This window comes from Schistocerca gregaria, chromosome 1 (genome assembly GCF_023897955.1).
Source record: "Schistocerca gregaria isolate iqSchGreg1 chromosome 1, iqSchGreg1.2, whole genome shotgun sequence".
Lineage (NCBI taxonomy): Eukaryota > Metazoa > Arthropoda > Insecta > Orthoptera > Acrididae > Schistocerca > Schistocerca gregaria.
In genome coordinates this window covers 544,424,797-544,713,154 of record NC_064920.1, presented here as the reverse complement: position 1 = coordinate 544,713,154, position 288,358 = coordinate 544,424,797, and the positions used below count along the sequence as shown (strand labels likewise).

The window sequence follows — 288,358 nt, the reverse complement described above, 5'->3', positions numbered from 1 at the left end:
TCACCACGGAGGATGCTAATTGTTCTATATCACAAGTTGACTGTCGATTTTCGATTGTAGGCATAAATCGGGCTGTATTCCTGGACTAGGATGTGTTCCATTCACGAGAGAATTATGATTACGCTGATGACGTCGTTGCCTGTCGCTTTACAGGAGATTCTCACTACTGCTTCTCTCGTTATATTTGTTACGTGTTTCAGGTACAAAGTGTCGTGATAAGTTACGTAGTATGAGTATTCGATAGTTCAGTCCAACATGGGAATTGACTGATGCTGGGAAAAATTAGTTCAGTTCGTCAGATGTGGTCTGAAATACAATTTTTGATATTGTCTTTATAGCTCTATCTAGGCGAGTTTTGTGTCGCTGCACACAAATGAACGAGAGCGCCTGATCTCGCCATTCAGCAAGCATTGTTTCACCGCGTTTCATAGGTCTCTCTCTCTGCATTCTTCGTAGCGTTTTGGTATCGGATTTGTCATGAAATGTCTTTAAGCAGGACCCCTACAATGGCTACATCAGCAAAGAAGGAAAGTAAGAAATAACGTACTGTATAATTTCTAGCGGGTATGTCTTAACAAAAATAGTGAGGGAAGATTCGCCTAAGACCCACTAAGCTGGGAGTACCATTCAGACAGCTGCACATGTAGATTAGCCTTCTTGCATTGTTTGTCCTCCGCATGCCTACACCAAGTGAACAAAAGTATCCGGACACCACCAAAACATACGTTTTTCATATTACGCGCATTGTGCTGCCACCTACTGCCAGGAAGTCCAAATCAGCGACGTCAGTAGTCATTAGACATCGTGAGATAGCAAAATGGGGAGCTCCGCGGAACTCACGACCTTCAAACGTGGTCAGGTGATTGGGTGTCACTTGTCATATGTCTCTATGCGAGATTTCCATACTCCTAAACATCCTTAGGTCCACTGCTTCCTATGTTATAGTGAATTAGAAACGTGAAGACACACGTACAGCACAAAAGCGTACATGCCGACCTCGTCTCTTGACTGATACAGACCGCCGACAGTTGAAGAGGGTCATAATGTGTAACAGGCAGACGTTTATCCAGTCCATCACACAGGAATTCCAGACTGTATCAGAATCCACTACAAGTACTAGGACATTTAGGTGGGAGGCGAGAAAACATGGATTTCATGACCGAGCGGCTGCTCATAAGCCACACATCACGCCGATAAATGCCAAACGACGCCTCGCTTGGTGTAGGGAGCGTAAACATTGGAAGATTGAACAGTGTAAAAACGTTGTGTGGAATGTCGAATCACGGTACACAATGTGGCGATCTGATGGCAGGGTCTGGATATGGCGAATGCCCGGTGAACGTCATCTGCCAGCGTGTGTAGTGCCAACAGTAAAACTCGGAGGCGGTGGTGGTATGGTGTGGTCGTGTTTTTCACGGAGGGGGCTTGCATCCATTGTTGTTTTGCATGGCACTGTCACAAGACAGGCCTAAATTGACGTTTTAAGCACCTCCTTGCTTCCCACTGTTGAAGAGCAATTCGGGAATGGTGATTGCATTTTTCAACATGATCGAGCACCTGTTCATAACGCACGGCGTGTGGCGCAGTGGTTACACGACAGTAACACCCCTGAATGAACTGGCGTGCATAGAGTCCTGACCTGAATCCTATAGAATACCTTTTGGATCTTTTGAACGCCGACTTCGTGCCAGGCCTGACCGACCGATATCGATACCTCTCCTCAGTGGAGCACTCCGTGAGTAAAGGGCTGCCATTCCCCAAGAAACCTTCCAGCTCTTGATTGAACGCATGCCTGCGACAGTGGAAGTTGTCATCAAGGCTAAGGGTTGGCCAACACCACATTGAATTCCAGCATTACCGATGGTGGACGCCACGAACTTGTAAGTCATTTTCAGCCAGTGTGCCCAGATACTTTTGATCACTTAGTGTATATGTTGTAATCAGTACTTCGACGTAATCGTCGGGATGCGATGAGATGGCAAATACACTCCTGGAAATGGAAAAAAGAACACATTGACACCGGTGTGTCAGACCCACCGTACTTGCTCCGGACACTGCGAGAGGGCTGTACAAGCAATGATATCACGCACGGCACAGCGGACACACCAGGAACCGCGATGTTGGCCGTCGAATGGCGCTAGCTGCGCAGCATTTGTGCACCGCCGCCGTCAGTGTCAGCCAGTTTGCCGTGGCATACGGTGCTCCATCGCAGTCTTTAACACTGGTAGCATGCCGCGACAGCGTGGACGTGAACCGTATGTGCAGTTGACGGACTTTGAGCGAGGGCGTATAGTGGGCATGCGGGAGGCCGGGTGGACGTACCGCCGAATTGCTCAACACGTGGGGCGTGAGGTCTCCACAGTACATCGATGTTGTCGCCAGTGGTCGGCGGAAGGTGCACGTGCCCGTCGACCTGGGACCGGACCGCAGCGACGCACGGATGCACGCCAAGACCGTAGGATCCTACGCAGTGCCGTAGGGGACCGCACCGCCACTTCCCGGCAAATTAGGGACACTGTTGCTCCTGGGGTATCGGCGAGGACCATTCGCAACCGTCTCCATGAAGCTGGGCTTCGGTCCCGCACACCGTTAGGCCGTCTACCGCTCACGCCCCAATATCGTGCAGCCCGCCTCCAGTGGTGTCGCGACAGGCGTGAATGGAGGGACGAATGGAGAAGACACGTCTTCAGCGATGAGAGTCGCTTCTGCCTTGGTGCCAATGATGGTCGTATGCGTGTTTGGCGCCGTGCAGGTGAGCGCCACAATCAGGACTGCATACGACCGAGGCACACAGGGCCAACACCCGGCATCATGGTGTGGGGAGCGATCTCCTACACTGGCCGTACACCTCTGGTGATCGTCGAGGGGACACTGAATATTGCACGGTACATCCAAACCGTCATCGAACCCATCGTTCTACCATTCCTTGACCGGCAAGGGAACTTCCTGTTCCACAGGACAATGCACGTCCAGCACGAACGCTGGTCCAACTGAGGCGCCAGGTGGAAATGGCATGGCAAGCCGTTCCACAGGACTACATCCAGCATCTCTACGATCGTCTCCATGGGAGAATAGCAGCCTGCATTGCTGCGAAAGGTGGATATACACTGTACTAGTGCCGACATTGTGCATGCTCTGTTGCCTGTGTCTATGTGCCTGTGGTTCTGTCAGTGTGATCATGTGATGTATCTGACCCCAGGAATGTGTCAATAAAGTTTCCCCTTCCTGGGACAATGAATTCACGGTGTTCTTATTTCAATTTCTAGGAGTGTAGAAACCTAATTCCGCAATGTTGTCACAATTAAGTTTTTTGTGCTGTAGCCTCTTTCAGAGACAGATATGCTCACAAACAAAAACTGGATTAATATTTTCGTGAAAGTTCTCTCTACTGTTGTCTATATTATATTCGAAACCACCTCCTACATTAGGAAAAGGAAAAAGAAAACTATCACTCGTTTTTCTTAGGTTTTCTTTCATTTCTAGTCACAGGCTCGCAGTGCCATAGGGCCATTTTCTACTGTCACAGTATTAGTGTCTCTCATGGAGAATTTCAGTTCTTCATTGTCTTTCGAAATTAGTCTTCGCTTCAGATTGTCACTAAGGCTCTAATAGAACTGCTTCCTAGTAATTCGTGTAGTCATTCTGCTTGATTCAGTTCTGTGAACCAATGAAAAGTCGTGAAGCGTCATTCGGAAAGAGCTTTCTATGCTTCTTTCGTGCAAGCACTTGGCAGTCACTTCAGTTGTTCAGTGGCTCTTATTTACGTCGTAATTGTCTTATATTATGGGGGAATATTATCACCGTCCTTTCGGACGTACTGTGAGATGATAATGATCGCTTCAATAACATCAGAAAGCAGTGCAGTGTTGCATACGGACTCGGGATGACATGTTTTCTGCAGTATCTTGAACTCTTCCCTTACATTTGGTTTTACTGTCATTCCATTCGAACAGCTATTAAAAAGAACATCAAAAGGCTGATAGGTCTTCTGTACTGCTTGACTGCACTAAAGGTTGATCCTGCACCTAACTCTCTGCAGCAACTTGACAGTTCATGTTGATTGTTTGGAGACTGATGGTAAACCGCAAAGACCTTGTTAAAAAAGATATGATTCACACCAGGAACCTCTTGAATTGCGTCACCAACCCCTAATTCAATTAAGTGGTACAAAAAATACCATATGAAAGGTTTGTTGCACTTGTTATTAAGTCGTTCTAAAACACCTAAATACCTACCTGGTGTTACACTAACACTATCACTGCATGCTCCTATCAAACTTTCATTCAATTAGTTTGAAGAGAATCCATGGTGCGAGAGAGATTTTAGTGATATCCAAGAAGAAGGTATTTTACATTACCATCACTAATGTGTAGCCTTGTATACTTTATTACAATTGATTGTGATGCCATGGATGTAGACGCCTCGATGAATACAAAGATCTTGGAATTCTTCAATATTATGAATGAGCAAAGATTCTTCCTCATAGTGACACAGTCAATGATGTTGGCACGACTTATCTTATTATGCAGTGTGGAGACCATTTTGAAATAGAAAATTTATGGTAAGGGCCTATTGGACCAAACTGCTGAGGTCATCGGCCCCTAAACTTACGCACGACATTTGTTACTGCTATGGACAGTACACACACCCATGCCCGAGGGAGGACTCGAACTTCCGACGGGGGACGCCGCGCGGACTGTGACAAGACGCCTCTGACCGCGCGGCGAGACCATTTTGCATTTGCGAATCCACAAACTTGTGAAAGTTTAAATTAATTTGTTACTCTTGCTACAAAATATACCGTACGAAACACTTTGCTTGTACTTCCAAAAGTATGTGTCTGCTGTTCAGCTACAAGGTTTCTTAGAACATTGTTTTATCTTCGTCGGCATGCATGTATATGGGTCTCGGAATCCTATGTTTATCAACACTTTTTATAAAGATGGCAACTGAGCTTGTTTATTTGTAGAAACTGGACCCACAGAAATACTACTCGGTTTTTTAGAAGCTTACACGTCCTGTGATTTACTCACTCGTATGGTGCTTAGCACATTGGACTCGCATTCGAGAGGATGACGGTTCAATCCCGTCTCCGGCCATCCTGATTTAGGTTTTCGTGATTTCCCTAAATCGCTTCAGGCAAATGCCGGGATGGTTCCTTTGAAAGGGCACGGCCGATTTCCTTCCCAATCCTTCCCTAACCCGAGCTTGCGCTCCGTCTCTAATGACCTCGTCGTCGATGGGACGTTAAACACTAACCACCACCACCACTCGTATGTTCTGCACATCTTTACACGCTCAGTGTTCCATCTTGCCGTCCCTACACTAAAACCACTTGTATTCTGTGTTAAATTCTCTCCATTACTGTCATTCGAACCAACAGGAGAATTGTGACGCCAAATAACAAGGAATTACTTGACATGACTGGCTTTTATCTTCGATACCTGTTCCAGTGCTACTATTCACACACCGATGAGCCAAAACAATAGGACCACCTGTTAAAAAGCATGTTGGTCCACTTTTCGAAACAGTAAAACAGCGATTTTGCTTAGCATAGCTTCTGCAAGTCCTTGATATGTGGCACCAGATGTCTGCTCACAGGCCACTACATTCTCTAAAATTATGGGATGACGGTTTGTGGGCAGCTGGCACCCGATGTGTGTTCCAGTGGGTACAGATCAGGGGCATTTGCTGGCTAAGACATCAATGTGAGTGCACTGTCATCCTCCTAAAATCACTGTAGCACTTTCCTGGTCTTGTGTCTGGGACAGTTATCCTGCTGGAAGATATTATCGTCATCAGAGAAGACCACAACCCTGAAGGGATGCACGTGGTCCGCAATAATGTAGACATAGTGCACAGTTGCCATGGTGTCTTAGAGATACTACCATAGGGCCCATAGAAGCCAAAATCAATGTGTCCCATCGCATAATTCTGCCCACACCAGACTGTAGCTGTGGTGCGGTACACGCTTCGAGCGACCATTCACCTGGATGACGGCGTGTCAGGAACCAACCATCGTCTTGGTGTAACAACAACAGCGATTCATTCGACCAGGCAACATATAGCTATTGATCCGTAGTGAAAGCTCATTGCTGTGCCCACTGCAATCGTAACTCACTACGTCGTTTAGTCAGCACGGGAACACAGACGGGTAGGGGACGTGTGATGTGGAGCTCCATGTTCAACAATGGCCTTTGAACTGTGTGCCTGCACCAGCATTGTACTCTGTTGTCAGATCTGCCTATCCTGGATTACACAGCGGGCGATCGTGCGACCACTGTTTTGTGATAAGACGTGGATGTCCAATACTATACGGACTACTCGTTATTTCGGCATCTTTCAACCACTTTCCATACGTCCTTACGACAGCAGTAGGGGAAAAGCCGACCAACTTCGCCACGTTAGAGATTCTAATTTCCAGTCGCAGCGTCACAACAATGTGTCCTTCATCAAAACCGCTTATGCCAGTCGATTTCCGAATTTGCGGCCCGTATCTTCACTATAATGACTACCCATTCGTCTCTGTTCAGCTTGTATTCTTTTCTTACCGCGTCACGTGCCCGAAGCACCATAAAGGTATTCAACCTCGCGGTGGGCAGGTCATAATGCTTGTTCTCACCAGTGTATATGAGGTCGTTATGTTTCACTTTCTTTCGAACTATGCACAACATCATCTGTAGTCGAAATTCCTCGAAATAGATTTACTGACGTAATCTACTATATTGCGTTACGTACTGGCAAATGACGACTTTCAATGATAAGCACACTTTATACACTTACTACTGCCAGGCTTTAAAATAGCCAAGTAATACCAATACGTAGAATCGCAGAGGTGAACAGATCTGTTCGCTACAACGCCTATAACTTCACTGATGAAATTGAATCGCAATACCCATGCGGGCCGTGTCGTGACTAGTGTTTAAAGTTAACAGTCGGATTGTAAAGGAGCTAACGAAACGCACGACGGTAGTTGAAAATAGTAAATAGGTCTACTGAAATCGCACACTTTTACTTGGCACCTGACCGGAGGATGCCGGGAGAGGAAGCTTGCGATCAACTCGTCGTGCATTGGCTGTGAGGCAAGCCCCACCTCCTCCTCGCAGGGCAACCAGCTTCTAGCTTATAAAAGAAACCAACATGTAACTGAAAAACGCGTCGCAGAAGTGACACAACTTGATGTCCAATCGCCAGAAGGACGAGCTACAGCCTCTTCACTCATTTCTGTAAGTAATATTAACAATCAATACGCGCAGCATCGCAACACGGATCAACACTGCATTCACAACGCTTACTTATTGTTACTTCACACAATGCTGTTACGTGCGTAAGGTTGGCAACGAGCCTGAACATTCCGGCAGGAGGTCACACGACTTAACATCGATCAAAGAGTTGCCCAGCAAAAGTGAGAGACCAGGTACTGGGTCCTGCACAGTAGTATCAGTCAAGAGGTGACATTCGATATTGTTGCATCATTGAAGAATGCAATATCAGCGGGAAATGTTATTATTTTACCAATGTCTTACCTTACAGTTTGTTTCAGATAGGTTTCAAGTAGTGTTGTCAGACATTTTTGTGGGATGTGTTATACGATGCTAGTATCTAAAGTGACGATGTACAATAGCTCGGCGTATGCCCGACCCTACGCGCCTCATGTTCGCTCTTATTTTTATTGCGCTGTTTACCAGTACTCAGTTCAGTTCACAGCTAATACGTTCTTTGAGGTTCAACTCAGCAATGAGAATATTTGAATTAAGAGAGACGATGGAGGTGACTTAATGTAGAAATGAAGAAATAATGTATCCCACAAATTATGTTTCCCGCTTGCGTATGTATGATCCGTCGCTCACCAGCGATGACCACTCTCAAAAGATGGTATAAAAATTCAGTAAATAACTCACTACAATCACGTTAAATGCTCACACTGGCTACGAAATTCACAACACAGCGCTCTAAACGCACATTGGCTGTCGGAGAGTGGGAGATGTAGGTGCGCAGTAAGAGAACTATAAACAGAACGAGCCTAAAGTCGATCGCCATCGTTCGCGATTCCCGATTATCCTAAGGGGACGGTGTACTCTCAGGAGGAAGAGGGTGGGGGGGGGGGGGGGGATACAGCGTCCATCCACATTCTTCTATAATACGGCTCTCGGTATATCTGTTGACAGTGCATAAACATGGTACAAATTTCAGTCGCTATTTTTACGGCCTTGAAATTGGAACTTGTAGACCAAAACTGTGAAATGAATGTCAGTTTTGTCTCTTTGGTGAAAGAGAGAACTATTTTGAGTATGCTGCCTTCTTGCTTTCTGTTCATTTTTTCGTTTTATTTTGTATTCTGATTTTTAACGTTTAGATCTCCCTGCTTTTCGTAATTTTTAGAATTATCCATTAGCATGCAGTGTATGGAGCCTTTTTTGGACCTCAAAATAATTAATATTTAACATCAAAAAAGAGAATCGTAACATGTTTTGCACTCATCACCTATACCTCTGAGCCATACAGCCATGCAGCTGACATGTCATATCCCGAGCAGATATGATAGAGGTAATACACAGATCTGGGAAGACCATCTCCAATTGGTTAAATAATATATTGATCACCGGCAAATAACATTGTATTCAAGTGTGACCTTTAATTTATTCTAATTCCTTATCATGTCTACTAGCTCCACAGACAACAAAAATATTGAAACAATGTATGATGATCTGGAATGTGATAGTAGAAAAACGAAGAAAATAATTTAACATTGACTGGTGGAAAGGAATAAAGGGCAAGCAGTCTGGCAGAGTTTTGGACAGAGCGTAATTTAACTGTTGAGAAAAAGTCGTTTAAGACTTGTGAAAGAAGATAGTATGTTTGGATGAGACCTTGGGGGCACTGTACTGATTATGTAATGCAAAGGAAAGAGGCGACGATACCAGATTTTAAACTGCAAGACATTTCCAACGGCAGATGTGGAGGAACTTCAGATTAAAACTGAAGAAATTCCAGAAAAAGGTAGGAATGTAAGAAAACGGGACCTGGACAAGTTGAAAGAACAAGAGACAGACAGATCCAGATGGAGCATTAGGCAACGTTTGACAGACACAGGGGAACAGAATACAGTATACGGAGAATGGATAACTGTGAAAGCCGGCCGTAGTGACTGAGCGGTTCTAGGCGCTGCAGTCTGGAGCCGCGCGACCGCTACGGTCGCAGGTTCGAATCCTGCCTCAGGCATGGATGTGTGTGATGTCCTTAGGTTAGTTACGTTTAAGTAGTTCTAAGATCTAGGGGACTGATGACCTCAGAAGTTAAGTCCGATAGTGCTCAGAGCCATTTGAACCATTTAATAACTGTGAACAGTGCTCAGAGCCATTTGAACCATTTAATAACTGTGAATAGTGCTCAGAGCCATTTGAACCATTTAATAACTGTGAAAGATGAAATAGTGAAGGCAGCAGAGGATCACATAGGTAAGAAGACAAAATATAGTACAAATCCTGGGATAACACAGGAGATATTGAATTTAATTGACAAAAGGAGAATTAATAATAAAGGAAAAGCACCAGTTTGCTTTTGTTCTACAGTATTAACCGGTTTTCGGCTTACAAGGCCATCTTCAGACATTTACTACGTATTGTCACCAAAGAAGTTACAATGTTAGTAAACATTCTTTGGGTAATTTCGTATTCTTCTTCCATTCTGTGAACATACCTATGTGAGGCATATTGCCATAAAATCATCTGATCCCATGTCGTGTTCTCTAAAACCTACGGGGTCTTTTGTTATTCCCATTTCCCCCAGTTTGTCATTCATTATTATATACTCAGTGATGAAGATAATTTTGATAACCATCTAAATTTGTGAAATTCACTTTTTCTATTATCATTATTATTACTACTACTACTACTACTACTACTACTACTACTTCTTCTACCTGAGCTTCCTATCAATAATCGCCTCATTGGGGGGGGGGGGGGGGGGAGGTAGCAGATACATACATTAATCTAGAGCCTGAAGAAAATATTTACTCCGGAAATACCTGAAGCGTAGAAAATATAAATTTATTATTTGAAGAAAAAAATAGACGTAGTTAACGCAACTAGTGCAGTCGAGTTGGACCAGGATTTGCCATTTCGGTATCTGGAAGAAAATTTTGATAGAAATTTTTTGATTAGTTAGGGAAGGGAACAGTATGGTTGAAAGCTCCTTTGCTCTGGACTGTGCACCAGTGTCCTCCAATACATTACTTTTACGTCTGTGCAGTGGGTCATGGTTGTGAGGACATGTGACACTTAAGGTTTTCCGTATTTAGGATGGGGGCGCTGTCACATTTGGCACTTCCTAAGAGAAGTAGACCATGTTACAGCTACCATGGGTGCTATATTTTACACCCTCCGATATTTTCATTTGCCCAATTATCTACACTATGCCCGGGGAAAATGAAGCACGAAGACCGGAGATGTCATTGCAATGACATTTATTCCACTGATTACGGACATGGCACTCCCAAAATGATGAACGTTACGGACCTGTACATGCGATAACTGTTCAGATTGCCCTTAAAATGTAAGAGATGAGATAGGGTATTGTAGGCAGTTGCATACCAAACCATAACACTTGGCTTTTGTCCGCTATGTTGCTCAACAATTGAGTCTACTCGATTGTGTTCATCACTGCGGCGTCGAACCCGTATGCTGCCTTCACTGCAAGACAAGTTGAAACGGTACTCGCCTGAACACACTACATTTTGCCACGCAGCACGCCAGCGTCAACGCTCACGTGTCCATTGTAGTCTGCAACGTTGGTGCGTTCTGGTCAATGGAAGACGACTCAATGGCATGTGTGCCGTCAGTCCAGCCCGCAGATGATGGCGTCGAACCGTTGACGCAGGGGCGAAGATGTTCAGCTCGTTGCGGACAAAATTGCGGTCACCTTGCGCTGTGATCACATTCACCCCGTTTATATGGGGCTCCCAAAACCGGATCTCGACAACCGATTTCCCACTACCGCTTCTGGGTGCTCATGTGAACACTTCAAAACAGATTCTGGTTATCAGCTTCTAGTCGCCGGTTTTCCAATTCCGCAATAGATTTTCGCTCCCGTGTAAACGTAGCTGGTTTTGAAACGTGCTTGAGCTGTCAGATTTCGTTTTGATTTTTAAAAAAATATTCAGTTAATACGCACGTAGTGGCTATTTGTACAGTGAAGGGTAAGTAGAAATATTAGACTGAAGCAGTTTGCACCCTCGCCTAACTATAGAGAAAGAGCAATTGTTCTGACTAAATCAGAAACTGTAACAAATAAATGTTTTCCAGGCGCCTACTTAACTGGGCTAGCAAATCCGCTTCGAACTTAACATGTAAATACGACAGCGAAAGACGACTTTCGAATAGTGATCGTGTCGTCCAGTACTGTGTACGGCCCTCTTCTCTCCACTGGTTCCACAGGCGCCTCACTGTTGAAGCAGCGTACCATGTATGAGCCGCATGTCACGGAACAACATACGCGCCTCCCGGAGTCCAACCAGGCCCTGTTCATGGGCCAACACACGCGTGCGTGCCCGCGTGTACACACACACACACACACACACACACACACACACACACACACACACACACACACACACACACTCTCCACCCTGTGCTGGCGAGACATAGTGTCACATGGGTACACGTTTTCATTTAGTATGACATCTATGCACCTACTAAGAGTTCCACCTACGAAGTGAAAACATGTACCCCTGTGCCACGATGTCTCGCCATCACAGGTTGGAATATCGGCGCGCGCGCACGAACGGGGCCTGATTGGACACAGGGAGGCGGGTACGTCATTCCGTGACATGCGGCTCGTATATGGTACTGACCAGAGCGTTCACACAAAAGGAACACCGTTTGGCATACGTACACACCACCTGTCAGCCATTTAAATAACTTATTATGGTTCCGCTGTTCCACACGTCCTCTTCTTGTGGCGTGTTCTAGACGATTTGTAGACTTAGAGAAAGCTTCTGACAATGTTGACTGGAATACTCTCTTTCAAATTCTGAAGGTGGCAGGGGTAAAATACAGGGAGCGAAAAACTATTTACAATTTGTATAGAAACCAAATGGCAGTTGTAAAAGTCGAGGGACATGAAAGGGAAGCAGTGGTTGGGAAGGGAGTGAGACAGGATTGTAGCCTCTCCCCCGATGTTATTCAATCTGTATATTGATCAAGCAGTGAAGGAAACAAAAGAAAAATTTGGAGTAGGTATTAAAATTCATGGTGAAGAAATAAAAACTTTGAGGTTCGCCGATGACATTGTAATTCTGTCAGAGACGGCAAAGGACTTGGAAGAGCAGTTGAACGGAATGGATAGTGTCTTGTAAGGAGGATATAAGATGAACATCAACAAAAGCAAAATGAGGATAATGGAATGTAGTCCAATTAATTCGGGTGATGCTGAGGGAATTAGATTAGGAAATGAGACACTTAAAGTAATAAAGGAGTTCTGCTATTTGGGGAGCAAAGTAACTGATGATGGTCGAAGTAGAGAGGATATAAAATGTAGACTGGCAATGGCAAGGAAAGCGTTTCTGAAAAAGAGAAATTTTTTAACATCGAGTATTGAGTTAAGTGTCAGGAAGTCGTTTCTGAAAGTATTTGTATGGAGTGTAGCCATATATGGAAGTGAAACATGGACGATAAATAGTTTAGACAAGAATAGAATAGCTTTCGAAATGTGGTGCTACATAAGAATGCTGAATATTACATGGGTAGATCACATAACTAATGAGGAGGTACTGAATAGAATTGGAGAGAAGTGAAGTTTGTGGCACAACTTGACTAGAAGAAGGGATCTGTTGGTAGGACATGTTCTGAGGCATCAAGGGATCACCAATTTAGTATTGGAGGGCAGCGTGGAGGGTAAAAATCGTAGAGGGAGACCAAGAGATGAATACATCAAGCAGATTCAGAAGGATGTAGGTTGCAGTAAGTACTGGGAGATGAAGAAGCTTGCACAGGATAGAGTAGCATGGAGAGCTGCATCAAACCAGTCTCAGGAATGAAGACAACAACAACAACAACGTAGACGATTGCATCTGATTGTTTCACTTCTTACAAACAGTAGAGTATTATAACACAAATGCAATTCCAGACCGCACAAGTAGTCGTAGATCAACCGCACAACACACATACCCGCTCTCCCTAGCATGACGAGGAAATAATAAGAACCTCATCTCTACACTTAAATTTGTCTCCAGAAAACTGCGTAAAAATGAAGAGTTTTGCAAATAAATGACTGTGCGGGATGACAGAACAAACAGATCTCAGAATTTTAGAAATTTTTCTTTTTGGCGTAACTGCCTTGTCAGTAATAGCGCTGAAGTAAAATGTCCCTTGTCTTTCAGCTGGCATACACGACATAAAGCACACGCACAAAATCTATCGCTCCCACTTCAGTCTACAACAGTCATCTAGGCACCAAATAAATAAATAAATAAAATAAGAAAAATAAAAAAAATAGCGTTATTCTGAATTAGCTTAAGACGACCGATCAAGGGAGTTTCTCGTTTTCTTCAACTCATTATTCTGACGCGGGACATCGCGGCTTACAGAGAGATGACCTATCTTCCCGGGAGTGCACATTTCGGTGTACAGATTTCGGTTATCGCCGTCTCCTAGAGATAAAAAGACTTTGATGTTCCGAGAAGTGTATAGCTTTATATGAGCACGATGATTTCATATTTACTCCGTTAACTTCCTCTTCCGTGTCCGCTTATTATTGCGCAATTAGCGCTTTGCTTGTGTTCTGCACGTATCGCTAACATCTGTTAAAGCTCGATGACGAGTAGTTTCGTGGAACATGTTGGTACTGTACCGTTGTGAGAAATTCTAGTTGGCCAATTAGAGGGATTAAGTTTGCTGGTCCAAATATAGCAAGTGGCAAGATTGCGATGAAATTTTCGATAATCAGCATTCAGAATAAAAGTACTGACCTTACCAAGACGTACAAATTATATGCGAAGTCAACTTCTCCGGCGTAGCACTTACACGGAATAAATACACAAATAAAAGAGAAGGATATGCTGCGAAGCAGAACAATAAACTGATATTTTTCGAACAAAGGTCAAGCGACAGCGTTGACGAGGATATCTTCTTATTCTCAGTGTTATCGTTATCTCAAACGTGCATAATAAGAAATATTGCTGCTTTTTTGAGGAAGTTCCCAATACGGAAAAAATGCGAGCTCAGATATATAAAAAAAACGAGCTTGGAATTGGTATTTGCAAGTGATTAATCCAGTAAAGAAAATTCCTCGTGAATGTGACTCGCCAGTTATTTGATCGTCCCTTTCCATTATTAAAAAAAATGGTGTAGTGAAGTTCCTCATTTGTGTTGCCCTTCATGAACAGTTGCATCGTCCGTGGAATCCGTTTGTCATTAACGTGATGGGCATAAAAGAAAGTGATATATGGAAAAAAAAACTCTCCGGCTGCTATGGAAATAGTTCGTGGAAGTTGTCTTGGCAAGCAGTATTCGTTATTGAATAATAGTTTCGAAAGTTTCTATTTAGTTTTGTTACTCCATTATTTCAATAATTCAGAGTAGTGCAGCTGTCTGAAGACTTTCGGCGATAACTTGATGGACCCCTGATTGGTCACACAGGAATAAAAAACTGAATACGCCTTTCTTCGTGTTTTAAAAGTTCAAGATAACACTGCATTAGATCTTCAGTAGAAAAATACGAAGACTATCCAATAAAGATGGTTGCACTTCAAATGATACAATATGTTTAAAGCTATACTACAAGACTCCGACTAATTCTTCGCCTCTTAAGGATGCATTAAATAAAATAGTAAAAATATTAATTTTGTTAACTCAAACAGAATAGTAGAACAGTGTCTGAGGATTTGTTACAGGTAAAACATATCCCTGACCTAGAAGCTAAAGTCACAGATGGACCATGACAAAATATCTATAGGATATGGCCTAATTCCGTTTATAGAAATGGCCGATCACTGTTCAACGTCGCTAGTTTCTACGTTCTGTCGTGTTGATGGTCATTCGGACTCTCATATAACCAGTTGCCTGCTGTCGTTGTTTACCTGTAGATTTTTTTTCTTTAAAGTAATGTAGTGTCAATGTTTACAATTCTACCTAGTAACAAACGATTATCCAGGCTGGTAGCTAAAAGTTATTCAGATACACCGATAGACAGCTGGAGGAAGGAGACTAATCTTCGCTCGAGTCATAAAACTGACCATAACGAGAATCCAAGTGACCTAGTGAGACAGTGTATTAACTTGACCGCACCATCAAGTGTGTGTGTGTGTGTGTGTGTGTGTGTGTGTGTGTGTGTGTGTGTTTTCTTGTTTCTTGCGAATGATCTCTCGTAATTTACCTGCTTCACTTGGCAGATTACTTCGCATTGCTACAGTTAAAGTTTCGTGAAAACTGTGGGGTACTATACCGCTACTTCCTTAATTTCCAGTATAATGCATCATCACTGTGCAGATGGCATTTATTACCAAACCACAACCTCTGGCGCAGCAGTAAACGCTTCTCGCAACTTTAGTACTTCTCAATTTCTTTCTCACCGGTGCTGTCAAATAGAAGTCTGCTCTTGCATTCTTTCTCCTTTGTGCTGTCTTCTGTCACCAACGTATTAGAAAATGGGATGAAACTTATTTTACTCCTAATTCGTACAAGCTGAGACAATAAATCTTTACTATACCTGTTCAGGGTGCAAAGTATTGCTTAGAGACAGCAGTGATCGAAAACTTGGAAGAATGTGCTGTTCCCCAGCAAACACTACATTCCGTTAACAGATAACTGCTCAGACATCTGATAAGAAATTCGTAGTAGTGGCTCGAAAATAGCTTCACGTACCCACCGTGTCGTTAGATTGCGGCTTGTTGCCTTCATTGTTACCAGGTTGATCGATTTTCCGCAAGGTACATTTAGCAAATTAATGTTCGTTCGGTGGGGAATTACGAACACACTGTTCTATAGGTGTCTGTCTCTCTCTCTCTCTCTCTCTCTCTCTCTCTCTCTCTCCCTCTCTCTCTCTCTCTCTCTCTCTCTCTCTCTCTCTCTCTCTCTCTCTCTCTCTCTCTCTCTCTCTTTCAAGATATCGCCCGTGGCTGAAAAGATAGCGCGCGGTAGGAATGTGACTAATACTCGATTGCCTTGGTCTCGACAGGATAGTGCGCGGTATTTTAAAAAGATTTTCGTGAGTAAAGAACGTGACTATGACTGACTTCAAGAGGTTTGACAGAAGTAAATGTATCAAATCATCTCCCATGTTCTTTGCATTGATATTTTCGATGTAAAGTTGATCAAATCCTCCACTTGCGTACATGGTATCAGTAAGTGCTGTATCAATAATTTGTTAATACTGGTACTGGCATCCAACTGCTGAAATGTATTTTTTCGTTACCATACGTGTTTCGCTTTGTTCTGTTAAAACGTATCCAATGGTTAGATTTCCTCGTCCATTTCTTGCCTTTAGTGTTCATGTGACCTCAGCATTCACCTTTGACTAGAATTTTCCCCTTTGTCATTGGAGCTGTAAATAAAAAAATGAAACAAGTTGTAAAACCATAATCGACGAACAGTGCAAATCAAGGCTGACAAAGCATTCTATTGGTAAAGCATTATTTTTCAGGCTCACTGCCTTGCCTCTCGCAGGCATTCTTCTGAGCTTCCTACCGTTCAACTTCAAATCTTGTGAAATTACTGACACGAAGGAAAATCAGAACTAGCACATTCTTTTCTTATGATCCGTATTAGAGATACACAGCGGAGGGAGCAGAAGTTCGCACGACCTTTCTCTGACTCTAAATTTACCCAACAGGGTTTGCGAGTTGCTTTTTCGACTATAGACCTGATTCTCCGTCCTTGTAGTTTCCCTGCTATTCTCTTTATTTTAGCAGAACTACCGTATAGTGAAAGAACTGGTAGCGAGGTGTAGCAAAGCTAATGTAGTAAGCGCTCAGCTACGATCTACTCTCTTCTGCAAGAAGGAAGTCAGTACCAAGGCTAAGTTATCCGTGCACCGTTCAATCTTTCGACCAACTTTGTTGTATAGGAGCGAAAGCTGGGTGGATTCAGGTTACCTTATCAACAAGGTTGAGGTTACGGATATGAAAGTAGCTAGGATGATTGCAGGTACTAGTAGATGGGAACAATTGCAGGAGGGTGTCCACAATGAGGAAATCAAAGAAAAACTGGGAATGAACTCTATAGATGTAGCAGTCAGGGCGAACAGGCCCAGATGGTGGGGGTCATGTTACACGCATGGGAGAAGCAAGGTTACCCAAGAGTCTCATGGGTTCAGCAGTAGAGGGTAGGAGGAGTCGGGGCAGACTAAGGAGAAGGTACCTGGATTCGGTTAAGAATGATTTTGAAGTAATAGGTTTAACATCAGAAGAGGCGCCAATGTTAGCACTGAATAGGGGATCATGGAGAAATTTTATAAGGGGGGCTAAGCTCCAGACTGAACGCTGAAAGGCATAATCAGTCTATGATGATGATGATGATGATGATGATGATGATACCGTATTGCACCATTTTTTGAACGATCTGCCTTAAGGCGCGCGTAGACGATCAGGCAGTTCGGCAAATTTCACGTGTTAATTAAATTATTCCGGCGTAAGAAGTCACCTTCAGTCTGCCACGAGCGGGCAGAGGTTTAGGGCACTCTTGTCCTAGAGGTGAGGAACTGCCCCTAAAGGCGAACAACAATGATCAACTGCATGAGGATTCCGAAGCCGATGGAAACCACTGCATTAAAGACAGGTAACGTGCATCCACAGGACATGTGGCCTGTGCTTGAAAAAGCGTCATGATTATCTCTCCATTGGCAAAAGATTTCGGAACAGTCACTCATTCGGATCTCCGGGAGGGGTCTGCCAAGGGTGAGGTGACCATGAGAGAGAGATTGGAGAATCAACGAAAGGATAACGTTCTACAATTCGGGGCGTGTAATGACAGAAGCCAGAACGTGTTAGGGGAACTAGGAAATCTGAAAAGGGAAATGCAAACGCTCTGTCTAGATATAGTAGCGGTAAGTGAAGTGAAATGGAAAGAAGTCAAGGATTTCTGATCAGATGAGTATAGGGTAATATCAGCAGCAGCAGAAAATGGTATAACGGAAGTAGGATTCTTTATGAACAGGAAGGTAGGGTAGAGTGTGTGTTACTGGAACAGTTCAGTGATAGTGCTGTTCTTATCAGAATCGACAGAAAACCAGGTATACATGCCGATGTCGCAAGCTGAAGATGAAGAGATACAGAAAGTGTATGAGGAGGATATTGAAAGGGTTGCACAGTACGTAAAGGGAGACCATAATCTAATAGTCACGGGAGACTAGAACGCATTTGTAGGGGAAGGAGTAGAAAAAAAGTTAAAAGAGAATATGGACGTAGGACAAGGAATGAGAGACGAGAAAGAGTAATTGAGTTCCGTAATAAATTTCAGCTAGTAACAGCGAATACTCTGTTCAAGAATCACTAGAGTAGTAGTTATATTTGGAAACGGCCGGGTGGTACGGGAAGATTTCAGTTAGATTACATCATTGTTAGGCAGATTCCGAAATCAGATACTGGATTGTAAAGCGTACCCAGGAGCAGATATAGACTCAGATCACAATATAGTAGTGATGAAGAGTAGGCTGAAGTTTAGGGTATTAGTCAGAAAGAAGCAATACGCAAAGAAGTGGGATACTGAAGTACTAAGGAGTGATTAGATACACTTTAAGTTCTCTAAGGCTATGGATGCAGAAATAAGAAATAGCTCAGTAGGCAGTACAGTTGAAGAGGAATGTACATCTCTGAAAAGGGCTATCACAGAAGTTGGAGAAAGAAAAAACATAGGTACATAGAAAAGTAACTGCGAGGAAACCGTGGATAACAGAAAAAATACTTGAGTTGTTAATGAAAGGAGGAAGTACGAAAATTTTCCGGTGGACTCACGAACACAGAAATACATGTCGCTGAGGAATAAAATAAATAGTAAGTGCAGGGAAGCTAAGACGAAATGGCTGCATGAAAAATGTGAAGAAATCGAAAAAAGAAATGATTGTCGCCGAGTGCAACGCGGAATTCCACTGTTAAATGCAGAGGAGAGAGCGCATAGGTGGAATGAATACGTTGAAAGCGTCTACGAGGAGGAAGATTTGTCAGATGTGGTAGAAGATGTAAACATTCATGGTGGTGTCTGATTGTGCTATATCGTGTCTTCCTACCACTTTCGCGTAACGACGCTCTGAGCGTGTTTTTTAGGGAATTGACTAGTTTGAACCTGGGACCTGTTGCTGGTAAGGAGACGCCAGACCACACATGACATGTAGAATTCAGAAGAGTTCAGTGAGACTAGCGATGATATAACCAAATACTAAATGATCTCAGCGTCAGCTCCACTGCACTCTCTGTAAAAGAATCTTAATGCTAACTAAATATAGTGGAAAGGGTTCAAGGCTTTCCTATTTTTAGTTAGCTGGTAAAATAACGTCGAAAAAGCAGTTAAGTTTACCATTGGTAACTTTACTCTACTCACAAAACATCATTTATAAATTGCACTATTGATAAAAGGAAATGTTTTAATACAGGATGGTAAAAACCAACTGCGTCCAACAAAAATGTGAACGAATATTCCCTGAATGGGTTTCCAAGTTCTACAATCGATCGAAGGATGACCTATGCCATATCACATCTATAATCTAGGTTTAATTTAAGTTTCACAAAAGAGCAAACTATCAAAATGGTCTACAGTGACCCTCAATTATCTTTACTTATCTAACCTGTCGTAAATTACAGTGGCTGATGTGGCTTCTCAATAACTATATAAAAGAAAAATCATCGCGTTTCAGATCTGTTCAAGTGGCAAATGTGAACACCATGAGTTTTAATTAACGATCGACACTAGTATTAAGCAAAAAGGGGGTCTACATCTACATCTACATCTACATGACTACTCTGCAATTCACATTTAAGGGCTTGGCAGAGGGTTCATCGAACCACAATCATACTATCTCTCTACTATTCCATTCCCGAACAGCGAGCGGGAAAAACGAACACCTAAACATTTCTGTTCGAGCTCTGATTTCTCTTATTTTATTTTGATGATCATTCCTACCTATGTAGGTTGGGCTCAACAAAATATTTTCGCATTCGGAAGAGAAAGTTGGTGACTGAAATTTCTTAAAAAGGTCTCGCCGCGACGAAAAACGTCTATGCTGTAATGACTTCCATCCCAACTCGTGTATCATATCTGCCACACTCTCTCCCCTATAACGCGATAATACAAAACGAGCTGCCCTTTTTTTGCACGCTTTCGATGTCCTCCGTCAATCCCACCTGGTAAGGATCCCACACGGCGCAGCAATATTCTAACAGAGGACGAACGAGTGTAGTGTAAGCTGTCTCTTTAGTGGACTTGTTGCATCTTCTAAGTGTCCTTCCAATGAAACGCAACCTTTGGCTCGCCTTACCGACAATATTATCTATGTGGTCCTTCCAACTGAAGTTGTTCGTAATTTTAACACCCAGGTACTTAGTTGAATTGACAGCCTTGAGAATTGTACTATTTATCGAGTAATCGAATTCCAACGGATTTCTTTTGGAACTCATGTGGATCATCTCACACTTTTCGTTATTTAGCGTCAACTGCCACCTGACACACCATACAGCAATCTTTTCTAAATCGCTTTGCAGCTTATACTGGTCTTCGGATGACCTTACTAGACGGTAAATTACAGCATCATCTGCGAACAGTCTAAGAGAACTGCTCAGATTGTCACCCAGGTCATTTATATAGATCAGGAACAGTAGAGGTCCCAGGACGCTTCCCTGGGGAACACCTATTATCACTTCAGTTTTACTCGATGATTTGCCGTCTATTACTAAGAACTGCGACCTTCCTGACAGGAAATCACGAATCCAGTCGCACAACTGAGACGATACCCCATAGCTCCGCAGCTTGATTAGAAGTCGCTTGTGAGGAACGGTGTCAAAAGCTTTCCGGAAATCTAGAAATACGGAATCAACTTGAGATCCCCTGTCGATAGCGGCCATTACTTCGTGCGAATAAAGAGCTAGCTGCGTTGCACAAGAGCGATGTTTTCTGAAACGTGTCAATAGATCGTTCCCTTCGAGGTGATTCATAATGTTTGAATACAGTATATGCTCCAAAACCCTACTGCAAACCGACGTCAATGATATAGGTCTGTAGTTAAATGGATTACTCCTACTACCCTTCTTGAACACTGGTGCGACCTCCGCAATTTTCCAATCTGTAGGTACAGATCTATCGGTGAGCGAGCGGTTGTATATGAGTGCTAAGTAGGGAGCTATAGTATCAGCGTAATCTGAAAGGAACCTAATCGGTATACAATCTGGACCTGAAGACTTGCCCGTATCAAGCGATTTGAGTTGCTTCGCAACCCCTAAGGTATCTACTTCTAAGAAACTCATGCTAGCAGATGTTCGTGTTTCAAATTCTGGACTATTCCATTCGTCTTCCCTGGTGAAGGAATTTCGGAAAACTGCGTTCAATAACTCCGCTTTAGCGGCACAGTCGTCGATAACAGTACCATCGGCACTGCGCAGCGAAGGTATTGACTGCGTCTTGCCGCTTGTGTACTTTACATACGACCAGAATTTCTTCGGATTTTCTACCAAATTTCGAGACAATGTTTCGTTGTGGAACCTATTAAAGGCATCTCGCATCGAAGTACGTGGCAAATTTCGCGCGTCTGTAAATTTTAGCCCATCTTCGGGATTTCGCGTTCTTCTGAACTTCGCATGCTTTTTCCGTTGCCTCTGCAACAGCGTTCGGACCTTTTTTGTGTACCACGGGGGATCCGTTCCATCTCTTACCAATTTATGAGGTATGAATATCTCAATTGCTGTTGCTACTATATCTTTGAATTTGAGCCACATCTCGTCTACATTCGCATAACAGATGAGACTTCTGCAGTTCTGAGTGAAGCCTTATGCGCTCAAAAATGCGGCATCGCGTGGGTTCATTACCTTGTCGGTGTTTAGGCAGCGTCAGGGCGGCAGCGGCCAGCGCACCAGCCATTCAGCTCGCCATCTCGTAACTCACTCTCTTAACTTCTCCTTACTACAATTTACCGAAGTTAGTTTAAAAAAAACTATCTGGCTATGTTTTCATCTGACCAATCAGGGTCTCGTTGTTAACCTTAAGCTCCGCCTACAAAAATTCTGTCTATCCAATGAGAAACGTTATACTTTTCGTGGTGGGGCAATGTTTTTAAAGTTTGCAACGTAACAGAGACGCTAAAAAGTCTCACGCTAAAACCTGCAGCTGGTGTGGTCCTTTTAGCGTTATCGCGAGATCTATACTGTTCTTCTGGAGGGCTCTATCTTTTAACATGGGCTGGAGGATTGTCCTGATGTAACAGACGCGAAAAAGTCTCACGCTAAAACTTGCGGGTGGTAGTGGCCCTTTTTGCGTTATCGTAAGATCTATACTGTTTTTCTGGAGGGCTCTAGCTTTTAACATGGGCTGAGGGGTGGTCCTTTACGTAACAGAGACGCGAAAAAGCCTCACGCTAAAACGTGCGGGTTGTTTAGTCGTACAGGTAGGCTGGCCCGTCCGTCCCTTATCGTAGGGCCTTCTAGCTTAACACGGTTCTGCTCTCGGCTTCTGTCCTCGTTTCTCCCCTTGGAACTGCATCTGCCTCATGGTGGGAAGGTACGACATCCATTTAGCCATTCTTGTGTTAGTCTGTGGTATTCCATTTGCTCACTCGTTACTCGTATTACTTTGGTTAATTTAATGTCACGATTTATTCGAAGCTATGTGACATACTACTGGATTTGCTTATCATGTCAGGGTTTTCATGTAAGGTGTTGGATTTGCCTGACACCTTACAAAGAAGAAGAAGAAACAGTATTTGATTTAGAAGAGATAGGGGATCCAATATTAGAATCAAATTTATAAGATCTTTGGAGGACTTACGATAAAATAAGGCAGAAGGTATGGATAACATTCCATCAGAATTTTTAAAATCATTGGGGGAAGTGGCAGCAAAGCGACTGTTTACGTTGGTGTGTAGAATGTAGGAGTCTGGCGACACACCATCTGACTTCCAGAAAAATATCATCTGCACAATTCCGAAGACTGCAAGAGGTGACAGGTGCGAGAATTATCGCACTATCAGCATCACAGCTCGTGCATCAAAGTTGCTGACAAGAATAATATACAGAAGAATGGTAAAGAAAAATGGATGATGCGCAACATGACAATCAGTTTGGCTTTAGAAAAGATAAAGGCAACAGAGAGGTAATTCTGATGTTGCGGTTGATAATGGAAGCAAGACTAAAGAAAAATCAAGACACGTTCACAAGATCTGTCGACCTGGGAAAAGCGTTCGATAATGTAAAATGGTGCGAGATGTTCGAAATTCTTAGGAAAATACAGGTAAGCTGTAGGACGACCAAGCACTCGGATTAAAAAGGGTGTAAGACAGGGATGGAGACGTTCCCCCATACTGTTTAATCTGTACATCGAAGAAGCAATGATGGAAATAAAAGGAAGGTTTTTTAGTGGAATTAAAATTCAAGGTGACAGAATATCAATGTTACGATTCGCTGATGACTTTGTTATCCTAAGTCAAAGTAAAGAAGAATTACATGATATGCTGAATGCAATGAACAGTGTAATAAGTACAGAATATGAATCGAGAGTAAATCGAAGAAAGACCAAAGTAATGAGATGTAGCAGGAATGAGAACAGCGAGAAACTTACCAGGATTGATGGTCACGAAGTAGATGAAGCTAAGGAATTCTGCTACCTAGGCAGTAAAATAACCAATGGTGGAAGGAGTAAGGAAGACATCAAAAACAGACTAGCAATGGCGAAAAGGACATTCCTGGCCAAGAGAAGTGTACTAGTACCAAACGTAGACCTAAATTTGAGGAAGAAATTTCTGAGAATGTACGTCTGGAGTACAGCATTGGATGGCAGTGAAACATGGACTGTGGTGAACCGGAACAGAAGAGAATCGAAGCATTTGAGATGTGGTGCTGCAGACGAATGTTGAAAATTAGGCGGACTGATAAGCTAAGGAATGAGGAAGTTTTTGCAGAATCGGAGAGGGAAGGAATATGTGAAGAACACTAATAAGGAGAAGAGACAGGTTGAGAGAACATCCGTTAGGACATGAGGGAATGGCTCCCAAGGTACTGGAGGCAGCTGTAGAGGGCAAAAACTTGGCGAACTTGGCTGGGGCGACTGCGCACGTTTGACAGACCTACCGATAGTAAACAACGAACTTCATAGATCATTTACAGGGGCCTGCTCTTGATCTTATAGCCTCCCACGGTGCTACCAACTACAGTATTCAGCAACGCCTTGTTTCTTAATGCGTGCGCAACCGTTATACATGCTTGTGATGTTGAAATCTGCCAAGATATTTTTGCCACTCATCGTTACGGCCACTTGAAATACGCAAGCCCAATTTCGGCTGCCGATTCGCACTTGAAATTACTTAAAAATCGCGTAAACCAGTATTATTTGGATTGCCGATTTCAACTAAGAGATGAATACCCGTGGACGTCACTAGCTGTTATTAATGCGCACGATATTGGGGAACTGCGGCCGTCTTATTTTCGGCGCAATGATCATTGAAGGAGAATGGCGGTTTTTAGACCCTCTCATGCGTCATGTCCTCCAATGAGTACATGTAATTTTACCTCATTCCTCTCATCTTTTAAATCTGATGTGAGCATAAACGTGCAGGTTCCGTAAATGACCACAAATGATAGTTCCAAGAATGTCTGCAAGATGGCAGCTTCATTCTTGGATTAGCACTGAAGCGTTGCTGTGAATGATTTTACATTGATTTGTGGATAAAAGTGGCACTGTCTGCGTTGTAATTGTTTTGTTGATAATTATTATCGATTATTTGACAACTTTTACCTCCACCTGAACTACATGAATATTTATTTTCGGAGTAATGGCATCTATCCTCATCGTTTGTCAAGATGACTTTGCATTACTGTCTTGAGGTCATATGGAATTTTTTCTTTCCCTTTATGCTTTTGCAATGCAGTATTTTATTCTATGCTCCATTCAGTCTTTTCTAAAATTTGCTAAATGTATCGTGTATTTTAAGCACAACCTCAAAATGCTATTTTTGTTTGCGTACATTTAGGAAAAGAATAACAATGTTTACATTAAGTGTCTTCTGTAGCAGCTCCTTGGTATTAAAACTGAAAGAGCTAAACATATATTACGTTGGTATAATTCACAATAAGAATGCACGCAGTAGAAAGAAAACTTAGAAGGGATAGTCATTAATGTGGTAGGGACGCTGCCGTTCTTCAGTAGTAACGTCAACGAAAGATGTTACTGTCTCAAGATGGATTGACAGGTCACTTATTGCTCATTTATCGTCATATACTGAAGTAGAACAGAACAAAATAGTTAAGCAGTTTAGTTGCAAGGACAAAATGTTTACAGAGCTAAAGAGACCCCTGCGTTACTGAATTTCACAAGTCCAAGTAGTACGTGGGAGGGTTTCACCAGATGGATTCTTTGTATTTCCCTCTAGAGAAGTGACACTAGGTATATTACGTGGTACATGAGGATTTTGTACCACATGGTGAATGTAGCTGTGTTAAATGCCTGAATGCTCTGGAAGATGAATGGATAAGAAAATATGGATCTGTTAGACTTCGAAAACAGAGTGGTCTTTGGACTAATAAACTGGGAAAGTAGAGATTACAAGCTCAAGTTGTTATCAGAAGATTAAAAAAAAAAGTGACGTTTCCAATGGGTTGCAGTTCGATGGTGGGTCGGAATGGCCCTCAAAGTCAAGCGGTCCACCTTCTGCAGGTATCACGATTAGGACTGTTGTAATTCACGCTACATCTGTGAGAAGCGTAATGTTCCTGTGTCTCCTGAATGTAAGAAACTATTTCATTCCACAAATTAGAATTCAGGCTGGTGTGTACATACTTTGATGCATTCTTTGATATTACTAATAAGTCATATGTAAGTTAATTTTCGTTCTCAATGCCCTTATATTAGGACGCCTCCCTATTACTAATAAATGTAAGATTTCGGATTGATAACTAGCGGATAAATGGGTTTAAAACTGGATCTAATATAAGATTTTTTCAATAATTTATTTTAATTTTGTGGTATATACACTCTAAGAAAACAGATACACAACAAAGGTGTTACGCAAATTGTTTGCAAATTAATATGCATACAGGTGTCGACGGAAAATAAAAAGAAAATGGTTCAAATGGCTCTAAGCACTATGGGACTAAACATCTGAGGTCATCAGTCCCCGAGACTTAGAACTACGTAAACCTGACTAACCTAATTACATCACACACATCCATGCCTGAGGCAGGATTCGAACCTGCGACCGTAGCAGCAGCGCGGTCCCGGACTGAAGCGCCTAGTACCGCTCGGCCACAACGGCCGGCGGAAAATAAAATATTGTAAACTTTGACGGCCAATGGATGAATGTGTGACGCTGCAGCGCGATTGTGACACGCAGCTAGTTTGAACTGGGGACGTGTCGACACCAGGGCGCGAAGTCGTTGCAAATTGTATTCTACGTACCCAGTTAGATAGTAACTATGCTTAGCAGACGGGCGCGTGAACAACATACGCAGATGACAACATCTGAGAGAGGACTTGTAACTGGACTCAAGAAGCTGGTTGTAGTAATCGGCGAATCGCTCGACGTTTGAATATGAGCGATGCCACTATTGGACAGCCAGCAGGAATGGGTTACCATGGCCGAACACAACGTCAAGAAGAAATTTGTTAGACCTAGAGGGGCGATAGGACTTGAGAACCGAGCAGTCATCACAGAGGCACTCACAACTCCGGATTCATCATCATCGATTCGACGTGCAACTGGTGCTTTATTGACCTCAAGGACCATTAATAGGCGAATTTCAGAAAAGGGGCTGAGCTCACGGCGCCGACTTCCATCGGTCTCCGTACACCAGCAAGCCCGTTTGCAGTACTGCTAGGCGCATTAGGCGTAAAATCTCATTGAAACGAGTTGAACGGCCTTCAGTGACGAGTTCCGCTTCTACTTCAGCCCTGGTGACCAGCGAAGACGTGTCTGGAGACGTCCCAGACAGCGGTGGGATACCAACCTGAATGTCGCCCGCCATCTACATCTACATTTATACTCCGCAAGCCACCCAACGGTGTGTGACGGAGGGCACTTTACGTGCCACTGTCATTACCTCCATTTCCTGTTCCAGTCGCGTATGGTTCGCGGGAAGAACGACTGCCGGAAAACCTCCGCGCGCGCTCGAATCTCTCTAATTTTACGTTCGTGATCTCCTCGGGAGGTATAAGTAGGGGGAAGCAATATATTCGATACCTCATCCAGAAACGCACCATGGTGGCCGAGCTGTTCAATCTCGAACCGCGCGACCGCTACGGTCGCAGGTTCGAATCCTCCCTCGGGTATGGATGTGTGTGATGTCCTTAGGTTTAAGTAGTTCTAAGTCTAGGGGACTGATGATCTCAGAAGTTAAGTCCCATAGTGCTCAGAGCAAGAAACACACCCCTCTCGAAACCTGGACAGCAAGCTACACCGCGATGCAGAGCGCCTCTCTTGCAGTCTGTCACTTGAGTTTGCTAAACATCTCCGTAACGCTATCTCGCTTACCAAATAACCCTGTGAAGAAACGCGCCCCTTTTCTTTGGATCTTCTTTATCTCCTCTATCTCGTCTGTCAACTCGACCTGGTACGAATCCCACACTGATGAGCAACACTAAAGTATAGGTCGAACGAGTGTTTTGTAAGCCACCTCCTTTGTTGATGGACTACATTTTCTAAGGACTCTCCCAATGAATCTCAACCTGATACCCGCCTTACCAACAATTAATTTTATTTGATCATTCCACTTCAAATCGTTCCGTACACATACTCCCAGATATTTTACAGAAGTAACTGCTACCAGTGTTTCTTCCCCTATCATACAATAAAGAATCCTCCTTTCCATGTATTCGCAATAGATTACATTTGATACGTTAAGGGTCAGATACCACTCCCTGCACCAAGTGCCTATCCGCTGCAGATCTTCCTGCATTTCGATGCAATTTTCTAACGCTGCAACTTCCCTGTATACTACAGCATTATCCGCGAAAAGCCGCATGGAACTTCCGACATTTTGTACTAGGTTATTTATATATATTGTGAAAAGCTATGGTCCCATAATACTCCCCTGTGGCACGCCATTGAGAACAATATGCTGTGTTTTGTTTGCTAGAAACTCTTCAATCCAGCCACACATCTGGTCTGATATTCCGTAGGCTCTTACTTTGTTCATGAGGCGACAGTGCGGAACTGTGTCGAACGCCTTCCGGAAGTCGAGGAAAATGACATCTACTTTGGAGTCTGTATCTAATATGTTCTGGGTCTCACCAACAAATAAATCGAGTTGGGTCTCTCACTATCGCTTTTCCCGGTATCTATGTCGATTCCTAGAGAGTAGATTCTGGGTTTCCAGAAATGACATGATAGGCGAGCAGAAAACATGTTCTAAAATTCTACAACAGATAGATGTCAGAGATATAGGCCTATAGTTTTGCGCATCTGCTCGACGACCCTTCTTGAAAACTGGGACTACCTGTGCTCTTTTCCAATCATTTGGAACCTTCTCTACCTCTAGAGACTTGCGGTACTCTGCTGTTAGAAGGGGGGCAAGCTCTTTCGCGCACTCTGTGTAGTACAGCTCGACAGCCTGGAGTGACGGTCTGGGCTGCCATTTCATTTCATAAGAGGACCTCTTTGGTCGTCGTCCGCTTCATCCTTACGGTGCACCGGTAGTTCGCCGATATTGTGCGCCACCTCGGCCTTATATTTCAGCAAGATAATGTCCGTTCACACAGGGCGAGAGTTTCTACTGCTAGGCTTCGTGCTTGCCAAATCCTGCCTTGGCCCGCAAGGTCGCCGGATCTCTCCCTAATTGAGAACTTTTGTAGCATTATGGGCAGGACCTTCAACCTAGCTCCGGATTATGACGATCCAACGCCCCACTTGGATAGAATTTGGGGCGATATCCCCGAGGAGAACAGCAACAACTCCATCAATCAATGCCAAGCCGAATACCTACTTGCATACGGGCCAAAGGTCGACCAACGCATCATTGACTTGTTCAATTTGTAAATCCCTTTCTATCGATCAAATCATCAAATTTCCCCGAAATTGTAATCATTTGTTTAACTGTACATTTACATCACATTTACAGATTTCCGTCCCTCTCGGATAATTCGTTGGTGCTCAGTGGTGGCTTCTTCTTCTTCTTCTTCGTAGTGTATTTGCAATCACGTCCTTCTAACAATATTTTGAGCGCCTGTACAATTAATCTCGCCGCGCAGGTGACGGAAACTCAGTGGATTTTTTGCTGCTTGCTATGTAGTAATAAAACAGACGCCAATTGAAACCATCAATAGAAATTACATGAAGATTAAAATATTCAAAGTAGTTATTACACTTCCAGACGAACCTTTAAAGCCGCGCGAAGTGGCCGCACTGTTAGAGGCGCCATGTTACAAATCGTGCGGCCCCTCCCGCCGGAGGTTCGAGTCCTCCCTCGGGCATGGGTATGAGTGTTGTCCTTAGCGTTAACTTACTTTAAGTAGTGTCCAAGTCTACGGACCGATGACCTCAGAAGTTTGGTCCCTTGGGAATTCGCACACATTTGAACATTTTTGAACCTTTAAATACTGCAGTCATATGGCTAGAAACAACTTGAGCACTGTATGTTACAGACCAAAGCCATCGGCTGCGAAGGGACTAAAGACAGCAATAGGCCTCTTACTGAAGACTCTGTAAATGACAATGGCATACTCGGTTAACAATTATCTCACAAAGACAAGTCTGGAACTAAAATTTATTCGTCAGACAAAGTGGTGGAACGTTGGATAAACTGAGAATACTGTTACAGGAGTAAAGAATAAGACCACTGACACAGTGAATCTTGCTTGTGTATTGCAGACCAGTCTAGTTTTGAAAATGAAGTGCAGGACAAAAGAAAGATTTCGTTTAAAGGTAAAAAAAAAAGCACACACACAGAGGCGACTGTATAGTCCATATATATACCTACACATTCATGAGTAATCATGGATTGTTGACTGTTACCTGTCTCTTACACAATCGACCGGAGACTGCACCGTGTATTAAAATATCACTGTTCCGCACTGTGTCATCTGTTTAACACGTCAGTCGGGAAAAAGTTAAATTTTTCATGAGTAATTATTCTCTTCCGTTTCGCGAAAACAAATCCTTTATTCTAAAATTTCTAAAAATTCTGAGTCATAAGCCACACACACAATCTCCAGCTGCCACGATGAATGAACTTCAAATGTCAAAGAAATTTTTTCCGACGCCACTCTGATAATATTTCTGAGCTTGAAACACTATTCTTCCCCCGGTTTCAAAATACAGGAAGAATCAAAAAGGGCTTTTACAAATTTGGAATGATCTAGAAATTTATTGATATAATCGGTAATTTTGTAGCAAAAGAACCTCAACTCTGATTCGCTACCAGCAAGAAGGTGCACCACCTCATTTACTCACGTAAGTCCGAGGTATCCTCTATCATCGCTTCCCAAATTTTGACACTACTGGTATTTTTTCTCTAGAGTTTCACTGATGATCGTGTGTATGTTTCTCCCGTACCAAACAATGTAGCGGACCTGAAAAATAGAGTCTGCGCCGCCGTTGCACAAGTTACGCCCGATTTGCTGCAATGAGTGTGGGAAGAAATTGATAACCTGTGGGTTGTTTGGCGAATCACAAACGGTCGTAACATCGAACGAAAATTACACTAGATACCTTTACGTGAAACCTGAGGTTGTTTGCTACCAAATGATACATCTACCGATTCTGTAAGTTCTGTCAAAAAATTCCTTTATCACTCCAAGATTGTAAAGTACTTTTTGACTCAATCTGTATGATCAAATATGCAGAAGACTCTTCACAATATACTGATACTTGGTAGAACTCAGTCTTGATTGCGGTCCAGGTTTCTGTGAAATTGTCGGAAGTTTGTCAGCTAATCACAGGTCTGTCAATTATAGTACTTAATTTATGTTCGTGGTGTACAAAAATGTGTGTTGGGAACATAATGTCAATATTTAACATTTTTGCAATAGTTAGGAGAAGTTAAATTCATGTAGACTACTTGTAAATTTTTCATCTGTTGTAATAATGAAACTGTAAAAGCGCCGTGTCTGTTCGATAGAACACGCTAATCTAAAAAAAAAAACTAGACTTATTTTCTTGGGACTTTCACAGGTAATCTGAGCGTAGCGTGGTGCAACATGAAGGCTTTAGTTCATCAAAATCGGATCGCGGAAAAAATGATATCATAGTTTAAAGTTTCTGGAGTTGGCTCAGCTTAGTAGTTAGGATGTTTACGCCAATGAGGCGATCATCACGGCTCAGAACACCAAAGAACCAATAGCTGATGCGTTAATTTTTTAACCTTAGTGACGGAAGCTTATTCGGAAGTTTACGTCAGTAACACAATTAAGCGCCGTAATCTTATCTTTACGAACAAAAACTACCATTGAATTTACTTGGCTAGGATATACGGTTTTACTCATTTCGCTTTGTGTATTAAAAAGTGAACGAAATTGTTGTGCTTCATTTCGATTTTTTATTTATATTTGACTTAAGGGCTGGGAAAAAACGAGTTTATTCACAAAGCGATCCCTTAAGGTACGGACCACTATAAAACAACAGTACTACAATGGCCCATCTGTAACTTACGTCCCGAAGCACGGTTTGTGTGCATATACTTGATATCAATTGCAAACAATGTTACTTTCGTCCCCAGTAGCAATGTTTTCTGCTTTCCTATTTAATTTGTATTTTTGGCATAATCTATACAAGTAATAAAAACATTGGTTATGGTCGCATAAAAATCAGTTTCACGTCGTTAAATCATTATAGCAGACTTACGTTCGCAGCATTTTGGTTATCCTTATCACAAAACTAAGAGTCTTGAGAGAACTTACTCGTGGCATTTGACGAAAGTGTTCCTGTGTCACACTCAACATTTCCTCTCCAACGGGCCCGGTGACAGGGACATGCATTTTTTTTAATCACCTGATTTTTGGAGCTACATGCGAAAATGGTTATAGAGGCTGGATTGGATTGGGGAGGGGGGGAAGCATGTTGCTTCTGTCCCCGTTCTCCCCTATCGACAATACAGTAGTACTCGAAACACCGTTTCTGAAAAAATGGCACGTAGAACATATTTTGACATTTCCACTCTTCAATTGGTTTCCATTCGAAAAAATCGCCTAATAGAGGTAAAAGCCTCTCCACCGTATTACGCAAGCTTTATACACTCAAGTGCCAAAGAAACTGTTACACTTGCCTTCCAGTTTATCATATATACTTCAACTGCTGGTGCTTAGTACATTTAATAATTTTTATAACAGGCGCAGGTATGAAAACTCAGTTCTAAAAGTTGTTTCATTTTACTATTCGTACCAACCATGGAATTTGCAACCTAAATGATAAATTTAAAACCTTTCTACAAATTTCGACTTGGTTATTTTCCTGGGAGCAATGCTTCTGTTCTAAAACACCAGTCAGTCAATGATGGAGTCTCTGAAACAGGTCGTAACTGAAAAATCCAAGTTTTAATAATGGTTACATTGTTCTCTTATTTATAGTTCTCATCTTGCGTTCCTTCACAATTGGTAGGTTTCAATAAAGTACGGAACGAAGGGGATAAATGTCATAAAGCCAGCCACTAAGCCAGCGAAGAGAGACGTAGACCCCAATGTGTAGACTACGTCTAACAGCAACATCCTAACGTCCTACAGCAGAATACGTACGGTCATATCCACTATGTTTGCTGTCTGTTTTTTTTCTGCTGAATACTCGCATTGGAAATAAGCGAAAAACCTTTAACTCGAAGGACAGGGGACTAAAACATTCTTTCGTGTTAATGATGCACTCGAAAAACAGCCATCCAGTCTCATCAGAATTTATTACATTACAGTAATTATGCTAAAATTTTTTCTTATAGGTACGTATTCTAGACTCAGTCTCTACAAGAGATATGTTACTGTTTGGTCTTAGAATAATCTCGAGAATTTGGCGTCGAAAAACATTACCAAAACCAATAACAAGTTATTAGTTATCGTCGGTCGCTTCAGTCATTTGGCCATTCGAATTAGCATCTGAGGAACTGTACATATTTTTCACGATGTTCCTTATTTATGATGCAGTGAGGACAGGAACTAGTGTTTTGGACACGTAAGTTATTTCACAGCAAATCAGTGTTTGTGGTACACAGCTACCGCCAAAGAATAGATCAACTCTTAATTTCATTATGTATCAAAGCAAATAAACGTAGAGTTCCAAAAATTTCCAAAGTTTTCATTGTCTTGGGCATAATCTAAATTTTAGTAAATTGCCGTTTTTGATTTACTTACCGTTGCAGATGTCCCAACTAATCTAGTGTGTTAACATCTAGTTTGCCCGTAAAGAGGAGTATATATTATACACATTTATCGCTAATGAACTCTGTTTTCGAGTTTCCTAATAACTGTAATTATGAAACTTCCTGGCAGATTAAAACTGTGTGCCGGGCTGAGACTCGAACTCGGGACCTTTGCCTTTCGCGGGCAAGTGCTCTACCAGCTTAGCTACACGACTCAAGCCCCGTCCTCGCAGCTTTACTTCTGCCAGTACCTCGTCTCCTACCTTCCAAACTTGCCCGCGAAATGCGAAGGTCCCGAGTTCGAGTCTCGGCCCGGCACACAGTTTTAATCTGCCAGGAAGTTTCATATCAGTGCACACTTCGCTGCAGAGTGAAAATCTCATTCTGGAAACTATAATTATCTTCAAAATGTTTTAAGAAGTTAATACTTCTTACCACAGAGTTTTCTGTTGCCTCAATAGAAATCTCATTTTGTTTATTTGCTTCAGTGCGTATAGGGAATTAGCAACATCGTACATAATGTGACAGCCGCGCGGAGTGGCCCTTGGGTTTGAGGTGCCATGTCACGGACTGCGCAGCCCCTCCCGTCGGAGGCTCGGGTCCTCCCTCGGGCATGGATGTGCATGATGTCCTTAGGTTAGTTAGGTTTAAGTAGTTCTAGGGGACTGATGACATAAGAAGTCCCATAGTGCTCAGAGCCATTTGAACTATATATTTTTTTAATTAGTTTAAGAAGTGTGTAAGTCTAGGGACCAATTGCCGCAGCAGTTTGGTCCCATAGGAATTCACACACATTTGAACATAATGTGATTAAAAGATAATCATCAGGCTTAAAGTTATTTGTTCACTTCCTTTTAATACTATGCACCAGCTAAAATGCAGCCCCACTGTTACTGCTGTTATCGAACATGGGATGGCGTGGTTGATATACATAAGCAGCTGGAAGTCACCCTGAATGTTGTCAAACGACTGGCGGCTGGTGCGAATCGATGTGTTGAAAGAGCTCCCGAGAGTCGTGTACCTGTGGTACCGGTACTAAAGATGCCTAAAGTACAATCCGCTCCTGTGGATTTTGTCTCCAACGCAGAAAGTATGGAATGCGCTATTACTCGCGCACTTGACTGCGAGTGGCATTTCAGTGGCAGAGCTAGGCATCCTAACCAACAAGTGTTGAAGTTCTGTCTTTCACTGAAACTGAAGCTAAGCCAGTGGGACCAATTACACCTGTTTTGCCCATTGTCAAGGGGAGGCAAACGCAAAAAGGTAGGGGTCTATTAATCTTCGGCGGTTCAAACGTATGGCGAATGATGATACCCTTCCGAAATTCGCTGCAAGGGACACGAAAGGACACCAGATGCACATAGTCTGTGTGCCTGGGGGCATCGTTCAGCATACTGAAGAGGCTATTCCGGCAGTCACTGAGGAAGCAGGCTGCAACTAACTGCAGATTGTCGCTCACGTGGGAACATACAATGCCTCTCGTCTGGGCTCTGAGGCCATACTTGGGTCACTTCAGCGACTGCCAGAGAAGAAGGTTCAGAAGAGCAGCCTTTAGCGTGGCGTTTTAGCGAACCCCTCATAATTTGCAGCATTGTCCTCAGAATTGATCGTGGCCCTTTGGTTCTCAGTCGATGGAAGAACTGAACCAGACACACCGAAGGTTCTGTGAGAAGCTAGGCTGTTATTTCCTGGACTTGAGCCATATGGTTGAGAAGTGTAGGGTCCTCCTAAATAGATCAGGTGTGCAATACACATTTGAGGCTGCTACTCAGTTAGCTCATTGTATTTCGGATGCACGCAAGGGCTTTTTAGATTAAGCGATTCTCCATCCAATCCAGATAACTATAGCTGTAGGCAACCAAGAAGTATCAGTCTAACAAAACAATTATCTCTCACTGGTGAGAGTTTTAAAATCCTAATGCTAAACTGCCGAAGCGTTCGCAACGAAGTGGCAGAGTTTGAAGTGCTCCTGAAAAGCTTGGTTCAAATGGCTCTGACCACTATGGGACTACAACTTCTGAGGTCATTAGTCCCCTAGAACTTAGAACTACTTAAACCTAACTAACCTAAGGACATCACACACATCCATGCCCGAGGCAGGATTCGAACCGACCGTAGCGGTCTCGCGGTTCCAGACTGCAGCGCCTAGAAATGCATGGCCACTTCGGCCGGCTCCTGAAAAGCAATGAAGCTCACGTAATACTAGGTACAGAAAGGTGGATGCGGCATGAAATTGATAGCATTGAGATTGTGGGGGAAACTTTAAGTGTAAACTGGAAATGGAGGTGGTTTTGTCGCAGTAGACAAAGTGAAATCCACGGAGATCGAAATTGAAGTATTAGGTATGGGCATAAAATAACTGGCTCTTTCTGTCGCCTACCAGACTCATCTCTTGATGTAACCAAAAACGTGCGAGGAAACCTCAAATCACTTGTACGTAAGATCCCCAACCGTACTGTAGTCATCGGTGGAGACACTAATCATCCAACAGTTAATTGGGAAAATTACAGTTTGGTTGGTGGTGGGCGTGAAAGGGCATCCTGTGAAACATTACTGAATGCTTTATCTGAAAATTACCTAGAACAGATAGTTCGGAACCCCACCCATGATGGAAGTATACTGAGTTCAATGGCAACAAACAGATCTGCCCTCTTTGAGGATGTCCACGTCGTAACTGGTATCAGTGACCATGAAGCTGTTGTGGCAACAGTGATTATCAAAGGACAACTAAAACAAGCAGAAATTATATATATATATATATATATATATATATATATATATATATATATATATATATTGTTACAAAAAGTGAAACGTCCCCTTAGAAAAATTATTACACGACTGTGCTTAAACTGACACACAATAATTTTTGGCGCAACGCAAGCTGACTATCAAAAATCCCTACAAAAGAATGGCCCTGACTAACATTAACCTATACCTTTCAGAAATCACTTACCTCACAAAAATCTTCGTTACTCGAGCTACTGCAATACAGTGAGCACCACTACTGCCAGCTAAATAAAATATTCAAACTACTGAAGGCACTAACTACTGACAGGCATAGTTAGCAAATGAAAGATTTTAATACAGAACAGACAATGTATTTACCTTAATAGTCATAATATATAAATCAGTTCGTGACACCAATTCTTACAAATTTTAAAACTCCGCCATCTCTCTCCCCACGTCCACCACTGCTGGCGGCTCACCTCCAACTGCGCAACGCTATGCGCTGTTAGCATCCAGCTGCCGCTGTCCTACACTACAATGGCAGACAACAATGCAAACTAAACACAGATTGCGCACAGCACAGCCAGTGATTTTTCATACCGAGCGCTAAGCGGCGTTACCAATAAGAAAACCTAAACAGCCTACCTACAAAAGTTACGGCCAAACTTTCAGAAAACATTCCTCACACACAAATCAAGAAAAGATGTTATGTGGACATGTGTCCGGAAACGCTTAATTTCCATGTTAGAGCTCATTTTAGTTTCGTCAGTATGTTCTTCCACCTACGTTCAATGGAGCACATTATCATGATTTCATACGGGATACTCTACCTGTGCTGCTAGAACATGTGCCTTTACAAGTACGACACAACATGTGGCTCATGTGCGATGGAGCTCCTGCACATTTCAGTCGAAGTGTCAGTACGCTTCTCAACAACAGATTCGGTGACCGATGGATTGGTAGAGGCGGACCAATTCCATGGCCTCCACGCTCTTCTGACCTCAACCCTCTTGACTTTCATTTATAGGGGCATTTGAAAGCTCTTGTCTACGCAACCCCGGTACCAAATGTAGAGACTCGTCGTGCTCGTATTGTGGACGGCTATGATACAATACGCCATTCTCCAGGGCTGCATCAGCGCGTCAGGGATTCCATGCGACGGAGGGTGGATGCATGTATCCTCGCTAACGGAGGACATTTTGAACATTTCCTGTAACAAAGTGTTTGAAGCCACGCTGGTACGTTCTGTTGCTGAGTGTTTCCATTCTATGATTATTGTGATTTGAAGAGAAGTAATAAAATGAGCTCTAACATGGAAAGTAAGCGTTTCCGGACACATGTCCACATAACATATTTTCTTTCTTTGTGTGTGAGGAATGTTTCCTAAGTTTGGCCGCACCTTTTTGTAACATCAACCTGAAACTTTCAGCTCAGGGCAGGAACTATGGATAAAGTTCAAAAGAACGGTTGACCATACACTGGATAGGTATGTGCCACGTTCAGATCAGTTCATAATGGGAGGGCCCCTCCAAATGGTATATAGTCACTGTAAAGAAACTTCTAAAGAAATAGAGCTCTTGGGCGCAATGGGAACCACAACAGATTCTACACTGAATTTGCGGCTGAGTTCTTATAACTTCTTGTAACTATAATCTATCGTAAATGCCTCGAACAAAAAACCATGCCCTGTTCTTGGAAAAGAGCACAGGTCACACCCATCCAGAAGAAGGATAGTAGAAGTAACATAAAACTCTCGTCCAATATCCTTAGCATGGATTTGTTGTAGAATCTTAGAACATATTCTGAGCTCCAACATAATGAAGTATCTGGGACAGAATGACCTCCATGCCATTCGGCATGGATTTCGAAAACATCGATCATGTGAAACCCAACTCGCACTTTTCTCACATGACATACCAAAAGCTTTGGATCAAGGCAGTCAGGTAGTTGCAGTATTTCTTGATTTCCGGAAAGAATTTGACTCAGTACCTCACCTACGCTTATTGTCAAAAGTACGACCAGATGGGGTAGCAAGTGAAAAGTGTGACTGGATTGAGGACTTTTTGGTAGGGAGAACACGGCATGTTATCTTGGATGGAGAATCGTCGTCGGATGTAAAAGGAACTTCGGGTCTGCCCCAGGGAAGTGTGTTGGGACCCTTACTATTCATGTTGTATATTAATGAGCTTGCAGATAATATTAATGTAACCTAAGCCTTTTTGCAGATTATGCAGTTATTTGTAATGAAAAACTGTGTGAAAGCGGCCGCATAAATATTGAGTGACTTCTTGAAAAGATTTCAAAGTGCTGCCAAGATTGGAAACTTATTTAAATGTCCAAAAATGTAAAACTGCGCATTTCACAAAACGAAAAAAAATAGTAGCTTATGACATTAATATTAATGAGTCACTGTTGGAATCTGCCGACTAATACAAATACCTAGATGTAACATTTCGAAGGGATATGAACAGGGATGATCACATACGTTCAGTTGTGAGTGAAGCAGGTGGTAGACGTCGGTTTATTGGTAGAATACTGGGGAAGTGCGAGCAGTCTACAAAGGAGATTGCTTGCGAATCACTCGTGCGACCGGTTCTAGAATATTACTGAAGTGTGTGGGACTTGTACAAGACGGGACAAAACGGGATATTGAACTTATATGGAGAAGGGCAGTATGAATCGTCGCAGGTTTGTTTGATCGGGGGAAAAGTGTCACAGAGATACTGAAAAAACTGAACTGGAAGACTATTGAACATTGACGTAAACTATTCCGAGAAAATCTATTAACGAAGTTTCAAGAACGGGTTTTAAATGATGACTCTAGAAATATACTACAAACCCTTACGTATCGCTTAATAGGAATCGTGAGGCTAAGATTAATTACTGCAGGGACAGAGGCATTTAAATAATCATTCTTCGCCCATTTTATGCGTGATTGGAGCGGAAAGACACTCTAGTAACTGGTACAATTGGACTTAGCCTCTGCCATGCACTTCATACAGGTTTGCAGAGTATAAATGCCGCTTGTTTCCTTTATGACTGTGTCCGCCTCCGTAGCGCAGCGGTAGCGGTGATGTCTACCACGCAAGGGGGTCCGGGTTCTATTCCCGGTAGGAGACTGTGAATTGTGTGTCCTCCATCATCAGTGACACGCAAGTCGCCGAAGTGGCGTCATCTAAGAAGACTTGCAATACGGCGGCCGAACCCTGAAGGGGATATTCCGGCCAATAAATGCCACTCGATTATTTAATTTCATTTCCTTTATCACTTGACAAAGACGGAGACTCGTAGCGAATATTTCTCTAATGCAATTCTCCTACAGTCTAACAAAAAAATTAATTAGCTCTTTGTGTGTCACTAAGTCTTAATTACCAAAACGCAAGGTTTTAAATAAAAAATCCTTTAATTTGTTAGTGCTGCTAATAAATTCTGTACGTGTCGTCAGTCATTTAGCTTCTGCAATTTGTTCATATACATTTTACAGAACTGTGTTTTCATTTTGAAAGAGAGCCATTTCTATTCGGCCATAAGTTACAAGTAGCTTAAATTTTTGACTTTATCTTGTAAGGAGTTCTTCTACGTTGTAGGAACATTTTTTTTCTTACTAGTAATTTTTGACTGCAACTTCAGTGTTTCTGCCTTTTACTTGTGTTGTAGGAATAGACACTGCCATTTGTAACAGCAAGCTGTTTCATTTAGGCTTTTCCTGATGAATAATGTGACTTGTAGAATATACATATAACGAAGACAGTGAAAGAATTTGCGGTTTTCTACGTAAAGGTTTGCAAGAGTTTTTAATGTTAGAGATTCTGTGGCTCCTGCAGTCCTTTTTTGTGCTATAAAACAGCTTTTTTTGGGAGCTTAATTCCCCCTCCCGCACACACAGAAAATTACACCATATCACTGCAAAGGCTCTGCTTGGGGAAAGTCAACATTTTTCACCGCCTCCTTTGATGTGCACCTGGAAATAATGTTGGCTCTGTAGCCGATGGGCGTTAATGTTGGTGGAGCAGTCGAGTGCTGAAGCGAGTGCAGCCTTGGAATGCCGCTGCCGCGACGCCGGGCGGGCCTGGGAGCCGCGCCGCTCACCTCCTCGTGTTGTCGGTGCAGGCGATGCGGAGGATCGGGCGCGCGGCGCCGCCCATGAAGACGCACACGGACTGCGTGACTTCGCGGCACATGGTGCGCCTGCCCGGCTTCATCGACGTTCACGTGCACGTGCGCGACCCGGGCGCCACGCACAAGGAGGACTTCGCGTCGGGCACGGCGGCCGCGCTCGCCGGCGGCGTCACCATGATCATGGCCATGCCCAACACCAACCCCGCCATCACTGACCACCACTCGTTCACGCTCGTCAAGGAGGTGAGTCTGCTGCCTGCCTGTGGTCATAACTGAACACTGCATTTTACTAATGTATCCCTCCTTTGTTGCAATTTTCCAATAAAACCCCTTTTTCGTTTTGTTTCCCCTTCTTTTACGAGGGCAACGTGTAAAGTAACCTTTTGCCTAAAAACATCGGTATAGTTAAAGCAATAAAAAATTTTGAAAATATACAATTGTATCACTTCTCCTCCAGCTAGCGCATTGCTGAGCCTACCACTGCTAGTCTCTCCCTTCCCCGTTCTGCTTGAAACTGGAGCAAGGGAAAAATAACGGTTCGTATGCATCTGTACGAGCCCTGATTTCTCTTTTCTTCAGTCATTACGTGTGATGTACGTTGGTGGCAGCAGAATAATCCTGCAGTCTGCCATAAATCCTAGTTACCTAAAGTTTGTTAATTGTGTTCTATGAAAAGCACACGGTATTCATTATATACAACCTATATTTTCCTAGAATTCTTGCTGTAAACTGAAGTCTTCTATTCACCTTTCCTACAACAGACATAATGTCCTCATTCTATTTTCTGTAGGTTTTCAGCACTACACCTCAATATTTAATTGGCGTGGCTGTTCGAGCAGCACACATTGTGTTGTTGTTGTTGTTGTTTTTCCTACCCATCTACATAAACTTCTACACTCCTGGAAATTGAAATAAGAACACCGTGCATTCATTGTCCCAGGAAGGGGAAACCTTATTGACACATTCCTGGGGTCAGATACATCACATGATCACACTGACAGAACCAAAGGCACATAGACACAGGCAACAGAGCATGCACAATGTCGGCACTAGTACAGTGTATATCCACCTTTCACAGCAATGCAGGCTGCTATTCTCCCATGGAGACGATATTAGAGATGCTGGATGTAGTCCTGTGGAACGGCTTGCCATGCCATTTCCACCTGGCGCCTCAGTTGGACCAGCGTTCGTGCTGGACGTGCAGGCCGCATGAGACGACGCTTCATCCAGTCCCAAACATGCTCAATGGGAGACAGATCCGGAGATCTTGCCGGCCAGGGTAGTTGACTTACACCTTCTAGAGCACATTGGGTGGCACGGGATACATGCGGACGTGCATTGTCCTGTTGGAACAGCAAGTTCCCTTGCCGGTCTAGGAATGGTAGAACGATCGGTTCGATGACGGTTTGGATGTACCGTGCACTATTCAGTGTCCCCTCGACGATCACCAGAGGTGTACGGCCAGTGTAGGAGATCGCTCCCCACACAATGATGCCAGGTGTTGGCCCTGTGTGCCACGGTCATATGCAGTCCTGATTGTGGCGCTCACCTGCACGGCGCCAAACATGCATACGACCATCATTGGCACCAAGGCAGAAGCGACTCTCATCGCTGAAGACGACAGGTCTCCATTCGTCCCTCCATTCACACCTGTCGCGACACCACTGGAGGCGGGCTGCACGATGTTGGGGCTTGAGCGGAAGACGGCCTAACGGTGTGCGGGACCGTAGCCCAGCTTCATGGAGACGGTTGCGAATGGTCCTCGCCGATACCCCAGGAGCAACAGTGTCCCTAATTTGCTGGGAAGTGGCGGTGCAGTCCCCTACGGCACTGCGTAGGATCCTACTGTCTTGGCGTGCATCCGTGCGTCACTGCGGTCCGGTCCCAGGTCGACGGGCACGTGCACCTTCCGCCGACCACTGGTGACAACATTGATGTACTGTGGAGACCTCACGCCCCACGTGTTGAGAAATTCGGCGGTACGTCCACCCGGCCTCCCGCATGCCCACTATACGCCCTCTCTCAAAGTCCGTCAACTGCACATACGGTTCACGTCCACGCTGTCGCGGCATGCTACCAGTGTTAAAGACTGCGATGGAGCTCCGTATGCCACGGCAAACTGGCTGACACTGACGGCGGCGGTGCAGAAATGCTGCGCAGCTAGCGCCATTCGACGGCCAACACCGCGGTTCATGGTGTGTCCGCTGTGCCGTGCGTGTGATCATTGCTTGTACAGCCCTGTCGCAGTGTCCGGAGCAAGTATGGTGGGTCTGACACACCGGTGTCAATGTGTTCTTTTTTCCATTTCCAGGAGTGTATATGGAGTGAACAAGAGCAGTCCTGCAACACTTCCCTGAGCACAACTGATGGTAGTCTTGTCTCTGTTAAACACTCACCATCCAGGCCAGTGTGCTGGGCTTCATTACTCAAGGATATTACAGCCACTTGAATCTCTGAGAAACAATTTCATATGCTCAGACCTTTGTTCATGGAATATGTGTGTTGCACTTCATCTGTAGTTCACAGTATCTCCTGCAAGAAGACGGCAAGCCGAGTTTCACACGAGTGATGCTTTCTAAATTTGACTTGATTTGTGAAAATAAACTTTTCTCTCTCAAGGAAACATATTATATTTAAACTTACAATATGCCTAATAATTCTGAAGCAAACCAATGTTAAGGTCCTTAGTCGGTAGTTTTGCTGGTCTGTTCCTTTACCCATGCATATGGGAGTCACCCAAACTTCTTTCCAGTCTCTTGGGACTGCCTGCTGAGTGAGAGTAAGATACCAGTGGTGAAAAGTACTCTGTTGGGGTTCCATATGGCTCTTGCATCTTCATTGTTTTCAAGTTTATCGGCTGCTTTGCAACAATAGGGATGCCTATTTCTGTGTCCTTCATACTAGAGTTTGTGTGGCAATCAAACGATAGTATATCTTTGTATCCTGCATGAATGGTTTTTTTGGAACACACAATTATTGTTTGACATAATCAAAATTCAGTTATTTTAATTATTTATGGCATGTCATAACAGATGTGATCTTAAATGTTGTGGGCGATGGGTGAGGGCAAGGGGGTTTAATGATTATTAAAGCAACCCCTCTCCAGAAAAAAGTTGTATTCTTACATCAATCATTATTCCTTCCAGTTTCCATCCATACGGATGGGGAACATTCCCACCAAGTAAAGGCAATCATTCACAGGCTAACAGTGCGTGCTGCTGCCGACAGCAAACTTGATTCTCTCTGTGAGTTTTGCAAACAATAAGAAGTTACGTAAGGCAAGACAAAGTGAAGCACCGTCCACTTCAACTAAAGTGACAGAGAAATTGATTTTGTGAATGTAGGTGGGTGTCTGCAGTAGAGTGCAGGCCTGTTTTAAGAATTGCACTGGTAAGAGAAATACTGATAATGATCAATGCACACTTCGATTTTATATCATGTAAATTATGATGTCGCCAAAGTTGTCTGTTTTTCCTATTGCTTTTAAGTAAATTGCTTGACAAGTGTCATTCTTGTATTTTCAGATAAATGCTTTTCAGATTATTTTATTGTTGTTGTTACAATTGTAGGCATGTGTTGCTCATTAAAATTGTGGGCAATGACAAGCTAGATTGGGAGTGGGGGTTTTTGCTGTAAGAAAATGTGATCTTTCCCAGAACCAAACCCTGTATCCCTGTCTATTTATTAAAAATCGGAGAAATTCTCCTGCATTAAATTATGTCACCTCAGATTGCAATCAGCTCTTGTCAGTGAATTGGAGTATCTTGCCAGGTTTGAAAGCATTGGGAAGCAAGCCACTTTTTTGTGTGCATGAAGAGGTTGAAATCACATGGAGCAATTTGAAAATTACTAGAGCAATTTGACAAACTCAAGAATTGTTCTCTCAGTCCAAAGGGAGGATCATTCATCCTGGTGTGAGCTACCATTCTCATGTAAAAACAACACACAGGTGGTACAAAAAACTGATACTTGTTTTCAATTATTGTTCTCTGTTTTATTAATGTTTCATACAAGTTTCAAGACATGTTCATAGGATTTCTTGACCTGGAAAAAACTTGAAGGTGTTGTGGTGCAAGATGGTCACAGTTCTGGGAAAAATAGGGTAAGCTTTAAGGAAAGATGGGTAATATATAACATAGACAAGAGTCAAGGGGGAATAATAAAGTGGAAGAACAAGAATGAAGTACTCGGATTAAAAAGCGTGTAACACAGGGATGCAGTCTTTTGCCCCTACTGTTCAATTTACACATCAAAGAAGCAATGATGGAAACAAAAGAAATGTTCAGGAGTGGAATTAAAATTCAAGGTGAAAGGATGTCATTGATACAATTCGCTGATGACATTGCAATCCCCAGTGAAACTGAAGAAGAATTAAATGATCTGCTGAATGGTATGAACAGTCTAATGAGTATAGAATATGGATTGAGAGTAAATTGAAGAAAGACAAAAGTAATTATCAGTAGCAGAAATGAGAACAGTAAGAAACTTAACATCAGAATTGATGGTCACAATGTAGGTGAAGTTAAGCAATTCTACTACCGAGGCAGAAAAATAACCAGTGACAGACAAAACAAGGACGACATCAAAAGCAGATGAGTACTGGCACTCCTGGTCAAAAGAAGTCTACTAGTATCAAACAAAGGCCTTAATTTAAGGAAGAAATTTTTTAGAATGTACGTTTGGAGCACAGCACTGTATGGTAGTGAAACGTGGACAGTGGGAAAATCAGGACAGAAGGGAATTAAAGAATTTGAGATGTGGTGAATGTTGAAAATTAGGATGATGTAGGTTGCAAGTGCTACTCTGAGGTCAAGAGGTTGGCGCAGGAGAGGAATTTGTGTGGTTTTCATCAGAGCTCTCAGATTACTGATGACTCGAAGTAGCTGTCCAAACTGATTATCCTACCATATTCCATAAAATGAATGAAGATGATTCCATTATTTGACCCAGAAACTATAGTCATAATCTTTCTTGCTCACAGTTTAGTGTGATTATTTTGGTTGTTAGTTGAAGCAGTACAATGCCAAACAGTTAGCACTGATTTGTCTCTAAATTAACATAGGAAATGTATGTCTTGTTACCTGTCACAATTTTGTTCAGTAAGCCTTCTCCTATATCTTTGTGACAAAAAGGAAGTGCAGAAGTGCAGTCATTGGCTGAGTTTTGTTTTAATCAGAAACAGATCTTGGAACCCAGCAGGTACACAAATTTTGCTAGCATATCTGTCTAGTCATGATCCCATGCAAATCACTAGAGAAATCTGTGGAAAATTTCCCTGCAGATGGATTGTATAATGCTGTTTTTTGCAGTTTATTTATTTATTAATTTTTAATTTTCTGCAGATACAGCCTGTGCTTCTGTTATAACTACTCATCCTACCACTTTTAAATGACACCGTTCATGCACAGCACCTTCACTAATCATTATTGATCAATGTACAGCACAAATTTTTTGACAAATGTCAAGAGCTTAGAGATTCTTTTACCACTATAAACTCTATTCAATAAAATATTTCACATTTTGCAGGCTTCTCAAGTCCAGAAATGGTTTTAAATGGTGCTTGTAGAAAAACAAAAAGTAATGTGATTTTCTTGCTCTTGTCAATATAAGCATAATGACCTGCTGTGAGAGTGGCCATAGTGACTGTTCAGTTGAGCCATTACTTCCCATGATACATAAAATGGACGTTATTTTCCAGATAAACTTTGCATTCTGATAAGAGTTCTGTTGCTCCATGCAACAGATGCTTTGTGATGGTACAGAATGAATGAAGTCTCTCAGAACAAAATTATAATTATGTGCTCAAAAAGATGTGAAACAGAAATTTATCTAGAGTGTTGTCTATATATATAAAACAACTGCTGTGTTTCTAATATTGTAGGCCAGGGCTTAAGTCATTCAGCTGTTTATGGGAACCTAAGCAAAAATTTGCTGAGCAGTTTGATAGGACATTTCTGGAATGAAATGGAAAATCTACACTTGACATAGAAGTCACAGGAAACAAATTCTTGAGACAACACACATACTGTTTTTATCCTGAGTGTTGGACTACTGTGTTCCACAGAGTTCGATATTTAGTCCAATTCTGGTTGGTTGTGGGTTTTGGGGGAGGGGACCAAATTGCGAGGTCATCAGTCCCTCCAATTTCTTTTTGCTAATAATGAAAGCTTCATAATCAAGTCCAGAAGAGAGGCATTAATTAAAGTAATGCAAATGGAATTCCCACATTGTTGACTAATTATCTGTAAATGATATATAATGTACCTTAGAAAAAAAATTCTGTATAAGGCAAGTTACAACTGAAGGAAAATTGTGATGTAATGACCCACTGGAGACATACTCATTACAGACGAAGCACAAAGGATCAGAGAAAAAATTTGCGATGTCCTTTCTAAAATGTTATTTGCACCCATCCATGTGGAGCAGAGAAAAAAACTGAAGCGTGAATAGAGAGAAAAAGACTTTGGACCCCAATCTTAATGATTATCCATTGCACATTAACAATATGTGCCACATGACCCAGACAACAATAAGAGGGCCTAATGAGAATAATACTAATAAAAAGGCTGAATGTACAAAACTGTTGCATGTGTACACTGATAGGACTTGAATAGGAGGTGGGGGGAGTGTAATTGAGAAACAGTTAATCTGAATATATTTGCTGATGTTAATGATGAAAACATTAGACACACACACACACACACACACACACACACACACACACACACACACACACACACACACACTCACTCTCACTTTAACATTTTCAAGCTTTCAGAGTCAGTGGCTTCTTCTTGTAGTAGAAGAGTTGAAGGGGAAGGAAGAGGGTGAAGGAAAAATACTCCAGAGGTTTAGGGAAAGGGGTACAGTTCATAAAAGTTACCCAGAACCATGGAACAGGGGAGACTTACTATCTGGTAAGCTGTAACTAGTCATTTCAAATGTTAGAAGAAAACAATGACATACCACCCCCAACAGATCCACGCCTGGTAAAGCACTATGATGTTCATACCTATCTTTCAGTTGATAACAGCTTTACATTACCTCCCTTGTGAATTTCCTTTAGTGTCACTATACTGATGTGTTGATAGTGAATGATACGTGATCATTCATTTAAAGGTGTGAAATCATTTGAGAATTTCAACTGAAAACCTCATAAACTGGCTTGTTACAATAAAATAAATTTGGTTTGAGAGAAACGCATACCAGATTAGAAGCATTTGTGACAGTATGTTCACATAAGTCTGTAAAACCAAAGGAAAATTATACATGCTTTTTAGATGGTGGCTACATCAAACCATAGACTTTTTTGTCACCAAAACTTTTTTTGTCTTGTAGTTGGCAAGTGCAGGAGCTCGTTGTGACTATGGATTATTCATCGGTGCTTCATCGGACAACTATAGCCTCATACCAGAGCTCGCACCATCGGCAGCTGGACTGAAGATGTACCTGAATGAGACTTACACAACCTTAACTTTGAAAGACCTCAGTGTTTGGATTAAGGTAAATTTCCTATCTATCAGCAACAGGTAGGGTAAAAGGTTAAAAATTAGATGATAATATCATTTTCTATGCAACAGTAAATCATTTTCATTAAACAGTTTGCACTTGTTGAAACTTGGTAATATAACATTCATTAGTATGTCATATAGTTAAGTTGCATGATGTAAATGTGCACAAGCATTAAGTAGTCACTGAAAAGAATTAGAGGAATGGAGAAGATAGTGTTTAAATATTTCTCACAACACAATAACCTCTACATACTGTAGAACTGGAAATATCTAAATAACATACATACAAGGATTAATTTAAATTTATCCATTTTTCTGGTTGTTCAGCTCTGTGACTGTGGATTGTGCTACTTCATAAATACAGTAACCAACCACTTTTTATGTATGTCTATTTATACCAGTATGCATTTTGAGCTTTCACCCACCTTTCCTTAAATTGGAATAGTACATACTTAAAACTTCAAGCAGTGCATCATTTAATGAATGCTGAAGCTGGTGTTTTATTCTACTTATTGTTGGTCTAATTTTCCACATTTACAAGCAATGTGCTAATTGAAGATGTAAATATGTATTACACTAATTGAAGTCAAGATGGACAAAAGCCTACAATGTGTATTGGTACAAATAAAAATGCACACAAAATTGCTGGTTGCTTTGCTACTTAATTTACTGCAATAGTTTGAATTTGTGGCCCATAAATTGATCTACTTCTATTTATAATCACAAGTGTGGTTGATTTCTGATTATATTTATTGGATCAAGAAGTCTGGCTCGCAAATGGTGGGCTCATATTGAAACAGATTTCACATGGGACATGCAATGCTTATGCACAGAAATTTTAACTTATTGTTTGATCTCATTTACTGTCAGTGGAAATCTCCTTTTTTTGCCAAAGGAGTCTGCAGAGATGTAATCATCCACTTTTGTCAGTATGTTCTCTGTGCAGAGTGAGATAGTGTTTATAGATTGACTTTCCATAACTGACTTTCTTCTCTTCTCAGCAAATCTGTCAAGAGACAGGTATCAACTGGATGACCTCTATATCTTTCTGTCCAGAGCATCCTCCTTCATTTGCTTCTAACTTCTTTCTCTCTTCACATCTGATAGCATTCCAAACCGTCTTCTTCCTCTCCCTCTTCTTCCTTCTACTTTTCACTCCACGATTCTCTGTAGCAGACAATTACTATGTAATACATGTCCCATGCAATATGTTTTCCTCTTCTGTATCATCCTTAGTAAAGTTCCTTTCCTCTGCTTCCCTGCTCAGCAACTCCTCGTTTCTCATTTGCTTGATCCATTTCACTTTCTCCATAAGCAGATTTCAAAACTTTGTAAATATTTTTGTTTTCTTCATCTAGCTGTCCACATTTCAGAACCATAAGTCACCACACTCCACACGAAGTACTTGGCAACTCTCTTTCTAAATGTAATGGGGATGCTTATGACTGCAAGCAAACCTTTCAGCATTGTGAAAGCTCTCTTTCCCTTGCCGATTGTGTGTCTCACTTCTGTTGGATGTTACTGAGCTTCCGAAATAATGGAATGACTGAACCTGTTGTAATACAATTCCATTTAGTGATATATTAATCATGTCATCTTCTTTTCTGATTCTTATCATTTTGGCCTGGCTGGTGTTAAGTTCCATTCCAAACTTTTTACCCACACTTACAATATTCTCCATCATTTCCTATAGCTCTTTCTGTGCCTGAAATACAGTGGTATCATCAGTGTATTTTATGGTTTTTATTCTTTCTCCATTTTGATCTTTCCAAGGCCTTATTGATTAGCTCTGCAGGATATATATTCAGCAGTGCTGGTGATGTGCAGAAACCTTGTCTCGCACCTCTTCAGTCTCATCTTCTTCTATTTGAAAAGTTGCTATATTAACTTTCTACTCTTGCAATCTATACCAGTATCTTTCAGACTCTTCAACAGTGTGCACCAGACAGATCTGTCAAATGCTTTTTCCAGTCAACAAAACATACATACATTTCTCAATTGACTTAACAAAAATGTTTGTCATCATCCTCAGACACCCAACTGCAGCTCTGTCCCTCTTCCTTTCATAAAATTGAACAGATCTTCTTCCATATTCTCCTCTGTTTTCCTTTCCGTTCTCAGCACTGCTCTGGTCACATACATTTTTCTGTTACTGGCACTCAATTATTTTTTTCACATTCTTGTTCATCCTTCATGATCAGCTGTAGGATCATTTAGACCTGTGTAAGCCTTCCATACATCTTCGTTCTCTTCAGTGTCCTTCATCACCTTTTCCTGCATGTTCAGCATTCCTTACTTGCTAATATTTCACAGTCTTTGTGTTATACTGCTTGCAGCTCTGTACATTTCATCTATTTTTCCTTGGTTTTCTAATTGTTCTCTTTCCTCACATTGTCTTTTCATCCAATATTATATGGCTTTTACTGATTTTACCAAATAAACTGGTGTGGTTCAAATATATAATTACAGATTTGATATTATCTTTGCAGCATTTTGACAGTTGGCCAAAAACATCTCCACTGTGTGTTCATGCTGAGAGTCAGACAACTGCTGCAGTACTTCTATTGGCCACACTCCACAGCAGACCTATTCATATCTGCCATGTTGCTCGGAAGGAAGAGATAGAGATTATAAGAGCTGCTAAAGAGAAGGTGAGATGACAGCTGAAAAAAGAAATGTCGCATTAATTTAGAGAGTATTTGGAAGTAGTTGTTTATTAGGAGAGTTAAGTATAAATATAATTTGTCTGTTTGACGCTACATAGCTGTTCAATCAAGTTTTTTGTTGTTGTTGGCATGGTTTGCAGTATGAGACACAGGCTCCCATTGTTCCAAGTGCACAGGTACACACTTACTTACCTCTGTATTTACACATTTTAATAGGGAAGCATGCACATATGCTATAGTCTTCTTTGAAAACATTTTGTCTGGCTGCACATGAGCATTATAGATAAGTGCCGTTAGCACAGCATTCTTCACGATAGAGGATGATTGATAAGTGCGTACATAGAAAGGTCATTCTGAGTTTACATTCTATGTTATGTACGGTAATTACTGCCCAAACACTGAATAAAGTCTCTCTCTCTCTCTCTCTCTCTCTCTCTCTCTCTCTCTCTCTCTCTAATTCGTGCTATGTGCTCATTTTCTTGCCATTGCAGACCATGAAGGGAAAGTTCAGAAAAATAATTTTTACTTTGTCTACTCACACAGGGTCTGCCGGTTACATGTGAAGTCTGCCCACATCACCTGTTCCTGACACAGAAAGATGCTGAACGATTAGGAGCTGGGAAAGGAAGTGTAAGACCAGTTCTTGGTACTGAAGAAGATCAACAGGCACTGTGGGATAACATAGACATTATTGATGTTTTTGCTACAGACCATGGTTAGTGTTCAGTTATTACCCTTACTGATTAATGAGACAGTTTGAAATTCCAGTGACAACATTACACATCAGTTACATTGAGTTGCTTTTGTTTGTCAATATTACAGTTACATAAATGTCTAGTAACTGATGAGTAAATATAATTTCGGAATGAGAGAACTCTTTATTAATACCTTTTATAATTATTAGTTTGCCTTCCTCTGTGGCTGAGGTCACTAATGCATGCTCATGTGGAGACACGCCCGGGGGTTAGCGATTTCAAATCATGGCAATGTAAAAACTTTTTGCAGCCAACGTCTGGCCAGCCAGGGGAGGAGAAGTAGTGTTGCAAAGTTCCTCATCATCAGACTTTGTGCCAATGTCCTAATTTAAATACTACACCCTTCTGCAGTGTCCCATGAAGTGAGGGTATGTGACACTGTTGACGGTGGTCCGTCCATGGAATGGTGACATTAAGCTCGGCAAAAAGTGACAGAGAACCTCATGAATCAGGACTCGGAGTAGCAACTCGGTAGAGCCTGGGTTACTGCATTACAATTGCTGATAATACAATGGAGACAGCAACAGAATACCACAAAAAGAACAATCGAGATATGGATATGAGAAGAGGTGTAGCTGTCAAAATGGCTGCAATAATTGTTACTTCAGGAGCATCTGTGCCCCAATTACTTGTATTACCTATGGCAACTTTAAAGACCGCATACTGAACCAATGCCCCATCTGGCTTTGAGGTTGGAGCCATAATCTTATGTTGGATGAACAGTGAATTATATTTACCAACTCTACAGTAAATCAACAAACAAGGCAGGCCCCCAATATTAACAACCTGTTTTTCATGTCCTAAAAAATGTCATTTTACAGATATTTGACTGGAACACTGAAATTTACATCAACAGTTGAAATAAGTTTTGTACCAGAGACTGATGTTTTATTGTATCTCTTAAGATAACCTTAAGATGAAAATGTTTTCTTTTCATTGTGACCCGAATGAATTCACATTGTATTAGCTATATATTATCCATTTATAGACAGCTGTGATTTTCATTATTTGTTATCTGTATTCAGTATTCCATGGGTAAAATCATTGGTTTTTTATGTGCATTACATTTTTGAATGTAAAACCAGTTAATGGCAGTGGTTCAGTTAGCCTCACAGCATGACTCAGTTAACCTCTTGTAGGTCATAAAGCGGATCACAAGCAACTGTCCTCTTGTAGGGGGTTAATTGGACCACTTGTAAGAATCCAGTGTTATGTTATCAGCTTTTAATAATATTCAAGTGAGGCCTTTAATATTTTTTATACTCTCATTACTCAACACTCAATACAGTGACATCTTCAGTTTTTACTTATGAAAAATACGTCTACTACATGACATCTACATCTACATGACTACTCTGCAATTCACATTTAAGTGCTTGGCAGAGGGTTCATCGAACCACAATCATACTATCTCTCTACTATTCCACTCCCGAACAGCGAGCGGGAAAAACGAAAATAAAATAAAATAAACTGGCTCAGTTGACCTAACATCAGCCTAATTGATATCAAATGTACAGTCACACACATACCATATAGAGAACATTAGGTGTTACCGTCACTAGGCAGTTATCCTCCTCTTCAGCATTTAATAACCATTAAGTTAGTTTGCCAACCTCGTAAGACTCCAGTACCTCAATTCTTAAAGTTTTCTCATCCAGTTACCTCTTACTCCTAGCTGTTGTGACTCTTTCATGACTTCATCTGCCCATCTTCCCTCTTGTATGCTAAGAAGATGTGTTCTGTTGTCTATTCTTACAATCACAGCTTTGACTTGAAGATTTCAGAAATGCGAGTAATATGACTTGTTCATCATTTCCTATAATTCTTTGTTCTTATGGCCTATCCTGTAAGTGCCTCTCACAAGGCTAGTGTTACAAATAAGAGTTTGACAAATGTGAGAAATATGTGGAACTTGGGGAGCTGTACCAAAATAAATTACTGGAGAATTTGAGCATTCTACTTGCAATGCAGAATCTTGTAAACATATTTATCCTCACTGAATACTTGATATACAGGTGCAAAACATTGACTGCTAATGGTGACAAGGTGACAAACAACTTTAACAGACAATTTGACTCAAATGTTGGTGGTGTACAAATTTATGAAATATTTTCAGTGAATTAGAGTGGAAACGGCATTAAGGAAAAATTATATCCTTCTTCAGATTTAAATTTATTTGTGTACCAGAAACAACATAACACTGAAAATAGCATCCAAAAGTTATGATATACCAATGATAGTTGGAATGCCAGTTCCTAACTCATGACTGCTTATATTCTTGTTAATGAAGCTGTGAAATAAGTATAGATTCTGTCTGTTCTAACTGAAGTTCTCAGCCATTGTTTTCCATTCCTCCAGTTTAAAAAAAAAAAAAGTAAAATTTTGTTAAAGTTACTGCTGGCCAGAACAAGTTGGATTTATTCTGTCTCACTATTGGAATCTTTCATGATTCATCTGCTTTTCAGCACCTCATACATTAGAGGAGAAGATGTCGGAAAAGCCACCACCAGGATTTCCTGGGTTGGAGACCATCCTTCCTCTTCTACTGACAGCTGTTCATGAGGAGAAATTAACACTGGAGGTATGTAAATGACATAAAAATATTAGTTAATTATGATTTTACTCTCATTATTTATGTCTATTTATGTAGCAGAAAGGGGGGAAAAATTTGAACATTATTGATCATTGCACTAAATCATGGAAATTCTTATCATAACAATAATCTATTCAGTAGATCATAAAACTTCAAGTTTCAAAGAGTTCATACATATGCACACATTTTGCTCTTAAGAATATGTCTGATGTTTTAGATGTAGTTGTTCTTTTATTGACATTAATGACAACAGTAAACATAAGAAAAAGTCTCATCATGGTGTTTAAATTTCTTACTGCTGATCTTGCTTCCCAAATGGATAGAAGTGGGACATTTATTGGTGTGTAACACATATAGTTTCTAGTAAAATGGCTTTCTGTAGTTGACAAATAGATGTTTAATCTATGCCACTGAGATCCTTTGGGCAGTGCTCAGTGTGCCAAGAACAACTAGAAGACTGACTTAGAGAAGCTGAAATTTTATTTTTTAAAGTTTTATATCGAATAAATTTAACAGTTTTTATTGATTCTACTGTTCCATGTAATTGAACATAAATTTCAATCACACCTACATTTTTCCTTTGTAATACTGATCTGTCATAATATTTTTTTTTTATTTTACAGTTCTGATTATTTAGTATTAGCCACTTTTTCTGGATTATATTCCACAAGTCCCATAGTCCAGAAAAAGTGTTCGAAACTGAAAAAGTCAGACTAATTGTTGTTGTTCATACATTAAACAATACAAAAATCCCTCCGTGTGATAAAATTCGACCAGGTTACGCACCGTATCACTTGTGTGGGGTGGCAGAGGTTTGGAGATGGTAGCAATGACTCACATCTTGTATTGTTTCTCATCCTGTGCAAACACACTATTAGAAAATTTGGCTTAAAACTGTGAATATCTTGCCCGTGTACATGACTAGTAGCCCCTACCAAATTTATCACAATATCTTTGTACAAGAGAAATCTCACAACTAAATTTTGTGCAGCTGTGTGTGGTAATTACTACTCACAACCCCCAGAAAAACTAACCAAATGTAGCCACGCATCCATTCTGCTCCAGCGACAGTGATATCCCACTCTCTTTCCACACCAATACCCAACATAGGGAACACTGGTACATCCATATTAATTACATTTTAAATATAGTAAGGAAAGTTCTGGTTGAATGTGAGTACTTCAGGAATATAGGAGGCCACTCAGCAAATACCAGGAGTCGACAACTATCTGTTTGGAGGGAGAAAGCAGGTCTGCAGGATAGCAATGCAAGAGGGAGGAGCCAACAGGTTATCTGGGCTAAGCATGCAGCATACGGGCACCAAAGCCAGTAATTTCGTGTGGTAAATGACAAAGATCACGTGAAAGGGGGGGGGGGGGGGGGTAGGAAAGAGTAAGGATAAATTGTTTTGGAAGGTTAACTCCCACTATGTAGTTCATGAAAGTTGGTGTGCTGGGGGCAGGATCCAGATGGCATAACTTTTGAAGCAGCCATTCAGCTTGAGCTTGCTGTGTATTATGCCAGTGGGTGGTCACCTCAGTTCTTCAGGTTTGGTTGTGGCCATTCATTCTGGCAGAGAGCTGGTATGACATGACTGCTTTCACAGGTGGCCCTGCCTCTAAAGGGATAGGCTTACCGTACCTTGTTACCAGATTTTTTGGAAGCTAGCAATGTTGTCATTCTTTTTTGTGGGCCTGTCGATGAATCAATGCCTCTGCTATTTGGTGAGTGATCTCCATTACTTGTAAAATATTTAATATGATAAATTACAGAAGAAAATAAGTCAGAATTTTAATTTTCTGAAATATTCTGACTAGTGAATTATATATTACAGTTGTGAACTCCTGGTTGTCTGTAGCTGAAATGAAACAGTTATACTTGGCCATTAGTGGCTGCTGTTATATCAGAATACAAAGATAGGTATTCAAATGGGCTCTTGGATAATTAATGTCACAAATTTATGTTTCACAGTACAGGGAACAGTAAACAGCCACACACTTTAAAACAACTGCTCAGCCAGTTTAACTGTGTTAAAAGTAAGAATTTACCCCAAATAAAGAAAAATGAAACTCAGATGAAACAATTCACTAAATTCACAAATGTGTTAGAAATGGACAGGTAGTAGTGATATGGTAAGTCAAGACTCACTATGACAGTGTTGTGTTGCTAATTTTGCTAAACTAGTTCTGTCTTATTGCATTGTTATCTAACTGCATTTGGCTTACTGAAAATTGTGGTACAGTAGAAGAGCAATATACTATACATTTTGATATAATACAGTATAAAGTATGTCCTCCAAAATAAAATATAATTCATGAATGATTTTTTTACTCTCAGTATATTTTATAAACTTAAAAAAAAATTGTATTATACAGTCAATATGCAGCTGTCCTGCAGCATAATTTACTGCTGCAACCTCAAAGGTCTCTAAATAACAACCAAAATAGATGGATGTAATTAAACTGAACCTTTAGTTTATCATCAGCATACCAGGATTGTTGTTGGAAAGAAACTTTGAATACACATCTCACAGTTAACATTTTGATACAGTCAACAAAGTGATTATGCAGCAATAATTGAAATGAACACAACTGTCATGTGGATCATAAATTATGCATACATTGTCTAGATTCCTGTGTGCTTGCCGTGATGTCACAGAAATAGAAAGGGTATTCTGTGAGTGTGTTGTACCTGAAGGGACAATTGGGGGATCAGTAAAAGAACAGAATAACTTCCGTAAACACAATTGAAAGTGATGGGGGAATGGACAGAAAAAGGAGTAAACTAGGAAAAGGTAGTGAAGTTGATGAATGCCTTTGTAGTGGGTTTTTAATAAAGTGAAGTGTAGGTCTGAGCCAATTATTAAAGTGCAAGCTGAAAAATTTCACTTTGATTTACATGACAACAAATATTTTATATCTTGTAATGTATGGTTTTCAAGATGGAAATGTCACCATGGAATCTACCAGTCAACCATTGAAGTAGAAACAAGATCTTGCGATAGTAAATCTGCTTCAGAGTTTTCTGGAAGTCTACACAAAGTAGTGGCAGATGAAAATTTAAATGATCATAAAATGTATAATTGTTATGAAATGACATTTCAGTATCAATTGCTTCCAACCACAACTCTAGTTTAAAAAATAATAATAATAATAATAATAATCGGGAAATAAGAGGATTTGAGATTGAATAAGACAGAATAACCCTCCTCTTTGGCCCAAATAAATCAGGTAGCCATAAACTGAAACTTTTGTGTATAGATCAGAGCTGGAGGTGTTTAAAGTACATAAACAGGTACCATTACAATTCAGTTACAGGCAGTTAAAGAATGCTTGGATGATATGTGACATTTTCACCAGTTCGTTTCAACAAGTGTTTCTTCCTTCAGCGAGAAAGCACCTGCATCACTTAAGCTGAGAGAAACAGCTGTACTAATCCTTGATCAATGTCCATCTCATCCACATGGTGATGTGTTGCAATCTGAAGATGGAAAAATAAAAGCTTTGTTTTTGCCAAGAAACGTGACAGCATTAATTCAGCTGCTGGATCAAGGCATCATATGAGCATTTAAGGCTCTTTAGCACCATGGACTGCTCAATTAACTAGTAAGTTCAGATGAAGAAATGAAAGTGTTCTTGAAATCTGCAAACCTTAAGAGTATTGCATCTTCAATAGGTCTGACAGGGCAAACCATCTGTCTGACCATTATTAGGAGTTGCTGGAACAAGTGTTCCATTGAAGAAAATGCAACAGATGAATGCTGTAGTGACATAGATTTCAACACCAGTGACGACTGATCTGCATGTGGTGTTCTACAGTGCAACATGGAACTTGAAAAATTGAGTAATCGTTAACAATGAAGAACAGATTTTTAAGATCATAGATGACAAGTGCCTCATGGATATGGTTCAAAATGAGAGTAGTGAAGCATTCAAGGGTCAGGATGATGATCCCTGTACATGCTACATATTAAAATCTAAACTCTGCCCGAACAGGCCTTGGAAGGCCGACTGGCCACCGTGTCATCCTCAGCCCACAGGTGTCACTGGATGTGGATATGGAGGGCCCTGTGATCAGCACACCACTCCTGGCCATATGTCAGTTTAAGAGACCAGAGCCACTACTTCTCAATCAAGTAGCTCCTCAGTTTATCTCACAAGGGCTGAGTGCCCCCTGCTTGCCAGTAGTGCTTGGCAGACCGGATGGTCACGCATCCAAGCGCTAGCCAAGCCCGACAGCACTTAACTTCAGTGATCTGACGAGAACCGTTGTTACCACTGCGGCAAGGCTGTTGGCACATGCTACATATTGGATAATATAAATAAAATGATTGCATGGATGGGGAGAAAAAGTGAACCAAACCAAATTGAGTTGTCGCACCTGATGAACATTAAACAATATCCACTAAAGAAACTGCATGGAATGATGCATAGAAAAAAGCTGACTGGCTTCTTTAAAGCAGTGGAATAGTGACATACTGTTACTTCCTGGCAGTGTTATCAAGTATCGTACTGTACTTGATGGTGTTCTTTATATACTAATTTGAAACTCATATTCTTTGTTTGGTCTGTGTTTGAGTGGAGTTTGTTAAATTGCTGTACCCTTTTTGGCAAGTTTCTGTAATGTTTTCCTTCTAATGTTTATTTGTGGTTGTTGGTCTTTTTTTAAAAAAAAAAAAAAACGGTGTAGTATAGTATGTATAATATTGCACTGTGTGTTCTCCCTGACTTTACATGTGTAGTTTGTCATTACATGGCTCGCTCTCAATATACTGTGGGCACACTATAGCATGAGAGTACAGCATTTTTCCAGACAACTGCATTATCTCGGGCTTCTGCTGTATTTCCCTTGAGTGAAATTCTTTTCAAACTGTCTAAGCCTATAAAATAATGTTCAAGTTTCTGTGAACCTGTCAAATATTGGATGCTCAAATGTTCCTAAGTTGTGGATGCTATTTAAACTGGCTGAATCAGTCTTTCTTTCCCAAACCATCCGATAAGTACCCCTGACCCAGGCTTCTGGGTGACTTTTGTGAACTGTAAGAGCTCTCCAGTCCATTTGCTTCATCCCTCCTCCTTCCCCTTCAAATGTGTCAGAAGAGGGAGCCACTGGTTCTGGAAGCTTGTAAGAGTTAAACCTTTCTGTTTGTGTTCACCTGCCGCCGCATGGTAAGAACATTTTTTATCTATCCATTTCATTTACATTATATTGTCAAACACAAACATACAGAGAAAATTCAAGCTTTTGCAACCAATGGTTGCTTCATCAGGAAAGAGGGAAGGAGAGGGAAAGACGAAAGGATGTAGGTTTTAAGGGAGAGGGTAAGGAGTCATTCCAATCCTGGGAGCGGAAAGATTTACCTTAGGGGGAAAAAAGGACAGGTATACACTCGCACACACATCCATCCGCACATACACCGACACAAGCAGACAAGAAAATGTCTGCTTGTCTCTCTGTCTGTGTATGTGCGGATGGATATTTATGCATGTGCGAGTGTATACCTGTCCTTTTTCCCCCTAAGGTAAGTCTTTCCACTCCCGGGATTGGAATGACTCCTTACCCTCTCCCTTGAAATCCAGATCCTTTAGTCTTTCCCTCTCCTTCCCTCTTTCCTGATGAGGCAACCGTTGGTTACGAAAGCTTGAATTTTGTGTGTATGTTTGTGTGTGTTTGTGTGTCTGTCAACCTGCCAGCACTTTCGTTTGGTAAGTCACATCATCTTTGTTTAGCTGGAGGTTTTTCCTCCAATGCACAGAGAATATTGTAATATAATAAGTTACATTACAGAAGATGTGCCCCGCCTATTGCAGTACTCTTTAAATTCAGTGGTAAGACTTTTAAAGCTGAATGTAGGGATTTAATAAACATGTTTTCGACATATAACCTCTTATTAATATGCATAATTTGGAAACCCATATGGTGAAAAGTGATGGGATGAAGAGAGAATGACCTTAGCCAGTTACCTTTACGACTGAGCTACCTCAACTGTGTTGACTCATTTTGCTGTAATATAGATCAAATTAATGATTTTACATTTAGTCTGTAGCATGAAGAAAATACAGTGTTCTCTTTTTATACACTCATTTCATTCACTAAAAATAAGTATTTACCAGATTAAAGAAAGCCTAGCTACATCCTTCAGATAAGTTTCTTCATGCTAAACCATTAAAATTTTAAGGTTTAATTTGTTGATGTGGCATCGTAAGTGGCCTGCTTGTTATCAATGGAAACATGCAAAAAGAGATGAGAAAACCAAGTAAAGTATTAATTCGAACACCGCCGTATTTCCATTCACACTCTTACTTGCATTTTGCAATTAAGAACTGAACAATTTTATGAGGTAATGTGTGTGATTACAGCTGTGTATTTATGAGATGATGTTTGCTGTAGTTTTAATTACTGAAAAACTACATAACAGGAACTAAAATGTTTCAGGATCTTATCGACAAGTTTCATCGGAACCCACGCCGCATTTTCAATCTTCCTGAACAGCCAAATACTTATGTAGAAGTGGACATGACAGATGAATGGATCGTACCTGAGGCAATGGCATACACAAAGTCTAAATGGACACCATTTGTTGGAATGAAAATGAGAGGCTCTGTGCACAGGGTGGTACTTCGGGGTGAAGTTGCCTATGTGGATGGCCAGGTACTGTGATTTAAACAACAGTGAAGATATATTATTTCAAAACATCAGTTTGTGTTTAATATCTTGTTATTAAAAATTAATGCAAATAATGAGACGAAGTAATGTGCTACAACAGAACAGCAGTATCTCAGGATGGTGTTCCATTGCAGGTACTAGTCCCACCTGGCTATGGGCAGGATGTGAGAGAGTGGCAGACAAAGAAACATCCAGTTCCCACAATCCTTGAGCTTAGCAGGCCTCCATCTAGTCTAGATGACTATATTACCTCAGCTGAAAATTGTGTGCGTTTTGCGCCAGAGACATTCAAACTGGCTGATTTTTCTGATGGTGAGAACAAGCAAGCATTTGGTAAGTATATTGTCAAAAATGCTGTCTTTGCTTTGCATTATTTTAACCCTCTATAGAATTTTGTCTGTAAAACTTAAAATCTGATAGAAATAGCAGTAACTAGTGACCCTCCCCAGGTTTCACATAGGTAGCACTAAATATATATGGCCTCGCGACTTGTCTGGCATAGTGGTAATAAGTTACGAGGGGGCATTCAATAAGTAATGCAAAACATTTTATTTTCTTTCTTTTTTCCTTTTTTTCTGAAAACAGGTTGGTTTTATTCAGGATTCCAGTTCATGTATTACTTCCCACTCTTTTGGCTATGAAACTCTATCTTTCAATATAATATCCATTCTATGCAATGGCCTTATGCCACCTTACTCAGAAGACCCGTATGCCTGTATGGTACCACTCTACTGGTTGACATCTGAGCCAATGTCTTGCTGCATCAATAACCTCCCCACCGTGTGTACTACTTCTGTGGAGCGCGTCCTTCATTGGACAAAACATGTGGAATTTGAAAGTTGCGAGATTCGGGCTGTAGGTGTAGGATGAATTCCAGGGGGCACACACCCAACTGGTGGATGATTGTGTCAGCACTACAAACAGATGTCTAGTTTTGCAGCAAGGTGTTTGATTGGATCCATTGATCAGCTCAGATGAGAGCATCCGCACATTCCAACACTGAAAGAATTACAGCTGCGTGCGGCCAGACAGTGTGCAGGAGACTGACAGGTTTGTGCGACCTTGTTGTGATGATGTCAGGTGCCTCACCTAATGACTCGCCATGTTTTTGTTCACTACAAAGTCTCCGTTAACATTCTATCAGTGAATATCTGCGATGATCTGGTTTTCTGCCAAAGTAAAAGTGCACTGCCACTGACTTCTGCTCACAATTACTCAAAGCTGTGTATTTTGTGACAGTAAAGAATTGTTTGCAGTTAAGTGCAGTTGGTTTTGTACACAGTAGTGGCTATGAGATAGTGGACTAAACACCATCATAGTGAAAACAATGTAACAATTGGAAGGAAAATAAATCACTTAGCAATCCAGCAATTAAATACCCCATACTCATACCCTTTTTGGAGATGCAGCATCTTTTTAATGAAAATGTGCTCCACCTAATTTATCACATTGAAGTATTTTGCTATTATGAAAAGGAAAGTTGCGGCTCACCAAATAGCAGAGATGCTGAGTCACAGGTAGGCACAACAAAAAGACTGTCATAGATAAAGGTTCCAGCCATTAAGGCCTATCTGCGACTCAGCATCTCCGCTATATGGTGAGTAGCAACTTTCCTAGTCATAATACTGTTACGTTCCATCCTGGCTTTTCCATTATTTGAAGTATTTCACTTGCAGTTTCGACCTGATTAGTTGGGTCATGAAACAAATGTGGAAGGGCAGCTGTAAAATTGTTTAGGAAATAAAACAATTTCAATAATGCTACAGGAACAATCATTTTAAACAATGTAAAGCAACTCTAATTTCAGTGTACAAATTGTGTCGAAGTGGGTAGAAAGAGAGATGTGCAGTCTTACGTTGGTACTACTGCATTTGAGGGACACATGCTTATAGGTACAGTAAAGAAGAGAGGGAAAGGAGATGTAGGATTAAGATAAGAATAAAAACTTAGAGAGATTAAAAAAAGTTAACATGGACGAATTAGGAAGGAATAGAAAGGTGATGGGAGAAGTGGGAGGGGAGGGATGGGGGTGGATGTCAAATTGGGGATGGAAACAATGGGAGGAGCAACAAATGAAGGACTAGAGCCAGTTTAAATTGAGTAAGAACAGGGCAGTTTACTTTGCTAGCTACAGTTTGGTGATTGTTGGTGTGTTATCTGTATTAAAAGTGATTACACATCTCCCTTTATAAACTACTAGCTGAAAAATACCCACTTTGCTTGATCTTCATTTTAATTTGTTTCCTGAGAGTATTCCAGGTCACTTGGGAACATTCTAGAACAATTTTCATACATTGATCTTTAAGTTTGGATGTGAAGCGGGATACATCTGATCAGTATATCACAATAAATAGTAATATCATCAGTTGTGTGTCTAAAGATCTTCATTCAAATTCGACCAGTGTCAGTGGTTCACTGCACCAGTATCAGGCCCCTCTAATGGCAAATATTGATTCTGTAACCAAGTTCCCATATTATTCCCTGTCATGGCAATATGGAAAGGTAGTTACAGGACCAATATTTGCCAGAGAGAGGCCTGATGATGGCACAATGGATCACTGAAACCAGTAGCATTTGAATAGAGATTTTTAGACCCACAACTACAGGTGTTCCCATTAATCCTCACATTCCAGAATATTCTTGAAATATATTTCACTTCCATGATCTGCTGTAACACATCTCCAAATATATACTGTCACCTTCATGTCATGGAGACTTCTATATACATTCTTCTGAGCTGGAATGTACCTCCATAACAGTATGACAATGGAACATCAGAGAACACACTAAAATATTTTAGAACATCCTGAAATGTCTTCGAACGTTTTGGAATAGTCTGTATCATTTTGCAGCATTCTAAAATCATTCCTCAACATTACAGCACTTTCAGTAACATTTGAAAAAAATCTGTCTGTAATATTCTGGCCAGTTTCAGCCACTGTGCCACTCAATTCCTGTCTGCCCCAGTGACTTCCCATAAGTCCACTGGGGTGGTGCCCTGTGTTGCCCTGCGACATGCAGTCATCAAGGGTACACGTGTGTGCGTGTGTGCAAGCATGCTCGCGCTCTCACTCTCTCGCTATCTCTGCAAAAAGCAAATTTACATACAATTTTAGCTTCATCATTATTGCATGGAAGCATCAGTTAAACTGTTCACAGTGACAATTTAATATGTAACAGAAATTGCAAATGTTATGCATGCTGATCACAAGATAAAGGAATGTGCACTGTCTGAATAGATGAAAGGGTACCATTGAGGGCCATTGTACATGCACACATCTGAAATGCAAAACATGGCCAAATAAAGTAAGTCACTATTCACAAGGTTTCATTAGGCATGAATTATAACATTCTCATACCTTATTTCCTCATTTTACATTACTAGGATGGGAAAGGTGACTTCTGATAACTGATTCTGATTTGTTTTATGTTCTTTTGTGTGCAGAAGCCATAGTGGTAACAACAGTGAGCTTTTACAGTCAAGCAAACTCGCTGGTTAAGAAAGGGAATCAGCCCCAAAGTTCAAACAAAACATTTAGCTCAGGTTGTCTTTTTGTGTTTTGCAGTTTGCATGCAATCATGTTCTGTAGTAATTGATTATATTTTTGTTACATAAATATACTTCCATAAAAAAGGGTAACAAATCGTTTTTAATTTTAAGGGATGGACTTTGTAGATTTCATCACCTTAACCATTACCATTTCTATAAATGTGAGTGTTAGATAATTTTATGAATCTGTGTAAATAAAAATGTAAATGTTTGTACGTTCAAAATCTTAAGCATCTGAAAGTTCTTCACCTACTACTTTCAAATTTTGACACAACATAGCAGGTAAATGCAAGCATTTTTACATATCTATTTTTATATACACATCACATAAAAAAAAATACGTAATATACACTGAAGTGCCAAAGAAACTCTTACAGGCATGCATATTCAACTGCAGAGACATGTAAATAGGCGGAATACTGCACTGTGGTCAGAACACCTACATAAGACAAAAAGTGTCTGGCGCAGTTGTTAGATCAGTTACTGCTGTTATATTGGCATGTTATAAAAATTTGAGTGAGTCTGAATGTGGTGTTATGGTCAGATCATGAGGGATAGGTAACAGTATCTCTGAGGTTGCGATGAAGTGGGGATTTTCCCATATGACCATTTCTCGAGTGTACCATGAATATTAGAAATCTAGTAAAACATCAGATCTCTGACATCGCTGCTGCCAGAAAAAAGATCTTGTAAGAACAGTACCAATGATGACTGAAGAAAATCATTCAATGCGACAGAAGTGCAACTACTTCGCAAATTGCTGCAGATTTCAACGTTGGGCCACCAACAAGTGTCAGTGTGCAAACCATTCAACGAAACATCATTGATATGGGCTTTCAGAGCCCAAGGCCCAGTAGAGTACCCTTGATGACAGCACGTCAAAAAGCTTTATGCCCCGCCTGGGCCCATCAACACCGACATTGGACTGTTGATGATTGGAAACTTGTTGTCTGCTCGGACGAGTCTCGTTCCAAATTAGATGGATGTGTGGATGTGTACGGGTATGGAGACAATCTTGTGAACCCTAAAAGTCAGCAAGGGGACTGTTCAAGCTGGAGGAGGCTCTGTAATGGTGTGGAGTGTGTGCAGTTGGAGTTACATGGGATCTCTGATACGTCTAGATGTATGACTTCGACAGGTGACACGTACGTAAGCATCCTGTCTGACCATCTGCATGCATTTCATGTCCATTGCGCATTCCCACAGACTTAGTCAATTCCAGCACAACAATGCGACATCTCACACATGAAGAATTGCTGCAGACTGCATCCACGAACACTCTCCTGAGTGTAAAAACTTCCGCTGGCCACCAAACTCCCCAGTCATGAACGTTATTGAGTATATCTGGGATGCTTTGCAACATGCTGTTCAGAAGAGATCACCTCCTTGTACTCTTATAGATAGGACGGCTATGCAGGATTCATGGAATCAGTTCCCTCCATGGGTACTTCAGACATTAGATGTGGCACTTTTCAATGCTTGTGGGAGGGATGTACATGGTAATAGGCAGGTGTACCAGTTTCTTTGGCTCTTCAGTGTATAAATGGGAAACTTCAATAATGAATCATTTTATACATGAAATTTGCCAGTCTTTACAAATCTTGAATCAAATATTCAAATATTAGGGTTCCTGTGGGGGGAAAAAAAACACTTCAACCTTCAAATCACCTAGAAAATAACCTTGAAAGTCATGGCTGCTAGTAGCAATGTGTGACCCTCTTTGCCACTTACAACTTTTATCCCAAACATTTTGCTGTTATCTCATCTCCATCCTTAGTTATTCTCCACCATGGATTAAAATGGTCCACCCTGTGTGTACAGGATGGTCAGAAACAGTCTGAACAGGTTGTACTGGTGTTGCAGGGCAGGTTACACCGAGAAATATAATTGTTAAGAAAAAATAAAGTATGTTGCACTGTTACCAAGTTAATTAGCATTGAAGTTACCTAATCAGGCCATTGTGCATACAAATCAAGTGACCTACTATATACAGTTAGTGTGTCAGTTGTTCTCATAGCGTAGACGACAGTGCATGAGACAGCTCTTCCTTTGGCTCGGGTTTGATATTTACTACTGCCCCACATCTAATTTTTGTATCACTCTCTTGCTTGGTTTGAGAAAACTAAATGAAGCATGTGCTTGGTGACACCATTTTTGGTGGGTCATTTGAATTTGTACTTTCAATGACCTAATTGGCTAACTTGAACATTAATTAATTTGGATCAGCAAAGTGTGTTGAATTTTATTAACAATTATTTCTAAGCACAATCTACCTTCAACAGCCTCGCAAACATTTCAGATTATCTCTGACCACCCTTTGTATAAAATACATAATAGGGAAATGTTGTTGGCAGAAAGCTTTTAACTTATTTATTTAAAATATGCAGCCATCACAAAGCTGTAAAAGGTTAAAGTAAGGCACGGTATCCATTTATGTTGTTGTTACTGTACAGGTGAATCTAATAAAACATGTCCCAGATGTGTATCTGCTTCTTTGGATGTTCTGGAAAACTACTGCAAAGATTTTTATACAAGTAATTTTTTTTACTTTCTATTAAGAATGTAGAAACATTTATGTCATTGTTGGCAACCATTAGTGAGTTGTTTGTCATTTCCTAACCTTGAAGAGAGTTAGTTTTCTGTATTGTTCAGTGAAAGAACATAAAAAAACTGGTATTTAAGTGAAACCACATAGTAATAGTTGGAATAATGTAGAATATTTATGAAATAGGGGTGCCTTTCAAATTTATGACAGAGGAATATGCTGGTATGGTGTTTATTTATGGCAAATGTGACAGTAATGCTATGGCTGCAGTTAACAAATGTTGTGTACATTATCCAACTCAGAGGATTCCGAATGCATGAACCATTAGAGGAGTATTTTGAATGTTAGGGGAGACAGATTCTCTACCTAATGTTTATAATCAGTACGAGCACTTGATACGTGATGATGATGATGATGATGATGATGATGATGATGATGATGATGATGATGATGATATTATGGGTGCTGTTTAACATAGCCTGAGTACCAGTACATGATGTATCTCTCAACAAATAGGCATTTCACAGTCTAAGGTATGGCATACACCGAAGTTCAATAATCTGTCTCCTTACCATAAACAAAAAGTTCATCATTTACCTCCAGGAGACCCTGCCCTTTGCTTGGAGTTGTGCAACTGGTTAAATACTCATTGGCCATTACACAAATACATTTTATTTACTGATGAGGCACAGTTTACTTGATACGGTATAAACAATTTACATAATGAACACGTATGGTCTGAATCAAACCCACTTGCAACAGTGCAATGCAATTTCCAGCAGTGATTTAGCATAAATGTGTGGTGTAGTCTAATCAACACTCATTTTATTGGACCATTTATTTTCCCAGGATGTTTAACTGGTGAGAAATACTTAAAATTTCGAAGAAATTCCCCACTTTTTTGAAGATGTTCCACTTGCTATGTGATTGCAAATGTATTTTCAACATGACGATGCATCTCCACATTTCACCAACACTGTTACTACACATTTAAATGAACATTTTCCCAGAAATGGATTGGTTGTGGTGCTACACGCCTGTGGCCACCCAGATCAGCCAATTTAATGCCAATGGATTTTTGTGTGTGGGGATTAATGAAAGACATAGTTTATGCGGACAAATTCAATACACATGAGGCATTACTTGCTCCCATTGTGAATGCAATAGACAAAATTAAGAACAACCCGGTGAAACTGAAACGAGCAACAAAATCTGTTCATACAGATGCAACTAAATGCACTGAACTTGGTGGAGACATTTTTGGACATTTATTGTAAATGTAATGTATTGTGAAACTGTATGTAAACTGTAAAACTTCCTGAGCTTTGTTTTTTCTGGCTTAACATGATGAATTCATGTGTGCTATGGTATTAATAAAAGCAGATTATCTGACACATTCATACAGTTTCAGTTAACATTATTACAATTATTTTTCCAAAACAAAATTCTCAATAACTTCTGTTGAAAACTTTGTGCAATTGTCTGGAATTTAAAAAACAAATTGGGCTAATTAGTTAATAAATTAAAAATTTTATGAAATTACATCTTTGCTTCTCTGGATGTTCAGGAAAACTACTGCAGATATACATCTGGGACATGTTTTATTAGATTCACCAGATCAATGACAACAAAATAAATGTAAACCTTACTGTACTTTAACTACTTACAGTTTTGCTGTGGCTTCATATTAGCAAAGTTGCTCAATTTCAGGCGAAATCTTTTATTAGCCATAACTCCGTAGATAACATTTGTGGACCTATGTTTATACGAACTTTTTCTGTGCGCACACGTGTGTGTGTGTGTGTGTGTGTGTGTGTGTGTGTGTGTGTGTGTGTGTGTGTGTGTGTGTGTGTGTGACTGCACTTTGGGAAGGAATCAACACATCAGTCTACACAAGTAGAGTGCGTTTGGTTTTTTTGCGGGAAAAGTAATGAGACTGATTCTTTTTGTCTACTAAAATCCCCCCCCCCCCCTCTTCTTTGAACAACAATATTATCCCCTTCAGAGTAGTTTCCTTTAGTACCTACACGCCAGTGGAATCATTGTTCCCAGTCTTGGTAGAAATGCTGAAAGGCTTCACTTGGTAGGGGCTTTAACATGTCAGTCACACTCTTTTTTAATGTTTTCCAGAGTTCCAAAATGACATAATTTTAAGACATTTTTCAATTTTGAAATTGTGACAGAAGTGGTCGTGTGACATGGACCGTTGTCGTGATGCAACATCCACTTGCCTGCAATGTCTGGTGTCACTCAGGTCACCCTGTTCATAAGTCTTTGAAGGGCATCTTTGTAAAACACTCTGTTGAAAGTTTGTCCTGGAGGAACAAATTCACAAAAGTACGTGCACATTTGACACTTTCGTTGGTTTTTGGAGATGGTCTCCCTGAGTGAAGTTAGTCATCAGCTAGTTCTCAGCCTTCCAAAAATTATTTGTACCATTGGATAACTTGTGCTGTTGATAAAGAATGTTCACCATAGGCCTCTTTCAAATTTATAAAGGTCAAAATTATGGGTACCCAAAATTTAACACAAAACTTGAAGTTATAATGTTTTTGTAAATTCTGCTGTTCCATTTTCATAATACACAACAAGAAAACATTCACTGACACTACTGTCAGAAATCACATGATGGCTGTATGATGCTGAAGCTCAGACTGCACTTTGGGATGGAATCAACAAATCAGTCTACACAAGTAGAGCAACACAGCATTGCAAGATCATTCACAGTGTTGTTAGTCTCATTACTTTTCTCACATGCCTCATAATCAAATGCTATACATATTATAAACATCTGTTTCCTTTTTTTTTCATTGAACCAGACAGAGCCACAGCAATGTATGGCTAAGTACAGTTAGTGATGAAATAAATATGCAAATCGGAATTTGCTGTAATTGTATTACATAAATTTCTTTCTTCTATTTTTCAGAAAAATATTCTAAGTTGATATCGGACATGGCTTCATCAAAACAACAAACTGGTTTTCCTGCTACCCATGATGGACTTGCTCCAATTGCAGCACCACAGCGAAGTATTTCTCCATTGCCCTTGTTGCGATACAAGAGTGACAGCATTCCCAATCTCCCCAGTGTGGTTCCTGGACAGCCATCATCATTCAGCCATGGGCTCACTGGTCAACATGTTCTTTCTGTCAGTATGTTCACTAAGGACCAGCTGAATGAAATATTCAATCTTGCACAAACACTAAGAGTATTCGTGCAAAAGGAGAGGCAGTTGGATCACGTATTACGGGTAACTTCCATTTTCGGGAACAAATTGTGTGCATAGTAATGTTAGCTCCACATGTTGAATACTTTTTTTTCCTTTCTTGTCTAAATATTATTAGTACATGATACAGTGTGTCTAAGATTCCTAAATTGTTCACATAAATGTAAGTTGTTTTAATTTGTATATCCATAATAATACACCATTAATAGGATTATTTCGTATTTACCTCAACTTTTAGTCCAAAACGATTGCTTTTTGTAAAATGCTATCAACTAGAACACTTATTAAACCAACTTTGGTAAATGATACTCATTAACTCATTTCACTGCCAAATAACAGGATGTCAAGAAGTTATTAAATTTCTGTAACTGCAGTGGGTTTGTAAGTGTAACTTTAGAACAACAAACAAGTTGTGTAAAAAATGGTGAAAGTTATTAAGTGAAAAATAGCATAAACTTCACTCCACAGTCTGGAACACTTGAATTATTCCAAGTGTATCCAAATGACTTGTTACATGAAATAATCATGCAGAGGCCTCTGGTGGTGGTGTATGCTTAGTGAGCTTACAAATGCCAAAACAATGTGGGCAGGTGGGTTGAAAGATATTTTTATGTATCAGAGAGCAAATGCTGAAGCATTATTACTGCAGATATATTCTTTCTGTGGCTAGTCCAATCTTACTTTTTGAATGTTCTTGACAACCATGTACATTTTTGTTTTTGTTAATTTCAGGGGAAAGTAATGGCTTCCGTTTTCTATGAAGTGAGTACACGAACTAGTTGCAGCTTTTCAGCTGCAATGCAGAGGCTTGGTGGAAGAGTAATCTATATGGACGAGAGTTCATCATCTGTTAAAAAGGGTGAAACACTGGAGGGTAAGCTTTTTATTTGTAATGGCTCTCATTAACTTGCTCAAAAGTTAATTATCTGAATAAACTGAGTAATTTGTTTTATACTCACCAGATTCAGTTCAGGTGATGGCTGGATATGCAGATGTTGTCGTCTTGAGGCATCCAGAACCAGGAGCTGTTTCTGTAAGTTACTAAAAGTACAACAAAAATTATTTCAGAACTAATCCTTACAAAGGCCTCATTGTTGGTGCTGAAGGGAAATATGTTTTTTTCTATATGTTGCTATTGTTTAGTAATCTAAATTTGCAGAATTAGATCATTTTGTTACATATATGTTTATATTGACTGTCTAGAACATTTTGAAGGTGTTGATCCTCGTGTGTGTTAACGATCTTCAGTTCAGTACACATAAAGTAAAATTAGTTCCTTTGCATATGACATGAGTATCATAGTAAATCCCAACAATGATAGATGAGGATTTTTGGTTGGTTTTCTGCAAATGGTTTCTCTTAGTTTTAAAAAACATGTTCAATGAAACACATCAGGGGGTACTACATCAGTAACAAATTTAAAGCATTAGCATTAATTAGGAAGCAAAGCATGAGGATCGAAAATTTCAGGTGACAATTTGAGTTAGAAAAATCACATTTTAGAGCTTCTGGCAACTCCAGGTGGAATAAAAACAGTCTGAATTAGGGTATACTCTCCTCATAGAGGTGGTTTTATGTGGCAGACAGGCACATTTAAAAGTACACTGAGCTATCAAACAAAGTTCTTCAGATTTAGAAAAAAAACACGTGTGCACAATGCACAACTCACACACATGGCCACTGTTGTGGCTGGGTGTTGCTGTCTGACTGCAGTGAGTAGTGGTCTCAGCGGGCAATATAGTGGGGACATGGGAAAGGCATGGGGCAGGGAGAGGTGTGGACAGTAGGGTAGGGATGTGAGAAAATGCTGTAGTGCTCGCCTGTGAGTGTGTGTAGGATGTGGTGGGGACAGGATGATGGGCTGCTAGATGCAGCATCAGCAGGCTGTGCTGCAGGGTGTGATGGCGAGTGGGTTTGGGAGGGGGTGCACTAATGGAGTAAAGTGGGGGGAGGAGGAGAGGAGATAATCTGCCCTGGGCGTCTTTACACTGTTGTGCAGCAAATAAATACTGTAATATTGAAACATGTTGTAAATGATAGAATAATTGTTTGATAAATAAATAATGTTTAATGTAATAGTAAAATAAAAAAAAACGGTTTTATCCACTGGAAGAATTGGCTTTATTGACATCCAAAATGTAAATTTTGTATACAACATTCACCTGAACAGTTGCTGTCTACTCTATTACAAACCTACAGGATACCAAGACCTGTCACTGAAATAATATTGCAATCTTCTTCTTCTTCTTCTTCTTCTTCTTCTTCTTCTTCTTCTTCTTCTCTCCCCCCCCCCCCCCTCCCCCTTTTTTTAAGTGAAAAAAATTCACATATTTATATTGTACATAAAAATTCATCAACACTATAGTAACAGTTCTGTAGCAAGTAGTCACTCACTGCAGTTTTGAATTTATGCATGCCAGTTATTGCCTTAATTTCTTTATGTAGTTTTTTTTCCTGCTTGCAAGGATCCTTTTTGTTTTAATATTGTATGTGAAAACTGCGTATGTAAATTATGATTATTTCTTGTGTTGTATGAATGGATATTTTGGAGCAATCTTGTTATTTTCATCTACGATTTTCCTTACAAACATTGTTGTTTCCAGGATATATAGGCATGGTAATGGAAGAACATGAAGCTTTTTAAATGAGGGTTTGCATGAAGGTTGAGGTGCTAAGCCTTCCATGGCTCTTATAATTCTTTTTTGTGCTATAAAACAGCTTTTGCTGGATGGTGAATTTCCCCAGCAAATTAAACCATATCTTAGTAATGATTCTGCTTGGGCATAGTACACATTTTTTATGGCTTCCATAGATGTGCATCGAGCAAGAATTTTTATACTATAAAAATGGTATTTAATTTACTATATAGGTGTTGTGTGTGTTTCTGCCATCTTAGGTCTTCTTGGATCCAAACTCCCAAAAATTTTGTGCTATTTACAATTTCAAGTATTTTGCCTAACAGTTCTATGGTTGCAGTTAAAGGCTGGTTATTCTGCACTGTGTGTAGATGCATAGTGTTTGTTTTATGTGTGTTTATTATTAAGTTGTTCATTGCGAACCACTTTGACGCATGTGTAGTGCTCTTTTTTATTTTGGAGCTCTTCCTGGATCTTTCCTTTGATAAGTATATTTGTGTCATCGGCATATTTAATGTACTTATAGTTAGGGCTGGATGGTTCCAGGTCATTTACAACCTGCAAGAACAGGATTGGTCCCAGTACGGAACCCTGCGACACACCGTATTTGAAACACTGTTTATCTGATTGATAGGAAGTTAAACTTTCTCCTTCTTTGTACAAGACTTCAACTATTTGGTGTCTTTTTTGTAGATATGACTTTACCCATTCATAGGCTGGGCCTCTGACACCAACATTTTCTAGCTTTCTAAGCAAAAGACCATGGTGTTGACTCTGGCTCTGCCATACTGATAATTATTGATACTGAGAGTACACACACAAGTGAAAAGCCTGCTGCGTGCAATTTTTAAAGGCTTCTCTGTACATGATACTGACTTGATGTACATAATACTGGAAAGAAAAAAGATAAAGATAGAAATGATGAGAAAATTACTCAGCATGAATCATTGCCTGAACATCTACCAATTAGAAAAACAGAAAACACTCTCTTTGGGCTTGAAACTTAATAAAACTGTTGACAAAAATAATCAGAGGATTGTTAATTATGAGGAGACTAAATGGAGAAACATTTTACATCATCTTTTAGATATTACATTATTTTTAGCTGAGAAAAATCTTGCTTTCTGCAGTCACTGTGAAGGTGCTTCATTGGCAAACAGGAAATTTCTGAGAATTGGTGCAGTTGATGGTGAAATATGATGCGATGTTAAAAGAGCTTTGTTTGAAACTTGAATTCATTGGTGGGTCAAAGAGAGCACCATCTTATTTTCCAAAATGGATACAAAATGATTTTCATCCAAAAAAGTTAAGTAAAAGATTATTGCAGATATAAAAAGACTAAATATTATGGAATAATTTGCAACAGTGCTCCTGATGAACCCAGAGCTGTCCCAATATTATCAAATAATTAGATATGTCCATGTGAAAGACAACATTGTGGAAGTTCGAAAATCCATGTCGGCAGGGGGAGGGGGAGGGGGGGGGGGGTCTGTATAAGATACGTCAGAAGATATTCAGTGGCAGCTGAAGAAAGATGGGCTGGATATTGTGTTGCTCGAGGTTATGAAAATGCTGCATCAGTCCCAGTTGTACATGGAGGAGAACAGTGAAAAGTATGAGAATACAGCCCAAAAGGTCTGTTCAGTCCCTGTGTTAATCCTTCCCCAAATCTCTGTGGTGTTCATGCAGTCTCTAGCATCACCTGTTGTGGAACCAAAGATAATTTATATTCTTCTTGTCATCTATGTATGGATGAGAATTACTTGCATGGAGTGTGGAGGGAACAGGAAAAAGTTTGAAATGATTGTCTAATTCACATCAGAGTGCTCATTACAATTAAGTTAGTTATAAAAAGAAGACATGGAAGCAGTTGTCAGCACTCTGAAAGGTATGAAGATCTATTCAAGGCAAACTATAATACTAGATATGCAGAAAGCTTGTTCCTTCTAACTATATGCGATTTTGCCATTGTGACATCGACTCTTGGTACATGATACTACTGGAAGTAAATTTTTGTCTATCAGTATCTGCAGTCTCCAAAACTGACTTTGGGTTAAGAACTGCCAAATTAAAAACTCTTCCAGTTTTTACTGAGGGAACAAACTAGTTATAAATGAGCTGTTAGTTTTGGCACTAAAAATAAGGTTATGTGGACATAAACAGTGTCTGACAAGGTAGGAGGACAAATAAATACTCTGCCAGGTGAAGTAGCTCCTGACACTGGGTTATTGATTCCCAAAATATTTTATCAGTCATTGTTTGAATGGAGAGACTGATACACCTGAGAATTGTCACAATGATGCACAGCCATGAAGGAAATTACCGAAACTTTCCAAATTGTTCAAACAAAATTTCTGCTTTAAGCTTCTGATGACACTCTACCCATAGCACTGGAGAATCTGGTTGAAAATTATGGCAGGCTTGAGAAGGAGCAGGTGCTGTAAGAATTAGTAGTATATTGTAGACAGCTAAGTGCAGCCCACACAAATGTGGATCTTGCTGCTAGATGGACAGCCCAATAAATTTTCCAGTTTATTATTAAATGGGATTTGAGTGAGTGAAGGACGACTAGCCAGTATGTCTATTTTATCAATTGAAAGAAAAACTTCTAATGAAAACTAAAGTGTTATTCAGAATTACAGCAAAATAAAGGCACAAAAACATGTGGTATAACTTCAGTAATAAATAGTAGCTCATACTAAAGACACAAAACTAACTGATATGGTTGTTCAAACTTTGTTTCAAGACATATAAAATAAAAGGTATTTTTTTATTCTATTCTTTATTATTTCTTTGCACCTTGCCTAATGCTTGCTGTGCTAAATGCTGATTTGTATTTCAAGTTTCTCACCTTTATCTTTAAGTATGTACATTACATTTACTACTGTGTAGAGTACACTCATTATAAATACACTCCTGGAAATGGAAAAAAGAACACATTGACACCGGTGTGTCAGACCCACCATACTTGCTCCGGACACTGCGAGAGGGCTGTACAAGTAATGATCACACGCACGGCACAGCGGACACACCAGGAACCGCGGTGTTGGCCGTCGAATGGCGCTAGCTGCGCAGCATTTCTGCACCGCCGCCGTCAGTGTCAGCCAGTTTGCCGTGGCATATGGAGCTCCATCGCAGTCTTTAACACTGGTAGCATGCCGCGACAGCGTCGACGTGAACCGTATGTGCAGTTGACGGACTTTGAGCGAGGGCGTATAGTGCGCATGCGGGAGGCCGGGTGGACGTACCGCCGAATTGCTCAACACGTGGGGCGTGAGGTCTCCACAGTACATCGATGTTGTCGCCAGTGGTCGGCGGAAGGTGCACGTGCCCTTCGACCTGGGACCGGACCGCAGCGACGCACGGATGCACGCCAAGACCGTAGGATCCTACGCAGTGCCGTAGGGGACCGCACCGCCACTTCCCAGCAAATTAGGGACACTGTTGCTCCTGGGGTATCGGCGAGGACCATTCGCAACCGTCTCCATGAAGCTGGGCTACGGTCCCGCACAACGTTAGGCAGTCTTCCGCTCACGCCCCAACATCGTGCAGCCCGCCTCCAGTGGTGTCGCGACAGGCGTGAATGGAGGGACGAATGGAGACGTGTCGTCTTCAGCGATGAGAGTCGCTTCTGCCTTGGTGCCAATGATGGTCGTATGCGTGTTTGGCGCCGTGCAGGTGAGCGCCACAATCAGGACTGCATACGACCGAGGCACACAGGGCCAACACCCGGCATCATGGTGTGGGGAGCGATCTCCTACACTGGCCGTACACCTCTGGTGATCGTCGAGGGGACACTGAATAGTGCACGGTACATCCAAACCGTCATCGAACCCATCGTTCTACCATTCCTAGACCGGCAAGGGAACTTCCTGTTCCAACAGGACAATGCACGTCCGCATGTATCCCGTGCCACCCAACGTGCTCTAGAAGGTGTAAGTCAACTACCCTGGCCAGCAAGATCTCCGGATCTGTCCACCATTGAGCATGTTTGGGACTGGATGAAGCGTCGTCTCACGCGGTCTGCACGTCCATCACGAACGCTGGTCCAACTGAGGCGCCAGGTGGAAATGGCATGGCAAACCATTCCACAGGACTACATCCAGCATCTCTACGATCGTCTCCATGGGAGAATAGCAGCCTGCGTTGCTGCGAAAGGTGGATATACACTGTACTAGTGCCGACATTGTGCATGCTCTGTTGCGTGTGTTATGTGCCTGTGGTTCTGTCAGTGTGATCATGTGATGTATCTGACCCCAGGAATGTGTCAATAAAGTTTCCCTTTCCTGGGCCAATGAATTCACGGTGTTCTTATTTCAATTTCCAGGAGTGTACTTCATTTTTTGTCAGCCATTACAACTATGTTGTTCATTTTTTACAAAAGATGCGCTACAAGTAGGGAAATTTCTAAGAAGACTGGGGGCCTCCTTCCTGGCCTTTGCAGGGCTTAGTCCACCTCTAAGGTGGGGGGGGGGGGGAGGGGAGGGAGAGGAAAGAAGCAGAAGAAAAGAGAGGATTATTTAGATGAGCAGGGAGGGGGAGGCGGCAGTATAAGGCGTATGGTATGTGAGGCGGGAATGGGAGTGGGGAAGAACATAGAGGCAGGTGGAGGACAAGGACTAGCAAAGGCTGAGGCTGGGAGGGGGGGGAGGGGAGGTTTACAGAAATGAAGGATAAGTTTTAGGGAGAGCTTCAACATATACATTTCAGAAAAGCTATTGTTAGTGGGAAGAATTCAGATGGCACAGGCTGTGAAGCATACACTGAAGTAACAATACGAGAGAACGAAAGTTGTTACTCACCATATAGCGGAGATGCTGAGCCATGATAAGCACAATAAAAAGATTCACACAGTCATAGCTTCCAGCCATTAAGGCCTTTGTCAGCAGTACCGTCCCCTCCTCCCTCTTCTCCCCCCCCCCCCCCCCCACACACACACACACACAGTCTCAAAGTGTAGCTTCAGCTCTCTGAGACTCTGTGTGTGTGTGTGTGTGTGTGTGTGTGTGTGTGTGTGTGTGTGTGTGTACTGCTGACAAAGGCCTTAATGGCTGAAAGCTATGATTGTGTGAATCTTTTTATTGTGCCTATCGCAGTTCAGCATCTCTGCTATATGGTGAGAAGCAACTTTCTTCTCTCGTATTGTTATATTCCATCCTGGATTATACATTGAAGTAAAATGCATCTCAGCAACTGGGTGGTCCAGCAGTTGCCTGGCCACAGTTTGATAGGGGCCATCCATGCATATAGACAGCTTGTTAGTGGATGCACAATTATTTACACAGTGAGCTAAGTTGTTAGACCACGTGGCTGCTTTTGCAGGTGGCACTGCTGTTGATGGTATGTTGTGCCAAACAGTACTGGAGTTGGTGATAACAGGATGATGTATGGAACAAGTCTTACACCTAGGTCTTCCAAAGGGATGGGAACCAAGGGGTAAGCAATTTGGAGTAAGGGTGGAATAGGGGCCACCCTGTCAAAAACTGTGCCACAAGTGAAAGAAGCCATGTGATCTACCAGTACTTAGACTGTTTTTCAGCTTAACCCATCTGAATATTCCCACCAACACCAGTTTTCTAAATTGTGCAGGTGGGTCTATCTATGCAAAACACCTTTCATTCCTGTAGGAACTGTGTCCTCATCCATTGCTAGTTCTTGTTCTCAACCTGCCCCAAGGCCCTTTGCTCTCCCTCTACCAGTCTCACAAATACCTTCTATGACCCTCCACCCCCCCCCCCACCTTCCCCTTCTCTGATTCACTCCTCCCCCTCTCCCTCCCCCCTATAGCCTCCTGATGCTGCACTGTAGCAGAGCCCATCATCATGTCCTCCCTATTACATCCCTGCACACCCCCACAGGCAGGACTACAGCATCTTCCTCCACCTGTATCCTGCTATCCCTCAGCCTCCACACTCCACACCTCTTCTGTACCCCCACTGCCCACCCCAGCTGAGATCATTGATCAGCACCCCGAGATCACAATTCCTTCTGGGACACTACTATTTCCCAGAATTATTTTAATTTAGACACGTAAATTATTTTGTGCCAAATTATTACATATATACATAGGTTATTAAACTGAATAGTTATTGGTTGATTGCTATGTCCAGATATTTATAGATGTATTCAATTGTCAAAACTGACACATTTCATATCGTCATGATATAACATGCATTGTGACCCATGGAACTAGTAACCAACTAACATTATGATATTTATTGAATTTAAAAAGTTAATTGCCAGTTATTTTTTGTTAAACATCCTCATTGCACCATTTTTCATTAGTGAGCTCAGTCTCACATTATCCCCTTTACCTCATCTCCTCCTGCAGAGACTTTGTCACAAGCTATGACTGTTACACTTGAGACAGTTACTCCTCATGTTAATTGATTGTATTGTACGAGATTTAATGAGCCTAACACCACTTGCTTGCTACACTTCTTATTACATTGCTGCCTACAATTCTTCTTTTTTAACATACAAAACAAAATGAGGATAATAAAAGAGTGTTCATAGAACTTAAAGACATTTAGTGAAACAAATGAACATAGTGTTTGAAGTGCTTGAAAATAGTTTACTTTTCAGACAATGTCTTGTAATTTGTGTTTTCCCACTCAGTGCAGATGTTGCTTAATTATTTCTGCGAACTGAGTAGAGAATGTCACCACACATTCTGATCTTGCAATTGCATGAGGCACTTGCAAACACTCTTTATCCTGGTTAATAGGCAGCAGGTCCAATGGTTTTGACTCTTCATGTGCACTGTCTTCAGCAGAAAAGATATGCTGGCTTGAGTAAAACATCAGAAATGTTGATTAACTTACTTTTACTCTTGATGGTACACTTCTTCAGTAAACATTGAATCACTTCATAAGGACCTGCATATGGTTGTGAGTCCACTCTTTATCTTATTAAGTCTAGTGAACATATGACTTGTACTTTTAATATCACTGTATTGTGTGAAAGGAGTTTCTTTGGTCCTGTGGGAATTCTCCGCAGGCTTTAGGTGCTTCGTCTTTTCCTTGAAGTCGATGACAGAAGTTAGAGCGACAATGTCTGTTGTGATATGAGTTTCCCAGAAGAATACCCAGTTAGTTAGACAAAATTTCTTCTACTGCATAATTCCTTCCTTTCTGGAAGGAGCAACACAGGCCAAGTAGAATAGTAGATATTAAGTTAATCCATTTAGCTCCAGAATGGACTCATATAGTGCTCTTCAATATATGGTAAATTTTTCCATTAGCCTGAGGTAGTAGAAAGTAACTCTAGTCATTTTATAAATCTTCGCCCAAGCTTTGAACATACTAGCCTGAAACTGTGTGTATGCTGTCTGCTGCAGTGTTCCAGCAACTGAAAATTGCTGTTGCTTCTGTCTCTGCTTCAATGTTTTGATGGGGTGCAACTTTCATCCAGCTAGTGAATCTGTATTTGAAAGATAAATAGTAAATAAATCTGTTGGAAGATGATGCTGGACCCACTCGGTCAGCATGTACCATCTGAAAATGTGTGTCAACAATGAGGAATTCCCCAAAGGTCATTTAGTGTGATGTGTAATTTTCTCTTGGAGAATCTGTACACGCCACAATCAATCATTGCACATCCTGTGCAAAGTTTGGCCTGACAGATTTTAAGAATATTAGCTTTATTGACGACTGTCGTACCCGAATGAGCCATTTTGTAATACTACTTAAAAACTATGATCATAAATTATTTTGATTCATGTGGACTAATGGTTTCAACTGAAATGTCAAACCACATTTTAATTCCTCAGTAGTAGTAAATTGTTTGAATTTCAGTTAAATGCTGCTACTTATTAGTGAAGTTTGGGATAAAATTTACTTGCATTTTGCAACCTGCTCTGTTTCTTCTGTAGTCCAGTTTGTCTTCCTTCCATAATTAGCAGAGCTTAGTTTTATGCAGTATGTTCTAGAAGATGGCAAAAGATGTGGAGCTTACAGAGAAATATTAGAATTTCTTTCTCTATTTCTGGACAAGTTGTCTTTACAGTGATTGTTACCATTCCTGTTATGACCTTAACTGAATAGTGCAAGTAGTAATAATTAAATGCACACATTACATTAACAACTCTTTGTTTATTAACCTTGAATTAAACTTGGTGCAACTTCAGAGCATGAAGACCACACTTGAATAAAACAGGTAAGCCCATCTGATGATGTTTAGTGGACACTCACTGTGACAAAGTCCAAGATCATTGGTAGTCATGGTGAGTCAGCGGGTAGCCGTGGGTGGCAGGCAGTCACAGTCAAGAGCGGAACTCATTGTTGAGAGGCTGAGGGGTGATCTAAGTGCCTGTTAGCAGAGGAATGCAGATGAGTCACGTGGACATGTGACCATGTGGTCACAATTAGGGGCCTGCAACTGCAGCATTGCTTACCATGACCTGCGCACGACCTATAGGTGCACCTCATGCCTGCAGGCATTGTGATTGCTGCAGAAGGCTTGGCGGTAAACAGACAAGTGAATCTTCTGTTGACAAACAACCTGCAAAAGTAAAGTAGGGGCATACCTGGCCCACAAAGCTCATACATTGTGGTGGCTAAATAACCAGGGCCCCTGTCTTGCATAGACTGCACTCCTCCCCTCTTAAGACAGATAGTACAACCATCTCAGAGAAATGCAGCCCTTAAAAGAGGAGGCACTGAGCAGCCACCAGAGCAGACTGGAACAAAACAACAACAACAACAACAACAACAACAACAACAACAACAACAACAAACATGTAATCAATTAATGAACATACAAAATTTCATCTTACTGGGAGAGACAATAGCAACAGTCCCCCCACAGTTAATGATGGGAAGGTGGGGCTAGCAGCAGAGTAGTGCTATATTTTAAAACTATTATCCGTGTTGCCACTGGTACAACCCTTGTCAATGGTATGGCTGGTAGTTATTTAATTCAAAAGTTACAATAATAACTCTTTATTTATTAACCTTGAACTTAATTCAGTGCAGCTCTAAGACATGAAACTCCACATTTGGGTACAACTTAAAAGTCCATCTTGACTATGTGTGGCAGAGGCCCACCATGACAAAGTCTACAAACATCAGTACTGGTGGTGATCCGACAGGTACCATGGGTGATAAACAGCACTATACCGCAGGGTTGTGAGCTTGTGGGCTGCTGACACACATGTCCAGCAGAGAGAGAGACAGAGGGAGAGGGGGGGGGGGGAGGGGGGGGGGGGGGGGAGGGCAGTGCTGGATGGACTTCCAGCAGCTGGCGATCCCAGCAAATGTATGACACAGCACTGTCTGATGGGTAGCAGTGATGACAGGTGTCGTGGTCCAAAGAATAGACTCAAGAGCAGCTGGCAGTTGGTCTGACGCCCCGAAGGGAAGTGGCTGAGCATCAGTTTACATACCCATCAGCAGAGGAATAAATGCATAAATGCATGGTGTCATGTGGACATGTGGCTGTGTGGATGCAATTAGGCGACTGCAGCACTATTTACCATGACCTGCATGCCACGTACCGGCATGGCTTATGTCTACAGATGCTGTGGGTAGCTTCAGGAGACTTGATGGTAAACAGCCCAGTGAATCTTCTGTTGACAAACAACCACCCGAGGTAAAGCTGGGACCATATCTAGGCTACAAAGCACATCAGTGAGTGTGCTGTCTGAACACCCAGGAGACAGCCCTGCATATCGTACAATCTCCAAGCCTGGTTTCTTCCCTTCTGGAGTGGTTACATATCACAGAAAACTTATATTCTGAACAATCTAATTCTTTTATTTGAAAAGTGCTGAATTGTGTCCTTAAATGCAATGGCACAAAGCTAAATTCGTATAGATCGAATGAAGTGATAATTGCTGTTTTCTACACTCCTGGAAATTGAAATAAGAACACCATGAATTCATTGTCCCAGGAAGGGGAAACTTTATTGACACAATCCTGGGGTCAGATACATCACATGATCACACTGACAGAACCACAGGCACATAGACACAGGCAACAGAGCATGCACAATGTCGGCACTAGTACAGTGTATATCCACCTTTCGCAGCAATGCAGGCTGCTATTCTCCCATGGAGACGATCGTAGAGATGCTGGATGTAGTCCTGTGGAACGGCTTGCCATGCCATTTCCACCTGGCGCCTCAGTTGGACCAGCGTTCGTGCTGGACGTGCAGACCGCGTGAGACGACTCTTCATCCAGTCCCAAACATGCTCAATGGGGGACAGATCCGGAGATCTTGCTGGCCAGGGTAGTTGACTTACACCTTCTAGAGCACGTTGGGTGGCACGGGATACATGCGGACGTGCATTGTCCTGTTGGAACAGCAAGTTCCCTTGCCGGTCTAGGAATGGTAGAACGATGGGTTCGATGACGGTTTGGATGTACCGTGCACTATTCAGTGTCCCCTTGACGATCACCAGAGGTGTACAGCCAGTGTAGGAGATCGCCCTGTGTGCCTCGGTCGTATGCAGTCCTGATTGTGGTGCTCACCTGCACGGCGCCAAACACGCATACGACCATCATTGGCACCAAGGCAGAAGCGACTCTCATCGCAGAAGACGACACGTCTCCATTCGTCCCTCCATTCACGCCTGTCGCGACACCACTGGAGGCGGGCTGCACGATGTTGGGGCGTGAGCGGAAGACGGCCTAACGGTGTGCGTGACCGTAGCCCAGCTTCATGGAGACGGTTGCAAATAGTCCTCGCCGATAGCCCAGGAGCAACAGTGTCCCTAATTTGCTGGGAAGTGGCGGTGCGGTCCCCTATGGCACTGCGTAGGATCCTATGGTCTTGGCGTGCATCCGTGCGTCGCTGCGGTCCGGTCCCAGGTCGACGGGCATGTGCACCTTCCGCCGACCACTGGCGACAACATCGATGTACTGTGGAGACCTCACGCCCCACGTGTTGAGCAATTCGGCGGTACGTCCACCCGGCCTCCCGCATGCCCACTATACGCCCTCGCTCAAAGTCCGTCAACTGCACATACGGTTCACATCCATGCTGTCGCAGCTTGCTACCAGTGTTAAAGACTGCGATGGAGCTCCGTATGCCACGGCAAACTGGCTGACACTGACGGCGGCGGTGCAGAAATGCTGCGCAGCTAGCGCCATTCGACGGCCAACACCGCGGTTCCTGGTGTGTCCGCTGTGCCGTGCGTGTCATCATTGCTTGTACAGCCCTCTCGCAGTGTCCGGAGCAAGTATGGTTGGTCTGACACACTGGTGTCAATGTGTTCTTTTTTCCATTTCCAGGAGTGTATTTATTGTCTTCTCACCGTGGGATCTGATAATAAACTTTCCAGAGGTCTACCTTGGAACATGTTTTCTTCCCATGAAGGATTAAGTTGCCATCATCTATTCTTCAAACTGGATAGTGGTTTGGTGATTATTTCCATGAACACAGTGACTATCTGGTTTTGTAACAATATATAGAAACAGTCATATTGTGTTCTTTGCAATATGCAGTTTGTTTAGCTCTAAAGTGAGAGAGTTGCAGCAGATTCAAGGGCCAGTAGATGCTGAAATTTGGTACTTACCATGCTTAAATTGTTTTGCATGACATGTAGTTTTCCCAACTCTAAAAACTTCTTTAAAATTTCAGAAAATTTGCAGTTAATATGAAAGCAATTAACTCTCAGTGGCTTCAATTCATGACACATTCCATTTCATGTTCAACTGAGAGTTATTAGTTAATCTTTTGCTTTTGAAACCAACCATAAGGTAAAACTGATGATAAAAATCAATACCTAATATGCCATTTTAAATGCCTGCGACAATAAATAGGCATCAAAAATATATCTTTTCATCGTAGGTCAACATTCAACAATTTTAAACTGCAGGATGGAATCTGGCCCCATGAACCATGGACCTTGCCATTGGTGGGGAAGCTTGCGTGCCTCAGCAATACAGATAGCTGTACCGTGGGTGCAACCACAATGGAGGGGTATCCGTTGAGAGGCCAGAAAATGTGTGGTACCTGAAGAGGGGCAGCAGACTTTTCAGTAGTTGCAGGGGCAACAGTCTGGATAATTCACTGATCTGGCCTTGTAACATTAACCAAAATGCCTTGCTGTGCTGGTACTGCAAATGGCTGAAAGCAAGGGGAAACTACAGCTGTAATTTTTCCTAATGGCATGCAGCTTTACAATGATTAAATGACAATGACATCCTCTTGGGTAAAATACTCAGGAGGCAAAATAGTCCTCCATTTGGACCTCCAGGTGGGAACTACTCAAGAGGACATCATTATCAGGAGAAAGAAAACTGGTGTTCTACGGATCGGAGCATGGAATGCCAGATCCCTTAATCGGGAAGGCAGGTTAGAAAATTTAAAAAGGGAAATGGATAGGTTAAAGCTAAATATAGTGGGAATTAGTGAAGTTTGGTGGCAGGAGGATCAAGACTTCTGGTCAGGTGAATACAGGGTGATAAATACAAAATCAAATAGGGGTACTGCAGGAGTCGGTTTAATAATGAATAAAAAATAGGAGTGCGGGTAAGCTACTACAAACTGCATAGTGAATGCATTATTGTAGCAAAGATAGACATGAAGCCCACACCTACCATAGTAGTAAAAGTTTATATGCCAACTAGCTCAGCAGATGACGAAGAGATAGAAGAAATGTATGCTGAAATAAAAGAAATTATTCAGATAGTGAAGGGAAATGAAAATGAACATTTAATATTTATGCGTGACTGGAATTTAAGTGTAGGAAAATGAAGAGAAGTAAAAGTAGCAGGTGAATATGGAATGGGGGTAAGGAATGAAAGAGTATGCAGCCTGGTAGAATTTCACACAGAGCATAACTTAACCATAGATAACACTTGGTTCAAAAATCGTGAAAGGAGGTTGTATACAGGGAAGAGACCTAGAGACACTGAAAGGTTTCAGATAGATTATGTATTGGTAAGACAGAGATTTAGAAACCAGGTTTTAAATTGTAAGACATTTCCAGGGCAGGTGTGAACTCTGACCACAATCTATTCATTATGAACTGTAGATTAAAACAGAAGAAACTGCAAAAAGGTGAGAACTTAAGAAGATGGGACCTGAATTAACTGAAAAAAAAACAGAGGTTGTAGAGAGTTTCAGAAAGAGCATTAGGGAATGATTGACAAGAATGGGGGAAAGAAATACAGGAGGAGAAGAATGGGTAGCTTTGACGGATGAAGTAGTGAAGGCAGCAGAGGATCAAGTAGGTAAAAAGACGAGGGCTAGTAGAAATCCTTGGGTAACAGAAGAAATATTGAATTTAATTGATGAAAGGAGAAAATATAAAAATGCTGTAAATGAAGCAGGCAAAAAGGAATACAAACGTCTCAAAAATGAGATCGACAGGAAGTGCAAAATGGCTAAGCAGGGATGGCTAGACGACAAATGTAAGGATGTAAGGGCTTATCTCACTAGGGGTAAGGTAGATACTGCCTCCAGAAAAATTAGAGAGACCTTTGGAGAAAAGAGAACCACTTGTATGAATATCAAGAGCTCAGATGGAAACCCAGTTCTAAGCACAGAAGGGAAAGCAGAAAGGTTTAAGGAGTATATAGAGGGTCTATACAAGGGTGATGTACTTGAGGACAATATGATGGAAATGGAAGAGGATGTAGAGGAAGATGAAATGGGAGATATGATACTGTGTGAAGATTTTGACAGGGCACTGAAAGACCTGAGTCGAAACGAGGCCCCGGGAGTAGACAACATTTCATTAGAACTACTGATAGTCTTGGGAGAGACAGTCATGACTAAACTCTACCATCTGCTGAGCAAGATGTATGAGACAGGCGAAATACCCTCAGACTTCAAGAAGAATATAATAATTCCAATCCCAAAGAAAGCAGGCGTGAAAATTACCGAAATATCAGTTTACTAAGTCACGGCTGCAAATTACTAACATGAATTTTTGTACAGATCAATGGAAAAACTTGTAGAAGCAGACCTCAGGGAAGCCCAGTTTGGATTCTGTAGAAATGTTGGAATATGTGAGGCAATACTGACTCTACGACTTACTTTAGAAGACAGATTAAGGAAAGGCAAACCTACATTTCTAGCTTTTGTTAACTTAGATAAAGCTTTTGGCAGTGTTGACTGGAATACTCTTTCAAATTCTGAAGGTGGCAGTGGTCAAATACAGGGAGCGAAAGGCTATTTACAATTTGTACAGAAACCAGATGGCAGTTGTAAGAATTGAGCTGCATGGAAGGGAAGGAGCAGTTGGGAAGGGGGTAACAAGCAGTAAAGGAAACAATAGAAAAATTTGGAATTGGAACTAAAATCCATGGAGAAGAACTAAAAACTTTGAGGTTGGCCGATGACATTGTAATTTTGCCAGAGACAGCAAAGGACCTGGAAGAGCAATTTAATGGAATGGACAGTGTTTTGAAAGGAGGATATAAGATGTTCATCAAGAAAAGCAAGATGAGAATAATGGAATGTACTCAAATTAAATCCGATGATGCTGAGGGAATTAGATTAGGAAATGAGACACTTAAAGTAGTAAAGGAGTTGTGCTATTTGGGAAGCAAAGTAACTGATGATTGTCAAAGTAGAGAGGATATAAAATGTAGACTAGCATTGGCAAGAAAAGCAGTTTTGAAGAAGAGAAGTTTGCTTTCGAAATGTGGTGCTACAGAAGAATGCTGAAGATTAGATGGGTAGATCACATAACTAATGAGGTGGTACTGAATAGAATTGGGGAGAAGAAAAATTTGTGGCACAACTTGACTAGAAGAAGGGACTGGTTGGTAGGACATGTTCTGAGGCATCAAGGGATCGCCAATTTAGTATTGGAGGGCAGTGTGGAGGGTAAAAATTGTAGAGGGAGACAAAGAGATGAATACACTAAGCAGTTTCAGAAGGATGTATGTTGCAGTAGGTACTGGGAGATGAAGCAGCTTGCAGAGGATAAAGCAGCATGGAGAGCTGCATCAAACCAATCTCTGGACTGAATACAACAACAACAACAACAACAACAAAAGGATGGGCTCTAAGAACAATTTGCTATAAACGGTTTAAATTCAGTCCTTCCTGTTTTGCTGTTTCCTATTGTTAGGACAGGGATGTTTTCCCTATTGTCTACCATAAACAGTTACTCTTTGTTGTAATCTTTGACAAAGATGCAGTAGTGACATGCCAAAGAAATATACTGTATACACTCGAATAATCCGCGCATGTTTTTTCCCGAATTTTAGGACAAAAACCTGGGGTGCGCAGATTATTTGAAACATTGTTGGTACTGCTCCACCTCCAACAATACATCCGATCATACTTTGCATTGTTGCGGCCTCAGTCTGTGATGCATCAGTAGCACATTAGGAGTGAAGTATTAACATCTTCAAACTTGTTCATTATGGCTACAGGTTCTCGTTATCGCTCGTACACTGCTAAAGAAAAAGTAAAAATTATTGAAGAAGCCGAGAATATTGGAAACCGTGCAGCAGGAAGAAAGTATGACGTGAGTGAGAGTTGTATTTGCGAGTGGCGAAAAAATAAAACGCAGCGTTAAGAAACTAATAGTAATCACTGGGCATTTCACGGCCAAACAGGGAAGCATCCAGACCTCGAGAAAAGGCTCTGTGATTATGTAGATGAGAAGCGACAATACGGATGCACAGTGATGAGTGAAATGTGCGAACTTAAAGCATTGTCTTTATCCAAAGAACTAGGCATTACCAGTTTCAAAGCTATCCGGGGCTGGCTGTCAAGATTTTTCAACCAAAATGGTTTAGGATTCCAGAGGAAAACTACTATTGCTCAGCGACTTCCAGGCAATTACGAGGAAAAATAGTGAATTTTCATCGTTATCTGATAAATCTGCGCTGTAAACAGTCCTATATATTATCGCAAATTGGTGATGTTGTGTGTAACTGGTGATGGACGAAAGCTACCACCTTACATGGTATTTAAAGGGAAAACTATTCTGAAAATATCAGTAAAAGGCATACCGGTATTAATGAGAGTGAATCTGAAAGGGTGGATGGACAATGAACTTATTATTGACTGGGTGACACATGTTTTGCAACGTCGTCCTGGTGCATTGCTGAATTTATGCAACATGTTGGTCCTGGACAGCTTTCGCGGACATACAGCTAAGGAAGTGCGAGACAAATTACAAAAAGGGGAAACTGACTTGGTCATTATCCCTGGAGGCCTAACATCCATCCTACAACCAAATGATGTGTGTATAAATCGGCCATTCAAAGCTGCACTTAAACAGCGATGTACACAATGGATGGCTGATGAGAACCATAATTTCACACCTAGTGGAAAAATCAAACGGCCGGATTTGTCCCAGCTTTGTGAATGGGTGAAAAGTGCATGGGACTCCATTTTGCAACCACTGGTGGAAAAATCCTTCCAAAAATGTGGAATCACAAATTCTCTGGACAGAACAGAGGACGATGCTCTATGGGAAGATGGTGAAGATGACAAAGATTCTCCTGCTAGTGAGGACGATGAAAGTGATGAATAGAGTGTTAAGAGAGGAAACGTACCAGTATTGACCAAAATATTTTATTGCACAGACCGTATTAATGAATTCTTAAACAAATCTTTTTTTTCCTCTCCCCTCAAAATTGGGGTGTGCGGATTATTCAAGTATATATGGTATGTGACAGATTATTTGACTGTTATTATGCCCAGAATATTTGACTGGTATTTTGAGTGCCACTTCTAGATCACATGATTTTTTCCATTTACAAGTATGAACACATTTTTTCTGGTTTAAAGTCTAACCAAAACTGGTAGTGGCAGTACTTCCCAATTTTATACTATCTTGATAGGTTTCTGTTCTCGCTGTATCCACATCGCCAGCTCTGATTTCTGTTTTTCCTCACTTGACATTTTATTTTGTTGATTTGTGTATGTAGATGTAATGATAACTTCTGTGTTAGGCTTAGCTGAACGTCATTACCTAACTACATTTCCATCATTTAGTTTGCCATCAGAGCCATTTTATTAACACCTCTTTCAAAAATAGCTAAAATACTTTTTATGCTGCCAGAGCGTTTATCCAACCACGAAGTTTCAAGGATCTTTTTGGCTGTACTTTATTTTACATATTCTTCAATTTTTAATAATAGTTGACTTAATTCTATATCACTAAAGAGCAGTTTACTTACTAATGATTTTTTTTTTCACTTCATGAATATTCATTTGACTCAGAACTGGCAATCAAATCCAAAATGTGTTGAACAAATCATCTATCTTGTTGCACTAATAAATGACTTAATTTCATAGTTTAAGGTGTTGAGGTAGTGATGTGAAATTTTGCTTCAGCTTGACCTAAACAAATATCTGTTGTTTTTTCTGTATCCAAAACGGTGGTTATTTAACATTAGCATTGACCTTGTCCACTTGTATGTCACCTAGAGATTTTGGTTTATGTCTACGGTCTTGTATGTTATTTCTTCTTATCACATTGGAGTTGTCACTTAAGGGGTATCCCTTAGGTTTAGAGATATTTTTGTGAGAAGTTTATTAAGCCAGGCTGCATTTGTCTGCAACACATTTTTTCATTACTGCTTACAGTTTGTTTTGAAAAACAAAATTTTGATGAGGTAACTGGAAGAGCAGAGCTATAGAATTTTTGCAAGGATATGTAGTGAAACAAATGAACATGCTATTAGGAACAGCTTCAAAAATATATATGTTCCCAAATATTATGGTTCTTTTGCACTCTTTTTCTTAAAATTGAGAGTGCTGTAAGAAACTGAGTACTTAGTCATTACTTTACAGAAAGACTTCCTTCATTCTGTTCTCCTAAAAGTGAAAATAAATCATGTGAATTTTGATGTGATGTTTAAAGCTTTCCCGGCGTACTGATTGTTCCATAAAAACACAGGCAAACTGCCGGATATCAGTGGCACTCACCTGAAGATGGTCAGAAGACTCTGCGCCAAAATATTGTGGCAGGAAGTTACTGATATCCGGCAGTTCTCATGTGGTTTTATGGAACATGTGAAACTTTGTTCAAGTTTTTTTTCTTTTTTTTTTTAAGCGTGCAGCTCAGCATTGCCGTAAGCCCCTACTGAATGCCGGTGATGGTACTGGTGAACACCCTACCCAGGCACTGCTGGATGTGTTCACAATTCGAGAAGAGATAGGCACTGTGAATGGCCTGACAATAACAATGGTGGGAGATCTTAGACATGGAAGGACAGTGCATTCTCTTGCCAGGTATTTGTATATTTAGTTTTTGAATGTATAGCTGTATTTTTCATTAAGAATTGTGTGCTGATATACTATCTACACACACTAACATTCATTCTAGAATTATTGTTGTTATGAGCATATGGACCCAACTGGATCACGCATTACATTTATGATTCGCCTTTCTAATAGCCCATATAGCTTCCATTTGTTTGCTATGTGCTTTCTTCCTTTCTTCTGACCATTTGGTCCCTGATCTTTTAGGGATTTCATTCTCTGGCTTTACTACCCATCTATTTATCTTCTGATGGTAAAGTTTCCTGTCTAGTATGTCCGATGTTCCTATCTATGACTTTCCCAAGTCATATTTGACTTCAAGTCCTTCTTCTATCCATGGAATGTTCTTCTGTTTTGCAGTTATGTCAAAATCTTATGAGTAAGCCTTGAAGGTGGGAGTCTATAAATGTGCCCATACAATTTCAGCCTTCATTTCCTGATACCTGCAGCAAGGTTGATTAGTTCTTGTCCCAGCATTTTCCTCATGATCTTTCTTTCCTCCTTCAAGATGTTGGCAAACTGCCTTTTCTATTAAGTACCAAGGTTTCGCTCACATTCAGCACTTAAGGTCTAATCAGTGTATTATAATGTTTGATCTCTGTATGAATGGATGTACATTTCTTGTTGTAGATTTCAAGCGTTCTCTCATATGATCATTTGAGCTTTTGTAACTGAACTTTCTGTGCTTCCTTTTCCAACCCTGTAAGTTCCATGACCTCACAGAGATATTTGAAGTGTGGAACTCATTTGATCTGCCCGTATTTTATGTTCAGTTCCTGAATGTTGAATTTAGTGGAAATGAACTTGGTCTCCTCGAATGAAATTTGTAGTCCAGTTTTCTCAGTGCATTCCTTGAGGACTTCAATCTGTCCAATTGGTCTATTTTCACAGGTCGCTAGTATCGTGAGGTCATCTGCGAAAGCTAAAAAACTGACCTTGATGTCATCATTTTTTCATCAGAGTTGAATGGGTTTCCAGTGGTTCTAGGTTTTCAAATCTTTCTCCCATTCTCGGATGACTTTATCAAGAACAAGGTTGAAGAGCAGTGGTGACAATCCATCACCTTGTCACACACCAGTCTTTATCTCAAAGGGTTCTGACAGTTAGCCCATGAATTTCACTTTTTACTTTGTGCCCACAAGTGTTTCCTCAACGAGTCTTAATGTCTTTTTATTTTATGTTGCTTTCTTTGATCTCCTTGGTGTCAAATTTTTGAAGATGCGTTTTCCTTTTGGATTAAATTTCACTTTGATCCACACTAGATAGTGGTCAGAGTCAATGTTGACTACTCTTCGGACTTGCACGTCATGAATTTTTAGAATTGTTATAGTGTGTCTTCAGAATTTGTGGGAGAATTAAAAATGAAAATCTGTTATTTATCTGTGCTGGAGCAACATTGTGTTTTCTAACTAAAACACAGATGTGAGGCCAGTTTACATCATATTGCAACATAATATTGGATCTGGGGATTAGAAAAGTTGAATACTACCAAAATCTGCAGTGTGCTTTTCATTGTTGTAAAGCAATGGAATTGCACCATATTGGATGAGCATGGGGTCCGTTCAGCCCTAGCAGGCTGTGAGACTTCACAAATCACATGAATGCCTAGTTTTTTGTAAAATTAAACTTGAATGCAATGCTGCAGATCGAGCCAAGGATGTAGGAAGTTTAACATAATAAGTTAACATCACTTGCTGCTTGTTTTGGTTTCATAAAGTAGGTTCCTCATTGAATTAGTGCTGCTGTTCATTCCACTGGCAAACCCAACTACTCATATGCATAATTCCTACATTACTAATAAATAAATAAACAAACACTACCTGGATCACAACTCATATTACCATCTACCAGCTTCAATCTGCACTGCAGATGATATTCAGGTCAGGTAACAGGAAAGGCAATTTGTCAATAGCTGTGTAAAACTGATGTTGACATTGGTATTAGTTCTACACTGTTGTTGATAAACTGCACTGTGTAGTGCCAGACCTGAAGATATGTGACATCAATTGAAACTGGTAATCAGTAAGATAAGTTGTGATCCAGACTTCATTTGTTTGTTTACTATAGCAAAACAGATCATGGTTCCTAGACCCGGCATCAAATATGTTTTGTATGATTGTTTATTTACATTTTCTCTCAATTCAAGTTGCCTCTGAGATAGAAATGAAGGACTGAATCAAGATTTCTGTTTCCTGTAAGAACAGTGAAAATCCTCAGTAGCCTAATTATGTATTTGATAGACAGCATATTCTTCATTTTATGACAAACTGGCAGTTTGTTCAATCATTACCAAAACTAAAGGTAGCTGTTGTTAAAATCGTGTGTGGTTTGGAAGCAGCTATTCAGTACAGCTATACATGACACATTTAGTATCTCTTCCACCTTCTTTTCCTTCTTAGTTTAACTATAAAATGATTCAGTTTCTATACTTTTACACTTGTGTTTGGAAATAATGTTTCTGTATTTTTACAGCACAGTTCCCTTTCCCTTGATTTTTATCATTTTCTTGGGCAGGAATGAAGTCCAGCATAGATGTTTACCTCTAAATTTTGGAGAAAGCACAAAATTTATCGATGGACTTTGAGCTCTCAAACATTTTAAACATTACCAAAAGACAGTAACAAAAGTTTTATGTGTGGAATTATCTTACAAAACTGCCAAAGTCTTCATAGATGCTGTTAAACATGCTAATTTCTTATATTTAACATAGTGAGCCAATTTTCTACCAGCTAATTTTGATCTGCTATGATCATTTAATGGATGATTAGTAAAATGAGTTACAAAAGTTTTTATTATGATAAGTGGTCCTATACTTCAAAACATTTTTATGTACGTGGGTGCAAATTTGAACTTTAGTGCAGAACAAAAAGTGTTGTAGGTAATATCTGCCAAAGTAAAATAATTAAAAAAATGTTTTTCCATAGGTTGCTTACATTATACAATGTGCAGCTGAGGTACGTGAATCCACCAAATCTTGGAATGCCTTTAAATGTTGTTCAGTTTGTTGCATCAAAAGGCATACCACAGGAAGAATTTAGTACGCTGGAGGAAGCTCTTCCAGAAACAGATGTCCTGTACATGACCCGCATTCAGAGAGAGAGATTTCCATCTCAAGAAGCATATGAGAAGGTAAATATTATAAATGCAGTAACGATTCTAAATTTAGTTTATGAGAAAATTAACTCCTCTCTCATCAGAAATCTCAATAATAATAATAGTTATTATTATTATTATTATTATTATTATTATTATTATTATAAATGTGGTTGTATTACATGTGCAAAGCTCCCAAAGATCATTTTTTATGTTTACGGAAGACTAGCATTTCTGATTGGGCAAATAACAGTGATACGAAGTTAAATCAAAATATTAACTGAAAACAATAACAATCTGCAGGAGCAAAATCCCTTGACCTGCTGCATTGAAACCATATTTGATATAATTCATTTGGAAGAGTAAATACTGTTAGCAGACAAAAAGACAGTATCTGGTATCTTTATGAAGGCATTTGGGCAGACAACATTAATTTGTTGGGAACTGCATCCTTATCATTTGTTGAGATACAATGAATGTATTGCACTTTGTAACTGAAAGGAAGCTATGCAGACTTATGTTGGAGAGAGATAGATAGAAGAACTGTGAGTTTCTGTTACTGATTGTGGAAGTATGCAAAATAACCAGTTGGCTGTACGCCACTGGAAACATGAAAATTTTACTCATGATAGATGATTGGCAGCCAACAGTTTGTTAGCAGTCTTTTGTCTGCGCAGAACAAATGGCAACATTCTGTCTGTGCTCCTCTTTACTCTGAAATGGCAATTGATTTCATGAAACAGGCATTTGTTATTCCACAACAGCCCAAAAGGGATACTATAGAGAGAGAAGTACCTCACCTCCTCTAAGGATAAGTCATTCACTTTTGGAAGGATACCATTTGAAATAAAAATTTTTGTTTGTACTCTGATTTTCTTCATGTGATGTGACTTCATGGCAAAGATTATAATAAAATGATCATCAACGTCTTTGCTGTCGAAGTTAAATATCATTAAATTTACTTGAGAGAAAGGAACAATCAGAGTACAAATATTCCTATGAAAGTATACTACAAAGATACGCATCATCTCAAAGCATCATTGAGATACTTACATAGCATACATAACTTCTAATGATTGTGTGGAAACAGTTACAGTCAATAATATACCTCTCTTGGATTTGTTTCACAATGAATTGGTGAAGAGAGAGCAATTTAATTTGATAAAGAACGTAGTTAGGTTTTAGAAGAACAATGTACTTGCTCACTTGTCTGCAACTACCACAGTCAGATTTCATATTAACTGCTATACTAAGTGAGATTTTGCTGTTAATTGAGTGTAAAAAGTGGTGAAATACCTTTCACTGCTTAAATTTCAAATTGACATACAAAACATTTTTATTACTATCATTATTATAATTATCCTTTCTAAAATAAGTGTCTGTTAATTATATGTGTAGGCCCTAAAAATGGAATAAATAGGAATAGAAAAAATGTGGTATTCACATTCAAAACTAAACTTGTAGCAAAGTTTTTACAGCTATTATTTTCTTACTTTTTCCAGAGCATCTGTGTGTACAGTCCCACAGATCTCAAATTTAGTTATAGTAGAAATGTAAAGCCATGGCCATTAAATAATTCTATGGCTTTACATGTTACTGACTAGTAAAGGATTAATATGATGCTGGAAGTGCCAATGTGAGATAGAGGATGGCACAGAAAACTGGGAACATTTCCACAATCCAATAAAACTAGAAGTGATGAAGGAAAAAAATTGCATTCATAATAATTGAAAACTTATTTTTAAAAAAATATGTCCTTTAGATGGTATCCTTCTGTACGAATGCAATCCTGAAATCTGCTGTTGAGATTCCTCATTGACTGGTGCAACAACTGTTAGGGTACTGTGAATTGCATCCCGGATTCTCTGTTTTAACTCATCCAGTGTTCTTGGTTGAGTTGTGCAGACTTTGCTCTTAGGTAGACCTACAAGAAAAAAATCACAAATGCATAAATCTGGTGATCCAGGGGGCGAGGGAGTGTTACCAAATTGTGAGATCTCACAGTTGCCAAACAGTTCTCACACATATGCCATTGATTGCCGTTTTGTGTGTCAGGTCCCTCCATGCTGTTGAAACAAGGCTTCGTGAACGATTGGAAAGTTGTTCAATGCAGGTGTAATGAAAGTCTGTAATATCTCCACATAATGATCAGCATTGACAATTATTGTTTTTCCCTGTTCATTTGTGAAAAAATATGGCCCATGTGATGAAACACCACTACATACTGTCACTTTACTAGCATGTAAAGGGTCCTCATGAATGTCATTAGGAGTTGTGTTTGCCCAGTATGGTAGTTTTGTTCATTCACATACCATGTAAGATAGATATGTGCCTCATCTGACATCCACAGCTTGTTTAGAAATTTATTGTCGTTGTTTATTTTTATCGTCATTTGTTGACAGAATCCTAATCGTAATCAGTAATCGTTGTCCTTCAATTGTTGCACCATCTGTAGTTTGTACAGGTGAAACTTTAAATCAAGATGAAGAATTCTGTGAACACTGTCCTGTCATGGGCTACATAAGACAGACTCGTGTACAGCGTCAATGTTCACTGAAGACCACACACTTTTTGGCTGTCCTGTTGGTTTCTTCTTGATGGCAGATCCAGTCTCTTCAAAGTTATTAATCCAATATTTTATCACATGTTTCGATGGTCCGCAGCTCGTGGTCGTGCGGTAGCGTACTCGCTTCCCAAGCCCGCGTTCGATTCCTGGCGGGGTCAGAGATTATATATGTATAATGGAAGAGATGGCGATAAGGTTGAAAGTGGATGTGCGACAGGGGAGTGAGATATTGTGGGTTGGAAGGGTACATTGGATGAATGAACCCCACCTCTGGTGCTACAAGATGCTTGTACTGTGAGGGGAGTAGTTAGTTGTCCAGGTAGTCAGTCCTTACACTACATGCAATTAGCACATCAGCTGTTACATTCCTGTAAAAGGCTTAAGTGCAAGGCCTGCCATCTGCACCCCACAGCACATCCTGGTCAAGTCACACCACAAGTATCTCCCTCACATCAGACAGGACCAGCTCTGAAAGCAGTCATGATATGTGTCAACTCTGCTGTAATTTCTACACAGCCTTTTATGTGAGTGCCTACAACCAGCTGTCAAGCTGAATAAATGGCCATGTGATCAAGAGAAAATTTGATCACGTAGCATCAGTACATTATGCTAAATGTAACCCTTGCCCCCTTCCCTTCTGAGTGCGAGCTTCTCTTAAGTCTCAGTCCCCTATTTTGTGTGGCTCCAAGTAAGGCCACTGAAAGGGTAATTACAATTTCAGACACGTGCCTTACTGTAAAGTGAGTGGGTACCTTAATTTCTTCCATTGTTTATAAAAAAGGACTAAAGTAGTAGTATAGTAAACTAATGCAGGCAGTTGGTGTCAGATTATGGACAGATGTTTCTAATGACATGTTTAATTTATAACTGAAGATCCTCAAATTATACATATCAGACCAAGTACATTTACCAAGGCAAAAATAATCAAACTTCCCATTATTGAACCTGGTAGCCAACAAAAGACCTGGAATTCTTTCTATGGCTTAATCTACAGTGGTAAGAAGTAGAAAAGTTAATCCACCTGTGAACAGTGGAAAGGCCAAGTGTGTGTGTGTGTGTGTGTGTGTGTGTGTGTGTGTGTGTGTGTGTGTGTGTGTGTGTGTTTCTATTTCAGAAGCTCAGATGTGTAGCTGTCTTTTCTTTCAGCCTGTCTGCAACTTAATATCTCCTTTATTAAGTCAGAACCAATTTATCCTTTTCATAAAATAATCTATCTTTGAAGTAACCAGATGTAAATGATATCTAAAACCAGCACTTCTGGATATTATTGGAGTAACTTGTAACTGAGAGTAATATTCCCCAGTGTTATTTTTCATAGAAAAAATTGTATTTTCTGTTCACAGGCTTGTGGACATTTTGTGGTTACTCCTGAACTGATGACACTGGCCAAACGCAAAATGGTTGTTCTGCATCCTCTTCCACGTGTGTTCGAGATCAGCCCAGAGCTTGACATTGATCCGAGAGCAGCTTATTTCCGTCAAGCAGAATGTGGAATGTATGTTCGTATGGCACTGCTTGCAATGGTTCTTGGGCGATGTTGATAAAAACTTTTCCAGATGCATTGTGAGGAACCTTTCAACCTTTACACTGTGATATGTGCCCATGAGTGATATACATATATTTTTTTTATCACAGTTATTTCTATTTTGTGTCAGTATTGTGATTATGTATTAGAATGCAACATTCCATAGAGAGTATCTAAGAAGAAACTCAAATTATATTCGCTGTAATTTTTTTAATAACAAATCTGAAATCCATATGAAGCCAGTCACAACTATGTAAAAAAAAATCTAGCAATATTCACTTATTAATAAAGAAAGTAATCTCATATTCTGAATATTGCCCATGTAGACTGAAGAACTGTCATTTTCCATCATTGTCACCATCTTTCCCTTTTTTTGCAGTCCATTTACAATTTTGAAATTATTGAACTCTGATGTCAAAGTATCACTTGCTAGTGTATTGTATGTCAAACATTAGCAACTTATCAGTTGCACTGTTAAAAAAAACTTTTGTATATCAATTTTGAATAAAATTATCAGGAGAATTTTGTTTTATTTTTTGTTGTTGTATTGTAAATATTAATAATAGATTTCCAACATCCTATAATGGAGAAAAATTGCAGGATCCAAAATTACACATACAGAAGGTTACAAGGATGTGCACTTAATTTTTACTCTTGTTCTCTTTTCATACATGGTGAAATAGATGCTCTTGTTTAATACTGTAGCAAACTATGTAGAATTTACTGTGCTGAAGAAGAAATTAGGGCATAATGAAACCATATTACGACTGTTGTAATTTTAAAGGCAATACTTTGCTTCTGCATGAACACTACCCTTCAACCCACTGCCGTATAGCAATATGGGCATGAGGACGATGAGAGAATGTCACATTATCAGATTCATTACGTGCCATCTTTTCATTCCTCCTACTAGCAATATTGTAATTTACATACGAGGGCATGCGGGAAAGTAATGACTCCAAATATTTTTTATTCTGTTCTCAGTAATAGGTAAGACACTACTTGTCATGCCTATTACCTGGTTGTCTCTCCTGTATCACTGACGGAAGTTACAATCCTCTACTACTAGAGGGCTCCAAATTGTAGCATGTAATATGGCAGTGTGTAATATGACTATGTTGGCATGTGAGAAAACCCTCAGAACTGAAAGTTCAGAGAATGACTGTGCCATACCACACAAGAGCACTGTGAGATTTGCAACAATCAGCTGCCTTGGGTTCCTTGTCATTGATATTATCAATAAGATTAAGATTTCCTCCCCCCCCCCTCCCAATCTCATTTTTATCTGTTTCCAAAACTTCAAGAATGTCTTTGAGGACTTCACTGTGGTAACAAAGAAGCAGTGCAAGCAGGTGAGGTTTTGGCTCTATCAAATTTAATCATTCTATAGTGGAGATATCAACAAAGAGGTCTCTTGTTGGGAGAAATGCCTTCACTGCCAGACTGACTGTAGTGAGAAATAAATATGTAGACATGAAGAATAAGACTGTAGAATGTTAATTTTTTAAAATAAAATGAACATTAATAGCTTCCACATAAATTTACACATTACTTTGCATCTTTCCCTCATTTATTTTATTTTTTTTTAACAGAAGACAGCTGTAGTCTTGTTTTGGAAAAAAAAATAAATTTTCTTTACTTAAGAAAAGGTTTGTTTTAAAGCCTTATATTTATAGCTTAGGAGACACACTGTTCAGTGGAAATCATGGAGTAAAGTGTTTGTTTATCTTTGGTGTGCTAGTGCAGATTGTCATGACAACTAAATCTGTGATGTTTGCAGTTGGAGGTGGGTGAGTGACTCAATTTATACAATTTCTTTTCACAATGTGACATTTTTAGCCTTCTTATCCACACTCATAACTTTTAATAGTTGTGAGAGTGCTGATAATCTACATCTACATTTATACTCCACAAGCCACCTATCGGTGTGTGGCGGAGGGCACTTTACGTACCACTGTCATTACCTCCCTTTCCTGTTCCAGTCGCATATGATTCATGGGAAGAATGACTGCCGAAAAGCCTCCGTGCAAGATCGAATCTCTTTAATTTTGCATTCGTTATCTCCTCGGGAGGTATAAGTAGGGGGAAGCAATATATTCGATACCTCATCCAGAAATGCACCCTCTCGAAACTTGGACAGCAAGCTACACCGTGATGCAGAGCACCTCTCTTGCAGAGCTTGCCACTTGAGTTTGCTAAACATCTCCGTAACGCTATCATGCTTACCAAATAACCCTCTGACGAAACGCGCCACTCTTCTTTGGATCTTCTCTATCTCCTGTCAACCTGACCTGATATGGATCCCACACTGATGAGCAATACTCAAGTATAGGTCGAACGAGTGTTTTGTAAGCCACCTCCTTTGTTGATGGACTACATTTTCTAAGGACTCTCCCAATGAATCTCAACCTGGTACCTGCCTTACCAACAATTAATTTCATATGATCATTCCACTTCAAATCGTTCCGTACGCATACTACCAGATATTTCACAGAAGTAACTGCTACCAGTGTTTGTTCCGCTATCATACAATAATCTTGCTGTTCAGTGCTCCTACACAGTAAAAACACGTGCACATACATGAGGAGTTGCTAACATCACAGCATGGTATTCCACTACAATGCAGAACATGTGATATTGAGTCTGACATGTCATTTTTTGCTTCAGGGAGTGGGAGGTGGCCAATGAGATGACATTGTTTTTACCTCATAAGCAGAACTGAGGAGCCACCATGTTGTATTGAGTTAAACTGTGTGTTTGGTAGATTTTTCTTTATTATAATGCATGTCATATGAATATAAGCTGTTTCAGAGCATCAGCAAATTTAGGATCTACTGAAAACTCATTTTAGTTGTGATTTGTTATAACAAAAGTGTCATTACATATCTACAGATCTAGCAAAAGCATGTCATTTTGATACAGTTTGCATTTTAAATATCGAATAATGAGTATCTAAAAGTCTTTAGACACTGTACAGAGGCTTGGCTGTCTTGTTAAAGCTACAGACCAGTTGACAACATTGTGAATGGTGAGCAAAAGGTAGCAAGGTTATGTCCAGTTTGTTTTTTTTTTTTGGTTTTTTTTTCCTTCTGTTTTCTCAAAGATTGTGTGTAACCTCCAGTAGTAAATGTGTATTATAGATAATGTATTTTCTGCAATTCTTGCTGCAAAGACAAGACTGTAATATTTCCCCAGTACCCAGAAAAGTTAGGAGCAGCTAAGTAAAAAAAACCTCTTCCATTCAAATGAAATTACAGATGAATCTTGAAATCTGTGTGGATGCAGCATGTTACTTCAGAGTCATGGTAGTCAATGTAGCATAGAGAACATTCAATTTAAAACTGAAAATGGGATGAAGAGTGAAGAGTCTTGTGTACAGCATTTTTCACTTCTCAAGCCATGGATGAGTCCAGAATCTTATCAGTTTCCTTCAACAGTCACTAACAGAGTTAATGCAGCTATTTTAGGTGCATCCATTTTCATAAAAGAATTGATGATGAGAGTCACGCCCCAAGTGATGACTGCTGAAACCAATTTCTTCTGTGTGTTTTAGAGAGCCCATGTGTGTCAGCATCAATATTTTTGAAGCGAATTTATCTAACATTCCAGATATAAACTGAAGATGCTGCTCGTGTCTCCATAATCTTCCACTCAATGTACCTAAACTTGTGCACGAGTCGTGATATACTGTCTATTTTTTGAAGGATGAGTGCAATGAAAAAGATCTTCATTCCATTGTTCCCCTCTACTTTTAGTACTTATTTTTGTCAAAGATATTTTCAAGAATTTACAGACATGGACTGATGCTGACTAAAATTTCGTAGTAACTCAGACTGCGAGCTACAGTTGTACGATCTACAAATTTTAACAGCTTGTGGATCAGATAGTCATTTCCCCATAGTTTCAGTGTGGATACTTACTGCATTACTCATGCTTTTCACTTGATCAGTTCGTAAACATTGTGCTGTGGCTTTGTGTTTTGTTAAATTTCTCAGTATAAATTATCTTCATAGAATTTCAGTATTTTAGAGTTTGTCACAATATATTACTGACCATAAACTGAATCTAAGGAAGATTTCTCAATTTGTTAAGTGTGACTTCAATAGTTTTGAGTCACTATCAGAACTATCAAAGCTTATTTGTTCAGTTACACTGGTAATTATTAAACAGCATTATTCCATTACATTTTAATTATCTAAGGAGTGAAGACAGACAATATACCACCTGTAGATGATTGATAGGTACATTTAAAAGGTGAGTGCACTTTTCTAACTTCTTATAGTATTTATTACTAACAAGTGTGGCACCTGTGGGTGCACACATGCATATGATTTTATAAATAAACCTCACAGTATTTATGCTGTGGTGTGGAATTACTTAAACTCTCATTTTAGTTAGTTCAATTGAAATATAAGACAAATGAGTTTAATTACATAATATAAAGTATATATTTTTAATCAAATGTGCATTTTTACTACATAAGCAATTAGGTTCACAGTATTCATTTTATTTTTCCAATAACATCCTCAGCCTAATCTGAACAACTCTGGCAAGTATTACAAAGATGGAGGAAGCAAATTTTCATGTGTCACCATTGGGAACTTTTGTGGATTCGAAGTATTTAAAGGGAATAATAAATCATACTTTTCTCCAGCAGAGTTTTTGATGAGCTCTGGTGTTAAAATTTTGTGACAGTTTTGGGGCATAAGAGAAAAATTTATTTCAGCTTCTTGGAAACAACTTTCAAAGATTCAATTGGAATAAAACATTTTTCAACATACGTAATAGTACATTGTATTCATGCTGTTAACAAGTGCTGACTGAAAACCAAGAGTTAGTGGGAAAACACTTTTTCCTTTAAGCTAATAACCTCTTAACATACTGCACTGAATACAGCATGATACCTTACTTGTGTTATTAAGCAGGATTCCATGGATGGGCTCATTTACTTTTCAAAATAAATACTTTAATACTGTTTAGCTTTTAATACATTTTCAAAGGTACATTGAAATTGGGGTAAATTATGTATGAATTTTCGTCAATGTGTTTTGTGTGACTATTCTATGATGATACTAGTGTTTCAGATGCAACAGTGAAGATCCCTTGCATATCAATGGTAGAAAATCTTTAATACAAAACATTTGCATGCTTTTTCTAAAGTTAAAAAAATAAAACAGGACTCCGTGTAATGTTCACATATCCTCATGTTAATTTCTTGAACATTGTTTAGACATACCACCGACACACTCGATGTTGAAATGACAGTATGTGAAAACATCCCCTCATACCACTGTGATGTCTTTAGAGGTGTTGCTTTGGCATGCTGAAGAACATCCACTGCTCCCTCTGAGTGAATGTGGAGTGGTTCACTTTTTTAATGGTATTAAAGTCAGAACAGATGTATGCTTAATTGCAGTAGGACAGTGTTTAATTGTCTGTTAACATTTGAGAACTGACATTTACCATTCATTTATTTTTCTTATTATTTAGTTTATTGCCATTGAAAGCAATACACCCTGTGGAATAGGTTGAAAAACATGTATTGGACAGCAGCTAATATTGTCCCCAACTGCAGGCCCAAATCTGCAAATTTCTGGAAGGCAGGCACTGGTTGTTAACCACCATGATTTTCTTCTAAGAAGAATGGACATATATTTACACACTTCAAACATCAATAACCATACTTTTACACCAGGTATTGCAGTTCTGTCGAAAACTTTGTTCTTCTCTGCCACCTACAATTGTGAAACTAGCTGTTTCTGAAAAACTGATTTGTCAGAGGGAAAATTCGAACTGTTAAGACAATCATGTGTTGAGAATAAACCTTCAAATTGATGGTCTCTTACTTAATCACATTCCTTAAAGATGTGGCTTGGACATATTTGAGTGTAATTTATGAAAGTTTCTTCCATACCTGTGGGAGATAAACGAACCACCTGCCAAGAGCTAAGTGACAGTCTTTCATAAGCACAGAAAATTTATGTTTATGAGTTGTACAACAGTGATTCCGTTAAAGGAATGTTAGAATAGCATCCTTATCAGTAGTCTGCTTTGAAATACTAAATTTCATTCATTGGCAACGAATTTTAGAGTTCTCATGAAATATATCAAGCAATGCGCAAAATATTTACAATATAAGAAGTACTCGCAAACTAAGTTGCAATGCTAAATTAAATTAAAAATTTAATCCTGTGGTTAAGGGGAGATAACATTTATGATACTGTTATCCTCTACTCTTGCCAGCAAGATCAATTGGCCCTAGAGGGACAGGGGGAAATGGTTTCCAAAGTCTGACAACTCACATTTGATTGCAGTTTTTGTATGAGGATATGGGCCCCATGTCATTAGTGTTATCTGGGAGAAGGCAGGAAGGAAGATTAAGGTCCAAGTCAAAGATCATTCAATATCAAGTCCCAGTTTGGAAGGGGGAGGTTATCTATCCTATTGTCTTTCAAAGGAACTGTCCTGGCATTTGCCATAACAGATTTAGGAACACCTGAGAAACCTATAGCACAATTGTTACCTGTACAAATATGCTTTCAGTAGTGCTTTGCCTTTGTGTAAACTGGCTGAGAAGCTCGTGATGGGGCAGTAGACTACGAATGTGAGCCACAGTGAATTTGCAGTTCAGATACTTTAATTGCACTTAGATGTCAAATGGACTGCTTTTTACAGCCAGTTTGAGTCTCTTATTTAAATTATATACAGATAAGCAGCTAGCCACATACTACACTTGCTTGATGTCCTATAACATGATTGTTGGACTGTAGTAATCTAACACTGAATTTACACAAAAGGCATGCATTGTTAACAAATATGTAACATTCTCTCAGAATTATACTCTTAACATACTATCTTTCAGATCCAAATCAAATCCTATAGTCTAACAGGTACAAACACAATGTGCACAGTAATTACCATTTGGAAATACCACATTGTTGCAGTTCGCATTATTGTAATGACAGTTCATGAAGTTAATTAAGAGTTCACAGTCAGTCACTAAAACTAGTCACTGCATCATGGATTGAGCTTCAGGAGACAGACTCTAGATAAAATGTGGTACATTTTCAGACTTTTAATTTATTCTACAACATCTGCAGTATATTATCCTATGTTGATGGACATAGATGTTGCACACCAGAGACAGACCGAACATGGCTTCCAGCAGCCTACTTTCACAATTTTAGAATAGTAAAACTGAATTTAGCCACTTTTGTTTACTAGTTTTCACAATTTACAGTTAAAGATTTATATTTGTGAATAACTGAATAGGGAAATGAAAATTCCTATTGAATTATGCTGATAGTTTGCTTAAAAAAGGGTTACTATTTCATCAACAATGTTTTTGCTGTGGAAACTAATTATTTGAACTAGAAGGATGCAGAAGTTGCTAACATATTTTCATCATTAGCTGTGTAAATGCTAGTTGCTTACATGCATTTTTAATCTACTCTGTCAGGAAGTTAGTAATCAATATACGATTACAATGAACAACGAAAATTTCAGGTAAACCAACTATACTGATAGCTTTGGTACCTGTCACCTTCTTTTGGTTATTTAGAATCTAAGTTGGACACGTACTGCATCAATATTCAAAATCTTTAGGTAATTTGCACATTCCTTACAAGTGATAATACTGAAGATATTTCAAAAAAGAACAGTGATTTGTAGGGGAGGGGGGGGGGGGGGGGAGGAGAAATACTTGACAGAGTGAAGAAATCAATCCATTTTGTTACAAATCACAACAACAAAAAACAGTAATAAGGAATTGCATAATTCACTAATTAGTTTAGGGAAGTAACAACAGATACAATTTTTCAGTACTTTGTAGCTCTCCAAAGGATTCTGAGAGACTGTCTACAGACATTTTCTTTTCCAGAAACATTTCAATGAGACATTAAAAACAAATTTAATGTAAAAAGGATTGTTTTCAGTTATAAAGAGACATATTTGCAATTGTCAAATGCTTGTAATGTACTGGTAATATGCGAGAAATATGGTGTAAGTGAATGGTATTTCTATTACTTTTCATTTATTCAGACTGCAGTCTATTTCCTTTTAAAATTTCAATTACAGATTTAATGATAAATTTATGGAGTTGGTTGCTACCATGGTAGATGGAAACAACAATTTCATTGCACTTAATATGTGGCCAATTAAGACTTTTCAGACAGCTTCTTAGCTTGGCATCTTGTTTTCAAGGTAGTTAAATTAAAACATCCTTCTCTAGACTAGTTGACTTGATTAAGCCGTATACTGTAGCAGTGCTTATGTATACATGGTAATTCTGGCCCCTCAGTGTATAATGCAGGAGATGCAAAACATTCCAAAAAGACTGGAAACATAATCTACAGACTGCAGCCCTTCCCACTAAAAAACAGCAGCTGAAAATTTTAAAAGCAAAACAGGACATCTGATGGAACACAGATCTCAGTTTTACTGTTGATTAGGTCACCAGGCAGGTAATTCACTTTTTGATATAAGCTGAGTGTACCACACCTTGCAACTGATCCTTTAGGTATTTGTAACACAAAAATACTGCTTGAGAACTTTAATACATAGCTTTAATATTTCACAATATTGTGGAACATAAATACTGTGTATTCAAGTTGTCAATATGTCTATGTTCTTCCAAGAACTGATGAAATTTTCCATAACTGTTAGAATATACTTCTATTGCCTCTTGGAAGAGGTCCAGTACAGACACCTCTTTCGTAGTCTGTAAGGAGTGGTCATGTCGTCTTTTATAATCTGAGATACTTGTAGTTATGTATATTGAATTTCCCTATAAAGCTGTTGTTCGTTGTACTTACTGTTGTGTTTGATGCAGTATGTGATTGGTGAGAGAGATTGTGGGGTACTGGTTGGTTGTGTAATGAACACTCATTAAGTAAAAATTTGAACTAAGTATTTCGTGTTGTATGGTGAAGAACAAGAACAATATGTACAGTTAGATCGACATTGTATGTAAACATTTACTTTTTATGAACTGTTAATACTTGAATCAGCTTGAGGTTTCCTGTACATTTCTTGTGTAATAAATACTAATTGCACAGTTAATTCATTGTAGAACTAATTGCCATAATAAGTTCATATACTTCAATAACAAGTGTCATTGAGATCACAGCTAATTAAGAATAATACCAGTGGACTAGCAGTCATCCTCTGAAGATGCTGTCAAAAACTTGTCAAAATCTTTTTGGTTTAGACATCCGGCAGAACTAATTTAATAAACAACATATACCAAAATCAGAAGTCGTAACTTCCAAGTCTTTACATGTAGCATTTTATAGGCATTTGAGCAATTATAAAACAAAACAAATTTAGTGTAAGTTAAACAATTTATTTTCTTTAGGAATGACTAGCATATTATAGACATCTCTTTAAAAATGCTTAAAAATATAAAGGAACAATTATATAGATTTTATGTACATGTATAAAATTCTGTATATCAACTGATATAATAAATATATCTGAAATTCTCACTGATTTCAGTCTTTTTATCAAACTGCCTGGTTGAAAAGCACAATTTCAAGATTTGTTCAATGGCTTTTCTTTAACAGATCTCTTCTCTTGCAGATGAAACAGGTGCAACTGATGTAACTGGTGAAGTCATGGAGTTCTCAGTACAGATCTTGTTAACAAAGGCGAGAGCATCTCCATTCACATTACGACCAGGAATAAGCACTGGTAACTTTCTAATGACCCGTACTTTCCTCGGTGTTCCATGCTTAGATGCTTCTCGTTTCCTGCAACAACGTTAATTAAATTTAGCGTTACTGATATTTGTCAAGCATAACATTCTGAAGAAGCAACCATCGGTTGCGAAAGCTAGTAATTCTGTGTGTGTGTTTTGTTCATGTGCCTGTCTGCCGGCGCTTTCCCGCTTGGTAAGTCTTGGAATCTTTGTGTGTGTGTGTGTGTATATATATATATATATATATATATATATATATATATATATATATATATATATATATATATATATATATATATATATATATATATATAAAGTTTAGTAGTATTACTCATGTGAAGCAAATATTTCGTATGATCTTTGCTGTCACCATCATTTGTTGTCAAAACAACAAAGTTTCATCCTACAATGAAAAAGTGTACAATTTTTAATTGGAGGCCATGAAATGTACTGCAAAGAAGGAGTATTGAAAAATTTAGAAAAAAAAAGAATCTGAAATACAAGCCAGACTAACATTTAATATGTTTGATGTATGAAATGATGCCCATAAGGTGTTTTCAGTTTTGGGGACAAGATTGTGGATAATTTTATTTACCTCAATTTTATTAGTTTGTGTATCACCACCAGACATCACATGGACATAAGATGAATTTGGTTCAGAAATATCTGGAGCAGGGCACCAGTTTTAGATCATTTTCAAATGGCTAAACTGATTGTGTGCACAAATGTGCTTCGGAAAGGAATAAATTTCACACATTGTCTTTGAAGAAAATCTCTAAATCTGAGAATCTCAAAATCCAAATCATTATGGTTAACACCCTTTCTGACTGATGCATTTGCACACGAGAAACTTATGGATGGAAATATTCACTGAAAAATTCAGACCTGTTTCTGCAGTCTATTAGCAGAGCAAGTGAGAAGAGGAGTGAGACTGTCAGTAGAACACCAATGATGATTCCCGCCAGCACTGCTGCAGAGTTCAGCTCCTCTGCACTGGACAGCAGTGGTGTGGCTGTACTCTCCCTATCAGGCCCAATTGTTTCTGGAACAAAAACAGCATATGTAAGCAAAGAAAGAAAAAGTCTCTCAGTATTAGTTATTTATTTTAGTATTTAGCACTTCAAATTTACTGTCCAAATTTCATTGAGTGTGTCAGTGGTTCACTGTTTACACAAGTGTTCTTTTAAACTTTACTGCCGATCATTATTGTAAATGCAAAATATGCTACATGATTGAGTTTCAATAATTTGACCAACTCACAGTGATGCAACGTTTATTATTAATTTGGAGTGAAGTATTTCTTGGGAAGGTCACATGTCTCTGTTACATTAATGACCACTCCTCTGAGAATATTTTAACTAAATAAACAACCTATGTTAATAGAGATCCTGTGATGTGCTGAAGGTGGATTGTGTTAATGTCTAACAGCTGTTGTCTACTGAATTCTGACGTCCAATATCATTATCAAAGTTTCCACTGCAAAGATGTGGTTTGGTTTTGTTATGTTTTGCTTCAGGGAGCAAGAAACAACTGGGTCATACGTGCCCAAGTCGAAACTATAGAATATGAAGACACGAGTTAAAAGATGACTAGACATCAGTCCTAACTGAAATAAGAGAGGACTGATAAAAACAGGCACATGAAGAAAGGGTTACAAAAGACACCATACAGAAACGGAGGTTCAAAAACTAAAAATGAAACGGCCTTTGCCATATTGCTTTGACAGATAAAAAGTAAAACATGGTCAATAGCATGCACATCATTTGCTAAAACGGTCGATAATTCAGATGGCAAACCCAAGCAGGATTATAAACAGTTAAAAATGGGCATTGCATCAGGAAGCAGACAACAGTTAAAACTTGGGTGCAATGGATGCATAGTGGTGGGGTAGCACCCCTACAATGGCTAAAAAGGCAGTGCCCATTACGCAGACTAGTTAAAATTACCTCCTCCCAGTGGGAGAGCCTAGCGGAGGTCATCCGAGCCATTGGGAGAGGATTAATAAGCTTGAGTTTATTCCTATGAAGGGAGGACCATTGGCAATGCCAAAGGGACACCATGTCCTGACACAAGGCAACTCAGATCATCAGAGGGAATATAGGATCTAGTGGGCTGAGGTACGAGAACTGCAGCCTTGGCAGCAGCCTCGTTTTTTGGCAGACCAACATGACCAGGAACCTACAGAAACATCACACTGGCTCCACCAAGAGTGAGCAAGTGACAGTTTTCCTGGACCCGTTCCACTAAGGGATTGGCAGTGTACAGCGCACATATATTTTTGAGGCTGAGTGAGTCTGAGCAGGTGACAATTGGAAAGGCCGTGTTGCCAGATTTACTCTGTGACCTGATATAGGGCAAAGAGCTCAGTGGTAAATACTGAGCAGTGTGCCAGAAGCAGGTATTCTAAGACACGGGTGCCAATGGTGAAGACACGCCCGACCCCACGGTCAGTCTAAGAACCACCAGTGTAAACAAAAGTACCATCGCAAAGTTCCACGTGAAGGTCATGAAACTGAAGGCAATGGAGCGAGTTATGACTAGTGTCCTTAGGAAGGGGATGAAGGCCAAGGTTAACAAGAGCTGCTTCACGAAGCCAAGGTGGTGAAAGGTTTGCACCCACTGGAAAGGTGTAGGTAGTGTGAAGTAAGGTGTCCTAGCAAGTGCTGAAAGCGGACTCCAGGACGTAACAGAGAAGGACGAGCCCCATACTGGTGATCAAAGGAGGTAGCATAGGATCGGTGGTCATGCATGGCACGCATACCGGCTGAGGAGAAAGTCACGACTATAGGATAGGGGAAGTTCCTCAGCTTCAGCATACAAACACTCAACCGAGATTGGTGTAGGCCTAAAAGGCGCCAGTGGCCAAATGGACGCTATAATAGTGGATAGTGTTGACATGGCGTAAGCGGGATGGGCATGCAGACCCATAAACAAAGCACCCATAGTAGAGTTTCGAATGGCAAGGGACCGGTACAAATGGAGGATCGTGGTTTGATCAGCACCCCAGGAAGTACCTTTGAGGACATGTAGGACATTGAGGAACCGCATACAGCAGGATGCCAGGTAAGACACAAGGGAGGAGCGTGAGCCCCAGGAGTTTCAGCGAATGGAAGGGCAACACGCCCCAGTTGTAAAGATGGTGGGAGAAACCATTTGTGTCACCAGAAATTCATACAGACGGTTTTGTCGGTGGAAAAGCGAGAGCCATTGTCGAAGCTCCAGGAGTGAAGATGGTCAAGACACCACTCAGTGAGACAGGTCTGTGGAGAACTGCAATAGATGAAGAAATCGTCAACAGAAAGGGAGCCGGAGATGCCTGGTGGCAGACAGGCCATGAAAGGGTTAATGGCGATAGCAAAGAGGACGACACTCTGGACGGAACCCTGAGGTACACCATTTTCCTGGATATATGTATCCCACAAGGCAGGAACAACAAACACGTAAATTACGTAAAATTGTGTACAGTCGTGGACAAAACGAGCGAGACCCCTCGCCTTTTCGTTATGCTGCAGCTTTAAAGTCTGCTACACAGCGTAACAGGCAAGGTGACTTAGTGCTACCAACATATTATGCACAGGCGTGAAATTGAGGAACTATCCGAACTTTGTCAGACTGTTTTCAATCATGTGGAAGATTATACTAATGCTGATTAGTGTGTTAAACACAACACGTGAATATAAGATATAAATGAAAGAAGAGACGCTAATTACTAAGAACTGTACTAATAAAAATTAATTTCAGTTTAGCGAGATAACGCAACTATCTAGTAAGACAAAGTATCCCAGATCGTTACGAATTAGCAAAATATTGTACCCATTCGACCACGAAACAGTGTGTGTCAACTTCCGGACCAGTCATAGTGGATTCCCGTTGCTGACCTACCATGAAAGTGTGCAAATTTAGCAAAGCGTGAAGATTCATAACGAAATTCAGTTGAAAATCATTCAGTGCCTTACGTAAATCTATTCAATTGACAGAATCGGAAAAAGGAAGGCAGTAACAAGTACGAAATTCTACGAGAGTTTCATATTGACATCCACAGGGCGCAAGTACAAAATAAATGCAGCAATAAAACGTATTGGGGCGCAAGGATTTCTTAAAATTGCTTTATTGATAGTCTGTCTCCATCGAGATTAGGACCGAAAACAAACCAGACGTCCCCTGCAGTAGCAGACACCTTTCACTAAGCCAGCAGACTACCCAGGCAAAGAGCCCTCTATTATTACGCGAGACATGAACAAGCCGGCAATTTCTCAATGAAAATGTCAAAATGATCTGCAGTTTGTTGCGTAGAGCTTTCTGGACTCTAAAACATGAATTTTCTACCTTTATGTCACCGCTTATGTGACAGTCATTCGGGATGTTTATCGAAGTAACAAAATACTGTTATTAGCGAGTAACGGCAACGGGTTCTACACAATGCTGGTGACTACTTTAAAGGACAGTAATAGGTGCAAACATGTAACTTTTGTATCGGTTGTGAATAAATAGTTGCCACTAAGTTCCAACCCTCGTATAGTCTTACATATGATTGACGAACTATCCAAACTTTGTCAGACTGTTTTCAATTTCACGCCTGTGCATAGTATGTTGGTAGCACTTCGTCGCCCTGCCTGTTATAGTGTGTAGCTGACTTTAAAGCTGTGCGGATCAGCATAACGAAAAGGCGAGGAGTCTCGCTCGTTTTGTCCACTACTGTACAGAGCTTCGCACTCATCCGATGTATTTGTAAGGTGAGAAGGTTTGTTTTTGACCATGACATGGATACATGTCTGAGGATTTTAAAGTGTGGCATGTGCTAAATCAAAATCTTTTGCAGGTCCTGAAAATGGCGCAAAGGCCGAAACTTCATGACTGTCAACCCTGACCATTAGAAGTTAATACTCATAAGCATTTTTGTGAGGTTCCATAATCCTCCAACCTCCTTTGCTGGGAAATTGGCAAAGAAAATCTGAACTGCTTACAGGAAAAGCATATTTGTTCCACTACGGGAGAGCCATCGTTTGTATTATTAGGACACCTGTGTGGCGAACTGATATCGCTTGCAGTCAGTGTTTCGCAGTGACTCACCGCACACAAGTTCTCCGCTGAGCTTTAGCCGTGTTGGGGTTTGTTCTGAGAAGCGGACGTCTGTTCAGACAATGTGCACACCACGCGGCTCGCAGAACTAAGTCTTCTGCCGTCACGTGCCCCTCTAATCGCGCGGCAATCTAGCGCTTTATCTCTGCTCTGCCAAATAGCCCTTGACAGCTCATCTGAGTGCTCTCAGTGTGCGAGCGCGCTGTATTTTCTAGGCTTAACACTGGGCTGGAAGGACTAAGGATAGAAATGTTCGAGACGTAACATCTCCTGCATAGCAAACATCTACGGTGTCAACTGGAAAAATAACTTGACAAATTTTTTACAATTTAACGCCCTCTACCACACAGAATAACTTCACGGAACTCTCCAGATGGCAGTCAACGAAGCATCATCAAGTACTTTACTCCATAGGAGAGAGAATGTCCAATCGATAGTGGGAATTTTGAATATGACGGAAGAAGAAAAAAAAACATAGTAAAGAGTGAAATATTTGCCTGCGAATGAAAATATTACATCGTTAATGTCAAATTAATAATTCATTCAGAACGTGCTCCTCTGTAACTCAGAAAATGAGCAGTTACGTTGTTGGACGATCTTTTTCTATGCCAGAAATCATTTCAGCAGGAGGTATGGAAATCACCGACCTCAAACGTTTCCTCTCATACGAGGGTCTTTCAATAAGTAATACCGCACAGTTTTTAAAAAGCTGTTAATATACATACTCAAACGTCCTTGTTGGTGCTCCACATTTGATGCTCGTTCTGTGCGCCGGTGACGTTTCGAACCGTTCTGGCGGATGGCAGAGCCGTGTTACAGCGTCAAAATGGCGTCTACATACGACTCATTACAAGCAGCGTGCTGTTATTGAATTCTTGTGTGCCGAAAAAGAAACCGTGGTGAACATCCATAAATGTTTGTGTGCGGTGTAGGGCGATGCTGTGGTTGATAGTACAGTTGAGCAATGGGTAAGAACGTTACAGCTTTGGGAAATGCAGGAAACACAGCTCCATGATCAGCCACGCTCGGGACGTCCTGTCAGAGCCACTGCTCCAGACATGCTGAATCGTGCGGATGCCATTATTCGTGCCGACTGGAGCATCACAACTCGACAATTGGCTCTACAGTTGTCGGTCAGCAATTGGAAGTGGGTCTGCAATGATCGAGTCTATCGGATATTCAAAGAAGTGCTCGAGATGGGTTCCACGAATGCTCACAGCGGACCACAAGATTCAAAGAAAGGCCATTTCATCCGAATTGTTGGAGCGTTTTGAGACCGACGGTGAGGTCTTTCTGCCATGGATACAGCGAGAACATGACTATGCCTTCAAGACAAGAGCTTTTACCAACAGGGAATACACGGACGTCCACAGCGTTGGCGTACAGCCATAGAATGTGATGGAGACTACGAAGAAAAATAGGACAGGGGCAAGACGTGCTCATGTATATTTTCACCAAATTCCGACTCTTAACAATAAATATGCTCTGGGAAAAAATGTGTTCGAAGCGTAGTGTGTCAGGATGCGATCAGATTCCCCAGTTATACACTAGCCACTTTTCAGTTCCAAAAACGTGACAATGGACGCAAATTTATGAAACGAGTGTCTATTACCGTCTTTAAAGCTACATTTTTGCGGATTATGCATTTATTGCACACGGAGGACAACAGACCTGTAACTTACCTGCACGATACCTTGTTTTCGCAAAATAATACGAACAAATATATCGGCACGACCTCTATGGGAGATGGTGCTTGGAAGTAAGTACAGGTAGTTTTGTTTAGTTTATTTGTATAGTATACAATATCTGGGGCGAAGGTGAAGTTTTAACTCGTTACAGTAGGAAGTGTGATGATCTTGCACATTCTTGGTTTATTACGGCGAGCCTTCGGAACAAGAATTATAAGGAACATGCAAATCCCGCACGATGGCGCGCGCATGGACAGAAAAGAACAGCTTTCAAAGGTAACACGATACAATAATGATGTTACAGATGTTACAAAATTTTATAGTTTCCTAAACTACTTTCTCGTTGAGAGTTTCTACGAGGTACAATTGAGCGCAAATTCATTGGTGAGGACATTTTTCGTTACGCAGACTGAACCGTTTCACACCTATCACAGTATTTTATATTTATCTCTAAATACGTTAAATTCGCGATAAAATATGTATGCGTGAACTTTGACAACGTTCATACATTTTTCAGTTCAAGTATGAGCTTCTTGCTTTTTCTACAGGTTGATGAAAGAAACAATATTTGATCAAAAATATCCGAACACCTGGCTGAAAATAAAAGTTCGTGGCGCCCTCCATCGGTAGTGCTGGAATTCAATATGGTGTTGGCCCATCCTTAGTCTTTATGACAGCTTCCACTCTCGCGGGCGTACGTTCAATCAGGTGCTGGAAGGTTTGTTGGGGAATGGTAACCCATTCCTCACGCAGTGCTGCACTGAGGAGAGGTATCGATGTCGGTCGGTGAGGCCTGGCACGAAGTCGGCGTTCCAAAACATCCCAAAGGTGTCCTATAGGATTCTGGTCAGGACTGTGCAGGCCGTACACTATGAACAAGTGGTGGATCGTGTTGAAAGACGCAGTCGCCATCCCCGAATTGCTCTTCAGCAGTGGGAAGCAAGAGGGTGCTTAAAACACCAATGTAGGCCTGTGCTGTGGACTAGAAAGTTGTTCGAAACTAGAAACGCAACAGTTATAAAAAAGGAAATTTGTGTCGTTTATATCGGTAATCTATGAACGAAAACATGCAAAAAAGGAGGAACAGTCGAAGAATAATACTGGACAGAACTCTGAGGTAGAAATGAGGGCGCCACCCATTTTGCGATGCCATTCCCATCAAACTTTTGTTCGCCGATCCCAGTCCACCACACATTTAGGACAGTTATTCTCGCTTGCTGTGCTTTCTGCTGCACGATGATGCTCGTTTTACGAACGCAAAACGCCCCTATGCCCTCATATGAGCTTAATACAGCTTGGATCAAAATGGGATCTGTGATGCCTTATGACAGCGGATATGGCACGTGGAAGCCTCTGAATTTCGTTATTCTTATATCGCGGTGCATTTATGCGCACACGTTCAATAATGTGGCTACTTCTCTTGACTTGCTCCCTACATCAGTTCTACACACCGAAATCGTCTGTGCATTCAAGATGATTTAATTTTACATATTTAGTCTCAGAAGTACGTTATCCTCTAATGTAAAAAAAAGCCATTTACAGTTACCTAAGCTGCATACATTTCTGGCACTGTCCCCGATTAGTCTGATATACTTGAACGGAATTTCACACTGGTCCCAAATGTCTTTCTTCAATTTCCACTTTTTATCAGTTCCTACATGTTCCCGGCCACGTATTGCTGTGGCTCAGTCTAGTTCAATGGAAAAGAAAGGAAGAAGCACATGTTTGTGAAAACACACAAGCGTTAAAAGAAATTCAGTTTGTAACAGGGAACACACCAACGCGTTCCGTCGACAATGAGTGTCGCATGGAAGACTACATTAGCAGTATTTGTTGGAGCCGACTTCAGCTACACATTGTAAAAACTAAACTGAAAATACCTGCCGAAACACCAGAGAAAATGCGCCTGGCGACTCTTAGGAGAAAAACCCTGTACCTTTATGTATTACGTACATAAAAGACAACTACACATCGCCAAACGTTTATTACACTGTCGGTTAAATTTGTAGTAAATCGGTCGAGTACCTTGAAATTTTTGGTAACAATATTTCCTTTAATGTATTACATATATATTTGAATATTAAAAATATACATATTATGTCCATACGAGACTTCACTATACAATTGTGTGAAAATTTGAAGTAAATCTGTTAGGACCTTTTTGAGAGTTTTGGTAATAACTTTTTCGTTTAATATGTTACATATATTGGAAAGCAACGTTGTGTCAAAATCTGGAAAGGAATCTGCGGATAACGTTCTGAGATTTACGAGTTTGAACAAACGAACATTCAAGTTTTTATTTACGTAGATTTTGCAACATTGGTGAATGCCGTGCAACGAGCGGACACACTAGTAGTGAAAGATTGAAGTCACGTGTGCAGATTCTTATGGGGTGAGGAAAAATATAACTAATACTTCCTGGCAGATCAAAACTAAGTGCCAGGTCGAGTGTCGAACTCGGGAATGCGCCTTTCGCAAACCCTGCACTTATTATGTGAGCTGTCCAAGCACGGCTTATAAATCGTCTTCGGAGCGCCTATTCTGCCAGTACCTCACGTCTACTTTCCCAACTTCTCAGAAGCTTTTTTGCATACTTTCAAGTTGGACCTCCACAGCTCAAGGTAAGGCTTCTGGTTTAAATCCAGATTAGCCACAGTTCTCTCTCTCTCTCTCTCTCTCTCTCTCTCTCTCTCTCTCTCTCTCTCTCTCTCTCTCTCTCTCTCTCTCTCTCTCTCTGTTTCCCCAAATTAACATAAAATAGCCATTCAGCGCTCACACACAAAACTATGAAATGCAAGTGGAAGAATATTCTTTTTCCGTATAGTTTTAAGACAATTTTTTTCTTGGTACTGGTGACTAGCAACAAGAAAGTACATCGTCGTCTTTACCAGCTTCGGGCAACTAAGACAATTGCCGGAGTTCATTATAAACATGTCGTCTGCCCTGCTGCACAGAACGAGAATGTTTATTCAGTTAAGGCCATTATGTGATACATGTTGAAAAACAACGTGCACGAAATATATAGGCACAGAAAGTCAATGAGATGTCTACTTTAACGGAACAGTGGCCACGGGAAGCTAAGAATGCAGTTTGTCGCGGCGGTAACATCGAATAAAATATTCGCAGGCTTCCAAACGCATCAATTGGTTAAAATGGTACTTCTTGGCCATTGTCAATTGGAATTACTGCTGATGGGCAGCTAACGTATCCTTCAGATGTCTACTGTCACGTTACTGCTGCCAACGGATCGCCAAGTAAGGGCAACATTGGACATACATGAACTCCTCGTTCGATGTGCCCACTTTTCCCCTCACGATCGTTAGGTCTGACGTTGCTCTCAACTGCATGACACCGTCTATTGCGAGTGCTGTCAGTGATTTTTGTTTCCGTGGCTTCTTTAATTAGATTGTCCCACAAGCGAGCCACGGCAGAACTGTATCAGAAGCTAGTAACTTGCACCGTAAGGTGAATCACCAATCAAGGACTTCAGGAACAATGACTACAATGATCAACAGATGAATGGCGTGATTAAGTAGGAAACGGAGTAAGACCACCGACTAGGAGCCAGCAAACAAGTTTGCATTAATGCATTTTCGTGACGACGTGACGGGTAAGGGAGGCAAAAATTCTAACCAATCATCAAGCCTCCGTCAAATATCCAGCCGTTCCTGAGACCAGTTAAAGATGCGGTATTTCGCAGAACACCTAGTGTTTACGAAAAACCCTTGGAGTGTGGCCGAAACAGGGTGCACTGCAGAGCAACGCAAGAAGGAGCACGGGAAGTTTAATCGCCAACGCTATAATGAAAAATTTGTTTTGGCTGAGCTGGCTCTAGAAGATAATCATCGCATCAGATCTGAGCATCGATCGTGGCTCGCACGAATGGCCTCTGCGACAGTAATTAAAGAAGCTACTCAAATTAATTTCATTCAAGAGGCACTCAGTAGAGACGGCGGACTATAGCTCTGTGCGGCGTGCGAGCCAGTGACCGAGAGGTTGAAGCTAGCGCATGTAATGCGGAGTCACCATATGTTTATATCTTGATACCGTGCACGGAGTCCACGAGAAATACGGGCCCAGCAACGAATTTCTAACATTACTCTAGCCGGCTTGGCCGCTGCAGTTTGCAAACCTTCGGCTCCCCGCATGGCCCAAGTGAAATCAATATGTAACTGGAAAGGCACCCCGTGAAGGTCTTAATTTTGTCGTGTGCGTTTCAACGTGCACTCAAGAATAATTAAACTCATTTAAAATTGTTAGTCGCTCTCTGCCGTAGAGGCTGCTGGCTCTCAAGACCTGCAGTGTCACGTGCTGTGACGTACCCGCGACGGCCTTTGACCTGCGTCACAGCACGCTACGCTACACGTCTTACGATTGCCAGATACCATCTTCGGCGGGGAGCGAGTTAGTATTTCAAACGAGTAAGTATTTCTTACCTACGCGTTTAAATACTAGGAAGCTCTTGATAACATGACAAAGTTAAGACGCTTAGTGACATACTGATTTTCCGTGGGTCTCTGACGTAGTCGACCGATCGCGGCGTCTTGGACAAGACAACTGGTGTGAAGTCACAAGTTCGTTGACGGTCCGTGAATCTCGTGGCCCTCGCGTCAGCTAGAGCATGTAAGGGTGTACCAGCAGCCAATCCACTTGACAATGACCAAGGAGTGTCTTGCCTTCAGCTGGTGATACTTTAACCACTTGACTCGGCTCGAGATCCGAGAACATTTTAATGAGTAAGGAACAACAATCTAGTTTGCACCGGCCATCGTCAGGTAAGTACACAACTACTGAACAGGCCAGGTGCAGTCGCGGTATTTATGCCGAATCTCGCGCATACGAAATGTACGAGATGCATTCAAGTTCTAAGGTCTCCGATTTTTTTTCTCCGGACTTGAAAGAAATAGAAACATGCGCATGGTTTTAAAACGAGGCCGCCTTCATTGTCAATACGTCCCAGAGATGGCAGCACCGTACGGCAGATGGAATTTTACCGCCAGCGCCGAGAATGAGAACTGTTTTAAATACTTAAAATGGCGACGTTTTCCTTACTTGAACATCGTGCAACCATTCGTTTTCTGAATTTGCGTGGTGTGAAACCAATTGAAATTCATCGACAGTTGGAGACATGTGGCGATGGAGTTACGGATGTGTCGAAAGTGCGTTCGTGGGTGCGACAGTTTAATGAAGGCAGAACATCGTGTGACAACAAAGCGAAACAACCTCGGGCTCGCACAAGCCAGTCTGACGACATGATCGAGAAAGTCGAGAGAACTGTTTGGGGGGGATCGCCGAATGACTGTTGAACAGATCGCCTCCAGAGTTGGCATTTCTGTGGGTTCTGTGCACATAACGACATGAAAATGCGAAAAGTGTCATCCAGGTGGGTGCCACGAATGCTGACGGACGACCACATGGTTACCCGTGTGACATGTTGCCAAGCAATGTTGACGCGCAACGACAGCATGAATGAGCCTTTCTTTTCGTCGGTTGTGACAATGGATGAGACGTGGACGCCATTTTTCCATCCAGAAACAAAGCGCCAGTCAGCTCAATGGAAGCACACAGATTCACCGCCACCAAAATAATTTCGGGTAACCGCCAATGCTGAAAAAATGGTGTCCACGTTCTGAGACAGCGAGGGCGTAATCCTTACCCATTGCGTTCCAAAGGGCACTGCGGTAACAGGTGCATCCTACAAAAATGTTGTGAAGAACAAAAGCGTCCGGGAAGGGCTGCGCGTGTGCTGTTTCACCAAGACAACGCACCCGCACATCGAGCTAACGTTACGCAACAGTTTCTTCGTGATAACAGCTTTGAAGTGATTCCTGATGCTCCCTACTCACCTGACCTGGCTCCCTAGTGACTTTTGGCTTTTTCCAACAATTAAAGACACTCTTCGTGGCCGCACAGTCGCCATCCGTGCTGCTATTGCCTCAGCAATTGTCCTGTGGTCAAAACAGACTCCTAAAGAAGCCTTCGCCGCTGCCATGGAATCATGGCGTCAGCGTTGTGAAAAATGTGTACGTCTGCAGGGCGATTACGTCGAGAAGTAACGCCAGTTTCATCGATTTCGGGTGAGTAGTTAATTAGAAAAAAAATTACAGGCCTCAGAACTTGAATTCACCTCGTACTGGCATCTTACAGCGCATGCATCAGTTTACATGCGCGGCAATGCCGGGTTGTACGTGCTGTCCTCGGTGGTGAAAGTAGAAGATCTAGACATTGGGTATTGAATGACGCTGTCGATTCCGCTGTGATTTTATAAGTTTAATAACAGGACTCCAATTATTATCCAGCTGAAAGCCGTTGCTCTGCTACTGCCGATTTTGACGGTTGCCGCAGACAGGTGTATCTTGCATGTTCTGTGCATCGTTCATGGACATTTCTTGTCGTCTGGCCAATATATGCAGAGCCACATTCACAGGGAATTTTGTAGACGCCTGCTTTCTTCAGTTGTAAATCGTCTTTAACGGATCCAACCAGAGCCCGGTTCGGTGCTGGTGGACGGAAGATAACCTTGATTTTATATTTCTTCAGTAATCTGCCTATTTTCGTCGACACATTCCCGGCGTATGGAAGGAACGCAAGTGATTTTAAGTTTTCACCAGCGTCCTCAGTACGTTGCTTCTTGTCATGACAGCTCCGGTTTCCGGATTTTGGGATTCCGTAATCAAATAATCAGTGGAAGTAAGTCTTGCCGATAATCTTATAAATCGTGACAACGGCTTTCAGCTGGATAAAAATTTGAATCCTATTATTAAAATTATAAAATCACAGCGGAATCGACAGCGTCATTCGATACCCAATGACTAGATGATCTTTTACTTTCACCACCGAGGGCAGGAGGTACAACCAGGCTATGTCGCGCATGTCAATAACTGACGCATGCGCTGTAGGATGTCAGTACTTTTCGCATGCGCGAGATTCGGCATAAATACCGCGACTGCACCTGGGCTCTTCAGTAGTTGTGTACTCACCTGATGATGGCCGGACGTCTCTGGGTCGAAATATCGTGGCAGAATGTCGACGGGATCCGGCTGCATAACCGGAAGTTATTAGAAGACGAAATATGCCGGGAAAATTTCAGAAGTCACAGTATAAATTTTATTGACCCGTTTCGCCTCTTTCAGACATCTTTAAAATTCGTATAAGAGCTGTGGGTAATGCACTAGTCGTAAGTAGTAAAGTTCTGTAAATGCCTTCCCAAAGTGAAACATGCCAAAGCTTATTCTTTTTTTTTTACAACCTAGGCTATTTTTTCGAACTGAAAATATGGTTGCTGCACCATGGGCACAGCGTGGGAAGATTTACATAACTTTTCGACCAGTCACCAAACATTTCACTAACATTCATCATGGGTATCAAAGTTTCTTTGTCTAATAGTCAACCCCTCCCCTCCTCTCCCCCCCCCCCCCCCATTTCTGATGCTTTAATATTTCGACTCACTTGTAATCAGATATATGAAGTTGATTTATAAATGAAGTTTCGATTTTTCAAACACTCCACGTTAAGCATATGAGAAAGAAAATGTTTGAATTTGTGTGTGTGTATACTGAAAGTTCGTTGTGTTCTCATTCTCAAATTCTGTCTTAATACAGTCTGGTTAATTTGTGCGCCACGAGTAACGCTACCCGAAGAGAAAAACAGTTTGGTACTGTAATATTGGACTTACCGTGTTAAACTTTTAACGTAAGATTGTAGCTCTATACGAGTAGATGATAGTATTTTTTATGTTCAGTCAATAACTATACGAAATATTTAAAACCAAATTTTTGTTGTCCGTGGAAGCCGTTAGATGTGCAACTTTCAACTAGAAGCGTGCTCTGGGTTTACTGTTTATTAAAACAGGTAATATACAATATGACTTTGAACCAGAACTCTGAGCTTACTGGCAGATTAAGAAGAATATGTGGGACTGGGATTCTAATCCAGAACCCAGTGTCGCAGACAAGCTAGCCATGCACGACTTACTTCTCAGCCTCATTTCTCTGCTTCCTTCGGTACCGCTCTTCTACCTTTCAGATTTCACAGCTCCAGGTAACTTCTGGAAAAACGGGTATCTTCTGCAAAGTTTGGAGGGTAGGAGAGTTGTACGGATGTAATTCACTGGTGTGGTAGCGGGGTCGTGCCTGTATAGCTCAACGGTTAACAGTAGCACTCTCAAAAGCTAAGATTTCTGGTTCTACTCCCAGTCCAGTTTTAATGTAATAGGAAGTTCCAAAGTGGCGCGTGCACACTGCCAGTTCGTTCTGGATACTTCACTACTTGCTTATCACGTCGACATCTACATGACTACTCTGCAATTCACATTTAAGTGTTTGGCAGAGGGTTCATCGAACCACAACCATACTATCTCCCTACGATTCCACAAGCGAAAAGCACGCGGGAAAAGCGAACACCTAAACCTTTCCGTTCGAGCTCTGATTTCTCTTATTTGATTTTGATGATCATTCCTGCCTATGTAGGTTGGGCTCAACAAAATATTTTCGCATTCGGAAGAGAAAGTTGGTGACTGAAATTTCATAAATAGATCTCGCCGCGACGAAAAACGTCTCTGCTTTAATGACTTCAATCCCAATTCTCGTATCATATCTGCCACACTCTCTCCCCTATTACGTGATAATACAAAACGAGCTGCCCTTTTTTTTGCACCCTTTCGATGTCCTCCGTCAATCCCACCTGGTAAGGATCCCACATCGCGCAGCAATATTCCAACAGAGAACAAACGAGTTTAGTGTAAGCGGTCTCTTTAGTGGACTTGTTGCATCTTCTAAGTGTCCTGCCAATGAAAGGCAACCTTTGGCTCGCCTTCCCCACAATATTATCGATGTGGTCTTTCCAACTGAAGTTGTTCGTAATTGTAACACCCAGGTACTTAGTTGAATTGACAGCCTTGAGAATTTTACTATTTATCGAGTAATCGAATTCCAAAAATAATGGTTCAAATGGCTGAGCACTATGCGACATAACATCTGTGGTCATCAGTAGCCTAGAACTTAGAACTAATTAAACCTAACCAACTTAAGGACATCACACACATCCATGCCCGAGGCAGGATTCGAACCTGCGACCGTAGCAGTCGCGCGGTTCCGGACTTAGCGCCTAGAACCGCGAGACCACCGCGGCCGGCGCAACCTAATTCCAACGTATTTCTTTTGGAACTCATGTGGATCACCACAAACTTTTCGTTATTTAGCGTCAACTGCCATCTGCCACACCATACAGCAATCTTTTCTAAATCGCTTTGCAACTGATTCTGGTCTTCGGATGACCTTACTAGACGGTAAATTGCAGCATCATCTGCGAACAACCTAAGAGAACTGCTCAGATTGTCACCCAGGTCATTTATGTAGATCAGGAACAGCAGAGGTCCCAGGACGCTTCCCTGGGGAACACCTGATATCACTTCAGTTTTACTCTATGAGTTTGCCGTCTATTACTACGAACTGCGACCTTCTTGATAGGAAATCACGAATCCAGTCGCACAACTGAGACGATAACCCATAGGCCAGCAGCTTGATTAGAGTCGCTTGCGCCGTTTTTAGCATTTTTAGTTTCAGCTAGTAGAGCAAAGTAGAACTAGGCGCCGTTGTTAGTGCAGGACACGGGGCGCGGTTCTTGCAGAGTCCAGAACGAGAGGTTTTCTTTGTGCAGCGCAGAGCGCCGGATGTAAGAGGGCGACCGTGACGCGGCGCCAGTGGATGCGCGCAGCGCTGCACGTGGGGATGTGTTGTGCGGCGCCGCCTCCCGTATGCGCAACGCACCGCAAGTTGCGCTGTCTGTAAAAGAGTGCTGCGCTGCTTCCGGCCTCCGTGACGAAACTACGCTAACGGCCAGCGGCGAGTTCCCAGCGAGGAACCGAAGAACGACGTCTCACTCGCCGCTCCCGTATTTCCTTGCTTAATAGGGTCTTTATCGAATAAGTGCTTGAGAAGGGAGAGAAGGTCGTAGCATGTCCCCGGCGTTTGGAGCGAGCAGCGAAGGAGACCATTGTAAGGTATCCTAATGAGACAGCGAATCACTCTGAGACGGCAAAGGATTTTGATAATCAGATGAAAGGAATGGTCTTGAAAAGAGGTTGAGAGATTAAGATCAACAAAAATAAAACGAGAGTTATAGAACGTAGTCTAACAATCTGGTGACGCTGAGGGAATAAGGTTAGGAAATGGGACGCTAAAAATAGTCTGAATTTTGCTATTTGGGCAGCAAGATAAGAAACAATAATGTCGCGTGAGTAGGACCTCCCGTCGGGTAGACTGTTCGCCTGGTGCAAGTCTTTCGATTTGACGCCATTTCGGCGACTTACGCGTCGATGGGGATGAAATAATGATGGATGATGATGATGCCGACACCCAGTCCCTGAGCAGAGAAAATTCCGAACCAGCCGGGAATCGAACCCGGGCCCTTAGGATTGACATTCTGTCACGCTGACCACTCAGCTGCCGGGGCCGGACAGCAAAATAAGTGAAGATTGTCAAAGTAGAGAAGATATAAAGCACAGACTTGCGATAACAAACTTTTCTCGAATGGAGAAATGTGTTATATCGTTGCAAATGTGTGTGTTGTGAAGCTTTTCCTGAAAGTATTGCTCTGCGGCCTACGCTGCGGAAGTAAAGCACCGATGATGAACTGTAGAGACAAAAAGCGAACAAAAGCTTTGGTGTTACGGAAGAATGCTGAAGATTGAATGGGTGGGCTAAGTAACGAAGAGAATTGCATCGAATTAAGGAGAAAATAGTTCTTAGCTCAACTAGATTAAAAAAAGGGACAGGTTGATAAGGCGCTTCCTGCAGCATCACGGAAGTATGTTCCTGCGGCAAGTGTTGTGATTAGAATTTTCGAGGGAGACCACAGTCTGAATATACCAAGCAGGTTCAAATGGATTTAAATTGCAGTAGTTACATGGAGATGAAGTTTGCACAGTGTTGACTACCGCAGATAGCCCGTAAAAATCAGCCTTCAGGCCGAAAAAAGCAACAGTAACAACAGCCAGCCAGCCAACCAACCAACCAACCAACCAACAAGACACAAAAGCAGAAAATTCACTATATAAAGGGCTCATGGGCAGCGAGTGTGTTCAGATGCCAACAGACGTGCGCGATCATTTGGCTCAGTTATGCGTGTAACAAAAAACGATACATTTAAGCTTAGAGTGTAAAGCCCTTTCGACAATTAGCTCATTCGAGAGGAGGAGGAGAATGGGATAGGACAACGCCCATGTACTTTTCGAAAGAACTCTAACGGCATTTGTCTTACTGGTAAGTGATTGAGGGAAACCACGGAAAACCTATGTGCGCGAGGCTGGTAGGGTAGCCGGCCGAGGTGGCCGAGCGGTTCTAGGCGCTACAGTATGGAATCGCGCTACAGTATGGAATCGCGCGACCGCTACGGTCGCAGGTTCGAATCCTGCCTCGGGCATGGACGTGTGTGATGTCCTTTGGTTAAGTTAGGTTTAAGCAGTTCTAAATTCTAGGGGACTGATGTCCTCAGCAGTTAAGTCCCATAGTGCTGAGATCCTTTTTTGAACCGAACGGGTACTAGAACCGACTTCCCAAGTGTGAGTCCACTGACTTACCAATGCGGTGTCATATTACAAAGGTCTGGGGGTTCAACACTGGGGTGGCCCAAAGATATTCAGTTTTTCATGTCACTTATGACGTCTCATCTCTGCCACCAATTTGTTTACGTGGGAGATGTTTGATTACAACATGTTTCGCAGTCCACATTGAACTTTAGTCTGTTTGTGACTGGATACACAGGGCGATTCAGCTAACCCTACCTATGAATTTTATGCAACCCGCAACGGTTTCAAGTATAACAAGTCTTTTTATATCTTTTCGTTCGCTACGTCCAAACTATTAGTCCCAGAGAAGAAATGAACAAGACTTTTTGTAGAAAATTTAATGCAGTTAAATTTTATATAGGTATACATTTTCGCTGGAAGCCATCATTTAATAAAGAGAAGCGTTTTTAATGTTTGTTTTACAACGAATTAAATGGTAAATACATTTCCCAGCGGACCTATTGATGCATCTAAGACCTACTCCAAGAGAAAAACAGTCCCCAAGTTTTAATATAAATGATGCAGTATAACTGTTATTGGATAATGGCATGTATCGCATTCTATTAATATATGTACAGTGTCTTCGTCAGTGATGCAGGAATCACAGCTTGAGGGAGGTATTTTAACACGTCTCATTTTATCGGTATTCATGTGATTCGCTCTTAGTCTAATAAGGGTAACGATCTCTCTTCTCGTGAGCGACGAGCTGAGAAAGCAAGGGTTGCGCGGAATCTGTTGCTGAATTGCCCATTAATATGTATCTTTGGTGTTACAGTCCACTTCCATTAAGTTCGTCCATTCCGTATTGTTGCACTTTTATCCTCTCTAATTGCACCAAGGGAACGTCGACCTTAACATACCTATCCAATGGATGGATCACAAACAGTGTCACATGTCACGATTCCAAGAGACACAACGCAGAAGGTTGTAATTTAATCCTTTATACTGGCGCAAACACTGATCTGTAATTTTTTTTACGCCACAATCTCTCACCACCTTTTAGGCCAAATACTTTTCTCCAGCACGATACGAACAGACTAACTCAGACTCGGGAGCCACAGAACAAGCGTGCGTTAGCGATCTCTGCTACGGAGGGGGGTACACAGACCTGTAGTTTCGTCTGGAATACTAACCAATGAGCAAGCTAATGTAACAAATTAAAAATATCTTGCCAGCCAATCGGCAGCTGTTGACACAGCAATCGCGCCACTGTAAAAAGGAAGTCACGCCTCGTAGCCAGCTGCCGCTGGTGAATTATCTAGCGGTCTGTTGAGGAAAACAGGCAGTTGCTCCCTTCCGGCGAAAGTCTCGCTGCACAGCGGATAACGGGGTGGTCCCGCAGCGGGACCTGCAGCGGCGCAAGTTCTTCCTGTCATACAGCTGGGTAAAACTGCACTGTGGGCAAACTACGCTAGACAACGTGGACCAGATCGTCTGGTTAAAATACCGAAGCTAACATCTCCTCCTAATTAATGTGAACAAGCATGTTAAAGAAATAATTAACCGTCACTACCTTTCGTACTGCTGCCCGTATCCTATAATGAATTGCGCTCATTGTCGAGACATTACCCACTTGTCAGTTACTGGCAAAATTCTCGCTAGAATTTTTGATTCCTCTAACTGAAGAAACGTTGCATGTAACAGTGAGTTTTCAGACCGAACTTAGAAACCAGCGACTTCCTGATCAGAGCCAGACTAATGCGGCAAGTACGAAGAACAAAACCACTCGTAGACGATATTTGTAAATCTTGTTAAGTCTTTTGACTCACTGTCAGTAAAGCGAGATGCAATCTGGAGGAATGTGACTGACCACGGAAGTGCAGTGAGATTTTCCGACTCCTACGCGGCAACAGGAAATGCACAGTTCTCTACAATGACGGACAAGAAAAACCATTCGAAATTGTTAAAAGGTGTTAAAATATAGGCGTCCCCACTTTATTCTCATTTTTGTTGGCGCAGTCAATCTCGCGAAAAATCAATATCAAATGGTGGTGGTGGCCTGCATCGCGGTCCGGTGTTACACCGCCAGTAGAAGAATTCCAAACGACATCACAAGACCAATGTCATTCCTGAACATCTCTATAAACAAAGTAGACTTCGCTCCCAGCAGGCAGACTTCGCTTGACGAAGAAGATGGTGTTAAGATTAAAAGCTCGCGTTTTTACTGCAATTTGACGTGTTCTGAGCACCGCCAGGATTTTATAGGAGCCCCTGCGAAAACCTTTAAGATCTTAAGTTTATTACGTAACTAAGGGAGTTACGCGAGCGTACTGAAAAATGTCTGCCGTTTTTTAATGAGCAGACACTTAATGTTTTTTAACTGAAACGTTATTAGAATTCTACATCTACATATTTGCAGCCCTCTTCCACTAGAGGGCTCCGAATTTTATCGTGGATCACGGAGGTGTGTGACGTAAATATGTCGGTGCGTGTTTTAACTCAGTTTCGAATTCGACGAGTTCCTCAACATTGAGAGCACTCTCTCAGACATGAGAGAGCCAGACCACACACGAGAGCTGCGACATCTGCAACAATCCTTCGGTTCACTGCCACCGATCATCGTAGTACAGTCCAGACTAGGCCCCATCCGATTTTTGTCTGTTTCCAAAACATGAAGAATACGTTTGAGGACTTTCCTTTTACAGTGAAGGAACGGTACAATACTGATGAGGTTGTGGCTTAGTCATTAAAGTCAGACATTCTACAGTGACGGTATCAATAGACTGGTCTCTCGGTGGGAGAGATTGGTTCGTCGCCAGAGTGACTATGTTGAGAAATAAATATGCTGACATTAAGAATGAAGATGTAGAATGTAAAGTTTTCTATAAAAGGCATTAAAAGTTTCCACATAAAAAAACATGGAGGGATTTCTTTTCAGCAGGCACTTTTCGCATAACAAAGGAAGACGTGGAAGTGCTCCTGGGAAGGCTAACTTTTCCAACGAACTGAAGAAAAGATAAATATTTCTGGTGAGACCACTTCAGTAGATTCTCTAAGTAAAGTTATTGTCTGTGTCACAACCCTCCCCTCTCCTCCCTGCAGATTTCCCAGCTCTTTGCGACAGTAGTTCCGTATGAACTTCAGTATGGCTGAGATTTGCCGGGGGCAGCACAGTGAGGATAACCGTGGTCTCAAAGACTGAAGGCGACCCACCTTCCGAGGCCGTTCACAGACGCCGGTGAAAGCTGTAGGCACGGACGCTTAGCAATTATGTACGTGAATAGTGCCTCGCCACACCATTCTGTTAAGAGTGCGGCAACTCGCCATGGGTGGTACTTCCACTGTCTTCTCAAGTCGTTCTAACTGCAGGCCGCTCAGGACTTCCTTAAATAGAACAGGCCAAAAATGTGCTACATCCGGGACACTCGATAGGTAGTAACACTGTAATCTCCCTGTTGTCTAAAATTCTGACAGGATCATATCGCGAGGACCAATGAAGACTACGTTTCCCAGCTTGTAGTCTCCAAGAGCCAACTCTTGCCTCACAATGCTAAATGAAACATGAGCAATACCAGTGACAAAATTCCGAATAAGAGTAAGTTATGTATATTACTTTTGAGAAGAAAAAGATAAAATTCCCAAGGTTTAAGTTGGACGCTTACTGTTTCTATTCGCTTTGCTTAACTCTATAATCAGTTTGCTTTCAAACACGAAAGGAAAATATTTTTTTTAAATTAAACATAAGATATTTAACGTTCTGTTCGCTCTGGTTTCAGATATAATGTAAGCCGCTGCGGATTTATACAGGGTGTTTCAAAAATGACCGGTATATTTGAAACGGCAATAAAAACTAAACGAGCAGCGATAGAAATACACCGTTTGTTGCAATATGCTTGGGACAACAGTACGTTTTCAGGCGGACAAACTTTCGAAATTACAGTAGTTACAATTTTCAACAACAGATGGCGCTGAAAGTGATAAAGATATAGAACACAACGCAGTCTGTGGGTGCGCCATTCTGTACGTCGTCTTTCTGCTGTAAGCGTGTGCTGTTCACAACGTGCAAGTGTGCTGTGAACAACATGGTTTATTCCTTAGAACAGAGGATTTTTCTGGTGTTTGAATTCCACCGCCTAGAACACAGTGTTGTTGCAACAAGACGAAGTTTTCAACGGAGGTTTAATGTAACCAAAGGACCGAAAAGCGATACAATAAAGGATCTGTTTGAAAAATTTCAACGGACTGGGAACGTGACGGATGAACGTGCTGGAAAGGTAGGGCGACCGCGTACGGCAACCACAGAGGGCAACGTGCAGCTAGTGCAGCAGGTGATCCACAGCGGCCTCGGGTTTCCGTTCGCAGTGTTGCAGCTGCGGTCCAAATGACGCCAACGTCCACGTATCGTCTCATGCGCCAGAGTTTACACCTCTATCCATACAAAATTCAAACGCGGCAACCCCCTCAGCGGCGCTACCATTGCTGCACGAGACACATTCGCTAACGATATAGTGCACAGGATTGATGACGGCGACATGCATGTGGGCAGCATTTGGTTTACTGGCTAAGCTTATTTTTACCTGGACGGCTTCGTCAATATACAGGGAACCGAAAAGCCCCATGTTGCAGTCCCATCGTCCCTGCATCCTCAAAAAGTACTGGTCTGTGCCGCCATTTCTTCCAAAGGAATCATTGGCCCATTTTTCAGATCCGAAACGATTACTGCATCACGCTATCTGGACATTCTTCGTGAATTTATGGCGGTACAAACTGCCTTAGACGACACTGCTAACAGCTCATGGTTTATGCAAGATGGTGCCCGGCCACATCGCACGGCCGACGTCTTTAATTTCCTGAATGAATATTTCGATGATCGTGTGATTGCTTTGGGCTATCCGAAACATACAGGAGGCGGCGTGGATTGGCCTCCCTATTCGCCAGACATGAACCCCTGTGACTTCTTTCTGTGGTGACACTTGAAAGACCAGGTGTACCGCCAGAATCCAGAAACAATTGAACAGCTGAAGCAGTACATCTCATCTGCATGTGAAGCCATTCCGCCAGACACGTTGTCAAAGGTTTCAGGTAATTTCATTCAGAGACTACGCCATATTATTGCTACGCATGGTGGATATGTGGAAAATATCGTACTATAGAGTTTCCCAGACCGCAGCGCCTTCTGTTGTTGACAATTGGAACTACTGTAATTTCGAAAGTTTGTCTGCCTGAAAATGTACTGTTGTCCCAAGCATATTGCAACAAACTGTATTTCTATCTCTGCTCGTTTAGTTTGTATTGCCGTTTCAAATATACCGGTCATTTTTGAAACACCCTGTATGTAGGCCAGGTAGACCGGGGCCTGCGTCCAGAACGTCGAGAACAGTCGATTGGTGGTTGTATTTTCAGTACGCTCGATCTCTCACCAAAAAGAATAACTGCATGTTAACTGCAAACGTGGAAAAACACTGTCGCTAGCGCGGCGTTTGGTTCATCGACGAGTTCATTTGGATGCCTATTGTTACACAGCGTCACTGATTGCAAAGTGCAGTACAGTTGTGTTTTGCTTCAATTCGCGTACAAGCTGACATTACTTCGGTTGTTAGTTGTTGCTGAGCGTGTTAGCCGTTTTTCTTTGAAGTGTAGTCTATCCATCAGGGTGGACGCAGTGAAGAAACTAACTGGTTCACAGAATAGCATTAACTATTTAGCGATGAAAGGAAGGCAGCGTTAAAGCTAAGAGGTTTGGCGAATATAAGAGGGGAGTCCGCGACTTCTCTTTCAAAAGAAAGGCAATATTTTTTGACGCAATGTAATATGTATACGACACTCGCTACTCAAAGGCTGTGTAGACGTGTTCTTCCAGATATTTCACTGCATGCACGGCGGAGCCAGTGCGATTTGGTATTCGTGCTACCCAAACCCACGCCTGTCTAAAGCAGCTTTTGCCCATTTCTCAGAGAATGATTACGAAGAGGTGCCTCCACCATTTGACATCAGATAAGACACTCCATGGGATATCCCCGTACACTTCCTGCCATCAAAAATTCATTCTTTAATGACATCAGGAAAATATATAGTTGCAATTCATTTGTGCTTAAAAATAATAAATGCGAATACCGGGTGGATTTTGAAGTTCTTGTCTAAAACAGTGCTCAATTATTTGAAATGTATACTCTCAGTTTTGGAAGTATTCAGCAGAGTCCTGAGGTGATGGTACAAATTTTGTGCATATAAGAACAAAAGTGGACAATTAGATGAATACGGACAATGAAAAGTAAATTCCATAGTTTCTCTCTGCATTAGCGATATCATTTGCCACTCATAATGCTACTGCGTATTCGAACTTATCGACGATTAGAGGCAAAGATACTGGTTTTTATCTTTCAGCATTAAGTGTTCTATCATTTAAAGTGACTTGTCTTAACCTGCGTATCATGGAACCATCTCCACGTAACTGATGTGCCTGCTGAGTCGAAGTCATGCCGGCCTGAGTGGCCGTGCGGTTCTAGGTGCTCCAGTCTGGAACCGAGCGACTGCTACGGTCGCATGCATGTTCGAATCCTGCCTCGGACATGGATGTGTGTGATGTCCTTAGGTTAGTTAGGTTTAATTAGTTCTAAGTTCTAGGCGACTGATGACCTCAGAAGTGAAGTCGCATAGTTCTCAGAGCCATTTTGAGCCCACAAAGTCATTCTGGGAACTTTGATTATTCTCTTGCCGGCCCTGGTCATCGGCCACTTTTCACTCCGTATAAGGCCACACTCCAGACGAGTATTACCTGACCATTACACGGACAAGTGTTTCTGTACTATCACCAGTTATATTTGAGCCGAAGTACTGGATGGTTGTAATTGAAGTGTATCTACTGGCAGAGGTCCAACGTGCGATGTAATCACCGTGTGGCAGCGGAACTAGGTAGATATGCTTTTGCGTTAATGAGGAACCAGTTTGCGGTGGATAACAAATTAGTTGCAGCTGTGGCCACCAGGTGCAAATCTGGCGCTGTACACAGTTTGGCGGTGTGACCTGCACGCTGTCATTTGACAAGCCATAATGTGAACAGTCTGGCTATCGAGGAGAAAGACCGTGCGCCGCTAGTGAAACAGTTTTATGTGAAACGCCAGCAATTATAGCGTTGTTGTTGTTGTGGTCTTCACTCCAGAGACTGGTTTGATGCAGCTCTCCATGCTACTCTATCCTGTGCAAGCTTCTTCATCTCTTAGTACTTGCTGCAACCTACATCCTTATGAATCTGCTTAGTGTATTCTTCTCTTGGTCTCCCTCTACGATTTTTACCCTCCACGCTGCCCTCCAATGCTAAATTGGTGATCACTTGATGCCTCAAAGCATGTTCTACCAACCGGTCCCTTCTTTTTGTCAAGTTGTGGCACAAACTCCTCTTCTCCCCAATTCTATTCAATACCTCATTAGTTATGTGATCTACCTATCTAATCTTCAGCATTCTTCTGTAGCACCACATTTCAAAGGCTTCTATTCGCTTCTTGTCCAAACTATTTATCGTCCATGTTTCACTTCCATACATGGCTACACTCCATACAAATACTTTCAGAAACGACTTCCTGACCATTAAATCTATACTCGATGTTAACAAATTTCTCTTCTTCAGAAACGCTTTCCTTGCCATTTCCAGTCTACATTTTATATCCTCTCTACTTCGACCATCATCAGTTATTTTGGCAAAACTCCTTTACTGCTTTAAGTGTCTCATTTCCTAATCTAATTCCCTCAGCATTACCCGATTTAATTTGACTACATTCCATTATCCTCGTTTTGCTTTTGTTGATGTTCATCTTATATCCTCTTTTTAAAACACTGTCCATTCCGTTCAACTGCTCTTCCAAGTCCTTTGCCGTCTCTGACAGAATTACAATGTCATCGGCGAACCTCAAAGTTTTTATTTCTTCTCCGTGAATTTTAATACCTACTCCAAATTTTTCTTTTGTTTCCTTTACTGCTTGCTCAATATACAGATTGAATAACATCGGGGAGAGGCTGCAACCCTGTCTTACTCCCTTCCCGACCACTGCTTCCCTTTAATGCCCCTCCACTCTTGTAACTGCCATCTGGTTTCTGTACAAATTATAAATAGCCTTTCGCTCCCTGTATTTTACCCATGCCGCCTTTAGAATTTGGAAGAGAGTATTCCAGTCAACATTGTCAAAAGCTTTCTCTAAGTCTACAAATGCTAGAAACGTAGGTTTGCCTTTTCTTAACTTTTCTTCTAAGGTAAGTCGTAAGGTTAGTATTGCCTCACGTGTTCCAACATTTCTGCGGAATCCAAACTGATCTTCGCAAGGTCCGCTTCTACCAGTTTTTCCATTCGTCTCTAAAGAATTCGTGTTAGTATTTTGCAGCTGTGACTTATTAAACTGATAGTTCGATTATAGCGTTGTACTGAGAAAATATCACCAACTGAAAGGTCTGACAAGAGGCCCGACGTCATTAAATGTTTTAAAGAAGATGATGAAATTTGAAATCACTGCTGAGCTTGGTGCTGCAGGCGGAAGAGTAAGGCGTCCTATCCCGGTGAATTTATTGACAAGGTTGCCGTCGCTGTGGATTCTCACGCAGCTGGTGCCCCAGGGTAGTGCTAGTGGTCGTGTAGTGTCACAAGGATTGTCCAGCCCATGGTCGACAGTACTAAGTTTTTCAGTCTCTTCTACGTCGGTACCTGTACAACATACACGAGGGTAATCCCGAAAGGAAGGTGTCCTATTTTTTTTTTTAAGTACATAGACTATTTCTACAATGGTTTACATCAGTTTACAGCTTCAACATTCAGCTATTTTTCGACAATCATTTCTGTCAATGCATTTTTGTAGACGCTGTGGCAGTTTTTGTGTGTCCATGTCATATCAGCTCGCCGCCATGCTGTTCAAAAAGTTATGAACCTCTTCTTTCACCTCGTCGTCGGAGCTGAATCGCTGGGACCACAATTAACTCTGAGTTTTTTTTCAGATTCTCACAACACCTGTCAAACGGACAATTCAGAACCGGGGAAGAGGAATGTTGAGCAAGGGCGTACACATTCTCCATGACAGCGATCGCCCACACATAGCTCGGCAAACCGTTGCTCTCCTACAACACTTTCAGTGGTACATAACCACCCACCCACCCTACAGTCCTGACTTGGCGCCCAGTGACTACCACCTGTTCCCTAGGTTAAAAGAACATTTGGCCAGAAAGCTATTCAGCTCCGACGACGAGGTTAAAGAAGAGGTTCATAACTTTCTTAACAGCAGGGGGGGGGGGGGGGGGGGCGAACTGGTACGACATGGACATACAAAATCTGCCACAGCGTCTACAAAAATAGATCGACAAAAATGGTGATTATGTCGAAAAATAGCTAAATGTTCAAGCTGTAAACTGCTGTAAATCATTGTAGAAATAAACATGTGTATGTACTTCTAAAAAAATAGGAGACGGTGCATCAAGTGAACCTCGCGATCCGCAGCAGCGTTCTGAATTTGCTAAATTTTTGGCACAAAACGATGTTGATGAATCTTCTATGGAGTGATGCACATTTTACACTACAGGGTGCAATGAATACACAAAACTGCCGATTTAGGGGTAATATAGAACTGTGTGTTTTACACGAAGAGCCAGTGCACTCGCCGTACGTGGCTGTGTGGTGCGCATTCCCATGCACCTTTGTTCTCAGTTCGTTCTTCTTTTAAGAGCATACGCACAGTGCCTGTCAGGTATCCTGTGACGTCTGCACGTTATCGAGACCACCTTCTGTAGAACGTCATTTATGCTTTTGAAAAGCACAACTGTGTGGAAACCACTGTTTTCATGCAAGATGGGCAACATATGAAGCCCAGTACACGAGAACACGTTGCTCAGATTCCCCTGGAACTGCTGCGAGCAACTGTTTGATAGCGTCGTTTTGCAGATACAGCATCTCAACGACGTCTGCAGTGATGATACTGAAGAAACTGAGTAAGTGACGGTTAGTAATAAAAACAGCATTATGTCTTTCCTTTTTGTTTGACCTTTTCTACCGACGTCCCGTTTATAATTCATCAGAGATGAAAAATTTTCTGTAAGTTTTTCTTGCATTCACAGCGCCATATTTGCGGCTGGTGGCCAAAACTGGAACTTTATTTTTTATTTTCTTCGAGCGTAAATCGGTTCCTCATTAACACGTTAGCATGTCACCCACGTTTCGCTGCCATAGGATGATTACAGCCCACACTGAACCTCTGCGATTAGATGCAATTTAATTATAACAACCTGGTATGTAATTGTGGAAGAATAATGAAGAGGTCTTAAGAAATAAAGCGAAGCTTCTCCGGCAGCGCGTAAGGCGTGAGCGGTGTTTCGTCAGCCGGCGCTGGCTCGTTTTTCTGAGCGCGGCCACAACCAGCAGCAGGAGCAGCAGCAGCGCAGAGGTGAACGGCTGCCGGCCTCCCGCAGGTGCAGCGGCGCCGTCAGCGAAAGTAACAGAGCACAGCCGACGGGCGAACTATCTCCTCTACCTGCCGACACGTAACACGAGAGCAGTTGCTGGGAAGCTGCTCTAAGTTCAGTACCAGCATCTGGTGCAACATGTACACCATGCCATCTCTCATGGTAAGAAATGTAATTACACGACAGGTTTAATGAATTGGTACCCTGAATTAGAAATAATGACACTGCAGTAGCAGGGGAAGCGACCATAATTGTTGAAAATCATTTTCCGTCGCAATCACAAAAATTTCGGTACGAAATTACCGGTTTCGCCCGTCAGTGGCTATCAGTATATATTAAGTCAGACGTTGTTGTTCATTCCAACCATCAAGGAAGCCACATAGTTAACCAACTAAGTGGCTGGAAATGACATCTGTCTTACGGTCTAAATACAGCCAGCGACGGCCGAAAACAGTGATTTTCCCATTGAAATTTTTGTGATTGCGCAGGAAAAATTATTTTCAAAACAACTACACTTTTAGAGCAATGTTTCTTTGCTGGGCCCTCAATGAGTGTGGCTCGGAAACAATACTTTGGGGTGAGTCTTGAATAAGAAGTATCTGCTTCTTAATGACACTGAACTACACTCATGCTCATAAATTAAGGATAATTGCAGAATGTGGTGCCACACAACGTGGCACTACACGAAACTGGTGCTAATAGCATAGGCACATAGCGAACACACACGACAGATCTTTAAGTACACGGTATTGGTGGTGAGTTAAGAAAACCGTCCCGAAACACATGTTCTACAAAACGCCACTGCTTCCTGCGCATGTACCCCGAAATCAATATGGGATATGATCGCCATGCACACGCACACACGCCTCACAGCGGGTTGTCATAATCAGATGGTCGAGTAGCTGCTGGGGTATAGCCTCACATTCTTGCACCAGTGCCTGTCTGAGCTCCTGAAGTGTCATAGGACTTTGAAGACGTGCAGCGATATGTCGACCGAGAGCATCCCAGACGTGCTCGATGGGGTTTAGGTCTGGAGAACAGGCAGGCCACTCCATTCGCCTGATATCTTATGTTTCAAGGTACTCCACGATGGCAGCTCAATGGGGCCATCCTTTATCTTCCATTAGGAGGAAGGTGGGACCGACGTCACACCTGAAAAGCCGGACATACTGGTGCAAAATGAGGTCCCGATACACCTGACCTGTTACAGTTCCTCTGTCAAAGACATGCAGGGGTGTAACGTGCACCTAACATAATCCCATCCCACACCATCAAACCACGACCTCCATACATGTCCCTTTGATGGACATTAAGGGGTTGGTATCTGGTTACTGATTCACGCCAGATAAAACCCGGCGAGAATCACTGTTCAGACTATACCTGGACTCGCCCGTGAACATAACCTGGGACTACTGTTCCAATGACCATGCACTGTGTTCTTGCAACCAGGCTTTGCGGGCTCTCCTGTGACCAAGGACCAGTGCAATGCACCTTGCAGGTCTCCGGGCGAATAAACCATGTCTGTTCAGTTGTCTGTAGACCATGTGTCTTGAGACAACCGTTCCAGTGGCTGCGTAAGGTCCCGAGCAAGGCTACCCGCAGTACTCCGTGGCAATCTGCGGGCACTAATGGTGAGATATCGGTCTTCTTGTCGTGTTGTACACTGCGGATGTCCCGTACTGTAGCGCCTGGACACGTTTCCTGTCTGCTGGAATCGTTGCCATAATCTTGAGATCACACTTTGTGGCACATGGAGGACCGTGCTACGACCTCCTGTGTTTGACCAGCCTCCAGCCACCCTACTACTCTACCACTCATAACGTCACCAGTATGTGTTCTTTGAGCGATTTTCAACACAGTCACCATTATCACGTCTGAAAACTTAGTCGCTGCACCGTACTCTGACATCCACCAACTCACCTCTAAGTATGTGGACTGCTGCCAGCGCTACTGTGCGACGACCGCAGGTCAAATGCACCACATGGTCATACCCCAAGGTGATTTAAACCCGCAGACCGCCCACCAGAGCGTTGTTTCACCATGTATCAGCATTATCCTTAATTTATGAGTGTACATGTAATTGAGATGAAACACTGCAAATTTTTTATAGTTATCTCACACTGTTCATTTTTTACCTCGTTCAAATGGAGAGAGGCCTAAGAATGTTACTACTTATGATACGGTGACTTCTTTCTACAGACAAACTCAAATTCTGTCAAGAATATGACCAGTGCCATTTCTTAGGTGTTGAGCGAAGCAATGTTGGCAGCTCTCGTGAGGATTTGTAATGGCAATGCTTAGGGTGTGTCAACAGTTTGTTGTACGTAAGCAATGAAAGAACAGTGTAATGATAACAGTAATGTAACAATGGGAATGCAAATTAACATACCCAAAATCCGTGAACTTTTTACGAGAATAGCCAACAACTGTTCTCGTCTCGAGTGCTGCCGACACGTTTCACCGTAACATGTGAAAGGGGAGGACTTTTTCCGATGTAACAATCCAGTATTCGAGATCAGTTCTCGATAACATCGTTAAGACGTTGCAGTCGAGAATTCCAGTTTCCTGAGTGCCCAGCACAAAGATCTTATTATCCTGATGTTCACAAGACATTCGCTACCATAAATATACACTAAAGGGACAAAAATCACGGGATACCTCTTAATATCGTGTCGGACATCCTTTCGCACGGCGGAGTGCAGCAACCCGACATGACAAGTCGTTTTAAGCCCCAGCAGAAATACTGATCAGCGCTGCCCCTACAGCCGCCCATAATCGCAAACGTGTTGCCGTTGCAGGATGTTATGCACGAACTGACCTCTCGATTACATGCCTTAAATGTTCGCTGGGAATCTAGTCGGGCGATCCGGGTTGCCAAATCATTCGCTCGAGTTGTTCAGAATGTTCTTCAAACCAATCGCAAAGAACGGTGTCATTCATAAAAATTCCATGTTGTCTGGGAACATTAAGTTCATGAACGGCTGAAAATGTTGTTAGAGTAGGCGAATACAACCATTTCTTGTCAATGATTGAGTCAGTTTAACCGGAGGACACAGTCCGTTCCATGTACGAACAGCCTGCAACAATATGGAAACACCATCAGCTTGCACAGTGCCTTGTTGACAACTTGCATCCACGGCTTCGTGGGGTCTGCGCCATACTAACCCTACAATCCCGGCTCTTGAAGTCTGGACGCATCTGACCAGGCTACGGGTTTCCAGTCACCAAGGGTCCCTTTGATACGGTCACGAGCCCAGGAGACGCGCTGCAGACGATATCATGCTATTAGCAAAGGCACTCGCGTCGGTCGTCTGCTACCATAGCCCATTACCGACAAATTACGCCGCACTACCGTAACGGTTACCTTCGTCACGTCCACATTGTTTTCGGTAGTTATTTCACGCAATGTTGCTTGTCTGTTAGCACTGACAATTCTACACAAACGGTGCTGCTATCGGTCGTTAAGTGAAGGCCGCCACCAATCTGTTATGAGAGTGAATGCTTGAAATCTGATATACTCGACACAGTCTTGACTCCGTGGATCTCTGAATATTGAATGCCGTGAAGATTTCCGAAATCGACTGCACCCGCTTCTAGCTCCAACTACCATTCCACTTTCGATCTCTTTAAATTTCCGTCGTGCGGCCATAATCACGTCTGAAACCTTTTCACATGAGTCACCTGTATGCAAATGATGACTCTTTCAGTGCACCCCCATCTGTATATTTGTATATTTGCATATGTGCATATTTGCATATTGCTATACACGAGTTTTGTGACGTCAGCATAATTCTTTGATATTTTATACAGAGAAAGTCATATTGCTAAGTCACGTCTCACGCACCTAATCTGTCTAAATGGTTCAAATGACTGAGCACTATTGGACTTAACATCTGAGGTCATCAGTCCCCTAGAACTTAGAACTACTTAAATCTAACCACCCTAAGGACATCACACACATCCATGTCCGAGGCAGGATTCGAAACTGCGACCGTAGCAGACGCGCGGTTCCGAACTGAAGCGCCTAGAACCGCTCGGCCACCGCGGCCGGCTAACCTGTCTAAACCATATTTTGAAGCATTACTGTAGCTGTTCAGTAATTTTAGCACTGCCGCCTCTTCACACACAATGGTTTCGCAAATTCTCAAACAAATGTCACCTCCCTATCCAACCACGATCTCTGCTTGCTCTATGGGTGATTCCGTCGTCACAACTTTAATCCCAATAAAATGCAGAAACAAATAGCAGCTATAGCTGTGGCAAGTAGTATTTACACATGTACACGCCTTCGCATTCGGGAGGACGATGATGAAACCCGCATCCGGCCATCCTGACTTAGGTTTTCCGTGATTTCCCTAAACCACTTCAGGCGAATGCCGGGGTGCTTCCTTTGGAAAGGCACGGCTGACTTCCTTCCCCACTCTTCCCTAACCCGATAGGACCGATGATCTCGCTGTTTGGTCTCCTCCCCAAACCAACCAACACCCCTTCGCGATAAGCTCGTGCGACCCACCAATGAACGTCAACTTTGAGCAGTAAATCACTAAAAAATTTCATTTAACCAATTGACTGCCACGCTTTAAGTACAGAGGCTTCCGCAGCCATGTAGATTCAGACACACCGAAGTTGAGGACGATTAGCTTCGACAGTGGCGCAGGCACTTATGACTGCTAGGATAGCCTGCTCGGAGCACCCGGAAACCTCAGAGTACGAGGTGTGTTCAAAAAATTACGGCACTTCGTCCACAAAATCTTTCTACGCTTACCTTTTACTTATTGTGCATAGTCGCCTCCGAAATACTCTCCCCCACAATTTATACACCATCACCAACGCCGTTTACACATCCGGAAGCAGGGGATCGCGCAAGGCGCCGTCTGCGGATTTTCTTTTATCTCGTCTATCGTTGCGAATCTTTGTCCTTTCAACTGGATTTTCAACTTTGGAAATGAAAAGAAGTCCGCAGGAGCCATGTCTGGAGACTACGGAGTCTGAGACCGCACAGTGATTTGCTTTTTATGCAGTAGTCGCCAACCGCCATGAATGAACGGGTGCGTTATCGTGATGCTAGAACCATGAATTGTCTCGCCTCATTTCAGGCAGTTTTTTTCTCAAGCTTTCTCCCACCGATTAATGGTTTGTCCCTTTGGCACGAATACATGATCAACTAATCCTTCGAAGTCTAAGAAAACTATCAGCATGGCTTTGACATTTGCCCTGACCTGACGAGCTTCTTTTTGGTGTCGGAGGAACCTTTCAGACCCATTGTGAAGTTTAAATACCGGTCTCAACATCGTAACCGTAGCCCCACGTCTCATCACCAGCTGTGATCCTCTTAAGGAACATCTCGCCCTCATTTGGGCAATCCAAAGCCTCTTAACTGATTACGAGGCTAAGATCTTTCTGGTCTCGACTCATGAGCTATGGCATAAACTTTGCGGCGACAAGACGCATTCCAGGATGCCGTGTCAGGATTTCATGACATGATCCAACTGAAAGATTATATTCTTCCGCAATCTCAATCTTTGACTGGCACGCACAATTTTATTGTCGGTGAAAGTCGAAGAGCGTCCTGAACGAGCGTCATCTTTAACTTCCGTCCGGCCATTTCTAAGCCGTGTGGACCATCCGCAATACCGAGTGAGACTTAAACACTCATCGCCCTAGGCTTCCTTCATCGTTTGGGGTGTGCGCGTGTGCACACGTTTTCTTGAGTTTCACCCAGAATTCAATGCAGACGCGTTACTCTTCTATCTCTGTCACTCCAAAATTCGAGACAACGTTCTGCTCAATAAAGCACTGAATAATAAAGAACGTAGATACAACAATGAAAATTCCGGCAGTTACACGTTAAACACAAGCTTGTGCAGGGGTGGCAACTTCCTCCAACAAACATTGCCGTGAAATTACGAATGTTTCGAAATTTTTTGAACTGATCTCGTATTTGTACGTAGACCAGAGAAGGAATCCAGGAAGTTGTTGCAGCCTTCCATGACAGAATTGTAATAATCACGGAGGGACACTCCTTCAGGAAATAAGGTCGGAAGCACCTAGTTCTGGTGTATGAGGACGGCGGGTATATCTGATACTGTGTCAGCCTCGACACATATCGATCCTGGCTTGGCATCATGAAAACAACCTTATCAAGATTTCGGACGCTTTGCGGTAGACGAGGCGTAACCCATTATTTAAACAAACACTGTTAGGGAAGCGTCGCCAGTAGCTAGTAGAAAGTGGAGCTGTTGGCTTTCTCCAAAGGCGCGCTGCCTGCCTGCCTGCCTGCCTCTCTTCGCGGAAGCAGGGAACCAGTTTCGATCGGGGTAACCATGGACAAATGCCACAGCCGTGCATTGTTACCGGCGCCTCTCCACATTAGATTGTAGAAAAAGTTGCAAGACTGGAGAGGCTCGAAGATTGGTGTAAGTTGGCAATCATCATCATCATCATCATCATCATCATAATCATCATCATCATGTTTGCAGCACTAAGATGGGTCTGTTTGGAACATAAGCCTCGCCATCTAGTCCTGTTTTGCCACCATGTCTTTTCACTCTGGTCCAGTCCTTGTTTTCAAACATGCTCTTCCAGACGTTTCAACCATCTATCTCTTTCCAGAATGAGATTTTCACTCTGCAGCGGAGTGCGCACTGATATGAAACTTCCTGGTAGAGCACTTGACCGCGAAAAGCAAAGGTCCCGAGTTCGAGTCTCGGTCCGGCAAACAGTTAATCTGCCAGGAAGTTTCAACTATCCCTTTGTTTTTCTCTGTTTTTTCCTTCACATACCCATTTCATGTATCTCCACGGGAATCCTCTTGTTTTCCATTCTCTAAGTGTCCATACCATCTTAGCCTTTAAGCTTATGCGTTGTTCTGCAAGGTCTCCTCTTTCACTACCTCCCTTATCCTTTCAGTCCTCATCTTCTCTCCCCTTGTTACTCTTATCCTACTGCTGAGCAACATTTCACGTACATGTAACCTGCTTACATATCTCTTCTTTATTACCCATGTTTCAGATGCAAAGATCGGTATTTGGATGTAGCAACTTCAATATACTACTACTACTACGTTTTTTTTTTGTGGGATGTGTGTTCCAAACCAGGCTCCTAACACATCGCAGGAATTATTCTGCTTGTCTGCCCCGACTATTGATATCTCATTTTTTTCAATTTTCTTTTGTCACACTTCCCACGTACTTGTCAGTTGTTCACCTCTAATTCTTATTCCGCCAGCTGGTCTCTCTCTCTCTTAACCAGGATCTCACATTTGTTCACATTAAATTTCATTCCATACTGTTTCACAGCTCGCCGGCCAGTGTGGCCGAGCGGTTTTAGGCGCTTCAGTCTGGAACCGCGCGACAGCTGCGGTCGCCGATTCGAGTCCTGCCTCGGGCATGGATGTGTGTGATGTCCTTAGGTTAGTTAGGTTTAAGTAGTTCTAACTTCTAGGGGACTGATACCTCAGATGTTAAGTCTGATAGTGCTCAGAGCCATTTGACCCTTTTTTCAGTTTCTTCTCCAAGCATCCAGCTGTTCCTGAATCATCTGTGTTTCCCCAGATCATAAAGTCATCCGCGAACACCACTACTTTCATCTATTATTCTCCAGTTTTTTCTGCCATCTTAGTCATTATTTCATCTATGATCACAATGAAGAGCAGAGGTAAAAGTTCACTTCCCTGTTTCACACCACTTGTTTGCTGGAACCGATCCGTCCTTTCCACTTTCACACGACTCTCACTTCCACAACACCTTTCATACTATCTGCTTGTTTCTTTTATGATTCTCTTCTTTTGTGCTTCCCATACCTTTTTTCTATAGACGCTATCGAATGTCTTTTCTACATCGAGAAGGCCATCACATGATCTTCCCCAAATTCATAGTGGTGATTTTGGAGCTGCCTCAAATATGAGGTCAACAATTGACCTCCCAGGTCTGAAGCCACGCCGGTCCCCTCTGTTTGTCCATGACCCTTATTCGGATTCTGGTCTCCACGATCTTTCCATGTACCTTGGCACTGTGTCGTGCCAGTGTCATTCCCTGTAGTTTATACAATATTTCCTATTCCCCTTCTTAAATATGGGGACAATACCCTATTGGCGAGAAATCACTGTAGACACTAACTGCACTAAAATACCTATGAATAACCATCCGGAGTGATCTAACACGGAATGAAAACATGAAAAATTTTAGCAAAAGCAGCTGCTAGACTAATATTCATTGGTAGAATCAGAAGGCGATTCAATTTGTCAACGTAAACTTGTTTGCCCGATTCTGGAGTGTTGCTCATCATTATGGGACCCTTACCAGGATGCGTTAATAGAGAGAAGATCCAACGAAGAGCGGCGCGTTTCGTCACGGGATCTTATGGTGAGCGGGAGCTTTATGAAAATGCTCAGCTATCTCCAGTGGCAGATTCAAGAGAAGTTGCTTGAATCACGGAGAGGTTAACTGGAGAAACTTCCCACAGATTACTTCCCGTCATATACGTCTTGTGGAAAGGACTCCAAAGTGGAACCCGTACAAACTAGAGCTCGTACTGAGGATTACCGACATTCGTTCTTACGAAGTGCCATCTCGAATGGAATGTAGAGGGAAGGGAAGATACCGAAGTACCCTCCGCTACACACCTGAAGGTAGTTCGCCCAGTGTAAATGTAGATGTAGGACACAATGCCATCTTTGAATCATTTTCGCTATCCCGTGTTTATTCATTTCCGCCTTCAGAGTCAGTCTGCAGCCTCAGCTCATGTTGCCTGGCAAACACTTCACCCACCAGAAGTGATGAAGCCACTTTATTTCCTGCCATACTTTTCCAGATGGAGTCATGCTGAGTTGGCTAAACACATTCTAGTCGACTAAAATTCCACGAAATATGCATCTGCTTCAATGTTTTCATCCTTCCTCAAGAAGAGGTGCAAACACAGGTTTGAGCATCCCATGAAGGACGATGTCACTGGAGACATAACACAAGCTCTGATTGGGGAAGAAAATCAATCATGCCGTAAGGAACCATCCTGCAACGCCTTAGGCGAGCCAGAGAAATTACTGAAAACAGGCAGGATGGCTAGCTGAGTATGGAACTATTATCCTCCCGAATAGGAATCCAGGATCTCTTCCCTACACCACCTCGCTTGGTCAGTTCACCAACAACACTCTTAAGCTGCGCTACTGGTGTGAGACTATGCTATTTTTGGCACGAGAATAAAATCAGGTTTCCGTTGCCGTCATCAACTGTAAGTTTACGGATATAATGACGGAATGAACAAGATTTTGAGACTCATGCGAATGACAAGTAGTAGAGCTTCAGAGAAATCTTGAGAAAATCGTCAATATATTTGTTTTTGGTTATATTTTAGTTAATAGGAATGAGTTGAACGTAGAGTTCGTGGCTCGGTTCTCAATGAATTGCTAGAGTATAAAGTTTCTTTTTTATTTTAAGACTTCTTCACACTCGTCGAGCCCTCACAAAATACACTGCTATAAAACAATCTTTGTAAATGAAACCAGATTTTTCCTGGGCTTGCTATCCACAGTTTGAGGACAGTAGTAAACTTACGGATTCCCTTGCGCTGACTCTACGTGACAATGTGTTCCATTCCAATTCATGTTTCCTCTGTAAAAACTCGCCAAAAATTTTGGGCCGAAAGTAAACGTCTTAAGACGGTTTGTCTCAGCAATGGAAGCAGTTCTTTATCATTTGAACCGCCGGACACAGGCAGCCGAGCGCTGAGCAGACAGCTACGCCATTTTCGCAACGCAGCTAATTTCTCGCTGTAATTACACGGCACTTACGTCTCCTTTTTCTCCAGCAGCGCACTGTAGAAGTGATGGTGTGAGGGGAAGAACAGCCGTCTAAGAATACGCAACTCGAAAAGACGCGAAATTGTTCCCGGAAATTGTCGCGGTGACAGTCTCTAACCACAGACCCTTGGAAGCCAGTACTTGGAATACAGTTGTTCATATTGTGACGCAGCAGCTGTCAACTTCATATGTAAGCAATCCCCTCCAAAAACTTTGCTATCTGGCCAACAACCTTTATGTTCAGAGATGTTCAGTTGTTATAGCCTCCCCACACAAGTTTACAGAAACAGGAATTTAGGTCATATTAGCCGCATCTTGCAGTGGCTTAGTCTGCTTATATGGGAAAGAACGAAAAGAGGAAGCACAAGTTTCTAATATGTTTGGGAAATTGGATGTTCTCTCCCTCCCTCCCCCATCACATCTTTCTTCTTGCCCCGTCTCGCTAACCTTGACCGTTTTTATTGTTGTTGCAAACTCAGTTTCTGTAGTAGGGCTATAATAATAGACCAGTAAGCCATGAATACAACTTCCGTGCTCAGTAACAACGTTCTCCCTTTATACAGTAAGCACAGTGATTTATCTGTTATTTGTTTAAAAATTTACACATATTAAAAAATTAGGTACCTAAACACACACCCGTACTAGAATTATACGTTGTGTCAAAATTTGAAAACAATCCATCAAGAAGTTTCGCAGATACACAATTTTGAACAATCAATTTTTATTTGTATAGATTACCATATTTCCTTTGACATTTTAACTTTTTAGATCATACCAGGTAACTTTTCCGTTCTGATTTCATTCTTCATTCTTAGTCACCAAAGACTTCCGATATTGCTGGTATTCGACAAGCAAGTTTTCGCATCACACAGATTATCTGATAGATAAACCTAAGTTTTTTAGAGTCACTAATCTCATGGCAGTACTACAGAATCAATAATTCGCACCTTTCCATGTTCTCCAATATTTGCTTAATGCAGCCATTTCCTTGGCCCCTGACATTTGATTTTATATCAATCAATTCAAAAGCGAAAGATACTCGTACGTTATTTGCTCTGTATTGGGTGTTACACTGCCGCAAAAAACTACACGTTCGGCCTTTCGGCGCGAACTCCTCACCACTGACTTTATGGTCTGACCGGGCGAAACCATGTGCATCCAGAGCACTCCAGCTTCTATTTGGGGAATATGATAAAACTGCACTTAACGTAAGGAGGATGGAGTCTGAGAACGTTCTATGCGCCATTTTCTTTTCTCACAAAACCCGTTTTCAGTTCCATTGTATTATCAATACTTGTTCCATGCCGCCCGACTTGATACGATACCGGTGACAACCATGGTGAGAGTTTCAGACATGTCTTAGGTGGCGCACCACCTCTGTGCCAAGCCGTGGTCTTCTCTGGAGATGCGCATTTTAGAAGGTATGTGAAGGGCTTTTGTTGACTACAGTTATACTAGTTAAAACTGATTCAGTTTTTCTGCAATTGTATTCTCACAAATAAAACTTAGTTCCTCAGTTTTAAGGGCAATCTGAAGAAAACCACCTTCCTGGTATTCTGTCGAAAACTGGCGGTTTTGGGACAGTCGCTAAGTACTGAATACAAGCTGATTCTTGCAAAGAAGGAAACTTCAACCAGCCACCAGGAATCCGATAAAACATCAAATCTGCGACATCGCTGAGGCCAGGAAAAGATCCTGCAACAACGGGGCCAACGACGAATGACGAGAATCTTTCAACGTCACAGAGATGCAACCCTTCCGCAAATTTTGCAGATTTCAGTGCTGGGCCATCAACAAGTGTTAGTCTGCGAACCAGTCAACGAAACATCATCCATATGGGCTTTCGAAACCGAAGGCCCACTCGTGTACCCTCGATGACTGCACAACCCAAAGCTTTACGTCTCGCCTGGGCTTGTGAACACCGATTTTCGTCTGTTGATGACTGGAAACATGTTTCCTGGTCGGTCGAGTCTACATTGAAATTGTATCGAGCAGATGGACGTGTGCGTGTACGGAGATAACCTCATGATCTCATGGACCCTGCGTGTCAGCAGGGGACTGTTCAAGATAGTGGAGGCTCTGTAATGGTGTGGGGCGTGTGCATTTGGAGTGATATGGGACCCCTGACATGTCTAGATACGACTCTGGCAGGTGACGCCACGTAAGCATCCTGTGATATCACCTGCATCCATTCATGTTCATTGTGTATTCCGACGGACTTTGGCAATTCCAGCAGGACAATGCGACACCCCACACGTGCAGAATTGCTTCACAGAGGCTCCATGAACACACTTCTGAGTTTAAACACCTCCGTTGGCCACCAGACTCCCCAGACATATTATTGAGCGTATCTGGGATGCATTGCGACATGCTTTCTAAAGAAATCTACACTCCTCTTACTCTTAAGACTTCAGACATGCCACGTCATGTTGCGGCACTTCTGCGTGCTCGCGGCGGCTCTATGCGGTATTAGGTAGGTGTACCAGTCTCTCTGGCTCTTCAGTGTGCATACATAATTAAGTTGGTATAGATCCCTACCTCAGAGCACGATTCCTACACGACGAGGAATATTCAAGTACGGTCGAACGGGGTTTCTGTAAGCTGCTTCCTTGGTGGGTGGATTACACTGAGGGTCCTTCCTACGAAGGCTAGACTGGCATCTGCCTCATCTGCAGTCTGTTTTCTGTTGTCATCCCACTTGAAATCGCTCTGTACGCATACTCACAGATAATGAATGGATGTGACTGCTATAAGCGATTGTTATGCAGTCCTGCTATCATAGAATCCCGCTTTAGGTTCCTCTTTCTGAATTCTGCAGTATTTCAACACACTTAACGAAGATTACGTCAATTCTAACATTCGCACACTGAATGTTATTGCGGCAGTTCACTCATTGGTGTTAACGGGTTCCGACGGAGACAACGGTACAAGTCTGAAGCGACTGCAGAAGACGACGGAACCAGTCTGCGTTCCGCCTGGCCCTCCATTTTGTCCGCGGCCGCTTCCTGGGCGGGATGGCCGCCTTCCGCTCTGCGTGCTGGGTAGCAGGCACGGGCGCGGCCGTTTCTTGGAATCTCCGCCACCGGGCCTGCGGGCTGACCTTTGTCTGTTCTGCAGGGCGCTGGCCACACACACAGGGAGGGTAACTCTCCCCGAACGCAGTACGGCGGAAACAGCCGGAATGTGGAAAGGGGGCTGCATCTGACAGCTGTGGCAGCGTGGAAACCCAAGGCTTTCACCTCGACTTCCGGCAGTTGTGAATGGTCTCTTGGCAATGTTTCGAAGGAGCCGTGACTCAAACTTCCCAACGCCACTGGATGACTCACGTGTTTTGCGTACCGTGACGCACGCGCTGTTGATATTCGACTCTGTCCATTTGATAGGTTGTAGTCTGACTGTCAGATGCACATTGGCAGCAGTGAGACAAGCGTTTCTGAGAGTGATATCTAATTTACGGGGTGTTTCAGAAAGATTTTACCGCCTTTTCAGCGTATAAATTTCTGGATATACTTTAAGAAGCGTGCAACTAACTCTAGAGCCTTATGAAACGTTAATTTCGCCCGCCATTCGAAATGAAGCGGTGCAGTGCGAAATACACATTCGCGGCCACAATCGAAGCCCTCTTGCCGATGTGCAGTACGATAGAGTTTACGCTAGGAACTGCTTCGCAGACAAAGCGGAAACGTTTATTGGCGGACCCGGATCGTTGTACTATGATCGAGTATGTCTTTTCTGGAGACTAGAAATCTACTCTGTACGAATCAGCGTGGGTTTCGAAAAAGACGGTCGTGTGAAACCCAGCTCGCGCTATTCGTCCACGAGACTCAGAGGGCCTTAGACACGGGTTCACAGGTAGATGCCGTGTTTCTTGACTTCCGCAAGGCGTTTGACACAGTTCCCCACAGTCGTTTAATGAACAAAGTAAGAGCATACGGACTATCAGATCAATTGTGTGATTGGATTGAGGAGTTCCTAGGTAACAGAACGCAGCATGTCATTCTCAATGGAGAGAAGTCTTCCGAAGTAAGAGTGATTTCAGGTGTGCCGCAGGGGAGTGTCATAGGACCGTTGCTATTCACAATATACATAAATGACCTGGTGGATGACATCGGAAGTTCACTGAGGCTTTTTGCAGATGATGCTGTGGTGTATCGAGATGTTGCAACAATGGAAAATTGTACTGAAATGCAGGAGGATCTGCAGCGAATTGACGCATGGTGCACGGAATGGCAATTGAATCTCAATGTTGACAAGTGTAATGTGATGCGAATACATAGAAAGATAGGTCCCTTATCATTTAGCTACAAAATAGCAGGTCAGCAACTGGAAGCAGTTAATTCCATAAATTATCTGGGAGTACGCATTAGGAGTGATTTAAAATGGAATGATCATATAAAGTTGATCGTCGGTAAAGCAGATGCCAGACAGATTCATTGGAAGAATCCTAAGGAAATGCAATCCGACAACATAGGAAGTAGGTTACAGTACGCTTGTTCGCCCAGTGCTTGAATACTGCTCAGCAGTGTGGGATCCGCACCAGGTAGGGTTGATAGAAGAGATAGAGAAGATCCAACGGAGAGCAGCGCGCTTCGTTACAGGATCATTTAGTAATTGCGAGAGCGTTACGGAGATGATAGATAAACTCCAGTGGAAGACTCTGCAGGAGAGACGCTCAGTAGCTCGGTACGGGCTTTTGTTAAAGTTTCGAGAACATACCTTCACCGAAGAGTCAAGCAGTATATTGCTCCCTCCTACGTACGTCTCGCGAAGAGACCATGAGGATAAAATCAGAGAGATTAGAGCCCACACAGAAGCATACCGACAATCCTCCTCTCCACGCACAGTACGAGACTGGAATAGAAGGGAGAACCGATAGAGGTACTCAGGGTACCCTCCGCCACACACCGTCAGGTGGCTTGCGGAGTATGGATGTGGATGTAGATGTAGATGTACTATGGTAGATACGCTATCAGTCTAAATAAAGGTCGCCATCTCTAAGTCACGAAACAGAGTGAAACTTCTCAAAATTTCCAAATCAATAATTAAAAGTCCTGTTGCTACCTAATTACTCTCAGGAAAGTTTCCGAAATCCGACCACAGGACTGAAATACGAGGTGTGATGAAAATACAACGGGAATTTTTGATTTTCTTATAGAGTATCTATCAACATCAACTTTGACCCCTTCAAAGTGTCCCCCCCCCCCCCCCCAACCCTCATATGAAACACTTGCACCACCGCTTTTTCCAAATTTGGTAACACTTCTGAAGTTCACTTTTCGTTATAATATTCAACTCCTTCAGCGATTCTGTTTTTATTTCACCAATGATGACAAATCTACATCCTTTCGCGGTTCTCTTCGGCCTCGGAAATATAAGTAAGTCGCTGGGGGCCATATCCGACGAATGCGGTGGCTAGGACAACATAATGGCTTGTGATTTTCTATTTATTTTGCAAAAAAAAAAGCCAAACAAGTATTGAGCTGTGAGAGGGAGCGTTATCGTGACCCAATTTCCAATAGTGTTTTTACACCAATTCTGCCGTTTTCTTCGGATTACTTTACGCAAACGGCGCATAACTTACAGGTGCTATTCCTTATTGACCATACGACCGCAAGGCAGGACCTTACGAGTCACTACACCATTGTACTCAAAGGAAATGGAAGAACCTTCAGATGTCACCATACTTGTCTAATTTTTCCGTCTTGGCTCTTCAGTCAGTTTCCAATGCGACGCTTACGCCTTGGTTTCGACGCCATACCTCTATACCCCTGTTTGGTTACTTGTTATAACCTTCAACAGACGTTCTGGATCGTTATCGACTTCATCTATTTCTGAACGATGTCTACGCGACGTCTTCTTTACGTCAAATTTCAACAATTTCGCAACTAACTTTGCTGCTGCATCTTTCATGCCCAAAACATCCCAAAAATTACTTGGCACGAGCCAAAAGGTATACCGACATTATCAGCAACCTCTCTGTGATTCGACGGTTTTCTAGAACCATTCTGGCTACTTCTTCCACACTGCCGTGATAGACGTGCTACGGTATCGAGGGCGCTGGTCGTTTTCAACGTCTTCTCGTCCCTCTTTGAAATGTTTACTCCATTCGTGAACTCTAATCTAGCTCACAGCAGATTCGCCAAAAGCCACCCAACATAAAGCCACCATCAACATTGCGAATGCGGTGTTGCACATTATTCCATTTTTGCAAGCCAAATTAAATGCAGATTCTTCGATCCATCTTTCTCGAAAGTGAAATTTTGTGGAACACGTATAACATTTTCGCGGTCACCAATAAACTAAATCTTCAGAACAGCTGAAAATGCAAACATACATCAGAAACACGTGTCCCAACATGATAAAAGAATTTAAAATCTTATCTATGTAGCCAGCGAAATTAAAAAATCCCGCTACTTCTCGATCACACACACACACACACACACACACACACACACACACACACACAGTAACAGTTCAGCTGAACGTCTACAGTTGTCTCGTAGCAGGTTACACAGATAATCGTCACAAAATCTAAACAGGATCATGTTTAAAGCCAATAGGGGAAACATCCAGTCAGAAACACGACATCCACGTTTGTACGCCCACAAATGAAATTTATTGGTGTCAGGTAAACATAGATAAGTCAGTCACTTTTCTCCAACAGCACCTGAAGTTAGCTAACAGCTCCTAGCCCTGTTCTAAGGCCGCCTCCTACCGAACAAGTCCACTGTCACTCATCAGTGACAGGTGGTGACAAGGAAAGTAAAGTGTCCCGGCAGAATACGGCGCCCGCTTGAGAGAAACCGCTTTGATGTGGTTTGTAGGCTTTCCGTACTGGCCCAGTCCTGCAGTCCACTAGCTCGAGACCGTTCTAGGAACACTTTTTACACTCCAGCCATCCATCCAGTCATACAGGACCAGAATTTAGGCTTTTATTCAAGAGCCCGTAACAGTCACTGCCTTTTACGTTACTTTCGAATAAAGTAAAGAGGGGGAGGGATATGACTTCAGTGTCCACATATGTGAACTGTCTGATTCCGTCCATGTGCAGTACATATGACGTATTATTCTGGGATAATTCAAATCTGTGAGCCACTGGATTATACAGGGTGTACATAAACTCCGGGAACTCTTGCAATTATTTATTGCAGAAGACCCAAACATTGTACACATATCATACATGTGTTATTTTGAAGAGAAACACAAAGTTGTTTTCATGTGTATCTCCACAGCGTAGTTTGGTAATTTGCCGATAATAAGCGCTAGTCGGAAACATAGTGAGCTTTGTGTGTGTGTTGGAGTGCGACAAAAGCAAGTGTGCTACAGCTGTTCAACGGATGTTTAGAACCAAGTACGGAAAGAAGCCACCAACAGCGAAGACCATTTACCACTGGCACAACAGATTCGTTACGACGGGTTGCTTGTGCCCGGCAAAAAAAGCGGACGTCCCAGTGTGAGTGAAGTGAATGTGGACCGCGTACCAGAGACATTCATAAGGAGTCCAAAGAATCGGTGCGTCCTGCATCCCGTGAACTCGAAATGGCTCCAATGACAGTTGGAAAGTCCTGCGGCAGAAGCTGTCTATGAAACCATTCAAATTGGAGTTAGTGCAGAAACTCAATGACGACAAAGACGTATTGACGTCTACCAGGTCACTCACTCATAGTTCGCATATCTAATGTTTTTAAAAACCCTTTTAGTGTTTCTCTTCAAAATGCAATATGCATGACATCTGCACGATGTTTAGTTCTTGGGCAATAAATAATTGAAATTGTTCCCGCACTTCACGTACATCCTGTACAACGAACGATGCTGCTTACACCAATGACGACTGCGTTTACGCCCGTTTTGCAGTTGCACGGTAATTAACGTAGTTTGTTATAATCTGAAGATAGCTTGTAAATAAGCCAAAACTAGCAATGAAAGAAAATTAGAATTGCGACCTTGTCTAATAAGGGTTTCTCTCGACCTAAAGCTTTAACGCAACAGGTAGCTGTCCATGTCAATAGTGAAAATTGTCAGTGTAGATACTGGTCTTGCTGCAGAAAAGCTCATTTCCTGACTGAAGGTGCGTGACGTGGGGGCACGGTACCGCGCGGCCGAGCAAACAATACGTCCATTCTCTTGGACGTTTGTCGCGTGGGGGGATTGTCGTTGAGTGTAGAACCCCTCTGAATCCACCTATTCCATATTCGCACGAGATCCCGTCTAACGCGGTCAGTGGTCCCTGGGACCAATAAACCGCAGTTTCGATAGATTACGGCCCTGTCCATGTGTTGCTGGTAGGCATTTCCTCTTCTCGTGGGAGGCGTATAACGATCTGTCAAAAAGAAACAACGTTCAGACGCGACTCCTGAATGAGAAACCAGCTGCAAAATCTTTCCTCATATACAGAATACAGATTCCGTTCCTCCTGCGTAATTTGTACTGTTGCCTTTAAGTGCTAATGTGTGCATATCCAAACTTACAGTACACTGCATGCGAATACTGCGTTTGTTGCATGCTGCCTTCAGGGTGCTGCAGTTTTAAAAGCCAGCAGCGTACTTTCACTATGGGTAGAACGAGTTCTGGGACTGCCGTGTCTGCCCGGTGTACAGGCGTCCAGAGTTGTCTCGCGCTGGAATCCGGAGCAAGGCAGGGAAGACATGCTGTCAGTCGCTGCTCTGTAGCGATCCTTCACCTTTCTTGGCAAGCAGCGTGCGTGCTGCTTTTCGCGGCAATCCAGGGCAACCGCCAAACGCTGCTGGGAACCAGGAATGGCACGCATCGTGAATTATAATTCCTCTTCACCTGGCAGCTTTTGCTTTTCAGACACGCACATAGATAACTACAACTGCTCTTCTGCCGGCAGCTTCAGCTTTTCAGATAGAATCGGTCCCATCACCTACGTTTTTTTCGCTTGCCCTACTCAGCGACAAGATTAACATAGCGTCGACAGCGTGTCGTCAAGCGAATGGACTTTAATTCGTATGGGACGACGAGAGGAACAAGAGCCCTTGCTCGTGGGTTGCGACCTATCCTAACATACATTACTTGTTATTTATTTCAGGAAGCTTATTTTGTCAGTGACTGATTGAACTTTTTGTGGGCCTGACACTACTTTAAGTGTGACTATGATCTATAGTAGTACGAAATTCAGAAGTAAGAAGCTCAGGAACGAAGATCGCTAACTATTATTTCAAAACAAACGTGGCAGCGATAGAGCAGCTACGTAAATCTGAAGAGGTTGAAAAATAAACCACCCAGTTGCAAGTAATGGTTTATTAGCCCTTGACCATGGTTTCAATACTTGTAAAAATATCTTCAGACGTAGTGGCCCTTACGCCCGAGACTAACGCCAACTACTCTTAGCCGTCCTACTCTCTAACGTAAGGGTCACCACTTCTGAAGATGTTTTTAGAAATATCGCAGTCATTGTCAAGGGCTAATAAACCTTTATTTGCAACTTGTTGGCCGATTTTTCAATCTCTTAAACTATAATTTTATTGTTGATGGCCAGTTTCGACAAACGTAGGCTGCCGTCATCCGATATTACGCACATACACTTCAATAAATCTGGATGAAATGTGCAATATATAGTGACAAGCCGTAAAATTCCTTCCAGGAACACAAAGGAAGTCCTACATTGGCATGTCTCGGTACGGAAAGATTTACGTAAAATATCTCGTGTGTCGCACCGACTGCACAAGCTCATGTTCACGCAACAGGTAAGTCGTCTGAACTGTTCTGTGTATATGAGCTTGTGAGATTGGTGCAACATGCATAGTATTTTATGTAAAACTTGTTGCATTACTGACAGGACGATCTATGACTTCATCGTTCTTGAATGACGTGTTACGACTTGTAGCTACACAATGCACATGTGGTGGAGATTTATTGAGGTATTTGCGTAAGATACGATGACGGCAACTTACATAAGGGTAAACAGGTCTTTAGAAATAAAATCGTAGTTATCGATTTTGGTTGCTTAGGTTTTTACTTCTGTATTTCAGACTGCTTTCACAATACAACTTATTCAACTTATTTGGAGGATACGACCTTGAGGAAGTGTCTCTCTCTCTCTCTCTCTCTCTCTCTCTCTCTCTCTCTCTCTCTTCCTCCTCCTCCTCCCTCCGGTCTATCTATCCATCCATCCCCACCCATTAAGCAATTATTTACACAGGTGATATTTAATAAAAATTCAACGTTATAGCACATTTGATTGTTCTTGTTACTTCACTGTTTTGTATGCAGTGAAGGTGGCATGTTTATACAGTTAGTCACCTCAATTTAAGGTACTGTGCATAAATAGGCGAAGAATCTACTATTTTTCGAATACGTTATTGGTGGCATGTCACTGAAAACACCTAAAATATGTAGGTATAGCCATGCAGCAACCTTAAATGGAAAGGTCGCATAAAACAAACTGCACAGAAAATACACCGAAGAATTTCGACCGATTCTTGACTATAACTCATCACTCGCTGATCCTAATAAAGGTGGATTAATAGGGGAGAGAAGATCGAACGAAGAGCGGTACGTTTCGGCACGGGATTGTTTACTCTAATCGAGAACACTACAGAGATGCTCAACAAATTCCTGTGGCATTTGCTGCACGAGAGCCATTCTGCATCATTGAGAGGTTTACTACTTCAATTTCTAAAGCAAAGTGCGTTCTGGGAAGAGTCGTGAAGCATAGCCAGACAGTTAAACAAGTTTCGAGACTTGACTGTTTAAAAAAAAGCGAGAGAAAATTTAAGATGCTGACTTTAAAGTTTCAAGCGTTCTAGGAAGTCGCTCCAATCCCCCCCCCCCCCCCCCCCTCCTCCACACACACACACACACACACACACACACACACACACACACACACACACACCTCTGAGTACAACGCATGTAACGTTCATAAGCCCCTGAGGAATTGTTAGAGGTGTTAGAGACGTTCTCTTTTGGGACGTTTAACCACTGGCGCGTTACAATGGATTTAGTATCTGTTACGTCGTGGAAGCACTGACCCTTTAAGTGAATTTCTACACTGTATCGTTTTGTGGCAGGTTAGTGTTAGTGACACTAAGTCATTATCTCATGGTGAATTTTTCCGGAAAAAGTTTGCATTTCAATCAAGTCGCGGGAAGCATCCACACGTAGTCATTTTTGTACGGAAGTCACAGTGCACAGAACCTACTTTGCACACACTTTCCTCTTCTTCAAAAGATTTTGGAGAATGTTTTAAAACTTTATTTACCTACTTGCGCCACTTCCACCTATGACGTAACAAGCTGATACGCTAGGTCTCAAATCCATTACTGAACACTGCCTATTCACAACTGACAAATCAAATGCACGTACGTTATTTACAGTTGTTAATTGAAGCTACCACCGAAGCTACTGCGCTGAAGTCGCTTATGTACAGGAAATAAAACCAGCATCCGAACTTTTAGGAGCGACTGTGTATTACTTCCTCCCTCATACGTCTGACGAAGTTACCACAACGAGAAAATTCGAGATTTTGAAGCTAATACGGAAGTTTGCCGGCAATCATTCTCCCCATGCGCCATGCACGAATGGAACGGGTAAGAGGGCAGATAGACAGTGGTTCCAGAAGTACCCTTCACCACGAACAGTAAGGCGGCTTGCTGAGTGCACATGTGCGGCTTCTTTGTTGTCCAGCTAATGTGAAGCCTAACTCTCAAATCTTCGTTATCTTGTACGTGAGTCCCAAATGCAACCTTCTCAACACGTCACGAAAATAAAGCAGAGATGATAAAGGAAACACCAAAAGCACAAAATTCCGTACAGAACATGAGTGAACGCTGTGACAATGATGCTGGTAGCGAAGGCACCGCACCGTCAAAACCCAGTTCTCAGCTACGAACAGCCGCTAACCCTTTCGCTTCTACAGACGTGTTCTTTGCATTCAGTGCTGAGGACAGTATTTCTTCTGGCCGTTTTCCTCGCCAAATGTTGGTGCCTGTGCTGAGAGACTGCTTCCCGACCTATATGAACTACTTATCCGAATATTGGGTGAAAATATTTGATTTTGGCACACCTCACAGTCTGATATCTTCATTCGATAAAGAACTGAATCACTTTTCGTTATCCGCCATATTAAATGCGTTGCATCAAATTCAGTAAAACATCGCACAAAATTTTAAAGATTTTGCAGATGTAAAAAAGCACTGCGCGTAAACATTGCGTATGCTAAATTTTAACTTATACATTGGAGTGAGTGAAATGTACATAATGTATCGAAATTTTAAATAAAATTGAGAGAGGAAGGATATATCATTTCGTTCTCGAGTTATTGGGTTTTTATATCAGAAGGAGAGGCGCGCGCGACCATTTCCGTCCTTGCCCATCATGAATCATGTGCTCATAATAATCATCATGAACCTTGGACCTTGCAGCTGGTGGAGAGGCTTGCGTGCCTCAGCTATACCGTTAGTCGTACCGTAGGCGCAAATCAGTGGAGGGGTATCCGTTAAGAGCCAGACAATCGTGTGGTTCTTGAACAGGGGAAGCAGCCTTTTCACTTGTTGCTTGGGCCAATAATCTAGATCCGGCGTTATAACATCAACCAAAAGGGCCTTGCTGTGTTGGTATTGCGAACGGCTGAAATCAAGGGGTCTGCTGCTCGACTGTATGGTTTAACGATAACTGCGTCATCTCGGGTAAAATATACAGAAAAGAAAATTTTGTGTAGGAATTGAAGTCCTGAGAGAAGAAATAAAAACTGAGGTTTGCCAATGTCGTGGTAATTTTGGCAGAGACCGCGAAGGATTTGAAAGAGCAGTTGAACGAACTGGACATTGTCTTGAAAGCATTAAGATGAACATCAACGAAAGCAAAATGAGGATAATGGTATGTAGTCAAACTACATCAGTTGATACTGAGAAAATCAGATTAAGAACTGAGAAGGTAGTACTCTAGTTTTGTTATCGGGACTGCAAAGTAGCTGACGGTGGCAATGGCAAGAAATGCGTTTCTGAAGAAGATAAATTTGTTAACATCGACTGTAAATTTAACTGGCAGGAAGTCTTTTTTTTTTGAAAGTATTTGTATGGAGTGTAGCCAAGTATGGAAGTGAAACATGGACGGTAAACAGTTCAGACAAGAAGAGAATAGAAGCTTTTGAAATGTGGTGCTGGAAAATGCCTAAGATTATATGGGCAAATCACGTAACTAATGAGGAGGTGCTGAGGGGAGAAAAGAAGTTTGTGGTACAACCTGAGTAGAAGAGAAGATCGCGTGGTAGGACAAATTCTGAGACATGAAGGAATAGCCAGTTTAGTACTGGAGGGGAGAGAGAGAGAGAGAGAGAGAGAGAGAGAGAGAGAGAGAGAGAGAGAGAGAGAGAGAGAGAGAGAGAGAGAGAGAGAGAGAGAGAGAGAGAGAGAAGTAGGGGGGAGGGCTAATAATCGAGACGGAGATGTAGACATGAATTTAGGGAGCAGATTCACAAGGATATAGGTTGCAACAATTACTTCGAGATTAAGATGCTTGCACAGTATAGATTTGCAGGGAGAGCTGCATAAAACCAGTCTAAGATCACAACAACGTACCTCAAACGATTCAAGGCACCGAAACGAGGTATTTTGCAAATGGCACCACGCAATAAGTAACAACTGTTGTATGATAAATACTCTAAACGTTTTTATTGACCGAGATATGGAAGTTACTTGTCCGGAGCTTGAGAGGTCAGCGGCTCAGGACGCAGTAAGACGTCCGTTGCACTGTAGGGAAACCCAAGCAGGGTGCGTATACACGCCCACAGCAACGAAAGGGCCAATAACGTGACGCAGCCGGCATGTATCTCGATATGCCTGCACAGGAGGACTACGCGAGGCCTCGAGAACCGGTCGAGAAGTTGCGGAAACGAACAGGTGACCGGCGGCGCGAAAGGCGCCTCGATGGACGACCCGACCCGGCGCCGACTGTTGCGTAACGGGGCACGTCCAGGCGCGAGAAAGTGGCTAGCCGCACAGGCCAAGATCTGTTGCCGGGCGACGACTCTCACTGGCCTATCCTGGGTTACTGGTTGTTGGGAACGGAGCCAGTTGGTCAGCCACTGCTCCGTCCATCACTTTCCCCTGCAGGTGGGCCTCGCAGATCTACCCGCTGTAATTTTTTTAAGAACCTTATGCGGAACACCTCGTGCAAACAGTTCATGCGCCGAGCCCTCCAGTTTATATCGAATTACTTCATGCCGAAGTTAACGGCTTAAAACTGGATGTTTTGGAAGGAATGCAGATCTTTAAGCATCTGCAACATGTTAAAGACAATATCCTTAACGATCAGCTCCTACTAAGAAATAGAAATTTTTTTGCAGGTTTCGCGCCTTTACTTTCTTCTTCATACTTGTAAATCTGATGATCTGGGGATTATCACATGCGCGCGCTGATTGGCGAGCGCGGTTGGTCAAGCTGTTCATCTTTCTTTTTATCCTAATTTTCCTTTTACGATGAAGGTGATTTTAGCCCGTTGAACACCTCACGTTTTATCCCTATATGTTTACCACCACGACGTCTTTAGATTACGTCCCCTCACCCCCAGAGCGCCCCCCGCTCCACTGTATTCCACCTGCACCACTAGTCGGATACTAGTAGCAGCCGGACTAGGGAAACACAGTTACATACACAGGCTACCGTTAACTCTACCACACGAACGGCTGCGTCTGAAGTGGTGCCGCGAACTGGAGGCATTGACTGCTGGCGAATGGCGTTGCATTGACTTCAGCCACGAATCGCAGTTCTTAAGTTGGCGATCTGGGAAAGAGGTCCCATGCTTCCAAAGTTTTGGCGAGGCATAGCGGCGTTACTTCTGGTATCATGGTGTGTGAGCCATCGGGTATGGCCTCAGACCACGGCTGGTAGAGATTGAAAGAACAATTACGGTACATCGTAAAGTCACGGACATTTTGCGTTCTTGTGTGTTACGTCTCACAAGAAACAATATCGCGTTGCCTTTTTTTTCTCGACGGATGATTCCCGTCCATATGCGGCACGAATGTCTACGAACTGGCTGCGTAATGTTTATGTTCTCCAGTGGCCATCAGTATCCCCAGGCTTGTGCCCGGTGCAACACTCGTGGGACCAGCTCAGAAGACGGCCTTTGTGACACTCAAATCAGCCGAATGAATGAGTGCTTCCAAGCCAGAGGGGACGCAATATCATACCCATAAGTGGTCTCGCTCTTCTTAAATCTGACTCAATTTGATCATCACTGAAATACCACATACCATCTCAACCCGTGAAGTTTCACTTTGTTACCTCCTCCTCTTCTGGGTGCTTCATTTGTCAGGTAGTGTATTATTACATTTGCTAGAAACACATCGTACATTTGTTTCACCTCAACAAAATCTAAGAAGTCAAAATACAGATTATGCAGTCAACTTTTGTACTTTCGAAGGTTATGCAAGAAAAATACGATAAAATAATCAGACTTACGACGCGCGCTTTACCGAGTAGGGTTACTGTTTTTGTTATAAAGTATACATAAAGAACATTTGTATTACAATCTGTCCTTCCAAAATGTGTATTTTTTCTGCTTCTGACAACGGTAGCTGTGACAACAGCGAAACCCGTTCTGCCTCAGCCACGAGCGTCCTTGCGTTGGCTGCCTTGTGACATGCCTACCTTCGAGATTATGAAAATTACCGCCGTTACGCTTAAGTACGGTTGCTTGGAAACGCTTTAACAATACCACTCAATGAGCTTCATTTGCAACCTATTTTAGGCACCAACATTATTTTAAGGCGAACTATGTCGAGGTCGGTGGCGTCGGCGTGCCGTGACTGTTGTGGTGACACCATCTCCATAACGAACGTTACTGGAGATAATTTACCTTCGCGTCGCCATGTGTGACTCTGCTGGCTGCCTGTAACGAGTATCAAGCAATTTTCGTAACAAGTAGCTAAAGTAACAGCAACATTCACAACTAATTTCAAAGCACGGAAGAATGTTCCCGAGACTGTAGCGTCCAGCTTATACAGAAATGAACTGTACTACCGCAGTTTTAATTTGGGGGACATTGGACATTGAGTGAAGCTGTACAAAATACGACAATCAGTGGAGAGAAAAAGAGCCTTCTGGTATTATTGGCTGGGAAACTGCAATGGGGCCGGCCGCTGTGGCGGAGCGGTTCTAGGCGCCTCAGGCTGGAACCGCGCGACCGCTACGGTCACAGGTTCTAATCCTGCCTCGGGCATGGATGTGTGTGCTGTCCTTAGGTTAATTAGGTGTAAGTAGTTCTAACTTCTAGGGGACTGATGACTTCAGAAGTTAGGTCCCATAGTGCTCAGAGCCATTTGAACCATTTTAATTCCTATGGTTAGGCTTAATCGGAAGGGTTTCCTTTCTCCTCAGGAAATCCTCTCTTTTCCTCTTTGTGAGAGGAGTCTCTTAAGAGACTGGCGAGTGTATACAGGGTGTCCCTAATAAGTGTCGTCAGGCATATTTCCTCTGGTGTTTCGGCAGCTGCATCTAATTTTGATTTTGCAATGTGTAGCAGGAGGTAGGCATAACAAATACTGTCTATCTCGTCCTTCGCCTGACGTCTCGTCTCGATGGAAAGCGTCTATTTCTCGATACACACAATAAAAATTTTCAAAGCGTAATTTAACGTTCCCTCGATGGAGCAGTTCCGAATTAGTCTAGTGCCGTATTTGTTATAGCGACACAATACTCTAGCAGTGGTAACACCCCTCTGGTCCGTGCTGACCGCCACGGCCAGGTAGCAGCGTTGCTCAGTGGCTGCTCGAGTACTCATTCTTCGTGTTGTTCTATTCCCGTTAATACATATCGATAAACCAGGTGCCGCGCTAATCTGGGACGGCTCTATCGAATGGGCGCGTAAAATTCCGCTTTAAAAATTATTTTGTCTGTATCTACGAGCGCGTAGAAACAAACCGACGCTTTCCTCGACACTTGGTGTCGCATGAAAACCGTGATGAGCGGTATTTGATTAGGCTGACTCCAGCTACACATTGCAAGAAGGCAATTACAAGTAAAATGATAATTAAATCAAGACCCGACGCTGCCGACAGGCGTTGACATACAAGTATCTTTTGAAATACGAGACAAATTACGCGTGACTTTAATGAGGGATATTCTGTGTACTGCGGTATTAGGGTTGTGTTGTATGGTGGTGAGAGAAGGAGACTTAAATACGATGCCGGCGTGTAATCTGTTCCTCTGGAATAGTACCGAAGAGGCCGCCGAGCTTAACCTCCTGGGCCGACCTAAGGTTCATCAAGAACTGAGCTTGGTATCATTTCATGAGAGATTTTAGAGAGCTTAGTAATTTACTGGATGGTTGGTTATCTGGAGCTTTACACCATCACCGTTCCTGCCATTGTTGGCCAAATACCGGCGGTGAAAATTTCTTCTACCTTCAGGATTCGATCTGGTAATCTCTCAGTGCGTCGATGACTTCCGCAGCGGAGGTGAGAAGGGTCACCTAAATTTTCATGTTACGGAGATGAACTGCAGCCATTGTATTTCGGTGCATATGGATCCTCTGCATGCGAGCAATGATACACTCCTACACCCCCATCTTGTCTTCACAGTGTGATTCCCCATAAACCATCCAGAAGGTTTGCAGTATTTGCATAGTATTTAGAACAGGTTCTTGGCTGATCAGTCTCAGAGGAGTTCCAATGTGGTCAGCAGAATCTTCCTCAGTCCTATGATGTGAATGATATACTATTAAGAGGACGTAACATGTTGCGGCCAAAAACAAAGAAGTGGGATTAGTGGGAACAGGTTGTGCGTGTGCGTGTGCGTGTGCGTGTGCGAGAATATAAATGCGGAAAGGGCATAACTTTTTCTAACTCGCCCTCGCTTGTTCTTGTATTGCGTACCTCTGTTTCTTCAAAGTGTTTGTCGGGGTTTACCTTGGACGGTGCTCTGGCGACAATTTACTAGTTTACTTGTTTTGTAGCAAGGAATACATGTGTCTTGTGCTAACGGACACCATAGGTCAAAGCTGAGCTCCGGTATTAATGCAGTTCCCAACTGGAAATCGTGATGCATGGCCATGATATATTTACTAGAAGGTCGCCATGCTGTTTTACGTATTCGAGATTTACAGACAAAGACACAAAAGAAAATTAAAAAAATGATTTTAAGCCACATAAACACTCGGGATTAAGCTTCATTGGTTCAACATTTATTTCGACACATGAATGATCAAATTCGATGATTACAAAATTCGTTTTGCAGCGAACAGCCCAATGCATTGCCCGAAGGGCTCGGAACTCCTCGTCACAATCTAAACCGCATACATGGTAACTACCACCTCACACACGAAATAGTTAATACGTATGTCTAAAACGAATACTTTAGAACTGAATCAATACTCTATCATGTAATGGTACTGATCAATGGCCCTGCACATTACGATAGGCGCAAACAACCGGAGTACTCCATACTTAACAAATATTTAAGAGTACCCAATACACTAACAACCAAAGGAGACATTTTTCTAGAACGACATGAATTTTAGCTTTCATGCAAACAAATAGTGAAGTACTGTTTTAGTACCATTCAATAAAAAAATGGTGTTCAAAATAAGAATATCAAAAATATTACTGATTTAATTATTTTTCAAATATAATTATTGTTCAGATTTTCGAATTAATTCAAAATTTTGATTACATTTGAAATTACTCACATTGCTGTTATTTCTGTCATTTATACTGAGTAACAATCCGAAAGCATTTAAAAAAATATTTAACAAGATAAATTTCACTGGATGTAAAAAACCATTCCCTGTAAAATCGCTGTGCTGCAAGTTTTTGTATGTGTGGTCTTGACCTAACATGTTTTGGCGCATGTTAATAGCAGTCTGATCTGATCTGTAGTGAGCTGAAGTACTTTGTGAGGAGATTATAGATTTCATTGTTGTAGAAACAAAAAATAATACATGCGGAATGAAGGAAAATATCAAAAGATGTACACAGTGCTATCACTCCGTGTTCTTATCTTAAAGACCAACCTGGATACTGTTCTCATAGCGAGACATTTTTTTCAGCGAGGCATGTTTTTGTCGAGCTATTTAATGATGTTCCATCTCAGACATTTATTAGCTGCCTTCTACTAGTATTGCCCCAGCTATAAAACGTGCACTTAATTTGATGTTTTTCAATTTCAAACATTTTAATAGCTTTTCTCAGTAAAAAAGAGAATGGTCGTCGGAAAGTTCATGATTAAACTGAACAGGGCGGTGAAGAGAAGAACTTGCTCGAATTTTATCACTTTAAACTACGCGTGGCATATGCTGCAACGAAACTAGAAAACCCGTCAACATAACCTACCTACTAGGCTTGCCTCTCTCTCTCTCTCTCTCTCTCTCTCTCTCTCTCTCTCTCTCTCTCTCCAACACAAACTGCTGTAATTTTTCGAGACTTTTCTGCTTGGTTACACTCCAAATATTTTGGGGGAGGGGGAAAGGGGAGGACACCTGTTTTTAGATTTATCCCTCGACTCCACCATCCATGCCAATATTCGTGAAGCATACAACGTTAACATGCCTTACGACGCTATGCTCTTGTCAGGATACCTTAAGATAAAAATTCCGCATTCGGTTACATATATAGGTACACTGATGAGCAATGATAAACATGCGTTTGAATACTCAATCGTTTTCGTGCTGTCACGGAAGACATGTACATACAACTTAGCTTTACTGGACTTGCCTTTATGGGATCGGTTTGATAATCTCATATGTATTCTTCTAATCTTATCGCATCGTGTACCCGACCAGTTATTTTCGTTAATGTTTGATAACGATATTTCCGGATGACTCCATATTTAACGAAAATATGAGCTACATCACGTGGACATCAAGGTTTCATGAACAGTCAAATGTATGTACATGTTTTCAGTGACATCACGGAAAGGGTTGAGTGTTTAAACCCATGTTTAATATTACTCATCAGTATACATAAATATTTAAGCGAATGCGGGATATTCATAATTCAAGGTATCTTTACAAGAGCATAGCGTCGTAAGTTATGTTAACGTTTCCAGTAAAACGCCACGCAAAAGTATGTGCCAAGACCGTTGACTAAAGATTAGATTCAAATACGGCAGTCTGCATATGACTGCATAATAACACGCTTTTATTGTAACTGAACACCGCCATTGGAAAATGGCGCGTTTTTTAGTCGCGCAACAGCAAAGTGGCTCTCGGTTCAGACATTGGAAAGTGTTCTGTTCAGTTACACTAAAGGAGAGTCACAGGACACTGCCCGACAGCATTAGCATTTTTCGTCTTATGTGCCTGGTGTAATGAAAATGTTTTCGTCATTCACATGACAGTTCGCTTTATTATTATGACGACGACGGGGAATAAACACGGAACTGCTGCTTTGTCACTAAAATATACATGATTCGAAAATTATCATATCAACAGTGCTACAGAAATTGCTAGAGAACTGTGTATGCATAAGAACTATTTCTTTCAATTAACCGAAGTCACGACTGATCGAAGACGTCCATAATGTATCAAGCACTGCCTTGATTCATTTTCCTCTACTAATGACCTATGTAAGAATTACATATTCAACAGTTTAGCTCCGATACAAACTGCCTCTTATTCAAAACATTACAGATACGTGACATTTTGTGTTAGTTCGGGTGTTTCAAATTCGCCGGAGTCACTCAGGATATCACCACTACGCGGCGCTAGTGTCACGACCGCTCACGCGATAGGCAGGAAGGGCTGTAGAGACCGCTGTAATAAGCTGTTCTTCCTGCGGCAGAAACCAGTAACTCATTTTTTTTAATATTTGCAGCGTCTTTTACCAGCTAAAGTTTCGTTGTATTCCTCCTATACAAAATATTTCTATCTGGGTTTCGACATTACGGATTGGACCACTCCCTTTCAAGTTCTGCAGCCATGAAGTCACTACGTCGCGTGTCTTCGCGATGTGTGCACAGGTTCTGCATCTACGTACATGTGACATACATACAACCACACACAATCTGCAAACGAATGAAGTGTGTGGCGCAGCGTACATAACATGGTACCGCATGTTCGGTTTTTTTCCTGTCACAGTTGCGTATGGAGTCTGAATTTAGTGTTGCGAACCAAGATCTATGTGCTATACTTCGGAAAAGTACACTCAGTTTATCTCATTGATTTTCAGCGTACAACTTCGTGAGTGCTGTTAACATAGACCATGTTTATGGAAACTGCGACCAGATGTTATATAGCTTTTTTAAAAAAAATGGTATTGCCCAATTAGTCTAATCTTGAAAAAAACGCAGGTTCGTCAGTAAATGGTGGGTATCTACAGGAACTTTTTGTTGTGTACCGTGGGCAGCTAGACGATGGGATCGTGGCGCTGGTGTAATTTGATTTATTTCGATTTTGAGGAATTTGTGTGCTTAATTTGACAGGATCTATATAAATCAAAGAGAGGCGACGTTCTGATTTCCGTTTTGGTTACCAGTGTAGGAAAATATATCAACACTATTTCCTGTCAAAATGCGGCACTTTAAACCCTTGCTCCCGAGCTTGAAGACGTCAGACCTACGTGCGATATTTTGGCTTTCTATCGATATGGTGTGTGTAATAGTACCTAGAACCACTTATTTTTCACTATAGGTTTATTTCATTCTTGTTTCGAACTACAAACGTACACTGCTGAAGAATTAGGTCTTAAGGCTGTTACGACTGGCCGACTGTTGCCTATTCTGCCATCTATGACCATCGCACATGTGATTATGTCGTCAATCCCTCCAGCCATTATTGACGGTAAATGAAACCTGATGACGCCACTGCTGCTTTATTCAAGCAGCTAATCATTAAGTTTTACGAGGCTGAATGGATTCCGTTCCAGATTTCACTGGCTAAGAAACCCACGAGGTGGTATCGGGAATCGAACCCAGGTTCTTCCGCACCGAAGGCAGGACACGAACACACTGAATACGGAGGCGTTCGGTTCAGGAAATATAACGCTAAAATAACGTAGCATGAAACAGTATAAAAGTTGGATCACTTGGTACGTGGTCTGTTATTGAAACTGTCGATCCATTTCCCCCTTGCTATTCCCAACATAGTTTCACCCCGGGGTGGGGTGGTGGTTGGATTACTGAACCAACTTTCTGTGAAAACTGGGAGGAGAAATCTCAAACAATGCAAAACTCGAGAGATTAACACTACTGATTTAACACGTTTACAGTGACATCTTCCTAGAGAGTTAATTAGTTTTTATTCGATACGGGAGTGCATACACTGGGCAGTTTATATTTACTTTAAATGCCTAGAATACGGGAACGTGCGACACTTAATTCTTCCACAAGAAGTATGAACCTAGCGGACTTGACGCAAGAAGAAATCCGTAAGTGAAGGGCGTGTCTTATCTAAGAGAGAGGGAGAGGGGGAGAGAGAGGGAGAGGGAGAGAGAGAGAGAGAGAGAGAGAGAGAGAGAGAGAAACGAACGTGACGACCGACCGAACTTCAACCCACCAAAGTGAAAGCGAACAGGCCGACTCTTCATCCAATCTTATCTCCTACGTCGTACGTGTGTGCCGTTTGCTTCCGCTTCCTGATCCACAAACTGCAGCCATTATGTTGTACGGCGAAGCGTTATGTGATTCCAGATTTCTATTTGGCGTGAAAATCGCATGTATCTTTTTACAAATGCAACTTCCGTCTAGGAAAGGTTTGTAGGTCCTTGTATCGAAACAGCCAGACCTGGTGAATAGCCGAGAGGTTTCTAAGATGCACAAGCGAATACAAGAGCTAACTTGCTTACAAAAGCTCGGTTTAAGATGATTGCTTTCTGAAATTTACTAGAAGAGAGCAATACTTCCACTGTCAATTTCCGTTTATTTAAGAAGGAAGGAATGACTTACTTTAACCCGCTGCTGACGTCCCATTTGTTTTATGTATTACAAGTTGTGTCAGCGTCTCTTCCTGCGCTAGCACCAACAACATACTATTTGATCAGAGGTATCTGGACCCCTATTAATGGACATTAATCAAGTGTTTCCACCCTTTGCCTTTATAACAGCTTGAACTCTGCTGGGGACGCTTTCGATGATGTGTCCGTCTATGGAGGAATAGCAGCCCACTCTTCTTTAAGAGCTGACGCCGGAGAAGGTAGAGTTGTTGGACGATGGCGTCTGGAGAGATGTCTAAGATCTGAATCATACCAAAAGAGTTTCTCTGGGTTGAGATCAGGACTCTGGTCGGATCAGTCTATTCCAATAATGTTTTTGTCTACAAATCATTGCCTCACAGATGCTGCTTGATGACAGAGTGTAACGTCATGCTGATACAAACAATCGCCAACCCTGAACTGTTCCTCTACTGTACGACGCATACAATGCTATGAAGTGGGTTCATACACTTCTGCATTTAGAGTTCCCTGAAGCGTAATAAGAGGACCATATACTGAGGTCGGGAAAAACCGTTACCGTAACACCAGCTCCCACGTCCTTCACTGTTGGCAATACCCATGATGGTAACTAACGTCCTCCACGCATTCGCCAAACCCAATGTCTACCAACGGACTGCCACAGCTTGTAGCTTGAGTCTTCACTCCAAATCACTCGTTTCCAGTCATCCACTGTCCAATCACATCACTCTTTACAGCACCTCAAGCGTCACGTAACACTTACTGCAGGAATCTGAGATATTACGAGCTGCTCGGCCACTGCACCCCGTTCTCATTAACTCCCCATTCCAAGTCCTTGTCAGTCAGTGCATCAGGTCTTTATGGTCCTCCTCTAGCTGTCGTCGTTGCTTCACAGTTCCACTTCACAATAATGCCATCTGCTTATTTTGGCTGCTTTAAAAAGGGTTGAAATGTCACTAAATGATGATGATGATGATGATGATTGGTTTGTGGGGTGCTCAACTGCGCGGCGATCAGTGCCCTCACAAATTCCGAATCTGTACACAGCCCAATCTAGCCATTTTCACTAATGATGATAGATTGATGAGAACAACACGAACAACTAGTCTCTTGGCAGAGAAAAATCCCCAACCCGGCCGCGAATCCAACCCAGGACCCCGTGATCCTGAGGCAGCAGCGCTAGTCACTTTTTCTTATTTATGTATTTATTTATCTATTTTTTCATGATTACATTTAGGAAACGTGTACAAATGAAAGTTCTAGTCACTGAGTGTTACAACAACAAGGTGGTATTCGAAGAGTACACACAAAAAATGTAAATCACTGATGGAATTCCAACTAAATGTTCTTTAGTAAATTTAACTGGTTCCACTTGGTGTTTCGCCATCGTTGTCTGATATGTGCAACACCGCCTTTGAAGGTTATCTGCTACGGAGGCATTCTGCTTCTCTAAATATCATCTTTACTACCAATCCTGAGTATGTGTAGCCTTTGCAAAGTTCTTACAGTTCCTCTAAGAACTTTACTTCTGAGGCAACTGCACTGAAGCGCGAAAGAAACTGATATAGGCATGCGTATTCCAATGTAGAGGTATGTCAACAGGCAGAATACGGCGCAGCGGTCGGCAACGCCTATATAAAACAAGTGTCAGGCGCAGTTGTTAGAATGGTTACTGCTGCTACAATGGCAGGTTATCGAAATGCAAGTGAATTTCAATGCGGTGTTATAGTCGGCGCACGAGCGATGGGACACAGCATAGTCGAGGTAGCGATGAAGTGGGGATTTTTTCCGTACGATCATTCCGCGAAGGTACTCTATGAGGAATCCGGAAAACGTCAAATCTCCGATATAGCTGCGGCCGGAAAGATCCTGCAAGAACGGGACCAACGACGACTGCAAAGAATTGCTGCAAATTTCAGTGCTGGACCAGCAACAAGTCTCAGCGTGCGAACTATTCGACGAAACATCATCGATATGTACTTTCGGAGCTGAAGGCCCACTCGTGTACCCTTTATGACTGCACGACACAAAGCTTTACGCCTCGCCTGGGCCCGTCAACACCGACATTGGACTGTTGATGACTGGAAACATGTTGCCTGGTCTAACTAGTCTCCTTTCAAATTGTCCGAGCAGATGGACGTGTACGGGTATGGAATCTCATGAATCTATGGGTCCTGTATGTCAGCAGGGGACTGTTCAAGCTGGTGATGGCTCTGTAACGGTGTGGGGCGTGTGTAGTTGGAATGATATGAGACCCCTGGTACTTCTAGATAAGACTCTTGACAGGCGACACGTGCGTAATCGTCTTGTCTGGTCACCTGCATCCATTCATTCATGTCCATTGTGCATTCCGACGGACCTGGGCAGTTCCAACAGGAAAATGCGCCATCCCAAGCGTCCAGAATTGCTACAGAGTTTAAACACTTCCGCTGGCCACCAAACTCCCCGGACAAGAACGTTATTGAGCACATTTGGAACGCCTTGCAACGTGTTGTTCTGAAGAGATCTCCACCCTCTCGTACCTTCATGGAATTATTGACAGCCCTGCAGGGGTCAGATTTCAGAAATGTTGCCTACACCGTCTAAGCCACTGACATTTTTTGATAGCGTGCCTAGAGTAGAGCGAAATGTATTTGACCACCTACATTGTATGTATATACGACTTTAAATAATCCGTAAGCCCTACTTTTTAATAATTCTTGTGTCTCTAATTTCCCTTTAATACTAGATAAGCTGTTTCCGAATGAGGCGAAAGATGCTCTAACGTGTTTGCATTTCCGGTAAGAACTCTTTAAAAATATTGCCATTTATTTGCTTGACGACAACATTCGATTAGCCGCACTGGTTAAACGTTGCCGGCAACAGCTGTTAACCTTTCCGTATCGCCACCAGACTTTGTCCATTTTTTGTTGAACCAAGTCATCGCCAACGATGTTCCAGCGTCGTTGGTACTCTATACATTCTGATGTCCATCCCACCTGTCATGTGTGTAAATTCAGGTCTCAATGTTTTCGTCTGTTGTAATTCCCGTAGTTCATGAAACTACCTGTTTGTGCCTGTTTTTGAATTATTAAGTGACTTGTTTGATGGAGATAAAAAAACAGTTAACTGTGGATTCCTTTTTCGTTCATCCATGACTGTAAAAAACAACTGTGGAAGATGAGTACTAAGAAGATACTTTTTCTGTATATGATTACTGTTATTACTAGACTCCGCGTTTTCATTCTTCAGCACATCATGCCGTAGATCTCAAGAGTAATATTTCCTTTTGAAACTGTTTTGTCGGTTGGTTGCTTTCTATTTGTCGTCGTGCGTCAACTGACTTCGGTTACTCTCAGATTCCTTAACTGTATTTGTTTTAATTTTTACCTTAACAATCGAGCACTTAACTTGTTAAGACTGACTGGTATACATACGCACTGCTGCGGGTAGTGAATAAGTACTTAAGGAGAATTAACAGTGAAGATCATCTGTCTCCTACCCTCTACTCTCCCCAGAGACAGCAGCATTGCATCCATTTTGTCTGCAGAGAGAGCAAATTCTGTGTGCAAGTGAGGCAGTGTTGTGGATGTTCGCGAAATGAGTTCTGGGGCGTAAAAGGGAACACGCCCGGTATTCACCTACTGAGATGCGGGAAAGCACCTTAAAACCACATCCAGGCTGACTGGCACAGTGGATACCTCGTCAAACCGCCAGGATGATCCGATCCTGGTCCGGTATACCTCCCCGTCCAGAAAGCGTCGCGTTGACACTCGGCTTACCCGGGCGGGTCATGCATTTGCATTATTTACATTATCGGCCCAAGTAAACGAAGTGGGGAACGTATATGCTGCGACTGAGACACTCGTCAGAAGAGGAACCCAAAACGACAACAAGCTTGAACCACCAACTGTTGGATTCTAAATGACGAGGAAAAAGCCGCAGTGGGGAGTTACGCGGTGCTGAGCGTGTACACAGGTTTCTGTTAGCCTCGAGCAGCAATGTTGGCACCTCGTGTTCGTGAAGATGGCGGGAGATTCAGGCGCGGGCGCGCGTGACGTAGCAGTAAACAGCACCAGCTACTCCCAGGGCCGGTCTTCAGCCAGCGGCCGGGGCAGAACACGCTTTCCTGCACGTGACAGCGCCAAGCGCCTCGGCGTTCGCGGAAACGATGCGAAACTTACATAATGGACGAACCTGCATACGGAGCCTGTGTGGGAACCCCGAGACCCCTGAACGAGAAAGCATAGCCCTTTCTTTGAAAGCGAACATTTTTAGGTTAGACTTTACCGTGGCTTTTACTGACATTAAATGAAACAAGTTTACTTTTTCCAGTCACCTTTTCAATGTTTCGACTGTGACTGCTTCTACATAGGCCAGACAGGCAGTTCATTTGAGATTAGTTTCAAGGAACACGTGGCAGCACTAAAAAACAAAAAAATACCACACATCAGCAATAGCATGAAACAAAACACCATGTTAACAACACATATATTAGTATCCTACACATCCAACCAGAAGGCAGAAAACTAGACATCCTTGAAACTGGCAGAAGTAAAGCTGTGAGTACCGGGCGTGAGTCGTGCTTCGGTAGCTCAGATGGTAGAGCACTTGCCCGCGAAAGGCAAAGGTCCCGAGTTCGAGTCTCGGTCGGGCGCACAGTTTTAATCTGCCAGGAAGTTTCATATCAGCGCACACTCCGCTGCAGAGTCAAAATCTCACTCTGGAAAGATCCTTGAAACACTCCACATATACAAACACTAAATGGAACAACCAGAATACATTTCTAATGACAAAAATGACAATATTTACAATAGTATCATCTGTCTTCAGCAACTGCCTACACTTAAAAATGCGCGCGCACACACACACACACACACACACACACACACACACACACTCTCTCTCTCTCTCTCTCTCTCTCTCTCTCTCTCTCTCTCTCTCTCTCTCCTGCCTCCAGTCCCTCATCTGTTTATTAATCCCAATTAAAGAGTCATCTATGTATGATTTTACTGCTGTAGCCAATATGATCATTGTAATTCAAGTCTGTAACATTTCACCTAATTGTTATTAACAGGTATGAAGTTTAAGCCATTTGAACGTTTCACGTGTTTGTATAAACGAGTACGAATGTTTAGCTGTATCGACTTGTCAAGATTGGATTTATATACAACCTGAAGTCCACACACATATTCGACAGCTCAAAACAAACCCATCCAAATGCTTTAAACAATTATTCTGTAATAATGTTACGATGTGCATTCTTTGCACTTTGCGATTATGTCCTCTCTTCTGCTATACGAACCTTACACCCAGCTGATTCCAAACGCCATAATTGTTTACAAATGTGGCAGTATACATGTGATGTTTTACGACAGCAAGAGGAACCTGTGACCACTTGAGGTACTCTAGTTTACTTATTTAATGTTTACAATTAGATATCAGTTCAATTTTTTGTCAAAAGTAATCCTAAACCATATTCTGAAATAGTGTCTTGTTTCTCCACTAGGCAATGCCACAAGTTCCTCCAAAAATCGTAAGACAACACACACACACACACACACACACACACACACACACACACACACACACACACAATGTTATACTAATGTAATTCCTCCCGATGATGGAGGTTTAAACCTTCGAAACGCGTCGTGGAAATAAATAAATAAAACGGTGACTGGTAACAGTAAACTACTTGTTTCATTTAATAGACCTATCTGTCGGTCGTATAGTTTGGATCTGGCAATAGACGACTAGGCACTGAAAGATATTTGATTTTTGAAGTCGGATTCAGGGACGAAGACCGGACTGTGTGGAGCTACGGGGCAAGATCGGCGGCGAGAGCCTCCCCATCCGGCCTCGTTTCCCAGGTGGACGTCCAAGGCCGCCGACGCAAGGGACGAGGCAGCTGAGGCTGACGTGCACGCGAGCGGGGTGTCACGAGACACAGCGCCGCCCTCACACGTCACAGGCTGCTTTAGGTGATTCTGCGCTCTGCTCTCAACGGGCTCCAGCCTTAGCTGGCTGACTTTATAGAGCTCAGAAGCCGTACAGTTTGTTCACGAAAATGGACGCGCGTAGAATTCCTACGTTAGCTCTATTAAAACGCACATTTCCCTTATTTTCCAATATGTTCTGTCTGTTGTATACATGAAGAAAAACTTCAGTACCCAGAACGTGTAATAAGATAAAAATGGAAGATACACTTCTACTCAGGAAGGACATAAGCTAATAGAAGTTCACCCAATGGAACAAACTCACTCTTGATGGATGGCGCACGTATATTTACATTTCAAAAAAAAAAGAAATTATTTCTATTAATTTCACGGGATACTCTCATAATCTTTTAGAAAACTCGAAGGTGGGAGCAAGATTTCAATACAGCGCGACGTGAACCTTTTTCCGACCCTACATCAGTATCGGATCATGGCGCCCGAAACAACTGCACTATGCTGAAACTCTGTCTAGATATTTCGTATTTTATTATACAATCCTTAATCACCGACATTGTTTGTATTTAATTATAACAAAATCTAAAAAGAACAATACGTTTTCATGAATCTTCAAGGGGTCGTTGCCTTAAAAAGGCTCATTCTCCTAAGACGCGAGTTATAACTCTAAAGTAACTAAATACTGAAATTTTTCACCACCAATATGACGTTTCCTGTCATTTCATTATAACAAATCGTACAATAATGATTCGCTCTTGATTCATTAAATGCGCTGGCGCTCAGAAACAGCATATATTCATAGGTTGTAGCGTATTACATAAAAGCCAGCGAACATGGGCTTCTGCTGAACACGACACACACAGTATGGCGTCTTGCTTCATATTGGTTCTACTTTACGATGATTAGTTTGTGGGGCGTTCAACTACGCAGTTATCAGCACCCGTACAAATTTCCAAGGTTTGCTCAGTCCAATCTCGCCACTTTCATGAATGATGATGAAATTATAAGGACAATACAAACATCCAGTTATCTCGGGGCAGGTAAAAATTCCTTCAGTACAGAGACTGATCTGACGCAGCTCTCCATGCTAGCCTGTCCTATGCGAGGGTCTATCTCTGCGTAACTACTGCAACTACACCCATTTCATCCGCTGAACTCTATTCAAGCATTGATCTCATTATGCGATTTTTACCATAATTCGTTCAAATAATACTGCGGGACATCTGAGGTCATCAGTCCCCTAGAACTTAGAACTACTTAAACCTAAATAACATAAGGATATCACAAACATCCATGCCCGAGGCAGGATTCGAACCTGCGACCGTAGTGGTTGCGCGGTTCCAGACTATAGCGCCTAGAAACGTTCGGCCACCCAGGCCGGGTCGATTTGTACCCCTTTCACTTATTTTCACTGCCAAATTCCCAATTCCCTATGCCTCAGGATAGGTCTATCAACCGATTCCATCTGTTAGTCACGTTGTGCTACAAAATTCTGTTTTCCTAATTTCAGTCCAGTATCTCCCTTGTTACTCGGTCTACCCATCTAATCTCCAGCATTCTTCTAAAGCATCATATTTCAAAGCTCCTATTCTCGTGTGAACCGCTTAACGTCTACGTTTCAGTTCCGTACAAGGCTACTCTCCAGGCAAATACATTCGGAAGTGACTTCGAAACACAAATTTACATGCAAATTTAACGAATTTCTCTTTCTTTTTATGACATTTTCTTGCTATTGTCTGTTTGCATTTTATCTCCTCTCTAATTCGGCCACGACTAAGTCTGCTGCCCAAAAAGCAAAACTCATGTACTACTTTGGTGTCTCGTTTCCTAGTCTGATTTCCTCGGCTTTGCCTAATTTAATTCGATTACACTCAATCACCCTTGTTTTCTTTTTGTTGATGTTCATCTGTATATCCTCTTTTTCCAGACACTATCAATTTCGTTCAACTACTGTTCTAAATCCTTTACCGTCTGACAAAATTAGAGTCCCCAGTAAATTTTAATTCCTTTCCTAAATTTCTTCTTTGTTTCCTTTACTGCTTGCTGAATATATAGATTGAATACCTTGGGGATTTGCTTCAAAGGGACGAAAGGTAGTTCTTGAAAAGGTCGTTGAACTGTCCAGACAAGACATAACTATCAACAGCTTGCATGTTAGTGGACTCTCGTGAATTTAAATTTACTTGGTTCGTAGTCATTTGGCTACGGCAAATGCGCTTATGTGAGACGACTGTGCCATATATCTGAATAATCTATAGTGCCTTGATGCAGGTACAGGAACAGGAAAGTGAAGCGACCAACACACACTTGTCCAAATTTTATTTTACTAACTGCAGAGCAGCTTGCTATAACGTTTGTTCCATCTATGGATGTATGCACTGGCTACTATGCAGAAGGAATTTTATCAGTTTTCCGCTCAGGAAGACGCCGTAAGCGCTCAGGATTTGTCTGTTGCTGCACAGTTGGACAACCGGGAGATTACTGAGCACCAAGTGTGGGAGTGTAAGAAAAAAAGCAACGCAGTGGAGCCTTGGTTAGGAGCGATCAGAGAAGAGACGGAGGAAATTTCCTATATAAGTAACCAGTCTGTCAATATGTTATATTTTCTGCAGTGACGTCTTTATCGTACTTGATTAAAAGCATTCTACTCTCAGAAAGAACGAACTTATAGTTTCTGAAATATCCATAATTTAATCTCAGATATATATGGAGGACAGTTACATTGCAGGACATCTGAACTGCGTACGAGGAAAGATTACGCAAGACAAATGCTTAGTATAGGTTCGAGTGCCACTAACTTTGAAGAACGCACAATATACAGCCCGCAGATTAATGAAACAGACAGTGTAAGATTGCAGCAAAATGTAGTAAGTCTACTACAGCGTCCGCAGAGGATTTGATCGATCCAGTACAAAACGGGATGCTCCTGCCATGGGCTTCAACTAGGGCACCGTAGAATTCCTTAATCTAAACAACAGCGTGCCTAGTGAGGTGGTGCACAGCCGGCTGTATGGGCTGCTGGGGAACTTCCCGTCTGGCGCATGTGTTTGACTTCGGTTAGTAATCTGCCGCGGGCTTGTAGTGCCAAGGGCTGTTAGCACATTCGTGTTAGCGCACTAACTTGCAACCGTTAGCAGCAACTCAAGGCGAAGCGATAGCGGGAGGACGCTAACTAATATCTGCTCACGGCAGATGTGACGCAAACTGGACCAGTGAGCAAATCTGACTGACGGTCTGTATGTCTTCTAACTAACGCAAACAACAAGTTTATCTGAAGATCGACGATGGATGTTACGAATTCGTCAAACAAACCTAGAACATTGCTTCGGTTTTTTTCCTTGAGATGTTCGTCACGAAATTTTCCGTGTCTTTTCTATGGCATCTTAAGCTGTCCAAATATTTCGGCACTGTATGTCAATCATCAATGGCAATCGGCGTCTGACGATTTTCAAAGCAATCAGCCCACCTTAATACAAATCTGTCAGCGACATTTGAGGACTACAAGTAGGAAATTTTTACTTTTGCTCGTTTCACGTAATAGCTGCCAAGTTCTTAAATTTTTGCAATAATCTCAAGTTGTCAGCTTGATGTACACACCAAAGAGATCTATCACTAAGAAATTATATAAATCTGACAGGAACCTGTAGATGTGATGTACATGTACAGACAAACACATGATTATAATTTTAGAAAACTGATGATTTATTCAAGATAAAAAGCTTCACAAATTAAGCACCTCTGGTCCTTATGCAAGTAGTTATTCGCCTTGCAATTAACAGAGTTGATGTCCTCCTGATGGGCATCTACATGGATGCTCTGCAAATCACACGTAAGTGCCTGGCAGAGTGTTAATTGAACCACCTTCACAATTCTCTATTATTCCAATCTCTTACAGCGCGCGGGAAAAACGGACAGCTCCATCTTTCGGTGCGAGCTCTGATTTCAATTATTTTGTTATGGTGATCGTTTCTCTCTATGCAGTCAACAAAATATTTGCACATTCGCAGGAGAAAGAAGGTGATACCGCATTGAAACGCGCCTTTGTTTTAATTACGTCCATCCCAAATCCTGTATCGCATCAGGGACAAATTCTCCCCTACTTCGCCATAATACCAGACGTCATGCCCTTCTTTGAACTTTCTCGATGCATTCCGTCAGTCCTATCTGGTAAGGATCCCACACCGCGTAGCAGTTTTCTAAAGGAGGACGGACAAGCGTAGCGTGACAATCTCTTTAGTAGATCTGTTACACTTTTTAAGTGTCATGCCGACAAAACGCAATCTTTGGTTAGCCTTCCCCCACAACATTTTCTGAGTGTTCCTTCCTATTTAAGTTGTTCGTAATTTTAATTTCTAGGTATTTAGTTGAATTTACGGCCTTTAGATTTGACTAATTTATCATGTAATCTAAGTTTAACGGATTCCTTTTAGCACTTATGTTGACATCACACTTGTCCTTAGATGGCCCAAATTGCCAATTTTTGCACCATACCGATATCTTTTGTCAATCGTTTTGCAGTTTGTTTTGATCTTCTGATGACTTTCCACTCGGTGAACGACACCATCATCTGCAAATATCCTAAGAAGGCTGCTCAGATTGTCTCCTACATCGCTAGATAGGGAACAGCAGAGGGCTTATAACACTACCTTGGGGAACGCCATAATTCACTTCTGCTTTACTCTATGACTTTGCGCCAAATAATACTACTAACTGTGATCTCTCTGACAGGAAATCTCGAATCCAGTCACATAACAGACGATATTCCATAAGCATGCAGTTCCACTATAAGCCGCTTGCGTGGTTTAGTGGCAAAAGCCTTCTGGAAATCTAGAAATACGGAATCAATTCGAAACTCTCTGCCAAAAGCACTGAAGACTTAGTGCGAGTAAAGAGCTAGTTGTGTTTCACAAGAACGACGTTTTCAATAGACCGTTCTCTTTGAGGTAATGCATACTGTTCGAGGGCCTGCCAGAGTGGCCGAGCGGTTCTAGGCGCTACAGTCTGGAACCGCGCAACCGCTACGGTCGCAGGTTCGAATCCTGCCTCGGGCATGGATGTGTGTGATGTCCTTAGGTTAGTTAGGTTTAAGTAGTTCTGAGTTCTAGGAGACTGATGACCTCAGAAGTTAAGTCACATAGTGCTCAGAGCCATTTGAACCATACTGTTCCAACACAACATATGTTCAAAATCCTGCTGCATATCGAAGTGAATGGTACGGGCCTGTAATTTAGTGGATTACTCCCACTACCTTTCTTAAATATTGGTGTGAACTGTGCAACTTTCCAGTCGGCGGGTACCGATCTTCCATCGATCGAACGGTTGTATATGGTGGTTAAGTACGGAGCTGTTGTATCAACATACTCTGAAAGGAACGAAACTGGTACAGTGTCTAGACCGGAAGTTTTGCTTTTGTTAAGTGAATATCTATTTCCACGGTACTCATATTGGCAGCTGTTCTCGAATAGAATTGTGGAATGTTTACTCCGTCTTCTTTAATGAAGGAATTTCGGAAGGCTGTGTTTAGTAACTGCTTTGGTAGCACTGTCGTCGATAGCATTTTAATTGCTAAAGCGCAGAGAAGGCATTGATTGTGTCTCGCCGCTAGCATCTCTTTGAAATTTCTGCCAGGTTTCGTAAGTTTCGTTGTGGAATCTGTTATAAGCATCTCGCACTGAAGTCCGCTCTAAATTTCGAGCTTCTGTAAAAGATCGCCAGTGTGAGATTTTGCGTCCGTTTAACTTTGGATTTTTTTTCCATCGTTTCTGCTACAGTTTTCTGACGTATCTTGTGTACTAAGAAGGATCAGCTCCGTCGTTTGTTAATTTATTTGGCATAAATCTCTCAATTGCTGCGAGTTTAGTTTCTTTGAATTTAAGTCACATCTGGTCTACACTTAGATTATTAATTTGGAAGAAGTGGAGATTGTCTCTTAGAAGGAGTCAACCGAATTTTTTATCTGCTTTTTTAATACGTATGTGTGTTCACTACCCTGTATCCGTTTTGATGCTTATTAGCTCAGGATTATTTGCTGCTAAGAGGTCAGATGTGTTTTCACAACCGGTAACTTTCGCGTGGGTTCATGAACTAACTGCTCGAAATAACTATCGGAGAATGCATTTAGCACAATATCGGATGTTTTATGCGTAGCTCCGGATTTGAACATGTATTTTCGTCAGCATATCGAGGGTAAATTAAAGTCACCACCAACTATAATTGTAAGAGTCGGGTACGTGTTTGAAACTAAACTCAAGCTTTCTTTAAACTTTTCAGCAATTGCATCATCTCAACTGGGAGGTCGGTAAAAGGATTCAATTATTTTATTAGGGCTGCCATGAATTACCTCTGGCCGTACTAACTCACAGGAACTATCTGCTTCGCGACATCAAAAATTTTTGAACAGCAATAAACACCACCGCCTAATGCGTTTAGTCCATCCTTTCGGAACACCGTTAGGTTCCTCGCAGAAATTTCCGCTCAACTTACCTTCCGCTTTCGCCAGCTTTCAGTGCCTGTAAAGATCTGAACACCAGATTCTGTCGCAGGATTTTCCGCACTGTCATTGGAGACATTTCGAGTTCACGGGATGCACGACGCACCTATTTCTTTGGAATCCTTATGAATGTCTCTCGTACGCGCTCCATATTCACTTCACTCACACTGGACGTCCGCTTATCTTTGCCGTGCCAGTGGTAAATGACCTTGTTGGTGGCTTATTACCGTATTTGGTTCAAAACATCCGTTGAACAGCTGTAGCACACTTGCTTTTGTCGAACCCTAACACAGAAACAAAAAATGGCTCTGATCACTATGGCATATACTTCTGAGGTTATCAGCCCCCTAGAACGGACTACTTAAACCTAACTAACCTAAGGACATCACACACATCCTTGCCCGAGGCAGGATTCGAACCTGCGACCGCAGCGGTTGCGCGGTTCCAGACTGTAGCGCCTAGAACCTCTCGGCCACCCCGGCCGAGCAACACAGAGAGCTTTCTATGTTTGCGACTAGCGCTGACTATCGGCAAATTACCAAATTACGCTGTGGCGGTATACATTAAAAAACTTTCAGAATTTCTCTTTGGATTGGCATATGTATGATATCTGTACATTGTTTGGTTCTTGTGCAATAAATATTTGGAAGTGTTCCCAGACTTTATCGACACCGTGTATATGTGTGTTTGGCAGTGGGTGGGTGGGTGGGTGGGTGGGGGGGTTGCACGTAGTGAGCAGTGTCTTGATAGCTCACTCCTTAAGAACACTGCCAGCGGCGAGGCGAGGCGAGGCGAGGCGAGGCGAGGTACCAGCTCAGAGCCCCATCGTGCAGACAGTTTTGATCTGCCAAGAAACTTCATAACCTCACACACACTGCTGCAGAGTGAAAGAGTCCTTCTGAAAAATTTGTTGGTGCACTCTCACAGATTTCGGTAACTCCGAAGGTGCTTGAACGCAGATCATACGACGCTCTTCAAAACGCCGACTTCATTACTGGATGACAAGTAGAGAGTACAGGTATCTTCTGTTCTTCTGCTGACGGGAGGAGAAAGGGTGTTCCAAACTATTTATACTACGGATTTAGAAAAGCCAGAAGCCCCGGCAGCGCGTTAGCGATGAGTTTGTTTGCCGTAGGGCTGCTGTTATCGGCGGGACAAGTTGGTTTGACGGCCGAACTCGGCCGACCCAGTTAGGCTATCAGAACAGCTCGCCGTCTATGCCGCGTTAAGTCTGAACAGAAACTTTTCATTATCATTATCACAAACTGTAAACTTTTCTATACCATGGGAAATTTCATTCCTTAACAACGTAATTCCTTGCAGACATCCGTGATTGCTCTATAAATCTTGTCGAAATAAGAATTACAATAATGTTCGTAAAATTAAGAAAAATTATTGAACTATTTGGACACGTCGAGTAACGCTGCCCTGTATTTCGGTTTAATAGAATCTTTTGCGATATGTGTGACTCTAGTAGTTACTAGTCTGCAAAATTTTGTGAGAATGTTTCGCAATTGAGTCTCGCCAATTGTTTTTACAAGTCCTGTGATCCATGAGGGAGTAATAGAAGTCTCGCATTTGTGAACTGGCGTAAAACTTCAAATGTATGTTCCGAACAATCTCAACCTCCTGCCCTGTACGCACTCACTGACGTTTATAACGAAATTGTGCTCTTACATTAGAGATATTGCTATGGATGGAACAGTCCAGGTATCATTGGCCTGATTAAAGTTTTGGTTTACAGAACCTATTCGTTTATAACAACTAACACAGGAAAAAAGATCTCTTATCAGGCTAGGAAAATCGTTTGATGCTGAACATTAAACAAGACAGAGAAAATCTTTTTTCGAAATTAGATTGTCCTCCTACAGAAGTTGAGCTGCGCACGAATGTAAGAAATGATAGCCAGCACTACCAACGGAGAAATGAGCGCAGTAAAAGTGGTGACAGATTGTTTGCAACGACAATACTTTTTCAAGCGTCGTACCAAAAACTGGGCAGTAAGATCCAGTTACCTACATTATTTCTATCTCATCGTTGACGCCATTTTCGTATAAATTCCTGATTTTGATGGTGGCAGTAGATGAGTGGCAAAGCAACGAATGTGAATCGGTGAAGAGAGCAAAACGTTAAAGAAACATGTACGTAATCTTCACGGGTACATTCACACAAGGGACCAGATGTACACTGTGTGTTAACTGGTACCTAATTGTACGTCTGACTGACACACACACACACACACACACACACACACACACACACACACACACACACACACACTTACTTTCGGTTATTTAGTGCGCAAGAACAGAACCGAACATTGTACAGATATCGCACGTATGTCATTTTGAAGATAAACCCTGAAAGTTTTTTTTTATTCTTCTTCATGTATATTGCCACAGCGTAGTTTGGCAATTTGCCGATAGTCAGCGCTAGTCGCAAAAATGGCGAGTTTAGGTGCGGAGCGAGCTTTGCGTGTTTGTTTCGTGAAATGGCCTCCCCAGTTACCCGATCTTCCTCCGTCTGACTTTCTTTTTCGACACATTGAAGATCTGGTGTACGTACCACCTCTACCATGTCGCGTATCAGAACTCCGGGAGAGAATAAGGGAAGCGACTTCCACAGTCTACGATGCCAAGTTGGGAGGGGTATGGCAAGAATTCGATTACCGTATTGACGTCTACCGGATCACTCATGATTCGCATATCTAATCTTCGCAAATAAACTTTCAGAGTGTCATCAAAATGCACTGTGTATGACATATGCACAATGTTTAGTTCTTGTGCAGTAGGTGATTGAAGGTGTTCCCGGACTTTATGTACTCTATTATATAGACACTCCGCAAGCCACAGTATGGTGCATGGTGGTGGGTAGCTTGCATCAGCACTAGTCATTTCCTTTCCCGTTCCATTCGCAAACAGGGCCGGCCGGTGTGGCCGAGCGGTTCTAGGAGCTTCAGACTGGAACCGCGCGACCGCTACGGTCTCATTTTCGAATCCTGCCTCGGATGTGGATGTGTGTGATGTACTTAGGTTAGTTAGGTTTATGTAGTTCTAAGTTCTAGGGGGTTGATGACCTCAGATGTTAAATCCCCATAGTGCTCAGAGCCATTTGAACCATTTTTTTCGCAAACGGCGAAGGAAGAAAAGTGTCTATATGGGACCCTAGGAGCCACAATCTCTCTAATCCGATCTTCGTGGTCCTAACGGGAAATAATATTCGGCGGCAGTAGAATCTTTTTGCAATCAGCCTCAAATACCGGGTCTCTAAAGTTACTCGATAATGCTGCACGAAAACAACGTCGCCTTTCCTCCAGTGCGTCGCATTTGAGTTACCGAAGCAACTCCGTAATGTCTGCGTGTTGTTCGACCCTAACGGTAACAAATCTAGCAGCCCGCCTCTGAAATGGTTCGGTGTCTTCATTTAATCAGATTTGGTCCGTGTCGCAAACACAAGAACACTGAACAATGAGTCGCACTGGCATCCTATATGTGGCCTCCTCCAGAGATGAACCACTCTTTCCTGAAATTCTACCAATACATTCAAGTCTGACATTCGTCTTCCCCACTAAAATCCTTACATGTTTATTCCGTTTCCTACTGCTTTGCAGTGTCGAGCCCAGATAATCGACGTGACTGTGTGGAGCAGCACACTACTAATGCTGTACTGTAACATTACAGGTTTGTCTCCCCTACTCATCCGCATTAACTTACAATTTTTTCACCATTAGCGCTAGTTGCCATTCACCATACCGACTAGAAATTTTGTCTAAGTCGTTTTATATCCTCCTCCAGTAATACCACGACGACACCTTTCGATACACCATAGCATCAGCAAACAGACGCAGAATGGTGCTTACCATGACCGCCAGATCATTTAGGTATACAGAGAGTAAGAGCAGTCCTACTGCAATTCCGCGGGACACTGGGTTCTGTTACTTAAAGTGTTCGAGGCAGTCACATATCCGATATGCTTCTCCCATCAGTAAGAGGCGATTGCGTGGCACCGTGTCAAATGCTGTTTTGGAGGCTGTTCACTGAAATTTAGTAGGAGGAACAATTTCTTGTTTTTTCTCGACTTACGCAAACACGTCTCTGAGATTTAACACCATCTGCAGCAGGTTCTCCCTTTGTTCTGCTGCACAGCACACTTGCTTGTCCATTTTGGAGTGTCTTCAGTTCAACTGATGCTGGTGATTGTGATTATGATTATTATTATTATGATTTCCACATTTGTAAAACTACACTACTGGCCATGAAAATTGCTACACCAAGAAGAAATGCAAATGATAAACGGGTAGTCATTGGACAAATATATTATACTAGAACTGACATGTGATTACATTTTCACGCAATTTGGGTGAATAGACCCTGAGAAATCAGTACCCAGAACCACCACCTCTGGCCGTAATAACGGCCTTGATACGCCTGGGCATTGAATCAGAGCTTGGATGGCGTTTACAGGTGCAGTTGCCAATGCAGCTTCAACACGATACCACAATTCATCAGTAGTGACTGGCGTATTGTGACGAGCCAGTTGCTCGGCCACCATTGACCAGATGTTTTCAGTTGGTGAGAGATCTGGAGAATGTGCTGGCCAGGGCAGCAGTCGAACATTTTCTGTATCCAGGAAGGCCCGTACAGGACCTGCAACATGCGGTCTTGCATTATCCTGCTGAAATGTAGGGTTTCGCAGGGATCGAATGAAGGGTAGAGCCACGGGACGTAACACATCTGAAATGTAACGTCCAGTGTTCAGAGTGCCGTCAATGCGAACAAGGAGTGACCGAGACGTGTAACCAATGGCACACCATACCATCACGCCGGGTGATACGCCAGTATGGCGATGAGGAATACACGCTTCCTATGTTGATTCACTGCTATGTCGCCAGATACGGATGCGACTGTCATGATGCTGTGAACAGAACGTGGATCCATCCGAAAAAATGACGTTTTGCCATTCGTGCACCCAGGTTCGTCGTTGAGTACACCATCGCAGGCGCTCCTGTCTGTGATGCAGCGCCAAGGGTAACCGCACCCATGGTGTCCGAGCTGCTAGTCCACGCAGCTGCAAACGTCGTCCAACTGTTCGTGCAAATGGTGGTTGTCTTGCAGACGTCCCTATCTGTTGACTCAGGGATCGAGACGTGGCTGCACGATCTACAGCCATGCGGATAAGATGCCTGTCATCTCGACTGCTAGTGATACGAGGCCGTTGGGATCCAGCACGGCGTTCCGTATTACCCTCCTGAACCCACCGATTCCATATTCTGCTAACAGTCATTGGATCTCGACCAATGCAATGTCGGGATACGATGAACGGCAATCGCGATATGCTACAATCCGACCTTTATCAAAGTGGAAAACGTGATGGTACGCGTTTCTCCTCTTTACACGAGGCATCACAACAACGTTTCACCAGGCAACGCCAGTCAACTGCTGTGTGTGTATGAGAAAACGGTTGGAAACCTTGCTCATGTCAGCACGCTCGATGTGTCGCCACCGGCGCCAACCTTGTGTGAATGCTCTGAAAAGCTAATGATTTACATATCACAGCATCATCTTCCTGTCCAATTTCGCGTCTATAGCACGTCATCTTCGTGGTGTAGCAATTTTAATGTAGTGTATGAAACGTAGTCGCAAACCACAGTGTTAACGATACATCCAATGCCATACATTCCACTTCCGAAGTACCCACACAGTACAGAACAAACAAGAAGGCGGGAAGAGATGAAGGCAATTACATGATTAACAGCCGGTTATGTCAGTTGTTTATGCCAGAAATACGAGGAGCGTTCAGTAAGTAATGCAATGCGAGTTTTGCGGAAGCAGGTTAGTATTATTCAAGATTCCAACACAGCATATTGCTCGCCTATTATTTTCGCTACAAAACCGTATTTTTCACCATAATATTCGTTCAATGGAACGGCCTTACGCCACGTTAGTGAGGGGGCTGTGTAAGCTCTCATGGTACCATTAATGGTCTATGTCAGAGCCAACATCTGGCTGCACCAATGATCTCCCTCGTAACGGGCAAGCAATTCCGCACAGATGGCCTTTCGTGTGTCTTATGGACTTCTACGCGGCGATGAACCCCGCGTGTGCTCACCTTTGAATACCCCGACTTGTGGACGACTGTTTGAGGCCTACCAACAGACGTCCAGTTGAGCAGCGGTGTGTGTGTGTGTGTGTGTGTGTGTGTGTGTGTGTGTGTGTGTGTGTGTGTGTGAGATGCGTCGATCACCTCGAATGAGAGTGTCCACATGTGTGCGGCCGGATGGCACACGGGAGATCGGACGGGTTTGCGCGACATTGTTGCGATGCAGACAGACGCCCCGCCCTGCAACTTTCTGTGCTCTTGTTCACTGCCAGGTCTCGGCAGACATTCTGTAAGCGCCTATAGATACTTCCAATACTCTGATCTTCCGCCAAAAGGAACTGACAGCTCTGTGTTCCTTGGAACGCATAACACAGCCAACTGACGTCGTTGTGGTCTTCAGTCCTGGAACCTGGTTTGATGCAGCTCTGCATGCTACTCTATCCTGTGCAACCTCCATCTCCCAGTACTTATTGCAAGCTACATCCTTCTGAATCTGCTTAGTGTATTCATCTCTTGGTCTCCCTCTACGATTTTTACCCTCCACGCTGCCACGCTGCCCTCCAACACTAAATTACCAACCGGTCCCTTCTGGTCAAGTTGTGCCACTAATTTCTATTCTCCCCTATCATATTCAATAACTCCTCATTAGTTATGTGATCTACCCATCTTATCTTCAGCATTCTTCCGTGGCAACACATTTAGAAAGCTTCTACTCTCTTCTTGACCAAACTTTTTATCGTCCATGTTTCACTTCCATACATGGCTACACACCACAAATACTTTCAGAAATGACTTCCTCACAAATCTATACTCGATGTTAAATTTCTCTTCTTCAGAAACGCTTACCTTGCCATTGTTAGTCTACATTTTATATCCTCTCTACTTCTACCATCATCCGTTATTTTGCTCCCCAAATAGCAAAACTCCTTTACTACTTTAAGTGTCTCATTTCCTAATCTAATTCCCTCAGCATCACTCGATTTAATTCGACTACATTCCATTATCCTCGTTTTGCTTTTGTTGATATTCATCTTATATTCTTCTTTCAAGACTCTGTCCATTCCATTCAACTGCTCTTCCAAGTCATTTGCTGTCTCCGACAGAATTACAATGTCATCGGCGAACCTCAAAGTTTTTATTTCTCCTCCATGGATTTTAATACCTACTCCAAATTTTTCTTTTGTTTCCTTTACTGCTTGCTCAATATACATATTGAATAACATCGGGGAGAGACTACAACCCTATCTTACTCCCTTCCCAACCACTGCCTCCCTTTCATGTTCCTTGACTCTTGACTCTTGTAACTGCCATCTGGTTTCTGTACAAATTGTAAATAGCCTTTCGCTCCCTGTATTTTACCCCTGCCACCTTCAGAATTTGAAAGAGAGTATTCCAGTCAACATTGCCAAAAGCTTTAAGTCTACAAATGTTAGAAACGTACGTTTGCCTTTCCTTAATCTAGCTTGTAAGGTAAGTCGTAGGGTCAGTATTGCCTCACGTGTTCCGATATATCTACGGAATCCAAACTGATCTTCGCCGAGGTCGGCTTCTACCAGTTTTTCCTTTCGTGTGTAAAGAATTCACAGTAGTATTTTGCAGCCGTGGCTTATTAAACTGACAGTTCAGTAATTTTCACATCTGTCAACACCTGCTTTCTTTGGGATAACATCATGAAACTGTAAGGGGCTGAAGCGGGAATATTCCACAATGTCTCAACAAAAAACTGTTGCATTACTTATTGAACGCCTGTCGTTGAAACAACGGGAGTGTGGCTCCGAAGTGTGGTAATACAGTGGAGTGTGATGCAATTAGCAGCGACCGAGCTGGGCGGGAAATGAATGAAGGGCGGAGTGGGGGGTGTCGGGGGGCACGCTGGCTGGCGGCGGAAGAGCAGGAAGCGAGTGACGGAAGGCGCGGCGAGGTGCGGCGGGGCGGGACACGGCAGCTGGGCCGGCTGTGGCATCGATCACCCACTTCCGGCCTGCCGTGGCCACGGTCAAGGGCCCGCCTGGCTGCCTGCCCGTCTCATACGTCGCAGCGCGGCGCGGCGCGCCAAGCACTGGGAAGTGCACCACGCTGGCGGCTCTCAGCAGTGCGGTACGCTGGGATCTGTTCGATTTCTGATGCAGCTGTGTTACAGGCTATACTCAATGGCATCGAGCATTTTCTTGCCACGTAATACGCGGTAAAGATAGAACGACTGAAGTCAGGAAGAGTGAAACTGACGGACGCGTAGCGTAATGCATAGACGGACGGACACTGCAATACACGGATGCATACAGTTTATACTGCATGAATACACAGATGGTATCATTTTACCACTCATTTGTTATTAATTCCTCCTTGTTCTATGGAGTTCAGGTGACGTCTCCTCCTCCAACATCTTTTCGTATCAATTAATGGATGCTGGCCACCACAGGATGCATGAACTGCAGCAAGAACTGCATGTTTCGAGAGTCCGGAAACAATTTAAATACTTATTGTGGCCGAATGAGTAGCATTACAAAGTAATACACGTAACTTGAAAGAGTAGACTTATAAGCTATTGTTTCTCATTGCAAGTGTGATGTGCCGTGTTATGAATGGTTGTTAGTGGTACCATAATCAAGACGGCGCTTTCTGAAGTTGAAAAGGCGTTCTGCGTGCTACATCTACATGGATACTCTGCAAATCACATTTAAGCGCCTGGCGAAGGGTTCATCGAACCACTTTCACAATTCTCCATTATTCCAATCTCTTATAGCGCGCGGAAAGAATGAACACCTATATCTTTCCGTACCAGCTCTGATTTCCCTTATTTTATCTTGGTGATCGTTCCACCCTATGTAAGCTTGCGTCAAGAAAATATTTTCGCATTCGGAGGAGAAAGCTGGTGATTGGAATTTCGTGATAAGATTCCGTCGCAAAGAAAAACGCCTTTCTTTTTAATGATGTCCATCCCAAATCCTGTATCATTTCTGTGACACTCTCCCATATACCACATAATACAAAAAGTGCTGACCTTCTTTGAACTCTTTCGATGTACTCCGTCTGTCCTATCGGGTAAGGATCCCACACCGGGCAGCAGTATTCCAAAAGAGGACGGACAAGCGTAGTGTAGGCAGTCTCCTTAGCAGATCTGTTACATTCTCCAAGTGTCCTGCCAATAAAACGCAGTCTTTGGTTAGCCTTCCCCACAACATTTTCTGTGTGTTCCTTGCAATTTAATTTGTTCGTAATTGTAATTCCTAGGTATTTAGCTGAATTTACTGCTTTTAGATTAGACTGATTTATCGTGCAACCGAAGTTTAACGCGTTCCTTTTAGCACTCATGTGGATGACTTCACACTTTTCGTTATTTAAGGTCAACTGCCACTTTTCGAACCATTCTGATATTTCCTCTGAATCGTTTTGCACTTTGTTTTGATCTTCTGATGACTTTATTAGTCGATAAACGACAGCATCATCTGCAAACAACCGAAGAGATTCTCCGAATGTCAGTGTCTCTTGTGGAACGTCTCACATGAAATTTCATGAGCCTTTCTTGTTTGAAGAATAAACTGTCCCTGGAGAGTCGTTCTTCCTGATGATGTAGAACTGGTTAATGGCATTGTTGCAAACAGAATCAGAGCGCTTTGTCCTTTAGTTAGATTGTGCACCCCACATTCTCTCTCTCACCGTGTGTTAGGGCATATCTGAACACAGAGCTCCCCAGTCGTTCGATTGGTCGTGACGGAGCAACAGACTAATGTTTGCTAAAATCGCCTCCTAGGTCAAGATATTAACCCTTGTGATCTCTTTTTATGGGGTTATGTATAGGGTCTTCTTTATGTCCCTCCTCTTCCAGGTGACGGTGTCGAATTAAAATGGAGAATTGAACAAGCAACAGTCTCTGAAGACATGTTGGGCCGTGCGTGGCCAGAGTTCGATTACTGTCAATGTTTGTACACACACTCATGGTTCCCAAATGGAGTGTAAGTTTCTCTTGCAAATTATGCTTACTGGTATTTTGTATTGCTACTCATTCGCTTCCAATGAAGTTCTTATAGGGTTCCTGAAGTTTTGAAACACTTCAACAGTTCATCTGTATTTGGTAATCCTGTCCGCTTTATACTATCTAACCGAGATATTCTTATACATCCTTTTCTTATCATTGACTGTTTAAGTATACACGGTGATCCAGCTGCCCCTACAGCTAGGTTCTATCCAACAACCTGCAATGTCTTTAAATACTGTGTGGGCAAGACTCATATTAGCTCGCTTGCTATGTGTTAACTGTTAGGATTAAAAAAGAAAACGACGATATCTTTTTGTAGGGAATGTAATCTAGTTAAATTCTGTACTGGGATGCGTTTTCGCTAGACGCAATAGTTTTCTAATTGTTCGAGAAGAATGTAGAAAAGTGATCTTCAAATGCGTCTTCCTTAAATAACTTTAAAACCATGGCCTCCAGAGGGAAGGATGTATACTAGTTCACAAAGTAGCTACAGTAAATTTCCCATGAAAAGGTGTAGTTCATTTTTTCTGCAGTAATAATAGTTTGCATTTAGCGAGCGAGATAATATGAAAATCTTGCACGTGGCATTTGAAGCAGTTACGGGCTACACTAAACAACGGTAGAGGCAATTTTTCTTCTTTTAAACGTCGTCAAGATCTATTTCCATTTGTGTATTCATTAGAATACTTCAATGTTGGTTATTTTTGCTATCTATGGCACTTTAAGCTTTCTGTGGAGAATCCACACTTGAAAAGCTTCTTTCTTCCTTGCCATTGGCATATTTAGTGTCCATCCTTCAGAACCAAGCAGTACAGACCAAATGTAGTATCTTATAAATCGAACTCAAAGGTTTAGGTCTAGATCCGTACTTGAGAATTTTATTTACGTTTATGAAGCATTACGAGCAGTCTCTAGGCGACATTTTATCTCTACGACTAATGTACCATCTTCACAAAGCCAAGTTCGAAGGCAGCACACTTAAACATGTCTACTGTGTATTAAGAAACCAGTGAACCTTGTATTTGCATTTACAAATCGGTCTATGTGCTGATCGCCTAAGTTATAAGCAATAGAGTATTGCGCATGAAACAATCATCACATTCAAGTACCTGTCTAGCACACAATTTTAATTAGCCATGAAATAAATTCTACGTCATTAGCTTCTATGACCAATGGTGGCTCGTGGTCCAGCATTCTTCCGAATAATCCAACCTCAGTACGGCCAAATGATAACTCTACTCTCGTGTGTATACTCTTACAATGGAAGTCCGTACAAAGACGTCACAAGGTGTGTAAGGTAAAATTTCAGCATCCGAGTCAATGCTTTGTTCTCCAGCAACGTTTCACCAAGTTTCTTACTTGCCATCTTCAGGCGAAGAAACTTGCTGAAACGTTGCTGGAGAACAACGCATTGACTCGGCTGTCAACCCGAGAAAAATTTATCATCAAGATTCGCCGAGAAAGCCTGCATTTTCAAAATTTCAGCAGTTTCCACTGAACATAAGAGGACTATGAAGCTGATGCTTATCTGCTGATACATTTATTTACTTGGCCATAAAAAATGGATCAAATGGCTCTGAGCACTATGGGACTCAACTGCTGTGGTCATCAGTCCCCTGGAACTTAGAACTACTTAAACCTAACTAACCTAAGGACATCACACAAACCCATGCCGAGGCAGGATTCGAACATGCGACCGTAGCAGCAGCGCGGCTCCGGACTGGAGCGCCTAGAACCGTACGGCCACCGCGGCCCGCCTTTGGCCATTAACTTCTAATAATTAACAACAATTGAAGTGATTGTACGAGTAGGTGGTCGTGTGTGGCCCACACACATCGCACGGATTTCAGCAGGTATCTTGTGGCCACCACCCTTGAGACCGATCTGATAGTCCAAATTCTTGTGGAACACTTACGTAATGAAAGTCACCAGCCAGGAATTCCTCGTATGGTAGGTACCGAGCGATATGGCACAGAATTTAAGATACCTGACTCGTATTTGAAAGAGCAAGCGTTTAAATCCCCGTCCAACCACCCACATTTAAAATTTCCGGGACGCGGCTGATTTGCTTTCCCAGCACAAGCTCTGAGATAGGGAAGCAAATCTGCAGTGTCCTTTTTAAAGCTAACATGGCGGCGACTCTTCTAGAATCATGGAAAACATTCTTCATGACCGGAAGATGATTTGAACAGTTGTTCTCTCGAATGTGGGTTCCATTTCATACCACTGCACCTTGATCGCCCCCAGTCCGAGGTTGCTCGTTTCCTCTAATCACCACGTCGTCGACCGGACGTTAGAACCCCAATTCCCATTCCTTCTCCCCTCCTCTTGTAGCAATGCCTAGGAATCGTGTATCTGTCACGAATCACAAGTGACTGAGAAGTCTATTTTCCTGTGACAAGTTACCAGTAACTAGCAGTGCTCTCATTATCAGCTAGGCTGCGCGGCAACTGTTTTACGACATTCACACTACAATGGAAATCAAGTTATTTCGACTTAAGGCCAGTGTAAGTCACAAGTAACAACCGTCGGTAGAGTTATAACATTCAACGCCGTATGCCATCTGTTGACCACCATTGAAGTTTGGAGCGCATTTCCATCCGAAAAGAAAGTCCGTTGAAAGTTGTTCGATAGACAGCGGAAAAGGTGAAATGTGAGGACGAAAGATCAGATGAATCAGGTGGGGTGCGGAATGACTTCCCAACCCAACGTAAGTGTAATATCTGTTGTCAGTCCGGCAGAATGTGGGCGGGCGTTAACGGTGCGCAGCATCGCTTCACGCAGTCTTCCTGCTCATTGTTCTTGGACTGCGTCTGCAAGACATCTCAGTGTTTGACAATAAATGTCACCACTGATGCTTACACTAATGCCCGAACGACTCTCCTTGAAACTAGAATACTATTTTCTTGGCGTACTCTGTGCAGCAGAAATATCCTCACTGTGCATTCGTTTGAGTGTCTCCGCTGCTAGCACTCCTCCATTGAAATCTGCACAGAGGAGTGGGAGATGTTTAGATTTCTCCACTTGGCGCTAATTTCTAGCGCGCACAGCTCCATTCACTATCTCCAAATGACGAAATGACTATGTCTAAACTCAAACAGTGAACTACAATTAAAAAATGAGAATCGATAAAAGAAAAACAAGAAATTCTTTTACTTTATTGCAATACATGTTGTGATCCTCGGCATCGAACTACCAATATTTTCACACTTGTTTCATTACTACAAAGTTTAAACCCGAAGAAGAATAGCTGTGAATACAGATTTTTGTTGGAATGAAGTTCTCTCTGTACAGAAGCGTGTCTACTTACCATGTGATTTTGTTTCACCGTGTGGTAAGAGAGAAACAGCGTGTACAGGGTGCCCTAGAAGTCAAGCATTGCGGGGACAATGCAAATTTATGTATCTCCATTTCAACTAATCTGAAAGACGAAAGACTTTCCATGAAAAACGAATAAGCGTCGTAGATTGGAGACGCAACTGACCGGCCTTTGCTGATTTTCAAGAACGGTTTCGTCGACGTTACCATACGGATGCCCTTTCGCGAGCAACCATTACAGATTTGGTCATCAAGTTCCAGCGAACTGGGGATTTTTGCGACGAGAAACGTTGAGAGCGGCCATCGACGTCGCAGAAAACCGTAGACACTGTACGACGAGCTGTGGCGCGGAGTCCACACAAATGTCGATACCTCGTCTCAGCTTGGAACACAGCATCGAAAAGTTCACTGTATGGAAAACATTGCGCTTCGTGCGAAAGAAAAGCTCGTATCACATCTAGAAGATCCATCATTCCGAACCAGAGGACTAACCAGCACGCGTTGCCATGTGCTGCTACTTAATTGGGCTCTTAAATAATGAAAATTTGTCGGCACACGTTGCGTTCGATGACTCTGCCTTTCTTACGTGTGGCCCCGTCGGTCGCCGCAATAGCAGGATATGGGTTGATTGACAACACACGTCGCCGTGGGTTTGAAAGGCTGACACTGTCATTGTGTGGTTGAGCAGCACCCAACAGCGCATTTACGGTCCAATTTTTTTTCGCTGCACACGCTTGGTCGATTCCTGCAACCCCAACTGTTCGCCTACAATATTCTAGATCAGATGATGTTTCAACAGGACGGTGCTTCATGCACGACGAAGCGTTTCCAGCACGCTGGATTGGAAGCGGCTCACGGCAGTTCTGGGCAGCACGCTCGCCTAATCTAACGCCCTTTCACTTCTTTGTCTGGGGGTCGCATTGTCGTGTGAATAAGCTGAAGATTACGTATCTGCAGCACCTGCGTGAACGCATTTCGGCAGCGTATGTTCAGGTGAATCGACGAAATATGGTATCTGCTTGGATATGGAGGAAAATACGTCGAACGTTAGTGATTTCATTGAATTACGGTTGTGTTCTGTTCATATCCTTTCATACTTCAGACACTTCATTTGAGTTAAAGTTCTTCCCAGCAATGGTTAGGAACTTTTCTACTCGTCGAAGTCTTGTACATCATCTGATGTAAGCTCACTGAACAAAAAATTGGTCACCCCCATTGAAATCATTACAAGCATAATATAACATAGTTTAACGCACTCCTGACCGCCTGAATTCCGTTGGCAACTGAGTATATTTGAAACAGCAATAAAAACTAAACGAGCAGCGATAGAAATACACCGTTTGTTGTAATATGCTTGGGACAACAGTACTTTTCAGGCGGACAAACTTTCGAAATTACAGTAGTTACAATTTTCAACAACAGATGGCGCTGCAAGTTATGCGAAAGATATAGAAGACAACGCAGTCTGTGGGTGCACCATTCCCGTACGTCGTCTTTCTGCTGTAAGCGTGTGCTGTTCACAACGTGCAAGTGTGGTGTGGACAACATGGTTTATTCCTTAGAACAGAGGATTTTTCTGGTGTTTGAATTCCACCGCCTAGAACACAGTGTTGTTGCAACAAGACGAAGTTTTCAACGGAGGTTTAATGTAACCAAAGGACCGAAAAGCGATACAATAAAGGATCTGCTTGAAATATCTCAACAGACTGGGAACGTGACGGATGAACGTGCTGGAAAGGTAGGGCGAACACGTACGGCAACCACAGAGGGCAACGCGCAGCTAGTGCAGCAGGTGATCCAACAGCAGCCTCGGGTTTCCGTTCGCAGTGTTGCAGCTGCGGTCCAAATGACGCCAACGTCCACGTATCGTCTCATGCGCCAGAGTTTACACCTCTATCCATACAAAATTCAAACGCGGCAACCCCTCAGCGCCGCTACCATTGCTGCACGATACACATTTGCTAACGATATAGTGCACAGGATTGATGACGGCGATATGCATGTGGGCAGCATTTGGTTTACTGGCTAAGCTTATTTTTACCTGGACGGCTTCGTCAATAAACAGGGAACCGAAAAGCCCCATGTTGCAGTCCCATCGTCCCTGAATCCTCAAAAAGTACTGGTCTGGGCCGCCATTTCTTCCGAAGGAATCATTGGCCCATTTTTCAGATCCGAAACGATTACTGCATCACGCTATCTGGACATTCTTCGTGAATTTGTGGCGGTACAAACTGCCTTAGACGACACTGCGAACACCTCGTGGTTTATGCAAGATGGTGCCTGGCCACATCGCACGGCCGACGTCTTTAATTTCCTGAATGAATATTTCGATGATCGTGTGATTGCTTTGGGCTATCCGAAACATACAGGAGGCGGCGTGGATTGGCCTCCCTATTCACCAGACATGAACCCCTGTGACTTCTTTCTGTGGGGGCACTTGAAAGACCAGGTGTACCGCCAGAATCCAGAAACAATTGAACAGCTGAAGCAGTACATCTCATCTGCATGTGAAGCCATTCCGCCAGACACGTTGTCAAAGGTTTCGGGTAATTTCATTCAGAGACTACGCCATATTATTGCTACGCAAGGTGGATATGTGGAAAATATCGTACTATAGTTTCCCAGACCGCAGCGCCATCTGTTGTTGACAATTTTAACTACTGTGATTTCGAAAGTTTGTCTGCCTGAAAATGTTCTGTTGTCCCAAGCATATTGCAACAAACTGTGTATTTCTATCGCTGCTCGTTTAGTTTTTATTGCTGTTTCAAATATACCGGCCATTTTTGAAACACCCTGTACGATTGCGCACTCACGTCGCATCCAGGTTGTCAGTCGCTGATGATTTTATTGCGCGCAATGCCGTCAAATTGAGGGTATGCTGATGTCTACGTTTTACTCCCTGTTCCAACATGCCCAACGAGTTCGTTTGTTGTTCTTGTCAAGTTATTTCGTAGGCCAATCGAGGTTTAATAGGACAGGAGAATGCAGAAATCCAGCCTCATATTCTTCCAGCTCGATGATCTTTGATGTTATCGTCTGTGTGCCTTTGTGAGCAATGGTCGCTTGCGAGGGTAACCAACTCCAATTGTTCACGGCGTGCATTTTCCTTAGCGATGATCTCTCGCTAACAAGTGGATGTTGGACCTTTATTCACTGCCTGCAGCAATTCATGCCGGATTTGTAAGCGATTTTGATTCACAAGCCGTGAAACGCGTCTCCACTCAGGATCTTATTCCCATCACCATTCTGACGTGGTTCGTGGCCGGTTGTGTTAACCTCTGCTCGTAGATACGGTGAACAGTCCGCCGCGAAACACCAAAAATCCAGAAACTTCACGCACCATACTGTCATGGGCACAGCCAAATACGATATCCCCTTTTTGCCACTTCGTCACGTCCTTACATTAACCTATGTTTACGTACCACGTCAGCTTGAAGCAATATCTCAGCTCGAAGCAATATCTCACTGATCGATACGCTAGTTAGTTTGGCTCACGTAAAGGCAGTGCGAGCGCGCGCGGATGAAGGCGTGACTAGCTGCACCGTCTGTAAAGGCTCAACTGTTCATCAGTGCCCACTGGAATAACCAGCTTTTTGTCCAGCGAGCTTACGTTTTCTGAACTGACCTTGCAGTTTTAGTTTTGATTAGAAATTAGTTACACGTAGCAAAATGTTTATATAAGGCGCGAACGTAAACATTTGGCAGGCCAATATGTATCCACCACTTTTATTTGGGCTCTCACGTTCGCCGTGTTTACCAATTCACCTTTCAACCTGACCTAGAATTCGGGCTATACTACAGATTTGTCACCACAATCTATTTTTCATGGGGGGAGCGGGGGTATTCATTATCACATTAGTTTCTGTTACAGGTGAAGGATAGTTGCAAATATGAACAGAATCCTCTCACGTAACTGTCAGTTGGGCTACTGAGAACGCTAATTGTAGGTCCTCCTTACAGGCGAGAACATGCCAGTTCCTTTGCCTTTAAGTTGTTCACTTGGCTAGATATACCCGTTAGCAGAAATACTTGTCAATGCTTGTTACTTTAGTCACTGTTTAACAGCTGCTATCATGAATAATTGCAGAAACGTTCTAACGTCGATGGAGAGTGGTGAGTTACAGACTGAATTCATGTCACGTAATTTAAAACTGACGAATGATAAAGCCACCAGTTACCGGGCGGCAACATCAACAGAAATCATTTATCGGAAAATCACAGTTTAGCCTACCCCTAAATCCACGGCTGCAAGCGTCTCACGCCGTGCGTGACGTCACGCGACGTCCACCTGTTGCTCCGCCGGTAGCAGCAGCCTTCTCCTCTTACCTCCCAGCCTCCTACCTGCCCGCTCGCTGCTTGGCTTGGAAGGGAGAGCGGTACAGTTACGCACAGGATACGGCCGTCCCACTTGGAGGCCACAATCTAGGTCGGCGTCAGTAAAGAGCGTAGCGCCTCATCTCTGTCGGTGGTGGGAGGCAACTGACGTGGCAATGTCTTCACTTCGCTACGGGACACTCAACTGAAGCTGGTCCCATTCACGGAGCTGGCGCCTGCCTCCGCTGTGTGTCGCGTACACCAGTTGTAACCGTGTCGCTCGAACCGAAGACAGTGTTGTTTGAATCCTACCGGTGAAATATTTGCATCTGATCGGCAAGCCACCGAGAGATGCTGAGGCCCTACGTTGGATCTCTAGCCGTTCACTGAGTGATGGCGCTTGCCATTTTCCCCCCACAGGCTGGAGTTTCTAATCAACTGCTTCTGATTCGCATGGTCCCGGGTTCGATTCCTGGCCACATCAAATTTCCCCAGATACGATCTCCCGGCCAATATTTTTTTTTTTTAGTCATCATCCCGCAGCTCGCCACGAATTCCGCTTATGTGCAAACTACATCTTATAGTAGCACTTGCAATCTATTTCTCAAGTTTTGCTGGATGTATTCCGATCTCTGTTTTCCTCTACAGCTCCCTCTAGGGCCATGGAAGTTATTCCGTGATGTCTTAACGGATGTCGTGCCACCCCGTTCCTTCTCCTTTGTCAGTGTTTTCTATTATATTCGTTTACTTAGTATTTCTCCGGAATACTTCCTGATTACCTATCTTATCAGTCCTAATTTTTAACAGTCTTTGTAGCACTGCACTTTAAATGCTTCAATTCTCTTCTTTTCCTGTTTTCCCACAGTCCATGTTTCACTATCACTACCTCGAATTAGTGCCCGAGTTTGATACTTTTAGACTTCACTTGACCAGGAAAGCCCTTTTTGCCAGTCTAGTCTGCTTTTTATGTCGTCCTTGCTCCGTCCGTCACGGGTTATTTTGCTGCCTGTTTAGCAGAATTCGTTAACTTTAACTACTTCCTTATCACCAATCCTGGATTAAGGTTCTCGTTATCATTTCTGCTATTTCTAATTACTTCTGTCTTTCTTCGATTTACCCTGAATCCATAGCCTGTACTCAGACTGTTCATTTTATTCAGCAGATCCTGTAATTTTTCTTCACTTCCACTGGGAACAGCGATGTCGTCACCGAATATTATCATTCATATCCTTTCACCTTAAATTTTAATTCCACTCTTCAAGCTCTATTTTATTTTCGTAACTGATTATTCGTAATACAGATTGAAAAACAGAGGCAAACACCCCCCCCCCCTCCCCCCGCCCCTCACCCAAAGTATAAACATCCCTGTCTTACATCCTTTTTAATCGGAGAACTTTGTCTTCCACTTTTATTGTTTCATCTTGACTCGTGTACGTACTGTATATTACCCATCTTTCCCTACAGCTTACCCCTATTTTTCTCAAAGTTTCGAAAATCTTGCACCATTTGACAATGTCAAATGCTTTTCCAGGTTGACAAATTCTATGAACCTATCTCATTTTTCTTTGGTCTTGCTTCCATAATCAACCGTAACCTGAGAACTGCGTCTCTGGTGAGACAACTGAATTCACACCGAGCAAAAACATTTCACAATAAGGGGCTGCTATGAAAACATGTCTGTTCAAACATCTGATCAGCCAGATCATTGATCAGCCAGCGGGTCATTGATTCATTAACATATTTCAGTAAGAAAAGCGGAAGCAATGTGGAAGCCTATTCTGATTTCCGGAGATGAAAGAACCTAAAAGAAACGCGTCGGTTTTACACCACACCTCAATGAAGCACTAATCGGCGGTCGAGCTGTGTTATTTGCGCACAGAGATCACATTCTGTAGGTGACGTCTAAGCAAAGATTTTTATCTTGATAAACAAGAAAAATAATTTCACTTACTTGATTTAGGATATACCAGAGCCATTACAAAGTACCGACGGAATAGTTAATCCATTTTTTCCTTAGGGAAACAGGTGCTATCTTCAGCTCAGAAGTGGTTCACTGCCTCACACGAAATGAACTAGGCCGACTGCAACCAGTCTTTTTTGTTGCCATTGTTTACTTGTTAACCGTTTAAATGTCCGTTCGTTCATACTTAACTGTGATATGTTTGGCGTTCAAACATTTGAAGGTTGACACGTTGCTTTTTTAATCTACAACTATTACGTATATCAATTCATCTATTTCACTTGCTGTAAAACGACAGTGTTTTATTAATGTAATTATTTCATTTGAAAACGGGCGAAGTTTAATCCACTTCGCACCGCATATGAAATCTACTGTGCGTACAGAACACAGTATCTTGACAATGCAGTGTTCCCGCAAGAAATGTCATAGACAAAGCTTTGTTTACACCGGAGCGAATACAAGCGAACCAGCATTCGCAAGCGATTCGACGGTGTTCACCACCATTTGCTTGTATCTGAATAGGCGCTTACACTAGAGGGAAACGCAAGAGTAGGTGGGAAAACTAACAGAGTGCAAAACCTACGAACGTTTTTTTTCTGATGCTCATAACCGTTACACAGATTTCCCTCGTCATCACTAGTTACAGCCACGATGCAAAGCTTTAATATTAAGACAGGGTTATTTTTTACGGCAAGCGGGCTGTTTTTATGAAGCGAGCGAATTGCTGCAGGGGAAGAAAATATATTTCTCTGCACTTACACGTAAGCACGACGGGTGTCAAGGTGGTGGCTTCAAGTTCGTGTAAGGAAAACAGTGCCAATGAAGTATAATTAATGAGCTATGAAACACGCCTAACTTGTCACGTAGGCTATTTGTTGTAAAATTTGCGATTTAATTTGTTAGAGAGAAGCTATATTTTCTCACGACGACGCTTTTTATTTATTAGATTATTACACCAAAAACATCTAGCTACAGCTACAGTTACCATAAACGTTCGCGACGAGAAGGATGAAATCTTTTGTGTATTTTTAATTTCAATCAGTTTATTGGATAAATATTCATTTGTTCAACTTCAAGGAAATTTATTGTGCTGCTCCTTTTGAATAGAAACATTGTGCTTATTCACTGCATACCTGTCTGATGGAAGTATCTAATGAATGTATCGCCTTTTTTACGTCCGTCATTGGACCTTTGAGTACTTCAGCAGTTATCTATTACTCACGTTTATTTCTCTACGGCATTTATGCTATGGGTGTCTCGTATGCCACATGAACCTTTGATATCTACACCGACGGAAAAGAACTGCAACACCAAAAAAATAATGTAGAGCACTGACATTCAGGAAACACATTTGAGAGGTACATATTAAAGTGATTAACAGTACAAGATCACTGGTTAATGTAAGCACGAGATAAGCCATTTTAAACGTGAAATGCTTGTACATTAATAATGGATGGAAGTGCCAGAATGTTGGATTTAAGTGTGCAAACGTGCATGTATTGTGTTTTACAGGTACCGGATGTCATTTCATGGTATGGAGTTCCATTCCTGTTGCACTTTTTCAATATAAGTACGGTTTATTCTGTTCGTGGATGACGCTGGAGTTGTCAAATGATCTTCCTTACGAGTTCGATTGGAGACAGATCTTGTTATGGAGGAGGCCTAGGCAACATGTCTACACACTGCAGACAATGTTGGGTTACAACAGCGGTATGTGGGAGAGCGTTATCCTGTTGGAAGACACTCCCTCGAATGAGGTTCATGAATGGCGGCATAACAGGTCGTTTTCCACGACAAACTTACATATTTGCAGATTGGGTGCGTAGGATAACCACGAGGTCGTGTTCCTGCTGTCCTACGAAATCGCACCAAAGACAATTTCAGGTGTACGTCCAGTCTGTCTAGCACAGGGACGGCCAAACGCTGCACAATGTGCAGACGTGCAGAAGTGCTGCACATGTGCGCGACAGCGACATCATTTATTAGACATGTGTCCTAAATGAACGGCGGCGGCACCACTTCCCTGTTTATGTGGTACAAGCAAGAGCGCAACATACCCAGTCTCGTTTACCCCTGGTAACCGTAACCTTAACAGGGAAGTACTGAGAAACGGCACGTACTGTGAAACAGCAAAGGAGAAAAGAATGGTTCAAATGGCTCTGAGCACTATGAGACTCAACTGCTGAGGTCATAAATCCCTAGAACTTAGAACTACTTAAACCTAACTAACCTAAGGACATCACACACATCCATGCCCGAGGCAGGATTCGAACCTGCGACCGTAGCAGTCGCGAGGTAGACTGTAGAGCCTAGAGCCGCTCGGCAACTCCGGCCGGCAAAGGACGGGAGATCTATGTTCTCAGTCGTTTAAAAATTACTGGGAACTGCAATTCTTTTTTGTAGCCGTTGGTGAAAACTCAGTGTTTGCTATGCCGCCGAATAATAGGCGGCCAGCCTAAGTTTTCAACTGAAAGACACTACAATACATATCACAAAAATGAGTGTAGTGTACTCAATAGTGAAGAACGGCAAGCAAAATTAAATGTCCTTAAGATAATGGGTGACAACTCTTATCATTTCTCATGACCAGTGATAAACGTGTTTGGATTTATTCCTTTCATAATTTAAAATTATTGTTCCAATGTATATTTACATTGCCGGCGGTTCTAGGCGCTCAGTCCGGAACCGCGCGACTGCTACGGTCGCACGTTCGAATCCTGCCTCGGGCATGAATGTGTGTGATGTCCTTAGGTTAGTTAGGTTTAATTAGTTCTAACTTCTAGGCGACTGATGACCACAGATGTTAAGACGCATAGTGCTCAGAGCCATTTGAACCATTTTTTATACTTACTTTTAGGTTTTTTTTAATGTGTGAAGGGGTACGCTCAGCTGAAGTCGATAAAACGTAACATTCATGTAATTGTCGGTTATTATCGAGATTTCAGACTGAACTGATGAAAGATGTAGCAATAATGGTATTGGAGTAGCAGGTGATCGAGGTGTCTGCGGTTATCATTCTGTTCAGAGGTCAGTGAGACAAATTATGTGGCAGTAATTGAGGGCACCGAGAATTAAGTTGTCGGAAACCTTGCATTAGTTTAATGTTATTTGAAATCATGAATAAGGTTCGTTGGAAGTCGCAAAGTGCTCTCGTTCTTAAATACCAGATCAAAAACATTACGCATATTTACGTGCCGTCAGTCAAGCTGCCTTAATAAAAACCCACGGTTGTTAACTATATTAGTTGTCTTGCTGGGTTAAACTTCAAAGTAGACGTCTTTATGAGTAGATTGTGATAGTATTTTAAATGTTTAATACGCGAAATACCTTCCCCGTGGTTGGCTTGTAAGCTGTGGAAAGAGCACAAGAATGTGCCGGTACAGAGTATCCCAGCAAGTGGGTAAAGCGACATGTGTGCGTAGAAACATGCACTACATGAACGGTGACGGCACGGCTGCGGCATGCACGCTATGACCCGGAAGTTGCACATGTGCAGGAGCACCGCACGCGTGCAGTTTCTGGCCGGCCCTGGTCTAGCACATAGTCTGGTTGGCTGCAGGCGTTCAACTAACCTCCTTCCAACCAACACACGGCCAGCACTGCCGTCGAGTCAGAACCAGCTTTTATCAGAAAACACATCAGACCTCCATCCTGACTTCAAAGAGCTCTCGCTTTAAGCCACTCAAGACGCAAATGGCTGTGGTTTAGGGTCAGCAGAATGTTCGCTGCAGGACGTCTAGCTTTGAGATTTCCTTGAAGTAACGATTTGTGAAAGTTCGTTGCCAGCTGACGCTCAAATTGCCGCTACAGATGCACTACGATGCGCCCGTCATACGCCGAACACGACCGTCGTCTCTCTCTTTGTAGTGCCACCTGGCCGTCCGGAGGCAGGTCGTCTTGCTACCGCAAATTGTCGTGACCACCGCTGCTAGCAATCATGTAAGGTGGCTGTATTACTGCCAAATCTTTCTGCAATGTCGCAGAAGGAACATCCAGCTTCTCGCAGCACTATTATACGACCTCATTCAAACTCGGTGGGTTGTTAACGGCGTTTTTGCCGTCTTAAAGGCATTTTTGACTAAGGTAACCAACGGTCACGATCGTTACAACATGTATTTAAGGTATTTGCATCACTATAGCAAATGCTGGGCTGTTTCCTTTGGAAGGGCACGACCGACTCCCTTCCCCATCTTTTCCGACACCGATGACCTCGCTGTCTGGTCTCCTCTCCCAACCAACCAACCAACCAACCCTATTGCGGCTCTTACGCGATTACCGGGATATTTTAATAGATATCTTTCAGATTCAGAAACACGCTTACCAACTTTCTTTTATGTCACGCAACTCCTCGTTTCCGTCAGTGTATATTCTTCAATCACCAACATCACATTGTTTTCGTACCAGTCCGTCCCTCAGGCAACACACGTGAACAAAATTAATTCGCACTTCGCGCGCAAAACAGCTAATCAATGTTCTATGTACTGCTAGAGCCCAAGGGGAGAGGACGGGAACTTCCTTTGCTGATTCGCTGAAAGACATTACCTGCGAGATTTCCCCTTCGCTGATGCTAATTAGCTTGTTTTCGCTCCTCTGAAAACCAGGGTTAATAGGACCAGAAGTTACGACAATTGTTTGACAGTCACTTCGTGGTCACAGAATGATGCACACGTCCAACAGCATACCTTCCGTGGTCATATTGTCACTGACGTAATACTGTTGACGCGCGTTTCAGGCGAATTGGATACTTCATATTTTGCGGTCTACTCAAATTTTCCTGCGGATGACAGCTTTTAACTGCACGACCAGCTACACACACACACACACACACACACACACACAACCGAACACTGTCACAGGCGGTAATTTTAGTGTTATTCAAGTGGTCGGCCGCATCAAACCAGTATTTTCCGTGTTTCGAAACGCAAATTACGTCCACAACATGCTTTATGTTACGCTTGGCGCGTGTCGTTCGGGCCTTACGCAACAATGAGCTGCGTTATTGCGTAAGGACGGAATCGTCCAAAGGAAAATTGCATAATCTTTGGCAGATACGCGCTTTTAGGACAGACATTATGTTACCCCCAACTGCTTCACCCATTTCTTTGGCTTTGGAGATTAACTATTGCCGGTCTTCTCTTTGCCTCACAGAGCAACAGGATTCTTTCTTTTGACGTTAATTCTACGATTAATTGGGTAAGGAGTGACTGACAGAGCGACTATTCCTCCATTCTACGTTTGTTTCTACATTCCGTGGAACACGGAATTTCGGCGAGCACTTAATAATTAGCCTTGACTTTCTAGCTTACTCCCCTCGCTTATTGTCCGAGGATATAATGCAAGAAGGTGGACTCACTCTAATTCATTATTTTCTGCAATCAAGGTAACAGTTTTAAATCTCATTATGACAACATAGGCTGTTGCAAAACTTTTTAAGGTCCACATAGTATTTCGAACCAATAGTCGAGAAGCAGATTTCAGATAGTATATCAGACAACAGTTTTCCAAACCTAACCTCCATGAAATTTTGTCAATTTCCACAGATAATTTTAAACATGAAAATAATTACAACACATTTAGTTGGCAAGTAATTAATTACAGCTCAGGACATGTCAACTATAAAACTGTAAACATAAAAAGGGGGATATGCCACTGTTAACGAAGTACATAGTCTCGAGGTTATATTCTAAATAAAAATTCAATTCAAACGTTTTCCAAACACCCTTATATTGCAGATGATGTGCTGTGTGAATATAGATTTGTGGCTGATTTGTGTTAGCAGCCGTAGGGAGCACATTATGTAAAAAAAAGTTGAAAGTACATACGCAAACTAAACTCAAACAAAATCTGATGCACCTACATGAACTTCGTTTGCATGTATTTTAGAAACAATGAAAAACCAATGAAGATAAAAACCGTTTAAACATGTTTTGGGATTCACCAAGAAAAGTTGTGGTCTTGCAAGGAGGCGGACCCTGTTTCGGTTCATCAACTGCTCAAGTTAAGTAGTGTGACCACGGTAACAGGTGCGTGATACTTCAGATGCGAATGTGTCATAATTAGCCAAGAACCCCAACAAAGTATACAGGGATTTGAAGGCTGCAGATATCGATCCTGTACCTGACAGATCGAATCCGCCCTTACTCATCTTTGCTCCCTTGGAGTAGCAGAGGTGATGTGGGGGGAGACAGCATACTACACGCAGACCCAGTCTGGAGCAAGCTCATAGTTCTGGTACGTTACGTGCGCTGAATACGGGGACGTGGGCTGAGCCACCGTGACGATCAGGTCGTGGGTGTCCGCACTGTGTGCTGTCGTTTATTAGTGAATTGTTTGAATAACGGATTTAATTTTGTAAAGAAGAAACGAATATTAAATTTAATGGCGACCACAAAGTGTGGAACGGCAAGACCAACTCAAATATGAACTGTGAAAAGTGAGTCTAGAACGAGGGTTATTAGGTCACGTAGCGACGTTATTTCTTGTGCTGAAATAATAAATCGACTGTGTCTTTAAACAGTTTACTATCTTTCAAATCTATTCACCGTGATTTATTGTATGTACTAATGGAAGTAGTGGACGGTTTGATACGGCAGGCGTCATTAGGCGTACAGTTAGGAGCTTTAGCAGATAAGCGCATGTACGAGGGCTAATAAAGAATGAACAATTTTTTTCCAACATACCTTTACTCATCCTCATAATTGTGATGGTCCTTCTCAAAGTAGTCTCCCATGAATGCGATGCACTTGTCACATTGTCCCAGTGTTTCTGCCAGTCTTCAAATACATGCTGCAAACCATTTTTTGAGAGGTCCTTTAAAATCGCCTCCGCAGCCTCACATGGGGCTAAATCGAGACTATAGGGAGTGTGAGGGATGCACTTCACGTTGGTTTTTGCAAGATATTCAGCAACAAAATTGGCAATATGCGGCCGCGTGTGATAGTGGTGCAGCATCCAGTCTGCTTCACGGAAATGTGGGCTTTTGCGCCTCATATGGAATTTCAATGTTTTCAGGATATCCCTGTAGTACTGTCGAGTTACTGACTTGTGTGCAGGTATAACATGCTGATAAACCACTCCATGAATATTAAGGAATGAGATGACCGTAACTTAGCCAGCAGAAGCAATCACTTTTGCTTTTTTGGGAGTTGGTGATGGAGATTTCCACACTGATCTTCGCTGTTTGCTCTCAAGATCAAAATGGTGTAGCCAAGTTACATCAGCAGTGATTACATTTGAAAGAAACTCCAGATCTTCCTCCAACACCAACTGTAACTGCATGCAGACCTGCAGGTGAATGTCGTTTTGTTTGGGAATCAACAGTCTTGCAAACCATCACGCAAAAACAAATGTCATGTGTGATTTTTGTCACCAAAGTATGGGTGGCACTTAATGAAATTTGCAGTATTTCAGAAAGTGATACTAAGGTAATTAGTCGATCCTCTCTCACAATGACAGCTGCAGTTTAGATGTTTTCTTCCGTAAGAGCTTTAACTAGAGCAACAGGTCCACCTGCCTTCGAAATTGATTGTCTCCCCTCTTCATCATTTTAAACCACCTTCAAGCGGTGTTGTGGGGAAGAACAGACTCTCCATAGGCATCCTGTAACATTACATAGGTCTCAGCTGACGATTTGTTGAGATGAAATCAGAATTTCAAAGCCGCATATTGTTCCTCGCGTGTTACCTCCATTGCAGCCGTAGGCGATACTAAATGTGTCTGACCTTGCCTGCCTCTCACAGGCGGGAACCAGGAGTCCCAACAATGAAACGACTACGGTGTGTTTGTTGCACATTAGGCTAACTGAATATCGTAAGATTAAATTTTAGCGCGAGGAATTATGACCATTAAAAGTTTTGATCATTCTTTATTGAACAACCCTCGTACCTTGAACAAAGCCCTCATGTGCTATCAGGTTCTACGAGTCCGGTGCCTTTGAATTCAGACAATGCAAACGTTTCTTTAACCAAAAGGAGTAGGCGGATTACGGAGACCCCACTAGTTTTCGCCGCAGTACATGCTACTTTTATCATCTTCACAAAGTTATGGAAGATAACTGCCATAAATTTATAATCTGAAAGGAATGGTGCAATTGCAGAATCACGTTTGCGATTCATATGCCTTGTCTTGCAAACAGTATAGGCAAGCGGAAAGGTAAATGTTTTCTTCCTAGATTTCCCATCCTCGACTAATGTAAAGATACAATCATACAGAATGTCTTCGGTAATCTGTGACTGGCTCGAGGAATATTTGATTAATAGAATGGCGAATGTTTTACACAAACGAAAGTGACTTCGATCGCGTGTCAAAAAAGCGTACTAGAACCTGATGTCCACAATATACGTATAGGAACAAACGAATATCCTGAACACTATCAGACTGTTCGCTGACGATATTGTTTTCTATATGGAATTATCGTCCGTGGAATATCAAAAGGCAATACGTAAAGACTTTGACAACATTCATTTTTGTAATGGTGGATGTGGATAATCGCCAGATAATGCGTATAACAAAGCGAAAGAAACAGTACCTAATTATAAGATCAATGACGCACACTCCAGAATGTCTCACCTTTTAAATATTCGGAAACTACTGCTAAGCGAGAAGAAATGTTACCAATACGTAAAATCAGGATTAGGGTAGGCGAGAAGAGGAGTTCAGTTTGTCAGGAGGGTTCGGCGAGAATGCAACGTAGTTGTCAAAACAACTGAATAAGATTGTAGTACAACCAATTCTAAGGTTTTGGAGTTCTGTGGGTGGAACAAATTATCCTGTAACCTGCGTGCTACGCAAAACCACTCTGCACTCAAAAGGAAATTTAAGCCTTATCTTACGACCGCTTCGCTCTTGGCATACCTAAGCCATTTTCTTTCTGTCCAAAACTGAAACAGTATCTGTCACACAGTAAGTTACCTATGCTCTTTCTTATCCCTTTCTGCTTCTCCTTTCCTCTTTCCATCTCACGTGTTAATTTTACCATATTTTTCACTCTTCCTCTGACCAGTCAGCTTCATGACCACAATGATATCTTTACTGCTGCCACAAGTTCCTGTAGGATGCATCCTACTGACAGTCACAAGAAGATAATTAGGAAATTCCTTAATGTTATTAAGATGATCATCGGCATCATCTCCTCGTGTTCTACACAAATTGTAATGCTCACTCACTGTGAATGTCTAGTTAGATGTAAGACGACCTGGAGGCTCTGATCTCGACAGGTAAAATAATCCAACAGCAAATTTAAAAATTCATTAGCTACGACAACAGACACGCAAATAAGAGACTCACTATTAGAATCTTAATACGTTGATGTAGTTCATATGGTAGTTTAGGAGATGTTCATGGACTTAAAGAACGTTTGGAGGCAAGGAGACCGTTCTCACGAAACCCTCTTGGTAAATTCAGCGAGTCGGTACTCCAGCAAGGCTCTGTGGTAGTTCTGTTGGCTGCGTATCCATTTTCACTGGCTCTAAGAAAAAAAAAGGAGAAAGCCGACAGAAGCGCCTCCACTGGAAACGTACCTGATTTCCAGCTGCAATAAAAATAAACAGATTTAGAGTGTTGCGATTTGGGGCATCTTGCAAAGCAAGTTAATGTTTTGTGAAGATTTTTTGAGCGTCTCCTTTTGTTTTATTTTAGATGCCAAATGATTACAAGAAATAACATTTCAAGAGCGCCCAAGGTATAGTGTGCTAAACGGAAACTAAAGCATCCACTGCTGGCAAAAATTTTCTGCGTGAATTTCAAAGGGATCCACCAGAAGTTAAAATGACGGCTTGGCATGGTAAGTTGCTAGTCACAGACCGACAGGCAGGTTCTGGCTGAAGACGCACGTCTGATGAAATGGTAGAGGTGGTCAGGGAGACAGTCCGAAGAAGCTCATCGAATATCACGAGATCTAAATACTGCTCGCTCAACAGTTCACAATATGCTGCACATACAACTTTGCCTACACGCTTACAAATTTAGGATTGTTGAAGCACTGAAATGAAACGACGTGCAGCTTCGCCGTGAATTTGGTGCTCAGATGTTGGACTGGATCGGACAAAACCGCAATTATCTAGGAAATTGTTTTCTCCGAGGAATCAACCTCGATCCCACGTGGAAAGGTTAATTGGCACAACATCATCTGGAAAAAATCCGCAGACTTCAGGGACTTGTCAGAGAAAGCATAAGGATCACACTACGGTGTGCAATGATGAACAGCATAGTTAGACCATTTACCTTCATCGATGAACAGAACAGGACACGTACATCATGACTTTCTTGAGAAATTTTCTGTGCCTCAGTTGCTTTCCTTTCGGTGAAATATGGTCTTACAGCAGGATATTGCACCACCGCCCTGAAGTTCACATAATCGGGACTTTCCAGTCCGAATATTTCCACAGTGATGTATTAGGCCTGATTGACCAAATGGCCAGTGCAGTAGCTGAATAAATTCTCCAGATTTCTAGCTGTTTGTTTACGTGAATGACGTACGCAGTATCCTCCCTGTACATGACCTTCGCGATCTCCACAGAAAAACGACGAAGAAGGAAGCAACATCAGGGTTTAACGTTCGTCGACGTCGAGATTACTAAAACGCAGCACGAGCTCTGACTGATTCAAGAATGGAGGACATAGACCCTACCCTTTCAAAGGAAGCATCCCGACATCGGCATAGAGCGATTTAGGGATATCACGGGAAACCTGAATCAGGACGGCGAGACGGGGATTTGAACTGTATTCCTCTCGAATGTGAGTCCAGTATGCAAACTATCACACCTCACTCGCCCCCACAGAGGAATTTTGGATGCAGAAGCATCCACCATCCCAGCCAAGTTTGTACACACGAGTTGTGACGACGTTGTACAGACACTTTACTGATTATAAAGGCGCCCATATACAACTGTTTTAATTTTTTGTACCAATCTTTGTTATCTTACGTAATGTCACAAACCGCAAAATATCTGAGGTGATAAAATTTATGGGATATAATGGCGGTACTGTCACGCACACAAGGTATAAAAGGGCATTGCATTGGTGAAGCTGGCATTTGTTCTCAGGTGATTCATGAGAAAAGGTTTCCGAATTATAGTCACACGACGGAAACCAACAGACTTTGAACGCGGAATGGGACATTCCGTCTCTGATATCGTTAGGGAATTCAATATTCCGCGAGTCAATGTGTTAAGATTGTGCCAAGAATACCAAATTTCCGGCATTACCTCTCACCACGGACGATGTAGTGGCCGACCGCCTTCATTTAAAGACCGAAAGCAGCGGCTTTTGCCTAGAGTTTTCACTTCTAACAGACAAGCAGCACTGCGTGAAATAAGCGCATAAGTCAATGTGGGTCGCACGACGAACGTATCCATTGGGACAGTGTGGCGAAGTCTGGCGTTAATTAGCTAAGGCAGCAGACGACTGGTGCTAACACCACGACATCGACTGCAACGCCGCCTCTGGGCTCATGACCATACCGACTGGACTCTAGAGGACTGGAAGGCCGTGGCCTGGTCCCGACTTCAGTTAAGATGTGACGGTAGGGTTAGAGAGTGGCTCAGACCACACGAAGGCAGGGGCACAAGTTGTCAACAAGGCACTGTGCTAGTTGGTCGCTCCAGAATGTTGTGGACTGTGTTTACATGGAATGGACAGGGTCCTCTGGTCCCACTGAAAGGGTAATTGACTGGGAATGGTTATTTTTCGCTACTTTGAGACAGTTCGCAGCCGTTCATGAACTTTATGTTCTCGAACGCTGATGGAAGGATTGCAATGGGCCATGTTACTGGGCCACAATTACTCGCGACTGGTTTGACGACCATTCTGGACAGTTACAACAATTTATCTGGTCACCCAGATTGCCCGACACGAATCCCATCGAACATTTATGGGACATAATCGAGAGGTCAGTTCGTGCACAAAATCACGCACCAGCCATACTTTTGCTATTACGGACGGCTACAGAGACAGCATGGCTCAATATTTACGAAGGGAACTTCCAGCGACTTGTTGAGTCCATGCCACATCCAGTTGCTACATTTCGCCAGGCAAAATTAGGTCCGACACAATATAAGGAGGTATCCTGTTAGTTTGGTCACCTCAGTGTAACTGCATTTGGAGGTAAGGGGATCTATGTGGACACCCTGTAATACAAAGTAGCCAACACACACACACACACACACACACACACACACACACACACACACACACACACACAAGAGAGAGAGAGAGAGAGAGAGAGAGAGAGAGAGAGAAATGGGGGCTTCGTCAGTCACCAATAGCAGAAGCGTCAAGTGATACTTGGAGCGCTGTGTTAGAAACGTACGCGATTGGCAGACGGGCGGGGACGTGACCTCGGTATGAGCCTCCTTGACACTTTGCCAGCGCCGCTCACGTACCCGTTTCTCCAGCAGACATCACCGGCTCACGTAGCGCACTCCACCTTCATGCAGACCTTGACCGAATGACTGGCGACAGAAACGGCAGAGAATTGCTCGTTATGCGATCGATATTTCTTCCAACAAGGTGGCGCGATGGAAATGTCACGCATCCTAATTTTAGGACGACAGAATTATCTGTTGCTGTGAGTAAACGAGTTGTTAGTCCCGCATCAGTTATTAACAGGTATCGAGCGACGACAATTCCGCAGCTATCACGCAAGCGCGGCCGTACAACGCAGTCCAGGAACATCGCTCTATCTGCCATGTCAGTTCCAGTTGACACTTCAAAGCTCGCTGTTTACAGCTAGGCGATGGTGACTGGTGACACCTTCAACGCTTGTTTCTTACATTACGTACTTTTTATTGAAGGGAAATATTCTCATCCCTATACTGACAGCTATATAAGTACTCTTCGCACGTAAGAGTCTCGTATTATCTCGCTCTACCCGTTTACTACTACCGAAAAAAATGAACAAGACTTTTTGTAGGTAATTCAATGTAATTAAATTTCTTATTGAGTTACGTTATCTCTGGAGGCCGCAGTTACCGAACTGTTCAAGGAAAACTTACAACAGTGAGCTTCAAACGCTATTTTCCTTAATAACTCAAACCATGGCATCCATCTACAACGTATCAGCGCACATAATATAGGCACACTAAACTTCCTATAAAAATACCCCATTCATTTATTATGTAGAATTAACAATTTCCGCGTAGGGAGCGAGAGGCTATTCCGCGCGTGGTTTCTGAGATTATATGTATCACACTGAGGTGACGAAAGTCAGAGGATGCCTCCTAATATCATGTAGGACCACCTTTTGCCCGGTGCAAGGCAGCAACTCTACGTGGTACGGTCGTTGGAAGTTCCCTACAGAAATACTGAACCACGCTAGCTCTATAGCCGTCCATAAATGCTGAAGTGTTGCCGGTGCAAGATTTTGTGCACCTCTCGATTATGCCCCATAAATGATGACTGGGGTTCATGTCGGGCGATCTGCGTAGCTAAATCATTCGCTCGAATTGTGCAGCATTGTTCTTCAAACCAATCACGAACAACTGTGGCCTGGTGACATGGTGCATTGTAATCCATAAAACTTCCGTCGTTTATTTCGAAATATGAAGTTCACGAATGGCTGCAAATAGTCTCCAGGTACCCAAACAAACATTTACCGTCAACGATTGGTTCAGCTGGACCCGAAGACCCCGTCTGTTCCATGCAAACACAACCCATACCAATACGAAGCCACCACCAGCTTGCGCAATGTCTTGTTGACAGCTTGGTTCCGTAACTTCGTAGAGTCTGCGCCACACACTAACCTCATCAGGTCTTGCCAACTGAAATCGGGACTCATTTGACCAGGCCACGGTCTTCTAGTCTAGGGTCCAAGCGGTATGGTCACGAGCCCAGGAAAGGCGTTGCAGCTGATGTGTTACCGAAGGCACTCCGATCTGTCATTTGCGGCCCTAGCCCATTAATGGCAACTGCGCTTATTTCACGCAGTGTTGCAGGTCTGGTAGCACTGACAACTCTACGCAAACGCTGCTGATCTCTGTCGTTAAGTGGAGGCTGTCGGTTACTGCGATGTCGGTGATGGGAGGTAATGTCTGAAATTTGGCATTCTTTGTACAAACTTGACGCCTTGGGTCTCGGAATACTGAATATTCTAACTAACTGTTGGGTGCAATCGACAAACTATTTCAAACTGATACCGTATTTCTAGATTTCCAAAAGGATTACTGAACTACACAAGCGGTTTGTACTGAAATTGCGTGCTTATGAAATATCGTAGACTTAAGTCACTGGATTCGCGATTTCCTATCAGAGCGCTCATAGTTAGCAGTAACTGACGGAAAGTCATCGAGTGAAACAGAAGTGATTTCTGGCGTTCCCCAAGATAGTGTTACAGGCCCTTTGCTGTTCCTCACCTATATAAATGATGGAGACAATCGGAGCAGCCGTCTTAGGTTGTTTGCAGATGATGCTCTCGTTTATCGACTATTAGTCATCAGAAGGTCAAAACAAATTGCGAAACGATTTAGATAAGATATCTGTATGGTGCAAAAATTGGCAATTGACCATAAATAATAAAAAGTGTGACGTAATCCAAGTGAGTGCTAAAACGAATCCGTCAAACATTGGTTAAACGATGAACCAGTCTAATCTAAAGGTCGTAATACGACTAAATACCCAGGAATTGCAATTACGAACAATTTAGTTTGGAAAGAACATGTAGAAAATAATGTGAGGAAGGAAAACCAAAGACTGCTTTTTATTGGCAGAAAAAATATAACAGATGTACCACGGTTGTCTACACTCTCTTTTGGAGTACTGCAGCGCGGCCTGGGATCCTTACCCAATAGGATTAACGGAGTACATCGAGAAAAATCAACGAAGAGCGGTACGTTTTGTACTATCGCGAGATAGGAGAGTCAGTGTCACGGACATGATACAGGATTTGGGATGGACACCATTAAAACAAAGCCGTTTTCCGTTGCGGCAGAATCTTCAAGAAATTTCAGTCACCAACCTACTTTTTTGGTCACGCCGACCTACACAGGGAGAAACGATAATCATAAAAAAAATAATGGAAACCAGAGCCCGCACCGTAAGACATGCGTGTTGGTTTTTCCACGTGCTCTTTGATAGTGGAATAATAGAGAATTATTGTGAAGGTGATTCTATGAACCCTCTGCCAGGCACTTAGGTGTGATTTGCACAGTATCCCTGTGGATGTATACGACATCCGAAATGGGATGTCCCAAGCGTTTAACTCCAATTACCAGTTTAATTCCCGCCGTGCGACCGTTATCACGTCTGAGACCTTTCCAAATGAATCACCTCAGTACAACTGACGCTCCGCTAACGCAGTGCCGTTTTGTATCTTTTGTACGCGTTACTCCCGCTGTGTGTGTGTGTGTGTGTGTGTGTGTGTGTGTGTGTGTGTGTGTGTACCGCTATCCCATGACATGTCACCTCACTTTGTATCTATGTATTATTGTTTTAAACGTATTCACTGAGAGTCAGATCACCAACGACGTGTTTTCATCACATGATGAACACAGAGTAAGGTATGCAAAACTAAAAATTGCGACACCTGTACGCTGAAATTTGTCGTAAGTACAGTGCAAGTTAGTCTTTTGGCCTGTTGCCCCTTGAGAGGTAAGACCAGAATCGTTAGGATACACAAAAATTACGTAATACCCTCTAAAAATGAGTCATATAGAAGTGTCAATTATGCATCATATGAAAGATATTACACACAAAAATATGTATAGATTCAGTTGAATCTCTCGAAATTTGTGTGTTTCATCAGCCATTACCTCCAGCTAGTAGAGAGCTCCATGTTTAAGTACGAAACTTCTGCTAATCAATTAGGAGCGAAATGATTGCTACCATCATCGAGGAACACCATCCGACTTTTACGCCGGCGTACGGATACCCAATTTGAAATCCTTATAAGCTTTCTAGTCGGCAAGTACATTCTTACTGGTTACAAATTGCTGCCAGCAGAAACAGCAACTCTCCAACTATCAGTTGGCCCCTTAGAGCCCACAACTTGCAGCCAACTAACGTAACGACAAGCAGAACACTACTCTGTTTGCAGCTGCCACTGAGTCCAATAAAACAGTTTAACATTCACACATTTCAGCCAATGAATCTCAGGAACTTTAAGACTACGTCACTGTTCGTTCGCACCCCCTCACCCTTTCACTACCCAGCTCACTACTCCTTTGGAAGAGCTGCTTGTTGGCATGACTTACCGCAAGATTTTCTCCAACCTAATAGAATCTGGGAAAACATCTGAGGTCAAGGGAAAGTCTCTTAAGCCAGCATTGTGGGCTTTGACGGTAACACTCTGCATGTAATGTTTATGTTCTCTACTTGTACGCCTTACAATTAATAGGGGAAAAAATCAAGCCATCAGTCAAGGTATCTGCGCGGTCAGCGCGGAGGGAGACAGTGTCGTGTTGTCATTTCCGTATCGCCAGAATTGCGATTACCATTGAGATGTCTGAATGGGCACGCCCCGAAAGCCAATAAATTAGGGAAAAAAAAAAACATCTGCTCCAGCCTGGCCGACATAACCAGATTCCACCGGAGGCCACCCAGCGGCTCTAGCCGAGAGGAAGTCTCTGAGCCGTTCACACCGAGTGCAGATTCCGAAGACAAAATCCTTGCACCTATTAGAAATCAAATCAGTACATTGTTTCAGTGGACGTTTTTACCATTAGACTCTGAAGTAATGTCATACAATAAAAATAGGATTTTTCAGCGATACATGAAGTTATTCCTTATCAGAACAGTGGAAAATTACGGTACGCGCTGGTGCAATGGTAAGCAGCTTACACACGTCTAGAATTCTACTGGTTAGAAATGATTATTTTTATTTATTAAGACAAGAAAGTTACAGATATTGGCTGCGAGTGGGCATTGATTCAAATCAATGGAGAAAGATGAAGATTTGTGCCGGACCGGTATTCGAACTCTCGTCTACTGCTTACCATGCAGATGCTCTGACCATTAAGCCATCCGGCCACAGTGTTCATAGCAACTGCACGGAATAAGCTAGCACCAGGCTCAAATTCTCAACTTATCCACCACTACTAATGCAGCGCCTCTTGCCCATTATCCTTATTACTCGCGGCATTTCGCCCACTCCCGTATGAGTTCGTACCTGGTGTACATCCAGATCATTGACTGTTCTCGTGGTAATTATATGTACGTGGTGCATGTTCTTTGGAATATATCTGAAAGAACACAGACCATGTGTATGTTCTTATGTCTGGTACTCATACTGAAGGCAGCAAATTTCTATACCATGTAATGGAAAAAATGAAATTTTTATTTAAGTATAAAAGATCAAACGAACTCAAATCTCCACATTAATCCTAGTCACACTTTCTCACCTGTGGAAGGTCCAGTATGGTTACCGGTGTCTGCCCTAAGGAGAATCTCTTAAAATTACGTAGTCGCTATCCACGTACTCAAAAAAATGGTTCAAATGGCTCTGAGCACTATGGGACTTAACTGCTGTGGTCATCAGTCCCCTAGAACTTAGAACTACTTAAACCTAACTAACCTAAGGACATCACACACATCCATGCCCGAGGCAGGATTCGAACCTGCGACCGTAGCAGTCCCGCGGTTCCGGACTCCGCGCCTAGAACCACTAGACCACCGCGGCCGGCTCCACGTACTCAACGTTAGTACTTTTCATCACTTATTGTAATTTAAATACCACGCCCATTCCCAAAAGTGAGGTCCAGCAGTTGCAAGACGTCTTTTACAGCTGTTCTGTAATCTTTTTCCAGTGGGGAATAAAACAGACTTCTATACACAAAGTTTAATTAATCACTGGTACTGAACATGCGGATAGCTTACCGAAGCAGTGCCGACCACTCCGCCAAGAAAAAGGAAAGAAAAAACTAGGTCTGGTTGGGATACACGCACTTCCGGAAAACTCAGCACTCGCTCAGAGTAAATACAAATACAAAACAGTTTTGTAGGTCACTGCTTCAGGAACCAAGCAAGTTTCCCGTTGGGAAGCAACGCTGCGGCCCATTAGCTAACGATTACTGTTCCTGTTAGAATAACCCACTTTTCCCTAGCTAAACATCAGGGGCAGCCCGACTGGCACAGAAAGATGTTCACATCGCAAACCTTGACACTAAATCGTATGCACATCTAAAACGCATACGAAATCTTAATTAGCTACCCTGCAAGATTATTGGCACGCATGGTGGCTTCTTTTTCTCTCTTTAAAAATTGTTACTGACTATATAATAAGATTTAAATAAACTTTTGAGTGACAACTCTTAACTTTACAAGCTAATCTGACATGTTTCACATAGTTGCCAAAGTGCAATTCGGTTCTTTCCGATAGGTGGTCAGTTATATTCGCAGCCAGCGGTTTGAGAACTGTGCTTCATTAAAGTTGCAACATTTGAGTTTATTTAACCGCGTTATTGTGGATGTTGGGTTTGGAACAGTGTTTGAGACTGACGGGTAAGTACGCGAGTACCACTGGAATTATTTCACATCCTCCTGGCCAGGAACTACGGATTAGTCACAGTCGCATCGTTACTGTCAGGATGTGATCTGAATAGTGGTAGGATGAACGGAAAACTTATGTGAACAATCGACACCTTTTTATGTACGTGATCCATCAGCAACTCAAATGGTTCTGTGGTGTCAATTCAGTCTTGTGACATCTCCGTCATTCGTACGTTTGTATCTGTGGTGATAAATTTATTCGAATTAGGAAGATAATTAATGTGAATTTTCTCTGTACTTTCGTACAATGCTTCGTCACTGACAAAAATTTATGAACTGTAGACAGTTAACTCAATCGTGGAAAACACTGACGACTGCATTCTATTTTCAAGATAGTGACACCAACACGTTGCGGGAACCATCGTTTGCTATTTCATTCATTCTCGCATCAGAAACTTACATATTTTACACAGTTATCCAACTTTGATTAGATTAGGAACCATTGTGCACCGCGACATCAGAGTATAACGAAGGAGATGCACACAGCAATAGGCGGGATGTGGTTGAGAGATGCAGCTTCGCTGACCACCAGGTTGAGAGTAGACACACGTTACCCTCTCTGAGGTCGCGTGTCAAGTTGTTGCACAGAGCTGACAAAGGCAGATTTATGGACCTTTTAGAAGACGTGAAGATATACTGACATCATAAGTCAACAGGTATCGGCGAAGAGCGGCCGATCTTGGGAGCTCTTCGACGATCACCTGCTTCATGGCCAGAGACGTCACGACCTAGGAGGGATCTAATATGGGAATTTCGGCATGCCCTTAAAAAGGTAACACTTGGCATGATAGTATGTGAGAATATAGTTTACTATTATTATTAGTGGTTGGTACTACCAATGCTATATTTTACCACCAAACAAGTAAATTACTATTCAATTTTAGCCTAAAGGCCAGGTATAATGGCAGTTTGTTTTATTGCCTTTCTGCAAAGAATGTAAACCAATTACAACTACACCTCACGTTTGTGTAGGAAATTTTACATCAACAGAGAGCGTTTGTAGGTTTTTTAAAATGTACCTGGTTAAATCAGCATTGTCACGTAGATCGTTAATTTTCTATGAATAAACAGGTCTTCATAAAAATTGTTTGTAAGGACTTATTTCTCTTACATTAAATAGCCACTATGATATGAATGATTACGTTAGGTTTTAGCTTCTGAAGAATTTCATTTGGTATTTAACTTATCAAAAACGATCCATTGTAATATGGCACTTCTTGAATATTTCAAAGTGATATGCAAATATGCTTGTTGATTTTAGATATCAAAAAATGAAGGGTTTTTAAATTACCCGTATTGACACAAAACTAAGTCAATTCTTAACCGAGGACGTCAAATAAGGCTGCTGTTCTTGCTGTAAACAACCGTTTCAGTTTCCTTCTGCGTATACACCTGCAAGAACATATGGTTAAACTCCCGACCTGGAACTCAAATGGTATGCTGTCCAGTGTGGACTGCTGCTATTGCGTAACATGGTGTTTGTTTATGGTTCTGTGTAAAGTAAATTAATTTATATTGTGTAATTTTCCTTGTACTTAGCAATGAAGATGGCTATTTATAGCCTAAATCTAGACTTTCAACAATAATAAAACTAATGGGATTGCGACTGATTGCTCAGTGCCTCTCCTTCAACACACAGTTATGACTATATTACTTTTTATCCAGAACTTTGCTACTTCCAATGTATTTTCTTTTCCTCAATGATGTTCAGCTTCTGTGCAGGAAGCTGGACAGTGTCAACACTGAAGCATATGGTCTTCTCGACAGTCACACTGACTAGGTCATCATCATGAGCAATGGAACCCCATCTTGCCGAATTAATTCTTGATCTGCCAACTCCAGATCTCATTCTATTCAAGGACTCCCAAGTCATCCGCTTCTCATCAAATCCAGAAAGTAGAGTAGTAGTTTGCTATGAAACACATGTAATAGTCGTTTATCACTGTTGGGTCATAATCTCAAAAAGTCGCTTTAGGGTTCTTCATCGTCTGGATGTGTTTAATCCTAGCTGTTTGGAAGACCTTATTTCCGAAAGAAACAATATCCATGCTAATCTGTCTTGTCCAGGTCTTCAGATACGTTACATCCAACTCAAACTAATCACTACATACAAGCCTTTGACTCTTGCAACGATTTCTGTTGGGATACTTTCCACAATTACCAAATTAACTACCCCTTGATACCTCGCGACGCGTTCTGTCCCTACCCTCTGTTTTAGTCACACTGTGTCAAAGCTTCTCTTTCCAGTACCAGTCAGTAGTTCTTTAGTTACTCTATCTTCCCATCGAATTATCGGCACTATTCTGTAGCAGTACATTTCAAACTCGTCAATTTACCTTCGTGTGTACTCGCCAGAATGAGATTTTCACTCTGCAGCGGAGTGTGCGATGATACGAAACTTCCTGGCAGATTAAAACTGTGTGCCGGACGGAGATTCGAACTCGGGACCTTTGCCTTTCGCGGGCAAGTGTTCTACCGAGCTACGCCTCGTCCTCACAGCTGTACTTCTGCCAGTACCTCGTCTCCTACCTTCCAAACTTTACAGAAGCTTGTAAGAGGTCCATGATTAAGGAATTTGTTGCTAGCGCACTCGAGCAGATGTAATTTCGATGGATTGCTCACGCGCTGCCTACGATATGTAAGGTAAAGAGAATCTCAGGCCAGAGAGCAGTGTTGTATGCGGCAAGAGCATTTTCTGTAGCAGTAGGAGTTTGTATTAGCTAGTCTGGTGTATCGAGTTGGCTAGGCCGGTCGTGTGGAGCGATGGCGGTGCCTGAACGTTGTAGTATAAGGTTAAACGCAGCCTCGTACATATGTAGTATTGTTATATCAAGTCCCAAGTAAAAGCTTTTAAAAAGAAATCTCTTAATCTTTCTTATAAAAAATTAGCTTTTGAAAGTCATTCAACTCAATTTCAAGATTTTACTAATTTCTCCAACCCATGGTGATCCCGATTATTGTAAAGAAAAATCAGTTTCCTTTTATATAGTACAAATCTATCGACCAGCATTGCACTGGGCTGTGCTAGAAAAATTTCTTATAGAAGTAGATATACAGGGTGTTGCAAAAAAGTACGGCCAAACTTTCAGAAAACATTCCTCACACAGAAATAAAATATGTTATGTGGACATGTGTCCCAAAACGCTTAATTCCCATGTTAGAGCTCATTTTAGTTTCGTCAGTATGTTCTTCCACCTACGCTCAATGGAGCACATTATCATGATTTCATACGGGATACTCTACCTGTGCTGCTAGAACATGTGCCTTTACAAGTACGACACAACATGTGGTTCATGCACGATGGAGCTCCTGCACATTTCAGTCTAAGTGTTCGTACGCTTCTCATCAACAGATTCGGCGACCGATGGATTGGTAGAGGCGGACCAATTTCATGGCCTCCACGCTCTTCTGACCTCAACCCTCTCGATTTTCATTTATGGTTGGTTGGTTGATTGGGGTTGAAGGGACCAAACAGCAAGGTCATCAGTCCCTTGTTACAAAGGCGATCAGTTCCGACAGAGGGACAGCTCAGAAGAGTCAAAAACGGTAAAAGGTAAAAGGTAAAAGGCTAAAAAAGTGCAGTTGTGTCGTCAATGATAAAAACACAAGGAGGGAAGTCAGTAAATGGGCAACCTCAAGAGAGGAAATATCCCACCTGTGATGCAGTACAAGCAAGACCACATGCTATTTAAAAGCGTTCAACCGCCAGAGTGTAAAAGGGCGGATTGTAGAAGGGATTAAACAAACCTAAAAGGCGATAAAAACAGTAAAAGGGAAAAAAGAAGGAACATGGCCAGGGAGGGGAGTCAGGAATCTCCAAGCACAGCCTACAGTGGGAGACATCCCAATCCTCACCGCCCTGCCCCTACCCCAGAGGGAGATGAAAATCCTTAAAACTGAGAATAAAAACCACTTTCACGGAGGAAACTGAGAACCAGTTCAACCATCCGGGAATCGTCTGCTAATATTAAGGGTAAAGTGCAGGGAAGTCTGTACTTAGTACGCAAAGCTAAAAGAAGGGGGCATTCCACCAAAATGTGGGCCACTGACTGGAAAGCTCCACAACCACAAAGTGGGGGTGGCTCACCACGCAAAAGAAAACCATGGGTCAGCCTGGTATGGCCAATGCGAAGACGACAGAGGGTGGTTGAGTCCTTTCGCGAGAGGCGTAAGGAAGAACGCCATGGGACAGGTGTCACCTTAATCGCACGAAGTTTATTAGACAAGGAGGTAGCCTCCCAGGATGTGGCCCATGATTGCGCAAAGTGGGATTTGAGATGAAGCCGTAAATCCGCCACAGGAGGGGTGACAGGGAATGGGGGATAAGTGACTGCTCCCCCAGCCAAACGATCAGCAAGCTCATTTCCTTGGATGCCCACATGGCCAGGGACCCAAAGGAAGCTAACAGAACAAGCAGCATGGTGGAGATCAGCGAGATGGTCATGGATGGAGGAGACCAAGGGATGACGGGAGAAACACTGGTCAAGTGCCTGAAGGCCACTCATTGAGTCTGTACATAACAAAACGCGATTGAGCTTGGACTGTTTAATAAAGGCCAGGGCCCGGGAGACCGCCATCAATTCCGCAGTGAACACCCCACATGCATTTGGCAGGAGATGATTTTCCATGCCTACAGAGGAGGTGAAGGCATAGCCCACACGATCAGCAGATTTAGAGCCATCAGTGTAAAAAACAACAGCATCACGAAACTCAGATAAAATGCGGCGGAAAAAACAACGGAACACCATCGGGGGAACGGAATCTTTCGGACCTCGGCAGAGATCCATCCGAACTCGGGGCCGAGAAACTAACCAAGGAGGTGTGTTGGGGAGGGAACGTGGGATACAGGAAAAGGAAGGAAGCTGAAAATCACGGCGAAGAGACGCTAGGCGGAGCCCAACCGGTAAACCCGCACGAGGGCGGGAGTCAGGTAGGCGACTTCCTTGGGCAGGGAACAGGATAGAATAGGAAGGATGAGTGGGAGAGGAACGGACAGCGATTGCATACGAAACCAGAAGCTGCGAGCGCCGAACGGAAAGGGGGGGGATCCCAGCCTCAACCAGGAGACTATCAACAGGGCTAGTCGGGAAGGCACCGATGGCCAAACGGATACCACGATGGTGGACCGGATCCAAGAGGCGCAATGTAGAAGGGGCAGCTGAACCGTAAACTTGACAACCATAGTCCAAGCGAGACAACACTAAGGCCCGATAAAGGTGGAGGAGAGTGGAACGGTCAGCACCCCAAGAGGTGTGGGCAAGGAAGCGAAGGACGTTTAGTTTACGGAAACATCCTATCTTCAGGCGTCTGAAATGAGGCAGCCAAGTGAGCTTGTTGTCGAAAAGAAGGCCAAGGAAACGAAACTGTGGGACCACAGGTAATCGTTGTGCATTGAGATAGAGCTCTGGATCGGGGTGGACTGTCACACGGCGACAAAAGTGGACCACTCGCGATTTTAAAGGAGAAAACTGATATCCGTGAGAGATGGTCCATGCAGAGGCACGCCGTATAGCACCCTGGAGCTGCCGCTCTGCAGCGGCCATCGAAGAGGAACTAACCCAAATGCAGAAATCATCCACATACAGAGCAGGAGTGACCAAAGGACCGACGGAGGCCACAAGTCCGACCAAAGGACCGACGGAGGCCACAAGTCCATCTATAGCAATGAGGAACAGAAGTACACTCAATACGGAACCCTGAGGGATGCCATTCTCCTGGGTTCGCGGAGAACTTAAAACTGTACCAACCCTAACCCTAAACGAACGATGAAACAAGAACTGGCAGATAAAAATCGGGAGTGGGCCCCGAAGACCCCACTCATGAAGTGTAAGTAAGATATGATGGCGCCAAGCCGTATCATAGGCCTTGCGAAGGTCGAAAAATACAGCAACCAAATGGCGGCGCTGGGAAAAGGCCTGCCGAACTGCGGATTCCAAGCGAAGTAAATGATCGATCGGAGACCGTCCCTCTCGGAAGCCACACTGGTAAGGGGACAACAGACGCCGAGATTTGAGGACCCAAGTGAGCTGACGGGCTACCATCCGATCAAGTAACTTACAAACAACGTTCGTCAGACTAATTGGCCGATAGCTGTCGACGAACAGGGGGTTCTTACCGGGCTTAATGACGTGAACCACGATGCTATCCCTCCATTGAGAAGGGAAGTCACCCTGGAGCCAAATACGGTTAAATACCCGGAGAAGATGTCGCTGTTGTGGAGCACTGAGATGTTGAAGCAGTTGGTTATGAATGGAGTCTGGGCCAGGGGCCGTATCATGAGAAGAGGAGAGTGCGGAAAGAAGTTCCCATTCAGTAAAAGCGTCGTTGTATGATTCTGACTGGCTGGGGGTAAAACATAAGGCGGAAGCTTCGGCCCGCTGTTTCTGGGGAAGGAAAACAGCCGGATAGGAGGTTGATGCCGACGCTGTTGCAAAATGGGTCGCAAGGTGTTCCGCGAGAATCAACGGGTCCGTGCAAAGGCCATCCGGGAGGTGAAGACCCGGGAGGGTAGACTGCCGATGGCAACCTTGGAGAGAGCGAAGTGTAGCCCATACCCGCGACAGAGGGACAGCAGAACCGAGGGAAGAAACAAAGCGTTCCCAACACATCCGTTTGCTCCGTTTGATTAAGTAACGGGCTTTTGCGCGAAGGCGTTTAAAGGTAATAAGATTGGCAACGGATGGATGCCTCTTAAGGTGTTGCAAAGCTCGACGGCGATCACGGATGGCAACGGCAATGTCCGAACTCCACCAAGGGACCTGCCGGCGGCGAAATGGTCCAGATGAGCGCGGGATAGCAAGGCTAGCTGCGTGAACAATCGCGTCAGACATGTCACGTATGACATCATCAATACCATCCGACAATGAGGGAGAAAAAACGACCTGTGCAGTATACAGAGGCCAATTGGCACGTTGGAAGGACCAACGAGGTGATCTGTCCATGGGGGAGCGGGAAGGGAGCGAGAGAATCAACGGGAAGTGGTCACTATCGCAAAGGTCGTCGTGCGGTGACCGTTTTAGGGAAGGGAGGAGGGAGGGAGAAGAGAGAGAAAGATCAATGGCAGAAAAGCTACCATGACCGGCACTGAAATGGGTAGGGGAGCCATCGTTAAGAAGGCACAAGTCGTGGTCGGTAATAAACTGGTCAAAGAGATGACCCCGACTAGATGGAAATGCACTGCCCCACAAGGGATGATGTGCATTAAAATCGCCAAGTAAAAGGAAGGGAGGAGGAAGTTGCTGAAGGAGGGCACTTAAGGAGGCAGGTGTAGGAGTTCTGTCAGGAGGGAGATACAGATTGCAAATTGTGACCCCAGAGTCCAGGTGGATCCTAACAGCAACTGCTTCCAATGTAGTTTGGAGAGGAATCCACGTGCTGGCAATGTCCGTTCGGACCAACGTGCAAACTCCGCCAGACGCCCGTAGGGGGCCGACCCGATTTCGACAGAAAGCACGGAAGCCACGGAGGGTTGGTGAGTGACCACCAGTAAAATGAGTTTCTTGTAGAACCACACAAGCCGCAGAGTAAAACGAAAGAAGGGATTGCAACTCCGGTAGGTGACGGTAATAGCCATTACAGTTCCATTGGATAGCCAAAGAACGATGAGTCAATTGGGGGGTGAACAGGCTAATGTCAGTCATACCGGTGGGTCACCACCCGTCACCGACAAGGAGGGGGCGACATCCATGAATAACAGGTCAAAGACAGGTTGTGAAGATGGGGACGAGACCTCTGGCGACACCAGAGACTCCTTGTCCCGGGACTTGTGCTTCTTCTTTCTTTCTGTTTGGGATCGTGGAGGGCTGTGCAACAAAATGGAGCCAGCCACAGCAAGATCGGGAACAGAAAGAGAGCGGGCGATCTGGGGGCCCGCAGACCGTGGTTCTCGTGGTGGCCGCGTGGCAGCAGACCTTTGGCCTGGAAGGTGCCGGGAAGGGGGATCCCGCGAGAGGCGCCCATGACCGGCAGACGCCGAAGAAGCAGGACACTTCTCCAGCCGGGGAGAGGAAGCGGTGCCCGGAGGAGATGGTGTGGGAACCGCAGGGGGAGGGGGGAGGAAAGGGGTTCGGGACTGGGGTAAGGAATGAGGAGGAGGGGGTGAAGATACTACTGAAGCATAACTAGTTGTCAGGGTTACTGGATGAAGGCGTGTATACTTTTTACGGGCCTCGGTATAGGTGAGACGATCAAGAGTCTTATACTCCTGTATCTTTTTCTCTTTCTGATACACTGGGCAATCCAGTGACCGTGAAGAATGATTTCCACGACAATTTACGCACACAGGAGGGGGAACACAGGAACTTCCCTCATGGAACGGATGTCCACAGTCACCACAGAGGGGGGCCTGCGAACAGCGCGAAGACATGTGGCCAAAACGCAAACACTTGAAACATCGCATAGGTGGTGGGATGTATGGCTTCACGTCACACCGATAGACCATAATCTTGACCTTCTCAGGGAGGGTGTCCCCTTCAAAGGCCAAGATAAAGGCACCAGTGTCAACGCGGTTGTCCTTCGGACCCCTCTGAACCCGCCGAACAAAGTGAACCCCCCGCCGGCTTAGATTGTCCCGAATTTCCTCATCAGATTGAAGGAGGAGGTCTCTATGGAAAATTACACCTTGCACCATGTTCAAGGACTGGTGTGGGGTAATTGACACAGGAATCGTACCAAGATGGGTACAGGCACGGAGAGCTGCAGACTGGGTAGCTGAAGCAGTTTTAATCAACAGCGACCCAGACCGCATCTTGCTGATAGAGTCCACCTCGCCAAACTTGTCTTCGATGTGTTCAACAAAAAACATAGGTTTCGTATGAGTAAAAGTATCCCCATCAGTTCTGGCGCAAACCAGATAGCGAGGGAAAGGTTTCGCCCCCAGCCGACGAGCCTGGCCCTCCTCCCAGGGGGTAGCCACGGAAGGGAAGGCGGAAGGGGCAGAGGAAGCAGCACGTGAAGAATCTTTTCCAGTCAAAGAGACGGCCGGAGAACGGCCAGAGTTGTGGACTCTTATGCGTTTCATGAGCATAGTGTCCGCCCTGATACCACCCACTCCGATCAGGGGCTCTCCTCATGGGCGCCACCCAGCCACAGCAAGGGCCGTCTGGCACGGCGGCCATTGCTGGGAGTTCCGATGCTCCAGGACGACAAGCAACCACTCCTAGGCTTACATGAGGAGGTCACAGCTCAGGTATCAGACGTGTGATCCCTGTGTTTTCAGGGGGCTCAACCAAAAGGGTACATAGCGACCCCACCACACGGGCTGGCTACCGTGCTAGCTGTGGACCCTAGCGTCAAACAACGACGTAAAGGAAACGATGGAATCAATGATGATGGCACACGCCGGAGACACTAGGTAAGGTGCTCTTCCCCAAATGGCTCACACTACGGAAGAAAATTTAGTGATGGAGGTCAAACCCCACAGGGGACCAGAGAATACCAAAAGGATGAAGGAATTACAGAACAAGGCCGAATTGCAAGGTCAACAGAACCAGGAGAATAGCAGGGCCAACATAAGGAGGGACACCATAAGTAGGGACACCAAGAGAGGGAGAGGAGAGGTCGGAGGGAAGGATGTAGGACAGGAAAGGAGGGGAAGGGAAAGGAAATGCAGCCCGGAAAAAGGAAGGCTGCAATAGCTCGGGGCCCCGTGCTCGCCACGCACGTACTCACGAAAGGACCGCGAGCCCCCTGGGGGGGATTTTCATTTATGGGGACATTTGAAAGCTCTTGTCTACGCAACCCCGGTACCAAATGTAGAGACTCTTTGTGCTCGTATTGTGGACGGCTGTGATACAATACGCCATTCTCCAGGACTGCATCAACGCGTCAGGGATTTCATGCCACGGAGGGTGGATGCATGTATCCTCGCTAACGGAGGACATTTTGAACATTTCCTGTAAAAAAGTGTTTGAAGCCACGCTGGTACGTCCTGTTGCTGTGTGTTTCCATTCCATGAATAATGTGATTTGAAGAGAAGTAATAAACTGGAAAGTAAGCGTTTCCGGACATGTCCACATAACATTTTCTTTCTTTGTGTATGAGGAATGTTTCCTGAAAGTTTGGCCGTACCTTTTTGTAACACCCTGTATATGCGTTATGCGGCGACCTTATTGAGGTAAGAATTTTCAACTTATTCAGAATGATCTTTCATGGCCATGACGCAGCACTGCTGACGTCCAAATTTACCAGTTTAGATTCACAGTCAATTGTTGGAATGTTATGTAAGTGAACCACAATTTTTTTATTAGGAGATTAGTCACATTGTATTATTGGAATGTTACGGAATTTTACTGATGGGAGGTTACTAGCTCTCCTCCGAACCTAGCAGAACTAGCATTCCTAGCACACAGTTTTAATCTGCCAGGAAGTTTGGTGTGTACTGTTTATCGTTCTCGCTAGCGCGGAAATGAGTAGGGATTCTTTTTTTCTGAGTCAGAGAACCCAAATCCACATGTTACCTCCTGCTGTAGTTTGCAGTCTGAGGACTGTTTTGTTGCATCTCTGCGCGCCTTGTTCAATGAACGTTGCTGCAGAATCAGTACGTTTGCAGTCTCGTAGGGGGGAATGTAACGGGGAGCACCTGCGAGCGGTGAGCGCCGGCGGCCGTGAAAACAGGTGCCAGCCACGGACAGGTACGGCGGCGGCAGCAGCAGCAGCCGCCGCCTCAGATCTGCACCACCGCGCGGTCAGAATCTCGCCGCTGCTGGCTACCTGTACGCTTCTGTCCTGGAATACAGTGCGGGTCACTACACGACACACACAAACAGTCTGCGCACACATGCGGAGTAGGACACCCGTGTGCGCAGGAGGGGAAGTGCAAGGGAGGGTGTAAGATGCTGTATTATAACGGACGAGCAAATGTGTTACGAGGCGGCGCGACTATACTAGGCGGTAGCCGAATGAAACTACTGAATTTTTTTGGTCAGAGCTTTTGTGGTACTGCATTTTGTCGCTAGGAGTGCACTGAGCAGTGGTTCCCAACCTGGGTGTAAGTTCTCCTTTAAGGGTGAAGTGTAACTTTCTGACGCGAGAAAGCAAAAGTGTTCATATGTGTTTGTGTCACAAAATTTATTTTTATAAAAACATCACTATCATTTTTCTTAGGCCTCCACTAATAATTACGTAAGTTAGCAATAATTGGATGTATTTCCAAATACCAGCTTTAACACTTGATATTTTGTGGGGTTACAACTTTTGAAACAAGTCGAAGGACATCTCCCTCACGTAGTCCACTCACTGTACACATACTTCGCACTTCGTAACACGCATCTATGACAGTTACTGTCAAACATGAATCGCTTATGCTTAAAAATCTCATGAAAATGCCTTTTCTAAGATGTACGTAGACCAGAAATTGCTTCAGTATTCACTTTGCAACAATACAATAATTGATGAAATCTTCTCGGGTTATCAGCCGAGTGGTGGCGTCGTCTTGTCGCAACGTTTCGATGAGTTTCGTACCCATCATCTTCTGGCGAAGATAACCCGAGAAGATTTCATCAATGGAATACGCCGAGAAAGACTGCAATCGCAATACAATAATTGACAGCACATCAGTGGCTACTGACTGCTATAGCGCCTGTACTGTACAGTGGTCAGACACGGTATTGAAGCCGGAAGTTTTCCCAGTTTCTGCCAATTAAGAATTAAGGAGTCCAACAGTCAAATGAATTACAAATAGTAGGCCTACATATAATGCGAACATTTTACACACATCAAAAGTTTTACATCACCCCGGTCCCCAGAAATTCTTTAGATAGGTGTTGACTGTGCATATTGTATCACAGACACAGTCCCTTTCACTGTGCAGAGATATCACTATACCTGCCCCAAGATATAAGCAAACATGCATGAGCAGCGCCGATTACACGGAGGCGGTCAGACAGCCGATTAGTTCCATTCTACCAGGAAGAAGGTACACGGCTCGTGTTGTCTGCCCAGACGTACAATACCGCGGTTCGATCGAGTCCGCATTGTTTCATTCTGCCAGGAAGGGCTCTCAACAAGGAAAGTGACGAGGCGTCTCTGAGTGAACCAAAGCGATCTTGTTCGGACACGCAGGAGATAGACAGGAGCTGTGGATAACGTGCCTCACTCAAGCCGCCCAAGGGCTACTACTGCAGTGGATGACCGTTACCTACGGATTATGGTTCGGAGAAACCCTAACAGCAACGCCACCATGTTGAATAATGGTTTTCATGTAGCCACAGGACGTCGTGTTACGACTCAAACTGTGCGCAATAGACTGCACGATGCGCAACTTCATTTCTGACGTCCATGGGGAGGTTTATCTTTGCGACCACGACACCATGCAGGCCACATGAACCACTCAGGATTGGCACCATGTTATCTTCACCCATAAGTGTCGCATATGCCTTCAATCAGACAATCGTCGGAGACGTGTTTGGAAGCAACCCGGTCAGGCTGAACGCCTGAGACACACTGTCCAGCGAGTGCAGCAAGGTGGAGGTTCCGTGCTATTTTGAGGTGACGACGTTCGCCGCTGGTGGTCATGGAAGGCGCCGTAACGGCTGTACGATACGTGGATGCCATCCTCCGACCAATAGTGCAACCATATCGGAAGCATATTGGCAAGGCAATCGTCTTCATGGGCGACAATTCGCGCCCCCATAGTGCACATCTTGTGAGTGACTCCCTTCAGGATAACGACATCGCTCGACTAGAGTGGTCAACATGTTCTCCAGACAAACCCTATCCAAAATGCCTGGGATAGATTGAAAAGGGTTGTTTATGGACGACGTGACCCACCAACCACTCGGAGGGATCTACGCCGAATCGCCGTTGAGGAGTGGGACAATTTGGACCAACAGTGCCTTGATGAACTTGTGGATAGTATGCCAAGACGAATAGAAGCAAGCATCAATGCAAGAGATCGTGTTACAACGTATTAGAGGTACCGGTGTGTACAGCAATGGACCACCACCCCTGAAGGTCTGTCTGTAGGGTGGTACAACAAGCAATGTGTGGTTTTCATGAGCAATAAAAAGGGCGGAAATGATTAAGTTTATCTCTATTCCAATTTTCTGTACAGGTTCTGGAGGTCTCGGAAACGAGATGATGCAAAACTTCTTTCGATGTGTGTAATTTAGTTTACTTTAAATAGGGGTGGAGGGTGTGGGTGAAGATAGTGCTGCTAGCGAGAGGATTGGGCAGAGGCTACTTGTCTTGTAAACTAGGTCCTGCCTGATTTTATTACGTGAAGTTGAGTAAGTATGTCCCTAAAAGCAAGAACAAATTATCAATGTCTCTTCCTACATTTAATAATGGAAACTGCACTTCAAACAAATATTTTACGAAAAGTGAAAATACCGTGACGTTAGCAATTATTTTCAGATCGTGGACCTATTTTACAGCTACGAAAAATTGTTACTGGTATGGATATTAAATATTTTTATTTCTGACTAAATAAATTGAAAATTCTGTTAATTCTGAAATATTACTTTGTCAGGCTCAAGACAAACTTAAAGCAAGCTTCTGCTAGTGTGGTTTCACGTAAAGATAAATTTTCAGGAAAGGTAGCTGTGCTGTGTTAACTGAAAATCGGACTTCGAAAATAACTTGAAATTGCAGGTTGTTCAGAATGAAGAGCGCGAGAAATGAAACGGAAGTAGTTTTAAGTTACTTTTGCTGCTTGAATTAAGAGTACCACAAGAGCGTACACTCATACGAATCATTGGCCACACTTACGTAAATGGTAAGGAGAGGAAAATTGAAGCGTCCCCTTTGAAAAATTATACATGACTGTGCTTAAACTGACACACAATATTTTTAGCGCAACGCAATCTGACTTTCAATAATCCCTACAAAAGAATGGCCCTGACTAACATTAACCAATACCTTTCACAAATCACTTACCTCACCAAAAATCTTCGTTACTCTACTGCAATACAGCGCGCGCCACTACTACCAGCTAAATAATAGATTCAAACTATGGAAGGCACTAACTACTGATAGGCATAGTTAGCAAGTGAAAGATTTTAATAGAGAACAAACAATGTATTTACCTTAATAGTCATAATATATATAGCAGTTCATGACATCCAGTCCGCCATCTCCCCCCCCCCCCCCCCCCCCCCACGTACACCACTGCTGGCGGCTCACCAACTGCGCAACGCTACGCGCTGTTAGCATCCAGCTGCCGCTGCCAAACACTACAATGGCAGACAACAATGCAAACCAGCCACAGACTGCACACGGCACAGCCTGCACACGGCACAGCCAGTGATTTTCATACAGAGAGCTACGTGGCGGCGGCGTTACCAATAAAAAACCTGAACAGCCTACTTACAAAATTTTTCCGTTCCACAGCGAGAGCAAATTTTTAAAATTCAGCAGTGATAATTACTGTATGGCGACAATGCAACTCTCGTGAATAGGCAGCAAGCATCTATCTACACAACGAATGGCATACAGAACCACGAGCTCATGACGAGACAAGCAACAAGATAAAGTCAAGCGATAAGACAAATATAACATGCCGTTTTTCCTTTGTGTAGTACGATAGCTCATAGAATCTTTACGTGAAACCGAGAAATCTGAAGGTTCAATATATTCCTTGTAGTAAATATTCTCTGTTAAGCGTATACCACTGTAATTACGTTTACCATTAATTAGAGGCGTCACATTTGTAACAAGTGTCTCCTTCAACGTGAACAGTTATCTTTTCTTTCTGAGAAGTAGTTTTAGGTTTCACTCGCAATCCACTACGAACTGCTTTATCATTCCCTGAAAAAAGGCTGTTAGAAATAGCCGTACTAACTGCCTCGCTGACTCATTCGTTGGCGGTTTAATGAATCATCTACAAAAACTAAAGATCACTTATCTTTCGTCACTTCAAAAATGAAATGCCCCCAAAAGGAAATTCTTTTTTATTTTAAAGTATAGTCAGTTGCTATGGACGTTGATGTCGCAAGGAGTGTGTTACTAGCTAATACAGTAATGCACTCGTGGGTAATAGTCTCGGAAATATTGGGAGTCACTAGCACAGAGCAAACATTGCTAAGTAAGCCCACTGTCGTCGTTAAGGGAGGTCAGGACTAGCTTTGGCGTAGTATATAGTGACAACTGTTTTGTGTGACTGTCGTTTTTGCAACCATTCTTCATCGCCTGTGACGACATTTAACAAAAGTTGTGACAATCAGTCTCAAAGTGTGAGTAACTCTGCACAGATGATCCTTCGTTGCTCTTTATCGCCTTTAGTTACGTGACGAATAACCCAGCGGACACACACCTTTCATTGCCCCAACTTGTGGTCGAGTGAGTCAGCACGACCAACAGACGTCCAACTGTTCAACGAAGTTTTTGTGATCCGTCGATCACCGCCGAATTAGAGTTTCCGCACGTTCCAATATTGCAGAAATCACAGCTGTGTGAGGCTGCCGGCACGCGGGAGATCTGACAGGTTTGCGCGACCTTGTTGCGATGACAGACGCCTCGCCCAACGAGTCACCGCACTTTTGTTCACTGCCAGACCCAGACAGTCTGCAAGTGCCTATAAACACCAGCGATGCTCTAGTTTTCCGGCGAAAGATACTCAATGACTGCTCTCTGCCTGGAACGCATCTCCATTACAGACGCGATTTGTAAGTACCTATAAGGGCCGCCACCTATCGGAACGTCATGAAACTATAGGGGCTAATGTGGGAACATTTCGTTATATTCCACAACTAATTTTGCATTTTCAACCGAAATTAGCCAGGAAAAAAATGTGTTTCAGCACTTATTGAACACCAATCTTAACATATTTCTTATTGAACACCAATCTTAACATATTTCCGGGTCTTGCGTGTTTTGTAATCCTGCGAACTATCGTGGTCTTAAGAGCCACGTTCCGGTTTAGGGGCGTGAGGGGAAGGGATTTTCTGTTCGGCCTGTAGATGATGGTCGGGCCTGTCTCTGATCATCCAACATGGGTGATGGTCGAAGCCAGCTAGAATGATCTCAAGGCGACAGTTTCTCCATGACGGCCAGTGTTTTCCGACAACCAATGCAGAGAAACCTGTGCGTGTTCTGACAGGAAGAAGTAGTTTACAGAAGCGCCATGATGAACAGCAGGGAATGGCCAAAGGAAATACCCGCATTCTACTCTTGATTCTGGTTACCTCGAAAGGGTCTAAATGCTAAAGTACTTTGAGGAGCTGTTTGGAGCTTGGGAAATGAAGTTGGCCAGCACCCTCGAGGGACTACCGTTTCTAGTTACATCCACGGAGCAGTACGTAGTATAATTTGTATCCAGGCCACACGTCACCCAGAGTATGTGGTTCAGACCGCAGCTGCCGACGTGATTTGGCGCGACGCTACGGAAGTTCCGTCGCACGAACGAAAGAGCTATTTTAAATTCCAGATTGTCCACACACAATTGAGCGTTTGTGTAATCATGCCTGTTAAAGCAACTGCAGATCGTAAGGTAGGTGACTTCACCTCAAGCGACACAGCGGCGATGGCAATAGTGCAGATTTTTCTTGACAGCCTTCACCGAAGCCACACATCTGGTAACAGTTCTGAAGCTTGATTAATGCCGGCAATAGTCTTATCGGTAAGCACTCATTATTGGAGCCAGAGATGGAAATTGGTTCAAATGGCTCTGAGCACTATGGGACTTAACATCTGTGGTCATCAGTCCCCTAGAACTTAGAACTACTTAAACCGAACTAACGAAAGGACATCACACACATCCACACCCGAGGCAGGATTCGAACCTGGGACCGTAGCGGTCACGCGATTGCAGACGGTAGCGGCTAGAGCCGCTCGGCCACCACGGCCGGCTAGCGCGTTGTAGTAGTCGCCACCGGCGCCAACCTTGTGTGAATGGTCTGAAAGCTAACCATTTGCATGTCACAGCATTTTCTTCCTGTCGGTTAAATTTTGAGTCTGTAGCACGTCATCTTCGTGGTGTAGCAATTTTAATGGCTAGTAGTGTATTCAGTTGGTCAGTTGCCTTGTGTTCGTAAGGATTTGATGTGACGTATGTAGTAATCCAAGTAGGTCCTTCACATAGTGACTTCACACGCCGTACACTCAATGATTACATGCAGCCACTAGTTAGCGTAAAGTTAAATCACATACACAGCTCGATTAAGGTTAAGGGGTTTCACTGAGGTGCAGAAGCTCCCTTTTGGAAGGTTACACTTAGACAGCATACAGCTGGAGTTAAGTTACAAAGAATGAACACATTGTGAGAAGCCACAAGTTAGAAAAAAAAAACTTGCACCCGAACAAACCCTCGCAAGTTGTCAAGCCAATTTCAGGCTCCATTTTCAAATGATACGTTCAACACAGAGTCTGGAGGTGGTTTGTGCAACAATTTGGATGGCGTAGATGTTAAAATCCTACTGGCAGCTTCCACTGCCACTGTCTTTCAGTTGCAGAGTTCAGCACTGTTCAGTGATGGTATTATTTTATATACTACTGAAACAGATCAGCATCCAGCATGTGCTCTCCAAAGAAACATTTCCAGGAGTCTTGGCGAGAAATTAACCATAACCTGAAAATATTTTTAAGATGTCGCCACAAAACGAATTCACGTCCGAAGTGATTAGATCTACTTTTCCGTTTATTGTCGAACACTGTAATTTTTGTTTCCTTTGTTGTGAAGGTGTTTTGGCTAGCAGTTAAGCGATACTTGCCGAACAAATCGACATGGCGCGCCAGGAGCCTTGCCAGTGAATCAATAGCTGAAACTGAGTACTCACATTTTGGAAGATTCTTCGGCTCACACACGACAGGAAACAGCGGACCTGCAAGCAGCAAGTGAGAACGGGCGCTGTTTGCTTGCCCTGCGACCACTGTAACGCTCGCTTTAGATTTCTCCGAACACGTCGCCGCACTGTACACACAACTATTTGTAAAATGGACGAGGGGCACCCAATAATTCACGATACTGACTTCCATGAAAGCGGGCCACCTCGTTCGGCGCCGAATGTTTACCGTGGCGATGACGCGAAAGACAGCATTGAGCTGCAGGCGAAGGCAATGTACACAGGGAACTCGCGCGGACAGCGTGAGATGAACCAACTGGACCTGCGGCACGGCACGTGTTTAGTTGCTCACCACAGTGGGCTATGGCGTTGAAGTGCTAGCAGAATATCGCTGCACGTTGCTGTTAACTGCACTTCTATGGCACAGAGCTGATTAGAACACTAACGATTACAATGTAGGTGTAAAGAGTGGAAATATTTAAGTGATTATTGGCTTGAGATCTTGGACAAATGGCTTGGTTTCGATATACAGTGAATACTAGAATTATCTGTCGATCGTCGCTTCTTCCACCTCTGGAAGTCAATGCGAGAAATGCCAAGCTGCACTGTGGGCAGGATCCTCGTTAAACAGTAGCTTCCCCTTTAGCTCGCAAAGGGTGTCAGTTCCGAGATTGGTGCGATGCAACAGTGTGTCACTTCCAATAGGATCAAGCCTAGCAAAATTCTCCATATTACTAGACCATGAGACCCACAGGTCATGTTTTGGACCTGAGCGAGTGCTGGATAACCCATTTTCTTGACATGCGTTTTATGTCAACTTTACCTCTGGTTTATTTTTCTATTTCTTGACATACAGTTAAATTTACTCTGTGTCAAAGTTTGTGTGGAAAACGCGACGCGACTTGTTACCACATTGCGTTATTACTATTACTATTATTATTATTACCGAAGAACAACAAGATTTCCTGTATTAAGCTGTGTCAGGCCTCGGCAACTAGGATGATTACAGCTACAAGAGAGTACAGGCAATATATATATATTGAATCTGATCTCTTAGTACGACTGCAAATCTGAAGGACAGATATACGGTTTACAAGCCATCTACAGGATAATTACATCGTAGGAAGCTGTCAAAAAAAACCTCGTCAAAATAGAATGCTAAGCATGATGAATACGGAAATTTTTGCGCTTCAACACAAAAATTAAAGATACGTTATTCATGGTCGTCTCAAGACTTCAAAATACCAATATTTGTTTCAGAGGTCACCTTCAAAAGCTAAAGCAGTCCATGACACTGTACACTGATTTGAGTGGCACAGTGGTTAACAAGTGAAGAGGGGGATGGTATGTGATTGTTTTCCTCTGAGCCAATAACCAGCGACACAACTACGCACAAATAATGCCGCCCACCGTAGTTCATTTCCCATTTTCAATACACCTTCCACCACCGTCACTCTTCAAACTTGGCGGATTAATTTGTTGCCAAGCAGAAAGAAGTCACGATGATGCGGTCTTCCTTTTGAGAATGGCTAGTAACGTGTAGCGTACTTCAAAACCTACTTTATCATATCTATCTCTGAACAATTTCTTCTGGTTTTCTTCGATTCGCGCTTATTGTATCTTTTTATTGAATAATTGACAGCAATGTAGTTATTCGTTTTCCTGGTCATTATCTATTTGCACAGGGTCGGCTTGTTAACTTGGATTTGACAACATTAGTGGTAGAGGCTGGGAGGTTGGCTGGACGCCCTACCTGTTGGTCCCTCTCCCCCTCCTCCTCCTCCTCCTCCTCCTCCTCCTCCTCCTCCCGGTACAGGATTTGTGTATATCTATCTGCAGGTAGTGTTCGCCCATGTGAAAGTGTAAGGACGTGTTATAAATGTTTACGAATCTTGTAACAGACGGGCCGCGCGGTGTAGCCGCTCGGTCTGGGCGTCTTTTCACGGTCCGCGCGACTCACCCCGTCGGAGGTTCGAGTCACCCCTCGGGTATGGGTGTGTATGTTGTCCTTAGCGTAAGATAGTTTCAGTTATATTTTTAAGCTTAGGGACCGATGACTTCAGCAGTTTGGTCCCATAGTATCTTGCCACAAATTAAACTGAGGCAGAATGTGGGTGCTAGCCCGGTATTTAAGTTGTCTTATTGGGCAACAGCGTGGAAACCAGTCTGGCCGCACATCGGCCCTCCTCGTTAATCCGCCGATGTATTCGATACAGGGTCGGTGTACCTTCCGGAAGCGGCAAGCTTACACGCGTGGCCCTCCGGGCGTATTTGGCTGCAGTGTTATTGGAAGATGGTATTTGACTTACTGCTTTTTGACATCCGTCCTTCGAGCTATCTACACGCTGTTTAAACAATCCATACCCAAGGTCTCGGTTGTTGATACGCTCGCGAATTCCGCGTTCGTTCGCGCTCGGGTCGGAATGTCTGTTGTCGGCTGAACATGCTTATCTCGTGGTAACCGATAGCAGCCAAGGACGGCGACCATCTGACGCGTCAGACGTGAAACCCAACGCCTCTGCGCTCTATCTCACGGCCTACCATTCCGATAAACGATGGACCAAGAGCGATCGTGTTGCAGCGGAGCGTACCCTTCTGCCACGGAAATGTGGAAGCGTTGCAGTATTGCGCACCTGTTATTATTATTATTATTATTATTATTATTATTATTATTATTATTATTATTATTATTATTTATTCGAGTCAAAAACAAATCCAATACATTGTTATTACCACTGCACGGTGAGAATACATGAAACCCTTTGCTCCCTCTTTACTTGTTAAGCACTACAATGACCAAGATTACAAAGATTGTAACCGTATGAGTCATTTCCATTGACAATTCCGTAATAAGAAAAGCAGATACATGTGTTGTCGCTGGTTAGGGAGCTGTTTCCACTCCCTAACCTTTCTGAGAGTATTGAAGGGACAAAAGATGTGCGGAATGTCGTCAGTAAGTAAGTGAAGGTTGGAATTTAGTGAAATATCTACGTTTATGTAATGGAAGATGGAGCGTTAGTGCAGCTCTGAAACTTAGCTAACTATCCTTGTTGGACGATTCCAATCTAGGATTTACCTAAATCAACGGAAGATCTAAATAGGTATTCATCATTTGTTTAGATTGGTAACGCAACTTTTTAGGTTAATTGCTTTAGGAAACGAGAAAAAATACAGAGTCATTAATAAACAGACACGACGGTAAGCGTCGCACGAATTTAAAGACACTTTGGCTTATATCATCCTGTTTTAAACCTAGCAAACAGTAGTGGATCAGAAATGCTCAGGGAGATTGAACAGTAATTCTTTGAAGAAGCCAATGCTTCTCGGGACACGCAGTTGCGAAAATTTGGGAACCCTTCTAGGGGGCTGTGCGATCTGTGAGCTATCCGGCTCGTGTATCTTGCGTAGGAATCTTGGGAACAGCGATTAGGGCGATTTGACAAGTAAATGGCCATATCTCCTTGGTTCAGTACACGAACGGAATGGGACAGTATAGTCGCTAGTACATTGTTTCTAAACACCCTTCGACATGCACTGCACAGCGCTTGGTTAGTACATATATAGATGCAGGTTACTGTAAGTGATCTAAACAAGCTTGATACGGCACTGCCAAAAACCATCTATTAACAAAGGGCATTTACATCGAGAACAAAAATGGCACGTATGGAAAGTGTCAGACTTTTCAGATACTTCTTTACAGAAAGGCGAAGCTGTCATCTGCCCGAAGTTAGGTCTGAGCACGAAAGGGCGTGGTCCTATTTGTGATAGCCCTACATTTTCCTCCAACCTTCGAATCCACGCAGCCAGTTTTAGGGGTATCTACAGTTTTACGTGCAGCCCGAAGCATGGAGCAACGGAGCGTTTTCAGCATCAACAAATACTGGTAAAAGTGAAAGAGATAAAAATCCTAAGACTGACAGCGGATCGAGCCCGACACCGCTGGATCTGAAGTCTGTCTTTTCACAACTGACAGAGACACCCAGAAATTTCTTGCAAGTGCGTAATCATGTCCTAAATTTTCGAACAGTGTTCAGTACCTACTTGCGGAAAATCCACTGCCACATCAGACGAGACCGTGTGCCAAGCGCGGATACTGGCTTTTAAACTAATCCTCCAATTCTAGAAAATATTTACTAGCAATGTATCCTACGACGAAGTTTTAGCTTCTCCCCTCCACTTTGCGACAGCTTCATATTTGAGAGCTGGCATATGAACTGGTTCGCCACCACACAACCACAAAATGGCACCTGGAAATGGCAAGCAGCAGCCACGTTGAAATATTATGCAGTTTCTGTGACATCACACGCTGCAGTGGCAAAGAATATAAATGCGAACATTTAATGACTAACCATATAATTTAATTACCAGGGACAGGTCAAATTTTTGTCAGACTTAAAAATGTTAGCATACTTGAGGGCTATCTTAATTTCCTCCCAGGCCATCTCAAGCATGCATTGGAAAATCATTGATTTCAAATGACCTTTTCCGAATCTGTGTCGTCATCCGTGGAAATACGAAGTCTAAAAATCTGACCGCTTGGCTTAGAGTACTATAGCCATTTCGTTTCCTGGAACCAGTCATTAGATGACAAACATGTGCATAGTTCAGAGGGCTACTGCAGTCATAAGGTACGTTGACGCTAATCCTCCAGTTTCTGTAACATTTTCTCGTATTATTTGCTTATAAGGAATTCGGGGTGTTTCATTGAATAACTTGGGACTACTTATTCGCCTGATTGTTTTTAATACCTTCCTCAAAAACAAATTTCATTGCAGTTACAAATCTTCTGATTGCAATTTCATTATCTTCGTACACTATTCCGTAAAAGACAAGAGGAAGGCAGCTGTGTGCGTGAAGGAAAATAACAAATCAGTTACAACGAGACGCGCACGCACGTTCATCTAACGACCACTCTGGTATCTGACCCTAAATTTCTCTACTTGTCAGATCAGCAGCACTCAATAATATCGCACCTGTGTATGGCGCACAATAGGCGGCTGAAATTAATGCTAATTTTCTCTAGTCTGCAAATTTACAAAATTAACTTTTAATCCTAAGCGCTTTTACAACTTTTTATCTCGTTTAAAGTGCATGTTTTCCTAAGATATCTACATCTACATGACTACTCTGCAATTCACATTTAAGTGCTTGGCAGAGGGTTCATCGAACCACAATCATACTATCTCTCTACTACTCCACTCCCTAACAGCGCGCGGGAAAAACGAACACCTAAACCTTTCTGTTCGAGCTCTGATTTCTCTTATTTTATTTTGATGATCATTCCTACCTATGTAGGTTGGGCTCAACAAAATATTTTCGCATTCGAAAGAGAAAGTTGGTGACTGAAATTTCGTAAAAAGATCTCGCCGCGACGAAAAACGTCTTTGCTGGACTTCCATCCCAATTCGCGTATCATATGTGCCACACTCTCTACCCTATTACGTGATAATACAAAACGAGCTGCCCTTTTTTTTGCACCCTTTCGATGTCCTCCGTCAATCCCACCTGGTAAGGATCCCACACCGCGCAGCAATATTCTAACAAAGGACGAACGAGTGTAGTGTAAGCAGTCTCTTTAGTGGACTTGTTGCATCTTCTAAGTGTCCTGCCAATGAAACGCAACCTTTGGCTCGCCTTCCCCACAATATTATCTATATGGTCCTTCCAACTAAAGTTGTTCGAAATTTTAACAACCAGGTACTTAGTTGAATTGACAGCCTTGAGAATTGTACTATTTATCGAGTAATCGAATTCCAACGGATTTCTTTTGGAACTCATGTTGATCACCTCACACACTTCGTTATTTACCGTGAACTGCCACACCATACAGCAATCTTTTCTAAATCGCTTTGCAACTGATACTGATCTTTGGATGACCTTACTAGACGGTAAATTACAGCATCATCTGCGAACAACCTAAGAACTGCTCAGATTGTCACCCAGGTCATATATATAGATCAGGAACAGCAGATGTCCCAGGACGCTTCCCTGGGGAACACCCGTTATTACTTCAGTTTTACTCGATGAGTTTGCCGTCTATTACTACGAACTTCGACCTTCCTGACAGGAAATCACGAATCCAGTCGCACAACTGAGACAATACCCCATATGCCCACAGCTTGATTATAAGTCGCTTGTGAGGAACAGTGTCGAAAGCTTTCCGGGAATGTAGAAATACGGAATCAACTTGACATCCCCTGTCGATAGCGGCCATTACTTCGTGCGAATAAAGAGCTAGCTGCGTTGCACAAGAGCAATGTTTTCTGAAGCCATGCTGATTACGTATCAATATATCGTTCCCTTCGAGGTGATTCGTAATGTTTGAATACAGTATATGCTCCAAAACCCTACTGCAAACCGACGTCAATGATATAGGTCTGTAGTTAGATGGATTACTCCTACTACCCTTCTTGAACACTGGTGCGACCTGCGCAATTTTCCAATCTGTAGGTACAGATCTATCGGTGAGCGAGCGGTTGTATATGAGTGCTAAGTAGGGAGCTTTTTTATCAGCGTAATCTGAAAGGAACCTAATCGGTATACAATCTGGACCTGAAGACTTGCCTGTATCAAGGGATCTGAGTTGCTTCGCAACCCCTAAGATATCTACTTCTAAGAAACTGATGCTAGCAGATGTTCGTGTTTCAAATTCTGGAATATTCCATTCGTCTTCCCTGGTGAGGGAATTTCGGAAAACTGCGACTTTGGTGAAAATATGCCTATGCAATTATATGCTAAGCGGAAATGCTATTCGAAGCAATCTAAATTTTCTCTTTTCTTCTGTTTTTCCATAAGTAGAACGATCGAGTGAAATATAGGGACAACATTCAAGTATATAGTGGTGACTGGAAAAGGAGCAGGAGGATCATTATCATTGCACTGGAAGTTGCTATATTCGTTGACAATGGCCGACAGATGTCCGAAGATCTATACCCTTAATACAACTGCAGATTTGCTTCGAGCAAGTTTACTGTTAAATGTAGTTACAACACTCCTATATGCATATAAAAAACTGATGGTATTCGTGAATCAATAATACGTTTATATTAATGAATGGAGGCATAATATATTTAACAGAAAATTTGTATTTGGAGAAGTAACAGATTCTTAGAAACATTTTCGTTCTTATTTAGTCCATTGTCTAGGACAGTGAATTCGACGAATTTTGGAACGCCCTTTGGTTATTACAGGGCGCAACCGCTGGATGAGTTGTACCTAGTTCCAATAGTCACTAACAAAGGACTGAGCACTGCTGCGCAATGAGTATTGTTCAGTTTCAGACCAAGGACAGATGATTGTTAAGTTTAAACAGTTACAAACAGTTCTTTACTCTTGCATCCCAGCAGTTTGTGACATGAAAAATCCATTTCCCATCAATTTAATAACGTACTCGTATCGTTCATTGGATTCTAAACAGAAAAACTGTTTTACCAATACTAGAATTAGCGATGTTCAATGCTCGTCAATATTTAAAAAATATATGTCGAATGTTTAAAAATCTATAGTGAATTCTCAAATATCGTGACATCAGCGCTGAAGACAAAATATCGACCTTCGATGTTGGCAAAAAAAAAAAAAAGGAACCCAGGCTACCTGTTGCGACTGAATAATGTTTTCGCTATTTGAGTTAATCAGTAAGTCATAACTACATAAGTTTAACACACATATGACTTGTCAAACGTGACCATTGCTATTGCGGGTGGGGGCTTTTAAGACAGTAACAATGGCTACCGTTGCAGCCTACTTCCTGATTCCCAAATTGCTGTCAAGTTTTTCGCTTGTCTTTTCTGCTACTCCAATGTTTTCGTCTATGTGGTTCTCTCTATCAAAAGTTTTTGCTCTTACACTGTTCATTCCAGTTAAATCGATTATCAGTTACTTTCAGAGACGATAACTATTTTATTTATTTATGATTATTAGTTTTTGGCGTAGGGGAAAGGGTGAAACAGGGTAACTTTTAACTCTTATTTTATTCAGTGGTCAATAAATTTGCAAATTAAGGTTATTCTAATCTGTTGCATAGTCAACAACATGATACGAGTTCGGTTACAGCTTAAACCGTTGCAGCATAAAAAACAAATAGCTAAACTTTTCCCCACTCCTTACGTAAAACTGGGTACCTATTTAAACGAACGAAAAAGCTGAAAACCAAAAACAAATGTTTACTCTTCTGCAAGAAAATTTGGGAACACAAAGAAATTTTCAAATATGCTACCAAGGGATATGATAAATCTGAGTACCAAAACTCGTTTTAAACACAAAAATTCAAACTATGCTAGTAATATAGGCGATGTTCTCAATAACATAACGTAACAGAAGACCGCAGAGAGACTTTACTGAGAACAGAAATCAAATGTGAATATAGCGCATTACAAAATATGCATGCATCGACAGTCTTTTTTCGCCTGATGAAGTCTAACAATATTATCTTGCAATTTTTCTTTTATTGAGCTGGTCTTTCCGACTGTCGTTTTCTGATACTTCACCTTAGTTACTGATTGACGCTTTTGTTTCGTCCCCATAATAAAGTTTTCGTTTTCTCTTCTTTTTCCCTGACTTTTTCAATTTCCAAATCAAGTTTGCATGGAGAGGAGATCATTATTACTGCTTTGCCCTTTCTCCTATTGATTTATTTGCTCTTCCTAACAAGACAACCTTTGAAGGAGGCATTACAAGCTTTCTCCAACCCAGTTTATTCGATTTAGCCCCAAACTGCATGCCTGGTCAAAACATGGCGTTGGAAAGTTAGCAATCATCTTTTGCGTCAGACAAACATTGAAATGCACTGAAAAACATACTTACTCGAAAGTGTTTCATCAGGTAACGTTTCTTCCATTCATTTCAACGACTACCATTCCTTTTATATTTGTCTTATTACGGTGTAAACACGACTATGGCGTCAAATTGGCGACTTCGTTGTACATCCAAGAACTGGTATAGTGGGAGAACAGTGATCAAGTTTCTACAGCTCCTTTAAAATAACTGATTTTCTCATAGCGCTTGCACTGGGAGAAGATTTGCTACACCTCAACAATGGTTTACCTAACTGGCGAATCTTATAATTCATGTATTAACCTTTAATTTTACTGCCACTCCTAAACCTTTCTTTTATCTGCTTCATATCATCTTTGATCTGCAGGTTGAACGGTAGGGTAAAAAGATTGCATTGCTGCTTTTAATCCGTGGACTTCAGTCTTTCATTCTTTTTGTTCGCTCTTGGTTTAAGATATGTATTATTCGTCTTTCCATCCAGTGTATACAAGAAACTCACTTTCAAGCTGCGAGGGACTCTTATTGATTGCACGAAATAGCATTTTCATCGAAGTAATCCTTAAGCCTCCCTGCAGTTACTCAAAGACGACACTTTTCCGTCACACACGTGCACTCAAAGTCTCAAAATTCTGTAGGTTGCTTCGCACTTCCATGTTGCACGCCCGACGTCACCTTGTGTCTGATGAACTCTCACGGTCCAGGACAACGTATTTGGTTCTACAGTAAAAAAAGAAAATCTTAATTATAGATCTAAGTTGTCGACACCTGATTGACCACAGCCGATCGTAATGTATACAGTGTCTTCCTTTCTGGCACACACATTGACATCATGGATTAAGGAAAGCTGAGCGTTGGCAACTTTGGGATGAAAATGCGCCTAGAATCATTAACTGTTTACACTGCCTCCATCGCATTTAGCGTCTGAAATGTCTCCACGTTAGGAAAGGTACACGTTTTGTCCACTTACCCGCCGCTTTCCTATCACAATTCCATGACTGACTTCATTATTTCCGCATTGACCGAGAACATTATCTTTGATATAAATTACCAATGCACATTCCACTTCACTGAAATACTCCAGATACACCTAACTAATTTCTTTTCCGTCGATATTGCAGCAAGGAACACTTGTGTGGGGAATATGAGCTGGTAACTCGAGCACAGTATAAGTGCAATATTTCAATTATCTTTTGCGTTACCGGTGATCTGGTGAATCTGCTTACGCTGTTTTCGCCTGTACACAAAATGTCAACATTAGCATGTCATTTAGAATTTAAGAACCCAGTGTAGCTGTTTCGTTGGTCACGTAGATACTTTGTATCTGCTGCTGAATACGTTTGATTACTTTTTCATTAAGGTAGCGACATAGTCACTAGATGCATGCCCAATATACCATAACTAACTGAATTCGATTTTACGTAAGGGGCAGTCAAATGAAAAAGATACATGGAAAAAAGTAAACTGTCCATTAGTTCAAAAGTAAGCGCTAGAACTGCTAATACATGTACTCCACTGTGGGATAAGACGCTCAATGCCTTCATGCAAAAATGGTTGCAGCTACCTACGAAACCATCATTGTACCCAGGCGTGCACGCCTTCGTCCGAAGCAAATCTACGGTCACAAATGTCTTTCTTCAAGGCTCGAGAAAACATGGAAATCGCACGGGGAGAGATCGAAACTGTATGTATGATATGTAAGGGACTTCCCAGTTAAACTTCTGCAGCGTAGTGTAAACAGTGTTGCCAAAACGTGGGTCCGCCCATAACCTCCGTAATGCTCGAACTCTCCTCATACGATTTCCATGTTTTTGGAGCCCTGAAGAAAGACACTGGTGGCCATAGATTTGATTCGGACAAAGGGGCGCACGTCTGTGTGCTACCAGGGTTCCGTAGGAAACCACTAACAGTTTCCATGAAGACAATAACGGTCTTGTTTCACAGTGAGAGAAACTGCATTATTACGTACATTTTTTCCGCCTGTCTCGTCATTTTACTCCCCCTTATACAGGAGCTGCTCCGTTCAAGAGACAACCAAAAAGCTTAAACTACATACTAAAATTCCTTTCTCTTTCAAAAATGGTTATCTTCTGAACAGCTAGATCATGAATGAACTTGCTGCGACTAAGTTCTAAAGTCCAAGAAATTATTGCCGTGGTCGCAAACCGCCGATGCGTGTCTAGTAATTACTCGTCGCGAACAGACATCTGAAACGCGCTAATATCGACTTGGCTTAGTCTGAAGTTCAACCTTATAGCCGCTCAATAGCCGAGTCATGATGATACAGCATCAAATTAACTGTTGTGCCCTATTTTCCAAGAAGTCTTCATCTGCTATTAAACAAAGACCCAACTGTCAACGAGTTTCGCATTTCTCTCATCTGACACCAATCTTATGAGTCTTCCAGATATTCTACTGACGTCAGCATTCCGATAGCGGCAAATTTCGTCAGTATTGCACAATGAGTCGCTTACACAGAGATAAAAGCGACACTAGCTATTGTGACAAAAACTACAGTCACAGAACATCACCGCTTCAAAATGGCGGAGCTAGCTTTTTTATAGCTCACAAAAGAATATCTTAACACAGGCTATATTTCTAGAAAAGGCGATACTTTGGCGTATCGTAGATACCACCACGTCTATATAACCCATGACCGTAGATTTCAGTTAGTGTGCCGTTAGCGTGTAAATGTTAGCTACACGTCGCTTTAGTGAAAGCAAGTGTTGGGAACAAATGAAATCAAAGGCATGCAAGCACGAAATTGAGGTGATTATTTTCGCCAGACATACATAGCATTGAGGTATATTGGTAAGATAGTTGGTTATTATGCACAAAGACGACAGGGATTCTAAAGGAATTAGAAACAAACCAACATCGTTATTCCACGTGTTACAATCACTGCAGCATACTGCTCTTAGCAACAGGCTGGTATAGATGGTCAATCACACGAGGACTTAACTCGCAAACTCTACACCGGATCTGAAATTATTTTGGGATCAGTTTGTGAAATCGGTTTTGCTTTTGAGGGCTAACGACTTCTGAGAAACTGTGTTTAAGGGTGCCATATCATACTTTATAGCACTACTAAATGCACTACCGTTGCCAACTTTGGTTACGTATACATACGTAAGCAAATATGAATCTAATTTAAAATTTCATTTCCTCTTTATTGGCACAGCCCACTTGTAAACAACTGGGACGCAAATATGACAGACGTATCTATTGCGAACAGATTATTTTACGAGCTCTAACTTTTCGGCGTAGGTAATTCTCTGTGGCGGAACTCTTAATTCTCTCTTGTTTTCGGTGTCAAAATGGTGAGCATGAACAACCCAACGTCGCACATTACTGATGTCGATACAATCACCGTTCATAGCTTTCACTCTTCTATGGGTTTCAACTGAAGGCACATTTTCTGCGGTTAGAAACTCAATTACAGCACGCTGTCCATCACATACCGCCATAATTACGTTACACACCGCCATTTTACGAGCTACGAATCGGAGACTTCTAGCGGCAGGGCGTTGCAACTCGCGCAGCAAAGAGGAAAAGTCGACAGAGTAATAAACCTGTCATTTAATAAAAATTCGGAAGCGTTACTTTTCATCATGCCCTCGTAGAAAACAGTACACAAAAAAACCACCCTTACACTACGAAACGATGTTACCGCTATTTTTCCATTCGAAATAAATAATCAGCGTTTCTCAAAATGAATTGTAAATTGTCAAACAGCTAGCTTGGAGTCGAGTTATGAAAGTGTGTTATGATTTATCTGGATAGATTAGTAGACAAGAGTAAGGATCGCCGATAGTCAAGGACCGGCTTCGATTCCCAGTCCTCTTGTATTAACTCTGTATGAAAGGCGCACACTCCGTTACAGAGTGAAAGTTTCATTCCACTATACTCACAGTGCATGCTGTTGCCTACTGTACGTGAAAAACAGGCGACATTAGTCGAATACGAAGAATGTTCAGCAGCGCTAAACGACTGAAACCATTCCTGCTACATCTATATAGTCTTGCCAAATAACTGTTGGTATGTACTGCATTTCATTCTACTCACTAACAGCTCACTAAAATTTTCCCTGTTTACAGTTCCGTTACAAGACTGACTACAATTTGCTTCTGTACCTCAAGATCTACACGATCCACTCCTAGCTTTATATAGCTTTCTACAGACTACATCCTTCGCATATTTTGTTGTAAGCATATAATGTAGGATAACATTCTGCAACACGTTCGCATACATTAATCAGCCAAATGGGTAATCCGAAATTTGTGCCCTAGTATCATTTAGCTGTTCGGGAATGCGGCCTGCTTAACATCGTTAGGATAATTCAAAATGGGAATTGTCATTGCCTTAGTAGGGGAAGAACCCACGTTCGCCTTGCGGTATCCTCCGATTTTCCCTGAGAACCACTGAACCAATGTGAAGGGCGTTTATAAAGCACAGCACTTTTGAGGATATGATTCAATGGAACCTTACCTACAGAAGGTCTCCAGTCACGTATAACGCTTCATATACCAGCTCTTTAATACATTTCACGCTTTCTCCCAATACTCGATCTTTCAGGACACACTGTCAAAAGTACGTAGTGAAAAAGGAACGCAGCCTCAAAAACTCCCAACAACCATATTAGAGCCTGTGATATGGGAAAATTTTCCTCAGTTTCCTTCTATGCTGCCCTGTGTTCAGTGCACACGTAGCGCAAATTCTCTCAAGGCAAGAATACTGCGAAGGCTGACGAGGACTAGTTTGTTCCGTGTCTTAACACTGATATGAAAGCACAACTAGTCTAGGGAGTAAGCGTTGCCAGGCGACTCCAAGAACTAGCCGTTAGAGATAACTACTACTGGTGTCTTGTCTGCCTATAAAGTGCCCCGCTCGCAACTATCGCAGATAAATGTGTCCACCCAAGGAACTCCTATGATCGGTGTTGCGCCTGCCTAGAGACTGCAATGCCTTAGCTTCGCGCCAGAGGAGATTACACAGCTCGCTGATAGTTTATTTTACCAAAAAGAATTCCGGCTACCTGACAAGGTCGTCATGTTTCGATATTGACTAGTGTTTCGGCCACAGTTTTAACTGAGCGTAGCTTTATCACAATGCTGTTATAAACCCAGTTCCTTTTTTTCTTTTAATTTTTTTACTCAACGGCTCTAAAAGCCTGTCACCGCTCGTGGATAGTGTTTCTAAACCCACAGGTAGGAAATTAAAATGCATCAATAATACTGAAGAACAAGCATTGTGTTGAACCACCTGAAGATATATGACAGTTGCTCCGAGGAAAGATTGTGCAATTTGCACAAAGCCATCCAGCGGCAAACCCGTGAAACTATTTACAACACATCTGCCGGGAACTTGAAGAGTCACACCTTTTGTGGAGTTTGGAACGTAGGAGATGGGGTAGTTGCGAAAATGAAACAGGGAGGGCCGATCTTGAATCGTGCTTGGATAGCTCAGTTGGTGGAGCACTTGCCCAGGTTTGAGTCCTGGTGTGGCACGCAATTTTTAATCTTCCCGGAAGTTTCAGGTTAAGTTGTGCTATAGTTCCAGTGCACATACTATTTTAGTGTAGTGAAGTAGTTTATTCCACGGTCTAATTAACAGACCAAAGTGGTTCTACATTCGTTAAACAACATTTCAATGAGCTAAACTCATTCTGAAAAGTAAACCGCATATATTTTGATTTTTTGGGTAGAACTACCTGTACATATATTGTAAACTACGGATACGAGTATGGAGGACAATTCATAAATATATTAATTCCTTCCTGCTGCGAATGGAGGCATAAATTATAAAACTACATCGGCGTGAAAGAGCTGCAGCAGCTAGTATTACTAACGAACAATCTGCTGTGATGTATAAATCCGTCTTTCCTATTTTGAACGGCATCCTCTTGCCATGCCAAGTTTCTGCGTTTATAAGCTAGTCTCGCACACACTAACAGTTCTCTCTCACTAGGAGAACAGCTGAATATGTCTACAAAAATCTATTTGTGTTCTTTGGATCTGAAGTGTTTTGGCGAATGGACCTGATTAGAATGACGCAATTGGTATGTTATCACAAAATACAAGAGTCAAAGAAAAATCGGGCTGATAATAGCATGAAGCCCTAACGCCCAGTGCTATCGCATTAGCACGAAGGCTAACAGCAAGATTTCCATTTATCAAAAAATGCTTCCAGAATGAGATTTTCACTCTGCAGCGGAGTGTGCTCTGATATGAAACTTCCTGGCAGATTAAAACTGTGTGCCCGACCGAGACTCGAACTCGGGACCTTTGCCTTTCGCGGGCAAGTGCTCTACCAACTGAGCTACCGAAGCACGACTCCCGTCCGGTACTCTCAGCTTTACTTCTGCCAGTATCCGTCTCCTACCTTCCAAACTTTACAGAAGCTCTTCTGCGAACCAGTTCGAGTTCGAGTCTCGGTCGGGCACACAGTTTTAATCTGCCAGGAAGTTTCATATCAAAAAATGGTTCAAATGGTTCTAAGCACTATGGGACTTAACATCTGAGGTCAGTCCCCTAGAACTTAGAACTACGTAAACCTAACTAACCTAAGGACATCACACACATCCATGCCCGAGGCAGGATTCGAACCTGTGACCGTAGCAGCAGTGCGGGTCCGGACTGGAGCGCCTAGAACCGCTCTGCCACAACGGCCGGCTTCTATTTATCCCAATCAATAAATACAATCACAGACTACTATAAACTTTCATTCGTGCCAGGGAGAACAATTACTTTAACGCCGATGAGTTCAGAAAGCAAGGGCCGGATATATTATACCACGTCACCTCTGGAATGTTCGCGAACTGCAATGAGAGCTATAGCTGTGATTATAGCTAGTGATTTATTGGAGTTGTGTAATCCAGGCAAGTACGTGTCACCTCCAATCGATATTCGATGTTATCGTTATACGTTACTTATCCATCTCTCGCTATCACGGGAGATGATAAAGGTGTGACGATCTCTGTTCTGTGCCGAGCACTTAGCAACTTTGCGTCATTTAGAGTTTCGTCGGTTGTAGCAGGGTATTATACAGCCGTGTGTCGTTTAAACGAGGATAACAGTATCTCAGCCCTGTACAAACGCTTACCGAGCATTTACACTTCGTCGTAGTCACGAGGGCAAAGGTGAATTTACCGACGCACGTTGCCACCCGAATGAGATGCCGGAGACATACGTGCTCCAAAACACAGAGGCAAGTCCCATCATTACCGGAATAGTAAGCTTTCAGATATAAATTCATGTCGCTGTCAATTCAGATTTTGCAGCACAACTGCAGCCGAGTAAGTTACGACAAAATTCCAATTAGCGTTTACAGCGACCTTAGGAAGCTTAACAAGTTCATTGAGGTGCATGCTTCGACAATTTCACACGGTAGTGTAAATGGAGGTAACATTATTTTGATCTGAAGCTGTATTTTGTATGACACTACGCTCAAATATCAATAGAAGCACAATTTTCGACGCCACCCGCCCTTCTCTTAAGTCGTCACTGGCCCGGTAACACCTTAACTCCTTCCCTTCTCTATTATTTAAGGGGAGAAGGTACCTTCTATCTTCTTCGTATTCAACTGACCACTTCCAACGTACATTTTCTCTGGCAGTATTAAGAATACAACTCAAATTTCTTAAGCGTACATTTACACAATTTGCTAACAAGTTGAAATTTTTAAAGAAATACATAAAATTGTAATTTTGAAATTTTTTAGTGATGATTCCTTTTACGAGCAAATTTTTAAAATAAATGTCATGGAGTACTTTATAACAGTCACAGAGCTATCACTTGATGGACATGTACTAACGAAGTTGGACGTGAGAATTTCATTGTCCTGTGATAGTTTCAGAAAAGAGAGAAAACAAAAGTTACGAGAAATTGAGTTTAAAATTTTGTTGTAGTTGCAGCGACTGCAATACATTCTTGCCACGATTACATTCTAAACACAAACTTGTATCTTCCGAAAGTACATTAATATTTAATACAGCATTTCCGACGTTGGTTTCATTGCGTTCTACATAATCATATGGAGAAATGATGAAAAACAGTTCTCCTACAACAGCCTCCATTTAATTCTGCACTCACAGTAGTAGTATCCTAGCCTACAATTTACATTTATCACCAGATAAATGATTGTCCACTTCTCGTGTATTTATAATGCTTATATTCACTATTTTCTTTCTTCCACGTACTCCAGACCTTTCCTTGAAAGCTTTGGAGACCGATCTCGGCATTTCCCCAGAAACAAAAAAGTTGGACTTTACCATCGGAAGCAACTAAATGCAATACTGTTTAGCCAGTAGCTGAAAACTGAAATCAACGAAAAAATACCCATAGCCTTATTAAATCACAGATTATGGCAGAGAAATGACAGCAAAAAAAGGGAGTGTGTCACACTGAGCGCCAAGTGCTTAAATAAGAATTTTGTGACAGTTTCTTTGATTCACAGAAAGCATACTTCAAACCATCAAAACAACAATTACATTTTTTTCATATTTTCACCGTTTTCATGGTACGTTCAGTCTTGAAATAATGGTAATTGTCAGATTAATATGCTTAAAATCTACTAGTTATTGTTCCAAGGTAAATTTAGAGAATATTTATGCACACGCAGAAAAAGTGCTGCTGCAGAAGTAAACAAGGTTGTACTTCCTCAATGACCACAATAAACCGCGTCAAAAATCCAGAAACTGACAAGCGCGAAGACTGACTGGTATCCCCAGTCTTGTCACTGACGTAGGATAAAGTTTATCCAAGATACCAGAATCACTATCTAAACAGCTGTGACAGCGGCCCACTATCGGACACCGGCACCAAGAGGCCTCAAAATGACCAGAAGTACCAGAAAGCAAGTGTGGGTACCTTATTACAGCCACATGTAAACGAAAATTTACAAGCAGTGAATAAGATACAAGTAATCAGTTTCCGCCAGCGAGGCTATCAGAGTGGCTACTAAAGAGTTGTACTACCATGCATATTTTAACTCCAGAAAACCGTGTTGTATAGACCGATTACTTAGCAAGTTACAGTCTACCAATAATGAAGCGAGCGCGCATATATGTTTGTGTTTGGGGGGGGGGGGGGGGGGTTCACGAGTATACATTCTGTTCTTCCATCATTTGTTACGTATCTCTTGCGACCTCCTGTCAATGACGCAAAAAATGAAGCGCCAGGCTAGATGTTTCAAGAAGGTTACAAGGTTGGGCTAACGAGGACAGTCACTGCGGTATACACGTAATGTATACATCATCAAATAAGATTACATATTGTAGTAAACCCATTCTCTTGGCATGGCTTGTCACAGTGAAAAGAAAACACAGAATCGGATCCGCCAAGGGCAGTTCAGAAATCTCTACAGTCCTACTGTTCCTAACCAGCTGTTGGAAATGCCCAGTCATCACTTTAATGTGTAGATAACGCGACTACCTAGCGGGCTGGGCTGCCTGGCACATCCTCAGTGGCAGTCACACAGCCAGCAGCTGACACCAATGGTCCAGTAGAGCTGATCAGTTAAGTGCTTACACGAACAAAAAATAAGGGCCATCGACTTCATGTGGAGCTCATTTAGGACTTCTGTTTATTTCCTAGTATTTTAAGAATGCAGCAATAAATACTTATATTTATGGGTTGACTAACTCGTTATAATCCTCAGGTTCAAATGACTGATCACTATGGGACTTAAAATCTGTGGTCATCAGTCCCCTAGAACTTAGAACTACTTTAAACCTAACTAACCTAAGGATGCCCGTGGCAGGACTAACCTGCGACCGTAGCGGTCACGCGGTTCCAGACAAGCGCCTAGAACCGCACGGCCACAGCGGCCGGCTAATCCTCAGGTAAAAACCACAACATCCCATAGCAGAATAGACGCTGACAACGTCACATCACCTTAACCTGTGGTACTAGAGGCTATTGCAATACATCATCGTAAATTTATTCTTTGTCTCATTGCACTCTGCTCAACAAGGCGCACCATCTTCGAAAGCTTGAATCAGAACTCCGCGTTGAGTCTCACATCGTGATAGCGAAGACTGGATAATCAGTATGAAAATTGAGAGTACGCGTTTGTATCACCTTGTTTACCGTCCCCAAGCTAGTTTCAGTACCTCGCCATGAGAGTTAATTAAAAAAAAAAGCTCAACTTAGGTCGTTACACACTGTTTTGAATAGTTTTATGGCTATGCTCAATAATGCATATTATAAAAACCACGCCGTACATGTCAAGACTTTGATTTGAAACATTTGCGCGTGTTACTCAAATTTAATTTTCTACTTTACATAACTTCTATATTCTGAAACTATGGCGTTTGTAGCTTAAAATAAAAATACATTCAAAAACAAAGTTTTCCAGTCTAACAATTACATTTCCCACGCTGAAAAATAATTATGACTGCGTGTTAGAAACCAGTTTGGTGAGAATAGGCACAGTACGGATAATTACCCCTTAGATATTTTGGATTTCAATACACAATAATTCAATACAAATAAAGATAACTGCAACCGGTCCTTTATGAAATATTTGCTTATGTCCAGAGATTAGTTTACGAACTGTTGCAGGTTGGTCTTCAGACGAGGCATGCAGAATTCACATACTTGTGATTGTATCATGTACTCACAGTACCCAACCAGCGCCACGCAATAAATATTAATATGCGACTTCAGCTTACGCCATCTGAAGATGAAAAATTTTTCACAAGTGACTGGTCGTACTTATCCGTATTTACAGTTCAAAAACCGGTGATCATGTCCAGATATACCCGCAAACAGAGTACTGCTTTGCTCCCTCCCCTCTCCCTACCCTCCTCCGCGCTTCCTACTGCATACGCGGATTAGAAGAACGTGAAATGCACAGTGTTTGTGGCAAATGACCACATCTTCCTTTAAGGGCTCCACACACCAACCGACCGACCGACGAATTGGGCGGATGTGAGCGTTTTGACCAATCGAAGAACATCACTTTTAGAGATGTCAGGCGGGAAGGACCACACCACAGCCGATTATCCTCCAGCCAAACGAACTGGTGTGTGTAGCGCTGTCGGCCAACCGTCCAACAAAACGTCTTTCGTCACTGCGCGCGAGATTCAGTGACGTTCTACACGAGACGGACGAATCTTAGAGTATCTGAAGACATTTGAAGACTTCAGATGTTTGTGGCACTTACCGGAGATTCAAGAAATGAAGGACTAATTTTTAAACCAATCCATAATGGTTTGTGTTACAGGGTGCAAGATATATTTTGTCTGTCGATTTTCCGTACTTAGGTTTTTAGATATTTCCGTTCCTTCCTGGAAATTAAATCTAAGTCCAATCTGTCTGTGTTTCGGTCTTTAGATCTGCGGTAGAGCCTACAAACCGAAACAGACCGTCAATGGAATTTTATTCATAAAATATACTTGCTTTATTGTTGTACGTATTAAAAAAGTCCAGCCACTATCCACGCATTTATGATGAGCAAAGTATGAGATTTTATTTACAGATGTAACAGTTGTTAAACGCTGCATTTTTTATACATCTGTTTAATATAGCAACTCCAAAAGGCATATTTCATCCATTCTTAAATAATTACGAAAATCATCGGCTCCCATTTCCTAAAGCAACAGAAGGTGGGAGAATTTCTTGGCATTAGCCACTTTGTCGACAGCTATGTCTAGACTTTTTTTTGCCTTGTTACCTCTAAACCAGCGAAGGCAAAATCCAATTTTTGTTTGTTTTTACAAGCAGAGTGCATTTCGCAAAACAAACTCAATGAACTTGAGATAAACCACACTAACAAGACGGCACAGTGATCGTTGGCCGCAGCCGATCGGGACGTGTGTAGACCTGCCACGAAATTGGTCAGTCGATAAATAATGCTGTCCTCGGCGCACATTACTTCCAGCAACGGGGCAGGTGAGGCTGGAGAGTGACCACTACTCACCCATGACGGCAGGCTGTGTCTCCATGAAGAAGCGGTACGGCGAGGACGTCGGCCGCCGCTGCGCTTGCGGGCGCCGTCGAGACAGACACTGGATGCGCACTCGGCGGCTGTCAGACCGCGACTGGCTGCCGCCTTCCCCCCTCAGGCCAGCCGGGCCCAGCCCCCTCCCTCGGCGCTCCCCTCCAAGCGCCCTATCGCAGACCACGCCGTCTCACTGTCAACAGCTGCGGCAGTCTTTGACAGTCCGGCCTGCGGACTCCCGAGTTCTCCCAAGTTGCTTGCGACCGTCTGTCGTTGACAATTCCGACTCTGCATTAGTTCCCGGGCGGTCGTTGCGCTGACGCCGTGTGCGTGTCTGGGAGCCTAGTAGTGGGACAGACAAAGTGGCTGACCGCAGACGTGCACAGCCTGTTTGCAGAGTAGCCGCCGGCCTGAGTAGGGCTGGTGAAAAATAAATATGCGCCGAAACGCATTCTCTGCCCTGAGCGCCGGGCGAAGCCATCGAATGCCGGACATTTGCCACACTTGCCCCTTCGCCAGGTAGCTTGAGTAGCGATCCCTCAGGTAAGGGACGCCCTTCCCCGTACCACCTCTGTCCACTATCAAACCGCCGTCTCCACATCTTACTCGATACAACCAGTACGTAAGAGACATCCTTCTTCGACATATTGGCCAAATACAGAGTTTCTTTTCCGAAATCGAAATGTTTATAACTTTTGGGAAACGAAAGCAATACCGACGATTATGTCAGTATGTAATTAGTTCTGCCAAGTATAAATATAGATTCCTCTGTCTGTACGGTAGCTTCCTTTCACGCTTACTGAGTGCCATAGAAACAGTCCATCGGCATGGTAGCAACAAGAAAGGAACGATGTAACGAGAATCATTTCTTTTTGATCACTACATTTGTGCCTACTTTATTTACTACTACTGCATACCCAAAAGACAATAGGGAAAGAATAAATGGGTATGTGAATGTTTGAAAAGAACGACATACTCCATATTAATTTACTCTCTAAAAACATTAGTTAATAAAGTGTAGCGGGACAATGTTCAAAAAACAACTGAAAACACGTTCACTAAATAGAGATAAGAACATCTATGATTGAACTGTGTTCTAAAGACGACGTACAATTTTAAAATGTTAGAAAAAAAGACCTCCCCCAATCAACCATGGACCTTGCCGTTGGTGGGGAGGCTTGCGTGCCTCAACGATACAGATAGCCGTACCGGAAGTGCAACCACAATGAAGGGGTATCTCCTGAGAGCCCAGACAAACGTGTGGTTCCCGAAGAGAGGCAGCAGTCTTCTCAGTAGTTGCAGGGGCTACAGTCTGGATGAATGACTAACCTGGCCTTGTAGCATTAACCAAAACGGCCTTGCTGTTGTGGTACTGCGAACGGCTGAAAGCAAGGGGAAACTACAGCCGTAATTTTTCCCGAGGACATGCAGCTTTACTGTATGGTTAAATGATGATGGCGTCCTCTTGGGTAAAATATTCCGGAATTAAATTGTACCCCTTTCGGATCTCCGGGCGGGGACTACTCAAAAGGACGTCGATATCAGGAGAAAGAAAACTGGCATTCTACGGATCGGAGCATGTAATGTCAGATCCCTTAATCGGGCAGGTAGGTTAGAAAATTTAAAAAGGGAAATGGATAGATTAAAGTTAGATATAGTGGGAATCAGTGAAGTTCGGTGGCAGGAGGAACAAGACTTCTGGACAGGTGACTACAGGGTTATAACCACAAAATCAAATAGGGGTAATGCAGGAGTAGGTTTAATAATGAATAAAAAAAATAGGAGTGCGGGTAAACTACTACAAACTGCGTAGTGAACGTATTATAGTGGCCAAGATAGACACGAAGCCCATGCCTACTACAGTAGTACAAGTTTATATGCCAACTAGCTCTGCAGATGATGAAGAAATTGGAGAAATGTATCATGAGATAAAAGAAATTATTCAGGTAGTGAACGTAGACGAAAATTTAAAAGTCATGGGTGACTGGAATTCGACAGTAGGAAAAGGGAGAGAGGGAAACATAGTAGGTGAATATGGATTGGGGCTAAGAAATGAAAGAGGAAGCCGTCTGGTAGAATTTTGCACAGAGCATAACTTAATCATAGCTAACACTTGGTTCAAGAATCATAAAAGGAAGTTGTATACATGGAAGAATCCTGGAGACACTAAAAGGAATCAGATAGATTATATAATGGTAAGACAGAGATTTAGGAACCAGGTTTTAAATTGTAAGACATTTCCAGGGGCAAATGTGGACTCTGACCACAATCAATTGGTTATGAACTGTAGATTAAAACTGAAGTAATTGCAAAAAGGTGGGAATTTAAGAAGATGGGACCTGAATAAACTGACTAAGCCAGAGGTTGTACAGAGTTTCAGGGACAGCATAAGGGAACAATTGACAAGAAGACGAATGGGTAGCTCTGAGGGATGAAGTAGTGAAGGCAGGAGAGGATCAAGTAGGTAAAAAGACGAGGGCTAGTAGAAATCCTTAGGTAACAGAAGAGATATTGAATTTAATTTATGAAAGGAGAAAATATAAAAATGCAGTAAATGAAGAAGGCAGAAAGGAATACAAACGTCTCAAAAATTAGATCGACAGGGAGTGCAAAATGGCTAAGCAGGGATGGCTAGAGGACGAATGTAAGGATGTAGAGGCTTATCTCACTAGGGGTAAGATAGATACAGCCTACAGGAAAATTAAAGAGACCTTTGGAGAAGAGAGAGCCACTTGTATGAGTATCAAGAGCTCAGATGGAAACCCAGTTCTAAGCGAAGAGGAGAAAGCAGAAAGGTGGAAGGAGTATATAGAGGGTCTATACAAGGGCGATGTACTTGAGGACATATTATGGAAATGGAAGAGGATGTAGATGAAGATGAAATGGGAGATACGATACTGCGTGAACAGTTTGACAGAGCACTGAAAGACCTCAGTAGAAACAAGGCCCCAGGAGTAGACAACATTCCATTAGAACTACTGACAGCCTTGGGAGAGCCAGTCTCTACCATCTGGTGAGCAAGATGTATGAGACAGGCGTAATACCCTCAGACTTCAAGAAGAATATAATAATTCCAATCCCAAAGAAAGCACGTGTTGACAAATGTGAAAATTACCGAACTATCAGTTTAATAAGTCACAGCTGCAAAATACTAACACGAATTCTTTACAGACGAATGGAAAAACTGGTAGAAGCGGACCTCGGGGAAGACCAGTTTCGATCCCGTAGAAATGTTGGAACACGTGAGGCAATACTAACCTTACGACTTATCTTAGAAGAAAGATTAAGAAAAGGCAAACCTACGTTTCTAGCATTTGTAGACTTGGAGAAAGCTTTTGACAATATTGTCTGGAATACTCTCTTTCAAATTCTGAAGGTGGCAGGGGTAAAATACAGGGAGCGTAAGGCTATTTACAATTTGTACAGAAACAAGATGGCAGTTATAAGAGTCGAGGGGCATGAAAGGGAAGCAGTGGTTGGGAAGGGAGTGAGACAGGGTTGTAGTCTCTTTCTGATGTTATTCAATCTGTATATTGAGCAAGCAGTAAAGGAAACAAAAGAAAAATTTGGAGTATGTATTAAAATCCATGGAGAAGAAATAAAACTTTGAGGTTCGCCGATGACATTGTAATTCTGTCAGAGACAGCAAAGGATTTGGAAGAGCAGTTGAACGGAATGGACAGTGTCTTGAAAGGAGGATATAAGATGAACATCAACAAAAGCAAAACGAGGATAATGGATTGTAGTCGAATTAAGTCGGGTGATGCTGAGGGAATTAGATTAGGAAATGAGACACTTAAAGTAGTAAATGAGTTTTACTATTTGGGGAGCAAAATAACTGATGATGGTCCAAGTAGAGAGGATATAAAATGTAGACTGGCAATGGCAAGGAAAGCGTTTTTGAAGAAGAGAAATTTGTTAACATCAAGTATAGATTTAAGTGCCAGGAAGTCGTTTCTGAAAGTATTTATATAGAGTGTAGCCATATATGGAAGCGACGCATGGACAATAAATAGTTTGGACAAGAAGAGAATAGAAGCTTTCGAAATGTGGTGCTACAGAAGAATGTTGAAGATGAGGTGGGTAGATCAAGTAACTAATGAGGAGGTATTGAACATGATTGGGGAGAAGAGAAGTTTGTGGCACAACTTGACTAGAAGAAGGGATCGGTTGGTAGGACATGTCTTGAGGCATCAAGGGATCACAAATTTAGCATTGGAGGGCAGCGTGGAGGGTAAAGATCGTAGAGGGAGACCAAGAGATGAATACACTATGCAGATTCAGAAGGATGTAGTTTGCAGTAGGTACTGGGAGATGAAGGAGCTTGCACAGGATAGATTAGCATGGAGAGCTGTATCAAACCAGTCTCAGGACTGAAGACCATAACAACAAAAACAGAAAAAACGTAATGAAGTAACACAGAATGCTACCCTTGTAACGTACGTTGTTGTTCTATATTGTTTAGCTCTGGTATTTACAGGGCCACAGAGAAAGCATCTTAGGTTCTGGAGGAAAAAGCAGTAATTGTAATTATCTGCACAACAGAAACAAGAAGGACAACTTAAGGAAAAATAATGTAAGCTCACAATCGACTTAGAAGCAGATAGTTCCTGTGGCTTAGTATGGGCAGAGGTTGTATTCAACAACCGGAATAAATTAATAACTGGGTCCTTTTATCGACCCCCTGTCTCAGATGAAACAGTTGCTGAACAGTTCAAAGAACACTTGACTCTCATCACAAATAGGTACCCTACTCATACAATTATAGTTGGCAGTTACTTCAATCTACCTTCCGCATGTTGACAAAAATACATTTTCATATACCCTATTGTAATTATTCTAAATGCTTTTTTTAAAATTATTTTTAACAGTTAGTTGACGAGGCCATTCAAATTGTAAACGGTAACGAAAACACACCTGACCTCTTAGCCACAAGGAATCCTGAGCATCACGACGGATACAGAGATTAGTGAACTCGCAGTCACCACCGAGCGAGGTGGCGCAATCGTTAGCACACTGGACTCGCATTCGGGAGGACGACGGTTCAATCCCGTCTCCGGCCATCCTGATTTAGGTTTTCCGTGATTTCCCTAAATCGCTTCAGGCAAATGCTGGGATGGTTCCTTTGAAAGGGCATGGCCGATTTCCTTCCCCATCCTTCCCTCACCCGAGCTTGCGCTCCGTCTCTAATGACCTCGTTGTCGACGGGACGTTAAACACTAATCTCCTCCTTCTCCTTGCAGTCGTAGCGAGGCTCACTTCCGTAACAAAGAACTTCACAAAAACTAAACGCGAAATATATCTATTTATAAAAGCAGCTAAAAATTCAAGTGACGTCTTTCTAAGAGATAGTCTCCAATCCTTCCAAATTATGTAAATGAAGATCATATGTGGCTTAAGTTCAAAGAAATAGTATCAACGGAACTCGAGATATTCATACCAAATCAATTAATAAGAGACGGAACTGATCCCCCATGGTACACAAAACACGACAGAAAGCTGTTGTTGCACGAGCACCGCAAAAGGCACGTATAATTTAGACGAACGCAAAATCTCCAAGATTGATGAAGTTTTACTGAGGTTCGAAATTTGGTACAGATTTCAATGTGAGACGCATTTAATAGCTTCACACACAACGAAACTCGCTATAGAAATGTGGCGGAAAATCCAAAGACATACTGATCCCATGTTAAGTAAACCAGGGGGAAGTCTCAGTAAGTACCTTTACTAAGCGAGAGCGACGGTAATGTTACTGATGACAGTGCTACTAAATTGGAGTTACTAAATGCACTTTTCCGAAATTCCTTCACCAAAGAAGATGAAGTAAATATTCCAGAATTCGATATGAGAACAGCTGCAAACTTAATTTGGAAGTAGATATCCCTGGTGTTGCAACTGAAATTACACTGTCAGTGACAGAGGAAATGGTCAAATGTCTTTTCGAAATGTCTCTAATGTACACTCCTGGAAATGGAAAAAAGAACACATTGACACCGGTGTGTCGGACCCACCATACTTGCTCCGGACACTGCGAGAGGGCTGTACAAGCAATGATCACACGCACGGCGCAGCGGACACACCAGGAACCGCGGTGTTGGCCGTCGAATGGCGCTAGCTGCGCAGCATTTGTGCACCGCCGCCGTCAGTGTCAGCCAGTTTGCCGTGGCATATGGAGCTCCATCGCAGTCTTTAACACTGGTAGCATGCCGCGACAGCGTGGACATGAACCGTATGTGCAGTTGACGGACTTTGAGCGAGGGCGTATAGTGGGCATGCGGGAGGCCGGGTGGACGTACCGCCGAATTGCTCAACACGTGGGGCGTGAGGTCTCCACAGTACATCGATGTTGTCGCCAGTGGTCGGCGGAAGGTGCACGTGCCCGTCGACCTGGGACCGGACCGCAGCGACGCACGGATGCACGCCAAGACCGTAGGGTCCTACGCAGTGCCGTAGGGGACCGCACCGCCACTTCCCAGCAAATTAGGGACACTGTTGCTCCTGGGGTATCGGTGAGGACCATTCGCAACCGTCTCCATGAAGCTGGGCTACGGTCCCGCACACCGTTAGGCCGTCTTCCGCTCACGCCCCAACATCGTGCAGCCCGCCTCCAGTGGTGTCGCGACAGGCGTGAATGGAGGGACGAATGGAGACGTGTCGTCTTCAGCGATGAGAGTCGCTTCTGCCTTGGTGCCAATGATGGTCGTATACGTGTTTGGCGCCGTGCAGGTGAGCGCCACAATCAGGACAGCATACGACCGAGGCACACAGGGCCAACACCCGGCATCGTGGTGTGGGGAGCGGTCTCCTACACTGGCCGTACACCTCTGGTGATCGTCGAGGGGACACTGAATAGTGCACGGTACATCCAAACCGTCATCGAACCCATCGTTCTACCATTCCTAGACCGGCAAGGGAACTTGCTGTTCCAACAGGACAATGCACGTCCGCATGTATCCCGTGCCACCCAACGTGCTCTAGAAGGTGTAAGTCAACTACCCTGGCCAGCAAGATCTCCGGATTTGTCCCCCATTGAGCATGTTTGGGACTGGATGAAGCGTCGTCTCACGCGGTCTGCACGTCCAGCACGAACGCTGGTCCAACTGAGGCGCCAGGTGGAAATGGCATGGCAAGCCGTTCCACAGGACTACATCCAGCATCTCTACGATCGTCTCCATGGGAGAATAGCAGCCTGCATTGCTGCGAAAGGTGGATATACACTGTACTAGTGCCGACATTGTGCATGCTCTGTTGCCTGTAACTATGTGCCTGTGGTTCTGTCAGTGTGATCATGTGATGTATCTGACCCCAGGAATGTGTCAATAAAGTTTCCCCTTCCTGGGACAATGAATTCACGGTGTTCTTATTTCAATTTCCAGGAGTGTATAAGAAAAGTAGGTCTAATACATTTGGTTCTGATGTTCTTCAGTAACAATTAATTTTCAGTAGTAAGCTCCTGGCCTTTACTGACCTGTTTAAAGATAATCAACAATTTAAAGGAATTTTAATTTTTAAAGGACTAAGGGTACTTAAGTAGATTTGCATCTACTATAAATGTCTGCAGCTAAACTTACATAAAAAATATTTGAGGTGCCAAAATTGTCAACCTAAGGATCAGATCAGTTTTGGGATGTCAATTTTAGGTTCAATTCAAAGGTTCAGTTCCCATTTTCTTTTACAAAAGCGTATACTGTCAGTTTAACAAACCATGATATTTTAGGTGATAGTTGCGATTCTGTGGCTTCAGAAAATTATTTTAGAACTCACAATTATTTAACAGTATTGCCATAATATTGGAAGGTAGAAAAAAGTTATCTTAACGTGACAACAATAGGGATACTTTTGTGAGGCTTGAAACACTTTTTTATTTTTACATTAAAGGCTTATTGGCATCACACTTTGCACAGGATTTGGATCGTCAAAATGATAAATGACCATTTACCATTCTGAAGTGTGTAAAATCAGCCTAAACACGCTGAACTAATGTACACTCTGTTTGCAATTACAACTTGATATTAGCTGCGATAATGCTGCTTCACTGTTTTAATAATTTTATCTCAGTAATCTGCGAGGACTCAGAGGTCTTCATAGATTTTTAATACATTATTTTTAACGTATTTTAGTCCAGTTTCTGAATATGGGTAATGGCTTTCAAGCAAGGCCTAATGTTGCCAGTCCCTTCGTAATTCTTTACGATTCTCTCTATCCTGTACTTCTTCTTCGTCTTCTTACCTTCAAGATTCATTTCCAATTTCATGTACACGCAGTTTGTGAGCTCTGCTTCCGTTTTCAAGCACTTCACCAAACAGTTGATTCTAGGGTGAGGGTTTACAATAATACTATTTATTTTGTTGTGCCACCCTTCAACAGCATTCGTCGTTCGGTGCATTTTTCCGTAACAGTCCCACATTTCTATTGCGATATCCTCTTTCGCTAGCCAGTTATCCACAAAGTAGTCAAAAATTGAGAGAACCTTCCGTTATCAGGAGCTTCTGCATGAATCTCAATCCATCCATTGCTTACGTCCTCCCGTTTTATATCTGCCAGCGCTGCACATATCTGACGTAAAGTCTTAAATCCTCGTTCTAGCGGAACTCTTCAGTTAGACCGAGAATTCGAATTCTTCTCCATAAACTCTTCTTCATATGGAAATAGAATCCATTTATTTCGGTTGTGGGAAAAACTTGACGAATGGCCGATATCGCAGCTGCCTCGAAGTCCACCTCCACTTGTTTAGGACACCACTCAGAGACTGCCTTTTTTATCAGACGAAACAGACGAACATTTGTGTCTTTCTTCTTTATAGGGAGCAGTGCAAATACAGTGGGAAGAATGTTTGTTTCTTTAATCGGACCTTCTAAGTCTACGTGTATGGTGTAGACCTGTGCAAACTGCTTGCTGCATCTCTTAAATGTTCCATTCATAAAAAAATGTGAACATGTTTTTAAACTTTCGTTTGCTTCCACTAAAAATCAGTATTCTCACCTCCAATTTATCGTCTTCTAGAAGAAAACCATTGCCATCTCCCATTTGTAATAGATCTTCATGAAGATTAATTTCATAAGAGTTCTTAGGCTCTTGTTGGTTCCCCCGCTCTTGACTCCATCGACGACGCATGGTTCTCTTCACAGATTCTGCATTAGCCATAACAGTAACAAAGTCATAAACTTTATTATGTAGATTTCCCATTTCATCCGCTTATATCTCAGATAACTGTGTAGCTTCTTCTCGAGAGCTATTCTTCGCCCTTTCCACTTGCTTTCTCACTTTCAGAGCCGCATTCTCAGTTGGTCCACAGAGATGTTCTAATACGTTCAACTCTTCTCCCTTCCTTGAAAGCAGCTTTCCCTTGCAATGACCCGCTTTTCAGCGTAAGCACATCCATGTAACAACGCCTTCTTTAGATTCGCTCTGTTTAAGATACACGTAACCTTTGTAATGAGCAGGAGACCTGTCCTTGTTCGTTGTAATAACTTTCATAGTGATGGTCACGTTAGGAACTTCGAAAGCAAACTGGGGTGGGCGGGTGAGGAGGAGAAGGAGGAGGAGGAGGAGGAAGGGGGGGGGGAGGGGAGACAAGGGACCCAACCCTCCGGAGCAGGTAAAATCCGGGCAAATGTCCGGCGTGGCAACTGTCCGGACACCGAGGCCCTCCCTACGTTCCGGAGAGGCGGCCGCTACAGTTGGTTGTCACCTGCCGACCCGTCCACTTCCAGCACTCTCTTTGCTATCTAGAACCCACCTCTCCCACAGCTTCGCCACCCGACGTGAAACTATCTCTCTGCAATTTTTCTCTTACACATATCAGATGCCCCCAGCAAACAACAGTGAGAACTCAAAAACACGATACTGGAGAAAAATAGACTTGAAGACTTTCATTGAAGTAGTATAAGATGAACTTAAATTTGAAGGAAGTATTTTTGGCAGTAAATTCCATTATATTCTGTATAACACTAATCCAGACATGTAGTTCTGCTCTTGACGAATGTGAGGTCTTATCACTTAATTATTAATTAGTTCTCTGAAATGTGTCACTTCTCTTGCTTTTCGGAAAAATAAATTGTTTTTTTATGACCCCTCAAGTAATAACTTTGGAACTTTTCCACCCCAAATAATATACAAAGAGAACATTATTGAACTATATACACAGCGTTAGTTAGTTACCAACTACAGCGTTCACAGATTTTATTCAACATACATACGTCACAGTCTGGATGATTCACTGATCTGGCCTAACCAAAACACCCCTGCTATGCTGGTACTGCGAACAGCTGAAAGCAAGGGGAAACTGCAGCCGTAATTTTTCCCTGAGGGCATGCAGCTTTACTGCTTGGTTAAATAATGAAACGAGGATAATGGAATGTAGTCGAATTAAATCAGGCGATGCTGAGGGAATTACATTAGGAAATGAGACGCTTAAAGTAGTAAACGAGTTTTGGTATTTGGGGAGCAAAATAACTGATGATGGTCGAAGTAGAGAGGATATAAAATGTAGACTGGCAATGGCAAGGAGAGCGTTTCTGAAGAAGAGAAATTTTTTAAGTTCGAGTATAGGTTTAAGTGCCAGGAAGTCCTTTCTGAAAGTATTTGTATGGAGTGTAGCCACGTATTGAAGCGAAGCGTGGACGATAAATACACTCCTGGAAATGGAAAAAAGAACACATTGACACCGGTGTGTCAGACCCACCATACTTGCTCCGGACACTGCGAGAGGGCTGTACAAGCAATGATCACACGCACGGCACAGCGGACACACCAGGAACCGCGGTGTTGGCCGTCGAATGGCGCTAGCTGCGCAGCATTTGTGCACCGCCGCCGTCAGTGCCAGCCAGTTTGCCGTGGCATACGGAGCTCCATCGCAGTCTTTAACACTGGTAGCATGCCGCGACAGCGTGGACATGAACCGTATGTGCAGTTGACGGACTTTGAGCGAGGGCGTATAGTGGGCATGCGGGAGGCCGGGTGGACGTACCGCCGAATTGCTCAACACGTGGGGCGTGAGGTCTCCACAGTACATCGATGTTGTCGCCAGTGGTCGGCGGAAGGTGCACGTGCCCGTCGACCTGGGACCGGACCGCAGCGACACACGAATGCACGCCAAGACCGTAGGATCCTACGCAGTGCCGTAGGGGACCGCACCGCCACTTCCCAGCAAATTAGGGACACTGTTGCTCCTGGGGTATCGGCGAGGACCATTCGCAACCGTCTCCATGAAGCTGGGCTACGGTCCCGCACACCGTTAGGCCGTCTTGCGCTCCGCCCCAACATCGTGCAGCCCGCCTCCAGTGGTGTCGCGACAGGCGTAATGGGGAGACGAATGGAGACGTGTCGTCTTCAGCGATGAGAGTCGCTTCTGCCTTGGTGCCAATGATGGTCGTATGCGTGTTTGGCGCCGTGCAGGTGAGCGCCACAATCAGGACTGCATACGACCGAGGCACACAGGGCCAACACCCGGCATCATGGTGTGGGGAGCGATCTCCTACACTGGCCGTACACCTCTGGTGATCGTCGAGGGGACACTGAATAGTGCACGGTACATCGAAACCGTCATCGAACCCATCCTTTTACCATTCCTAGACCGGCAAGGGAACTTGCTGTTCCAACAGGACAATGCACGTCCGCATGTATCCCATGCCACCCAACGTGCTCTAGAAGGTGTAAGTAAACTACCCTGACCAGCAAGATCTCCGCATCTGTCCCCCATTGAGCATGTTTGGAACTGGATGAAGCGTCGTCTCATGCGGTCTGCACGTCCAGCACGAACGCTGGTCCAACTGAGGCGCCAGGTGGAAATGGCATGGCAAGCCGTTCCACAGGACTACATCCAGCATCTCTACGATCGTCTCAAAGGGAGAATAGCAGCCTGCATTGCTGCGAAAGGTGGATATACACTGTACTAGTGCCGACACTGTGCATGCTCTGTTGCCTGTGTCTATGTGCCTGTGGTTCTGTCAGTGTGATCATGTGATGTATCTGACCCCAGGAATGTGTCAATAAAGTTTCCCCTTCCTGGGACAATGAATTCACGGTGTTCTTATTTCAATTTCCAGGAGTGTAGTTTAGATAAGAAGAGAATAGAAGCTTTCGAAATGTGATGCTATAGAAGAATGCTGAAGACTAGATGGGTAGATCACATAACTAATGAGGAGATATTGAACAGAAATTGGGAGTAGAGAAATTTGTGGCACAACTGCACTAGAAGAAGGGATCGGTTGGTAGCACATATTCTGAGGCATCAAGGGATCACCAATCTAGTATTGGATGGTAGCGTGGAGGGTATAAATCGTAGAAGGAGACCAAGAGATGAATACACTAAACAGATTCGGAAAGATGTAAGTTGCAGTAGGCACTGGGAAATGAAGAAGCTTGTTCAGGATAGAGTAGTATGGAGAGCTGCATCAAACCAGTCTCAGGACTGAATACCACAACAACAACATCAAACGTCACTACAGATATGTGGATTTAGGTTATGGCATGTTCATTATGCCTGCCATCTTTGGCGATGGTGTGGCGCAGACGAATAACGAAATTCTGTATGACCGCTGAAGTATCGGAGCATCGATGCTGTCGATGACCTCAGGAATGGCTGTTTACAGCTCAGAAACAGTTTTGGGGTTATTGCTGTACACCTTGTCTTTAACATAGCCCCACAAAAAGGAGTCCCGTGTGCTTGGATCCGGAGAATATGGCGGCCAATCGACACCCATACTCGTGGTCTCTGGGTACCCCAGAGCCGGGATGCAGTCACCGAAGTGCTCCTCCACAGGACATAAAACATACTCCTGCTTCGATGGGGTCTAGCTCCGTCTTCCATGGAAGACATCTTGTCGGAATCAGGGTCACTTTGGATAACGGGGATGAAAAAATCTTCCGAAACGTTCACGTACCGTTCAGAAGTCACCGTGACATCAAGGAATTACGCTCCCACTATTCTCTGGATGGACACTGCAGACCACACAGTCACCCACTATGAGTGAAGAGACTTCTCGATCCTGAAATACGGATTACCAGTCCCCCAAATTCGCCAGTTTTGCTTATTGACGAATCCATCCAAATGAAAGTGGGGTTCATCGCTAAACCAAATACTGATTCCCATCATGCCCCGCGGCCAACTGTGCAGTTAGAACATTCTGTCGCAAACGTTCAGATGTTATGTCGATTTTATTTCATATAGTTCAATTTATTTCATATAGTTCAATAAGCGTCACCCTGCACATTTTCTTTACTCACTGCAATGTAGTGCAGAATTCGACCTTCCATCAGGCAGAATTAGTACTTACGTGTGAATAAAAAATGAACTAGTTTAAGTTGATCTACTAGAAAAACACACGGTGCAAAATTATAATTTATGAAAATTAATACAATTTTATAAGGAACATCAATTAGATACAATTTAAGCAACTCAATATACGAAAACATGGAATCATAAATAGTCTGCTTATATAGAACAGGAATACTTTCCATCGAGAAAAAGGATCCAGTATGAACTTTATTTTTAGCAGAAACCTCCACTTTTTTTCTTCTACGATGCAACGCACGAAATTCCGTAATATTTACATCTGTATTCGTCAAAACAGTGTGCTTTCCTTCATATACGCATGCATGTCTGAAGGAGATTGTAATGTAAGATACAGACACTGTATAAATACACACAGTGTAATAATTAATGATACTAAATATTATATTTCATTCGCTTTATAACTGAAAGTGTGACAAGCCAGAAAGTGCTGCTCTTTGTGAATGACCTGTGCACACCTGTCCGTGCCGTGGCAAGTGATGAAGTAGCCCAGGACAATACTGACACAACTGCCCTGAAGTGGATAAATTGTGAGATAGAGATGTGATGTTTTTCTAACATGTTGAGGCAAACACATGCGTTTTTCAGTGACATAAACTAAAAATTTCCGGTTTTTTGCTTAGATCACTAAGTAGATTTAAGAAAAATTAACTATTATTGAAAAATACAAGGAAGTGTATTGATATACAATATTGCATTCAACAAATTTTATTGTAGTAAAGAAATCTACAAATTGTATAACTTTCTAAAAAACAGGAAGGTAAAGCAAAATCTATGACAACTTCTGTACAACAGATTTAATTTGTTCCTCATAAACTATTAATAATTCATAAATTCAAACGAGAGATAAAACAAAATGATCTGTAATTAAGAGTTGAGAATACACCCTTTTACAGGAACCTGTTTTATTACCTTATATTTACTTGCTTCGTGCAAAGCAAAGTCATTGATTATGTTATTGAAGTGGAGTTTAGTAGCTATTTAGAACTCTATCTGCATGAAAGCTAAGTTTAACAAACTACTTTCACCCATACGTGACCTTAAATACCTTTTTATCATTTTTAATTTGCTGAAATAGCGTTTACAAGACGCTGCAATAAATATCCTAAAAGCTGTTTGGGGTTTTTGATGAGTGTCTTTTAAACTGAATTTTGAAAAAAAACTTCAAAATATCCCATTGGGAAGCTTTGTCAGTCGTCTTCATCAGTTCTTTCAGTTAGAATTTGAAAGACGCTCTTACGTTGACTGGCTCTGCTGTGTCAATATACACTGACAAAAAAGAAAATTGCAGCACCCAAATATAATTATTTCAAAGTAATGAAATTTCGGGAATAAATTTGTCTAGGTAACATATTTAAGTGATTAACATTGCAGGGCCATAGATTAATGTAAGTGTGAAATAAGCCATTGAAAGTGTAATGCACTGGTACATCAATAACCACCAGAATGTTCAATGCAAGCATGCCAATGTGCCTGCATTGTGTCATACAGCAGTCAGACGTCAGTCTGTTGCATGGATTTCGATGCCTGTTGCACCAGGTCGGTTAATACAGGGATGGTTAATGCTGTTTGTGGATGACGATGGACTTTTTTTTTTGTCTGATCATGGTTCAAATGGCTCTGAGCACTATGGGACTCAACCGCTGAGGTCATAAGTCCCCTAAAACTTAGAACTACTTAAACCTAACTAACCTAAGGACATCACACACATCCATGCTCGAGGCAGGATTCGAACCTGCGGCTGTAGCGGTCGAGCGGTTCCAGACTGTTGTGTCTGATAATGTCCAATATGTGGTCGACTGGAGACAGATCTGGCGATTAAGCAGGCCAACGCAACATGTCAACATGCTGCAGAGCATATTGGATTACAACAGTGGTACAGGGGGGAGCGCTATCATGTTGGAAAACACCCCCTGGAATACTGTTCATGAATGACAGAAGAACTGGTAGAATGAGCAGATTGATGTACAATTTTGCAGTCAGTGAGCGTGGGATGACCACGAGAGTGCTCCTGATGTCATATGTAATTGCACCCAAGACCATAACTCCAGGTGTAGATCCAATGGGTCCAGCACGCATGCAAGTTGGTTTCAGGCCCTCAACTGGCCTCCACCTAACCAACACACACCAATCACTGGCACTGAGGCAGAAACAGCTTTCATCAGAAAACGCCACAGACCTCCACCCTAGCCTCCAATGAGCTCTCGCTTGACACCGTTGAAGTCGAAAATGATAGTGGTTTGGGGTCAGTGGAATACATGCCACAGGGCGTCTGGCCCGGACCTCTCCTTGCAGTGATCAATTTGTAACAGTCCGTTGTGTCACTGTCATGCCAGCTGCTGCTCAGATTCCTGTAGCAGACCCAGTAGCGTGCGCCAGAACCATACGCCGAACACTGTCTTCCCTCTTGGTAGTGTTACGTGATGGTCCAGAGACCAGTCTTCTTGCGACCATACCAAGTCTTTCTGAAATATCACAGAAGTACAATCCATGTTCTCATAGCCCTGTTAAGCACTTCGTCTAAACTCAGTGAAGTGTTGATAATGGCATCTTTGACTACCATGAACTCGCCACGTCCAGTATCAAAGGTAACTAACATTCACGACCATTAGAGCGTGAATTTAAAGCAAACCTGATTTGCATCCCCATAGTGACGTTAGTAGCGTCACTCTTATGCCACTGGCACGAAATTTGAATTGACATCACCTTTCAGCTGTAGAAAAAGGCCTACCAACTTTAGATTATGTCACACAACTACTTCTCAGTGTTGCGATTTTTTTCGTTTCAGTGTACTGGCTATTCTTGACATCAAAATCCGCTGCGCATTTTTCTAGACACTGTACAGATCGTATATTTCAGGTGTTTCCCGACATGAAATTAAAGACAGATGAAATGAGACCTGTTTTCCGTCTCACTCATTATTCTATTGATACCCTGAAGCACTTACCTGAAACAGTCTCGCTCTAGTCCTCAGTCGGCACAAGTGGGTAAAAATAGTAAACATTTGATTAGATAGCATACATGCTATAGGACCCTTTCGCTGATATTTGAGATTTTACAATACCATAGCAATGTAGCAGTAAGAGCTCCATTGTTGGAAATGAGCAAACTGTGTAGTAGGCAGCTGTCTCAAGCTGCATAGTCCATGGAGAATACCGATGCCGGTAGAACAGGTGGCAGTGCATGGGTAGTGGTAGTGGTTGGGAGCTGCGAGCAGGCGCTGTAGGGGAAATGCTGAGCGCTGGAGGGGAAATGCCCTTCTAAAATGAAGCCTACACTCACAGCTTTTGTAAATATTAAGCAGACCCGTCCGCACCCTCACTTGCTTGGTGACCATTCAAAAAGATATGTCGCATTTGCTTCGGTTGGTATCTAAAACGATTTCTGGCGAAAATGCAGCGAATTATTTTCGTCTGGCTTGTCAACCATTTGTAACTTTGAGAGAAGTGTCAAGATTGGCGAATTTTGAGTAAAATCTACATAGTCCTCTTATTATCTTGTTAAAGTTTGCTTCTTTTGCCCAAACACAGCGGAATTTACACAGTGTCACCTCAATAACATGTTGTGCAGACGCAATTTCGAGAGAATTCTGAAACAGTGGTTTATTAACTTTATTAAGTGAGGAACTGGGGGAAAGAAAGGTTGTAAGGTGTCAGGCAAATCCAACACCTTCCATGAAAACCCTGACATGATAAGCAAATCCAGTAGTATGTCACATACCTCCGAATAAATCGTGACATTAAATTAACCAAAGTAATACGAATAATGAGTGAGCAAATGGAATACCACAGACTAACACAAGAATGCCGAAATGCATGTCGTACCTTCCCACCGTGAGGCAGACGCAGTTCCGAGGGGAGAAACGAGGACAGAAGCCGAGAGCAGAACCGTGTTAAGCTAGAAGGCCCTACGATAAGGTAAGGTCTGGACACCTACGGCGCCAGCTAACCAGTAGGGCCACACAACCCGCACGTTTTCGCATCTCAGGTACGTCAAGGACCACCACCCAGCCCATGTTAAAAGCTAGAGCTCTCCAGAAAAACAGTATAGATCTTACGATAACACAAAAAGGGCCACTACCACCCGCAAGTTTTAGCGTGAGACTTTTTCGCGTCTCAGGTACGTCAAGGACCATCCCCCAGCCCATGTTAAAAGATAGAGCCCTCCAGAAGAACAGTATACCTGTAGATCTTACGATAACGCTAAAAGGACCACACCAGCTGCAGGTTTTAACGTGAGACTTTTTAGCGTCTCTGTTACGTTGCAAACTTTAAAAACATTGCCCCACCACGAAAAGTATAACGTTTCTCATTGGATAGACAGAATTTTTGTAGGCGGTGCTTAAGGTTAACATTGAGACGCTGATTGGTCAGATGAAAACATAGCCAGATGGTTTTTTTAAACTAACTTCGGAAAATTGTAGTAAGGAGAAGTTAGAGGAGAGTTAGTTCCGAGACGGCGAGCTGGATGGCTGGTGCCCCGGCCGCTGTCGCCCTGACGCTGCCTAAACATCGACAAGGTAATGAACGCACGCGATGCCGCATTTTTGAGCGCATAAGGCTTCACTCAGAACTGCAGAAGACTCATCTGTTACACCCCTTTTTTGCGTAATACTAGTGTCGATCGTTAATTAAAACTCATGGTGTTCACATTTGCCACTTGAAGAACAGATCTGAAACGCGATGATTTTCCTTTTATATAGTTATTGAGAAGCCACATCAGCCACTGTAATTTACGACAAGTTAGATAAGTAATTAAAGATAATTGAGGGTCACTGTAGACCATTTTGATAGTTTTCTCTTTTGTGAAACTTAAAATTAAATCTAGTTTATAGATGTGATATGGCCTAGGTCATCCTTCGATCGATTGTAGAACTTGGAAACCCATTCAGGGAATATTCGTTCACATTTTTGTTGAACGCAGTTGGGTTTTACCATCCTGTATTAGAACATTTCCTTTTATCAATAGTGCAATTTATAAACGATGTTTTGTGAGTAGAATAAAACTTCCAATTTTAAATTTAACAGCTTTTTCGACGTTATTTTACCAGCTAACTAAAAATAGGAAAGCCTTGAACCCTTTCCACTAAATTTAGTTAGTATTAAGATTCTTTTACAGGGAGTGCAGTGGAGCTGACGCTGAGATCATTAAGTATTTGGTTATATCATCGCTAGTCTCACTGAACTCTTCTGAATTCTACATGTCATGTGTGGTCTGGCGTCTCCTTACCAGCAACAGGTCCCAGGTTCAAACTAGTTAATGCCCTAAAAAACACGCTCAGAGCGTCGTTGCGCGAAAGTGGTAGGGAGACACGATATAGAACAAACAGACACCACCATGAATGTTTAGAAGGTCAGTATCTAAAAAAAAAGCACATCTTCAGCACAGAAAAAGAAACATGTAATGTCTTCACTTATGTTATTCCAAATCCATAGCATTTCTCGTTTCACAAGCTACCGATGACCCTTAAGAATTACATTCTTTCATCTAAAAAGTCTGTAGGTAGTGGAATAAAGCGGTAGATAATGAAGTTTTGCTTAATAAGCATACGGCAAAATACTCTTTTCTTTGTGTGTTATCATTTGCCGGCCGGAGTGGCCTAGCAGTTCTAGGCTCTACAGTCTGGAACCGCGAGACCGCTACGGTCGCAGGTTCGAATCCTGCCTCGGGCATGGATGTGTGTGATGTCCTTAGGTTAGTTAGGTTTAAGTACTTCTAAGTTCTAGGGGACTGATGACCTCAGAAGTTAAGTCCCATAGTGCTTAGAGCCATTTGAACCATTTTTTGTTATCATAAGCCAAAATCTCACTTCGATATCTCAAACCATTTATGAAATGTGAGCAATGTTGCGGACATTCTACTCTGGCTTCATCGCTGGCGCGGCGCGATCGCAAATGAGAGTGATACATCAGATCCATTTTCTCGAGACTGATGACAGAGACCTCCACCCAACTCAAAGAAAAATTCAATATGTTAGCTAAATTTTATAGAAAGCAACATATCGTGTAATACGCACCGAACGGAAAATTGTAGCAAACCACTATTTTTTACTGCAAACTTTTTCGATTTTCTCGCATTATCTTACTTCCATGTAAATATCACAATAACTATAACCATTATTGAAACGATGGTCGCATCAGAATGAACTTGACATGTAAGGCTACAAGTAAAGCAGAAATGGAATTTTTTAACCAAATAGTTTGAGAAAGACTTCAGGGCGTGCGCCTCGATTCTGTCATCCCCGACCGGCCGAAAGGTGGCAAGGAAGTGTCGGTCTCCCCTTCTGAACAAACAAATGAAGTCGCCCAGAGCTTTGGAAGGAACTTGGTCACTGCGCATCAGCCACTGTATCCGTCGCAGACTCTACCAACACACATCTATTCGGTAATAGTCGTTGCTTTGTGCTGCTCCTTGGTCGACGTGAAACTTTGTAAATTACACTGACAACAGCTCGTGTTGAGAGTCTCTGGCGGAAGGAAAGTGTTCTTCTCTTACGCAGAACAGCTAAGACAGTGGTGTAAGGGAGGGTAGGAGAACTCACCTAACGATACTGGTTTATTCTTAGGCAATTATTTTTTTCTGTAGTTTTTCTGGTCGGTTTTTACGCCCCTCCGCACCCGCGACCATGGTGTGGACCTATGACGCCATAGCTTCGGTACATCCTTAGCTATCTCTTTACTAACAGATCGACAGTACAGTCTTCAGCCATTGTAGCTCCAGGGAGCAGTCCTCATAATCAGGCACACGCCATTTTATACAGAGCTGTTACATTTTCATCGGAAGAGGCATTAGAGGAAGCAAAAAATCTGATTGGATACTGTGCATTTGAGGGCTCCAGAAACTGCTAGCTGTTCCTAATCACAAAACAAAGAGAACAAATAAGGAGGGGGAAGACATACCTACAAGGTACTTCCGAAGGATTCACTATTTCGCGAAAAATTCAGCAGAAGGACAAGAAAATTTTATATGTAGGCAATATTGACGAACAGGTCGTTCCGGAACGTATATTATTGAAATAATACTAACGCTTTAATATTCGCAAATCCACCCTAAATGCTAACCCTTCGACAGGATATCAGATGACCCTGATCGAGTGGCTAACGGAAAAATAGCCAGACTTTATTTCGCATTCTGCGTAAGTTGCATATTGAAAGGATAAGGAGTAATTATAGCTGGGATCCAGGCCACGGTTTGTAGTAAAAAGTGTAAGTATGTGGTTTTTAAAACCGAATGCGGTCGCTGGAATAGGATGGAAGAATGTAATTTCAAGGAAATTTATAGTAACATTTTGCTGGAGTAATGCAAGTGCTAAACTCTTCCATATTTCATTAAGAAAACTCTTCTAATCAGATATGAACACGGTTGTGACTGCCCTATTGTGATGTTTTGTGGTTCCTGGCTGGATGAGGAGAGCGTGGTACGCTGGGTAGGTGGACGGTTTCATCTCACTACAACACAAAATGCACACGTGGTTAAAATACCCTTTATTACATGAACAAATTGAGTACTTAACATCAAAGATGTTCAATCTGAAGTTCTGTGGTTAACAGCAATGAAATAACATGTACTAATTCTTGAACCTTCTCCCTGTCCATATTACAGCTATATACAGTGCCTAACGTTCCCTCACAGCTAGCTAAGGCGTGATCCGACGACTAACATCGTGGAAGACTAGGGCACAGTGCGTTGTATTGAGGTGCAATGCGAACTGAGTCCCGATGCGACGTACTGAGGTACTGAGACTGAGAGACCGAATGGTTGAAAGAATGAAATGAGCGTATGGCATCGTTGGCCGGGAGGCCCCATCTGGTGAATTTCGGCAGCCAAGTGCAAGTCTTATTTCAGTTGACGCCACATTGGGCCGGTGATGAGCATGAAATGATGATGAGGACAAGACAACAGCCAGTCCCCGAGAGGAGAAAATCTCCAACCCGGCCGGGAATCGAACCCGGGCCCACCTGTATGGGAAACGAGCACGTTGCCACTCAGCTAAGCAGGCGGACTGAGTGGTTGAGAAACTGAGACAGCTCGGTCGTCGTCGGCGGGCTATATACACGCTGCCTATGAGGCGTTATCGACGCTTAGTCTTGGGGGCGTGTCTTGGTCTTCTCTTGTCATAATCGCGCCTCGTTCAGCACCCCATACACGGTGTTTCCTAATAGCGATCGGTCTGCTGGCGATGGCGCACGCCAACACACACACACGAGCAAATTCTTTGAATAGAGACAGTAACAGTTTTCATACTGGCCCATAATATTAATGCAAGAAACTATGTCGCACTGAAGTGCGCTAACAATTTTAGTAAGGAATGATAGTAGGTTATCAGTATTCCACGTAACTAGGATAGTACTATTCTGTAGAATACGGAGACACTGAGTCATTACTGAAGATAATCGCTACTTCTGGATTAATTATGGAGAAATTACGTCATCTGCCATGAAAATAAGTTCTTCTCATTACATATGCCTAAATTTTGCCTTTGTTAGTGAAATGTTTGCACATGGGAGTCCTGAATCTGTTATCAACTAGATTTGGTATTTCAGTTCAAGCCTTTAGGTGCACATAAACCACAAGAACAAATGCGTTAACTTTCAAGGGTAATTTACTGAAACAAAGACTGTAGCCAGGGGGAACCTTGAACTGTTGTAATCACTGTTTCGACTCTTTAATATTGCTTCTTTTTTTACTGTACTATAAGTAACGGTGCTTGTGTTATTAAATGAACTGACAATTTGCTCGTGCGTTCATATCTGAACTTTCGCACACTGAATTAAAGCCTATTTGCAAATCAATAAAATGAGCCCAGTTACTTTAACACGTTTAAAAACAATTTTTTATGATGCCATTACTTTCACTTTGATTCAATGCTCGGTCTATTCGTGAAACAGGAGAAGAAGCCTAAAAAGGTTAAGAGCTCAGAACAAAGTGAAGTATATAAAACTTTACTGCACTTTAATTATAATATTGCAGAAACTTCAACAAACACTGGTTCATGCCTTAAAGTACAGAAGTAAAACATTACTTTGCTGAAAAGGATCTTCTCGGTGATGATGAAACACCGTATGACGTAATCATGGCTCTTGATGTAACGTGAGCTCTACTTTTATTCTCGCTATTGTAATTATAAATTTAGTGCAGGCCAATAAATGCCACGTTGCTGCTGCTAATACCCACTACCATCTGAGACACTTTAATCTACTTTTATAAGAACTTTGACTTCAATGAAAACTAAATGCTGCAAAGGATAGCCACAGACTCGTGCCGATGGGTCACTAGTGTAACGAAATTAACCCATAACCGTTTGTATTACCCAGTTCTGTCACGAACTGAGCCATAGGTGAAGAAAATTGATCTCACAGATCTATTTTGATTAATTTTGACCGTGGATTTCTAATATTTAAACTCAAAAGATCCCTGTTCACTTCCAAACTTAACGAAACCATGTCAGAATTTGGTAAAAAAAAATCCAGTAAGAGAACATAAAACACAAAAAATCCCGTAAATAAATTCGTAAATTATTAAGCAAATGGCTATAATTTTGTTTAGTTGTAACTGTAAAAGCCAAATAAACTCGCACTTGGTAATGGGAATGCTAAATTATGACTTGTTATTGAATGTAAACACAGTTTACGCAGTTGACAGGAGTGAGATTCAAAGTTCCCACCTATAGCGTGCCTTAGATGTTCCTGGTGCAGCGAGTATATTTGCTTCGAATGTTTATGTGACAAGTACCACCCGACTAGTGAGGGCAAGTAACAGAGTGGCCGACCGGAGTGGCCGTGCGGTTCTAGGCGCCATAGTCGGGAGCCGCAGATTCGAATCCTGCTCGGGCATGGATGTGTGTGATGTCCTTAGGTTAGTTAGGTTTAATTAGTTCTAAGTTCTAGGCGACTGATGACCTCAGAAGTTAAGTCGCATAGTGCTCAGAGCCATTTTTTTTTGTAACAGAGTGACTGAAAGCTATCAAGATTAAAATTTTAATTATTTATTGAAGAAATTTATTTGCCTATCTTCTTATTATACTTTAACGATTTATTTACCTCACTAACGCTGCTATCCCTATCAATGTAGATAAGGAAAAAAATACAAATGAAAAAAGCATTTCCGAATCGAAGACAGGTTCCTGCTCTTCAGCCATATGCCGCGGTCGCTACACCAACGGCGCTTTCGATGAACAGTGCGTGCCTTGTGGGTACATAAGCAGCAGTGTTAACAGTCTCTCTCTCGGTTTATAGGAAACTATGCATTTGTAGCCCTCTGTATTACAATAAAAAACAGTCAGTTTTCAGTTATCTATCCATCGCGTCAATTATTTAGTTGATTGCGCGTCATGACTTTAGGAATGGTTTCCTCAAAAACGGGAAGGCGAGGGAAGGAGGGGTAGGTAGTTACGTTCTTACCAGTTTTTACACAATCGACCTGCCAAATATGAACCGAATTGGTTTGCCGTGTCTGAGGCCTTTCTGTTTTGAGAAAACTAGAACTTTAGATTTCGCGTAAAAAATAACTCGAAACGCAACGCACTCAGGTCAGTTTATAGAGCCTACTCCTAACATTTCGAAATAATAAACCATTGCGCGTGGCTCTGGGGATTAAATATTAGACCTCTATTGCAGGCGGTCAAACCAGGATCAGAATTTGACTTTCTTTGAGCGACCAGGATCTGGAGTGTGAAAAGATAAGCACACTTTAAATTACTTTCTTGATCACCTCTCAACAGAAAAAAACGCCATAACTTACCGATGTATTTAACAGACGAGTCGTCACTTTATTAATACTTCACTTTCAAATAGTGTCCTTTGATCTTCATAATAACTCATTTAATAAACATAGTCTGTTTCCTGTCCAGATTCTGTAAGTACCAAAAATGTATACATCACTTTTCAGAACACAGCCTGCACTACCGCTGCATTCCATGTTTTTTCCTCAACAGAAACAAATCTGATAACTTTTAATTACTCTGTCTCAGAGGATTCACCGCATTCCCCGGTTTCGTGATGACGACTGGATCTTCTCGTACATTCTGTGCGCTGATAATCTTCTGAGCTTCTACGTCGATCCACAGCCAAGTTGTACGCTCGTAAAATCTTGCCTCTTGCGTCTAATTTCGTGTAATATGGCCCTCTTTCGAAACAAGGCCCCTAGAGTAGACAACATTCCATTGGAACTACTGACGGCCTTGGGAGAGCCAGTCCTGACAAAAATCTACCATCTGGTGAGCAAGATGTATGAGACAGGCGAAATACCCTCAGATTTCAAGAAGAATATAATAATTCCAATCCCAAAGAAAGCAGGTGTTGACAGATGCGAAAATTACCGAACTATCAGTTTAATAAGTCACAGCTGCAAAATACTAACGCGAGTTCTTTACAAACGAATGGAAAAACTAGTAGAAGCCGACCTCGGGGAAGATCAGTTTGGATTCCGTAGAAATGTTGGAACACGTGAGGCAATACTGACCCTACGACTTATCTTAGAAGCTAGATTAAGGAAGGGCAAACCTACGTTTCTAGCATTTGTAGACTTAGAGAAAGCTTTTGACAATGTTGGCTGGAATACTCTCTTTCAAATTCTAAAGGTGGCAGGGGTAAAATACAGGGAGCGAAAGGCTATTTACAATTTGTACAGAAACCAGATGGCAGTTATATGAGTCGAGGGACATGAAAGGGAAGCAGTGGTTGGGAAGGGAGTGAGACGCAGCTGTAGTCTATCCCCGATGTTATTCAATCTGTATATTGAGCAAGCAGTGAAGGAAAAAAAAGAAAAATTCGGAGTAGGTATTAAAGTCCATGGAGAAGAAATAAAAACTTTGAGGTTCGCCGATGACATCGTAATTCTGTCAGAGACAGCAAAGGACTTGGAAGAGCAGTTGAACGGAATGGATAGTGTCTTGAAAGGAGGACATAAGATGACCATCAACAAAAGCAAAACGAGGATAATGGAATGTAGTCGAATTAAGTCGGGTGATGCTGAGGGAATTAGATTAGGAAGTGAGACACTTAAAGTAGTAAAGGAGTTTTGCTATTTGGGGAGTAAAATAACTGATGATGGTCGAAGTAGAGAGGATATAAAATGTAGACTGACAATGGCAAGGAAAGCGTTTCTGAAGAAGAGAAGTTTGTTAACATCGAGTATAGATTTAAGTGTCAGCAAGTCATTTCTGAAAGTATTTGTATGGAGTGTAGCCATGTATGGAAGTGAATCATGGACGATAAATAGTTTGGACATAAGAAAATAGAAGCTTTCGAAATGTGGTGCTACAGAAGAATGCTGAAGATTAGATGGGTAGATCACATAACTAATGAGGAAGTATTGAATCGGATTGGGGAGAAGAGAAGTTTGTGGCACAACTTGACCAGAAGAAGGGATCGCTTGGTAGGACATGTTCTGAGACATCAAGGGATCCCCAATTTAGTATTGGAGGGCAGCGTGGAGGGTAAAAATCGTAGAGGGAGACCAAGAGATGACTACACTAAGCAGATTCAGAAGGATGTAGGTTGAATATATAAAAGTCATATTTACTCTCGGAACTTCCTCTTTAACCGCAACAATGGTGTTATGATAGCTTACTCGAAACGTCTGCGTTCCGCTCATTTCTGTGTTCACACTGCTTCCTCTGGCTGACTACCGGAATTCTCTTCCCCACATACAACTTTCTGACTTCCATCACAAGGAAATCTGCCTGTGTTTCGACGAAACTATCACCTAAACGCTACATCCTCGACGTCCGTCATTACATTGACCAGTCCCCACATCGATCCACTGCTTTCACATCGTTAGCAAAATTATGCACAAATAAAACATTTTCTAGCGGACCAAGGTATATTCTCTACTCATGAATTGAATATAATTATAGTTACTTGAAACTTTACAACAAATTTGAACGATACATTTAATTTCATTTACACTTAAATATAAAGTGAGAAAAGAGAATTCAGGATGTATCAAATGTATACAGTTATCGTAACATTTGATATTATTCATTGAAAACGCACTGTGTGCTTTTTGGTCGGAGCCAGTACCTGTTATAAGCTCTTTGATGTCGTGTATTCTTCGGTTGTTGGTGTTGACATAATGTTTCTGTAAGCAAGTGTGTCAAGCAAGATTTTCCCTAAGTGCATTCCGAAATTTATAACTTCAGAAATTTCTAAAATGCTGTGGGCTGGGGGAAGAAAACTTTTGTACCTTTCTTAATGTTTTTTCCGTTCTAACACTTTTCCAAGCGTAACGCGACTACTTCCACTAATAATACGGTACTTTGGATTAATGGCTCCCAAATTGGAAAGCTGTCACCACTTTCATTCGTGTAGAAAAATATTTGTTTCTTGTCTTTGACTGTCCTACCTGTTTTATCATATTAATGTCGAAAGTTTCGACCGATAGAGCTCCAGTAAGACAACAAATCTGAAGCTGCTAAGGTGATGACAACAGAAGAAATTCTCTGGAGGTACGATATTAATTATCTGCGAGAATGAAAGGAAGCGACAGTTAGGGAAAGATTAACAGCCAAGATTTATAGATCTAATCGAAACGCTGACAGAATATAAATAAAATTCTTGGCTTTGCTTTATAGTGCTCAAAGACCAGTCTGGAGCCTTATTCTCGACGTTAGCCTACAAGTTGGTGATTAGGAACTGCGCATCATCTCATCTTACGTTTCCTCGGGCCACATTCTGAAAATGAAAGTTCCTCCCCTTGATCGCTATCGAACCTGTTCTGTGCGTTACGACAGTCCAGCACTCTCCGCCAAGGAGTGGGGTTTACCACTACGCATTCGAAACGCGTATCTGAACCGAGGCAGGACGACTCTCTGACGCCCTGGAAACGCCCGCCGCTCGATGGAACTTGGCACGCAATAAGTGCGGCGTGTCTGAGGAGAAACTTACCGGCGCTCGTCTGCCAGTAACTTTACGGCTGGTCGTGCGAAGGTGTTCAGCTCTTAGATTCCCGCCGAGGATGTTCCGCAATTCTCGGTAACATCTGAAAGCTTCATGTCAACGTTGAAATATTTGAAAGGAAGAAAGTAAACCAAACAGCTCCGGAAACGCAAGACAACAGAGGAGTTACATCAGACTTCAGTATTCTGCCTCCAGTCTCGGTGAAATGCAACCTAACATTTCAATATATTACGGAAGATTCTGAATTATACTTCAGCAAACAGAAACACACCCAAACAATTCACATGTGTTAGAAGAGTGCCAACCATGATATTCGCTTTTTGGTATGGAACATGGAACATTAATTGCCTGTATATTGCGATCTTGAAAGTACATTCAATAAAAGTAATGATATAACTCGTAATAAACTACTGGCCATTGAAATTGCTACACTAAGAAGAAATGCAGATGTAAACGGGTATTCATTGGACAAATATACTAGAACTGACAGGTGATTACATTTTGACGCATAGATTCTGAGAAATCAGTACCCAGAACAACCACCTCTGGCCGTAATAATGGCCTTGATACGCCTGGGCATTGAGACAAACATAGCTTGGATAGCGTGTACAAGTACAGCTGCCCATGCAGCTTCAACACGATACCACAGATCTTCAAGAATAGTGACTGGCGTATTGTGATGAGCCAGTTGCTCGGCCACCATTGACCAGACGTTTTCAGTTAGTGACAGATCTGAAGAATGTGCTGGCCAAGGCAGCAGTCGAACATTTTCTGTATCCAGAATGGCCGTACAGGACCTGAAACATGATGTCGTGCATTATCCTGCTGAAATGTAGGGTTTCGCAGGTATCGAATGAAGGGTAGAGCCACGGGTCATAACACATCTGAAACGTAACGTCCACTGTTCAAAGTGCCATCAATGCGAACAAGAGGTGGCCGAGGCGTGTAACCAATGGCACCCCACGCCGGATGATACGCTTCCAACGTGCGTTCACCGCGTTGTCGCTAAACACGGATGCGACTATCATGATGCTGTAAACAGAACCTGGATTCATCCGAAAAAATGACGTTTTGCCATTTGTGCACCCAGGTTCGTCGTTGAGTACACCATCACAAGAGCTCCTGTCTGTGATGCAGCGTTAAGGGTAATCGCAGTCACGGTCTCCGAGCTGATAGTCAATGCTGCTGGAAACGTCGTCGAACTGTTCGTGCAGATGGTTGTTGTCTTGCAAACGTCCCCATCTGTTGACTTACGGATCGAGACGTGGCTGTACGATCCGTTACAGCCATGCGGATAAGATGCCTGTCATCTCGACTGCTAGTGATACGAGGCCGTTGGGATCCAGCACGGCGTTCCGTATTACCCACCGATTCCATATTCTGCTAACAGTCATTGGATCTCGGCCAACGTGAGCAGCAATGACGCGATACGATAAATCGCAATCGCGATAGGCTACAATCCGACCTTTATGAAAGTCGGAAACGTGATGGTACGCATTTCTCCTCCTTACAGGAGGCATCACAACAACATTTGACCAGGCAACGCCAGTCATCTGCTGTTTGTGTATGAGAAATCGGTTGGAAACTTTCCTCGTGTCAGTACATTGTATGAGTCGCCACCGGCGCCAACCTTGTGTGAATGCTCTGAAAAGCTAATCATTTGCATATCACAGCATTTTCTTCCTGTCGTATAAATTTGGCGTCTGTAGCACGTCATCTTCGTGGTGTAGCAATTTTAATGGCCAGTATTGTATGTATTATTAGTGTTATTATACAAATTTTTTCTCTGTCGCGGCTACGATGGCATTCCGCCACATTTGTCTGAGGTACATGGTGAGCTGTGAGCTGCCTTGTATTTGAATTCTCACAAAAAGAGGCTAGAGATACGACAACCGAAACAATGCCTTCTCTTCACCACATCACGCTTCGTACGCCCACCTCCAACCTGCAACCTATATAATGTCTGCGAAATGGGGAAGGCTCTTGTTCGAGTTAGATTAATGCACTGAAAACAAAAATAAAATTAATGAAGAACCAACAACATGAAATTACACTATCCGACGAAGAAAGTAAAGCTCGCAGAAGACTTGGTTAGATATCAGTGTAACTTCGAACAAGTATACATCATCGGTGGGTATGTTAAGTGAATACAGCTCAAATTCTCCGTGACAGGTAAAACCAGATTGCATTAGTGGTGTTCGTGTTTAGTGTTGATACCGGGCCTTGAGGGTATATTACGGGCGTGAAAAGTTGCGCGCTGCGCAGTCACTATGAAGGACACGGAGATGGCGCGTACGCTTGTGAGACAGCGTTATCAGCCCCTAACAGAATTTGAGAGGAGTCTCATTTTGAGTTTCCATCTGCTCGAGGATCGTCTATTGTCCATCATGCACATCGTAATCCATTCACTTTTGTGCTTGCCATTTGAGAACAAGTAATGGACTCCCTGCAACGTACTGTGTTAATCAGCTGAATTACAGGCCCATATTACTAACGTAGATTTGCAGTAGGGTTTTGGACCATATATTGAGCTCGAATATTATTAATTACCTCGAACAAAACGATTTATTGACACGTAGTCTGCACAGACCCAGAAAATATCGTTCTTGTGAAACACAACTAGTTCCTTATACTCATGAAGTAATGTGTGCTACCGAAAGGGGATGTCAAATTGATTCCATATTTTTAGATTTCCAGAAGGCTTATGACATCGTTCTTCGCAAGCGTCTTCTAACCAAACTGCGTGCCTACGGAGTATCGCCACAATCGTGCAACTGGATTCGTGATTTCTTGTCAAAAAGGTAACAGCTCGTAGTAACAGACGAAAAGTCATCGAGTAAAACAGAGATAATATCCGGCATTTCCCAAGAAACTGTTATAGGCCCTATAGTGTTCCTGATTTATATTAACGACATAGGTGACAATATGAGTAGCCGTCTTAGATTGTTTGAAGATGATACTGTCATTTACGGACTTGTAAAGTTCTCAGATGACCAAATAGAATTGAAAAATGATTTAGATAAGGTATCTCTATGGCGTGAAAAATGGCAATTGGCCCAGAATAAAGAAAAGTGTGAAGTTGTTCACATGAGTGCTGAAAGAAATCCGCTAAATTTCGATTACGCGATAAGTCTCACAAATCTGAAGGCTATTAATTTAACTGAATACTTAGGGATTACAATTACAAATAACCTAAATTGGAACGATCACATAGATAATGTTGTGGGCAGAGCAGTGGGCAGAGCAGACCAAAGACTGCGATTCATTGGCAGAACACTTAGAAAGTGCAACAGATCGATTAAAG

At 42.5% G+C, this 288,358-nt stretch overlaps 2 protein-coding genes across 2 annotated transcripts in view; one reads left to right on the top strand and one right to left on the bottom strand.

Annotated features, from left to right (window-relative positions):
• Positions 1 to 98,342, top strand: part of LOC126355867 (CAD protein) — a 526,936-nt gene extending 428,594 nt beyond the window's left edge. Inside the window, exons 21-33 of the mRNA XM_050006369.1 lie at positions 40,295 to 40,546; positions 47,642 to 47,806; positions 50,304 to 50,465; positions 51,024 to 51,195; positions 53,701 to 53,816; positions 60,264 to 60,479; positions 60,629 to 60,827; positions 69,516 to 69,838; positions 70,547 to 70,688; positions 70,777 to 70,847; positions 90,428 to 90,606; positions 93,561 to 93,765; positions 97,639 to 98,342. Of these exons, the coding sequence (XP_049862326.1) occupies positions 40,295 to 40,546; positions 47,642 to 47,806; positions 50,304 to 50,465; positions 51,024 to 51,195; positions 53,701 to 53,816; positions 60,264 to 60,479; positions 60,629 to 60,827; positions 69,516 to 69,838; positions 70,547 to 70,688; positions 70,777 to 70,847; positions 90,428 to 90,606; positions 93,561 to 93,765; positions 97,639 to 97,836 (2,400 nt within the window). The 3' untranslated portion in view covers positions 97,837 to 98,342. The remainder of the gene's footprint in view (positions 1 to 40,294; positions 40,547 to 47,641; positions 47,807 to 50,303; positions 50,466 to 51,023; positions 51,196 to 53,700; positions 53,817 to 60,263; positions 60,480 to 60,628; positions 60,828 to 69,515; positions 69,839 to 70,546; positions 70,689 to 70,776; positions 70,848 to 90,427; positions 90,607 to 93,560; positions 93,766 to 97,638) is intronic.
• Positions 98,343 to 106,722: 8,380 nt separating this feature from the next.
• LOC126355861 (uncharacterized) lies at positions 106,723 to 258,048 on the bottom strand. Its single transcript, XM_050006356.1, has 3 exons — positions 257,842 to 258,048; positions 108,403 to 108,559; positions 106,723 to 107,569 (listed from the first exon to the last, which is right to left on the bottom strand). Exons 1-3 carry the CDS (start codon positions 257,864 to 257,866, stop codon positions 107,377 to 107,379), a joined length of 375 nt encoding a protein of 124 aa, XP_049862313.1. The 5' UTR covers positions 257,867 to 258,048; the 3' UTR covers positions 106,723 to 107,376.
• Positions 258,049 to 288,358: the final 30,310 nt, after the last annotated feature.

Excerpts from the sequence above, each read along its gene's own strand:
- LOC126355861 (XM_050006356.1), bottom strand. The coding sequence starts at position 257,866 with ATGGAGACACAGCCTGCCGTCATGG. Across the intron at positions 108,560-257,841 it reads GACACAGCCTGCCGTCATGG|AAACAATTGGGCCTGATAGG; the intron begins GTGAGTAGTGGT and ends TTTTTGTTCCAG. Across the intron at positions 107,570-108,402 it reads CTAATAGACTGCAGAAACAG|GAAACGAGAAGCATCTAAGC; the intron begins GTCTGAATTTTT and ends ACGTTGTTGCAG.